Source organism: Cricetulus griseus, chromosome 8 (assembly GCF_003668045.3).
Source record: "Cricetulus griseus strain 17A/GY chromosome 8, alternate assembly CriGri-PICRH-1.0, whole genome shotgun sequence".
Taxonomy (NCBI): domain Eukaryota; kingdom Metazoa; phylum Chordata; class Mammalia; order Rodentia; family Cricetidae; genus Cricetulus; species Cricetulus griseus.
In genome coordinates, this window is record NC_048601.1 from 11,330,427 (window position 1) to 11,618,784 (window position 288,358).

Genomic DNA, 288,358 nt, shown 5'->3' on the forward strand with positions numbered 1-288,358 from the left:
ACTTTTCAAACGCTTTTAATTTCCAGGCCTCTAATAGGACTCTTGAGGAAAGTGAATGTTAATTAGGTCTCCTGTGACACATTTTAATTATATGTCTCATTCTGTAGCTGAGGTTCAGTGGTAGACTCTGGTAGGGGGTAATCAACTGTGGTGAGTAACCACATGGTCTGTATTTACGTCTGTGGTGGCAGAAGACCTTGGGAATTTTCCCAGTCTGTATGTTGGAAAGAAGGTGACTCAAATTTACTGAATTAAACCAAATTGCACCAAATTCTCTGTTTAGTTCTACCTCAATTGTATGGAAGTAAAATGAAAAAAACTTCAATTCCTATTCTGGGGTTTCAAAGTTGCTAGGGAAACAAGGCTCATACATGTTAGACAGACATGATATAATATGTCATAAGACAGCATCAAACCTAGTTATCTAAGAGATATGGGTATCCACAACATTTCTTTTTATCACAGTAAAAATTTAGTCCACGTGTGTGCATGTGGAGGTCAGTTTTTGTGGGAGTCAAGTCTCCTTCCACCGTGTGGGTCCAGGACTCAAACTCAGGTTGTCAGATTTGATATCAAGTGCCCTTACCCAGTGAACTACCTTGCCAGACTGAAATACGAGAATTCAAAGAAGGAAGGACAGACAGGAAAAGGGTTCCTCTAATGGCCCAGCTAGGGTTGTGTTAGTAGTATGACCTGGAGAAGCTGCGTATTGTGGAAACATTCAAGTGGATAATATTTTGAATGTGGGTTTGCTTTACACTGATCCCACTCTTGTTTCCAAGACAGAAAGGGGCACAAAATGAAGGTTTTTTACTAGAGACAATGAACGAATTGGGCCCTCTAATTATTGAGTTACCCTGGTCTTCACTTCTCCAGAAGCTCTTGTGGACATGGAGATTGCACTGTCTACTTGAAACATGTGGAGAGCAATGACACATGAGGTGTAGTCAATATCACAGAGATCTGTTTATGTGGGCTCTAATATTGAGGGGTTTTTCCGTTTGTTTGTTTAACAAAAACTTTAATAATGATTCCTTTCCAGTTTTTACAACCCTCAAAAATGCATAGCTATCCTACCATGTAATTGAAATAAACAATTATGTAGGCAACACTATAGAATGCTAATTTCCCATCGTTTCAAGAATGGCACACAGTATAGAATGCTCCATCTTGTCTTTGGAGGGTGTCTGTTCTGAAGGAGTCTGGGATCAGGTTTCTTTTGGTTTCTACAACGCTTCTGTGAGGAGAAATCACGGTTTACACATAGCTCCATTCTATCCAATAACCTATCTGCAAAGTCACAGATATCTTCACTGTGTGAGATAGGGGAAGGCATCTGAATGGCTATTTAGAACTGGCAATATATCATATGGGGCAATATTATTAGTTGAAAAAGCCAGTAATTGAATGTTGTAATTCATTCATTTATGACCTTACCCTTTTGCAGCATTCTTAATATCATTTTTTACAAGCTATTGTGAGAGAATTGAAAGCTAGTTAGACAGTCTTAAAAGTATAAGTCTACTTCTCCCAGCTATAAATTCTTTGTCTAGTAAACACAGTTTCATCTTGTGAGCACAAAATAGGGAACTGTGCTTCTCTTTAGCTGTTTAGTTGATCTTGAATGTATTTCCTATATAACTGAAGAAATAACCATGCTCGTAAATTCTCCGGGAGCCCCTGGAAGCCACAACAAGCACTGCCTACCAAGAATCCATCCTGTACATAGCCCTGGGATCATATTGATTGTGACATTAAATAAATGGCCTTGATTTTCTTTTTTTAAACACTCAAGGCTACAAGTAATGCAATCTCAAGGAAACAGAGGGAAAAGAGGCATGGGGGAAGGAGGGAGGCCAGGCTTACATCGCACTGCCTCAGCAAATGGACTCGTTGTCTTTGGAAGCTATATCTAGTCTCCTGTCCTCTTGGAGAGAAGGATGAAGCCATTTTCACATGCACTTCTAATTGAGCTAGACTGCTGAACTGCAGGGCTTCTTGGTTGTTAAAGGTCGTACACAAGCCAGAGAAGCCTACAGGGCAAGAGTGTTGAAATTGGCTCAGACTCGATTTGCCAATGTGCATGTCTACCTGAGCCAACTTCTGAATGAAGGGGTTTGGGCTTAGTTGCCTTTCTGCTACTGAGACAAGTGCCTGGGATGATCAGCTTATGAAGAGAAAAGTTCTATCCTTATCTCAGAGTTTTGGAGGTTTCAGTCCTTGAATAATTGGCTCTGTTGTTTGGTGCATATGTTGGTGCATCATGATGGAAACGAACCAGCCAACTTGTGACCAGAAAGTGAGAGTGGAAAGGAAAGAGACTGGACCCCACGATTCCCACGAGGTACTGCCTCTTACAGTTATTACCACCTCCTGATAGTACCAACCTGGGACACATAGCTCTGTGTCATTCCAACTAAGGCTGTGGGGACCAATGACAATCCAGCTGTATGGACTAACAACACTCCTGCTGTATGGACTATATGAACCAATGACACTCCTTCTGTACGGACCAACAACACTCCCAGTGGCTTCCGGAGCCAAGGCACTAGCTGCACCCACAGAATCCTGAACTGCTATGACAAATGTCCTTACACTGACTCCTCTAGCTAAATGTGTGCCCCTCACTGTGAGAAAGCCATGCAGAAAGCCAAGAGGATGCTCAGAAAATGCTGAAGACAGCCCTCGCTCAACTCCTCCAATGGGAGAATGAGAGCATTCCAGCTTCACAAAACGCTATTGGAGATGTCAGCTCGCCCCTTCCTGTCATGAAATGTGAAGAAATATTTAGCTGCAAGACAAAACATGTCACTGGTCCTTTGCAGGGATCCTTATCACCTGCTAAATAGCTCTATTGTGTGGCCCACAAACACATTTTGTAATTCCATAGCTGACATTTCTATTCAAACTCACAAAGCTCTACTTTACAAAAGTTCTCTGCCTTTCAAAATCTACTTCCCCTACCCTTTTTTGCAAAGCTCCAGGCAAATTCTTCTTTATTGAAAACATGTTTCCTTTTTCCTTCCTGAACACTGTAATGTCCCTGCACCCTGTCTGTCTGTCACACAGCTGTCACACAGTTGAGTTGATGGAACCCGGGGCCCAGGCTGTGCTCCAAACCCACCCATGGGGAACAGACCACCAGTGACACAGTGTGGGGAGGAGCAGTAGCCACAGAGATTGGAGAAGAAGTAAAGCTGGCAGCTGTGACAGCGTCAGGATAATGTCGCGATGAGGAGACTGGGCTCAAACCCGCCATGTTCCATTCTTTAGGATCCCAGGGAAGAGCATCACCGTTAACAGAACCCATAGACCAACATAGAGTTCCTGGGTCCTCAGAGTCTGCAAAAGAAAGGCAGGGAGATTAGCTAGGAGGTCAAAGTTCACCTGGTGTATATTCAGATACACTTTAGAGATGTTCTTGGGTATCTCACGACCTTTTGTTATCCTGCCGGCAGATAAGGAGTGAGGAGTCATTTATATCTCACCACTTCAACCACCACCCCTACCACTTCACCAACACAATCACCACCACCACCAGCAGCACCAGCACCAATATCACCACCACCATAACCATAACCATCACCTCTGTGCCAAAATTGCCTTTGTGGAAAGCTGTTGCTCACTCAGGTTCACTGTGTAATTCTTTTACTCTCCACCTCCAAACTCCCCCCTTTTGCTGATGTTTCCCCCTGATGTTAGGGTTCATTGTTGAGGGTGAGATAGCGGGGATCTAATGAATCTACTTGTATTAAGAGCAAACAGGTCTAAGCATACAAAACTATTCTGCTCACCACAGGGTCAGGTGGCATTTGTCTCCCTGAACCCAGAAGGAAGAAGCAGGAGGAGTAGGGGCCATGGCTACAGTACAAATTTGAGGTCAGCCTGAGTTATATGAGTCCCTGTCTCAAAAACAACAACAACAACCCAAAACCCCAAGACCAAACAAATAAAAACTCCAGCTCCTTAATCCAGTCTGTCTGGAATACACCCTTGGGTTTTCTTTGATGCCTTTGTTCATATTAGCCCTTCTACCCTTTAATTTCCTCCCTCCTCTGACCTTGTAAAGTCAAATCCAACTTTGAATATTTAAATAAAATGTTAACACTTTCCGGCAGTACTGCATGAAGTATGATTTTTAGTTTTGCTTCAACTTGATGAGCAAATTGAAAAGTGGCCTGAGATAGAACAGGTGCACAGGAGACAGTGAGATTCGTGGCCCTAAAAGAGCCATGAGTCTGTTGGGTCACTGTAGTTTCACAGGGGAGCCGGACTTCACAATTAAATTTTGCACATAGGGAAAATGCTTCACGATACAGGGACAGGCAAGGACTTTCTACAAAGGGTCCTGATAGCTTAGGGAACAGTAGTGAGACCTGAGAAATGGGTTTATGAAACTAAATGCTTCAGTGCAGCAAAGGACACGATCACCGAGTGAAGAGATGGTTTACAGAAGGGGACGGGGCTTCCACCTTTGCTAGATAGCTGATAGGAGAGCAATACTTAGACTATATAAAGAACCCTCAAATAACCCCATCAACAAATGGGTGAATGAAATGAAAATTAATCCAAAGATAAAGTACAAATGGCCAATAGACATAGAAAAAATGTTAGCCAGGCATGGGATGGCACCCACCTTTAATCCCAACACTCGGGAGGCAGAGGCAGGTGGATCTCTGAGTTAGAGGCCAGCCTGGTCTACAAAGCAAGTTCCAAGGCAGCCATGAAAACAGACAGAGAAAGACATGTCTGGTGCTTGGTTCTGAGGAGTGATTTGCAACTTGGTGGAGCAAGCAAAAGATCACTTACACCTGAGAATTACTGAACACCACATGCCAGAGGTAGAAGTCTAGGTCAAACGTAGAAGGAGAGCCTCACTGGGCAACCGAGTATCACCTGTACCCACGATGTTCTCGGCAGCAGCAAGTTCCTGTGGTGGATTTCTAGGCAGAACTGAGGCAGGCGTTCTCAGCTGAGGCTCTAAGGGGTGGATGAAGCAGTAGAGAAACATCTGGTGGAAATCAAGGAAAACAGTTCGCATCAGCTGTCCGTGAAGCTGCAGTCAAGCTTGCACAGAGTCTAGAGAACCTGCACCTTTATTTATAGCCCGCTGCAAGTATTAAGGATCTTGAAATTTTACTGTTCAATGGCATTGTGGAACATCCATCATGACTGTGAGTAAGAGCAGCAAGATGTGCCGAGTGGTGGTGGCACACGCCTTTAATTCCAGCACTGCGGAGGCAGAGGCAGGCGGATCTCTGTGAGTTCAAGGCCAGCCTGGTGTACAGAGCTAGTTCCAGGACAGCCAGGGCTGTTACACAGAGAAACCCTGTCTTGGAAAAAGAAAAGAGTAGTAAGATGCTGCAGCACACTGACTATATATATAGAATGAGCTGTATCCTGCAAAATGGATGCATTTTCATTGGTACCCTTAAGGCTTCTGACAAGCATATGAATTTGATCCCCTGTGACCGTGATGAGTTCAGGAAGACCAAGCCAAAGAATGCAAAACAGCCAGAGCATGAAGAAAAGTGGGTTTGGGGTCTGGTCTTGCTCATTGGAGAGAACTCGGTACCCATGAATGTAGAGGGTCCACCTTCCAAAGATACTGGCAATGCTTGTGTGCCGCTTGCTGGCGCTGCGGGTGGCCCTGGGGTTGGGAGCTCAGCTGGTGGGGAGTACTAGCTGGTGTACCTATTCCTAAACTTCTGCTGGATTAGCAGGCCCTGTCCGAGGAGTTGGAGGTCCATCCCAGCAACTCATGACTCCACAGGGAAGAGGTACTTAAGTACCTGCCTGCTGTAGTTGCTGCCACTGCCAGCATTGCTGGAGCCCCAACCCAGTACCCACAAGGGAGTGGAACTCCACCTCTACCTGCAGGCAGAGCAATCCCACCTCCAGGAATTATGACTCCTGTACCTGGTATCAGGCCACACATGGGCCACCAATTGACCTTCCCAATGCTCGAGGGACACCTAATAGGCATGCCCCCTCTGGGAATGATACCTTCCTCTACCAGGAATTAGAGGCCCACCTCCCCAGGAATGTATCCTCCGAAACCCTAAGATATGGTTGGTAAGTTTCAGCCTGTCCTTTTCCTTGCAGTGAGTCTTGTGAAACTGTGTAATCTGTAAGCTTTCTTGGCCCCTCTTACTGCATTAATTATAGCTAATAAATACATAGAGCAATTGGAAAAAAACCCAATCTGAAAAAAAAGGTTCAAAATCCTTAGGCATCAGAAAAATAGAAATCAAAAGTGCCTTTAGCACCTGGGAGATGGAGGAAGGAGGGTCAGAGCTCAAGGTTTTTCTCAGTGGTGTAGTGTTAGTGTTAATCCCAATGATGGGACCAGAAAGACCACTGACAGAAATCATTACAGCCAAATTAATTAAAGCAAGCAATTAATTAAAGTAAGCTTTTTATTTGTGTACACCGGCTGCATCCCCCTAAGGAGGGGTTCGGGAGCTTTGGATGTGAGAAAGACACAGCTTTTGTAGCGCTCAGGAGTAGGGAGTTTCCAAATGGGGGAGGGAAATAGGAGGGGTTGCAGGAGCAGAATATAACCAGTCGTTGTAAGGTAGTCATGGGTGGCCATATAGACTTTTGAAACTACGGCAGGGTTGCCAGATGATTATAGGCAACTTTTTGAAACAAAGACATGATTGCTGTTCCTGGAACAGGGAGTACATAAGCATTGTAGTTAAGGTTATAGGTAGAGCACTGCCCGATCCTTTAGAAACAGAGATTTAACCACACACAGGAAGGAGCCTCGTTTGTCTTTACTATATGATGGCCTTTAAGCCTAAAATGGAGGCAGGCTGCTTCTTCATTAGAAGAACAAATAAAACTACAACGAGAGTCCACTTTACACAATCAGAATGGCTCATAAGAACACACATAACAAACTCTGGGAGGATTCAGGGGGAGGCAACTTCTCTGCTGTTGTGGATACAAACAAGAGAAGCAGCTCTGGGATGCAGTATGGAGGTTCCTTAACAACAGAAAAACAGACACACCACGTGACCCAGCTTTGACCAAAGGAACCTAAGTCACTGCACCACAGAAACACCTGCTGATCCAAATTCTCTGAAGCATTGTTCATGAGAACCGACTTATAAAATCTACCCAGGTGTCCATGCCCGGAGTGGGTGGTGGTGAACACCTTTAATCCCAGCATTCTGGAGGCAGAGGCAGCAGGATCTTTGTGAGTTTAAGGCCAGCCTGGTCTACGGAGGGAGTTACAGACCAAACAAGATTACACAGAGAAACCCTGTCTCAAAAGAAAAGAAGAAAAAGGATGAAATGATGTAATTTGCCCGAGAATGAAGGAATTAGAGACTGCAATACTTAAGTGATAGGGATAAGCTAAGTTCAGAAAGTCAAATGCCACAGATTTTTCTCCTATATGTAGAACTCAGATTACACATATGCATACCTGAACACACGAACTTGTGAAAGTTCAAGTTACATTTTAAGTTTTAGTTACTATGCCTTAGAGATCTGTTAAACAAAAATGCCTCTGTTCTGCAAGCCCCTTGCCCGAGGACAGAGAGTTCCTGAAATGCTGGAGGCCACTGTTTATGGGAGACAACAAGCCGCATGTTTGCACTCCCCTAAACAAGTTTGTTTGCCCCACCTGCACCAGATCACAGGTGCTTGATCACATGTGGGCAGGAGCTTCACAGGCTGGAGGTATGTCAGGATGTGTGCTTGCCTCTGACTGAACCTGATAGGAGATACTTCAGCCGCTGCAAACCATGACTCAGGGACATCTTCTAGAAACACATAGAGGGACCTTGACCAGATCCTATTCACCTGGCCAGTACTTAATTAAAGCTTGCTTCAAATTTGGCTTTAAACTGTGGTAGTGGTTTTATTATTGACTGGTAGGAGGGAAAGGAGAAGACAGTGGGCATGAGTATGTCCACAGCGCGCCATACCTGAAAGGAAATGTCCTTGTGAACCCCACCGCTCTGTGCAGTGAATCCACACTAACCAATGTAGAGCTGGGAGTACAGCTCAATGGTAGAGCACTTGCCTAGCATTGGTGAAGCCATGGTTTTGGGCCCCAGCCCTGTGGAAGAGGAGGAAGAGGAGGAGGAGGGGGAGGAAAAAGAGGAGGAGGAAGGGGAGGAGGAGGAGGAAGAGGAGGAAGAGGAGGAGGAGGAAAAGAAGGAAGAGGAGGAGGAGGAGGAGGAGGAGGAGGAGGAGGAGGAGGAGGAGGAAAAAGATTTTCTACCACCAGGACCAGATTATTATCAAAGACCTTCATTCTACCAGTAAAGGGGTGACTTAACACAGGGTAAGTATGGAAAGGATACTGAAGGGGGTGGCCAGCTGGGCCATACCATGCTTGAAGAAACAAAGACACTGGAAAGGGCTCAGTGGTTAAGAGCAGCTCTTCCAGAGAACCAGGGTTTGATTCCCAGCATGGTTCACAACCTTCTGTAATCTAGTTCCAGGGGATCCAATGCCCTCTTCTGGCCTCTGTGGGCATCAGACACACATGTGATGCAGAAAGTTACATGTAGACAAAACACTCACACACATAAAAATAAATCTCAAAAGAAAAAAGATGAGCTAAACAATTTCATTGCCTGTCGTGAGATCATTGATCAGAAAATTCTGTTCCAGGGCTGGAGTGAGGCAAATCTGCTTTCGTGTGTGACAGAGAACAGACATCTACATTTCAGTAAGTCTTGCACTGTTATTAGGGGTCCACACACCTCAATGTTCCTTTTTCTTCTGAGGGACTTTTTTTTTCCTTCGGCTAAATGTAGTGATCTGAATAACGTAAATACTCTCGGTGACAATCATTTATAAAGGAGAGATTTTAATTTAGATATTCTAAATCCCAAGGTCAGGTTTCCTAGGTGAGCAAGTTGTTTAGAGAAAGAATAAAATATGATGAGGTTGTCTACAGGGCTCTTCGTATGCTCATGATCATGAAACTCTTCCCACCTTAAACAGAGTCTGGCATCTAGGGAAGGTCATTTCCGAAGGTCGTTTTAAGGCATCACCAAGTTGGGAGTTTAGGATTAGACATTCATGATCTATTCTGCTCCTGTTCCAGGGCTCCCTTGTGTTGCTCAGGGAGCTTTACAGTTTCACATTGTTTGAAATAACGAGGAAGTTCCCCGTTTCAGTTCAAACAAATTTGCAACTTCTCACCAGGAAAAGAAAAAGTTGCCTTCTCCATAAATTAGTCAGTACTTAGAAAGGTGTGGAAACCACATGCAAAAAGGATGGCAAGGCATTGAGAAAAGCACAATGAAGGCTCAACACCCGTCTGTGGTGCTAAGGGATGGTGCGGGCACCACCTTCTGTGTGAAAGTATGCAGCACACGGGCTGGTGCACACACATGTCCCCCAAACTCCTATTTCAAGTCTCAATGCCGTGTGCTTTAGTGTATAAACTGACAGTCTGTGGCGGTCGTTGGTCTTCTTGGCATTTACAGACACAGCTCTCAGACAAAACTAAGTTTTCCTCACCACTCAGGAATCGGGAACTCAGATTTCTTCAAGACATTGTTCATTGCCAGTCACTATCTGTGCGATGTGACTAGCTTTGCTAGTACCCAGCCAACTAAAACAAGAAATGGAATGCAATTAAGATTTGGATAATTTGGAGTTTATAACACGAAAAGTAAAAACCCAGACACAGATATTGGGGTTCAAGCTGATGGTCAGATAAGCAAAACCACCAAGCCAGTAGCTCTTTCCTCTACCCAGGCTGAAGTAATCCTGCCTTCAATGTGGCTGGAGACCAAAATGCTCCAGACCAAATATCTGCTCCTATCTTATATACCTCAAGTGCTGGGAATAAAGGCGTGTGATCCCCAAGTGCTGAGATCACCATTGTGTGAGCTGTTTCTCTGTTAGACTGGATCAATTTCCTGTAGATCAGTGTGGCCTTGAACTAACAGAGATCCATCTGCCTGTCTCTTGAGTCTGGGAATTAAAGGTGTGTATCACCATTGCCTGGCTTTATGGCTTGTGACTAGCTTTGCATTCTGAACCCTCAGGCAAGCTTTAATAAGTCATAAATAATATATCACCACAGGGGTTTTATGTTTATTTATTTAAAAATTATGTGTATAGGTGGGGTGGGGGCAGGTGTAATGGACATGTGGAAGCTTGTGACCTCAGAGGCTAGAAGAGGGTGCTAGACAACATTGGAGCTGGAGTAACGTGTGGCTATGTGCCAAGTGACATGGGTGCTAGGAACTGAACTAGGGTCCTCTGCCAAAGCACTATGTGTTCTTAATCCCTGAGCCTTCTCTCCAATGTCTTGCTTTTTTGTTTGTTTGTTTTGTTTTTAAGATGCATTTATTATGTGTAAAGTGTTCTGCTTGCATGTAACCCTGCAGGCCAGAAGAGGGCACCAGGTCTCATTACAGATGGTTTGTGAGCCACCATGTGGTTGCTGGGAATTGAACTCAGGACCTGTGGAAGAGCAGTCAGTGCTCTTAACCTCTGATTTTGCTTTTATATTTGTTTTTGAGACAATCTCATACACTCCAGACTGTCCTCAAACCAGCTATAAAACCAAGACTAGCCTTGAATTCACAATCCTGCCGCTTCTACCTCCCAACTGCTGGGATTGGAGGTGTATGCCAACATGCTACCAATGGATGGACATGATTTGATGAATATTCCATAGTTATTCTCAGAGAAATTTAATAAAAGTTCCATTAATTCTGTTTTGTTTAAGCAGTGAACACCTAGCACAGGCTTTTGATCAGTGATCAATAATTGGTCTTGTGAATTCAAAAGTTTATGCTGCCCAGCGTAGCACTCATAAATGAAATCAACAGTAAACTAAGAAAAATTGAAAGTGTGTGTGTGTGTGTGTGTGTGTGTGTGTGTGTGTGTGAGAGAGAGAGAGAGAGAGAGAGAGGAGAGCTTTGGGCATTGAACTTGGGTCCACCAGCAAGCCAAGTGTTTTGATCCCCAGCCCTCAAATATGTTTTAGAAAGTACTGAACTTGTTCAACACACAGAAAGGCCCTTCTTTGCCAAGCACTACTCTGGTTGCTGAGGGTAGAGCTGCCAGGGACTCTGAGCTGCTTGGGACTGTACTCTTGGTTCAGCAGAGTCACCCCATTACGGAGTCATAGATTCTGGCAAAAGAGCCAGGGCATGAGTCAGAGGCAAGGGGTTCACCGCTATAACACAGCAGGCAGCGTGGCTTTCCTGTGTGTTTCTGCCAGTTTCCTATAAACCGCCACTTCTACCGGATGACACGGAAGACAGGTGGATGGATATGATCATCGCTGGAGAGGAATTCTGGGTTTGGAGAATTTGTCACTTTCACAGGCCGTGGTGATGAGGTTGTTCCTGGTCGAGGGGAAGACATTACGTCATCCCTCCAAGGGCACTTGCTGCAAACAAAACCCTAACAACCAACCCAGCAGCAACTGCGAGAGCCTCCCGTTTTCATTATGACCAGCACCTCAAACACAGGGTGTCTCCCAGAGTCCTGTGGCAGCTGGCCTGTCCCAGTTAAAGAACTTGGTTTCAGGCTGCGTCACTCCAAAAGAGACACCACTGGTGTTAGCCCTGCCTGTGTGCTAGCCTCTGCTTCATCTTTTCCTTTTGTGCTCACTGTAGCCACATCTTCTACTTGTGTTGCCAGCATCAGACTTGTTCTCATGCGTTCCTCAGGTTTTCCCTGCATCCCAGGAACCACACTACTCCCCTAAAGTCTGCACCGAGTCTCTCAGTGAATAACCAAGTAGTTTCTTCAAAGTAGGAATATCCAGTTCAGGGATGCGTTTTGCCTCATGAAAGCCCAAGGACATAGTTTCATCTGGGCCAATGTGTATCTTGGGGTCTCCCTGAGCGAGTCTTTGTGACCCTGGGTTTCCAGACAGCTATTACATAGTCATTAAGGAGACAACAGCTGTCCGCCTTCTCACCTCTTTATTTCTAGCTTTAGCTCCAGTTCTCTTCATCCTCTATGCTTTGTAGCCCCAGGCTGGCCTGATGCTGCCTATGTAGCCCATGCTGGCCCAGAACTTGAAGCCATGTTCTCATCCCTGTCTTCTGACTGCTGGGATGGCAGGCTTACCACATCCAGCTTGTTCTTCACAGCATGGTTATGCACTGAAATTTTGCTTTGTGAGGTATTCAGAAAAAGAAGAGATACAGATTTGGGGATCCAGTCACATGAAGGCTTACAAGGAGCCGTCATTGCCTGTGCTGTCTCAAGACAGAGGCAGCGCATTACGGAGAAAGAATGAGTGATTAAGGACAGAAGTGAGGGTTCTTAGACCAAGGGGTCTAACGGGCAATCTCAGAAGGCTCATTCTCTGTCTCCAAATAAGATGATATGGTTCATTAATAAACATTCCTCATTGTTCTCTGGATCTCAGCGGTGCTCATTATTGTAAACCGGCTTGTCTGCATGCTACCCTGATAATGGGGAGCTCAGTAACCACCCTCAGCAGTTCCTCATAGTGAGGAATAGAACTAAGAACGTACCAGAAGAGAGGAAGAAAGGTTGGGATGAAGTTGGGGTCAGGAGACAGCTGCTATGTTGACACAGTTAATTTCTAAATATGTCAGGATGTCTGCACATGACACATGGTTGAAGGAGATGTATGGATATGTACATATATTTTATGGAAATAACTACTCTGAATATTAGATAAAAGATACTACAATATTTTAAAAAGCTAAAACAGTCACTTTCTCACTGGTTTCGTAATGTCACAAGGCTATTTGGCCTGTGTGGGAAAGAAAAATGTTGGATAAGTGAAGGAATTTATGAGAAAACTGTATCATCTCTGAAGGAGAATTAAAATATACAACAGAATAAAAGAAGAAATGAATGCCACTCTAATACAATGCCTTTGTCACGTTACATTAGAAAAAAAAGTCATTGACAAGTCCAAGAAAGTAATATTTGTATTCTATTACAGCACAATGGTACATGTATGGAAATGGATTTGGGTAGGTGTGTGGGGTTGAAGAAGAAACTGGAAGAAAGAAAGCTATACACAGAGAATACAAGTAGGAAAAAATCCAACATTTTGCTGTATATGACGATTGCTAAGAATTATCATGTCAGATTCTCAAGGAGAGAGACACACGCTGACAAAGCACCCAGGTTGTCTTGGGATGAAAACCATGATCTCAGCCTCAGCCTAGGGCCATCATGACAACACAGACGTTAGCCTTGAGTATCGGAGTGTGAATGGATCATACAGAAATCCTTCAGATTTCAGAATACAGAAACAAATTGTGGAGACCACACAAATGTGCTGCTGGAGTCAAAACTACAGACACGGGCTGAATAGACAGTTTGTCCAGAGTTTCCAGCAAATTCAACCAAGGCTGGTCATGACACCACGTGCTTTAACCCCAGCACTCAGGAGACAGAGACAGGTGGATCTTTGTGAGTTCAAGTCCAGCATGGTCTATACAGCGAGTTCCAGGCCATTTGAGTTATATAGTGAGACCTTATTTTAAAAGAGAGAAGCCAAATAAGGATAATTATTAGCTAAGGCAATCTCAGCTCAAGGTGGACTTAATTTCTAAATTATCTTTTATAGATACTTACTTTTTTGAGAAATAGCCTTTCATGGGGCAGGGGTTGTAGCTGAGTGGTAGAATGCTTGCCTAACACCCCAAGATGGGTGCCTAGTACTGGGCGGGGGTGGGAATCATCTTTCTTCTTGGAAAAAAATGAGTTACCTCTTGAGTTAGTTCAAGGTCACTGCCTGGCTGAAGTGGCTGAAGGTAATCACCCTGGACAGATGGCTGTGACTGTCTAGCTTGCGATGAAGCGAGCCTTAGACCACTGGTAAAAGGAAATCTCTGCAAGACATCCAAGAGGCACTGGAGAATTATGAGTGATCTTTGGCACATACCAAAAAGTATCGCTGGCAAAGCTTGGGAGGCCAAGAAATGAGGAAGACTGGATGAGGATGTCCCTGCACTGGGGGATAATTGGGCTAACATAGACTCAACTTCAGTAGCCCTTTAGTGAGCTCACTGATGAAATATTTCTTAAATATTTCAAGTCTTCATGAATCATGGCAGTCAAATTTGGATTGGTATGTTAATGTCATTATCATTTGTCACAGTTCTGAGCAAGTAAGTGACATTGCTTGCTGTGTCATCACAGTTTTCCCAAGTGATAGAAATAGATAAACACGTCCAGCCCTGTCATTGGGAGTCACACATGGGGAGACACAATACGCATGCTTTAGAAACAACCATGCAAACAGTGTCAATAATACACACACCCACTTTCCCTCTTCCTCTAGAAACCTGAAGGGAGAAGTTTGCTGCTTTAAACCCCTCTTTTTTTCTTTTCTTTTCTTTCTGATTTCTTGCCCTCCATCATCCTCAGTCTTGTGTTGAATTGAAATTTTTAGATCATTTATAAAGCTCACGATGATTTGAGACACAAACTTTAGCAGTGATTACGGGGGAAGAAAGGAGCAATCACAAGGGAGGGCTCTGGGTCTCTTACAGAAAAAAAAAACAAGAACCTGCTAACCAAGTTGTTTAAGGAGGGAATGTGCAGAAATGTTTTAGTATGAAAAGGAAAGCTCACCAAGGAATATGTGCTGCAGAGATTCAGGCCTCAAAGAGGGACCTCACTAATGCCTACACAGTGAAAACCCTACCCAAGCTTCTACGCAAGTGTGCAGCTTGAAGCAGGTCCTAAGATTTCTGCGTTGCCGTGCAGGACTGACTGACAACGTGAGAAAGGCAGAAGGATTGCACAGCAGCCTGAGCACGCTGCAAACTGCATAACCACCTTGTTCACTTTTCTCTGTGCGCACGCGAGCGTGTGTGTGTGTGTGTGTGTGTGTGTGTGTGTGTGTGTGTGTGATAAAGAAGGCTGGCACAGAGGCTTCCTGAGTCACAAGCTAATTAGTAGCAGAGACAGACTAGAATTTAAGGCCTCCTGGCTCATAATTTATGATCATATCCCCTTGGTCATTGTTAAGAATCTATTCCATCCACATGTTAAGTTGGAATTAAGTGCTGCCATTTGAGACTGAAATGAGAAAGACACAGGAGCGTGCAGTGAAGCATGAGTCAGCACGAGAGAGTGCTCTTCTCACATGTGCAAGGCGTGGGCTCCATCCCAGCACTGCCACAAAATAGACAGCTCAAAATGCAGTTGGTTTTGCCATAGTTTCCTAATGCTTCTCTCACAAGTTACCGTGGGCTTGGTGGCTTGTAAGAATGTACGTTTGGGGGCTGGGAAGGTGGCTCAGCGGTTAAAGAGCTTGTCACACAAACCCAGGGCCCACATGAAACTGGCCACATGTGCAGGCCTTTGTAATGCCAGCTCTCCCATGGAGAAATGGGAGATGAGACGGGAGGATCTCTGGAAGCGTGTAGGACAGATAGTGTGGTGTACACAGTGGCCAGCAACCGAGTGCCTGTCACAAACGTGGTGGAAGGCAGAACCAACTCTAGAAGTTGTCCTTTGTCCTCCTCATATGCACTGTGCTGGGTGTGAGCACACACACACACACACACACAGAGAGAGAGAGAGAGAGAGAGAGAGAGAGAGAGAGAGAGAGAGAGAGAGAGACTTGCTATGTATCACAGACTGGCTTCCAATCCATTGTTTCCTTACTTCAGCATCCCAGGTGTAGGGGTTACAGATGTGCAGCTCACACCATGTTCCCTCCCAGTCACACACCAGTTTCACCCATTGTGCTACAGCCCTGAAAATGGTCAATTGGCTTTCTCTCTTTACTGATTTGACCATTCCAGATGTCTTATGTAAGAGGAATCACACATAATGGGTGATTTTTTCATGATGGGTTTCTTTCATGTAGCATGATTTTCAAAGTTCAGCTAGGCTGCAATACATTTCAATACCTCATACTTTTTATGGCCAGGTAATATTACATTTCCTTGGGGATATCGTTTTTTTTATTCATTCATTAGTTGGATTGTTTTAATTTTCGCTACAACAAAAAACACAGCCATGAACATCTGTGAACGTGTTCTTACGTTTTCTTTGCCTAGGAGAGAAGCACCCTGTGTGTAATAACCTAAGAGGACCTGTCAAATCAGTCGCCAAAGCAGAGGCAACCCATTCCGTTCCCACAAGTAACACGAGGACAGTGGGAAATTTGTCACGTCCTCCCCAACAGGTGTCAATGTCTAATTTCTTTTTATTACAACCATCCTATTGAACGGGAAGTAGTACCCATTGCAGTTTTGACTGATTCATGATGTATATCTCCCATATGCTAATTTTTATAATTAAAAAGAAAATAAATCCTCCAAACAGCCCTGCAAGTTAAGCATCTCTATGGAGGCTAATGGCACATAGAACTCGTTGACATCAATGTGAATGATTGTTGAAGACAGAATAACTCTTTAAAAGATTTTGTGTGTGTGTGTGTGTGTGTGTGTGTGTGTGTGTGTGCGTGCGTGCGCGCGCACCTGTGTGCACACGTGTGCATGCATGCACATGCTTGCACTTACCCATAGAGGCAAGAAGAGGGATCGTATCCCCTTACTGGAGCTAAAGACAGTTGTGAATTTCCCACGCGGGTGCTGAGAACTGAACTGCGGTCATCTGCAAGAGTGGAAGAGCTTTTAAACACTGAGCCATCTTTTCATCCTCTTGGATAATCTACTCCTTAAGAAGTGTAGGTATCTTAAGATACATATTTGGGGCAAAACTGCACAAAGCATACAGCAAGCATTTTATTCAGATACTGAAAAGGGGAAACTGTTAGCAGATTATTAATGTAACTGTGAAATCTGACAACAGCTGCTTTGCAACTGGAAGGGTGCTGAGATTGCACGCACCAGCGAAGGGTGACTGTAACTGTTCAGCAGTGAAATTCTTGCTCCTGTTAGAAACAGTGAGAATGAGGCGTGGGTGCTCTCCCTTGATATTTTCAGATGGAGAGGTCATAAAATCTAGGACAGGACTTCAGGAGAAAACAATTACTCTAAACCTGCAGTTTTAAAAATAGGAGCCTGATCTTTTAGGAAAGAATGCCATCATTCAAATTCACTTAAGGTTTGCAGAAATTATTTATTGAGTCAATTTCAGCTCAGTGCAACCATTCCTGGTTTGAAAAGAGTAGTGGTGCCAAAAAAAAAAAAAAAAAAAAAATTACGTGACCATGAGCGCATCTGGATCTGCACTAAGAGCTGAGTGGGGGCCACAGCTGTCTGGAACAGGAGAAGCCATCATTTCTGTTTCCTACCCCATGCTCATTCTCCCAAACACTGCTCCTTGTTGAAGAGGGAATTCTTTCTTGATCTGTGCGTGTGAAAGGGGCCTGGAACATCAGCAGAGCTCCAAGACAACAAGCCAAATACCCGTCATTCATGTTGCCTGCCCACAGCCTGAGAATGAGTGAGGAAGAGCAAGAGTACCAAAAGAGCACAGAGGGGACCGGCGCGGGGGGGGGGGTTGACGGGGGGGGGAGGATGAACGGACTTAGGGGGTACACGGTGGAGGGGGCACGACCTTTGAGAATCAAGGAAGCAGCAACAGGAAAGCCAAGAACGCAGAAGCAGAAGGGAAATGGAGAGGAATGCGTCCAGCCGGCTGCTGCTCGGGAGGCAGCTATCCCAGAGTACGGGGGTTTGGCTAAGAAGTGTCCTCCATAGGATCAGGGATTTGGACACTTGGTCTCCAAGTTGGCAATGCTTTGGGGGACGTTATGGAACATTTAGCAGAAGAAGCCTTGCCGGAGGCAGTATGTCACCCGGGCAGGCTTTGAGAGATCGATGCTCCACCCATTTCCAATTTGTTTCCTCTGCTTTGAGTTTTCAGTTGCGGGTGCAATCGCTCAGCTTTTTATCTGGCTTCGGACTGCCATGCCTCCCTCACGGTTACGGAGTCCCTCTCGGGAAGCATAAGCCAAAATAAACTTTATTCCATGAATCGACTTTGGTCATGGTGTTTTACCACAGCGATGGAAAGTCACTAAAACAGGATGACATCACACAAGCACAAGGGAAGCTTGCAGAGTGCAAGCCATCCCAGTGGTGACAGCCTCCCACGCTAGCCACCAGAGCAACACAAGGTCCTGGAAGCACTGGATCCAGTGTAGAGCTGGGTGTGGCGGCACAGACCTGTGATCCCACCGCTCTGGTAGAGTGATATATTATTTATGATTTATTAATATATAATTACACACAGGAGGCTGACATAGGAGGAGCCTGCACTTTGAGAACAACCTGGGTTCAGCAGTGAGTTCCAGGCCAGTCAGGAATACATAATGAGAGCCTGTTTCAAAAAAGGAAATACAGAAAGGAAGGAGGCCTACTGTGTGTGTGTGTGTGTGTGTGTGTGTGTGTGTGTGTGTGTGTGTGTGTGTTGGGGAGGGGCGTGATTTGAGAAAAGTCCTCTTGCTTGGCAAGATAGCAACAAAGAAATACCTTACATGAATGCTATACCTCAGAGTGGTGAAGAATGGGAGCCGTCTTCATAGAGGACCTGTGACAGGGATTAAGTGACTCCAGTGGTTGGAAAACACTGAGCATCAGTCACCAGTCAGGGACTCTAGGAACACACGCCACAGTAACCAGAAAGTGTCACGAGAAACTGCTGTGGAGATGAGAAGAAGCAGCGGTGGGTGACCTGCAGCATGACCCATATGCTGATGGCCCAGACCAGCTACAGTTCACCCAGGCAGAGGACGAATAGACATGAGAACTCTGACACTGAGGTCCCTGGGTTGCTCTGCTGTGTAGCTTCCTCTCTCCAGAGCAGAGCCCAGTCGGCTGGCTGTTTCCTGTACTCTCCAAGGTATTGAGATATACTGTGGACCGTGCACAGATGAGGAGCCTCTGTGGCCAGTGGGCCCCTACACAGACTACACTGGGAAAGACAGCTAGGGCTAGCTGTGTACCCATTAAAAGAAATATATCCTTAGAGTGAGTTTAGCATTGCTAAACACAGCATGCATTTAACTGGCCCAGTTCACAGGGAACAAGACACTTAAATATAGAAATACATAGAGATGAGACATTTCACTTTTATACAAGTGGTTGATTATTGAAGGTGGCCTTGGGGAATCTCAGGAGTGGCAAGGCAAGCTAGACTAGCCAAAACTAGCCAGGGTCAGTGACAGACTGTGCCTCAAAATATAAAGTAGACAGTGATCAAGGAAGACACCCAATATCAACCTCAGGCTTCTGCAAACACACAGACACACAGACACACAGACACACACACACACACACCACCTGTCTGTGCACTCAGACATATGTACATGCATACACACACATATACAACACACACACACATACACAACACTGAAACATTTCAATATAGTAGCACAGATAAAGATTTCCAGACTAGCACTCATATCTCAGGAAATAAAGAATTGACATGGGATTATACCAAAGAGAAAACTTTCTGCAAAACAAGACCAGCAGTGAAGAGCCAGAATACAGATTGGGACAAAATCTGTCAGTTATTCATCTGTCAGAGCATCAATGTCCAGAGTATGTAAAAAATTAAAAAAATGTTAATCCCAGCACTCAGGAAGTAGAGGCAGCCAGATATCTGAATTCAGGGTAAGCCTGGTCTACAGAGTAAGTTCCAGGACAGCCAGGGCTACATAGAGAAACCCTGCCTTGAAAAACAAAACAAACAAAAAGCATTCATCAAGCCGGGCGTTGGTGGTGCACGCCTTTAATCCCAGCACTCGGGAGGCAGAGGCAAGTGGATCTCTGTGAGTTCGAGACCAGCCTGGTCTACAAGAGCTAGTACCAGGACAGCCTCCAGAGCCAACAGAGAAACCCTGTCTCGAAAAACCAAAAATAAAAACAAAAAAAAACCCAAACAAACAAAAAAAGCATTCATCAAGTTGGTCATTGAAGAAAAGTAGGTCAAACTACATTGCAGGAGGGGAAAAAATGAAAGGACAAAACAAAGCCAAACCAAAACTACATTGCATTTCTACTTCCATCAGAACGCCTATCATCAACAAAACAAAAAATACCAAAAGCTGGTGACAATGTCAGGGAAAATGAGGCCTTGTATGACCTCGGCAGAAATGTAAATTAGTGTCAGTACTAGATGAAACAGTATAGAGATTCAGAAAACTAAAAATAAATCTAGCATATGCTCTTGTTACAGCACCCCTGGGTATGTACTCACAGGAAACAAAGTCAGTATGCATAAGAGATACCTCAACGCCATGTTTACTGGGACAATATTTCCAATAGTCATTCATGGATTCAGCACAGCTGCTCTTGTGCGTAGGTGAAGAAAACGTGATTTGTATATAAAATGGAGCTTTAGCCAGCCTGAAGAAAGAACGAAAGCATATCATATGCAGCAAAATGGATGGGATTAGAGGCCACCATATCAAGCAAAGTAAGACAGGGACAGAAAGGCATGCATTTCACATTCTGTTTATAGGTGGATTCTAGAACAGACAATAATGTTGACCTGAAAGTTTTAGGGGAACTGCTTGGGCAATGTGAGGACAAGGGGGATGGTGGTGGGGGCAAGAAGAGGAAGAGAGGGTAGCTGGAGGGGCAGATATAATCACCACACAATATATGCCTGCATGGAAATGTCACGGCGAAACTCATAGCACACATAACTAATATGCATTAATAATAATCAATACTAATAATAATGAGGAAAAGAGCATTGTTCATTACTATAAATCCTGTGAACTATGAACACAAAGCTATGCTGCTTTTAGTTGTCATGCTGCAAATAACAACATATCCATATATATATAAAACTTGGACATGCCCTATGTAAAGGTTGATTTCATTCATATCATACATGGAAGAATCAATAGCAATGTCAATGAATTCAGCCAAGGATGGAAAATAAAATATTGTCAGCGTTTTTTTTTTCCCCCTTAAGTTCTTTCCTCCATCCTCACTGTTTTCTAGTCTAGTAAAATCAACTTGCAAATTAATGGGAAAACTGGCTCCTGGCTTACACAATTTCTCACAAAAGGAAAAACCACATACAAATCTCGTTGAACTGCAGCAGATACTATTCATGGGCACAAAAGATCATGGGTGGTTCACTCAGAGAATTTCAGCACACCCTCCCTGGACAAGGGCCTCTCAGAGCACAGGCTGCCAAGAGGAAGTGGTCTTAGCAACACAAAGGGACCGATGCTAAGGTAGACGTCTTCGCATAAGACGTTTAAGAGGATAGAGAGAAGGGTGTATAGGTTGAAGTGTTCCAGGAAAGTCTTTCTAGAAAAGGCAATTTTGAGAGGAGAACCAGAGAATATTTTCCAAAGTGAGAGGCAAAGGGATTAAAGAGATTAACAATCGACAGAGTGCATCTTATATTCACAGACAAACAAGGCAGTAACACATTGGGAGAAAGGCCTGTTACTGGGTGCGTTTGAATGTGGGTTCTGTGTGCCAGGGCATTGGGCTGCTGAGAGAGAAAACTGCCAACGGAGCTGGTCACAAATTGCCTTGTTTATGACACGCTGAGAAGAACTGAATTTCCTAATCTACAACTATCCCAAAGAAAGCCTTTAACATGATGAATGTGATTTGGTGTTTTACACCAAAGGTCAACAGTCTTTGGTGAAAAATAGGATCGGGTGTACTCACGGTGATCAACTTCTGTTAATCATTGCTGGTCAGAGTCTCTGTGCTCCGTTCGGTTTTTATTCTGCAGAGCTCTCTCTGCTTCTGTTGGCCTGAGCGGAGGCTGGGTTCCCAGTGGCTCCTTACAGACCACTTGAGATAAGAGTGTAACTTACTTGGATCTTGTTGGAATTTGGGTAATTACCGAAGGGATATAACCATGTGTGGTAGTTTGAATGTAACTGACCCCGGTAATCTCATAGGGAGTGGTACTATTAGAAGGTGTGGCCTTGTTGGAGTAGGTGTGGTCTTGTTGAAGGAAGCAGTCACTGTGGAGGTGGGCTTTTGAGGTCTCATATATGCTCAAGATACTGCCCAGTGTCTGAGACCACTTCCTATTCCCTTTGGATCAAGGAGTAAGGACTCTCAGCTCCTACTCCAGCACCATATCTGCCTGCACACGCCACTATGCCATTCCATAATGAAATGGACTAAACCTCTGAAAATGTAGGCCACCCCAATTACTTGTTGTCCCTTCACAGCAATAGAAACCTAACTAAGACACCCCGAGAGTTACAGCTTGTACACACACTCATACACTCATGCCATTCTTGAATCAGGCAGGCATTTGGAGTGATGTATGTATCAAAGACAGCAGCTCGTTAATTCCCACCCAAACCATTCCACACTTGCCCTGTATTTGGAATCAAAATCAGCCACTTCCCGGTCTGGGTGGGAGACTTTCACCTGTTGCCCATTAACCAGGTCACAGTTCTTGTCTTGGTGTTTTCTGAGGAGGACATGATTGTCGGGGAGGGAATATGTCTCCTTTAGCAGAAGCATTCCTCTCAGATTTGCCTTTGTGGTTCCAAGAATGCGACTGGAGTAGTTAGTCTGATCCAGTAACTGTTATCACCAGGCTCAGGTGTGATGAGTAATCTGACAGATTGAATTTTTGTGTTGCTGTGGTTGGATTTCCAATTGTTGCTTTTAGATACCTGAAGTTAAGTGTAGCCTCCCTCATAATAGAATGTGCTTCTCACCTCTCCACATAATTTAAGAATTTAATAAGAATGCTATATCTAACTAATATCGCTTAATTTCACAGGCTTCTTTTGTTTATTCTATACAATTTAACGGACTTGTTTTCTGTTCTTTCTGTTCTTTCTTCCTTCTTCTTCTTCTTCTTCTTCTTCTTCTTCTTCTTCTTCTTCTTCTTCTTCTTCTTCTTCTTCTTCTTTTGAGACAGGGTTTCTCTGTATTGTTTTGGAGGCTGTCCTGGAACTCACTCTGTAGACTCACAGAAATCCACCTGCCTCTGCCTCCCGAGTGCTGGGATTAAAGGTATGTGCTACCATCGCTCAGCTAATGAACTAGTTTTCATGGATGGCAGTTTCACTAGGTGCTCCTGAGACATCATAGTTCCTGCCTTTGAAGAAGGCACACTTTTCTCCAAGAACAGACACATGAAAGGTAATAGAAATACAATCTTACAAGCGCCACAGAGCGGGTTTTGTTTGGGTTAGGCCCCTTTGTAGCATCATCTAGTTAGCAGTAAACAACCCGGAAGCAGAGGAACAGAAGTGAGAGAAATCGTCCAGGAAACGGTCATGTTTGTTCTAGATCTTGGCAAACAGAGGCTCTGTGCCAAGGAAAAGAGGGAAGGCATTTCACAAAGGTGTGTGTGTGTGTGTGTGTGTGTGTGTGTGTGTGTGTGTGTGTGTGTGAGTGTGTATGTACATACACAGATGTCTGTATCCGCATATATCCACATATATGTTTGAAGATATGGGACAATCGACATGTTGGATCTTTGAGGCAGTCATGAATTGCTGTAAGGAATTAGTGGAAGGCAATGGCATATCATATCTGGGCACAAAGAGAGAGTTGTACTGTGCTGGCTATAAAGGGTGGCATTTGGTAGTGTGGTAGAGTCACATGATCTTATTTGCATTTTTGGTTCAGTCAGTCCGGCAGTGGTTTGCTTAGGGGAGGTGAGATGCTGGGGATGAGTTGGCACTTAAAGAGACATTTAACAACCCATGGGAAAACCTGAGAAGAGGCCTGAATACATGGGCAATAAATAGGATGAGAAGAATGGGACCTAGTGACTTGGTGGGTAGAGGTGAAGGGAATAGCCCCCGTAATTTAGGAAGAACAACGGCTCTTATTCCGGGTCTCTGAGTTTGCAGGGCCTACAGGACACACAGGTGGAATTGTTTATAATTTGTTTTTATTTAAAGTGTGTGTGTGTGTGTGTGTGTGTGTGTGTGTGTGTGCGTGCGTGCGTGCGTGCGTGCGTGTGTATGTGCACACGTGTGCACTTATCCATGTGAATGCCATGCCACAGAAGCCAGACTCTTCACAACCCCTGGAGACAGTGTTACTGTGAGGAACTTGATGTGGGTACTGGGAAAAGAATTCAGGTCCTCTCCAAGTGCAGTGTGTACTCCTAACTGCTCAGCCATCCCCCTAGTCCTCACAGGTAGAATACAATATTGGTTTACAGGTATGGAACTCAGTGAGAAGCTTATTGTTGGTTTTGTCTTTGTGGTGCCAGGGCTTGAACCCATGCTAAACAGGCACACTCCACTACTGAACTATATCCATAACCATCTTTCTACTTTCTGTCGTGAAACAGAGTCTCACTGAGCTGAGTGGGCTGGTCTTGAGCTCATGCTGTAATCTAGAGTTGAATTTGTGATTACAGACATTCTTCCTTCTCAATAGTTGGGATTAGAGACCTGTGCCACCAGGCCTGGCTGAGCAGTTGGCCTAGAATTATAGATATTAAGAAAGGGTCTCAAGATAGGCAGAGTTGCAGTAAAAGAGAATCAGGAACAGTGTGTTCACAACAGGGATAGAAACAGGGCAGGAACAGGACATACGAGCGTGTGGTGCTGCTAACGCCACTGCACACAGGTAAAGCCTACCTAGAAAATTCGGTATCATCAAACTTTTAAGGAAGGGGGAATGTAGCTGAGTTGGCAGTGTTTGCTAATGAGCTGGAAGCCCTGGGTTTCATCCCCAGCAGCACATAAACTGAGTGTTGCTGGCACATGGCTGGAAGCTTAGAATTTGGGAGGTAGAACCAGGAAGATCAGAAGTTCAAAGTCATCCTCAGTTACATAGCCAGTTCAAGGCCAAACTGAACTAATGAAACCCTATCACATACAAAGCAAAGCATTAAGAGAGGAACACCTAATGGCCCTCTAAACGATGCCACCAAGAACCCTGAGTCCCTGGAGGTAGAGACTCCACCAGTGCAAACTCTTTGCCTCATTCTCTCACCTCACTGCCTCCAGCGCTCATGCCTAGCCTTCCTGGTGCATTGTTGGTGAACACTAACTGACAGGCAATATTAATGATGCCCATAAAACCAGAGAACATAGAGTTTTCTCACAAATCACAGAAACAGACTGCCTCTACCTCCTCCATAGAATAATGATAAGTACAAGAAAAAGCTGATAAGAACTTTCAGTTATGGTGTCATGAAAGCTGGCAATTTCTATAAAGTCCAAGCACACTACACTCGTAAAACTGAAAGTTAACTGAAAACTACTTCACTGTGCTTCATATTGAGTTAGTGTTAGCCTCTCGCCAAGTCATAAAAAAATGTCATTTACTTATCATCAGAAGTTATCTGCTGCATCCCATCTACCTCGACAAAGAAAGATTCTAATAAACTTTTTAAATGTACATTTTCAAAATGAAGTTTAAAAATCTTTGACAGATGAGAATGAAAATACTGCTTTTTAAAAGAAAAAAAATCAAGCTACCAAATAATCCAATTAAAAAATGGGGTACATATCTAAATAAAATTCTCAACAGAACAATCTCAAATGGTGGAAAGACACTTAAGGAAATGGTCAACATCCTTAGTCATCAGGGAAATGCACACCCAGACCACTCTGGGATTCCACCTTACACTGATCAGAATGGCCAAGATCAAAAACACCAGTGACAGCTTATGCTGGAGAGGATGTGGAGAAAGGGGAACACTCCTCCATTGCTGATGGGAGTGCAAACTTGTACAGTCGCTGTGGAAATCAATATGGCGATTTCTCTGAAAATTATGGATCAACCTACCTCAAGACCCTGCAATACCACTGTTGGGCCTATACCCAAAGGAGGCACATTCATACCACAAGGACATTTGCTCAACTATGTTCATAGCAACATCATTCATAATAACCAGATCTTGGTAACAACCTAGTTCCCCTCAACTGAAGAATGGATAAAGAAAAATGTGGTATATTTACACAATGGAATACTACTCAGCAGTAAGAAAACATGACATCCTAAAATTCGCAGGCAAATAGACAGAACTAGAAAAAAAATCCTGAATGAGGTAACCCAAGACTAGAAAGACAAATATAGTATGTACTCATTCGTAAGTGGATACCAGACATAAAGTAAAAGATGCCCAGCCTACAATCCCACGACTCAAGAGAAGCTAGAACACTCTTCCAGAAACAGATGGAAGCAGATGCAGAAATCCACAACTAACCAACGGGCCAAGCTCCTGGGGTACAATTGAAGTGAGGAAGGAGCAAAAATATGAACAAAGCAGTCAAGACCATGCTGGGGAAACCCACAGAATCAGCTGACCCGAGCTAGTGAGAGATCACTGACTCAGGCCTGACAAATGGGGCACCTGAATAAGACTGAACTAGACCTCCTTAATATAGGTGACAATGGTGTGACTGGGACAATATATGAGGCCAATGGCAGTGGGTCCAAGATCTAACTCTAATGCACAAACTGACTTAGTGGAGCCCATTCTATATGGAGAGACACCTTGCTCAGCCTAGACACAGGGATGTGGGGGTGGAGAGGTGCCTTGTCCCTTCCTCAACTAGATGATGGGACAGACTTAGTAGACTTCCTAGGGGATGCCTCACCCTCTCCTAGGAGCAGATGGGAGGTGGGGGGAGAATTGGGGGAAGGGGGAGAGGAGGGAGGGGGAACTAGGACTGGAGTGTCAAAAATAAATTAATAAAGAAAATTTTAAAAGGAAAATAAAACATGCACCCAATTAAGAATTAATTAATGTTGACACGGGCTGGAGAGTTGGCTCAGCAGTTAAGAGCACTGGTTGCTCCTGCAGAGAGAGAACTGTGATTAAGTTCCCAGAACCCACATGGCAACTCACAACTGTCTATAACTCCAGTTCTAGGGGATCCAGTGCCTTCTTCTGGCCTCTCTGGGTACCAGGCACATTTATGGTACACACACATACTTGTAAGCAAGACAGTCATACACATAAAATGAATCAAATAAATCTTAGTAAAGAGAACTATTTAAACAAACAAATGCTATGGGGAATGTGTCTTAGCTGACTTTGGCTGCCACATTGAAAACCCAGCAATGCTGCTTCCTGGTGACGGTATAATCTCTATGAAGATTTCTGGGTAGACAGTCCTGGTTCTGTTGCTAATAATTTTAGTAATCTCAAAAAAAAGTTTCCACTGCACCTAGACTTTGATTGTTGTCTCCAACTGTGTGATAAAAATACCTTTCCCAGTATAAGTCCTAAGGGCAAAGTGACGCCATTAAAAAACTCAGGAAAGAAATGATACCCTATAATTAGAAACTGTTACTGATCTCAGCTTCAAAATAGAAAAAAATGTAAAAATAACTTTAAAGGGAAATGTCAAATTATGACTTTCTAGTACATTAACAAAATAATCAAAATATGCAAGATTAGCGTCATTTTTAAAACATAACGTATGTAGTTTAATTTTAGATGTATTGATGCTTCCAGCCCAGGCTTTCTTCTGGAACATTTATAAGGCTGAAAACTATTTTAATGTCTGTGCTAAAACTCTGGATACTTCCATTGTGGTTTTTATTTTCAAAACTGGCTACCTTGAAGTTTGACTATATTATAAAGAATATAGAATGATCCTGGGAATGAACTCTAAAAACAGAACCAGATTTTATCTATACCCCACCCCACCCCCAAGCACTTTCTTTATTCCCATCCAAAGCAGGGACTTAGGTTTATTTGGTTTAGGTCTGGGCAGGGTCAGCATCACTGCTTATGTGATAGAATACAGCAAGCTCGATGCTATGATAGAGTCTGGGCAATCTGTAAGATACTGCTGGTGGTGACTTCCTATGAGAACATTTGCTTCTGGAATCCAGCTGCCAGGCTGTGATGAAGCAAGCACAAGCTTGTAGAGAGGTCTACTCAAGGGGGAAAGACCAAGTGCTCAGACCATGGTCCTGGTGTAGTTTATGGTAGAGCTAGCCCTGTTGGCTAGCTGCCATGTGTTCCCCCAAATCCATCTGATCAAGGAGCTCTCGTGTTATGATTGTGACTTTGTAAGAAAAGAAAACAGTTTTGTCCACCTTGCCTCTTTCTTGGTTCTTCACCCCTGCCACGTGCAGATACAAGAAGACAGCCATCTGTAAACCAGGAAGTGAACCTTCTGCAGCCCCCACCATTCTGGTACCCTGGACTTGCAGCATTTACAACTATGAGCAAGAAAGGTTAAGACACTGCACCAATGCTACATCAGTGAACTATCTTGGGAGTGAATTCTTCCCCGGTCAAGCTTCCTCAACAGGTGTTGGGGTGGCTCAGAGTCGCCCTCCCTACCAAGCGGGCTCGCCTTGCAGATTCGTTAACTGAATAAAGGGCCCCGGTTGTTGTAAGTTGCTGACTCAGGAGATGGTCTATCAGAGTTGTAGATGTGTCTCAGTGTAAATGAAGAAGCAGCTTTGAATCCTGTGTTTGTCCTGACATTTCACTAGTCGCAGGGTGTCAAAACAATGTTTCTGTGTTTGTTTTAAAGCTTCAAACAGCACTCCCATGCAGAACAATAGAATCGCCTCTTAAATACTTGGATCTTGGGTGCACAATAGAAATATAGGCAATTAATACAGCAAGTTCAAGTGGAATGGTCCATTAGCAGTGCAGCACTTCCAGGCGTGCTGGCTGTATTAATTTAACTCCACTGATGGAGAACTTTGCTGTGAAACTCAATGACTCATATGGGCTGGTTTTCATTCTGTGGTTTGTAGTCAGAAACCACTGACTTGCCAGCGATAGTGAAGCACGCCTTTATTACCAGCACTAGGGAGCAGAGGCTGGCAGCTCTCTGCGAGTCTGAGGCTAGTGTGGTCTACATACTGAGTTCCAGGACAGCCAGATCTATATAGTGGGACCCTGTCTGGAAAAAACAAAACAAAACAAAACAAAACAAATGAACAGCAAAACTCCCAAAACAAAAACATTAAAAAAAAAAAACTTAGAAAAACTTTAGGACAATAGAGTAGACTTAAATTTAAAAAATTAAAAAAACAATCACCTTGCTCTGGCAGATTGAGTGATAATGACTTCCACAGGCTCGTAGATTTGAATGCCTGGTCACCAGAGAGTAATGCAATTTTAAAGGATTAGGGAGACGTGGTCTTGTTGGAGGAAGTGTGTCACAGGGGATGGGCTTTGAGGTTTCAAAAAACCCACTCCAAGCCCAGTGTCTCTTTTTCTTCCTGCTGCCTGCAGGTCCAGATGTAGAACTCTAAACTGCTTCTTCACCCCCCTGTCTGTCCCGGCACGGCCATGCTTCCTGCCATGATGATAATGGACTCAACCTCTGAAACTGTAAGCGAGCTCCAATCACATGCTTTCTTTCATAAGAGCTGCCTTGGTCATGGTGCCTCTACATAGCAATAGAACATCTACTAAAACACTTGCTTACTCTTCATTAAATGTTTACTTTTATTATTTTTAGTTATGAATGTGAAGTGTGCCTGTGCATATATAAATGAGTGCAGGTGCCTACAGAGGCTGGAGGCATCAGATCCCCTGAAGCTGGAGTCAGAGGTTCTTATTGCCTCATGTGGGTGTTGGGTGAGGGCAGCAAATGCTCTGAACCACTGAGCCATCTGCCTAGCCCCTTTGCTTACTGTTTTCATCCACATATTGTTTATTGGACTCTAAAATAAAACTCGTATGTGTGGTGAATAAGACTTTAACCATGACTGAACAATAGGAACTCCTTACAATAATTGCATAGGAAGCAGTAATTTTGAATTTCCACAATCCACTGAAGCGTGTTGCTTGAGTACATCAAGGCCCAGCGAGAACTAGGAGTATCTGCAGTGGGGGCCATGCAGGGAGCAGTTTGAACCTCCATCATTTCTGGCAGCTCCAGTTTGGGAGTGTGGGAGCCAAATGGGGTCAGAAAGCTGCCTTTCTCAGCACGGCTTGATCTTGGAACTACGACAAGAGGCAGTGAAGAAATGAAGAAAGGACAAATGACACAGGCACACTACAGAAAAGCTGGGTCCGGTGGGCTATGCGAAGTTTGATGGAGTCACACATATTACTGCCCGGAATCTCAGTACATTAAGTTCTACACCGAAGCAGGATTGAGCTAGTCTCAGTAGGAGGTCTCTGTGGACCAGCATCTTCAGGCTATAGACATCTGGGAAGAGAAAGCTGCACTGATCAGTCCTCCTTCAACATTCATACTTGGACCAGAGGGAGAAGGTTTTGCCAGTTTCTGCCCTGACCCATTTGGAGAAAGGCTTTGCCAATTTTCCATGGGTCTGGAGCACTGGTCCTTGTCATAGCTATATGCTTGTGTCAACAATACATGTTCATTTAAGGCTTCCTCCACTTCCTACGGAGAGATATGGGGCATTTGTAAAGGCTGCTGGACAGAATAGCTCTCTCCTTACCATTGCATAGCATGTAGGGAAAGTGCTTTAGCCATCTTGCAACCATCAAACTGGCAGACGACAGCAGTGGGAAGGAAACTGTACCCTGTATGGCATGGAAGTCTCCTCCCTTTTGAGGCAGACACTCATGCAGCCCGGCCTGGCCTCAAAGGATGTCACCAAGGATGACTGTGAATTTCTGATCCTTCAGCCTCCACCATGTCTAGTTTATGGGGTACATGGATCCAGCCTAGTGCTTCCTACATCACAGGCAAGCAAGTACCAGCCGAGCACACCCCCAGTTCCACAGTCCCCCTTATTTCTAAAGTGGCTCCCTCCAGACTTCTTTTTGCATGAGACAGGTACACAACTCACCTGATTAAGCGAGCTGTAATAGGGAGTTTTGATGTAAAGGTGTCCTAAAGTACACACACACACACATACAGTGTCTGTCTGTATACCACATGTGGGCAGGAAGCCTGTAGAGATCAGACAAGGATCTGACCCCAGAACTGGAGATACAGCCTGTTGTGAGCAGCCAGACATGTGAATGCTGGGAACTGAAGTAGGGTCCCCTGGAAGAGCAGGAAATGCTCTTAGCTGCTGAGCCATCTCCCCAGCTCTAACACCCGCATTGTTTAAGAACGACTTCTGAGGATCTAAACTCAGGAGCTCACGCTTGTGCAGCACACATTTTACTGTAGGCCACACCATCTCTTCAGCCTGATTTATGTTCATTCCCTTCGGTTACAATAGCAGACAAGATATTTTGCTCATATAGTTAAGGCCAGATAATTCTTAAAGACTCTTCTAGATGATCAATATTAGGGAAGAAACATTATCTGACCAGCAAGTTTCCAATCTCAAACATTCAAACACCAGAGACTAAGGAGGCACAGGAGTTGGTGAAGGGAGAATCAGAATTAAATGTAGCTAAGGATACATAGACCCTGGAGCATGGGAATAGCTCTGGTAGAAGCTTCTAGGCTGTGTGGGGATAAACAGAAACAAGTGTTTGGCTCTATGGTGAGTGGATTATCACTTCTGTCTTAACGTTCCCTCAGAACCAACCACAACAGACGAAAGTGACAGAGAGCCCCAGTGGCCTCCTTCATCTTTCCCATCATTCACTAACGTGGCTTTGGAAATGGATAATTCACAGCATCACACCTGCGCAAACTTGTCTGTTGTTTCTCTTCCTCCCTAAGATTCTGTTTTCTCAGTGCAAAATGAAGACAGTAGTGTCTACTGCACAGAGTTCGTGCAATTCCGTAAGAGAAACCTGCACTTAGCTTATGTATTTATACCTATTAATTCCTCACAGTTCTTGGGACACGATAGCCTCTAATCCAGGCCACTGTTATTCGAGAAATGATAGTCAAAACCTCTGTGGCTCTGGTAACACAGTAGCCAACAAATGTAACTCATGTTCTAGGAGACCAATAGGAAAAAAAGCTGTGTTCATTAAAAACCAGTAAACAACTGTAGCACAGAAAGCACCGATTCTTGGTGTTTGGAAACTTCCATAAAATAGAGAAATACACAAAATCAGAAGGTATTTACTAGGAAAAACATGCTGACTCCTAAAGTATAATAAACTTGCTTATGTTCTATTGGGAATTTCTCCTTCAACAGTCATTTTTCTCAATCAGAATGGACCTGGGGCTGTGACCTGTTTGACATTGTTGAAGAGAAGACATGTAGCTGGTGAGACAGCTCAGTGGTGGAATGCTTATCTGATAGACATAAGGACAGGCCTGATGCCTGGCACCAGAAACTAGCAAATAGCAACATAATGGAACCAAAATACAGAGGTTTTAGATGTAAACTTTATTAAAATTATACTCAGAAAAATCCTTTGGGTAGATGGAGGCAAAAGGAAGAAAAACCAAATTGTTTGGTAGTTGATCAGAGAATAAATAAAAATACTTTCTAGCTGGGCGTTGGTGGCGCACGCCTTTAATCCCAGCACTTGGGAGGCAGAGGCAGGTGGATCTCTGTGAGTTTGAGGCCAGCCTGGTCTCCAGAGCGAGTGCAAGGACTCCATAGCTATACAGAAAAACCCTATCTCGAAAAAAGAAAAAAAAATACTTTCTAAATTATAGAAACAAATAGCAAAATAAAAATGGGGAAAGAAACTAGGAAGACACAGCTAGAGTAGAAGACAAAGAGGATGACACTGATGAGGAAAGGCATGTGAGCTGTGTCCCATGCTTGTAAAGGAAAAGAGATAAACATGACTTGAACAGGTTTATGGCCTAGCAGCTGGGGTGGGGAGTGGGAGGTGGGTGGGGGGATGGGGGAGGAGGGTGGGAGGGGTGGGGGGGGGGGAGGGGTGGGGGGAGAGGGGTTGGCAAAGGAGCTCACTAGCAGCAACCATTCACACTGAAAAGGACTTGGGATTATTTTCTATTCAAACTGTTTTCCTTTCCAAGAGACCATGTGTGTGCGTGTGTATGTGTGTGTGTGTGTGTGTGTGTGTACATTTTTGTCAGAAAAAGAATTCATAGGATACATTAATTCAAGGTCATGTCTAAATGTTTAGTTATGATAAATGTTGGTTTTCATTTTTACCACAGGCCTGTGTACTTTTGTAGCAGAGCAACTGTTTGGGACAGAGCAGATCAGAAAGGATGTAGCTGTTTAGAGCTTTCAAAACATCTGGAAAATTACTCTGGCGAGTAGAACCAAGTCCATTAACAAAACAGATGTTTTCCACTGTGGCGGGAAAACAGAACTTTTCTTTTTTCTTTTTTTTTTTTTTTTTAAGATATGTGTTTCATATGGTCCAAATCCACGTTAGAAAACATTATACCTCTTAAAGAGTCTGGAGACTGTGATAATCTTGGGGATTCTGCCAATAACAATTGGCCATGGCCACTTAGGTGTTTGAAGGTCAATGTTTTCTAATACACTTTTTTTACCTAGCATGAGAAAAACATGTTTAAAAGCCTAGGGTGTCTTTGCAAGCTCTCAGCTGAAAAGTTGGAGTTGGATTGAAATCGACTGTTGATTTGGTAAGAGTCTTTGGAGTTCTGAGTGAGAGGACAGTGATTCAGGGCAGAGCAGAATAGCCCAAGAAGCCACTGGGGCTCATTTGGCATAGAAAAAAAAAAAAAAATAGAAGGAACTTTATTCCCATTGACCATTTGGAAAGAGTCTCAGAGGTCCTAGGAGACCAGTGTTGTTGAAAACCCAGGAGAATTGTGTCTGAGCAACACAGCAAATGAATTCATTCAAAGCTCATTGAGGGGAAGTTTCCCTTTTATAAATAAATGTCCCACAAATTTAACTATTAGGCTGCACAAATCACATATTCTAGGTTGTTTCTTCTGCTCTGTTTGCAAAGTACGAAAAATTTGTTAGGGAGGCCATCTCCTTGTAATGTCCAGGCTGGCCCCAAACTCCTGGTGTCATAGATCCTTGCACCAACAGACAAAAAACATTTGCATTAATCCTTTGTCAAAATTTTAAAAGGAGAATATTCCACAGTCAGCTATGTTACATACACCTACTATTCCAGCACTCAGAAGGCAGGTACATCAGGAGTTCAAGGTCAGTCTCAGGCTATTAGCAACTTTGAGATAATTAAGGGCCACAGGGAGATCACATCTCAAAAAACAAAAAGTTTGGAGGGCTGGAGAGATGGCTCAGAGGTTAAGAGCACTGACTGTTCTTTCAGAGGTTCTGAGTTCAATTCCTAGCAACCACCTGGTGACTCACAACTGTCTACAATGAGACTTGGTGCCTCTTCTGGCGTGCAGGAGGACACTGTATACCTAATAAATAATTAAACAATTCTTTAGAGAAAGTTCACATTCAGCACAACAGTTTTCCTGGAAATTAGAATTGTTTCCAACAGAGCATTTTTATAACTTGGAAATTAGTGGGCTTTCTTTCTTACATTCTTTTAATTAAAAAAAAACAGAAATACAGAATAACTTTTCTATTGATATAAAAGTAATTTGTTCAAGAGTGAAACTGAGGGACACTTAACTTGATTAAATGGATTGAATTGACTTTGGATCACAAGGGATGTCAATATTTTTTTTCTTGTTTTGTTAAACATATTCTTTTCACATTTATTTCATTTGTTGATTAAAGATTTCAAGGTCTCTTAGTAACTAAAAGAAAAAGGTTTCATTCACATGCAAAGTGATATATGGGTTGAGTAATTAAAATTCACACTGGGGATGTCAAATTTTGAAACATTGTCCAATTAAATAGAAAGGAGTCCTTAGATTGTGCCTCATCATTGCAGAGTACATAAAGTTTATAGTTTCAAAAGCACATACTGAAGAGATGGAGTCTGGTGATATATTATTTATGATTTATTAAAGCTTGCCTGAGGATTCAGAAAGCAAAGTCAGCCACAAGCCATAGAAGCCAGACACACACCTTTAATCCCAGCAGCCAGAAGCTAGAGGGTGGTGGTACACACCTTTAATCCTGTGACTCAAGACTGAGAGGTAGACAGATATCTCTGAGTTCAAGGCCACCTAGGGATACACAAGATTGAGTCAGTCTAAAAGAGTAACAGATCACATGCCTTTACCCCAGCACTGGAGGGGTATAAAAGATAGAAGTAGGATCTTCAGTATTGAGTAGGAGACAATCACTCTCCAGCCACCCTGAAGTTAGAAGGCTCAGTATCAAGGAAAACAGGAAGACACTGAAGTCTCAGGATTCTCCAGCCACGCTGAGGAGAGGCAGCAGTTGGAGACTTGGTAAAGAGCTTGTGTGTGGGTCAGCCCTTTCAATCTGAGCTAGAGGTGAGAGCTGTGGCCAGCTGCTTTGCTTCCCTGATCTCCTGGTTGAACACCAACATCAGTCCCTGGGTCACTTATTAATCCCTTTACAATGAAGGGTACCAATCATTGTCTGAGTGAGAGATACAGATTTTAGACTTCCATCTTGAGTCAAGTGTTATCTGCTGGCAGAACGTTATCTGGTCTCTTCTTCATGAATGCCACCCTGAAGTAGAACACAGCATTAGAGAGGTTCTTTGTGCTCCGTTTACCTCGGCCTGGTACGTGTGCCTGCCTGAATACCTGCTAGTATGAACGCTGAGATGCAGACCCAGAAATGACTGGGAGCAGGAATGAGGATAGAGATGATTGTTGACAGTTGGCAGATCCGTCTTCTTTTCCGCCATTTCTTAGGATAATAACCTAATCTATGATACCATCGCCATTCCAAAGTTTATTCTTCTTCTTGTCTGAAGCTAGCTCATCAGGAATTTTAGAAAGAATGTCTTTGAACCTGAAGCGTTTTAATTATCACTCCCCTGCAGGGAATTGTGAGCTAGAAAGATACCGTAGTTTAGAGAAGAAAATAACGATCTCTCTAGGAAGATTATTTGCATTTGTCTGAGAGATGATTCTATTCATCTTTTCACTGAGCACTGCCCAGAATAGAAATGAATATGTAGCAAAAACTGGCTAAGTCCACAGCTTTCTAATTCCTTCTGAGACCATCTCCCAAGTATAACTTTATTTTGCTTGAAGTACTGTGAATTTCCAAAATTGGGTCTGTAACAATTTTGATGAAATATGAAAATGCACCCCAAAGTAAAAAAAAAAATGAGTTCCTTATGTTCATTTAAATTTTATTTATTATCGTGTATATGGTGTGTGTGTGTGGTGTGGTGTGGTACAGCACCTGAAGAGGTCCGAGGAAAACTTTGAAGAATTGCTTCTTTCCTACCACGGTGGGTTCTAGAGGATTGAACACCTGTCATCAGGCTTCCTTTTACTCACTGAGCCGTCTCACTGCCCTGGTGTCTATATCCATTGTAGCTGATCTTATTGTTTTTGTGATTGTACTGAGGGATAAGCTGAAAACTGACATTGTGTGGATCAGGGAAGGAGCAGGTGGAGGTAGAGATGGGCAAAGGAATGAGGAAAGGGCATGTGTGTGACTGAAGGCTGGACGCTGGCCCCCTGCTGCACAGCGGCACAGGCTAAGGAGGAGGTCCTGCTGTTCTGCCCAATGCTGCCATGCTTCCAGGACAGAGGCTCACCTGGAAACATTGAGCACGGGAAAGACTTCTGGTCAGCACAGGAGCTGATGCATTTCAGGGGACGTGGAGTAGAAAAATGACAGGAAAGAATAGCAGTTACTATCTTAACTGAGGTCTAACCTCAGTGAGTCATTATGGCTTTTTCTAGTGATTTGCATTTAATCTTTCTCCTCTTTAGAAGGAGGAGCAGAATAGAAAGAGGACAGGTAACAGAGAAGGATTTGACCAAAAGTATCTTCACTCTTCTCCCCAAATCTTGGAAAGCACAAGGATGCCATTAGGCCAAATCCCAAGAAAACAAACACCTCTTGTTCCTGCTAGGAATTAAGAATACCACAGAGAGCTGGGACTATAGCTCAGTGGAAGAGCACTTGCCTAGCATGTAAGAAGCCCTGGGTTCAAGCCCCAGTTCTATTCAAACAAACAAGCAATAAATGCCCTGGGCTGGAATGGGGACCTCCGAAAGCTTGTGGATTATAAGAGAATTAGAGCAGGTAGCTCCTCTGGTTCCTATTTAAATGTCTTTGTAAACATTTATGGGATTTTGATCTGTTTTGTTTTTCAAGTGTAATCTTCTCCCTGGCTCCACCAAGTATTTCAGAGTTGTGGAATAGTAGGCTTGATGCTGGAGGAGGTTGCGTCTTCCTCCAGCCCCCTTGGTTTCCCTCAGCACGTCTAGAGTGTGATGTAAATAGAATCTATTCATTCCTCCTGCTTCACACTTGCTCAATGAAAACACAAAACAGCTTCTGTCACTCCTGGTGGCTTAGTTACCAATCTGTCCCTTTTCCAGCTTCAGTGTTTGGCACAGCTGTCTCCATTGGTTCTGGTCACCTCTTCCTCACCTTCTACAGAGTGGCCTTTCCGTTGACCTGCCTTCACTTTAGTTACCTCACAAAGCAGTCTTCCCCTCTTCCCCTCTACCCCAGTGGGGTCCTGAGTTTTGGCATTGGGTGATCATGTTTCTAGACCCTCATCTCCACACCTGGGAAAACTGGGATAGCAAGGGCTGGAGACAAAGCTTGGACTGGTAGAAAACTTGGCTAGTAAGTATGAAGCCCATGGTTCAATCTCCTGTGCTACTCACACCAGCCATGGTAGAGCTTGCTTGTAATCCCAGCACTTGAGTAGTGCGGGCAGGGGCATCAGAAGTTCAAAGTCATCCTCAGTGACACAATGTGTTCATTTGGGACTGTTTAAAAAAACAAAAATTCAAAACAAAACCCCAAAATTCGGGTATTCGTTATCCCTGTTCATGGGGTCATGGTGAGAAGGGAGCACACACACAAACATACCCACATGCATAGACACACACAGATACTTACATGCAAAGACACACATACACACACATGCATGGACACACACAGACACACACAGGCAAAGATGCACAAACATACTCACATGCAAACACACACACACATACACACGGACACACACAGACACACAAGGCAAAGATGCACAAACATACACACATGCATAGACACACACACAGATACTCACATGCAAACACACACACACATACACACAGACACACACAGACACACAGAGGCAAAGATGCACAAACATACACACATGCATAGACACACACAAACATACACACATACATAGACACACATATACATACACAGGCAAAGATGCACAAACATACATACATGCACAGACACACACACAAACATACCCACATGCATAGACACACACAAACACACACATGCATGGACACACACAGATACACACATGGTTACTGGGACTGCAACACAGAGCAGCACAGCGTGGTGTGTTCTTGGGTGTGTGTTCCCATGAGCTCACACCTGCCACTTTTATCATCATAGTAGGTGCCCTCAGTTTCCAGCAAAGCCTCCTTTCTCTTCCTCTGCCTCCAGACTTATTAAGTGTTCCTTAGTTTAGCCTTATTTTAATATATCCTGAAGGTGAATGCATCTGCTCCAACCTGCCTACGCTGTCAACAATGAGTTGTTTCCACTCGTTACAAAGATGCTTCTACCCATGAATGCCCAACATGGGATTGATTCTCTCCCTGATGCCACCTCCTTAGGAAACCTGGTTTGCAGGCCTGGACAACAGCTCTAACCCATTCCTGACTCAGGTCAGCGTCCTGTCCTCTTCCCTCATGGGCTCAGACTCATCCCTCTGGTGGCCAAGCCACTGGTTCTTCCCAGGTGGCTTCTCCATTAGCTCTCTGAGGTGAGCCTTCTCCATTAGCTCTCTGAAGTCAGCCTTCCTTACTTCCTCTTTATTAAAGCAATCTCCAAAGTCATCTCTATTCCTGTCTTCTGTTCGACTGGGCTGAAAGACAGCCACACATCTGTTCCCACCCCCCCTCTTTTTCCTCAGTAGTTCTAGAGTGTGATGTATATGGATTGATTGCTTTCTAGAACCCAATGCAATCGTTAATTCAGCCATTTATCATTCACTTTTTTACCTCACAGCATGTGTGGAAATCCTCGTTGTGCCGGGCACAGATCATTTATTTCCTTCTTACCATTCCTTCAGTGTGCCTCAGCCCCTTTCCTCTCAATGTTGGTGCTTCTGTGTTCTGTGTTCTCTCCCATTCCTGACCCATTCTCTTGACTAACTGCTTCATGGTCTTCATAATTCAGCTCAAATTCTTCCTCATTCAGCTCTGCCCAGCTATGGGGACGTAACTATAAACAACAACAACAAATCCCTGTTCACATGGAATTTGCATGAGGCAGACAAACACTAAATTACTGACCAATATGTTCAGACTGTGATAGGTAAGTGCTGCGAAAATAAAGACAGTGTAACTCACAGTGGGAGAGGGGAGAGGTATGGTGTGTGTGTGTGTGTGTGTGTGTGTGTGTGTGTGTGTGTGTGTATGTAGGTGGGGTAGGAATGCCAAGTAAACAGTGTGGTTAAGCAGATGAAGTAGCAACTGAACTGAGGCCTGCATGAAGGAAGGTCCCAACTGTGTGAGTTTCTGAAGGAAGGGCGTTTTCAGGCAAGGGACCAGCCAAGCCTATGGTACTGTGGTGAACAGCACCGGGATCCTTGAGGGGCAGTACGGAGGTTGGGAAGCATTTGCGCCGTGTAGTGAGATTCTTGTGAGGCCACACTCGATTTCACAGAGTGGAACTGGAGCCTCATTTTTCAGTGCTTAGGTAGTACATTGTGCTGGTACAACATTGTGTATGGCTGCTGGTGGTTATTTATTTATGTCTAACTGCTAAACTCAAGCCTCCAGAGTGGGTGAGAATCATCTTGTTCTCTTTTTCATGTCCCCAGGGTCTGTCCTTGCACTTGGCAGGTACCTGGACCTTTGCTGAGTGGGTGAGTCAGAAGCCTTTGAGATGTACAAGAAAATACTCGAGTCACCCGATAGATTCCTGGGCTCACACTGCTTTGTGCTCTGGGGAAGGGCTTTGGTTGACTTTCTTGAATTAGCGCTTGGTACTGGTGTTTTACCAGCTATGGGAAACAAAAACAAAATCATCTTTCTCTCTGGGGCTTTGAACCAGGCATAGCCCCTGTGTTGACTTTCTGGCATAAACCTCTGCAACTCCCCACGTCTCTGGTGTATAGTGGGGTTAAGTGTGACCTGTGGGCAGCAGCGTTGAAGGACTTGCACGTTGGAGCTGTGGGAAGTCCCATGCTGAGATTTTAATAAGTGAGGATAAATGCATCCTTTAGAGCAATGCATGGGGAGATTGACCAGGCCAGCAGAGAAGACAAACACTGGCAACTGACCAAGACTGTGTGCAAACATCAGCCTCATTCGGTACTTTCATAAACACCTTGTCATTGTCATAGTCTATTAGTTTTGCATAACACCAAATCAACTTTAGACTTGACCTTGTTTTCATGAGGCAGAAATGTCACCTGTGCATATATTAAAACAACACAGCTTCATAAAATGTCCTCCCTAAAAAAGACAGCAGGAGGTGGGACTTACCTCTTTTTGGAGATAACAGTCTTAAAAACCGGGAGCTGGGGTGAGAAGCATTACAGACAGAAAGCCTCGCAAGACATTCAAGTAGCTGTTATCACCAGTGTGAGGAGAGATGGCACAGCCGATGTGTTATCACTGTGGGGTTCCTGATGGAAACCATTTCATACATGCCTACTAAGAGTTGCATTATATCAGAGTGAAAGTCGTGACTTGTGAGGAGAAGAAATGTGGTCGATGAAAGATGACGTCATGACAAGATAGATGGAGGGGTGCATGACTAGTGGAGGGGGATGGCAGAAAGACTCTGCTACAAACACATTGCAAGGATGCAAAATGGCAGCCACCTAGAGACTGTTAACCCTAGAGGGTGAACTTGGGAACTGCCGTAAAGCTACCCAGGTGGGTTTTGCATGCAAGTGTGTAAGTCCACCACATGTGTGCCGTGCCCAGCGAAACTAGAAGAGGGCATTGCATACCCTGGAACTGGAGTTGCGAATGGTTGGGAGCTGCCTCGCGGGTGCTGGCGGTGGAACCTGGGTCCTCTCTAAGAGCAGCAGGTGCTCTTGGCCACTGAGCCACCTCTCCAGCTCCTATATATGTATTTGTAAAAGCTGTTGTTTTTAAATTCCATTCAGTGGCAAAGCCCAATGTGACTTGCACTTGTTTGCCAACACATTTGATCTGAACTGATCTCAGATGGCTTCTGGACTCCTCATTTGTGTGACTATGCTCTGCTGTAGAAACAGAGTGTTAATTACAGACCCTGCTGGGGTGTGAAGAAGACCCGGTGTCACCTTTTACAAAATCACAAGCATCTGTTGTTTTGGATGAGAGTTTCGCGTATGTCAAGAACACTCATAATTATGGTTAATACAATAAGACTCCCTGTGCTTCATAAGATAAGGAATTGTGGGGATCACTTTGAATGCATTGTGAAAATGCTTTCTCTGTAGATGGGAGATGTTTAGTGCATTTGAAAGTCAAAAACATTCTCAGTATCAAGATTCTCTCTCTCTCTCTCTCTCTCTCTCTCTCTCTCTCTCTCTCTCTTTCTCTCTCTCCCTTTCCCTCTATTCACCCCCACCCTTTACCCCTTCCTCCCCTTTCCTCCCTCTTCCTGCCCTTTTCCCTTCCCCTTCCCTCCCCTTTACTCTTCTTTCTCTCCCTCCCCTCTCTCCCTCTTCCTCTCTCCCCCTCTTCTCCATCTCTCACCCCTTCTCTGTCTCCCTCTCCATCACAGTTTTCCTCTACTCCCCCCCTCCCCCAGTGTTTGAGCCCTTTTAATTTAGTTGTAAATGGTGACTGGGGGACAGATTCAGTTTTTTGCCCCCACCAAAATTTGGATATTGGCATCATGAGCAGAGATCTTTAAAGTTGTTCAGGGATTTCTCAGTGAGGTACCAATTTAGAGATATAGATTTGCATTTTACCACGTCCCAGTTTATAAAAGGGATTGGTTTTGTTTTCTTCCCCCTCAGGATTCTAAAGTCAAGGAAGAAGAAAGTTCGAATGCTAACTACAGGAAACATTCTGTTAGCAATATCAATGAGTGGAGCCAAGGGCAAGTGGTAAATAGCCCAGAGATCTTTCTAGTACAGCAAGCCTAAAGCTACAAAATAAAACAGACAGACAAATCCACCCTGCTTTACACATTAGGGATGGACATTTAAAAAAAAAATCTGGCTAAAAAAATTTTAAAATATGATAGGAGTCAAAAATTTAGAAACACAACTCACAGAGGTTAATAAAATATAATGTTAGTTTTTCTCTGCTACAAAACACTGTAGATTCAGACTTGAAAATTCTAACCCTGAAGAAACAAATTAACTGAAGGCCTGGGGATACAAGTTCAATTGCTAGAGTGCTTACTGAGTGTAAATGCAAGTCTGGGTTCAGTTCTCAGAATTGTACAAACTGACAGTCACATCCGAGCCCAATCCTAGCATTTTCAAGGTTGGCGAAGGAAGTGCAGGTGTTCAAGGTCATCTTGCCTGGCTCCATGATGAGTCTGGCAGAGATAACACAGTCTAAAACCAACCAAAATTCAGGCCAGAGAGGGGCCTAAGAAGCGAAGGGTATGTTCTGTTCTTGCAGAGGACCAGAGTTTGATTCTCTTTTGTTCTTTTCAGACAGCATTTCTCTACCTAACTCTGGCTGTCCTAGAACTCACTCTGTAGACCAGGCTGGCTTTGAACTCCGAGAGCTGCCTTGCTCTGCCTCCTCAATGGGAATAAATGTGTGCGCCGCCATGCCCAGCTGGCGTTTGAGCCTTAACATTCACGCATGTTGGGCAGCTCACAACTGCTCATAAGTCAAGCTCCAGGCCTCTGCCTTTGACCCCCTTGGATACCTGCATCCATGTGCACCCCCTCACATGCCCACATAATGGGAAAAATTGATCGTGCTAGTGAAAGTAACTATTTTCATTGTTATCCTTTCCTCCATAAAAATACTGTCAACAATGTTCACTAATACTTTTCAAACTGTTATTCTTTTTTAACATAATGTAATTTACACCACACAGTTTATTGTAGCTGATTTTATTCACCTAACAAATACGTATCTTGCTTCCTATCCCGGACAGCAATTAATACCACCACATAATTCTTTGCAGTTGTGAAATAGAATTTTATTTTATGTTATACTAGGATTTAAAATGTAAGCACTTTGATGCTTTTCCTTTTGTGAAATAGAATTTTTTTTAATGCTATCCTGGACTTTAAAATGTAAGCATTTTGATGCTTTTCTTTTTCACAGTTATTATTGCTATTATTTCTAGTTCTATTGTCCTATTCTGTTTTTTTTTTTTTATTATTTGCTATTTGTAAGTTTGTTTTTGTCAGCTTGACACAGGCTATAGTCATCCGGGAAGAAGGAACCTCATTTCAGAAAATACCTCCTTCATTCAGACTGGCTTTAAGGCAACTCTTCGGGGTGTTTTCTTGATTAATGATTGAGAGGGGAGAACCCAGACCATTGTTGGTGGTGCCAGCCTCAGGTAGGTGGTCCTGGGCAACACAAGGAAGGCAGCTGATCTTAGCTTGGAGAAGAGGCAGTAGGCAGTGCTCCTCATGACTCTGCTTCATTGCCGGCCTCTAGGTTCCTGCCCTGACTGAGTTCCTACCCTGACTTCCCTTAGTGATGACCTGAGACCTGGGATATATAAGCAAGCGGACCCTTTATTCCCATGTTTCTTTTGGTCCTGGTGTTTATCACAGCAATAAAGGGCAAACTAGACTGTGAGGCAAGTGACGTTTGCAAATGGCAGTTTTGCTGTTTGGTGGAAGACAAAGAACTGTTATCTCAAAAGAAAACAAATGACACCTCTTTCGTATTTTATGGAACATTCGTGTGTTTCTAGTATGCGGATCAATAACTCCCAGGTTCAGAAGTTAAATTTCCCTCAATGATTTAGAAACATGGCGATTTCCAAGAAGCAGTAAGGCTTGTCATTGGAAAATAAACTCACATTTGAGTTAGAGACAGGTTCCCTGTGGTTATGTTGGGAACTGGAGCATTAAAGAGCTATTCCAAGGTCATGGGTAACAGCCAGAGAGACCTTTGGAGGACTAGAGCCCTAGTAAATAAGGTCTACTGGATTGCTCTTACCATCAATTAGAGCTACAATCACCTAATCCTTCTGCCTCCCGGCTCCCAGCCTTTCCCTACCTCTTGCTGTCTCCCTGCATAATACAGTTTTACAAGGCTTTCCTGGAGAAACTAGGCTGGTAATTGGGACAGACACAACCACAGCTCCATATAGACTATCCGGCTGGTAATTGGGACAGACAGACACACCTGCAGTTACATATAGACTATCCGGCTGGTAATTGGGACAGACAGACACACCTGCAGTTACATATAGACTATCAGGCTGGTAATTGGGACAGACAGACACACCTGCAGTTACATATAGACTATCAGGCTGGTAATTGGGACAGACAGACACACCTGCAGTTACATATAGACTATCAGGCTGGTAATTGGGACAGACAGACACACCTGCAGGTCCATACTATCACAATTTACTTCATTGGACTTCCAATCCCAACCATCCTTAACTCGCAGAAGTAACCAGTCCCAAGCTTTGTGATACCTTTCTGTTGCCAACTTATTAATAGAAATCAATGCTCATAATCTTTACCTCTGCTCATTTCTGCCCCGTGAAATTAGTGTCCATTGTCTGTGCCATCTCCCCCTGATTCATATTGTGTGTAACATGTGTAGCTCAACAGGGCAGCTGCTTCCTCATGTTCAGTGTAATGGAAGATCACATTGTCTGAAAGTGTTAACATGTATTTCTTCTCCTTGTGGTTCTAAATTTCTTTTGGCAGTTCCTTAGTATGTTAAGGATCTCACTGATTGACCGAGAATTGGCTACATAGACTAGGCTGCCCTCAGATTTACAGATTCACCTGCCTTCACCTTCTGAGTTCTGGGATTAAAAGTAAATATACTGCAGCATACCAGGCTAGTTCTAAATATTTTTAAATTTTCCTTATGATTTCTTCTGTGATCGTGAGTTATTTGGAAGTCTGTTTAAATCTCTCTTATTTAGGTTAACCTTTAGGAATGTGCTATCATTTAAATTTACTTCTACACACAAATCTGTAAAGAAAAAAAAAAAGGAATCAGTTGGTTACTGATTCCCAATTCTATTTCCCTGGAAGTGTAGAAGATGAGTCTGAACCAGAGGCCAGTGAATTCTCGCTGCCTGTGGGCCAACGCCAGTCTGCCATTTGTTTTTCTGTAGTCGGCAAGTTAAACATAGGTGACCCATTCTGAATGTGTGGGAATCCCAGGAGATGAGGTGTATGGGAATTGTAGAAAGTTCTAATTCATGGGTACAAATAAAGTTTTAGCACAACACAGCTCTGGTCATTCTTAAGTATTGCGTGTGGCTGCTTTTGATCTACGTAAGGGCAGCAAACAGAAACCACTGACCTGTAGTGATATATTATTTATGATTTATTAACGCTTGACTGAGGATTCAGAAAGGCAAAGTCAGCCTCAAGCTATAGAGATCAGGCAGTGATACACACCTTTAATCCCAGTAGCCAGAAGCTAGGAGGAGGTGGTACACACCTTTAATCCTGAGACTCAGGATTAAGAGGTAGATAGATCTCTGTGAGTCCAAGGCCACCCAGATCTACAAAAGAGTGAATCAGTCTAAAAGATTATAGCTCACACCTTTAACCCAACATTAGGGAGGTATATAAGACAGAAGCAAGGTCTCAGAGAGGCATTCATTCTCCAGCCATGCTGAGGAGAGGTTAAAGTCTGAGGCTGGCTGAGAACTCGTGGAGACAGGATCAGCCCATTCAGCCTGAGGTAGAGGTAAGAAGCCAGTGGTCAGCTGCTTTGCTTTTCTGACCTTCAGCCTGAGGCTTGAACCCCATTATCAGTCTCTGGATCATTTATTTATTTGTGTTACATTGACCTACACAGTAGAGGTATTCACTACACAGCTTCTGATAGAAGTCAATCAGTCCCTGGTTCAGGGGTACAGTCTTTGAAACATGTTAAGAGACCATGGAGGTCTGACCATTTCCTGAGAGTCTGATGAGAATTTGTATCTCTGGTTACAAATGCCACATATGCTCACATAGGCATGTATGCACACATATACATAAACATGGCATATATACACACATATATAATAATGCATATGTACAGAGGGAGAGAGAGAGAGAGAGAGAGAGAGAGAGAGAGAGAGAGAGAGAGAGAGAGAGAGCACAGTATCTCCCAATAGCTGCATGGATGTTGAAACTCATTCCCACCCTGATTGATGCTGGGCTGCATGTTTCTTGTTGACTTCATGTTTACACCAGGAGATCTTTCTCCATGTTTGTCTATTGACTGTGCCCCAGTAAAAGCTTCTATTGCTGTCACAAAACCATGACCAGAAACAAGTTGGAAAGGAAAGGGTTTATTTGGCTTACACTTCCACATCATAGGCCACCACTGAAGGAATTCAGGGCAGGAACTCAAAAGGCAGGAACCCGGAACCCGGAGGCAGGAGCTGATGGAGAGGTGCTGCTTACTGGCTTGCTCCTTATGGCTTACTCAGCCTGCTTTCTTATAGAACCCGGGACCACCAGCCCACAGGTGGCCCCACCCACAATGAGCTGCCCCCTGCCCCCGCCCCAGTCACTAAGGAAATGCTCTATAGCCAGATCTTATGGAGGCATTTTCTCAGTTAAGGCTCCCTCCTTTCGGATAACTCTACCTCGTGCCCAGTTGACAAGATCAGCAAGCACAGCTTGTCACATCAATGCAGCCTGGCCACCTTCACTTCATTACTAGGTAAGGGATGTGTCAGTGTGTTTCTGTGTTCTTTAACGGGCGGTGGCGTGATTATGTATTTACAAATGAAACTTTGTCTCATAGCTGGAAGGTTTAGGCCGTTTGTACTGAGATTATTCACATGTTTGAGCTGCTTCCCCTCGGTCTTCAATGCTTAGTTTTGTATTTATATGCAGCTTCCCTTTTGAATAGCAGAAAGGACTGATGGTTGGTTTTGATGAGTTTTGTTTGTCTCTTTTTGTGCCTTGTTCTGATTTGGGATATGAATTCCTGGGCTTAAGGCATTCTCATCACCAAGGAGTACCTGTTAATGTGTTTATCTGTTTCTTGTTCCCTTTCTCTCTTAAGGTATGAAGAACATAGATGTTCCAAACCGTCCTCTAAAGTTAGGATAAGTGAGTCAAATCTCATCTTCATCACAAATCATACATACCATGATATGTGTGTGTGTCTGTGTGTGTGTGTTGCCAGTGGAGGCTTTCAGAAGATTACTGAGGATTTAAGTGAATAAATTTACTTAAAGCACTTTTACATTGCAGTGATCTTATGGGAAGGTTTCGTTGCGATCTTAGTCTCAATCTTTTGCTTAAGGACATTTAAAAGAATATCAAGCCTTCATGAAACAATATAACAAGAACAGTTTAACTCTGACCCTGCTTCTCTGGGCTAGTATTGTATTTATGTCCATTTTTAACCCAATGTATTTCATCCTGTTAGTTTTTATTCTCTACAGACAAGATCTCTATAGATCAACCCAGTGTTTGTTGACATATCTTCTCAACTCCTGGGCAGCATTCTCTTGCTCTGACCATGGGCTTACTTTTCCTTTCTTGGCAAGTAGGCTTTGGACCCTCAGTTAGGAAAGTAGACTCTAAAGAGATAGCTTTTGCTCATTCCAAAATGCCTGAATCCTGTCTTTGTCCCAAAAATACAATTCTCGGGACCTAACATTATAGGTTGGCAGTGATTTTTATTTTGCACTTTGAAGATACCTCGCCATCCTGGGACTCCTTTTGGCTCCTTTTGGCTGTTAATTATTTAGTTACTTGTTTCTCTTTTGTAGATAATCTTAATTTCTTCTGTTGACCCACTTAAATGATCCCCCCCACTCTGGTGTTGTACACATTGGTTTGCTTTCATGTGTCTTATAAATGTGCACATACAAATATGTACATATGGTTGTATATTTTATCCTTTTTTTAAGGTGTTCCATTTGCTGTATAGCAGAACTCCCTGCCTTGGAGGCCTGTCTTAAATCTGTCTTCCAACATCAGCAGCTATTACTTCTCAGCCGCTTGCCTCCACTGCATTCTTTTTGCTGCCAGTCAGAGAGTCTGAATAGCTATGCACATGTGATCCCCGTCTCTTATCGTCTCATCTCTTCACACCCCCATGCTTTGGTTGGACCTTCTCTTCACACCCAACTCACATTGTTCTCAGGGAGCTCCCAACTTCAGCAGCTCTATTTTCCTCTCACTGATTGATGTTCCGAAGGCTTCTGACTCATGCATCCTCAGCCATCTCAGTTGGTCTTTTACTTCGGGCTTCATTTTTTTTTTTTCAATTACCTGTAACAGATCATAGCTAAATTGAAGCATAAATCTAATCTTTGTTTATTTTGCTGCCACTCATTTTGATTAATTTTCTTATATGTCTTGTGATCTTTGCATATGAATTCTATTTAACAGACATTAATTTGTGGGAAATTCAAAGATCATAAAGTGAGGTTTTTCCCCAGAAAGGATTGTATGTAGCACTTGTTGAATTTCTCTGTGTGATAGATAAATTATTGCTATTAAAAACCAAACCACCAAAAAACAAACTGTTTCATCCATATGTAAGACATATGTGTGTATTTATTTTTGATGAGAAGAGTTTCTTTTTTCTTTTCTTTTTTTGTTTTTTTGAGACAGGGTTTCTCCGTGTAGCATTGGAGCCTATCCTGGCACTCGCTCTGGAGACCAGGCTGGCCTGGAACTCACAGAGATGCGCCTGCCTCTGCCTCCTGAGTGCTGAGATTAAAGGTGAGCACCACCACTGCCCAGCTACCAGAAGAGTTTCTGATAGGGAAAGTACAGGTTACACAGAAAAATATTAGTGACATTTCATTTCCCATCATCCTCCAATGTTTTCACATATGTAGGCATTACATTGAAGTAGTATTAAGCTAAAGAGCTTCAAAGCATCATTTGAAGAGTAAACATAACAGTCTGTGAATACATGTGAATACAAAGAATCATAACAAACAAGAAATATAAACAACAATTATAAAGAGCCCAGTAAGCCCAAACACCTCTATGTGTGAGCAGGTCTAATGACATAAGCATTTGGCATGCTCTTTCAATCAACAAGTAACAAAGGCAGTAGTAGCCAAATGGAGATTACTCTCAAATTTTACTTAGGAGAATGAGATCAGATTGTAACAATAATATTCTAAACTCCAGTACCCCTTTTCTACATTTGTCCAGAGAGATGCCTTCTATTATGTGTGTTCACAACTCAAAATTCAGCTAAGTATACAGCTCAAGTGCAAAACATTTGCCAAGCATGCTTAAAGCCAAGTTCAAAACAACCATACTGCAAACGCACAAACATACAAACACATGCTCGCACACATGCATATTTGTGCACACAGGTGGAAAGACTATAGGTCTACACACAGTCATCCTTAAATGACCTTCCTGTATCAGGTTATAGGGTCTGGAGGCTCGTTTGAAAAAGTTTGAAGACTACTTCTGATTAAAATCCCCAGATAAAATTCTACCATTAAAAATTTATACACTAAGGAAAAGGCCAATTTCTGCCATTTCTTTTTGTAGCAAAAACAAAGTGAAAGAAAGAAAAAAAGAAGAAAGGAAGAAAGAAAGAAAGGAAGAAAGAAAGGGAAAGACCTGTGTTCTTAGCATTTGTGGGGTAGTTTTAATATTTTGGTAGAAGTATATTTTATGTATTAACTGAATCCAGTGTTTAGCATATATATCACTTCATATATATAGTGTCTTTGTGATGAGAATATTTAAAATGCTTTCTTCCATTTTGAACATCAACACAATTTTCTGTATTAGCTTTAATACCCAGATGTAGGCTCAATCTATGCTTGGAGTTTTGTACTTCAATCCACGTTTGGGATGGTCATGTATTCTATATATTTATGTCTATTCTGTCCTACATGATTTTTTTTTCCATATGCCAACATTGACATGTGAGGTTTTTTTTTTTTTCTTCTGATTTTAAGATAGAGGACCTTGTGTAGCATGGGCTAACCTTGAAGTTGCTACCTAACAAAAGATAGCTTTGAACTCCTAGTCTTCCTGGCTGTGTCTTCTAAGTGCTATGATTACAGGCATGTGCCAAACATGCCTAGCAGTAAGTGAGGTCTTCAAATGGTAAAGACATATATGGCAACATAGGAGCTGAATTCAGGCTGTTACGATGGCTCAGTGGGTAACAGAACCTACTGCAGTCTTCATATCCTGAGTTTAGTCCCTGGAGCTTACATAGTGAATTCAGAGAATAGACTCCTGCAGGTTTCCTTCTAATTTCTACAAGTGTCTATGACACACACACACACACACACACACACACACACACACACACACACACACAGAGAGAGAGAGAGAGAGAGAGAGAGAGAGAGAGAGAGAGAGAGAGGAGACTAAATAGAAATGTGATAAAAATTTAAACCAGAAAATATGACATTGAATCTTAGCAAAAATATAAGCCAAATTGCTTAAATGAAACAAAGAAGGCATATTCATCAAATTTATAGATATTTTAAGTTTATGGTGCTAGATAAAATTTAAAGGGAAGATGAAGATTTAACGATACAGAGGTACAGGATGCATTAAGGTGGAAAATGCAGTTTAATTTCAGTTCATGTAACATAGAGGTGCTTTATTTGACTCCAGGCAGTCTGCTTGCCAAAAGACAACCTAATACAGGTTTGGGATGTCTTGCTGGAAGGGTTGCTTGGATCAAAGGGCTCACTGATCATTTTAGTGACTTACTTACTTCCCTACCTAGTGTGTGTATGTGTGTGTGTGTGTGTGTGTGTGTGTGTGTGTGTGTGCAGACGAGCACAATTTGAGAGAATAAACACCACAAGCTCATTTAAGAGAAGGTAAAGAGTGGTTTTGACAGATTGCTCTGCCATTTGCGGACCAGTGAAAGAACAAAACTTCGGAGGACAAGTCTCAACGCCTGTGTTGGTTATTTATTAATCTGCATCTACTATTTCAAGGCTTGCAGTATCTGTAAGGAGTAAGATTAATCTCGTGTAAGTCTTCCGGGTAGGTCGGGACTGGTCTACAGGAGACCAGTAGGTTTGAGTTCAGAAAGCTCTTTGTGTAAGCCGTGGGGTAGGCAGGCCTGGGTTTGAATTCTGATGTCACTATTAGCTCTGGCAAAAAGAAAGAAAATTCTGAATACCATTTCCCCAATTTTCTAAAATGGCGACTTATTTTAAGGGTTAGGGATGATGTAAGGAAGTTTCGTAGTTCCTGAGGTAGATCATCAAAGTAAACAATCCTAGTTATCGAGCAAACCCCGCTATTTCCAGCATCAGACGTGCCCAGGTAGATGCTAGTCTGTTGGAAATGTTGGACAAAAGACTCGATGAAGGCAGGAGACTGAACTTAGTCATAAGACCTATCACTACCCCTTTCATCCCCCCATCTTGGCCTGGTAAGTCGGGTTGAATGTGCTTTTGCTTGCCTCACAAAGCAGGTAGGCCCAGCTATTTAAGCCAAGTTTCATTTAATAGTCTTTCTTGGCTTCTGGAAGTCAATTGACTTGAAGTTAGAAGGGCCGGTGTATCTGGGGGCGTAGCTGTGACAAGGAAGGATTGTAAAGGGTAAGAAAATGCTTGGTTCAGGAGAGAAGACTGGCAGATTCTCATTGTGTGGCTCCGTGATTGAGCCGGCGAGCACTGAAGTGGTGAGCAGTTTTCCTGGACTAAAGAGTCTCACATACTCGAAAATACACCAGGCTCTTGGCAGGAGCTCCCATGAAAAGTGGGATCCAAGGCGCCTTGTGAGACGGGTCTGGGCTTGCTGGCCATATCCAGGGACTGGTGTTTGGAGCCTCTGTAAACCAACGAAGCTCTTGGGTACCACTTAAACACCGCTTGGGTTGAGGAGTTGGAAAAGAAGAGACCAAGGGACACAGGTCAGAGGCCAGGAGAATACCTCCCGCTGGTAGGTGGGTAGGGCAGTAACTCCTAGATTGATAGTGGTCATCAGGTGTGTCTCACGACCTAGTCCCAGTCACCTGTGCGCTCTCTCCTGCTGGGGGCATCGCCCCTGTCCCGGGCGGTGCTCTGCAGGCTCAGGTCAGTTCACCCGGGGAATTGTAGACACTAGCCTGAGGCTGGGGATCCCGGGTCCCCCTGCTGAGTGTGGTGCCCACCTTACCGGGGATCTCGGAGGGACCCAGTCCATAACCCTAGGGGCCACTAGAGACTCAACTGTCCTCAAGACCAGCAACCGGAGCCCTCTCCTGGCCGCACGGGGCATCGCGCGTTCCCGGCTCGCTGCTGGGCATGCGCGGGGCGCGCTGGCTCTGGCCGAGAGCGAGCGGCTCGCACACATTGCCCGGGCGGCGGGCGAGGCGGGCTCGCGGGGCACGGAGCTCGGGGCAAGCCCCGGCGGCGTCTCTGAAGCGGGGCGCGGCGAGCGCTCCACCTCGGGGGTCTTTCTCCCTCGGCCACCGGCCACCTCGTTTCTGGGTAGGTCGCGGCACTCCGTGAGGAGCGCGGCGGCTCGGAGGGCGGATCCAAGGTAAGAGCCCCTCGGACACCGGTGCGGGTCCCAGGGTGGGATTCCCGCGGCATGGGCTCCCTCTCGATTTCCCGTAAGCGCCTGTGTGAGCGGGGAGCCGAGCGGTGCCAGGCTCAGCGGCCACCGTGGTTCACTTGGAACCTTTGCAACTGGTGGCGGCGGCCAGGTGTGCGAGGGCGCTGCCGCCCCAGCGCGTCCCCGAGCCCGCTCCGCGCGACCGGGGGCCACGAGACCCGAGCCCGCCGCGACCAGCTCGGCTGGGGTGGGCGCCGAGGGTTCCCGCAGACCCCACGCTCACCTGGGCTGCGCGGGGCGCACCTGAGTTCGGCACACCTGGATTCTGACTGTGCCTTAATGTCTTGCACTTGGGGCTTTCAGAGCGCCTCTCACCCCAGCCCAAGTGGGGACTCTCCCTAGGAGACAGACCCGTTAGGGATGGGGACCCGCCCTGTGAGAGATGGACACCCTCCAGGTGAGGTAGCTCGCTGTGTTTGAGTAGTTGTGAATTCTGGCTCACTTTCCAACACCATTTTACTTGGGGGAAAATGGCCTCTCCTATTGCTGTCATTAGGGCTTTGGAGGGGTTCCACACCCACTGAGATGTTGGAGGCTCCCCGTGTCTCACCCCTTCTTGGCTTTTCAATGATTACAATACTCATGCAAAGTCTTTGCACGGTTCTCTGAGCCCTGCTGCTCGAATCCTCCTCCCCCTATAGCCCCCAAGTGCTGCTGGCATCTCGCCTGGGCAGGACTCCCTGGTGTTTGGGCTTAAAACCCGTAGACATTTGGAGCGGCGAGGCTTTAGAAGAGGAGGCTTCTCTGAGCCAATGTTTCAGCGAATGCATGGCTGCTTTTCTTTTCAAGGTTTCACTTCTTGTCTCAGACAGCAGGAGAAAGAGACAAAATAGCGAATAAAATTAAGTTCAGATGCAACTTGGTTCAGACACGTGTGAGTACTTTGAATTTTTATTTGGTTTTGCCACTTTGGGTAGGTGGTGAAATTAGGATTCCTAGAAGGCATTTTTATGTAAAAAAAAAAAAAAAAACCAAAAACCAAAAAAAACCCCATCCCCCCCAAAGTAACTGTTGTGGGCTGTTTCTAATTTCTCTCTGTTGAAAGGATGTCGTTCTGCAGCTCCTTGGGTTTTGGACCGCCTGTGCTCATTGTGTAAAACTGTAGATCTTGGGACAGACAGTCCATTGAAATTAAAGCCAATGACATCTCGTCTCACCTAGTACAGATTTTCTGTTTTTAAAATTGGGGATCCAAAGTTTCTGGGCACGATGCTGTAGTTTTTAGTTTGGTGGTGTGACAGACAATCTGTGGCTGATGGGCTCACACCGTCTGAACATTAATCCTGTCAGTAGACTTGTCACATAGTCGTTTTGTGACAGAGTGTCACAAGCTAGCAAGTGCGTGTGCATAGAAGCCTTTCCTGCACAATAGTAGATTAAGACTTTGTCAAACGCCACAACTCACACACTTCCCTCATAGCAGGAAAAAAGAAGGGATAGAAAATACCGTTTAATTCCCCCTGTTTGGAGCTAAGTGTTGCTCACTGTACTGGGATGTCTACTTTATAACTTTCTTTCACTTTCTAGTGTCATAGAGTATCATTATAATTGGCAAGTTAGCCTTTTATCCACAGTGGGAAATGCTTTAAGTGAACTCCTATTGAGGGTAATTTAAAAAAAAAATCCTTTACAGGAAACTGGTGTTTAATTTTGTACACTTTGCTTATTTGTGTTCAAAGGTAAAGAGATCATTTTGCCTGTTTATCTGGTTTTATCCTGATTTAGTCTGTGCGCATTCTTTTCAGCCTCAGTACTTTGTAACTCTGTGACACATGTTGCTACCCTCTGCTTCCATCTGCTTTCATTTGAAACCTTAATCCTGCTTAAAACACCTACATTCGCATCTCTTTATGTGTCTACTTCCTTTTATTCCTCTGAATCTCCTCCTCATTCACCTGTTTTTATTTTAAAACATAGGTTCATTTGAGCCTCGTTTGACTGAGGAACTGTAAATGCCAGATTCAAAGCTCTTTTGTTCCTTGAAGTTTTGTTAGGTGAGTTTGAACATTAACTTTATTTGTGTAAATTTTAGGTTGGTTTTTCCAAGTCATATTAGACACATTTGGTAGTTCCGTCTCAGTGCAAAACAAGCTAAGTATAGCTTATAAACTTTCAGACATCTGCAGGGGTATCGGAGAGGAAGAGATGGTCTTTAGCCAAAGTGCTCTGGCTGTACAGTACATCCCTGCTGGGGATTGCTGCACCAAATTGTTTGCAGCTGTGAGGAACTGAAACTGTTCCTCTTAAGAAGCATTGTAGTGGAGTCCGTGCAAACAAGGTGAACTGAGTCTTTACAAGGATTCGGGGGTGTTCTTCGGGTCCAGTCTTTCTCAGATACATCCCTAAGTGGGATTTTCAAACAGACCCTTGGGGCTGGGGAGACGGCTAGGTGGGCCAAGTGCTTGCCAGTCCAGGGTGAGTTCAGGTCCTGAGCATCCACATAAAAAGCTGGGCATGCATCTTCAGTCCCAGTGCTGCAGGGAGAGGGAGGCGGGGGGGGGGGGGGAGGGGTACTTGCTTAGGCCTCTCGCTCAGTCATTACACACGAAAGTGCATACACACACACACACACACACACACACACACACACACACACACACACACGCACACAAATAAAAGTAAAAATGATAAATGAATACTGACAGTAGTCTGTAAGCTAGTTGGCAGAAAAATGTAGCAATGGTACAGGGATTATAACTTCTATTAACATCTCAGGTTGTACTGGCTGTAATTAAGGGGTCGTTAATAGTGTTGTGTTATTAGTGATAACTCATTCTTTGTTTATATGTTGTTTTCCCTTTGTTTTTGGAGATTGAACCCAAGGTCTTATGCCCAGAGCTCTGCCACTGAGCCACACTCCAGCCCCTTCCCTAGTTTGTGGTTGTGAGCCTAGCCTTTAATGGCTGAGCTGTCCCTCCAGCCCAGCCCTCCCTGGTTTTTATCTAACCTGCTTTCTCTCTCAGGATCACACTAGCCAGAACGCTGGGTACGTTTAATTGTCACAGTCTCTTAGGTCAGGCTAACTCTGGTCTTCTTTCAGATTATCTTTGTTTTTTGACAACTTTGAACATTTTGAGGAGTCCTTTCCATCCCACAAGTTTATAGCATGCTTTCCCCCCTTTGAATTTGTCTTTTGTTTGTCCCAGGGTTAGGTTGTAATTATGCACACCTTTGATCCCAGCACTAGGAAACCCAGGCTCAAAGATGGCAGGTTCGAGGCCAACTTGGCTACATAGTGAGTCCCCTGTCTTAGTCAGAGTTACTATTGCTGTGATGAAACACCATGACCAAAAGCAAGTTGAAGAGGAAAGGATTTATTTGGCTTCTGCTACCGCACTACTGTTCATCACTTAAGGAAGTCAGGACAGGAACTCAAACAGGCCAGGGACCTGGAGGCAGGAGCTGATGAAGAGGCTGTGGAGGAGTGAGTGCTGCTTACTGGTTTGCTCCCCATGGCTTGCTCAGTCTGTCTTCTTATAGAAGCCAGAACCACCAGCCCAGAGGTGTCTCCACCCACAATGGGCTGGGCCATTCCACATCAATCACTAATTAAGAAAATGTCCCACAGGCTTGCCTGTAGCCAGATCTTATGGAGGCATTTTTTCTCAATTAAGGCTCCTTTCTCTCTGATGTCAAGTTGAATATAAACTAGCCAGGACAGATACTGTCACAAAACAAGGAGAAACACAACCATTGTGGGCTTTGGATTGGAGGATGACCAGGGCAGAGTGCTTTCTCCATCACAGGTCACCCAGCACACACTATCTGCAGGGTTATCGGCCTCATCTTGATCACTGGCTGAGATAGTATTTGTCAGTGTTTTCTGCTGCTAAGTTCCTGGTGTCTACTTTTCCATCCCCTCCTCATGGGAAGGAGTCCCCTAGCCTGTATTTTAGTAGTGGAGACTTATGACCCCTCCCCATCCCTGAGGGTGGAATAGCTATCTACAGCTATGTCTTATTTATAATTTGAAAATAAAAGTAGCCATGACAGACCCTGACACAAAACAAGGAAACACAGACACTGTGGACTTTGGATTGGAAGATGACCAGGGCGAAGTGGCTTCTCTGTCACAGGTCACATGGGAGATTTTTCTCTTTTCCTTCACTTAGTCTCTTGGTTATTTACCTACAAATCTGAACTCCTGAATGTGGTGATATATTCTTTATTTATGATTTAATAAAGTTTGCCTGGGGATCAGAATGCAAAGCCAGCCACACTAGTTAGCCATAGAAGCTGGGCAGTGGTGGCACACACCTTTAATCCCAGGACTCAGGAGACAGGCAGATGGATCTCTCTGAGTTCAAGGCCACCCAGGGCTACACCAGAGTGAATCATTTTTAAAAGAGCAACAGAGCTCACATCTTTAATCCCAGCACTAGAGAGATAAATAAGGAAGAAGCAAAGGGTCTCAAGTGACATTCAGTTTCCAGTCACAGGGAAGACAGGATCTCTATTTCAGCCTTGGTAGAGGTAAGAGCTACTGGCTGGCTGCTTTGCTTCTCTGAGCTTCAGCTTGAACCACAGTATCTGTCTCTGGGTTTTTAATTATTCGTGTTACAACTGAATACTTACTGTATTTTTTGGGCTATAACCCAACTCTTTTGAAGCTCAAATCCTTACAGCTTGGTTCTTGTGTTCCTTTGATAAGTTTCTATCAGTGTGGTTTGTTTCCTTTTTAAAAAGCATGTTTCTATAGAATATTCTTGCTTCTTCTTGTATTATTTGTATCAGGAATCAACTGTTTTATTAAGGAACTGATTTCCTAATGTTTGGAACTTTTATTGGAAAGCCAGGTCTGACCCTGAGTGATAACATGTGTCTGTAATCCCAACACTCTGGGAGGAGTTCAGGGTCCACTTGAGCTATACTTTTTAAAAAAATAATTTATCTTTATTTTATATGCATTGGTGTTTTGCCTTCATGCATGTCTGTGTGAGGATGTCAGACCTCCTGGAACTGGAGTTACAGGCAGTTGTGCCATGTGGGTGCCGGGAATTGAACTGGGATCTTCTGGAAGTACAGCCAGTGCTCTTACCCACTAAGCCATCTCTCTACCCCCTTGAGCTATGCTTTGAAAGAAGCCAAGGTCTGGGTACTAGGTGGACTTGGTAATGGAATGTCATTAATTCCAGGCTCTCGTGTGAAAAATACATTTGTGTATAGAGATTTAGATATATATGTCTGTGTATATATGTTTACATATTTATATTTCTGCATACCTGTGTGTATCTATATTAAAGCAAATATGAATTCATATTGGTATCATACTGATTGTGATACATATTATTCTGGTTTCTCCCCTGTTTATCTGGAAACTCCCTGCAGCAGTGAAGAGAAACCTGGCTCTATATCTCTGTTTGCTTAATTGTTCATTTCCATTATCCAAGTTTAGCAGTGTTGGAATTGATAACTCTTGATAGTATGAACAACCACTTTGACAGCTGGAGTCCAGCTCCCATTTGCAGGGCCTTTCGCTTTTAAGCTTAATCTCAACCCATTTTCACAGTTAGCTAGCTAGCCTCTCTGCCTTCCAGTGCCTTTCCTGAGATACTTTTACACACTTGTAGTTAGATTCTTACGTTACAGTTTGCCTTCCATCCAAGGATCCCTTGACCTTAGAGTTTAATTTCTTATGTGTATTAAGATTAATCCTTGGTCTTATAAAGTTCTGTGGGCTTGCCATGCCTATCTTGACAGTATCTTATGGAATAATTTTGACATATTCAAGTTCCCAGGGCTGTTACCTTTCACCTCCTCTGTCTCCTCCCCGTGAAAATCCGTGACCTTTTATTGTCCCTATAGTTTTGCTTTTTCTAGATGTCATGTGATTTTCCTGTGCTGGGATCTTTCACTTAGCAATATGTATTTAAGGGTTGTCCTTGTCCTCTGTAGTGGAAAAGCTATTTTAAAAAAAATTTTTTTTTTTTAATTTTTTTTTTTTTTTTTTGTGTGTGTGTGTTTCTGATGCCTGCAGAAGCCAGGAGAGGGTGTTAGCTCCCCCCTGGAAGTGGAGTTATATGTAATGAAACTGCAATGTGGGTGCTGGGAATCAAACCCACATCCTCTGGGGTTTGCTCATAACCACCAACCCATCTCTCGGGCCTCAGCTCATTTATTTGTATTGCTTAACAACATCGTTGCACAGAGATGACACATTGTAGCTTAATTCTTCTGTTGAAGGACATCTTGGCTGTTCCCAGTTTCTTGTAACTTGGAGTAGAGCTGCTGTGAGCATTCTTGTGGGGTTTTAGAGTGGCTGTAAGTGTTGCAACAGTGAGGTGCGTGCCCGTGAGTGTGATGGTATATCCTAGGCTACGGTTGCAGTTGTCTCTGCAAAACATTTCAGACTGTTTTCCAAAGGGGCTGGCTGCTGCTCTACCATCCATAGCCCCAACATCTCACTCCTGTCATTTCTTCTCAATGACAGCATTTCATTTTTATTAATTCCAATAGCTGAATAGTAAGATCTTATTGTTATTTTAACTTGCTGCCCAAATAACATTTATGCGTTAACATGTGTTCACATAATATTTTCTGTTTATGTGTTTTTTTTTTTTTTAATGCTAGGATGTCTGTTTCGCCTACTTTTTTTAAAAAAATGCTTTATTTCTTATTATTTAAATCAGGTGTCTGTTTGTGTATCTGAGTGTGAGTATGTGCCTGAGTACAGGCACCCAAGGAAGCCAGAGCCATCAATCCCTTGGAGCTGGAGTTACTTGTGGTTGTGTGGGGCTCCATGTGGGCGCTGGGAATTGAATGCAGACTCTCTGCAAAAGCATCACTCATTCATAATTGCTGAGCCCACCTTTTGCCTACTTTTTTTTTTTTTTTTTTTGATTCTTCAGCTGAGACAGTGAGAAAGATGGTTTATTGTACAGGTTACACTGGTCCCCAGGGCCGAGGGCTAGCAAGATTGTTTGGGTTGTAAGGAAGGCAGGCAAGTCTTGGAGGTGGTGTTTCTGGGAGCAGATGGTGAGGTTCCAGATCCATTGAGACTTATGATGCCACAGTAGCACAGTCCAACAGCTTGTACCAGCATCCTGGCCTGGCCTGTGGCATCCCTTACTTCTTTCTGTTCCTTGGCCTCGCTGGGTGGACCAGCCTGTTTACTTGGACCCCGTCTCATCTTTCTTTTCTTTTGCTTCAGCCTGTGCATTCGCTTCTTTCTTCACTTTGCTCTCATGGCACAGGAGTCCCAAGAAAGATGGTGTTAAAGCCGAGCCTTTTGCCTATTTCTTAATGAGTTTTTTAAAAACATTGTTTAGGTTTTTTTTTTTTTTTTTTTTTTTTGAGACATGGTTTCTCTGTGGCTTTGGAGGCTGTCCTGGAACTAGCTCTTGTAGACCAGGCTGGTCTCAAACTCACAGAGATGCGCCTGCCTCTGCCTCCCGAGTGCTGGGACTAAAGACGTGCACCACCACTGCCCGGCTTGTTTAGGGTTTTAAGAGGTTTAAAAGGTTTAAAATGAAAGAACCTTTTTTTCTCAGTGCTGGGGAGTGAACCCAGAGCTGTACACATGCCCTGCATTTGCTGATTTATTCTCTAGCCCCTAAGAGTTTTGTAAAACTCTAGTTTGTATATAAATACCTTTTCAAATGTGTTTTGCAAATACTTTCTTCTAGATTGACTAATGCTCTTATTCTTTTGCCAGAGGAGTTGTTTGATTTTTGCCTTTATGTTGTTGTTTAAGCCAAGGTCTCACTATGTCATTTAGGCTAGTCAGAGCTCACTATATAGTACGGGCTGGATTAAGGCTCATGGCGGTCCTCATGCTGCAGCTGCCCGAATGCTGGCATTGCAGGTATGAGCTACTGTAACTGGCTAGATGTTTAAAAAACCTTAATGTGTGTGTTCATGCATGGGGGATGAAGATGACTCATTAGATAGTGTTCTTGAGATCCATGAGAGTTATCTTCAGTTTTCTGATCTACATCCCACTGGCAGAGAGGTTTGTGGAATTGGATTGTGTTTACAAAGTATAGGTTCTCTTAAAGATGAAACTGGGGGACTGGGGAAAGTGAAAGAGAGAGTGGTAGAACTAGTTAGTTTCTTCCTGTCGTTTTTTTGAATTCTGAATTTCTTGATGCTGAGGATTTGAGTCTCAGCTTTGTCCCCAGGGTATGTAATTAGGCACACCACAGCATGTGGGGCATAGCAGGGTGGGAACGACAGTCGTGCCTACTCAATGCGATTGTTGTGGAGGATGGTAAGTTGGAAAAGAGTGTGTGTGTGTGTGTGTGTGTGTGTGTGTGTGTGTGTGTGTGTGTGTGTAACATATGAGTATTCTTTCCAGTGTATAGTAAGAAAGGAGAGGCCAAGGACATCAGAAGGGGCCCATTAGGTGACTGTTGAAGACCAAGAAGAGTGAGTGTCGTGGGTAGTATTCCTGTGCATTCCAGGCAGACAGGTAGATAAGTCCGTTGAGTGTTGAGTAGGTCAAAGTGATGGGTGTGGTGGGAACTGTGAGCTGACAGAGGAACAGCCAGCCAGTTATGTATTTTTGCCGGCAGCACTATGAGACTATTCCTTACACTGTATTAGGGAAGATTGGGACTGTGAAAGCCGTTGAACAATGGTCCGTGTCTCCTCTTTTTAATCACAGGGCTTTCTGTAGAGATGTGCTTTTCAGTCCTGTCTTCCTCAGTGACTACATAGTATTTATGGACATGAAATTGGTGGTTTCGTGTCAAACCATTCTTATAATTCATACCCAGTCAACTTAGGAACATAATTGGTGACAAAGGAGCTTTCGGTCCTGTTCCAGTCAGTCCAAAGTTTTGATCGATAAATACTTTCTCACAAATCTGACCATCGTATCTAAGGATGTACCAAGATTATTTGTTAAATTAACTTTGTATTTGATAAGAGGTCAGATACTGATTGTCGAAGATTATGTTTTTAATGTAAGAGAAGAAAAAAATAGCTTTAGGAAAAGAATAATGGTTAATAGAAAGAAGTTCATACTTACACAGGAAAGAAAAGCATTCTTAAGTCTCTTACAGAAGGCCATTTGAATATAGTTTTATTTAGAAAATGTAATACGGCTTATGATAACTTTATTCTCAAAACCCAGTCATATTACTTGCTGTTTATGGGTTAATAGAACAAAGTGTTTCCGGTGTCTGAAATAGACTTCCAGTCAATAAACACTATATTTTTTCCAGATTGCTCTGGTATTTATATTTTATAACACTATAATTATTTGTAGTATTTTCATTAGAGATTAAGACGTTGAACACAGTTTAGATGAAAATAAGGCTGTGAGGAAAAATAAGTGTGAATAAGTCTCTTGAAAATTTTTTATGTTTGTTTTTGAAACAGGGTTTCTCTGTGTAGCCCTGGCTGTTCTGTAACTTGATATGTAGATCAGGCTAGCCTTGAACTCAGAGATCTGTCCCCCTCTGCCTCTTGAGCTACTTTTAAAATACTTTATTCTAGTTTTTTTTTTTTTATAATAGTTCTGTCATTTCTTTGGTGATGTGAGTTTAGATAAATGTACAGTATGGTGGTTTTATGTGCCTCAGGTTAAAGTTTTTAATTACATTCGTGTGTGTGTGTGTGTGTGTGTGTGTGTGTGTGTGTGTGTGCTTGAGGGTGCACAAGAATGTGTGTTTGGAGATCACAGGCCAACTTTCTGGAGTTGGTTGTCTCCATGTGAGTTCTGAGGATTAAACTCAAGTCCTCAGGCTTAGCAGAAACTCGCCTTTAACCACTGAACCATCTCACCAAACTTGATTTTTTTGTTTAATTTTTTGAGACAGAGTTTTCTTGTATAGACCTGGAACACCTCTGTTGTCCAGGCTGATGTTAAATTCATTTATATCTGTCTACTCCTGCCTCCCCTAGTGTCGGGATTAAAGGCGTGGGCCACCACCACCCAGCTTGATCTTAAGATACATACAACATACTTCCCTGTGCTGTGAGCAAAGGTCTGTCACATTTAAAGATCTGTTCTGCCTTCTCTGGAGGCTGGGGGAGGGGCCTAGAGGTCTTTTAATTTAGTAAGTAGCTTCTGCCGACCAAGCAAACTCTACACTTGACTGTTCCCTCATATATGGAAGACATGTTTGTTACTGTTATTGACATGAAATGTTCTCTTCTCCCAGTAACAGTGTGCTCAACCTTGTGTGCCTGTTCACACGTGAGTAGTCTCTATTATGACAAACCTCTCTCTCTCTCTCTCTTTCTCTGTCTCTCTTCTCCACATACACTTCCAAAAACACATCTTTAAAACTATTCCTTTGCAGTGAGTTTTCTTTGTGACATTATTGTATTTATCTGTGTCATTGAAAACGATCTTACAGTAGAATCCATTTCATTCTCTCTCTTACACACACACACACACATACAGACTCACAAAACTTACACATTTTTTTCCCCACTGAGATCCTTGTAGTCAAGAAGGAACGTTGTGTTGGTCATTCTTCCACTTAGCTCTTCTTTGGAGCTTTGCTAGATCTTGAATAATTGAAAAGCAATGGGATTCTTTCTGTGATAAAAATTTGGCCATTGGGCCAATTCTTGCCACGTCGTTCACACGGTATGCACTCACATAAAGCTGTGGGGCCAGTGCGTTTGACTGAAGAAGATGGGTTGGATTGCTTTCACTTGTTAAGCGAAATGACTCTTGGTAGATTTTTATGTGTGTTAACTCATGGATTTGCCTAATTTATTGTCACTTCTACTTGTAACGGAATAGTGTGTGAAGCCAAGCTTGAACAACAGTTTTTAAAGGATGACAGACAAGGGGCTGGTGAGATGGCTGAGCAGTTAAAGAGGTGCTCCTTGACAAGGTTGATGGAAGACCTGAGTTCAACCCTGGGACCCCTCGTGGTCGAAGGAGAGAACTGACTTCTCCCAAGTTGTCCTTTGACCTCCACCTGGGCATTGTGTCACATACTTGTGCACAGATACACAAACACACACATTAAATAAATAAATAAATGAATGAATAAAATACAACATGAAAGTTCACTGGAGTATAGGAATCATCGGGTCCAGTTTTTGCTACATGAGTGTCTTTACTGCCTTTCAAAAATTACTGGGTGGGCTGGAACATCGTATTTCTTTTTCTCTTTAATTTTTCACATTTTTTTTTAACCAGATGAATTTTAAAGTTTCAGCACAGTTTGCTCCAACATCCTTGAACTTAGCCACATTTCACATTTCGTCTCTATCTTAAGCCTTGCTGTGTCGGTGGTCTGACAAAGAAAATGGTTCTATAAAAATCCTGAGGCCGATAGATGACTGTGTGTGCTCCCACTCAACACCTGCTTTCAGGGTTCAGCCTTTAGCCCCTATCTCTGATAGCCTTCTTCAACTCTCAGGTAACTGTAGTCAAAACTATGATTTTCCTAACGTTGATATCTTTTCCTGTTACTGTTCACCTCGTTCTCATGCCTGTTGAGACACTGGTCACGCACGGAGTGGGCCATCTGAATAAAGGGGACATTCATGGTGGTTGTGACAGACAAGGTCATGTTTAGGTGGCTAAGAAGGCTTGAAACAAGGGGGTGATTAAAGCCCTTGTCACCTTAAATCTTACTTGGGTGGTAAGGAGGTTAGTTTGAAAACAGTAAAATCTCATTATGACAAGTTAAATCCCATCTAGCATAAATGTGTGCGTGGTGCTCTAGTCAGAATGGATTTTATATGTTCAAGACAGCACTCTGGCTGTCCTGGAACTTGCTATATCAGGCTGGCCTTCTAGTCACAGAGATCCACTCGCCTCTGCCATTACAGTGCTGAGACTTAAAAGAATTGGACCATCATCTCTAGATATATCTCCAGAGTGTATCTCAATACCATTCCATTTTTATGCTAATTAGAAAGATCCACTGTGTGTGTGTGTGTGTGTACACGTGTGTGTGCACACACTCCTTTTATACGAGTTCTTTATCACTGTAAGGAATTATAGGATTTAAATTAAGATATATCTCAAGATGGATGCCCACAATATTGGAAAGTGTTTTTAAACAATAGTGGTGAGTTATCTTACCTCCAGAACTTGCCTCTTACCCCTGTATCTCTTATCTGTGGTTAGTTCTATTTTCTCTCTAGGCCAGACATTTAATGGAACAGTTGAAACATGATTTTGTCAGCTCTCGATGGACCAAAATATAGAAGACCTAGATATGGAGTGAATTAATCCAATACATATCAAATTTATGGTTTTCAGGGTCATTGATATGATCAAGCTATTGCTATTTTGAAATATAAAAGTTTAAATAAGATTCCCAATCAGTGGTTCAAGTGGTAATGATTGGGAAAAAACCAAGGGTTGAATCTGATAGACAGGGACATAAAAACCCAAAGCAAGTTTTAGCCTATTGCACTGTCCTTGCGCTGTGGTAGGCACTTTGACTATATGTTGTAAGAAACAGTATATTATTTTATATAAGACTATATTAAGTAACTATTCGGTAAAGACAAATAAAAGGGCTTTAAGTTCCAAGCATGGACATAGTTGTCTTTGGAAAACCTAGCTGTTTCTGAATACTAACCTTGACTTTATGAGGCCAGTGTAGACACCATGGTATTTGGGGCATTAGGAGTCAAGGGTGCTTGTCTACCCCTAGAAGGTGGTCTTGCTTCATGTGAATTCCTAAGAATATGCATGTGAATGGGCTTGTGTGGCTGGGGTTCGGGTTAGCTTACCCAAGCCTGCAGCTTCTCTTCCCCTCCCAGTGCACGGGAGAGTCTAGGTTCTACAGAGGGTTGAGAGCACAGCTTAACTTTGAAGAACAGCAGGATGAGTTCAGCTGGGGAAAAAATTTCAAAGGCTTTTAACTGTGATCTTTTCAGCATCATTTTTTAAATACTCTCACTGACTTTTTTAATACCAATTTTTCTTTAATCTTGAGACTTTCATACATGCATGCAAAGAAACAGGGTCTTGCCTACCCATTTCTCCCTTCCGACTTCTCTTGTGACGCTCCCAATGTGCCCCCACTCCTGACACAGACTCCTTAAACATGGCTAGCATTTACTTTGGCACCAGTAGTCCCATTGAAATGTTCTGAGAATCCAACAATAAGTGTCATTTGCTTTGAAGAATATTGTTTAGACTTTTAGTGAATGCTCAGAACTGGGATGGCATTGGACATGATGGAATGACTTTAGCCTACTCCCAGCTTTATGCCCCCCCCCCCCATTTAGTAACCCACTAAGTCTAGCTAGTGCTGCCTATATGAATGGGGGTGGGATCAACCCCTGTAGTATGGGAAACCTACAGGTAGCCAGGCACTAAAGAATGACTCTCCTCCCAGCAGCTTCCAGCTGTCAGTATCTTTGGTAAGAGGTGAAGCCCGGAGAGCAGCTCCCCATTGATCCTGGAGATTTTGTTGGTTGGATCTTGTGCGAGTTTTGTGCAGTTGCTTTGAGTTTCTGACTTTGATATCCACTCCTGTCATGAAGACAGCATTTCATTGCTGAGGTAGCCCTGGCTGGCCTGGAACTCACAGAGGTCCGAGAGACATACCTTCCTCTGCTATGGAATGCTGGTAATGATGGTGTGCTCTACCACACATTGCCTGCTGTGGTTTTGGTTTAATTGTCTTTAACTGCTGTCCGCTATAGTGTAACTCTGTGGTACAGATTAGTTGTTATTATTTATTTATCTATTCTGTCTGTGCATGCATGCACACCATTGCCCCTGTGTAGAGGTCAGAGGACATCTTGTAGGAATCTGCTCTTTGTCTCCTACCGTCATGTGGGCTCTAGGATGGAAGTGAGGTCCTCAGGTTTGGCAGCAAGTGCCTTTGCTCAGTGAGCCATCTCACTGCCCAAACAATGTTAAAACAAAACAAAACAAAACAAAACAAAAACCCAGACTTGTAGAAGAAAACTAGGAATGTGCGTGTATGTGCCTGCATGCATGTGTGCGTTTGTGTGTGTGTATGTGTGTGTGTGTGTGTGTTTTCAAAGAAAGCTTTACTTAGTACCCTGAAGGGCGCAGTGCTGGATAGTAGTGAGAGCACCCCAGCACTGGCATGCACATTGAATTGCATAAACTGCACATGGAGTCCTCCTTTTCATGCGGGGCATTTTGTTGCAGTGGTCTTGATCTTGGCTGGTCTATGTCAGGCATCTCCAGAAATCTTTTCTGGGATGTGCTTACACGAGATAGGTTAGACGAGATGTTGGCTCAATCATTGGTAAACCCATTGGTTTAATGTAGCTAATACAATTTCTTGACCTTACAGTTCACAAATACAGCTTTATTTAATAGAAGATAGTTTCTTTTTGGTTCATGAGATACATCTGTCAATAGGAAAATGTTAAATAATTGCATATTAAATACACCAGATAATTAGTCTGTGTAACTGAGAAGGCAGGCGTGGTTCTCATCCAGTGTTAGTGTGCAATGGCAGAACCTTATGCTTTTTGGAGGTGAAGGTCTCATGTAGTGGCTATAAATTTGTGACAAAGCTGAGGATGACTTTGGACTCTTCATCCTCCTATTCCTCCACCTTTTAAGTGCTCGGATTATGACCACACATCATCGTGGCTGCTAGACTCTTAAAATGAAGGAAGCATGGAAACCTTGAAAGAAACTGTGGGCATGGTGGTGTTCACATATAATCCCAGTATTTGAGAAGCTGAGACAGAAGGATAGCTGTGAGTTTGATGTAAGCCTGGTGTATATAATTAGCCTTTGAGTAAAATTAAAAAAAGTTTAAAGTAGCATTATTACCTGGGTAAATGGTCAAAATTATGGAAAGCAAATAATAACCTTTTCCTGGCTTCTCCCCCTTTCCCTTTAATTGATATCCAAATTGTTAAATATTCAAATACTGGCATTTGATTTTCTAGGTATGTTGATACCTAAAGTAGAGTCTAAAGCCCCCCCACCCCCCATGGTGTGCTTCACTATAACCTAACAAGGAGTATTTGTTATCTAGGGTCTTTGGGGAAATGTCTGCATACCGTTACTCTTGTCAGAGCAGCCTCCTAAGGTCTTCATCTGCTAAGGTCAGCTAGTATCCTTGCAGGCCAGTGTGGCTCCTCCGTTTTCACATCCGCTATTCTAAAGTCTCTTGGACACTTAGGGACAAAGAAACCTTTATTCTCAAGGTGAAGTCAAGCCAAAGATTTCAGGCTGGTTGGAAAAGTGTAAAACTTTTGGGGATGGGAAAACGTAGATGATATTGAGATTTGGATGGGAGGAACTTTAACATGGCCACATGAATTGGAAGACTGTAAAATCCCTTTTGCAAGAAAGAAGAAAGAGTGGCTGCCCCCTCCTTCCTTGGAGTCGAGCCTTGCGGACAAACCTCTTAAGTTACACGCCTTTAAGTTACTCACCGATAAGACGGCGTGCACAATGCCTTTGATTCGTGTGTTTAGTTAGCTGTTATGAATGAAAGGTTCATAGCCACCCATTTCAAAAACATTTCTGTTTGCATTGCAAGAGCTCAATTGTTTGGTAGCAGGATCGGCACTTCTTTTTATCTCTTCTCTGTAAGTATGGGTTGGATTATGTTTGCCAAGCAACTTAAAAAAAAAAATTCTGTGCATGGAGAAGAGTCAAAGTGAGCATTTACTGGCTTGTTGACTGGTATGTTGGCTGTGGAAGGATGGAAGTGCCTGAGTTTTTTCAGGCATTTTTGTCTCTGTGACAGAAAGCTCAGCTAACCTTTTTCTTATCTTGCCTACTGGGCATTGAACCACGGTATCACAGGGAGGCGGAAGTCATACAAAGTTGCTAGACAGATGGTTGGACTCCCCATGGCAACCCCGTGACCTAATTTCCCAAGCTTTGTGCACCTAACTGGAGAGTTCCAACCCTCACAGTTGGCTTGTTTGCTACTTGAGGCTGGAAGGGAGAGAAGGGAGAGGTGTTAGAGAGAGCATCTCTGGAGGGGCCAAACTGCACCATATAGGCATCTCTGTGGGGACGGACAGTGGAACTCTTTCGTCCTCATCCTGCTTATTTGTATCTTTCATTGTCACCGTAGGATCTTTTAAAAAATTTAACTGATGAATTGATGGCAAATTAAAATGATTATTTTTGAAGACCAGGTTTTTACTTTTATTTATTTTTTAATTAAAACAGATTTTTCATACAGTATATTCTAATGATGGGTCCCTCTCTGTGACTCCTGCCAGATCAAACCTACCGACCTCCTCCCCAAATCCTTTCTTGGTTTCTTTCATTAGGAAACACATCTTAAAAAAAGGGGGGGGGGGAGGAGAAAGAAAGGGAAAAAAGAAACAATAAAATAAGATAAAATGAAAACAAGCCTGAATGGACAAATAAATGGACAAAAGGTTGTGTGTGAATGTTCTGAGGGAAACGGTTCTTTTGCTTCACACTGTAGTAAATTTGTTTGACAATTGCTCAATGATCCAAATACGGCGAAGTGTTTTCCTCCTTCAGAAAGTATTAATAAATGCACGTAATGGATTTCCTGTGAGATGTTATAGCCTTTGTGATAAAGTGGCATGGAAGACAGGCACTGATAAGAAATACAATTTTTGTTTGGACACTGACTTCTAGTGGCCTTCCTGTGTCTGTGGGCTGGCTACCGCACAGAAGCACATCGTTCTTCACGCTCATTTGGCTCATGTCACGTGTTCTGTCAGAGCAATGCTACACTGAGTTGGTTTGCTGGTATGATAACATGGGCACAGGCTATGACAGCACTGAGGTCATTTGATGATAGGATAACATACCGTTGGCTCTCTTGGGGCTTCTGGTCTCTGGCTCCCGTCTACCCTTCTGCTATCCATCTACCCTTAGATGTTATTTCAGAAGCTGTGCTCCTTGGGCAGGATGGGTGTCTAAAGGCTGGGAATGCTGGTGCTCTAACAGTGGGTGGTGGGGAAGGAGGCACTGTTTTTTTTCTTTATTTAATGAGTTCATGCATTATATGAGTGTGCCCAAGTTGAGAAGTTTCTGGGATTATTGACTCAGGCCTTATCCCATTTCGTGTAGCTTTCTGTGTTTTGTGACCTTTAAGAATACTTCAGACCCACATTGTACAATCACAACACTGGCTCAGTTTCTTATCTGTAGCCCACGCCTTTGTCCTGAGAGCTGCCCCTTCGTTTCTCACAGGATCCAAATGTAGGACCGACTTCTAGGGGTCACATTACCATAAAGAGAGTTTTTGGTCGTTTTCCCAGCTCTGCTCTCTGCTCCTTTTCCTCTGCCCCTCTATAGGAAGTTGCTGTCCCTCAGACGACAATGTTAGGTGTCTGCCTTTTCTTAGACCTGGGGTTTTTCCTTTGCCCATCATTAGTTCCTTCCGTGAGTAAGCCATCCCCAGACCCTACTGATTCTTCTTCTCATGCAGCCCAGAAACCATGTGCCATTTCCCCATTTTCCTGCCGGTCAGTTCACGTTTCCGCCTTGCTCATTGGTCTGTCTTACACGGCCCGTTTTCCTTTCACTCTTCACCCATGTATCCCATAATAACTTCAATTTCCTGAACACACTTAGCCTCGTTCTCCAATGACTTTGCACAAGCTGTTCCCTCTGCATTGATTTCTTCTCTGCTAATCTCATCATCTTGTGTGTATAAAAACGCTGTGTCTCAGATGTGTCTCAGATTTATCTTGAAGATGGCTTTCCCAGAAGACATTGCTCTTCTCTTCATGGTACTACACTGCTATAGTATTCTTGCTTAAATTGTTACTGAGTTACAACTCATGGTTTGTTTACTTACTTGTTTTTTTCCCCTCCTCTCTAACCTGTCTTGAACACTTGTGAGTGGAGAATGTATCTGAAAAACCTTTTGTCTCCTTTGTGCCATGGCACAATGCTGGGTGCACAGCCTCCACTCGGGCTGTGTCTGGGTATGTGTTCAGTGAATGGATGCTTCACCTGGCTTCTTGTGCTGGTAGTTCTGATGCTCTGTCTTCCTGTGAACACAGCATGGTAGGAAAACAAGAATTCCCTTGGTTTCTTTCCGTGAGTGTCTGGAAGGGAACTGGCAAGGATGCTGGCTGCAGCCTGTCCAGCTGTTGCATTTCTTGAGCCTTATTTCTCTGCATTTTGAACCTCATGCTTGAGTGTCACTTAGTCTTCTCCTCAGTGGCTTAATGCCTGGAGGTGAAAAGGAGAGTCACCACCAGGTCAGGTGACACTTGCGCTTTGTGTTTCCATGGCTTCTTGGATGACTTCCAGACCCATTTTCTCTAATTCGTTTCTGAAGCCTGAGAAAAACGTGTACAGCAAATGTACCCGTTTCATTGCTTTCTCTTCATTGTGCATGGTACTGCATTTCATACGCCTGTCTCCATGCGTGTATGTAATGTTCTTGGATTACGTTCTCCCTCCAACCCTCTACCTTCCTGTCCCCCACATTGCCTCTAGACTATTTTGCTTCTACTGTCATGTGATATATACAACCATGGCTTTATATATAACCCTGGATTCACAAAGGAGAGAAAACATGACATTTGCCGTCCAGAGACTGACTTAATTTGTTTACTATGATAATTTCCAGTTGTACCCATTTTCCTGCAGATGATGTAATTTCATTTCTCTTTTAAAGTACGTTTATTATTCTCTCTCTCTTTCTCTCTCTCTCTCTCTCTCTCTCTCTCTCTCTCTCTCTCTCTCTCTGTGTGTGTGTGTGTGTGTGTGTTTGAGCAGGTATGTGGCACTCACATAGAAGTCAGAAGACAACATTTGGGAACCAGTTTTCTTCCGTCATGTGAATCTTGGCGATCCACTCAGGATATCAGGCTTGTTGACAGACACCTTCACCTGGTGATCCATCTCACTGGCCCAGTTTCCTTGTTAGTTCTGAAGTTCCTTTTGCGTTCATTATTAGATGATATAGAGGATTTTATTTTTCATGTTTTGAAAGTGACTCTCAGTTTGGTCAGCAATAAGCCCTTATAGTGAGTTAATTTCAAAAAATTAAGTTCTATCGAGAATTTGTGTCTTTAGAAAGCCATGTTTTTGTTCCCATCTCTGTTGTCTGACATCCTATTATTGCCAAATATTGTTTTCCCCTTAAAGTTTGACTTTTGTCATTGTCCCTTCTTCTCAGTTTTCTCCTCCCAGAATTTTTGACTCTATGATCATTTTTTAAACTATTTTTTCCCAATGTTCTCAATGTCTGTCTCGGTCCTTCAGTTTATTAATTACAACTATCAAGCGCCGCAGCCATGTTCGGAAGTGTCAGTCCTTAATTGACCACAGGTGTCACCAGTGGGCTTCACTTTTTGGAGTTTTCTCTGTCGATAGTTGGCTTCCAGGAGTTATCAACATCTATAAATTCAGATGAGCATTGAGGCTGTCGTTGTAGACTCCTCTTTCCTCTCTTTGATGCCTCCTTCCTCCCGGCGTCTTTTCTTGAGATTCTATTGCATTTATTTCCGTCATGTACTGTAAATTGAATGCCTTCTTTTAAATTAGTGTTTTGAGATGAGGAATGGCTAAGTAGTCTCGGCTGTCCCAGAACTCACCAAGCTGCCCTCACAGTCACTGCCTTGATGGTCCCATGTCCCACATCCTGGGATTACAGACCCATGTCACCATGTCCAGTGAATTTAAATGTCTTCTCCGATGCTGAGCATCAAACCTTTTTGTCTGTTATTTTTCTTTAATTTTTGAACAAGAGACAAGGCTAGGGTATTGCTTTTGGTCCATCCATGTTTGTTAAATGACAAGCGAGTACATTTTCATCTTGCATATTACATCCCAAGATCTGTGCCACTTAACTTCTCCAGCTCACAGTCTGAAAAGGAATACAGTAATACCTGCCATGGTTCTGACTGAGCCTGAAGAGAAACACCATGAACAAGTTTAACCATGATGACAGTGAGCACGCACCCATCACCCAGCGTATACCCTCTGGCAAGCATGCCTGGTTTTTCAAGTTCTCTTTAAGTGTGAGCTATGATCATCCTCTTGGACATGTCATAGGTTTTGTAAGTAAATCGTTGTTGCTTTGTGACTTACTCCCCTCAGAAACCATACTCGATAAGAAGTTAAGAAAGATGAGCCTTTCAACCCCTGCCTTCCTTTTCTGTGCATCCCTGTAAGAGACAGTGTGACAGACAGTGTTCAAGTTCCTATAGAAACCATTTAGGAGTAAGGCAGTGAGATCTTATGATGACCACCTGAGCCAGCCCAGAGAAAAAGAGTCTCAGAAGCAGGCTTTAACCACTTGTTTTTATCACTCTCCATTGTAATTTCAATATTTTAAGTATGAATTGTCTTATCTACCCTTCCCTCAACCTTCATTGAATGTTTTTGCACTGTTTTATTTGGAATGTGAACTAGACTCACTGTCTTCCATTAGGGCATTCATAGGTGGCTACTAATCTAGGTTTTTATGATGAATAAAGCCCAATTAAAATGTGAAAATTGCACATAACGATAGCATTGAAACCATCTTGGATATTATTCAGCTGCTAAGAATAAAATATGCCTAAATAGAAAAAAACAATAAGACATGGCTTTGGTCAGAATTCTCAGGCAATTTTTGTGCTTATTCAGTGTATTTTGCTTTGTAATCAGCTTCTCTGGTGTAAGCATTAGGACCAAGCTTTGGGGATGTGGTTGCTATTTAGAGATCTCATTGTCTGGGAGCAATTCAGTGGGACTTGAGGCTCTCAGGACATGTGGACTTGTTCCAAAGTGGTTATTATCAGCCACAAATACATCTGATAGTTAATGTCTAAAACCCAGTTTTGCTTTTTCAGATATGATATTTAGTGTATTCTAAAGGAAAATTCATTTTAGTTGTTGACAGTATTAGTGTCATTCCATATTTGTGTAAACTTTCCAAAGGTGGTTAATAACTTTTATGCTAGTTTGCTTATTTACATAAGATTCAGGATAATCCTAAATATGTCTCGGAAATTGCTAATTACTTATTTGTTCTTTTAATCCATATATATTTATATGTGTATGTGTGTATACCAAATGTAGCATTTATTTTAAAGATTTATTATTTTTAAAGTTTTACTTATGAGCTGGGAGGTCATGGCACACTCCTTGAATCCCAGCACTTGGGAGGCAGAGGCTGGTGGATCTCTGTGAGTTCAAGGCCAGCCTGGTCTACAGAGCAAGTTCCAGGACAGGCTCCAAATCTATACAGAGACACCTTGTCTAGAAACAAAACAAAACCCCCCAAAGTTTACTAATGTGCATTTGTGTCTCTCTGTATGTGTGTGTGTGTGTGTGTGTCTATATATATATATATATATATATATATATATATATATATATATATATATATATATGTATGTATTTGTGTGCCTACAGAGGCCAGAAGAGGGAGCTGGTGTTGTGAACCATGTGCCATGGGTGCTAGGAACTAAAGTCAGGTCCTTATTGCCCATCTTCCAGTTGTGTGTTTGGATTGATGAGAGTCTGTTGATAACATTTGCAGAGTAGAATTGTTATTTTGTGTTAATGATGCCAGAAGCACCTATAACATTTGCCTGACTGTACCTGTTTGTGTGCTGCTGTTAAGTTCCCCATCAATCTGTGCTGCCTAAGATATTCAGTAGGAAAAAAGCTCCTGTTGTTCTTGGTAATTTCATGCAATGTTGTCTGATAGAATATAGAATGGAATTTTGTGTGCCACAACGAGAGAGGTTAGGTTTGACTTGGAAATATGTGGAAAGGATAGGGGGTATTTCTTTAAATATTTTTTTGTTTAAATTGATTCTAAATATAAAAGTCTTTAAGCATTTCATAAGAGAACTATTTGCTACTATAACTATGAACAGCTCCTAGGTTATGCCTTGCATGCCTACAGGATTTTGAGTTTGTAGTATGCTGATGAAATGGTAGTCTGGTCAATTAGTCTAGAAGTGGTTTGTGTCCTTTGATGGTTTGTTTTATGCTTTTCTTTTCCCACTGGATGAAAAGGTGTCTATATCAAAAGGTGTGTAAACACAGGAAATTTTCAATGTTCCAGGCCCCTCCCTGTGTCTTTTCTCATTATGGTGTCAAGTCTTCCTGATGCTAAGGTGATTAAGGTGATTTTTGGTGTCCATGGCATTTAGTGTTGGCCTGCCACCTGTGCAGGAGCGGAGGGACCCTTTGTTCCTGTGTCCAGGTGTATGGTTAGGTGCTCACTAAACATTGAAAAACAAATTTTTTTCTCAATCACCTCAGCAGTTGGCAATTCTGTAACAGCGTATGGGGAACCTACCTTTTAGGTCCTCCTGTGCTAATGTTGGGCGGAGTCTCAAGCTGTGTAACTTGTCAGGCAGCTGGGTGTCTCTAAGGTTCTTCACTCAGCTTTTGCCTTCACTCAGCTCATATGGCTGTGTAGCAATCACTCTTAGAACTTTTGAATGGAAATCTTCAAGACCCTCCAGCTTCAATAGTATAGAAAATTGGTTTTTATTTCAATCAGTTCTCAGTAGTGATGGGAGAGTAACCTGATTCTAATTTGCCATTTCTTTACATTGCTCAAAATTGAGTGCAAACTTCATTTCTAGGTGACAACCACCTGGAAAAAAAAAGTTCATGAAGCTCTTTAAAAAAGATTTTCTGGGAACACAGCACACGGACTCAGTGAAACAGGGCTCACGGGCTCACAGGGGCTCACAGTGACTGAAGCAGCTACCACGGAGCCTCTATGGGTCTGCACGAGGTCCTGTGATGTGTGTTAGGGTTCTTGGGACTCCTAGCAGTGGGAGTGGGGGTGTCTCTGACTCTTTTGCCTGCTCTTGGGACCTTTTCCCTCCTACTGGGTTGCCTCGCCCAGCCTTGAAATAGGGGTTTGTGTCTTATTGCATCTTGTTATGCCGTGTTCAGTGGATATCTCTGAGAGATCTGCCCTTTTCTGAAGGGAAACAGAGGAGGAGTGGATCTGGGGGAGAGGGGAGGTGAGGAGGAGAGAGCGGGGAGGAGTGGAGGGAGGGGGAATTTCAGTTGGAATGTGCTTTATAAAAGAAGATTATATAAAAATAAATTAACAAAAAAAAGTAAAACAAAGTTTTTCTGTTTTCTGGGGAGAGTCAGTTCTATAATCTTTTTCCCACTTGAAACATTTCTGGGGAACCTAAAGCTGACAGCTGAGGGCTTTGATAGACAATATTAGAAGGAGAGCTCTGGTCTCCCATCATTTTTAGTCTCTCATTAGAGTAAATGCCACAGGTCAGACAGACATGTAGTGTTGATGCTGAGCACTGGTAACCTCATTTTGATGTATTGGAAAGGTAGGACCTTTAACCCAGAACCCAGAAACAGTTTTAGGCCCAGAGGTGGATCCTGTGAACTTTTGTGCCCTCTGTGCAGTAGCTATGTCCTAGAGAAGGGCTTCGTTTCCTACTATTCTTTTTATTGATGTCTTTGTTCTGTGGATGACCCAGCAGAGTTTAGAACATAAAGTGTGCCCATAAGCTTTATACAGAAACAAATGAAAAAGTTTCTTTTGTCACAAAATGCCACCGGCCAACAGACCTTAGTAACCCTCATTTGTCTGTTCCTATGGACTTAATGTGTAAAACAGTTCAGATTGAATGCTGTGGTTCTATTTATATTATATTATTCTCGTTTGGTAGACTTGTTAGTGGACACATCATATATACCTGCATATGCATATACACATATATGTATATGTATAATCGTAATCATAACCATATTTGCACATATCCCTCATCTATATATACATACGCACATACATATACATGTATAATTATGCATGTACACATACATATACACACAGACATACATGTGTACATGTGTTTTTAACATATACATCTGTAGAGATATCCTTATAGATATAATCCATATTTATTTTTTTTTTAGGGCCAGTAACACTGGTTGGCTTTATACTTGCTATGCAACCCAGGCTAGTCTTGAACTCATGGCATTCTTCCTGCCTCAGCCTCTTGGGTACTAGGACAATAGTTGTAAGCAGGTGTACTATTTTAAGCCAGCTCCTATTTTCTCTTTAACCATATATGCAGTGTCATTTTTTGAGTGGCTATTGAGGATCTCATGCGTTTCAGTTCTCTGTTATTAGATGCCAGATTCATGTAGAGTGTTAACTTCAGTCACTGTTATTTTCCATCAACATTGTCATCATCATCATCATTACTTTATCACAGTTATCATTGTGGTTGTCTGTATATATTTAAACACCACACATTGGCATTTAACGTATGGGTAGCATTTGTGGAAGGCATAAAACGAGGGGCCTCATGTTTCAAGTTAGATCAATGAGGATTGTTACTGAGTTTCCTTTTGACAATGATAGTAGTTTTGGGTTTTTTAGCGCATCAGTTGGAGACACATTTGAATGACCCTACAGAGTCATTTGCACACCCCCGCTGGTATTTTGAGATAGGGTCTCCAGTAGTCCAGGCTGGCCTGGACTCATTGTGTGCTGGAGGTCGTCCTTCAACTCTCCCAGCTTCTGCCTCTAATTATTTAGATGACAAGCCTGACTTTTATTTGTTTGTTTATTTATTATTTATAAATAATATTGAAATAAACTACTGAAGAGCACAAGAGCATTTCTTTCTCTTTGGAGACTTTTTTTTTTCTATATGCAGATCAACAACTAAGAACAAATTTCTTTTGCCTTATAGGAAACTTTTCTGATTCTTTGAGATCTTGCAGAGTTTCCCAGAGTCCTTTAGAATACTAATTATAGCCTACTTTTCTGAAGATGTTACCACAGTGCAGGGGAGCCTTCTCTTACGCCCCTCAGCCCACTCCCAATAATGTTGGTGTCTCACACTCTGAGTGTGTGTGAGTGCTGGCACAGGTATGCTGTGACACACTTCTGTGCAGGTCAGAGGTGAAGTCCCCGCTTCCTCTCTTGCTCACCGCTCAGTGTGTCAGGCTCGCTGGCCTGTGAGCTTCCAGTAGTTCCATCTCATTCTCTCATCTCCCTGTGGGGCTGATATATCTGAGTCTTATGTGGGGTCTGAACTCAGGTTGTCAGGAAACAACAGCCCTTCCCCCACCGGCCCTTTTCAGCACTACTCTCTTCTCTGATTTTTCCTTTCTCCTTTCTGTCCCCTCAGCAAGAGCCTGCTTTTCTGACCCTGTTAAGCATCTAACCTCTGGAACACCTGCTTGGGCAGCATGTCAGAGTTGGAGTGGACACAGGTCCCAGTGCAAACATGAAATCGTGCCTTGCTGAACATGGTTTTTAATGCAGCCACAGCTGGAATTCTGATCTCTTGTGACACATTACAAGGTGTCAGTTACTATTTGGGAGAGGGCTGTTGCAGTTCATGGAAATATTCTTTTGAGGTTCCCAGCTAGAGAAAGTTTGGCTAATAAGCACCTCGACTTGCAGATTGGGAAGACTTTAAAATGCTCAATGAGCTGTATCCTCCCATTGCGTTGGTGTCTTACTTGTTCTGTTACTGTGATAAGATACTCCAACAAAAGCAATTTGAGGCATCAAGGGTTTATTTGGCTTATGGTTACTGTCCATCATCATGAAAAAGTCAAGGCAGCAGGAACTGTAGCGATGAATTCACATGTTAGCTTTCATCTGGCTCTGCCGTTTTTTTTGCTTGGTGCAGAGTCCAAGACAGGAAATGGTGTCACTCACATTGAGGATGGGTCTTATTGCCCCAGTTAACCAAGGTGAGGAAATCTCTCACAGACATGCCCACAGGCCAACCTACTTTTCTAGACAGTTCCTCACCAAGATTCCCTCCCAGGTGGTTCTGCACTGTGTGTGCCAAGACCAGAGCTAAAATAACTGTCATTCTTGTGAACTTTAGGTTCCAGGTGAACCCAGAAATCGAAGGGTTCCTCAGGTGAGTTCTAACCCACAGGTATCATAAGTATAGTTTAGCCTGGTTTGTAGAAAGAGATGTTACACACACAGACACACACACACACACACACACACACACACACACACACAGACACACCCACAGACACACACAGACACACAGATACACACACACAGACTCACACACACACACACAGAGACACACCCCCACACCCCCCCACACACACCCACAACCTCCCCACAGACACATATACACAGACACACACCCACACCCCCCCACAGACACACACAGACACACACACATACACCCACAACCCCCCACAGACACCCCCACAGACACACAGACACACAGATAAACACACACACAGACACACACACAGACACCCCCCCACAGACACACACACACACAGACAGACACACACCCACACCCCCCACAACCTCCCCCACAGACAGACATACACACACAGATACACACCCACACACACCCACACACAGACACACAGATACACACACAGACACAGACACACACAGACACACAGATACACACACAGACACAGACACACACAGACACACAGATACACACACAGACACAGACACACACACACACCCCACACTTTCATTTTTATGTGTGTGTGTTTTATGTGTATGCCTGCATATGTGTCTGTCCATGCATGTGCAGGTACTTGTGGAGACCACCAGGAAGGTGCACAATAGCCAAGAGCTGGAGTTCCAGGGGCTCTGAGACAGCCGGGTGGGGGTGGGGGCGGGTCCTACATTTCTAGTTGCAAGCAGTGCAGCCCACTTTCCTCTGGGAGCAAGAGTCCCCTAAGAAGCCTGAACAGCCTGAAGCAGGGTGGCATGCTGCCTTCTTGTTTGTCACCTCTGCTCTTCTCTGCTTCTCTCACCCAATGATCTATATTAGGCAACTAAGGCAAAAGTCAATGTCTGCCTTCTGATCAGGCCAGTCTCTATGTTTAGCTTGGAAATGACCCAGATGTACCCGCCTATTGTATTGTATTCTTTGGCCTTAGGAAATCAACTCGGAAGACTTAGTGTTTGAACCCAGGTAGCTCCTGTTTTGTATCCAAATATGATCATGACCTATCATCTTCTTAGGGAAACCAAATCCAAAATCAAAATAAACCTCTCTATTTTAAAACACAGCTAAGCCGATAACAGAAATGTCTAGCAATACTTTTTAAAGTGCTTTTTCCCCCTCCCTTGTGACATTGGTCATCCCACCCAGGTCCTGGCTCACACAGGCAAGTCTCCTGACACTGAGCTAAACCTGCAGCCTGACCATCACTTTACAATGAAATTGCAGTGAGATTCCAGAGAGCACAGGAACTCTTTTCCATACACAAAATTTAATTTGTAAATGATGGTTTTCTTCTGAATAGGTAAATATTAAAGGCAGTAGGCGGTTATTCTGATATATTTTTTTATTCCCTAAAATCAGATTGTATTGACTCAGGGTAAAATTATGTAAATGTAGATGACTGTTGCCTTCTAGGCCTGGTATAACTTCAGTTGGCAGGTAGTAATACCACTTGCTAGTTGAACTTTCATAGCAGATGTTCCTTTAAAAACCAACCAGTTAAAATACATTTATTGGGGGTATTTTTAGTGTGCAGTAGCTCTGTGTTGGTTCTTACAAACCTGAGAGAAACCCAGGGGATGTACAGTATGGAGTCACGAAGTGTTTAGAATGAGCCAGGCCTGATATGCAGTTTATATAAAAAGGGCTATAGAGAGCTTAGGCAAGACCTTGGTCTCTCGGCATCTTCGTTTCTCTAACATCTGAAAAAGCTGAACAGTTTTACACAGATTCCTCATTTGGCCATGTGTGGTGGCTTATGCCTGTATTTAGGAGGCTGAGTCAGGAGAATTGCTAAGAGTTTGAGGCCACCTTTGGCCACAGTGAGTTGTAGGTTTTGTGTCAGTTAGGGTTTTCATAGTGAGATCTAGTCTCAAACACCAAACCCAAAAATAAATAAATAAATAAAATAAAATAAAAGACAAAGAAGAAAAAAACCCCAAACAAATGCAGTAATTGGATCCCATTTGTATTTTCTTGCCATAGCATATGCATGTCTTAAGTACTTAACCCACCATCTTTGATATTTGGTGGTGAACTGCAGACTCTCCAGACTTTCTTCACTGTTGTACACTTCCTAAGAACAAGGACTTTGTTTGATATAACCATGATACCACTCTTCTGCTCAAAAACTCTGATGTATAGATTGAATGCAGACATTAACTATGCTAGCCATTTTGGAATTTCCTCAGTCATATGAATATTGCCTTTGTTTGTTTGTGTAGCATCTCTCCAAGGCTAAGGCATTGACTTTGTTTATGATCTCTTGAGGACAGGCTTCCTTTAGTCTCTGTCAGGGCCTTCCAGGTTGGTACCTACTGGCCATTTAAATGGGACCATTTAAATAGAAATTGACTGAAAGTTAGTGAGATTGAAGATTGTGCAAATGGCTGCTCGGTAGGATTGCACAAATATAGTCTGTTCCCATTATCACAGATCTAGAACATTGCCCCTTCTTTCTGTTTTCCATGAAGTCGGTGTTTTGAAGAGGTCCAGCCCAGTTGTCTTGTTTCATCATGAATTTAACTTAGATCATGAATTCAATTTAGATTGTGGCAGATTTTTTTTTTCCAATGATAGATGTGCTAATACAGTTAGCCCAGCCACGTCTGTTCCAAAGAGTGTGACTGACTCCTGCTCCAACCAAGAAGGGAGGACCTGCCACAAGGACTTGTGACAGCTGACATTGACAGCGAAGTCATTCACTGCGATTTAAGACAGGTCCTTTCTTACCCAGAGCTGCTCTATGAGGATGCTTAAGCTGTGGGAAGGTAGATAAAGACATGAAGCTCAAATCCATTCTATACAGTGGCGTGCTGTTTGCTTGTAATGGGCACACACCCTGCTGTATCCTTTAGATGATGGAGATCCAATTCCTTAATAATACCTAACACAGTCCAAATGCTGTATAAGTGGCTGAAAGACTGCCTTGTTTAAGGAATAATAACAAGAAAAATTAGTCGGTTGGTTGTTTGGAACAATGTTCTTTTCAAAGTTGCTTGAATCTGTGTGGGCGGAAGTGATTGGTAAAGAGGGCTAGCAGTGTTTGAGAAGTGCAGTGACATGGTGGACTCAAGAGTGAGGGCCAGGGAGGGATGGTGAAGAAGACTTGGCTGCTAGTGGTGGAGAGGAAGGAGACGAGGGAGACCAGGTTCTTACACTTGGGGAGGAACCGTGGCTTCGGCTGCATAGGGGAGGCCCATTCAAGCACTTTTTGAACAGAGAATTCGATAGAAGATGCTTCCGCTGCTGTTCAGGTGGCTTCCAGAAAACTAGTTTTAAATGTCAAGGAGGAAGGCTTGATTTCCTAAAAACATGGAAACAATGTATCGGCTCAAAGTCTCCTCTGTGTCCTCTGACTGTCTCCTGTGAAGGGGCTCGCTTGCACACGCTCCTGAGAGCTGAAATCTGGCTGCAGATCCCCCACTCCCCAGGCAGCTCTAGCCACCCAGATCAAGCTGAGCTGACTTTGACATCCACTTGGTTTCAGGGTGTGCTTGCTTGCCTCAGGCAGGTGTGGTGTTTTATAGTCAGTGGAACTGCAGCCCCAAGGACTTATGGTGTCAGAGCCGGGCAGCATCCCCTTAGTGCCTGTAGGGTTTAGCTGGCTTGAAACCCTCCCTGATTCTAACACTTGAGAATGGAGAAAGATAATACTGCTGCAGTTTGTTCAGTTTGTTTGATCTCCCTCCCTCCCTCCCTCCCTCCCTCCCTCCCTCCTCCCTCCCTCCCCCTCCCCCCTGTTTGCCTCCCCTTTCTCCTTCCCTTCTTTATTGGTTATTAAACAAGCTCTTATAGCACTGGTTGGTCTCAAACTTACGGTATAGTTAAGGATCCTTGCATTCCCGATCCTTCCATCTTCCCCTTGCAGGTATTATAATTATAGACACATATGGTGCTTATACCATGCCTGGACACCTTGTTTCATTTAAACTATATGTAACTTCATGTATGTGTTTGCCTGTGTGTATGTTATGTGCAACATATGCATGCAACGCCTGTGGAGGCCAGAAGGCGGCGTAGGATCCCCTGGAACCAAAGTTAGAAATAGTTGTGAATTGTCATGTGGGTGCTGGGAGCTGAGGCGTGGTCCTCTGGAATAGCAGACAGTGCTGTTAAGGGCCTAGTCATCTTTTCAGCCCCGTCTCTATATGGTGTGTGTGTGTGTGTGTGTGTGTGTGTGTGTGTTAGTTACTGTGTGTGTGAGTTGTGTGACTGTGTGTGTGTGTGTGTGTGTGTGTGTGTGTGTATGTGTGTATGTGTGTGTGCGTGTATACACACATATATCATGGTGTGTACATAGAGGTCAGATCCTCCTCTCCCACCTAACCCTAACCCAGGTCACCAGACTTGGGCAGCAAGCACTTTTACCTCCTAAGCCATTTCACCAGGCCATTTCCATCTAAATCTTGTAGTTGCTTTACTTGGGATACATTGAGTCAGATGTTGAGTGAAAGAAGTAATTACCAGTTGTGGAAAGTTATTTGATTGTCTTTATTAGTGGTGGCATATGTGATCACTGTTTTCCTGGTGTGTAAAGACGAGTGTTGGCTTCTAACTCCTCACTGCCTACTGAACCAATCTAGAATACCCTACTACTAAACAGAACGGGAGTGTTATGTGGCTTGTCCTCCTTGAGCCGTTTCAGGTTTAAGGTGGTGTGGGGTGGGAAGGTTCAGAATATCTATTCTTGCCCTTCACTCTGTTGCAAGAGTCCTGTCAACTCCAGTTTGCACTTCATCTGCCTACTGTTTGTGTTTGGGAATTTATAGAACATGAATCACTGAAATGCCTTATCCCCAAAAGGGACAAGTGCCTTAATTGAGGTCAGGCCCACACCTACGGTGACAGAATCTTCCCCCAATCCTCCTTTGGCACACATCGAGAATTCACACAGCCAAAGAATGGTGTGAAACTGTGTCTCCAACCGTGGCCATTGGAATAAGGCAGATGCCCAGTTGGATGTCCAATGCACACTCCCTTGGCAAGTTATGTTGTTCTGTTTGGTCCCAGGCCAGATGGCAACTTAGTGGGTGGACCATCAGCCCTGGCCTTCCTTCAGTCTCCTCGGGTCTAGGATAAAATGCCCAGCTGTCTCTTCCCTGGTTGTAGGAGTGAGCTTGTGGAAACAGTAATTGCCCTTGCTGTTACTTAGTATTTACATAGCTTTGTTTACATTTGTAACTGTAGTACCCTGATATGGGTTTATTTGGATTATAAAAGCTTTGAGTTGCTTGGTAAAATTAATTGGAGCCCACTTACCAGCCATTCGGCAAGATGAAAGAGCTTCCTGAGCGAGCATTGGAGGAGGTAGGCAGATCTGAGTTAGACTGAACCACTGTTTTGCTTTGTATAGTGTATGCAGGCACTAGGATTGTTAGACACACCTTTATGGAGCCTGCATGAATTAAACAGTTGCAGGACCTGTTATCTTCCAGCTATTTCCTGACAGCCGTGAGCAGGAGCACACAAGGTAAATATATCCCCCAAATCTCATAATTCTTGGACTTTTGTGATTGGATTATGCTGTTATTACATAGATTGTCTTTGATTTATCTGGATTGCACTAACGGTATCTATAGCTGGTTTAATTTGATTTCTAGTCTCATTGTAATCACACACACATGAAAAACCATCAAGGAGAAATTTCCCCGAAAGAGAACCAAGACCATTCCCCAGGGTTCCTTTGGGTGGCCCTTGCATCTCAACAGTAGCTTGTGTTTCTGTGATTATAAAATGAGTAACATTTTTCAACTCCATTTTTAAATTTATTTTTTGCCATTTTTTGTGTAAAATTATAAAGTAATATGGGGAAAAAAGCCCAACAGTTTTCTTGGTCATACTTTCAGACACATGACTGTTTTTGAAACAAAGCCAAATGTGTAAGCATATTGGAGATGACACAGTTTCCTGTGGTGGCCTGGGCTGGGGTCCTGGGCTGCATTTGTGTCTTTTAGATGTATCCTGATTTTCCTCAGGCTCCAGTTCCCGCTTGAGTAGCAATTCTCTAAGGCTCACTGCTATCTATGAATGATATCCTCCAAATGCCCCTTCTTCAAGCCTGCAGACAAAATGACAGAGCTCCATTGCTGGTGTCCTTAGAATGATACTGGCTCCTGCTCTCCCTTCCCTAGGTACTGGCTCCTGCTGTACCTTCCCCTAGGCTCTTTTCAGGAAATAGGGAAATCCAGATTCCACAGTATTTTAAGTCACTTGGTGCCAAACAAAATGAAACAAAAACAGGAGAGGGGCAAACATCATGATTTTGATGAATGGTTATAACTAACTTTCCTTCTGCTATTGTTATTGCTAAGACTGTGATCAATGGGGTCGTCGAATTCTCATACCTGTGCCCTTTAGCTCCCGACCATGAGTGGGAGGACCACACTCAACAGCTGCAATGCTGGGCTTTCTTTCCTCTTCTTAGAGAATCTGAAACCTCAAAACCGCTCTTGACACCAGACCCCCCTCCTTAGCTTTTCATTCACCACCATATTTACCTCCCACTCAAAGGCCCAGGTCATGCGGCTCTCTCTGCCTGTGAGGGGATTTTAAGAGCCCAAGTAGGAGCTTCTATTCTTAAAAAACATTTTATGTGTATGGGTGTTTTGTCTGTTTATCTATGTATGTGCCACATACATGCTGTGTCCTAAGAGGCCAGAAGAGCATGTAAAACCTCCTGGGCCTGGAGTTATAGACAGTTGTGAGCTGCCACGTGGGTGCTGGAACTCAAACCTGGGTCTTCTGCAAAAGCAGCCAGTGCTCTTAACTACTGAGCCGTCTCTGTCCCTGGAAGCTTCTGTCCTGTCGCTGATTGGTTATTGGCCGTGCCTTGATCTGGTAACTGGGTTTCTGTCTTGTTTATTTGATGGAATCTTGAACTGCACGGTAGACCCGGGCAGTCTCTTCTTTCTCTCTGTTGACTCTTGGTGTTGGCTTTGGAAAGCTGCCAGACTCCCTCAGAGCCTTTGGATTTCCTAAGCCTGCTACCCCCTGCCTCGTTCCCCACCTGGCAGTTCAGATGGAAGCCCCGCTTGAGTCTTGCTTTCTCCAACAGCCATCAAGTTAGTGTCTCCATATTGCCTTCACTATCTTCTAAGTGGGATTTCATAAGCTAATCTTGAAGAGGGAGAGGGAAAAAGCTTATGGACAAAGCATAAAAGAGGTTGCTATGGGTGAGGTTAATCTTCATTGCCAATTGATGGGATTCAAAGTTACCTTGGAAACACCTCCGGCTGTTGTCTGTGGAGGTGTTTTCAGAAAGTTTAACTGAGTAGGGACGACATCTCAGAACGTACGTCTGGAGTCCTAGATGGAATAACGAGGAGATGATCAAGCTTGAGCACTTCTGTTCCTCTCACCTTCCTTCCTGACTGGGTGCAAGGTAGCCAGCCACCACCTGCTCCTGCTGTCTTGACTCCCGCAGGGATGGACTGCGGTACTTTGAACTGTAAGCCAAAAGAAGATCCTTCCTTCTTAAGTTGCTTCTTGTGAGGTGTTTATTCCAAGTGCTAGGTGACTAATGCAGCATGTTTCTTCATTCATGACAAGTGCCACCTCAAGGGTGGACGATGGCTCTGTGGCTAATTCTGAGGTTGCGTCTGCATTTAGCCAACCCTGGCAAATATTTGCTGCATGAGAATGAGTGGGCAGCCTGCACTGATGGGTCTGACCCGAGGGACTTTGCTGTGAGCTCTTAAGGAATGGTTGTCAGCATGTTCGTTGCTGTAGCTCTACATATGTTTGTTTGGCTGGCTGGATGAATAAATATCAGGGATGCTGAGATTGGCGTGTGGAGTCTTGAATGCTAAGCTCAGGCTCGTTCCTTGCTGCACCAGGATTGACCGTGACCTCTGGATCTTTTCTCCTCTTCCTGTCTGACATAATCAGAGCCCTGTTCTTGGAGCGAGCACACATTTAAGGTGAAGGATTCAGAAAGAAAATCATTTTGATATTTTTTAAAAAAGGTCTTTTTTTTTTTTTATGTAAGGCACTGCTGTTTTTCGAGTGAAGTCCAGGATGTAAATTGGTGGATATGAATCTGAAACATGTCTTTAAAACTTGCTTAAGTGTATCACTGGCACGTTGACACACAGCCATGCTGGAAGTTTGCCTCCACTCAATACTTGGATAGAAGTTGTGGTTGTAAGTCCCCTGTTCTCTAAGCACAAGTGATGAAACATAGCCACGGGTTCCATTTTTTTGCTGTTAAGGGGTTAATTGCTGCTGAGGCTTCCTGAACGTAGAACTGAGCAAGGTTTTCTAGGTGGCAGATTCACCTGTGTGTAATTGAACTGCCACATTGTAGCCTGGTCCATTTGATCTTTCTTTCTTTATTATTGGTTAATCAATATAAGGTCGGGTCTTAGGCTGGCCTCACACTGGCTATATAATCAAGGCTGGCCTTGAACTTCTGATCTGGCTACCTCCCCCACTCCCCAAATGCTAGGATTACACTTATATGGCCATGTCCAGCCAAGTGGGTCTGTTTTAGACCTTAAGACTTTTACTTTCCATATATCGACATTCCAGGGAAGTGACAGGTAACTTCAGCACAACCCTTGGTCAAGTCAAGGGGAGAGTTTGTCTTGATGGACATATGTGAAGTAATCTCATTTTTAGGTTTATCTTCATCAACTATTTGGACTTCTTATGGAGTCACATTCACCAAGACAATAATGAGAAGTTTCATATGAAAATAGAAATTGTTTTGTGAGTGTGTGTGTGTGTGTGTGTGTGTGTGTGTGTGTGTGTGTGTGTGTTATGTTTGCTCTGAGGGCAGAGTGTAAAGCCAGGCCTGCTAATCAAGAACAGCGCTTCTGCCAGCTGTGAGCCAAAACCAGAGTTGGAATCAGGACAGGGCCATGGCAAGCACACTAGACACTAGCTAGAGAGGCAGGTGGACACTCTACAGGGTGGGAGGCCATTGTCAGTCATGACCCTTTGCCGTCCTTCCATCTTTATCCAAGTGCCCAGCAGGTTGGAGGCAGGTGTCCCCAGTGGGAAGAATCAGAAAGAGATTATTTTCTGAAATCTTGGACCCAAGGGGCAAAAGACAGGAGGCATGAAGTTTCTGAAATGCAGATGCCCAGTGGTAGGAGATCCCATTTCCCAGAGAAACACCATAGTCTGCTAGACTTTATGTAAGCGCTGCTGACCCCGCTCAGTGTTGGAAAGCAAGAAATCCAGGAGGCTGAGACAATTCTCCATCTCCAGATGTAAAGATGGCTACCTAATTTTGTCTAAATCCTGATGTATGCTGTCTTGGCAGGGTTTGTTTTTCTCCTTGCTGATATCATTTTTGTCATCCTCAAACATTGACTGAGTCCCTGCTGTGAACACAGTTCAGCTCCAGGAAGATGAAGTGAAAGACGAGGGTCCTTCTTTTAGGGAGGTTGTTTTCTGTTTAGAACTGAACTTAGGCACTGGGAAAGTTATGTGATTTATTCATTTTCTATAAATGTGTAACTGTATACTGTTGGGGGTAAGTGCCAGGTGCTGGGCTCAGCGTTTCAGAGCTAAGTCTGGAGGTGTGCTTTCTGCTCCTCATGGCCATCAGGAGTAGTTGATTGTTTTTTGTTTTTGTTTTTGTGTTTTCATTGCTTTGACCAAAATACACAAGGAGAAACAACTCAAATACAGAAAGGTTTATGTTTTTCATGATTCAAAGGTTGTAGTCCATCACGGGAGTGGGGATTGGAGCGGCAGCAGGGGATGGAGGTATCTGGTCCCATTGCATATATAAGCAGGAAGCAGAGAGCAGACAGGAAGTGAAGCTGGGATAAGACCTCAAGACCCCTGGACCTACTTCCTCCTATGAGGGTTCACCTCCTACAGGTTCCACACTCTCCCAAACAGTGCCACCAGCTAGGGACTAAGTGTTTGGACATGTGAGGCCACTGGGGACATTTCACAGCCAAAATAACAATAAGTAGGTGAGAATTTTGATGGCTTATGGTGTGTGACCTGTCAATGAAACACCACAGGCTGAAATGACAGTAATAACATACTGCGTTAATACCACTGCTGGATCCTAAAAAAATGTGTAAGGACAATTTCATGCAGATTTACTCTTGTGTGTGTGTGTGTGTGTGTGTGTGTGTGTGTGTGTTTGCCGTGTGAGTGTGCATCCATATGTACGTGTGTGGAGGCCAGAAGTCAATGTAGGGTTTCTTCTACAGCTCTCCACGTTATCCTTTGAGTTGGAAGCTCTCATTGAACCATTACCACTTGGCTAGACTGGCTGGCTATGAACTCCTGGGCTCCTCCTGTCTCTGCCTTTTAATCCTGGAATTACAGTTGGCTACCATCATGCTAGACTCTTTATGGGGCTTGGGGAGCTTGAGATTAGGGCTCAGGTTCTTAGGTTGTCACAGCAAACTTGACTCTGGAGCTATGTCTCTGGCTCAAATAATGCTCCTTTAAGCCTTTATTTTTTATGTTGCTTTTTGGTGGCAGCTTTGGATGTAGTCCCAATCAGACCTGCAATCCGTATGTTCCACAAACAATGGGAGTACTTGCACTTCATCTCTTCCAGAGAAGAACACTGGTGTGTGTGGAGCCAGAGAATAGTCATACGGACTTTCCATTCTCTTTCTGGTGCAGGTTAGAATTCCTTCAACAGTGGTTTTCATCTTGCTCTTGACATAACGTTAACTAGTATGCACAGCATTGGTTTCTGTGTCTGAGAAGAAAGTATATAGTTTTGGTTAGCAGGTGTCAGTGTTAGCATTCCATCGTGAAAACTGCAAAGTCAGATTTTTTCCTTTTTCCCTTCCAGGCATTGGGTATTTATACCTTCTCAAGGAGGAAATTTGAAAGAGAAAAAATGGAGTCTGTTGTGTGTCACGTCTTTACCTGCCATAAAACATGTTGCAGAATAGAAGCATGTCCCTAGTGTTTTAAACTAACTGGGGGTAGTTAATTCTCTTTTTATCAAATGGAGATAATATCAAGAACTTGCCAATTTGCCTATACTTTGCCTAGGATGTTCAATTATAATAAAAAATATCAAGGAGCTATGTACTTTTTCTCCCCAGGGATTTCCGTGAAAAGATGTTCAGACACTTAGTTGTATAGAATTTTTTTACTTCTTACTTAAAGCAAAACAAAGCCAGATGCATGGAAATGCAGACTTAGAAAATGGGCATGATGGAAAATGATTCTTCCTTTTCTACTCTAAGCTTCTCCAATTTCTCCACTGGGGAGGTTAGTTTGATAATAGAAAAAATTCTTACAATTGGTGAACATTAGACTCGTGACTGTGGCTTATATAATACCCAAATTTCTATTTGTGTGGCATTTTGCAGTTTTCAAAACATTTTGTATTATTGTTCCACAGTGGGCTTGTTACAGTGACCCGCATGAGATTGATAAGGACTCTTAGGCTGAGAGGCAAGGAAGTCCAGTGTCTTCCTTAAACACGATCGCTCGTCCTGTGCAATGTGAAAATCAGGGCCCCAAAAGGTCTGGATCACTAGATGACACCACATTGATCCCTTTTTTTACTGTAAATCTTTTGCCTCCTGGGGAAGAGAAGATCTGCCCTGGTTATTATTTTCATTATTTGCACTGTTCCTCCCCCCTCCCCCCAAGGGTTTCTCTGTGTAGCTTTGGAGCCTATCCTGGAACTCACTCTCTAGAAAGGCTGGCCTCAAACTCACAGAGATCTGTCTGCCTCTGCCTCTGGAGTGCTAGGATTAAAGCCATGTGCCACCACCACCACCTGGCTGCACATTTGTTTTCTTTTCATTAATTTAGTTCTCTGACAATTTCATACATGTGCTGTATTGTTGGCAGACTTTTCTGTCCCGCCAGCCAGTTTCCAAATAATCACACAGAGACTTACTATTAATTAAAAATGCTCAGCCAATAGCTTAGGCTTGTTTTTATCTAGCTCTTATAATGCAAATTAACCCATTTCTATTCATCTATGTGCTGCCCCACACTTGTTTACCTCATCTATGTACTTTCCATCCTGCTCGCTCTCCTCTTAGACTTTGCCTTTCTTCTCAGCATTCTCGCTGCCCTGAAAAATCCTGCCCTGCCATTGGCTAATAGACTTTTCATGAACCAACGAGAGTAGCATGTATTTACAGTGTGCAAAGATTGCTCCCCGTCACTCAACATTCTGATCACAGTCTTCCCTCATCCCCCTTTCCTTCCCCTCAACCCTGTTGTCCTTTCCCACTCATGTGTAGTATTATTCTTTATTATTTTGTTTTATGACCATTTAGTTTGACCAGGGACATCTGTGTGACTGTTGGATTGAGGGCTATCCATTGGAGCCTGGTAGGGTCACAGTGGGTACACCAGGGAAAGCAGTGACTCCCTGAGTCAACCAATAGAAACTAGCTCAGTAGTGAGGTGGGGCTCTCCAAGGCCTTCCTCAGTCTTTGCCTCACAGTTGATAGGCCATTCTTATGCGGAATGCAGGCTTCTGCAGTTGCAGAGTGGGACTGTGGTTACAATGGCTTGCCCAGAACGTGGCATTTTGCTACCCTTCTCTATAGCTTTGGGCCCTTTCATACTTTCTACATATATACACACATATATATTTTCTGAGCCTTAGCAGGGGATGTCTACATGTCTTTGTCTTAGCTATTTTTTCTATTGCTATGATAACACATCATAACTAAGGCAAGTTGTAATAGAAAGCATTAAATTTGGGACTTACGGTTCCAGGAGGTTAGAGTTCATGACCATCATGGCTGGGAACATGGCACTGAACAAGCACATGGAGCAGGGATTGAGAATCCTTATTTTGAGACCCAACCATGAGGCAGAGAGAGAGACACTGGGAAAGGTGCTGGTCTTTTGAATCTTCCAAGCCTGTGCTCAGTGACACACCTCCTCCAGCAAGGCCACACCTCTTAATCCTTCCCAAATAGTTCTACCAACGGTGGGGACCACACATTCAAATATATGAGCCTGTGGGGACCATTTTCATTCTAACCACAATCTTGTTTAGAGCTGAGAGTTCACCTTCTGGTCATTCTCAGTGCCCTCTGCAGCCACCTGCATTTCCCACCCTTCGGTGCAAGAGGGGCCTCCCCCCATTAAGGCTGAAGACAGTATGCATTAGTCTGGTGCCAGCTGCCAGGCCTGAGTTCCTGGAGAGCCACTCTCTTAACCGGCACATTGTTGTTCATGCTGAGGGGGGTTGGTTCTCAGCACCGTTCCCCACAAAGATCATTTTACCTACAAGATTTCTAAATTGGTATTTTTCAGGTTAACCTCATAAAATCGTGTATTTTGATGCTTAAAACTGAGCAAGGAGCGAGCTTGTTCATACACGAAGAGTGAGCACTTCCATAAAACCACAGCCCCTGTTCATTAACCTCCTCAATTCAGCGTCAGTAATTGCACTTCAGAGACCCAAATAAAATCATTTCATTTACCAAGGCTTTGCATCCCAGCGAAGAGGCTTTGGAGTTAACAGACCCACGTGTGTTCAGCAGTTGAACACCTCTAGGAAGAAAAGCTGCCATGCCGTAGGAAGCTACTGGACTTGGCATCATTTGTGGAGGTGACCTCTGTTAGTCTGTGTGGGGAGTTACATTCTTTTTTTTCTGAGAGCACTTACTGAATCGACTCTGGAAGTTGCTGGTAATGGTAAGGGAAACAGCCCTTGTTAGCCCAGCTGTTTGAGGAAACAGGGGACGTTGTCTGGGAGTAGTCACCGAGTCCACTGTTAGAATGACTGCTGTCATGCAGCAGCTCCTGACTGTAGCCTCAAGGATTTGGCCTCAAGGTTGATCTCAAGTGAGTTTCAGAAGCCAGATTATCATGGACAGTGGAGCCTCAGGAATGGAAGCAGCTAGTGCCGTCACATCCACAGGGAAGAGCAGAGAGAATAAAGTGCGTGCCTGCTTAATGCTCAGCTCAAATTTGTTTACTGGTCCACAGCCTGGGACTCAAACCCAGGGAATGGTACCACCCCCAGAAGGCTTGTACTCAGCTCATTTCAGTTAAGAAAGGGTCTCTCTCAGATCTGCCAACCAACCTAACTAAGCAACCACTCACTGAGACTCTGTTAGGCAACTCTAGATTGGTTCAAGTTGACGGAACTAACTACCACACAAGGGGAGATACTTGTCTTGCCTCAGAATAGAGCACTCTAGAAAGTTGGGTGCTAATTTAATTATGCAAACATTGCCAATATTGAATTATTATTATTATTGTCTTGAGTCAGGATCGCTCTCTGTGTCCCACACTAGCCCAGAACTCTGTGAGGCAGTTTTTCTAGGCTTCTTAGACAGCATGCTACGTTAAAAAAAAAAAAAAAATCCCTGTACAGGGTACAGTATAATTCTACGAAGTCTCATTATGACTTTTGCAGAGAGAGAGAGAGAGAGAGAGGGAGAGAGAGAGAGAGGGAGGGGAGGAAGGAGGGAGGGAGGGAGGGAGGGAGGGAGGAGAGAAAAGAGAGAGAGAGAGAGAGAGAGAGAGAGAGAGAGAGAGAGAGAGAACCACCAACAAAACACTGTTAGCTGTGTCACCAAATGATATACCTGGTTAAGAAACTAGTATAGACTGGTTTGCCTCCGAAAGACCTTTGCTGGCCCTATTGTACATTTGTATGATGTATATGTTTCCCAATAAAAATATCAGTGAGATGTGCAGTTCCATTGGTCATCGCCACAGTAGCTTTGCCAGCTTGTATAACATGAGCACAGTTGTTGTCACGACTATAATGCAGTTTGACAGTGTCCGCCAGTTTCATTTGGGCAATGAATGTGTTTGTCATGGCCATTTATCATTTATGTTTTAAAATTGTATTCCTCCCTCCCTCTCTTTCTCCCTCCCCTCCCTCACTGCTGTCCCCTTCCTCCTATGCCTTCCTTCTCTCTCCTCCCCCCTTCCCTCCCTCCCTTCCTTCCTTTGCTTTTTGTCAAATTTCATTTATTTTATTTTTTATTCTCATGTATTCAAGGCTGACCTTAAACTCCCTATGTAACCCAGACTGACCTCAAACACAGGGCAATTCAGGCCTCAGCTTCCTGAGTGCTGGGATTAGCACCGCACCCGGCAGCTGGAATGAGTACAGCAGCAACTGATGTTTCTCTTAGAGGCTGGATGACCTGAGTTGTCTTCTATATGGTCCATGGGAAATTTAAAACTGGAATAATGACACTGTTACCTTCTTGGGCTCGTGAAAGGGAATGAAAGTCGATAACGAACCATCCATTTTGCTAGCAGTGATTGCTAAACAGCCTTGTTTTTTTGGGGGTGTTAAAGGGTCTTCTATGGAGGGGTACCTAGTCACAGAGTTCAGAGCTCAGAGGGACCCACCCAGTGTCTAACACAGAGCATGTGTGCTAGCTGATTCTCCGTCCTTTTTATAAGTCGGTCTTGGCTATTTTCAGTGAAGTTGGGATTTCCAGGCTCCAAGTCCCACCCTGGAGTGAGATGGTCAATATTGATGTCTTTTATGGCTGTGTGACGGGGAGTGTCTGCACAGATGCAGGGGCCAGCTTCTGTTCTCAGAAGAGGACTGGCATACGTTGAATGATTAACTCAGCCTGTGGGTGAGCCGTTAGATGTTTTTAAAGTGTGCATCTAAAGTCATTTCTTTGAGGCAGGTAGCATTTTCCTGTTTATACTATTTAAAATATCGAATGGCTCAGCTGTTAATTTAGTTCACAAAAGATCTTCAGGTGTGTGTGTGTGTGTGTGTGTGTGTGTCAGGGCCTCTCACTGAACTGAACTGGAGCCGGCCATTTTTCTGCTGGACTGGCTGGCCAGAGAGGGCTGGGGAATCCTGTCTCTGCCCACCCAGTGCTGCAGATCTGGGTCTGTGCCATGCCAGTGTTAGGGATTCAGAAAAGTGCATGTGGGTTCTGGGGCCTGTGCGGTAGGTACTTTACCCACTAAGACATTCCTCCAGCTTCACAAATAACACTATCCATTGTTACCCAGTTTGTGTGGTCTTCCTATACCCTGGGTTCCATTTTTTTTTCTTATTTTTCTAATTATCTGTCAAGTTTGAGCTACCACTGAATAGATATATGAAATTACATGATACCAGTCTCCATTTTTTAGTTTTCCTCATCTCCAAAATAGAATAGTAGTAGTATTTATCACCAGGCATTTCTAAGAAATGGAATTGTTCAATATGCACAGTACTTTAAGATGAGCTTGGCATCTAAGAACCTAGACTTAAGATGAGGAGGAGGGATTTGTCAAATGCTACTGTGAGCAGTACCTGGGCTCAGCAAGTCCTTAGCACTAGCGTTTGTTATTACACTAGGCAGATTCATGAACTATCCAGTTGATGGTGTCTATCTCTGGTTAATTCTTTTAGGGTTGGTGGGATAAGGAAGAGGTAGAAGGTGTCAAGGTTATGTCATTGGGAGAAACAGGAAGAAACAGGGTCTTTTTGTTTGTTGTACAAGAGATGTTTATTTGCTTGATCAGCTCCATGTAGACGACACCTTCCTTTTCCTTGGTCACTAAGTCTTAATGTCCTCGGTCCCCATGACTGATGTCAGTCTAGAGCAGCTAATAGTTTTCCATGGCCTTTGCCTTGAAAGTTGATAGATGCTAAGCAAACACCTCTCTCCTGCTTTCCACCCAGAGGAAAGGGTTGAGCAGTTTACAGGATTAGCAGGGCAAAGGCAGGATGAAAGTGTGTAGGGCCTGGGGTAGGGAAGTCGTTTTCTTCTGTAGACTGCCACCCCAACTTGCTGGTGGTCAACCTTCAAACAACAGTCAGTGATGGGGGATTCTTTTGTATGCTGTAAATGTTTGTTTCCCTTATTGGTTGAAGACTAAAGCTGTTTTGGCCAATGGACAGGCAGGATGTAGCCAGGTAGGAAGTATAGGTGGGGCAACCAGACTAGGAGAATTCTGGGAAGAGGAATGCAGAGAGTGAGTTACGGGAGACAGGCCATGTAGCTGCCAAGAAAGCAAGTGGTCCAGGCATTCTCTGGTAAGCCAAGACCATGTGGGGATACATAGATTAATAGAAATGGGTTAAAAATTAAGAGAGAGCTAGCCAATAAGAAACTTGAGCCATCGGCCAAACGTTTTTAATTAATATAAGCCTCTGTGTGTTTATTTGGGACTAAATGGCCTTGGGACCAGGCAGGACAGAAACTTCTGCCTACAAGTCAGAATTTCCTGTGTATCTGAATTGGGCGTGTCAGAGAACCCCGCTGAGTCAGCCACTGCAATGTTTCATTTCATTGTTAACGTGGCCAGATTTAAGAGAATCACCCAGGAGATACATCTGTAGGTGTGTCCTCAAGGGGCGTGCCCTCAAGGGTGTTCAGTAGATTTATCCTCAGTGTGTGTGTGGAAGCATGCTATGATTTGGAGTCCTAGACAATAGAGAGGGAAAAAATGAGAAAGTGAGGTGAGCACCGGCCTTCCTCCTGCTTTTTAGTCATCCTCCTGCCACCATTCCTTCCCTACCATGACAGACAGCGTTCTCGAACCTTGAGCCAAAACAAACCCTTCTTTCTTAAGTCACACTTCCGTCAGCAGTGAGAAAAGTAACCAACTCGGCAAACTGGAGGACAGCTGTACCAGCCCAGCTCTTCTCCTTGCTTCCTAGTCACAGACCCTGATGCGGAGGAGACTGGGAGTCAGGGCTGCATGTGAGCCTCAGCTCTAACCCTTGTGCTGTTATAATAGGCACAGAAAACAGATTCAAAGATAGTTACTAAAAAGGTCAAGGTAAACATCGACACGATGAAGCCCCCACCCTTCTGAAAGCAGATCCTGTGTCCCTGAGTAAAGGCTGGGCTTTGCACTGCCCCATGCTGGTCACACTGATGCAGGGTGGCTTTCTCACCTATTCCTCCCTGGGAGACGTCCTCTGTGGATGAGAGTCCAGCTCTACTGCTGGGTGTGAGCTGGAGAGCCCTCTCCACCGGTAATTTTCCTGGCTGTAGGTACATAGAGGCCTCTGAATACACTTTCAATGTTTCCTTCGGCCTATGTTATGGACATGCCCCAGTTGGATGTAGACAGCATGATATGGTTCCGTACTTCTCTTATTTTCCTGTCAATAGAATGACTCCCCTTGTTTTGTGTAGGTGGGAACTGAGTGTTAATAAATGAGTTTCCCATAGTAAGTCAGTGGTTAGCAGAGGTGAGATAGAACCTGGGAATGACGGCTCCCTCCTGGGGCAGTTTTGTAACCCGGAACCTTCTTTCTGTTTAGCTAATTTAGTGTGTGTGCTTGCATGTAATCTACAGGTTTTTTTTTTTCAAGGTTTATTTTTATTTTTAATTACATCTCTCTGGGTAGGTACATGCGTATGAGTGCAGGTACCTACCTGCAGAGGCCAGAAGAGAGTGGCTGATCCCATGGAGTTCCAGGCTGTTCTAAGACACCTGATATGGGTGTTGTGAACCAAATGCGTGTCTTCTAGAAGAGCAGCAGGTGTTCTTGCCCTCCAAGCCATTTCTCTAGCCCCTTGAGCTACAGTTTTTAAGCCTGGCATAGGTTTTAGACACTATTGGACCTTTTCGAAATGAGATGGTACATCTCACTTGGATTATTTCTGGTCTTTGGTCACAGGGTTTCTTCCTTTGAACATGACTCCCGTCATCTACTTAGCTTCCACCTGAGAATACGTTCTGCTGACTAGTGCTCTCTGTTCTCTGTGTGTCAGAGAAGGAGCAGTGTAAGCTCCCACAAGGACACTAACATGGTGTCTTAAAAGCTCATTAAAACACTTGAAGTGACCTCAAGGGACCTTTCGAGGCTTTTGTGACAAGCTTTGTTTACTGGTATACTGCTGCATTAGTTAGGAGTCCCCAGAGAGAAGGAACTAATAGAGCTGCGGAACTACAGACAGATGAGAGGAGATTTGTCTCCCAATACTGGAGGCGGTGACAGCCCACCACCGGCTGTCATCTTGTTAGAGGACCAAGGAAATGAGTAGCTGAGACAGATAGTTCAAGTCCAAAGCCTCAGCACTAGGGAAGGCTAAGGCCAACTCCTGAGAGCCTAGTAGGGAAGACCCCAGTCTCAGTCTACAGGACAGAGAACATGGAGCACTGACATCCAAAGGTAAGAAAAGATGGGCATCCTGGATCTGGAAGTGAGAGTACTAATTCACTCTTCTCTTCCTCAGAATTCCATTTATACCTCCAGTTGCTGGGATGGTGACTGTCTGCAGTCAGGGTAGATGGGCCCTTCTCAACAGGCCACCAGAAACAAGCTCACTGGCACTCCCAGCAACAATGCTCCTCCAGCTGACTAGGTATCCCTTAATGCAGTAAAGTCTAAAACTAACAGTGTCCTGGTCAGGAGAAGGAGGTGGAGAATGTCAATTCCGCTGTTATGCAAATCCTGTTCAAGGACTTTGGGCAGGTTTTTAAAACCTCCTCAGCTCTTCACTATAGCATGAGAGTGCTGTGTATATACTGTATATATGGAATTGTTTATATAGTGCTGAATACTCCAAGGTGACAGATGACTGACTGTGAAGATGCCATGGTCCAACATATGTCATGTGCTCAATGTATCTAGTGTGTAAAATGTTGTGGAGAAGACTTAGCAGTTCAAATGGGCTTTGGGAGCCCATTCCTAATGGAGAGATACTCTCTCAGCTTAGATACTCGGGGGAGGGCCTGGAACCTGCCCCAAATGATGTGACAGACTTTGATGATCCCTCATGGAAGGCCTCACCCTCCCTGGGGAGTGGATAGGGGGTGGGATATGGGGGGTTGGTGGGGAGCATGAGAGGATGGGAGGGAACCAGGATTGGTGTGTAAAATAAGATTGTTTTTAATTTAAATAAAATTAAAAAAAAAGAATTAGCAGTTCAGCTGTAATTGCCTGAATAGGACCTGTACATAATGCATGTGTGTTATACATGATAACATAAAGCCTGGCAATGTTACGTGGAATGGGAGAGGCTGGTGAGCCTGCACCCCAGCTGCGGAGTGAGTGACAGTTGATGACTTCTGGGAAAGGGAGTCAGTTTTCCCTGAGGATGTGGGCCCAGTAAATGTGTCGTGCTTCAGTGCATGACTCCACACCCATGGTATGGACAGCACATATCCGACCTGGTGGACTACTGAAAACCAATGCAGGAAGCTGGGAATGTGGGAGTAGATAGGCCTAAGAGGAGTTGGGGGGGAATTGAATGAAAATAATCAAAATACATATATTGTATGCATGTGTGACTTAATTGAACTAAAATTTACGGGGAAGAGAAGCACAAGTTAGTACATATTGAAGGCTCTAGAATTAGAAAATTTGACTTCAGAGACAGTCTGTTCTGGTAGGGATGAGCTGAAGAAAATGTGGCCTCTGTAGACTTCAGGATAGAACTGGAACCCAAGGGAAAGTCCCCTGAGATTCTAGTCCCAGATTGTTAGATTTCCACATGCAATATTTAGTTACACACCTCCTCATGAGTTTATAGTATGACTCTGTTTTTCTCATGCTGTAATAAAGTGCCTGGGGTTGGATACTTTATGGAGAAAGAGGCTTATCTAGTTCATAGTTTTAGAGACCGAAAGTCCAAGGTGAGGCAGCACCTTAATTAGCCCCTAGTGAGGGACTTGTGACAGGCCATGTGACATCGATGGGAAGATTTATAACAGTGATCACATGACAGGACAGGGGACCAGAGAGATTCAGCAGACAGATTGCTCATTTTGTGAGAAGAACTAGCTCCCTGTGAGACCTGCACTGATCTCTTCTGAGTTTCCTCTACCACATTGATTCAGTTACTTTCCACGAAACTCTTAAAGGAGCACCTGCCTGTCTGTGAGCATTTGGGAGACACAATCAGATCATATCCAACCCAGCGAAGATTTGACCCGGAAGTCCTGGGAGTGGGGTGTACTCATATGTGGATCCCCCAGGCATTTAACTACCTCCTGCCACTGGTCGTTCTGCAGGAACTACTCTCACAAGAAACACATCTGTGTCTTGCTCTCTCCTTTTGGCTCTTATATCTGACAATGAGACAGATCTGCCAACAAATGTTTGCTACAACATATAGAAATACTCCTACAAGTCATGGTACTCTAAGAAAGCTGTTCTTTGTTAACATTTTATTTCCGAAGTGGGGAGCTTTCTAATAATAGGCTGATCACTAAGTACAGTGAATTATTTGAGTATGTTTTAATCTAGGTACTTTATATTTTCTGAAGTTGTAACTTTGGAAGAAACCGTTCTACTGGAAGAAACTATCCTAGTTTGCTTTAAAATATGAGAGATATGTCATGGATATAATGGTCCATATTTAAGCATGACTACCCACCAAACAGTAAGGGTTCTGCTGTGGGTTCCTGAGTGCTGACTCACCACATTGAGTGCTGACTCACCACACTGAGTGCTGACTCACCACACTGAGTGCTGACTCACCACACTGAGTGCTGACTCACCACACTGAGTGCTGACTCACTACACTGAATGTTGACTCACCACACTGAGTGCTGACTCACACTACACTGAGTGCTGACTCACACTACACTGAGTGCTGACTCACACTACACTGAGTGCTGACTCACTACACTGAATGCTGACTCACTACAGTGACTCACCACATTGAGTGCTGACTCACACTACACTGAGTGCTGACTCACACTACACTGAGTGCTGACTCACACTACATTGAGTGCTGACTCACCACACTGAGTGCTGACTCACTACACTGAATGCTGACTCACTACACTGAGTGTTGACTCACCACACTGAGTGCTGACTCACTACACTGAGTGCTGACTCACACCATACTGAGTGCTGACTCACCACACTGAGTGCTGACTCACCACACTGAATGAAGAAGAGTTTTTCTCACTTGCAGGTGAAAGATCTAGACCTTGCTTGAGATAGTGAAAAGCTCATAAGGGGTAAAACCAAAATTGAACTTCAACATCTCTGTTCTTTTCACCTTCTTATGCCCAGCTCTATCTCATTATCTAAGAGGATTTACACTAACTTAAATGCTAAATGCATTATGCAGTCTTGAAGAATGTAAATCATTACCATTTAGTTCATCCTATGCCCTTCAGTAGTGTATTCTGTGCCAGTAAAAGGTGACTAAAAACTTTGGAAGTTAATGGCACGCACCCACAGGGACAGGATGGGTGGCTTGGTGGTTAGGAGCACTTGCTAAATTTGCAGATGATCCAAGTTTGGTTTCCATCACCCACACTGTGTAGTTCACAGCCATCTATAACTCCAACTTGAGGGGATCTCGCACTCTCTTCTGGCTTCCTCAGGCACCTGCACTCACACATGCACGGCCTCCTCCATAGATACACAGGCACACATGTGAAGTAATAATACAAACACATCCTTAAGAAAATCGACCACATAGGAAGAAATAATGAAAATAAGTCCTTAAAAAAATCAACCACCAACAAAACCAAACCCCTAGAGGCCTGGCAATTTCCTGATAGTTTCAAATGGTTATTATTTTGCAGTGAAATTGCTGTTTTTGATGTACTGGTACTCCTAATAAAGACATCAGCAGTTACTGCAAACAAAATTCGACATGTCAAGTGAGCTATTTTGAGAAATACCTTCTAGCTGAAGTGTTGGTTACTGTTATTATTTGGTAGAAACAAGTATTTTATTTAACCTTCTCAGAACATGTGGTTAAGTTTTAAATTATTTTTTAATGTTTTTATTTTAGTATGTGAAGTACAAGTTTTTGATTTATATTTGCTTGTTTTTTTAAAACTGTATCATAGAATAATTCATACATACAATGTATATATGGTAGAATAATATAATGAATCCAGTGTAATCATAGCTTCAAGGAGTTGCTAATTCTTGGCACTTTTTGCTTTGTTCCTGTCCTGCTTCAAGTTGTTTGTGTTTGAGTCAAGGTCTTACCATGTAGCCCAGGTTGGCCCTGACCTCATGGTTCTCTGTGACTCTCCAAATGCTGGAATTACAGCTATGTGCTACTATGCTTGGCTATTATTTAATTTAAGTCCTTCCTTATGAAGTCAAGCCAATTTCAACAATATATTTTTATAAATACTTTATTTCCTCTGATATTAATGCTTCTAGAAGATTTGACTATAATTTCATTATCACAGCCTAAATATTACCAGGTATTCAGTTAGTGAACAACATATTATTAGTTTCACAGAGGCCTTCTTGTCATAGACTTTGAGTCACCTTCCAGAGACAGCCCTCTGACTGATAGGAATTATAAACATCTCTCTGCTTTCCTTCCTGCCCATTATTCTCACAGTCCACTCACTGAAGGAGCGTCATTGCACTGTGGAGTTCCCTAACAGTAGGTGATTCTACTCACCTCTTAAGTAGTTTAACATGTCCCTCTGTTCTGTGTAGAGTGTTTGTGTATGTGAGAATGTGTAAAGTGTGTGTGTAGATGGTAGTTTCTGTTTCTCCTCATCCTATAGCCTGTCAGTCCCAAATACACACAGCTCTCTCTTAATTATTAACCTATTTCTCTTAATCTGCCTATCTTCATGTGGTCTTGGCTACTGGTGATGCCTGAGTCTCTTTCTTTCTTGGCAGCTCCATGGCATTTCTCTCTTGACTCACTATCTGCATTCTTCTTCCCGGAATTCTCCTATGTCTGGTCTCCCTGCCTATACTTCCTGCCTGGCTATATCCTGTCTGTCCATTGGTCAAAACAGCTTTATTCCTCTACCAATAAGAGAAACATATATTCACAGCACACAGAAGGATATCCCTGGTGTGTGTGTGTGTGTGTGTGTGTGTGTGTGTGTGTGTTGGGGAGTGGGGAGAAAGGTAGTAGAAAGGTCTAGAATTGAAACCAAATTTGGATTTTCCCCTTCCTCTTTGTTTCTTTTCATTTCTTTTTTCTCTTCATCTTGCACCCCCCCCCCAACCGTGTCTTACATTGTGCTGTAAGTATGCTACACTGTACCTCCTTTCCCAGGGAGAGACATCTCGTGTGGTTGTTTTCTGTCAGATGCTGTTTGCTCTTCCACCTAAATACTCAGGCATTGGGAGTTGCCAATTTTGATATAGCAATTGTCAAAGTTATCTCATTTTTTATCCAGAAGACTTTCATATAAAACCTTATTCATATTTATCATTTGTTTCACTAATGTGCAGCTTATATAAGGGACAATTGGATACATGCTCATACTCTCTTACAGTACCAAGAAGTATTAACATTTACACCTGTGTTTGCCAGTGTTTCTTACTGAGCTGTGTAAGCCTTGGTTATAAAATTCTTTATAATATATTGCTGATTCTAGTCACTGGGCCGAGTTCCTATTAACTATAGTGATGTCTTATTTTTTTCAGGTTTGTCTAGTAATATGATTTTTAGACTCACAAAGAGGTAGATTTTTCTGGGTATTAAGCCACACAAATTAAAGTAGGATTTTTGAAATATGAGAATTTCAAGATGTAGATATTTTTGGATGTGTAGACATCAAGTGTCTTTCTTGGACACTCTCTACCTTGATTTTTTGACCCAGAGTTCCTGAACCTGGAGCTCTCTGTGCCAGGGAGACTGGCTGGTCAGCAAACCCCAAGGCTCTTTCTCTCCATCTCCATCACTGAGGCCACTGGCATGTGCCACCGTGCCAGCTTTTACATGGGTGCGGGGGGTCGAACTCAGTTCTTCATGCTTCTATGGCAACCTTTTGCCAACTGATCTGTTTCCCTAGCTCCTTAAAATATATTTTATAATATAAATTACAACAATATAGGTTTTTTTTTACTTCCTTTTTATATATTCTTGGTGTCTTTCTCATCACGCAGCTCCATCCATTCATTTCCCCATCCCTTAGTATCTGCCCTCTGCCCTTGCAACACCCCCCCACCCCCGCCCCAATAAAGTAAAATAAAATTTAAGAGGGGATAAAAGAGAGAAGGAAAAGTCAGTCTTGTCATGGAAGCTGTAGTGTGACACAGTGAACCCATTTTGTCCATGTCTTTTCTTGCAAATGTTCTTTGCAAAGAGTCATTGGTCTGGTTTGAGGCCTCTGGTTTCTGCTACACTGTCCATGCTGGACCCTCACTGGAACTCCTCTTGGATATCCTGTTGTTACTCTGTGTTTTGGAGACCCTGCAGCCCTGGGTCTGTAGGACCAGTCCCTTCATGTGCTCCAGAAGATCACTGATGGTGTGGATGTTGGGGTAGGCTAACTCATAGCCCTGGTTCTGGGCCTGGGCAGTTGCAGGGTTGGTCAACCTGCCAGCTCTCCCTTGTCCTCACCACCAGGATGACCGTGCCTGCTGGCTAGTTCATCCCTAGCAGCAATGTGCCAGGGGCGGTGCCAGTTCTCCTGCTTTCATGTCCTCAGGGTCAATTCTCCCCCATCTGCACCGCCAGGGCCAGCTCTACTGTGTTGAGTAGGCATGGTGTAGCATAGGGAACATAGGCCATTTTAATAACATGAAGTTTCAAAAACATGATCTGTAATTGAAATAGTTTTGTTGCTATGTTGTCTGAAGGTCTTGGGTTGAACGCACCTGTGTAGTTGTACATGGGAAATATGTCAATAGGTCTGTTGATAGAATGCTAGGAAACACTTAAATACACAAAATAAACTATCTGTTGCATTTGGGGTTAGACATGCATTCAAACCCCATTTCAAATCTGAGTTTCTGTGGAACGTCTCAGATTCTGTAAGGGTCAAATCAGAGAGTGTTCTGGGGTGATGAGCTAACCCCGGGGCCTCACCCTCCCTGCTTTCTTTCCTCATGACCCTTTCCACACACAAGGTTTTGAATTTAGATTAAAAAGAGAACTAGAAGTATAAAAGAATCAAGCATTTATTTATCTTGCATAAGCAATTGCTGTTTGCATACTGTCTTTCAAAGTGAGTATTTTACCACTGTCATTTATTTTTGTGTGCAGGCCACCTATATGTGATAGAGCACTCCCTGGACTGAAGGAGAAGCACAAGAATTGGGAATTATTTTTGTCTTTGAGGTGAGTCTGCTCGTGGAATAATTGGTATATTTTCTGGAGCTGTAGCTCAGTTGGTGGAGTGCTTGCTTAGCATCCACAAAGCTCTGGATTCCATCCTCATCACTGCAGAAACTGTGTGGCAGGGCATGCCTGTAAGCACACCTAGGGCGGTGGGAGCCAGAGGATCAGAAAGTCAAGGTTATCTTCGGCTACATAGAAAGTTGGGCAGACACATGAGACCCTGCCTCAAAGCATAGAAGCCACTTGCTATTTCTTTGTGTTTGCTTTAAAATCACCGATGGTTTCATTCATGTATATAGTGACTTTTAATTATTTTCATACCTGTTACCCTCCTTTGTCCCCTTTGGCCTCTCCCTCTGAAGCCCCTTCTTCACACCAGTCCCCTCCTACTTTCATGCGTGCTGTGTCACCCACTGAGATCAGTTGTCACTGTCCCTGTGAGCATGAGTGGGTGGTTATTTATTGGAGTCTGGGGAACTTACCGGTGGCTACACCACTGAGGAAAGTGACACCTCTTCTTGCCGGCAGCCATTAACTATTAACAGTCCTCCAGGAGTGGAGAGGTCCGTCCCCCACCCACATCTGTGAGGAAATGTTGCTGTGGGTTGGCTCAAACTTTTTTTTTTTTTTACTTCTTTGAAAATTTCATGCATGGTCCTCACTCTCCCCAACACATCTCCTTTCATTCTCTATTTGGGTGTGGGGCAGTCAGGAGGCGTAGACAGCTTATCAGTGGCCACAGCCCCAAGGAAAAGTGAGTCTGCCTCCACCAGGAGGCATGAACTACCAACAGCTCTTCATTTGGGGTAGGGCCTTGTGTGCTCCTGCCCCTCCATGCTGGACTGTAGACTGGCCTGTTCCTGTATGGGTCTCATGCCGGTAACCACAGTCACTGTGAGTTCATGGGTACAGTGGCCCTGCCATGTCCAGGAGGCTTCTCTTCGTGGGATACCTCCCTATCGTTGGAGTCTTCCTTTTCTGTGCCACTGCTTTGTTATTTTCATGTGCTAAGGAGCACACTTAAGATATCCCCGGGATGCTATTAGGAGAATGCTGCAGGCTGAGAGCCCACAGCTCCTCAGTAGTGACTGCCTGGCTGCCTCCCATGCCCCTTGCCATTGTCATCTTGGGGTGTTGATACCTTTAACTCGATGTGTTTGTTTTTAACATGGGAGAGATATGGTCATTTTCCCCACATACCTTCATAGTAAATAGTGTGAGAATAAACTGATATTATGCACCTGAGAAACTGAGAGGTGGAGATGTTAACATTGTGAATTACCACAGTGGCTCCAATGAGAGCCAGAAATCATATGCAGAGAATATTTTTTCAGTGTTGTTTTAGTCTGATACCCCAGGCTAGTAGTGAGATGGGGCACGTAATATCTGCTGCTGAGTGAATGTGTAGAGCGAAAGAAGAGGGCAGATGCGAACCAGCGTGAGGAGAGCAAGAGGGCGAGTGTGAAGCAGTGTGAGGAGAGAGAAGGAGAGGGCGAGTGTGAAACAGTGTGAGGAGAGGGAGAGGGCGAGTGTGAAACAGTGTGAGGAGAGAGAAGGGAGAGGGCGAGTGTGAAGCGGCGTGAGGAGAGAGAAGGGAGAGGTCGAGTGTGAAGCGGTGTGAGGAGAGAGAAGGGAGAGGGCGAGTGTGAAGCGGCGTGAGGAGAGAGAAGGGAGAGGGCGAGTGTGAAGCGGTGTGAGGAGAGAGAAGGGAGAGGGCGAGTGTGAAGCGGCGTGAGGAGAGAGAAGGGAGAGGGCGAGTGTGAAGCAGCCTGAGGAGAGAGAAGGGAGAGGTCGAGTGTGAAGCGGCCTGAGGAGAGAGAAGGGAGAGGGCGAGTGTGAAGCGGCGTGAGGAGAGAGAAGGGAGAGGGCGAGTGTGAAGCGGCGTGAGGAGAGAGAAGGGAGAGGGCGAGTGTGAAGCGGCGTGAGGAGAGAGAAGGGAGAGGGCGAGTGTGAAGCGGCGTGAGGAGAGAGAAGGGAGAGGGCGAGTGTGAAGCGGCGTGAGGAGAGAGAAGGGAGAGGGCGAGTGTGAAGCGGCGTGAGGAGAGAGAAGGGAGAGGTCGAGTGTGAAGCGGCCTGAGGAGAGAGAAGGGAGAGGGCGAGTGTGAAGCGGCGTGAGGAGAGAGAAGGGAGAGGGCGAGTGTGAAGCGGCGTGAGGAGAGAGAAGGGAGAGGGCGAGTGTGAAGCGGCGTGAGGAGAGAGAAGGGAGAGGGCGAGTGTGAAGCGGCGTGAGGAGAGAGAAGGGAGAGGGCGAGTGTGAAGCGGCCTGAGGAGAGAGAAGGGAGAGGGCGAGTGTGAAGCGGCGTGAGGAGAGAGAAGGGAGAGGTCGAGTGTGAAGCGGCCTGAGGAGAGAGAAGGGAGAGGGCGAGTGTGAAGCGGCGTGAGGAGAGAGAAGGGAGAGGGCGAGTGTGAAGCGGCGTGAGGAGAGAGAAGGGAGAGGGCGAGTGTGAAGCGGCGTGAGGAGAGAGAAGGGAGAGGGCGAGTGTGAAGCGGCGTGAGGAGAGAGAAGGGAGAGGGCGAGTGTGAAGCGGCGTGAGGAGAGAGAAGGGAGAGGGCGAGTGTGAAGCGGCGTGAGGAGAGAGAAGGGAGAGGGCGAGTGTGAAGCGGCGTGAGGAGAGAGAAGGGAGAGGGCGAGTGTGAAGCGGCGTGAGGAGAGAGAAGGGAGAGGGCGAGTGTGAAGCGGCGTGAGGAGAGAGAAGGGAGAGGGCGAGTGTGAAGCGGCGTGAGGAGAGAGAAGGGAGAGGGCGAGTGTGAAGCGGCGTGAGGAGAGAGAAGGGAGAGGGCGAGTGTGAAGCGGCGTGAGGAGAGAGAAGGGAGAGGGCGAGTGTGAAGCGGTGTGAGGAGAGAGAAGGGAGAGGGCGAGTGTGAAGCGGCGTGAGGAGAGAGAAGGGAGAGGGCGAGTGTGAAGCGGCGTGAGGAGAGAGAAGGGAGAGGGCGAGTGTGAAGCGGCGTGAGGAGAGAGAAGGGAGAGGGCGAGTGTGAAGCGGCGTGAGGAGAGAGAAGGGAGAGGGCGAGTGTGAAGCGGCGTGAGGAGAGAGAAGGGAGAGGGCGAGTGTGAAGCGGCGTGAGGAGAGAAAATGAACTGATTGCATGGTCTTGAACTCATGCTTGGCACTTTTAGAATTCTGTTACTAGGAAATACTTAGGGAATTATCAACCTGTAGGTTCTGAAAAATGATTTGTTAAAACTCCACTCATGGTATTTTCCGTGGTTTACATTCTCCTGCTGTGAGAAAACATTTCTTTCTCTGGTTTGAGCCATTCATCTGGATGTCTCTAAGTACGTACTACGAGGCTTAGTAGGATCAAGTAGGCGTTCCTTATCACCATCAATATTTTTGTTTGGTTTCTTTTTACTTCCTTTACTTCTGTTGGTGTTCTTCAGCCCACTAAACACATGTGGTCTTCTGTCTGTGTGGGCTCAGGTTTTCACACATACCCACGCTTCCTCATTCCCTTAGAAGGTATGCCTAGGATTTTTAAATGTGCCAGATTGTGTTCAGTGAGCAGGGTTACTGGAGTTCTTTCTAGTAGCTAGCTTCCTAGCTGCTGGCCTGATGACAGTAAGGTTTTTCTGGGGCTTGTCATTTCTTTGTAGGTAGTTGGTTTGGTCCTCTTTTGTCTAATGGACTGTGTGACTACTTACGGGTCATAGTCTAGAACAAAATGTTATATTGTTTTCACACAATTTACCTGGTTCCTCCCTGAGGAACTGAAGAGCACTTTTCAGGCTTTAGCAATGATTAACACCATGCCCTTAAGACCAGAGCAGGCTCAGTGCTTTTAATTCTTTGTCCATTGACCCTCTAGATTATTGTTCCGTTGAATCATCTGGTAACTTTTTTGTTCTCTTTATGTAGTTGCAAACTAGGTTCTTTTGTGTCTTTAATAAGTGATGATTTTTGTCTCTTTGTGTTCTCTCAACCCTGAAAGAAAGAAATGGTTACTTCAAAGAAACAGTTGTGAAGGTTATCCGCCAATTGCTTTCTATTCAGATGAGTATGAGATGGGGGAGGGACGGCTTGGTTTCATAGTCTCCTTCAACTACTGGTGTGCACTGTATCTGGTAGCTGGCAGACAGTATCATGTGTGACATGATATGGAGAGAGAAGTGTCAGATAAGGATTGCCACTGCTGTCCTTTTCTTGGTAGTCATTCTTGCCACTGTTCTATGGGGAAGCCTGAAGGAAGTTCTATTCAGATGGGCTTGCTCCAAAGGAATGAAGTGTGATTAAAAACTTGACGGCGTGTGGGTCAGCTTGAGAGACTTCGCGGTGTACTATCTGATTTGTTAAGTCCAGGCCTGGCCACTCAGCAGCTTCCCTGACTGACATTACTGCTGCTTCAGAGAAATGGGTTAATCGGTCACTTATGAGCCATGCTTGTGGATCATGTTGGCTTTGTATGAGGCACACAGTTTGACCTTAGGTTTGAAATGGAATTACCAATTTAAAAGCAAAAACAGTCAACTCTCCAGCTAGTATTTCTTTTTTACAAGCACGATGAACATTTCTACTCAAAGTCAGGGTTTTAAAGAGTAGACATAGGACTCAGGCTGTAGCTAAGCAGTGTAGTGCTTGCTTAGTATGTAAGTCCCCAGATGTCATTCCTAGCACGAGCTCTCCAAAAATGCACAAGCAAAAACAACAATAAAAATTCCAGACATATGGCGATTAATCACGCAGCTTGCTTTGTCTGTGCACAAATACATATACACACTCTATCTCTGTCTTTCATTTCAGACCTCGAGAGTACAGGCTGTAGGGCTAGATAACACTTCACTGCTGGGTTTTGGGGATGGTTAAAGACAAGATGAAACCATTTTATCGAGAGTACTAAGAAAAAAATCACCCTGTTGTGTTCAGAAAATATTTGAATACGTTGAGTTTTAGCATGAAGTTCCCATGAGTCTAAAAAAGCTGAGTGTCAGCAAAAACAGTTTTAATGGTAGAAAACTGACTTTAGGTTCTATATTTGGAGTTTAATTCTAAAAATTCTTTAATGTTTTAATGTTTTGTTTTCAGGATTACAAGTGTTCTGTTTATAGGATTTAGTAAAGCTAGCCAAAAGAAAAAAAAAAATCCATGTCACAATTGCCTAGAATGTTTCACCGGTTTTCTCCAAAAGATTAATTTCCTTGTCATATGAACACAAGCCTTTAAGATCCTGTGATGTTTATTGCTGACAGAACTTCTTGCCTGAAACTCGTTTCTGAAATCAGTAAATGGAATACGCTGTCATGTGGAGGCATATCATTCATGGATTAATTTTAGAAGTGACAGCATTGTGTGCAAGTGAAGACTTTCTTATTTAAATATAGATAAAGAATGATGGTCCTGTGGAAGGGGAGGGCGTGAAGTAGATGTAGCTGGATCATCACCTGGGGACGTGACCATTATGGAGAATTTGTTACAGCAACAGTGGGAAACAAAGTATTGGTGAGTAGCAGAGGCCGGTTCACACTGGTGTTAATTAGCAGCATGTCTGATTATCAGGTCTGTAATTTTCCTTAGGAGCCAAGGTGGCAAATGGAGAGACCATGCCAGAGGTAGAGTTCATAGTTTGACACACAAAAGCTGGACTATTTGTCCCAGAGCTTTGGTTTTGAAGCTACCTCCAGGTTCCAGTGATCTGGAGTCAGCAGATCATGTTAAAGTTTTATGTCTCAAATTTTCTTGAGAGTGTGGTGTGATACTTAGTACTCTATATTGGCAACATAGAATCAAATGTTAAGAGGCAAAGCTGTGCTTAATTCATTCTCATAGTAGCTGACAGCAGACATCTTAGAGTTATGAAGATCTGAATTTAAAGCCCGCCTCTGGCAGCTGTGTGCCCTCGGGCAAGGACTAAGATTTCCAAGCAATTACTCCGTTAGTTATAAAAAAATCAAGACTAGCATACGTATACATTTGTTGAATGGATATCTGATCAAGTATATGGACATGTGTAATCTTGGATATTAATTAATGATGGTTTTCAATAGCCTAAGTTGAAAACTCCTATAACAATTCAGTTACAAACACATCATTTTAATGGATAGATCAGGGCTTACTTTAGAAACAAAATTTACCTGGATGTTGTATTTTGTGAAGTTTTCATAAAAGCAGGGCCTGGCGTTTAGCTTTTAGAAATTTAAATCCCTTTAGATTATAGTGCTAAGGTTCATTACAGATGCTCAGTATATGTTGAAAGGATATATATATATATGGTGTGGTAGGGCTTCCATACCAGGAAAGAGTTCTCTGGTCTCTAAAGGTGTCCTTGGGATTTTAACAGAAAGAATAAAATGTGAGCTAGGCCTGTGAGGACAACAAGAGGATGGGGAAGGAAGATGTGGAGGAGAGAGGAGGGAGGGAGGGAGGGAGGGAGAGGTATAGAGAGAGGGAGAAAGAGAGGGCTTTATCATACAGAATAGGGAGCTATTTTAGGTTCTAGGTCTCTAGAAATGTACTAAGTTACACACACACACACACACACACTCACACACTCACACACACACTCTCTCACACACACACACTCACACACACACTCTCAGACACACACACACACTCTCATACACACACACACACACTCTCACACACTCACACACACACTCTCACACACACACACTCACACACACACACACACACACTCACACACACACTCTCACAGACACACACACTCACACACATACTCTCACAGACACACACACACTCACACACACACTCTCACAGACACACACACACACTCTCACAGACACACACACACACACAGACTCCCTTTCTACACACATACACACATGCCTATGAACATACACTCCTCTTCTACACACATACAAACCACATCATACAAACACATCCAGGAACATAATGCCCTTCTACACACACATGCATACACAGCACACACATATATACATGTACCACACACACACACACAACCATACATTCTCCTTCTCCAGACACACACATACATCTCTCTCTCACACATACACACACTCCTGTGAACATACACTCCCTTCCTACAGACACATACATACACCACACACACACACACACACACACACCATTAAACAAATGCAAATGAAAGCAGGATATACCAAAACTATCTAAATCTGTAGGCTATAATTAAAGCTGTGTTAGAAAGAACAAAACTGGTGTATCAGAAATGCCCTGTGCCTTTGATTCTGTTGCTTCCAGAAATATTGGCTAAGGGCTGAAGAAAGAATCCTTGGACTTGAAGAGGAAATGGAAACCTTCCAAATCGGGAAGCAAGGAGAGGAATGAAAAAAAAAGAAACATTGAGCAAATATCTAAAACTTTGAGACAACCAGAGAGGCTCACCTCTGTGTAATGGAAATATAAGAGAAAGAAAGAGTGAGAAGAAACATTTGAAGTAGAAATAGCTGAGCGTTTTCCAAAGTTAATGTCCGCCAGCAAAGCATGGGTAGATACCCTAGCTTCCGCAGGTAGCAGGCATGCTTCAAGCTATCCATATCCCCCAAATAAAGAGAAGACCTTGAAAGGAGCCAGAGTGGATAGGAGACAATGTCACTTTTAGAAGGATGGGGTGAGAACTTAACACTTCATGTCAGGAAGCCAAACCCAGACAGATGATGTAGAATTTGATACCCAGCAAAATTATACTTCAGAAATGATAAGGAAATCAGAACTCTCTTTAATAAAAGAGGGGGGGACTGCAATGGTGGCGGCGGCCTCTAACCCCAGCACTTGGGAGGCAGAAGCAGGTGGATCTCTGTGCTACTGAGGCCAGCCTGGTCTCCAGAGCAGATTCTAGGACTGTTACACAGAGAAACCCTGCCTCGAAAACCAAAGAACTCTCTCATGGGGTCAGCAGGTTGTCATCTGACCTCCACACATATATGCCTTACTTGTGTGTCTACACATGTGCACACATACAAAACAAATACATTTGAAACTAATCTTTAACAAAGCCTGTCACAAGCAAAATACACAAAGCACACATAGGAATTTGTCCTGAGTAGAGCGCGTCCCACCTTGGAGGAAACGCTGAGAGGAAACAAGATTTGTGTTATTCCATTCTGAGCTCCCGTGTTTCATTTCTTAACTCAACTGCGTGTTTTCAGCACCTTTTAATTTACTTGAAATTCACTTCCAAAGCCTGGTATCGCAATGTGCCATACGCTGAGCATTTCTGCACACACCATCTCTGCAGGAGCAGAACTGATTGCCTCACTGGAGTCTCTGATATTAAACATTGTGTTTGCAATCAGGATAAACTCAGTGGGCTAAAATGCAAATAGCAGAACCAGTGTTCTTGGGCTTTGTGCTTTTGTAAGAAGTTGTGTGTTCTCCTTGGAAAGATTCTGCCTGTTGCTAGGAGCAATGCTGACCCTTCAGAACCCTTAGTTGAGGGGATCAGTGTAACACCCAGCAGGGTGTTCCCAAGGATGGTTGTGTTTGTATGACATCATCCTCTAAGAGTCTTTCCAGGAAGGAGCCAATCATCTTTCAGTACACCAGGACTGGATTGTTAGAGGGTCACCACTTTGGCTTCTTCACCTTCACCACCTGGGTTGTCAGTTTGGCTCAGGGCACTGTGTGACACACACACACACACACACACACACACACACACACACACACACACACACACACTTGACCCCCTGGTTTCAAAATGGTGCCTGTAAGCTGGCTTCTGTGTCTGTTTCTGAGCTTGTTACCATGGTAATGCATTATCTGCCCAGTTTATGGCTGGCATGATTCCCCTGGCTTAAGTCACCCGTGTTTTCTTATTACCAGTTGATCACCCTTTGGGCAACAGTTAAATTTCTATCACTAAGGAGCAGGAAGCAGAGGGCATTAGTAGTGATTTAGAGGAAGTAGCTGTATCAGTGCTTTTAATTCCTTGATTATTTCCTTTCAGTGGAAACCAGCAGGATCTTCACCACTTCCCAGGGTTCCTAACCTCTCAGATCGGGTAGAGAATGGTTGTTTGCCACTGCTAATACCCATTTGCTCTCCTTTGTAGAAGCATTATGGGAGAAGCAAATAAAAGCTGACAATGACAGGAAACTAGATTGCCCATTCTTTATTTTAATGAGTCAACGCTGAAGTTTTTGCTTTACTGTGTTTATATAAGCTGCAATAGTGAGTCAGGTGTTTTAAAGTTCCTGTCTACAACATTAAAACCAATGCTAAAATATGACTTAAGAATGAGAGCTGTGAGAAGAAAGACAAGGTCTCTGAGAGGATGAAATGAACTGTTGGTTTTTGGAGATGTGTTCATTCCATATGCCCAAAGTAAGAGATATCTGCCCAGGTCATTGCCCATGACACAAGCTCAGCTGTGGAGACTCCTGGATCTATCTTCAGTCAGATCCTAAATGATCAGCAGCCACAAGCGACATTGGGGAACTTAGCAGTTCAGGTGTGGCTGTTGAAGGGTGGTGACTCAGTGAACTGAGCAAGTTAAAAAGATTTGCTGTGTGTGATGGTGACTTAAGGGAACTAACTGGTGAACTTTGAACCCTGACAAATGTCCCTTGATGAATGACAGCCATTGTTGCCTCCCCATAAGTCTGTCACATGTATGTTAGTTATTATGTTAGTTCATTGTTGACGTGACACATCTCCTGCTCATAGCTCAGAGCACACGGAGTGGCTTTCCTGTTTCCTGTGCTGCATCATAGACACTCTTCACCTTTCACACCCATTCAGCATCATTTGTGGAATACAGCAGTCATTTCATTATCTAGGATGACCGTGTGACTTCATCAGTACCCAAACAGCATCAGCACAAAGGGCTACATACATCTCAGGACTCAGAAATCTAGGCTTTGGCAAAAGCTGGCCCTTCCCTTCCCTTTTTTTAAAAAACAAAACAAAACACTTTGTGTTTTTTTAGACAGGGTCTCATATAAACCAGGCTGGCCTCAAGTTCACTGTATAGCTGAAGGTGGCCTTGAACTCTTGATCCTCTTGCCTGAACCTCCCATGCATTGGGATTACAGATGTGTGCCACACACAGCTGTCTTCTTGATAATTTTGTTAACCATCTGGCTGGTGTCATCTCTGTGGGACCTTTACTCAGGATGTTCCCTGGAACTTAGGCGCCTGCCTCAGGTGTGTTGAGTCTGTGTTGCATCATTCAGGGATCTGTTTGCTAGGCGCTCTGCTCTGACAACTGTGGGGAAGACTTTACTGTCCCCCCAGAAGACGAGGGAAACTCCAGGTCCCTCCCTCTTGAGCCTGTCACTGGCAGTTCCTGGCCCTGACATTGTCCCTCTCGTTGATGGGCTTTTCTGCTTTGGTTCTTTGTCCGTCCTATGAAAGACATTCCCAAGCCTTCTCCCCTCCCATTTTTTTTTTTTTTTAATTTCTACTGGGAATTAATCAGATACTAACTCCCTACTGCATCTTCCTAACCTTACAAGAGAACTTGGTTTGCTTCCTGAGGCCAGCTTGATTGTCCACTTCGGTTCCATGACCAATTCTCAATAACCATTGTGCTAAAGCCACCTCTGCTGTCTCCTCTTCTTCTTCCTCCTGTTCCTTCTCTTCCTCTCCTAGCCTCATCCTTTGATGACAGGGTCTCACTGGGTGGCCCCATGAATGACCTCAAATTTCTGGGGATTTGTTTGCCTCAGCCTCCAAAGTGCTAGGACTGCAGTCATTTGTCACAGTGCTGTGTCAGTTTCTTCACCTTTCTTTACTTGAAGGTTTTATCTTTATGTTTTACGTGTGTGTGTGTGTGTGTGTGTGTGTGTGTGTGTGTGTGTGTGTGTCCAACATGTGTCCACCCACCCTTGGAGGCAAAAGAGGGAGCTGGAGTCTGTGAGTGGCTGTGAGTCACTGGATATGGATGCTGAGCTGAAGATGGATCTCCTGGAAGAGAAGAAAGCCCTCTTAACCACTGGGCCATCTCTCTAGCTTTATATCTAAATACCATTTCATTGGACTGTTGCTTCAGTTACTCTTTATGCTGCTCAGTGTGCACCTGCTGTTTGTATGCATCTGTGTGTCTCTTCATCTGTGTTTTTGGTTAGCCTAAAGGGCAGGTCCCACGTCTTGTTACTAAAGCAGTCATCCCACTAATGGGAAAATCCCAACCCATGACTGACATGCTATGTAATAAATATACAATAAATCCACCTTCACTAAGGGAGTAGTGTGTTTCCTCACCCATCTCCTGTCCTTGGAAAGTGATGAATCTGGGCTGCATAGTGCACACATTGATATGTGACTGTTATCACATAATAGCCCTATTTCATAATCTTTTCTAATACTAAATGTATGAGTGGTAAGAATGATTGAAATGTAGTATGTAGCTCAGTGGTAAAGAACCAGCCAGCAATGTGATGTCTCAATATACACACACACACACACACACACACACACACACACACACACACACACACACACACACACACAAGCACACACGCATGCATACACACACAAATAATGAAAAAGAAAGTGCTGTGTGTACTCCAAGATGTGTGCCCACGCATGCACATCTTTCTTGAGCCCTCTGAGATTTTAAGCAGTGCTGAGAGTTCCTGAAATTCCCCACACATGAACAGAAGTTGGCTTTAGTAGCCAGCTAAGGAGAGCTGCCGCCTTATCGTCATTTATGACACAAATCCTTTGATGGTACTTGCCTACTGGAGTGGAGGACAATGTTGGCCTCAAAGTAAACAAAGTAAATTTTGAAAGGCCATTTCCTAAGAGAATGCCGAGTTATGAGTGGTCATCTGTGGAAGGTGAGCTTTCTTTCATTGTCATGAGTCAAAGTGACTGAAAGTGAACTGGAGAGGGATCATTTTTGTGCATTTATGCTATTTTTAAGCCTTTGGAGAAAAGAACTTAGAAGATTGATAGGCTTTTAAAAATAAAGCAATTTGCGTCCTTTGAGATACTTCACTGCCTACAAATACAGCACCTTGCAAAGTGGAGTGTTGCCAAGAGAGCCGTGTGGGTGTTGCGTATGTACTTATGGAACCAAAAACCCCCAAAAACAAAAAAACAAAAAACCTTTCCATTTAAGAAGCACTTACACCATAGCAGCGGGCAACCACATTCTAAAATAGAATTATCGCTGATTGTTGGGATCAATGCCAATATCACTACTTAAAGACACAGCAACTTTGACAAAACTTACTCATTTTGAAGAAAGCAAGCTTCTTCTTTCCTACCTAATCTTTAAATCTCTAAATCTTACATTTGACTAATTAAAGGTAATATCAATGAAGGGATACATTTTGGTGGCATTTAAAAATTACTATAATGTGAGATTAACTATTGACATAAAATTCTCAAAGTTCATAAGCCTCAGGATTGACTGACTAATTCATGATCAAGATTTTGATTTTAAGTTATAAAACATTTCTGTGGACTAGAATACTCAAAGGTAATAAGAAATAAAAGAAGCACGACTGTCTTTTTTTATCTATCTATCTATCTATCTATCTATCTATCCATCCATCTTCTATCATTTACCTGTCATCTCTATCTATCTATCTATCTATCTATCTATCTATCTATCTATCTATCTATCTAATTATCTATCTATCTATCTATCTATCTATCTATCTATCTATCCTTCCATCCATATCATTTATCCATCCATCCGTCTGTCCGTCTGTCTATGGATCTATTTACCCTATCTTTAAAAGCAATGTGGAAGAAGGATTGAGAAGGACACCTGACATTGGCCCATAGACTCCTCACACATGCAACACATGAGCGTGCAAGTGCACACACACACACACACACACACACACACACACACACACACACACACTCTCTCTCTCTCTCAACATACAAAAGAGAAGGCTCCCCAGAAGGTTCTTGGGTCTGCAAGCTAACCAAGATTAGCAGTTGAGTGGAAGAGTCATCATTTTATCTTCCTCAAATAAACTTGAAAGCAACATTTATTATTTTGCCGATGTCAGGCGAGTCTCCACCATGTTAGCTTCCAGTCAAAGGGCATAACTACATTCTGTTGCCTGAGCAAATCGGGTGGGGTAGCACCCAGAGAAGCCCTGTTGCTTTCCAACCCTCCTGTGTCTTGTCCTCTTTCAGGTGACAGCCCCTTTGTGCTGCTAACTTTGCTTCTCTGATTTAAGGCCTCTCTGGCCCATTTATTAGTGCCACACAAGCTTCCAGGACCATTTGATGTGCAAATCTAATGACTGGTTTTATTTTCAAAGGATGGCTTGAGTTGTATTATCCCAGCAACTATTGACACAGCTTTTTCTAGACTGTTACTCTGAAATCAGTAGACATTTTGCTGTCCATTACAACACTGCCTGGCTTAAGTTTCCAAGACCATGTACATGGTATTAGCTGGTTCAGAAGCATATATTTACAGAATGATATTCTGTAGTACAGCAATTAGTCTGTGGTTTGAAATTAAGTTTGGGCATTTTGCCCAATTCTTTTCTTTTTCTTTTTTTTTCTAGGTAAGGTAACTTCACCAGCACTCACAGACTGTTTTTGTACCCACCAACTGGCCTCCTTCTCTTTCTTCCTCCTCCATCTCCCTTCCAGTGCTATAAGACTGTCGACAAAAGAGGTTAAAGCTCACTGTGCAGCCAATGTAACACCTTGCTGACTGGATGAGAGTTGAGGTTAGCTACCCTGGGTGAGATGCCTTCCCTTTATTTGGTTAGGACCTTAGAGTACTTAGATTTTAATGAGCTAAAGTAGGAACATCCATCACTGTTTAAAAGCCTTTCTCATTTGGTTGGAAGGGTGCGTTTCAAATGACCGTGTTAAGCATGTGATTTAACATGGAGTGTTCTGTGGTTCTTTAGATGTGCATTCCCTCAGCCAGCTGCAAGGACCCGGCCATTGTCTTTGTCCGGTGAACTGAAGAACATAAAGGAAGAGTTACCGGGCAGGGAAAACTGTGACACTGTGTCCCTGAAGCTTTCATTTTCCTCATCTCAGAAGTTCTTTGTATGTGGTCTGTTTCAGCAGAGTCTGTTTAAATGGAAATTTCTGGCTGAAATGGGAGGGTCTGTGAAAAGGGCTATTTGACCATCTCTGAGGTCAATCTATACATGTCCTCCCTGTGTGTTTCCCTCCTTCAGCCTTGGGTTTTGTGAGTATTTGATTATTTCGTTTTTTCCCTTAAAAAATTGCAGTTTGTTGAAAAGAATAAAAAAACCATTGCATTTTACCACAGAATCTAATGTGGTAGATTTTCTCTTTTTAAATTTGAATTGGAAAAATGTCCTAGAGGGTTAGATCTCAATAAGGCTTACCAACTAGTCTCACATTGCAGGAGAAGAATGGCAGCTGGTAGAGGGCACCCCCGCCATCTCCCCAAAGTTGCGGATTGCTGACATAAATGTCGCCCTGCCCGGTGCTGAGGCCTCTGCCTTCTGACCTGTTGTTGTCATGGTACCCAGATGGGGACAAGCTTTGCTTTCCTTCTTCATTTTTACTACTTGAAAGAGTTGCTAGGTTTCTAGTTAAAATTGCCCAATGAGATCCTCCTGTCTTGTTTGAGTTATACTGTGATTCCAAGGTCGAAGGTGGCTTTAAAAAAATCCTCAAATAACGTGTACACTGTTTTTCCCTATGTACACTCTTAACCCTGGCCAGTTTAAGGTGAAATTACAGTTGTGCTCACTTGCATGCTGTCATGTGACTTTGCAGTTCAACTTCCTCAGTGTTTTGTCTCATGCTTTCTGCAGACAAAGATTTAGCTATGATTTCATTCTTCTAAATAATGTGTGGATTGCTGAATTACAGTTTTCCTCCAGGAGGGTGTATGGCATATATATATAAATATATATATCCCTAAACCTTTAATCTAGGTTCTAGGACAAAGCACTAGCTCCAAAGCCATTGTGACTTGTCTGTTTTTTTCATATGCACATATTGGTTCTTCTTATTTATATACCACACGGGTTTGTCCTTTCTCGTGTCTGTAGTATGTTCCTCATACAAGATGCTTCTCTCCGATTGTAAATTGTATTGGATATCCTTTTATCTTCAGAGAAGTGGCATTTGATGGGTCATTCAGCTACCTAAGGTGAGGTTAGTTCATATATCATTGGAAGTTGTCAAATACACGAGGAGACTTTCTCCAAGAAACTTTTTACATTCATTCTCTCATTTTACTAGAGCCTTATTCTCTTACTCCCATCCAAAGGGGTTTCAATGTGGGAAGAGAATTAGAAGTTCCTTTTGTTTAACTATTCTTTATTCTCTGTGTGCCCATACATGTGTCCATGTGTGTGGGCGATTGTGTGTCATGGCCTGCTCATGAGTGGAGCTCAGAGGGCATGCTTCAGGAGTTAGTTTTCTCTTTCTGCCGTGTCAGTTCTGGGGATTTAAATTAAGGCAGTCGGGCTTGGCAGCAAACACTTTTACCACTGGGACACCTGACAGGCCCCACAGGTTGGCTTAGAGAAGGCAAAGTGGGTAGTGAAGGTGAGGGGAAGAAATGGTGAGAGACAGGTGATTAACTAGGACCGAACGAACCCCCAGGGGTGGAAAGGGAGACTGTGCTCACACTTCTGAAGACCAGTGTGGTGGTATTGTCCATCCATTCTGCTTGGCCTTCTAACCTCTGTTGTAATTGGCCTCCGGCCATTTTGGATGTGATGGTCTCAGTTGTCAGGCCCTACGGTAGCCTGTCTTGTGTGGCTCTATTATATGGTTGCAGAGGAGGAGGTAGGCATGGTTACCAGTAAAGGTGCATGTATTCAGCTCCCAGTACTGTCTAGGAGGAAGAGAAACCCTCAGTAACCAGCCTGTGCCCTTCCAAGTAAGTACTATTGCATGCAATGACTTCTGTCAAACAGTCTTGTCTACCCATGAGACTTGTTCCGTTGCCTCCATTAGTCTTCTGAATATGCAGAGGCGCGGTTACCCATGGTCTCTACCTCTGTGTTTTTTATTAGTGTTCAGGACAATGACAGCCATATACAGCTCTCATCCCCCCTTCACTAAGTCACCACTCACCACTTCCTGTCAACTCAGAGGCAGAAAAGTGTATCAGCCTTCTATCACTGTAACAGCAGTGGATTGATCATAAGTTATTATTAGAAATCCGCCCGTTTACAGTTGGAAACATTTCTTTAAATATTTGTATTTTTTATGTGTATGTTTCTGTGTCTTTGTGTATGTGTGCTTGTGTGTAGGGTCCTGTGAAGACTACAAGGTGCTAGATCCACTGGAGTGGGAGTTACAGGCAGCTGTGAGTGGCCTGATGTGGGCTCTGGGAACTGGACTCAGGTCCCTTTGCAAGAGCAACTCTCTGAGAGCAGCAAACACTCTTGACCACTGAGCCACTTAACTTGCAATTCAGTTTCTTTTGGGCATTTGACAAACCGAAGGGCCCATGAGAGAGACATTTTGAGAATGGCAGGTGGGAATTGGGGTAACATCTCAGATCTCCTTCAGAATCTTAAGGATGCTGATGCTTTGAGATGTTGGGTTGGGACTTTTAGTTCTTGATTTTTAGTTCTGTGGACCATTCTGGGCACATCGTTCATTTCGGAGGCCTTCTGTTATGAAGCTTTAACAGTGTCCTCCCCAAAGGGACAGTGGTGGTGCTTTCTGTGTCTCTCCACATTGCCCTCTAGTGAGCCTTTCTCCCTGCATTTGAGTTATTGTCCCTGCAGCCCTCTGTTGTGGCTGTGCTCCCCAGGACAGACTTTGAAATGGATATGAATGTGTGGAAAGTTTATCCGGAAGGGCCCTTGGGATCAGTGCTGTGGAAAAGAAGGAAGAACATGGTACAGGGCAGAGGGGGCAATTGCACTGCTGTGTAGTGACCCTCAAATCCCACCCCGTTGGGCCTACAGAGCTGGGACGGTTCTTTGCCATGCCTCATTCAGGAGAAGGGACCATGTCTTCATATCCCACATTGACAACCTGTCTCAATGTCTGACAAGCCATCCCCAGGAAGGAGAAGAACACAAGATATTGGGTGAGGCTGCTGCAAGCCAAGGCTGCAAGCTATATGTGGCTGCAGGCTGCAGGCTGTGGCTATACGTAGGCAGCATGCAGCTTCTGGGGAATAAGTCCTTTCCTAAATAGGAACCCTAGAGGCTTCTCAGTTTCCACTTCATTTCTTTCTTTTTTGCAAGAATGGTTCAAAACAAAATAAAAAAAAAAGGCCTTGGGCTGAACCATAATTTGTAGGAACTAGGCAACAGAGAGCAGAGTGGACAGGAACTGGGAGATGGTGGGAGGAAAAGCGTGGAGTGCATCAGGTCGACCAGATAGCTCAACTGTGGCTTTGATGGCTGTTTTCAAAGCTCTGTCTGCAGAAATACAATTTTATATCACTCAAACCCAATAAAACTAGGTGCTTTATGTGCAAAATGTTCTGTTCTTTATGCAAACAAATCCTGTTCTGTAAATAAACCCCACCTTTACAGTTTTTTTTATACATGCCTGCTTACTATTCTTTATATCTTTCTTCTTCCATACCTTTAGCAGTCCATTCCTTTGTGAATCTTCACATTAAAAAGTCAGGTGGATATTAGTTTGTTGGGCATTTCTGTCAGTGCTCAAGTACAGTATATCTTTTTCTCTCATTTAAAAATATTGATTTATTTATTTTTTATAAATTTTAAGCCTATCTTCAGGGACTTCTGCTTTTTCACTCTGTTTTGGTTTGGTTTTCTGCCTATGCATGCATGGTCATTTGTAGAGTGTTACTTTGAAATGGTTTTACATTTGCTTTTTGGGGGTACAGCCCAGGGATTCATTTGTTATTGGCTGCATTTCTTAGCATGGGGAATCCTAACTTACTTACTAGCTTTGTCATATCATACAAATAAGGTTTCCACTTTAAAATACTTGTACCACAGGTTGGATGTAACATTTCTCTGCCTTCCCCATATTCATAGAGGCAAGCACCTAAGAAACATTACAAAGACAGTTGAGGACTTTGTTCTGTCTTCTCACCATATTTTAACTGTGAACACAGCACATCAAAATAGCTCATGTTCTATGCACTGGCTTAACCCCAGCTTACATCTCATATGCCATCTATATCTACTTATTTATTTACTATTTTTATTTTTTGTGCACTTTGTGTATGTGTAGGAGTATCATCTCTCTCTCTCTCTCTCTCTTTCTCTCTCTCTCTCTCTCTCTGTGTGTGTGTGTGTGTGTGTGTGTGTGTGTGTGTGTATGTGTGTGTGTGTGTGTGTGAGCCACAGGTCAACCTTGGGTGTTGTCCCTCAGTTGCTATTCACCATGTTTTCTGATGTGGACTCTCACAGGTCTGGACCCAGCTGATTTGGCTAGGGTAGCTTTTGGGACCCCTAAGGATGCACCTGTCTCATTGTCTCATGCTGGGTTACAGGTGTATACTGTCACAATTCACTTTAAAAGCAAACAAAAAGGTTTATTTATTTATTTTTATGTGTATGAGTGTTTTGCCTGCATGGGCATGACATGCATGCCCAGTGCCCTCAGAAGCCAGAGGAGGGCAGTGGATCACATGGAACTGAGTCACAAATGGTTGTGAGATACAGTGTGGGTCTGGGAACCAAACTTGGGTTCTCTGCAAGAGCATCCGGTGCTCTTAACTTCTGAGCCTTCTAGCTAGCTCCTATCCTGTCTGACTTTTAAAATGTAGATTCTGGGGGTTAAACTAAAGTCCCCATGTTTGCCTATTGAAGACTTTATTGGCTTAGTCATCTCCCCAGCCTGTGGGGCACCAGGGCTTTTATATGCAGCAGAGCAGGCTGTGTCCTGTTTGGAGGAAGAATAAGGCCAGGAATTGTGTATCATCTTGCTCCCCTGAGGAAGTGTTTCAGGAGATGTGTTATCAGTTTGGATGTAGGCTTGCGTGTTCCTTTGTGTCTCTACTGTGGCTCCCCACAGCCACAGCTGCTGATGTTTGCTCTGTGTGTACCACTTTGGCCACTGGATCTAGTTTTGACATGTTACTAGGTGATTTTATTTACCATAGGTCAAGCCACCAAGTTACTTTTAAGGAAAGGCTTTATTCTTAGTTATGTGTGTGTGTTTGTGCTTGTGACTGCAGTACCTGAGGAGCCCAGAAGAGGGTGCCACACGCCTTGGAGCTGGAGTTACAGGTGGCTGTGAGTCACCGGATTTTGACGCTGGGAACTCGATCCAGGTCCTCTACAAGAGCAGCAAGTGCTCTTAACCATTTAGCCAAATCTCCAGTTGCCCTGTACACATTTTTGTTATACTTGCATTTATTTTTTCATGTTTCTGGTGCAAAGCCCTTTCCTTTAGCTCATCTTACCACCACACTGCTGCACCTGCCTTTAGGTTACTCATTAACACTCAGTTCCTTAGACTCTGACTTCAATGTGTAAGTGTCCATAGTAACCGTGCCTAGCATTAATTCAGCACAGGGTGAGTTCTTGACCAGTGCTTCCCATTGTTATTTGCTGTTTTGTTAGCCTCCCCACCTTGGCCAAAGGCTTTATGTTCTTCACCGTAGCTGTTTCCTTATTAAGAGGAGGAGGAGGAAGTCTTAGTTAAGGCCTGGGAGAGTCCAAAGGAGAAACTGTTGAGTATAGCGGAATACCGAAACTGGAGCAGAGTCCCACCCTCTGTGTGCATGAACCAAAGGTCACTTGACACATCCTTGAACAGAGCAGTGTTCTTCCTCTGCTGCCTTGAAGACAGCTTGGAGGAGTTTTGCCTGGACAGTGCAGGGGGGTAAGTTGGAGTTTGTGAATATTTTCTTGGCTAAGGAGAGGTTTCAAAGGCATAATTATTACAGATGTTTGTAGGCCTAGAATGGTAGTAGTATTTTTAGGCTAAGTATACCCTCTGACAGTTTTCTTTCTTTCTTTCTTTCTTTTTTTTTTAAATCCCTTTTGACATCCATTTGGCTTCTAAACCTGGTAAAATCTTGGGGGTACCTTAGTGTCCACATTATCCTACAGGCTTTTGTGGATTTAAAGGCCTTTATTCCTGTGAGTTAGGAGCTTAGGAAGGTAATCTCCCTATTGACCTCATGGCTAAGAAGGGATCAGATGACTATTAATAGTTGGGAATCTACAGACATAAAATGAATCTTATATGTGAAATGCCTTGATTATCCTGTAAATATTGACTGCTTTGAATTGTTTGTACAGTGTTAGTTGTACTATGAAAATTTGCTTATTGCTCAAATTTAACCTTCATAGGTTATTGTTGGCTCTGAGCCCACAGACTGAACACAGCCAAATTTCTATACAAACATTTTACTTGGGACTGAAACTGTAGTTGGATATGTGTATTTAAAATTTTTCTTTTTTAAAGCCATGTATATTAATGGATCTTGTAAATGTGTAAATAGTCCATTAGTGGAACGACTATTTTTAAAATATCAAAGTTTATAATTTTAGTGTTTTAGTATTACATTTGAGTTCAGCAGCAAGCAGGACTGTCAGTTTGTAGAGGTCTCTGCATGCCTTCTCTTTTTGAGGTTCTTATTGGATTGTCACACTTAATCTGATTGGAAAGGGAACCTTTCTTCTTGCTCTATTGCCAGAAGTTAAATACAAAAGTAGCATTGATACTACGTAAAAACTGTATTTAGAGGATGATCAAGGTGTTTTGCATATAAGGTCCATTCATTGTATGTCTATAGGTTCCCAACTAACAGTCATCTGATCACTTCTTAGCCATGAGGTGAGGAGGGAGATCACCCTCTGAGCTCCTAACAATGTAACTGAATGTTCACCACAGGGGGCAAAGGTCAGTATCTATGTTACTCTTGTGGAGTGGGACTCTGCATTCTTCAATTTAAATTGTGGTGTGTGTGTGTGTGTGTGTGTGTGTGTGTGTGTGTGTGTGTGTGTGTACATACATAGTGAGCCCTTGGGTGTGCAGGCATGAGTGTACACGTACAGTTACAAATAGAGGCCAAAGGTTCCTGTCCATGTCTCATTGGAGTGCACGGGTTCTGCTAGGCTGGCTGGCCAGTCTGCTCTAGAGAGCTTGGCCTCACACTGCTGCCTCTGGCTTTTTCCAGAGATCATACATGTGGAGCTCAGGTCTTCGTGCCTGGCCAGCATGTTACTCATCCAGTCATGCCCCCACCCCCTAAGTGATGCTCTTTTGAATAGCATTTTTGAATGTGTTGATTCTCCTGGAAAATGTCGATCGTTTGTATGCCATAAAGAGGGTTGACAATCCAGTCCTTGCTCACATGACCTTTGGGCAACACATATAGCCTTTAGGAGAATAAGGAGGTGAGGTTCCTGGAGATGTTTATGGTCTGACTTGTTTTTATCTTGGTTATAAACTTTTTTTCAAATTCCAAGGCGTATGTCAGTGTCATGTGGACTTTAAACTCGGCGTATTCTCTGAGAAAGGAATGTAAAACATTTTGTTCTTTGACCCAGCCGTTCACCTCAGTGTAGGAGGATACGTGTGCATTGGTTGTACTTGAGATTTTTTAAAAGAAGTTTCTGGCTTTCAGCAGCTCAATATGGAATTTGTTTTTTTTTTTTTTTTCTTAATTTAACTTTAGTAAGCTGTATATTAGAGGAAATGGCCAGACGTGTAGATACCTGTTTAGTCTCATTTCTAGTTAAGTAATTCCAAATAAAGTGTACAGAGAAGTCTCTGTCAAGGTCATCCCCACCCCAGTTCCTTTGTCCCTTATTCACTGAGGTGAGTATGAAGTTAATAAAAGGCTTGGGCCTGCCTTGGAGTGCAGTGACAAAGGACTTTATATCATTGTTAGCTAAGTTGAATTAAAAGATTGTGTAAGGGTTATAATAAAGTAGGTTATCATTTAGGCTTTTGTGGTGTGTGTGTGTGTGTGTGTGTGTGTGTGTGTGTGTGTGTGTGTTTGTGTGTCCATGGATGTTAGTGCAGGGCATCATTTCCTCTTGGGTGCCATCCGTCTTGGGTTTTTGAGACAAGATCTCTTGCTGGCTTGGGACACACAGATTTGGTGAGGCTGGCTAGCCAGTGAGTTCCAGGGATCCGAGTGGCTCAGTTTTCTTGGTGCTGGCACCACAGGTACACGCTCAGCTGGGAGCTGAACCCAGGCCACGCTTCCATGACAAGCACTTGTCTTACTGAGCTTGTATTGTAAACTCCTGTGGTCATTTGCTCTAAAGACAATTTCAAATTTAAATGACTAAACAGTTTAGAATCTCATTTTTTCATTCTTGTTTTTTGTTTTTTTGAGACAGGGTTATTCTGTGTAAGAGTTATGGCTCTGCTGGAACTCTCTTTGTAGACAACACTGGCCTCAAATTCACTGAGACCTGCCTTTGACTTCCATGTGCTAGGATTAAAGGTGTGCAGCAGCACTTCTTGGCTTAAAATCTTTTTTAAAGGTTTGGTTTTACTGTGTTTAATCATGGGTATGTATATGTGTCTGTGTAGGGGTTTGTCATGTGACTGCAGTGCCTGCAGAGGCCAGAAGAAATGACATTAAACAGATTATCCATGTATCTGGCCATTTCTTCTAATACACAAAGGGTGTTCAGTTCCCTGGAGCTAGACTTACATGGAGTTGTGATTGTTGGTTGTGGGTGTTGGCAACCAAGTTTCGGTCCCCTGCAGGGGCAGTATGAGATGTCTTGATTGTTGAGCTGTCCGGATCTTCCTCCCTGCAATGCTGCCCTTCCCCCCTTTTAGAGTTTAGTTTTACGTATAAGATGTGTGTATGTGTGTGTGACCTTTGGGCTGTGTGCAGATAGAATCTTATATTCAGAAAATGTTAACCAGATTTAGAAATTTGATTACACCTAACTTAGTTTTAATTGCAATATTCTAAACCATCAGAGTGATTTGTACGCTAACGTCATTCTGTAATTAGTGATCTTAGATTGAACAGAGTGGCATTTGCTTTCTATCACACGTCAACATTAGTCTATGAAGGCTTTGATTTAAGAACATGGATGTACATTTTCTTAATTATTAAAACGGCGTCATAGAGTACTGGGAAGATGGTTATTTGGTAAAGTGCTTGCCTAGTGAGCATGAAGATTTGGTTTTGGATTCTCAGAACCCACATATAAGACTGGCCATCGAAACACAAGCCCATAATCCTGGCAGTACAAGATGGGAGGCAGACACAGGAGGATTTTGGAAGCTAGCCTGGCCTACCTAGTGACATTATAGTGAAGGGACCAGCTCCCCATTTCGGCAGCCATGACAGTAACATGTGCTCTATGACCTTGTCTTAGTCACTGGAGGTTAGGTGCCTGCCTTGTGACAAGGAACCAATCAGAAGTTAGCTGGTGGCGCTATGCTTTACGACCCTGGGTGTACTTTACGGACAAGCACACAGCAATGACACAGAGCATAGCAACCACCCTGGGAGGGCCTATGGGCCATAACAACTAGTTGACCAATCAACACAGGGCAAGCCCTCCAAGGCTGGAGGCACACCAATCGTGAGCCTGTGCGTACCCCTAGACAATCTCCTTACGCTGCCCTACAAGATCTCTTGGGAGGCCCTAGGAGTTGTCTTTTGCGAGCCATCCGCCATGGCGGGTGGGTGAAAGACTCGAGCTAACATGGGGTTAGTTCATTAAATTACAATAAAGCCTCGTGCAGTTTGCATCAAGCTCTTGAATCCGCCTGGTGATTGGGGTGACTGAGGTTGTGGCCTGGGACCGAATACCTGAGTTTTCTGGGGGTCTAACAATAGGCCCCATCAGGAACCTGTCTCCAATGAAAGGTGGAGGCATGAGGACCTCTGGCACCTGTTCCTTGGCGTCCATGTGTGTGCTGTGTATATACAGACATACATGAACACAGGCGACACAAACACATAATCATAATGATACTAACTTTTCTAAGACTGTATAGAAATCTACACTTTGGAAGTCCCTACTTACTACTATTTTCCATGTTCATTACTTTCTGCCATTGGTTTCTTAAAAAAAAAAAAAGCTTTCCACAATATTCAGATAATTCTGCTGTAGTTCATAATTTTATATAACCTGCCAGGCCAAACCGCATAGTGTGCATTGGGTAGAGCTCAGTCCTCTGTGTTGAAGAGGTAGCGGGGACCTGGGGTGGAAAACTCACCCACTCTCTGGCTTGGCATTCCCAAGATTGAGAATGAACCTCGTCAATAACTTGGAGCCTGGATCCCTGGAATCCAGCCCTGCTCCCTTCTCCTCATTCTCAATTCGCCCCCAGCTCAGCCCGAAAGCCACTTGCGGCCTTCCTGTTCCCGCCATGGACTACTTGGCTGTTGTTTGTGGCCACCAGTTTTTATTTGCTTGGCCTTTATCATATCTCCCATCTCCTGCCTCATTTTTCTTCCTTAAAGTCTCTCCTTCATAAGCGGAGTTCAGCTCTTTCTCAAGGTCTGCTGACAGCCACTGTTGGATTTCTCTTGGTTCTATCTCCCTCAATTGAGTGTAACGTTTTGTGCTTTTTCGTTTTCTTACTGTGCCCTATGCTGTGTTTATTTTCTTGTGTTCTCTGATATTTTGCTCCTCCCATGTTAACTGACTTTAAACAGCTAAGTTGTCTCACTCTTTGTTTCTGTGATGGGCAGTAGGTGGTTTGGTCTGATTTCTCCCATGTTGCCTTGCATAGAAACTAAGTGGAGCCCTACATGGAATGACGGGCTCGAGAGTCGCTGAGTGAGTGGCACACACTTTGCCCCTCTGCCAGAGTGGATATTTTGAGGACTCATCTGAAGAAATGCAGCGTGGCTTTCTAAGCTGAAACTGAGACTTGCTTCAGATCTTGCTGTGTGGAGCCTCAGGTGTCTTTCTAGGATAAAGGCCAGGCAGAGAGGAATTGAGAAGTCACCTGGGCTGCGTAAGCTCTGACTCAGAATATTTCCATGAACTCATAGTGGAAATTAATGTAGTTAGGCTAGCATTCTGGTTTGGGGAAAAGAGGTGTGTCCCCACATAACTGGCATCGTAGGTGTAGTACCTGCCTTGTTGCTGTGACAAAATGCCTGAGAGACACAAGTTAAGGAAGGAAGCGAAGCTTCGTTTTGACTCCTCGTTTGAGGGCACAATCCATCTCGACTAGGAAAGCATGCTGGGAGGAGAACGGACCCGGTTGTGGCAGCCGGGGTAATTGACTCACCCAAGGTCCAGGGCTCATCAAGAGCAGGTGTTGCCTCAGCTGAGATCTCAGTGGCCCCTGAGAGTGCCGTGTGGGTTATACATTAATAATAACTTCTACATTATTGGATCCTGTGCCCTCAGTGACATCGCTGACCTCATCAGGCAGGGCAAGAACTGACACAGACCCTGACACCCAACCTGGAGTTTTCCAGGGGTGTGGTGTAAAAAGGTCACGGAAAATGACAGAGTTGGGAAGTGGCAGCGAATGAAACAGTAAACAAGAAGTGATTGTGTTAGAATATAGACGTGGGAAAGGGTAGGTGGGCAAATACTACCTTCAGTGTGATAGGTGAGAGGCTGCTGGAGAAGGCCCCCTGTTCAGCGAGCAGCCTGCCAGGATTGGAACAGCTGCTGTCACTGTGGGGCTGTGGAAGGGGGCTGGAGGCCACCAGCATAAACTGTGCTGGATATCTGGGTTAGTATTAGACTAAGAAAATCAGAGGGGCCAACATGGGGTGTGGATGACATGGACAGAGCTGGCTAAGGGCTTTATGTGTACAGTCATGTGTCACATACACAATTACTGTCCCAGAAGATTATGATAGAGCTGAAAGTTCCCGCCACCTAGTCTCAGAATTGTGTGGTGCTCTGATACTGGGGTGACCGTGGTGTGAGCAAGCCTGCTGCACTGCCAGTCATAATAAAAGGACAATACAGGCAGGTGTAGTGTCATTCTCTCCCATAATCTAGCATTGATGGGGTTGATGCAAGGGGATTGCTGAGGATTTGAATCCAGTCTGGGCTAACTAGCAAGACTCCATCGCAATAAATAAATAACAAATAAAATAAATCAAACCTTAAATAAACGGTACAGTGTTTACAGTCGTGTACAGAGTTGCTTACAATCATACGACTTAACTGCTTTCTGTGTCTCTGTGTTATTCCTTTCACATGGTGTCCCTGCGGAGAGCACACCATCCCTTTATAGATGTATACGAAGGGTTAGCGGTAAGGCGGCCTCAGGTGGGTCCTCATAGGGACAGACAGCCCCAAGCCTGTTGCTGTCATATAACCAAGAGTGATATTGATACTTTGGCCCTCCCTACAACCAGTGTTTTTAGTAAAAGATAAAGCAAGAGCATAGGCAAAGCTTATAGGATATGGATATAAAGGAACATTCTTTATAAAGCTATATAGTGTATTTTACGGTAACTCTTATTAAAAGATTTGGTTAAAAAAACTAAAAGGTTTATGAAATAAAAAGTTGTAATGGCTAAGGTTAATTTATTATTGAAGAAAGAATTTTTTTAATGGTTGACGGACAAGCCTCTGTAGCTCCAGTTTGGGTACCTGATGCCCTCTTCTGGCCTCCATGGACACTGCACACAAGTGGTTCACATGCTTACATGCAGGCAAACACTCATCTACACAATAAATAAACGATTAAATGAGTGAGTGAATGAATGAATTAATGGACGGATGCAGTACAGCCTAGTGTGGTGTAGGAAGTCCAAAGCAGGGCACAGCAATGGCCCCATTCAGACCCAACCCCCCAAGTGACTGCCCCAGAACAAACCATCCATTGCTCCACGCTGCTCACGGTATGACTCCTACACGATGAACCCTTTAAAATTCATGTGTACTACATTTTTAGTGTAACTTTTCTGTGTTTAGATGCATTTTGGTGTACAAACATGTGCCAGTTCAGTGTGAGTGCACTCAGGAGCTTTATGCTGGGACTTAGGAGTCAGGGAGGTAGGAAGGTGGAGAGGAAGAGGGTGACTGTTCTAGACAGGGCAGCTCAGCTCTCAAGGAGACAAGGTGTGGCCGAGGAGGTGCCACAGAGAGCATTGTTGTGCCCCTCGTATCCGAGGGCAGGAGTTCCCCTTGTTCTTTGCATTGTATGTCCAGTGTAGACAGCACAGTCCTGGCTGCCACGGAGTAAACTTTCATCAAGGTTTATTGAAAGAACAAGACTGAATGGGCATTTTCTGGGGATTCCTGGTGTCACCCCAGGTACAGGGAGCGTTCAGAGAATTCTGCTCCCCTTTTCTGAAGCCAGGCTGGCTCCTGTACCTGAGATGATGGCAGTTGCAGAAGGCTGCTCGCTGGAGGCATTTGGAACTGCTCCTAAGCCTCTGTTGTTTAAGCGTCTGAGTGGAGTTTGACCCAGGGACAGGAGGCTTAAGAAAAAGCAGAAAAACAAATGTAGGGTGATCTGGCTCTGCTCTGAGGTGAACACTATTCAGAGACAAATCTGAGACAGGCTGAGTGTGGCCGCCGTGTTATTTAACCAGCTGAGGCGGGGTTGATACTAGAAGCCATCGTCCAGGGCACCCTGGGAGTTGCCTGACAACCAGACAGCAAGAGTGAGTTAGAGCCGAGACAGGTTAAGTGCAGTGGTAAGGAACACTGCTTGTCTGTTCCCAAGCAAGTGGGAGATGACTTACCCAGATTTCACCCTGATTCCACCTGCAGGTTTAGGCTCATGAGGATTTTGTCAAGAAGGCCAAGAGGGTTGTATGGTCTCCAGATCTGTGGCGTAAGATTGTGGCAGCCACAGGAGGGACTGTTTTAAAAGATATTGGCCATAAAAAGTCCTTAAATGTGACTAAATGAGGTTTAAGAGGAAAAAGGGGGTGTAGTTTAGAAGAAAGGGCAAAGCTATTTGAGACAAAAGGAAAGAAAACATATTCACAGTTACTCTTTTATTCAATAGCTTTAGTTATTTTTGACACAGGGTTGAGCTACATACTTCAAGTTGGACTGGAACTCACTGTGTGTCCTGGGCTGGCCTTGAACTGGAACAATCCTCTTGCTTCTGCTTTCTGAGTTCTGGGATTGCAGGGGTGTATCAGCACATATGGTATCACTGTTACTCTTGTGTGTATGATAGGTACTTGTGTGTGTGTGCGCGTGCATGTGGACTGCAGAAGGCATTTACGCTTTGTATTATTTTGGTTTCTTTTTTTTTTTTCTTTTGAGGCAGTGTCTCACTGGACTCAGAATTCATTCATTTGGTCAGGCTGTCTGGCCAGTGAACTTGGAAAGTAACCTGTCTCTGTTTGCCCAGCACAGGAGATCTGGGTGCACGAAGCCACATCCAGCTTTTACATGGGTGTCGGGATCTGAACTCAGGTCCTCATGCTTATACGGCAAGTACTTCACTGACTCGAGCCATCTCCACAGTGCCTGCCACCAGATTATTGGGGGTGTTAATAGTCAATTTGTCATATGGGAATGGCACAGGTGTGCTTTAGTTTGTTTTTGTTTTAAAAAAAAAATACATAGAGTAGAATAGTTGGAGTGCTTCCACGAAAATTGAAGAATTGGATAAAGTGATCTCAAAAATTTGTGAACTCTGAGCCTCTAAAACAACCACCAATCCCAAATGCCCCTATGGTTGCTTTCTTAAACACTCATAGTCAATAGATTGATAGTTGTCATTGGACTTAACATTTCTAAAGACGTTCCCTGGTTCTCCACAAGGTCCCTCATGATCTGCCATCAGGCTTTTCTCCATTCTTCCTGCTGTCTGTAACAATCCCTGTCATGGTCATACTAAATAAAGCATCTCCCACTTGCCTGGAACTTGTGTCTCGAGTTTGGGACATGCCTGGGATGCTCTGGGCCTGCCCATATCCATGCCAGTGGGCACATCCCCACATGGCTTCCAACACTGGCTCTCCTCTTGCTTACCCTAGGATATTCATCCATCGCTGATGACAATTTCACAGAATGCCTCTGGTGTCACAGTGACAGCACTTACTAACACATTTGCCCTTATCTGTTTGCACGCATGCTTTGCTAACCCGAGTGTTCCCGCAGGCAGCGAATCTTGTTTGCTCTGTATGCCCTCATGCAGGGCACGTCTTGCGGGCCATACATTCCCCCCAAACAAGGCCGTTAGGGGTACCATGTGGAATGTTAGTAAATAATCATTCCATGCGTAAGCTGCTGTTCCTTTCACATTTTCAGTGGGATTTAGCTGCTGGCTGTAGTTGAGAACATTAAACAGGCATTTATTTTTCTTTTTCAGTAGCTTACTACTGTGTCTGTTGGAAGCATATTTCTTCTGTTTCTGGGGACACTGGCTCCATAGGCATTGGACCCCCTAGAGTCCTCCTATTTTGGCGAAATTATCTGATAATTCTTACTTACAAGTTTATGGCATAATATATTATTGCTCTCAGGAGCATTTGCGGTTTAATAGCAGTTCCTGGGGATGAAAATGTTTAACTTGAAAGAATGAATTCATTTCCACGAGTAGATTTGCATCCACTGTGCAGCTAGGGTAATTGATATGTTTTAAGGAAACAGGGTGGCACTCCATTGGCCCTAAAATCACACCAGGCATGCTGGCTGACAAGTATACATTTGCATATTTAGTGTCTCCCACTGGGAATGCAGTTTCCATAGACTGCTACTCCTAAGAAGGCTCTGCCACCTTGGATAAATTTGCTCCTATCACACTACTTGCTCCCTATTAATCTGAAGGTCACAGGGTCGTGGTGTATTTTCTAGCACTTATTCTGCCTCAGCTCCCTGGAAGTTCTTTCTCCTGTTTGGAACTAGAAATACATGATAATACAATGTTTAAGCCAGCAGCTCCTGCAAACTTGTTACTGATACGAATGACTTCTCGGCTTGATGTGTAAAAAGACAGTTTTCTTGCTGAGAGTGAAATTCTAGAGGATCAGATGTTTGAACTCTTTCCAGGGTAGATTACTCAAGAGGACACAAACAGCACGATCCTGTATAATTGCTTGTTATTTTGAAGACGGAAATGTTATGTGATTTTTTTTCTTCCCCAAGGGCTGTGTTGAGGACAGGATCGTGTTAGTGTTTTTAATGTTTGTGGGATATTGCCAATATATGGAACTGACAAACAAGTTTGGCTGGACGATGAAGCATTCCTGAAGGACTCCATTCCTACTGACAGAAAAGTCACACGGAAATTTTTAGATGAATGTATGAAGAAAAACAAATAGATCTAGGCTTGTTTTATGTAAATATGAAACCCAGCTACATCTTTGTGCATGTTTATTTTGTGTGTGTGTGTGGGGGGGCATACTCTTAACATCTTAGCTGCCCTAAAAGACAGGGCTCTTAGACTAGGACAGAACATGGAGACTAAGGGCTTGAATGTTTGCATTGATCTGTCTGTGTTGGTCTTTGCCTGTGTCCAACCTGTGTGGTGGACCAGGTAGTTCCTCGACAGGTGCCTTAGTTTCCTGTAAATAGAGACAGTGGTGTACTCCTTGTAGAGGATTTGTGACTATCAACCGTATTGACACATGGCAAAGGTTCTATAGCAATGTTTGCCGCATTTGTGGATTTAATAGATATTTGTTGGTTTTGTAAACTGTTGATAAATGGTAGAATTTCACAGTACAGAGAAAGCAGTTGCTTAGAAAATAATGGCAAATGTTTTGGGGTCTGAGGAGATAGCTTATTTGGCAAAGTGCTTACAGAGGACCTTGGTTTGGCACCAAGAATCCACGTTAAAACAAGCTGGGAGCAGTGTGTGCTTGCAGTCCCTGCTGGGAAGGTGACGATAGGTGGATCCCTTGCTGGCTGGTCAGCTCGGCCTACTTGACGAGCTTCAGACCTGGTGGGAACCTGGTTTCCCTTCACACAGACACACACAGGACACACAGACACACACATACTCTAACGTAAACATACACCTTCCCCCACAAAAGAGTAAACCTTTTGGAGCCAAAAGGTCTATTTAATATCCATGGCAAAAATGGTATGGGTTTGTGTTTATCCATGAGAAATGACTTGTAAAGAGGGAAGCAGTGGTGTGCTTTCTATAGTATCCCTTGGTTCTTAGGGTTTGACGGAACATCTCCCTTGGGACCGGATAATACCTGCTTATGGAGTGCTCTCTGCTCTGAAAGCTGGCTTTGTGTCAGGCTTCCATATTGTCTAATCCCAACTAGATGGGAAGGGCACTGGTGTGCCGATTCCCTTCCAAGAAAAACACTGGGCGTTTCAGGAAGTGGGCGGGTGAGTCAGAGCGGGCACTTTTCCTCTTAGTCAGTCTTGAACTTGCTGGAAACAGGCTGACTTTCACCCAGAGTTCTGCTTTTCAGATCGGATGTTCAATCAGTGGACACAGCACCGCGCTGACAGCGGGGCTTTGTCAGTGTCTGCACTCAGCCCACACAGCGAGTCTTAGTGGCCACTGAGTGAGTGAGTGAGTGAGTGAGTTCTTAAAAAAAACAAAAAACAAAAAACATTTCAGTTCAATTCTACACCCTTAAACTCGTTTCTTCTCCATGACAGGTTTGCTTCAAGCAGGAGTGACACTGGTGTGTATTTTAGAAAGAAATTGGTAGTCACAGTTTTATTTTGGTCGCAAAATATCCCATGGGTCTTAACACACACGTCGTTTTCTCTGCAACATTCTGGTAGCATGGGATTCGTTTTCACAAGACTGTATAAGTCTGACACACTCTAGAGTTGCATAGAAGCGAAGAATGCCTCAGAGTGGTTCTTCATAGTAGCATTTAAAAATTCTAAGTTCATTCTGTATGGTTACTGAATGAAAAAAAAAAAAAAAAACGAGGACACGACCTCTCCAAGGTAAGGTTACGAAGGTTTTATTGTAGTTATGAGGGAGAACAGTTACCAAATGACTAGATGTCCACACTGTTGAGTTGGGTAGGAAAATCTTTACAAGAGAGATGGAGAGATGCTCATCAGTTAACTTGCTGCTCTTCCAGAGGATATGAGATTTGATTCTCAGCACCCACACAGGGCAGCTCACAACTGCCTGCAACTCTTGCTCTAGAAGATTCAGTGCCCTCTGGAACTCACTGTATAGATCTCAAGCTCAGAGAGATCTATCTGCCTCTGCCCCCTGAGTACCAGGATTAAAGTTGTGTACTACCAATGCCTGGCTCTGGTCTCCCAGCTCTGTCCCAGGAAACAGCAATAGCACTCCATTGGTCTTCTAAGAGTGAATTGCTGTAATTGGAGCCCTTGTAAGGTCTGTAAGACCAGTCAGATGGGCTTGGGGCTTTTTAGGTAGTAGTGTGTGTGTCTTTTGCCAATTTATATTAGTAGATTGTACGTATGTATGTATGTATGTATGTATGTATGTATGTATGTATGTATGTATTCAATCACTTGGGCTTGCATTAGCTGGAGCCATTGATCTTTCTCTCTGGCCCTGAGTCACTGTAGGTTTTATCCTGTTTCCTCCCAGTCAGGGAACATGCTGGCTCCTGGAAGCCCTGGGCTTCCCTAAGATTTCAACAGTTGCTGCTGAGATTAAGCAGCGTTCTTGTAAACAATGTTTCTCATATCTTATAAAATCCAAATGCTGGTTTCCTAGAAAAAATTCCGCTTTATCATCCTGGAATGGAGTGGCTCAGCCCTTGGCTCAGCAGGGAGTTCTCAGCTAATAACTTTGAGCGTGGTGCTGTGTAATTCTCAGGTCTGCTCAGCAGTGGAGGTTTTTACAAAAGCAAAGACAGAATCCCCAGTGACCACATGCTTTGTGTTATAGGCTGACTTTGTGGAGACCCAGGAAAGAACACGCCTGTCTCCTTATGTTACTCCCATTCTGGAGATAAGATAGCCTTCTACACAGTGTTTTTCTCCTGCTCTACTGGCAGGTGGTCTTTGCAGGTAAACTGGTGTAACAAGCAGATCACTGGGCTAAAAGTGTGGCTTTTGCTGAGTCTAATAAAGTGCATTTGGAGGCTGCACAACACCCTTGCAGAGACTCTCGTATCACATTTGATCAGCAACAACTGGAAGCCCAAGGGTGTCTGTGGCACTTCTAACAGCAAGGATGGAGTCATACTGAAAAAGCAAGGGTAGTATTGGCTTCCGCATTCCACATTCTTTCTAACCTCAGCGCAAACCCACATTACACTGATGTCTGAGATGTCCCTGTGGAGGATAACAGGGGCCCTTCCTCATGTGATAGGTTCTGCTGGGGTGGTGCTGTCATCACACGGTGGGAAGAACTGGAGAGGGAGAGGATATAATTGCAGGAATATGTTAGTTACTCCTGAGCCACTGTGACCATAGTATCCCACTGAAACTACTTAAGGAATGGAAAGTTTACTTTGGCTTAGAGTTTCAAAGCATTTCTGTCCACACAGGGAAGGCATGCAGGAACAGCTCAGTGTGGGAGTCTGCGGCAGAGACTGTTTGTGTCAAGGAGGGCCAGGAAGCAGAAAGAAAGGCTAGAACCAGGACTAATATAACTTTCAAATGCCTATCTCTCATTACCTACTTCTGCCAGCTAGGCTCCTCCTCCTAACAGTTCCACAGCATGTTAGTATACACACCACACACACACACACACACACACACACACACACACACACACACACGCACACCACAAACACACACACACACACACACACACACACACACACACACACACCACACATAACACACACCACACACACCACACACATACACACACACCACACACACATACATACACATACACCACACACATACATAAACATACACACACACACACACATACCACACAAGCACACACATACACACACATACACACACACACACACCACACACACAAACACACACACACACACACACACACACCACACACACATACACCACACAAACACACACACACACACACACCACACACACACACACACAGCACCATCAACTCAGGAGCAGGTGTTAAGAACATGCACCTGCAAAGGACATTTCAGTGTCAAGCCATAATAATGAGTTTATTTTACTAAGGAAGGAGGCTGGCTGACAACAAGAGCAATCCAGATAGAGAGAGGCAGGAGGAGGGACACGCCTTCTGCAATATGGACTAGAGTTGATGATGCTGAGGGAGTTCTTGACTGGTCTGCTTAGCCTAGATTTTAAATGTATTCTTTCTATAAGTCAACTAAACGTTTTCTAATACACATACTTACTCTTCTTTAAAAAAGACTTACTACTTTAAAAGTATTTATTGTCTTTATTTTAATTATGTGTGTATATGTATGTTTATGTGTGTATATGTGTGTGCCTGTGTTGGTACTGGTGCATACAGCATAGAAAAAGGCATCAGATCCCTAGAGCTGGAGTCACAGATGGTTGTGAGCTGCCATGAGGGTGCTAGGAATTGAACCCAGGTCCTCTGCAAGAGCAGCCAGTGATCTGAAATGCTGAGCCATCTCTCTAGCCCTGACTTCTTATGCCATTTTAATTCAAATGTTACTAATTTCTTCCCAGGGTTTTTGTCTTTGGGTCTACAGCCTTTCTCTCAATAGCTTAGAGATGGGGCTTTGGAAACAGAAAGAAAGAAGGACTTGTCAGTCCTGTGTCCCTGGCCCTGGAGATACTTTCCACGTTTCCTTCTTCTGCTGATCTAGCATAGCATGCTTGCTTGCCCAACAAGTCCACTTTCACCATGTGGACAGGACCCACACAGTATGATCCAGGAGCATGCCTGTCTTTGTGCTTCTCTCTCTTGCTCATCCAAACACTTTTTATTTTGTATCTTTTAAAGAGCTACAGGGTGTTGTGGTTTTGCTCTGTTAATTCCAGGTTCTCAAGCTCAGGAGTTGGATTCCTGGCAAATATTTCTTGAGGGCTTATGAATTGACACTGGCTGCTGAGCAGACACGTTGCCATGAAAAATAGTCCCATTTCTGCCCAAAGGGAACAGGAGTTTGATTGTCTCCGGTTTCCTGATTCATCAGACCCAGGCGCTTAAAGTTGCTGTATTCACGTTAGTATTTCACATTTTACACTAGCCTTTTTGTCAGGGCTTCCATCTCTGTTTGCCTTCATTTTGTTGTTTATCTTCAGACAAACACCCGAAGTCAGATAAATAGCAGAGCTCTTGGTCTTAATTTTGCATACATTTCCTTGTCAGCAGAGTTTCATTTCTGTGTACCAGCTGAGAAACATCAAGAACATCAAACAGAAATACGTTCTTTATGCCAATGATTTGCTACTTACCCTGAATTTGAAATGGGGAAATTCTGTAATTTTCAGAATTACTTTCTCAGCTTTTTAAAGTTCATAGCCAGGTGAGGCAGTATGCATTTATATACTCTTACCAAGGCTAAACTTTTATAGTTCTTTTGCTTCTAAAAAAGTGAGACTATTTGTAATATTCTGTGTTGGTTTATATAGTTTATGCTGCTCTCTAACAATATCTTAAGTTCTATGAAGATAGGAGCTGTATGAGTGAATTTGCCATTGCTATAAAAAGAACCTAAGATAATCAACTTATAAGCAAGAAAGGTTGCTCTTTTGGGCTCAGAGATTCAGACCATGGTAATTTGTTTCTTTTGGACCCATGGTGCTTGCTCTAGTTAGGATTTTCACTACCGTGACAAAAGCAACTTAGGGGCAGAAGGATTTACTTTGGTTCACAGTTTGAAGGTGAGGATCAGCAGGAGTGTGAGGCAGCCGGTCACATGGCATCTGCCATCAGGAAGCAGAGAAGAGACAGACGCTGGGGCTAAGCTCACTTTCTCCTTTTATTCAGCTAGGGACCACAGCCCATGAGACAGTGCTACCTGGATTCAGTTAAGCCTTTCTAGAAATGTCCGCACAAATACAGTAAGAGGCATTGTGATTCTAAATTAGGATCAACCACCAAGCTGATGTAGTTCACCATGCTGGGAGCATGTGGCAGGAAATGACTGTCTCCATGTTGATTGGAAGCAGAAGGAAAGACAGGGAGAGAACAGGTCTCACAGTGTTAAAAAGAAAAAATCATGGGTGTGATCCTAGTAGCCCAATTTCTCTCATGTCCCTCCTCAGGTTCCTACCATCTCCTAATAGCACCAAAGGCCAGTGGCGGTGCCCCCACAAGGCTCTGTAGAGAAAGAACACTTACCTAAACCATGCAGGAACCAGGTCTGTTTTCTCTCCTGCAGAATAAACATAGAGCTGTCCCGACCTTCATGGTAGGCATTAGTCATATTAGCAATTTATATTTAAATTTAATCTAATTTGGTAAAATCTAGTTCTTCATGAACTGTGTTGAGTGGTGCTCATGTAATTCATGCATCAATTAACAGCCTGTCACTCAGGAGGCTGAGGATGGGGAATCACCTAGAGTTCAAACCCAGCCTAGTGAGTTCCTGGAGAGTCTGAGCTACAGAGTGAGACCGTCTTATAAACAGCCACAAAAACTACAACCACCACACCAACCACCACCAACCACCACCACCACACCACCACCACCACCACCACCACCACAAAACAGACAGGAGAGGTGGCTCAGTGGTTAAGAGCACTTGTTGTTCTTGTATAGGACCTGAGTTCAGTTCCCAGCAACAACATCGGGTAGCTCACAACTTGTCTGTAACTCCAGCTCCAGGGTATCCAATTCCTTTTTGGATCTATTGAGGGCACCCATGTGATGCAAGTACATACATGTGGACAGACACACATGCAAAATAATAATAAATAAATCTTTAAAACAAACAACACAACACACACACACACACACAAAATCCATCTTCTAAGACAGTTGTATTGGGCTCTGTTTGCTAGAGTTCAGATGGGCACTTCTGATGAACGAGTGAGTTACGACTCTGATTGGTTGGTGCCCATCAGTGCTCTGTGAATCTTGTTTGAGTGTTGGTTTACAAAGGCCATTTTGACTAACTTTTTTTTTCTATTGGCATTGTCCTAGCCAATGTCACAGAACTGGATTTATCCTTAACAAAAAGAAAATACCATTTTTTTTTTTTTTGTATTACTTAAAAGCATGACTTGGGTAAGGTGTTGAGTCTTAGCCCTCTGATGGAATAGCTATGGCATCATGGCCAAGTTATTTTTAACTTTTTAAAATAACTTTTATAAGCCCCAGATTCTTCAATAAAATGTGAGTAAGAAGTTTTTATGATCTCTTTAAGTTGGTAAGTATTAGGTAAAATAACAAAATTTAAGCACTTGGCAGAGTGGCTGGCATACTTAAATTTTTTAAAAAAAATGAGCATTAATGAGTTGACTTTAATGAAGTGGTGAGATGGGTCTGTGCTTACCTCAAGTCATGTATGTGAAAATTTCTATTGACCTGTAACTGAAAAGTGTGTGGAGCGGTCTATCTTCCTGCAATAAAAGGACATGCTTACTACTGTTTATTAATGAATAGAAAAATGTTCAGTAGTTAAGACTTTATTCTCTTTTTTCTTTACTTTTTTTTTTTTTTGTGTGTGTGTGGGGGGGGAGTCTTCCCCTGTAGCAGGAGTTTAAGGTGGTAGTTATGAGTCACCTTTTAGAGGTGCTGGGCATCAGATTCTGGTCTTCTGTAAAAATAGCAAGCACTCTTAACCACTGAATCAGCTTTCTATCCCCTCCTTTTCTTTAGTTTCATATATAAAGATAAGCATATGTACTTACATACATACACACAGAATGGATTGTATTATACGGGCTGTCTGTTACCGTAGTGTGGTATCCCTCCCTTTCCCTCAGAACCTCCTCTTCTCAGTGAGTCCCCCAGTGGCTATACCATTAGAGAAAATGACATCCTTCCTTTGGCAAACATGAACAGCCATTAATTCCTCTGGAAGGGTGGGGGTCTCATGGGCACCTCCGGTATCCATGACAGGAAGGTGGAGGACTCAACTGTGTACAGGTACTGTAGCTGCTGTGGGTTCGTGGTTGCGATGGTTATGCCACATCTGGACAGCAGCATTTCATGACATTTGTCTCCATCCTTCAGCTCTTAAGTTCTTTCCACTCTGTCTTTGCTATGTCTTGGAGCAGGCTAGGTGGGGGTGTGATGTATCCCGTTTTCGGGCGAGTGCTCATCAGTGACTCATATCATCACTTTGACCAAATATGAGTACCAGAGTCAACCATCACCTGCTGAAAGGGGCCTCTCTGTCCCAGGCGAAGAGCCACATTAGCCTGTGGCCATGCTCATAAATATTTAGAAGGCACTTTTGAACATGCTCAATAAATGTTGGCTTAATGGCCTTAGTTAATTTTTTCTTCAATTGTTATGGCTGTATAAATGAGTGAGTGTCGAAGGTTTTCATATGGCAATGTGAATTTAAGGCGAGCTCACAGATATCTCTGTGCTTGTTTTGGGTTAACTCACAAAGAGTGTGTTCCGAGTTTTTATTAACTCTCATGGGCTTTTCCTAATACAAGCAAGCAAACCACCAACAAACCTGATAATCAGAATGCATGAATTAGCAATTTTTTACCCAAGGGTGAATTTCAGGTTTCATTTATGCTTCTAGAATAATAACAGGCGCCAAAGCTTCTCCAAGAGCTGCCATCCCTGTTTAGCTGGGGCACTGCCTTACTTGTGCACTTTAGATTTTTCCCGAGATCTGAAAGCCATGTCTATTGACATAATAACAGAGGGTAGTTCAACATATACTAACATATCAGCTGACTCTGACAAATAAAGTGTCCTTCCTTTTCTCTGTTCCTTCCTCTGGTTGCTATGGCACCTTTATTTTTAGTATAAACTCGGACTCATATTTCATAGTCCACCTGAACTTCTCAGGTTCACAGTAGAGGTGACTTTTCTCGTGAACTTTCCATGAACTAACAGTTAATGTTTAGACTACCACAACATGCTACAGAAAAATGGGTGACTAGGGCCATAAAAATGCAGGAACCCAGGAGCAAGAGGGACCTGACAAACCCCTGGATTGTCATAATGGGTCTGGACAACCTGGACTACCTTTTGATGATAAAGTGACCCAGAAAGTTGAATAAAGATACTAGGAAATTAAAAACAAAAGAGAAAATGTAATAATAATAGGTACTTATTCCGAGAGCCTTTAGTCTGCTCAGTGGAAATGTTTAGAAAAAACACCAATGAGGAAGTAAAGAAATCATATGAAGGAGCATTTTAGGAGGAAAATAAAGGTAGGTTATTAATGATGCCTAGAAAAGCCAAGATAACATTAAAATAAAGGACACAGCATCCTGTGGGGAAGTGTAACTTCAGAATATGAATGAAATTCCCATAGGCAAGCAGACATTGGACTTCCTTTGTCTAACAACAACAACAACAACAAAAGTCTAACACATTTTTCTATGTTTCTAATTGTATTCCACAAATTCCTTTTTAATTGAGTCTAATGCAATTTTGATCTGACTGGCATTTGCTGCCTGTGGTCCTCATTCTCCTGTACCCTCCAGCCTCACCCTGGCTTGCTGCAGCTGAAGGCAGGCAGTCCTCAGGCACTGCAGTGGAGGTGGTCCAGGCCATGCTTCTCTTCTCCATCCTCCCAGGCTGACCCAGCTCAAGACTCATGGCCTGGGAAAGGAGGCTCTTCCGACCCAGTGTCTGGCCCTTCCCAGCTTCAGGGTGCTGCCCTAGGCTGTCTGCCTGTTCTGGAACTGCCAACAGCCCTGGGATGTCTCTCTCACCATGCATTGTAAAATCTTTGTCTTGTCTTCCTTTAGGTCCAAGGTCTTGGGAAGCTGTTTTGCTTCTAGATCCAATTCTTGCTTAGTTCTTGAATTTTGTCCTCTGCACTCCCTGCATTATCTATAATCTTAAAGTGTGTGTGTGTGTGTGTGTGTGTGTGTGTGTGTGTGTGTGTGTGTACGTGCATAAATGTGTACCCAGAGAAGCCCCAAAAGGGTATCAGCTCTCTTGGAGCTGGAGTTTCACACTGCTGTGAGATGCCTGCTATGGGTGCAGAATTTGCTCATCTCAAAGAATGGCTAGTGTGCTTAAAAAAAAAAAAAAGATTTTTTTTATTATTATTTTTAAATGTGTATGTGGGGGTTATTTTTTTATGTATGTGTGGTTGCAGTTGCCCACAGAGGCCAGAGGTCAGAGGTTTTGGACAACCACCCATTCCCCCAATCTGGAGTAACAGATGGTGGTGAAACACCTGATGTTTGTGCTGGGAACCAAGCTCGGGCCCTGGGAAAGAGCAGGAAACTCAGTTACTGACTCATCTCTGTGGCCTGCAGAAAGTATTCCTAACTGCTAAGCCTTTGCTCCAGGCCCTAAACTCCTTTCTCCTACCCCTCCCGCAACATTCCTTCATAAGATAAGAACATTTTTAGAGGAGCCTGTTTGCAGTTTTAGCCTTCAGTGACATGAAGGAACTACTGTCTTGGATTTGATTTGACTTCTTAGCAGGAAGACACCCCTCACCCCCAACCTAGCCAAAGTTAAATAAAGTGATTTTTTTTTCTTTTTTCCCTTTATTTAGTCTTTACCATACCAGTCTTTCTTTCTTCTTTTCTCCTCCTCTTTCTCCCTCCTCCCTCCCTCCTTCCCTCCCTCCCACCCTCCTTCTCTCCCTCTCTTTGTTTTAATACCAGTTTTATAACCACTGAACTTTGGAGCCCTCACTTGGTTTCTGTTTTAAAAAATGTAGCAAACGTTATTTTGTGTACTTGTGTGCATTATTTGTGTGCATGATGTGTGCCTGGGACTTGTGAGGCAAGCATGCATGCCTGCTAAGATGTCTATCTCACTGGCCCCTCATGGATTTCTATTAGCATTGAGACTCCTTGTTTACTGAAGATAAAGGAAAAACAACATTTTGAAAAAAGAGTCTTTGTGGATACAGTATTGCAGCACAGAATAATCTGGAAGAGGAGTGGTCAACATGATTTTAGAGTTGCACATTTTCTGGCACTCATGGATGGATGTCCATGGACTTAGAACACTAGACATGCTGAACTCAGCACACCGTGATATTTACAGCTCTGCTCACAGAGCAAGTGCTGCCCGGCATTGCCATAAAGCCCGGCATCACCATGATGCCAGCAGCTGCACCCCCAAAGCCACGTGCTGGTGAGAAGGGGCAGAAGTAGCAGTTGCTGCCTATTCTTTCATCAGAATGTTCAGTGTTTGAGAAGGATAGCAGGCAGGAAAACATGACGCTGACCATGAAGGGCATCAAATCTATGCCATGCTTTTACCACAGAGCTACACTCCCTTTTATATGATATATGAGAAGTAATTTTGGGTGATGTACACATGTGCACTAGGATACTACATAAAGCTTTGTTACCGTTTTTTAAAAGATGAAGTTTTGTTGCTTTGGCAAGTCTGTGGTCTAGTAATTGAGTTTTAAATTGAAATAACCTTAGGGGAATATACTTAGGATTTAGAAAAATGGAAAGACTTCAGAATACCAGCAGCTTAAAGGTGACAGGAGCCTCCGTAGGTTGTGATCATTTGTAAGAATATGTTGTGCAAGCCAGGCTATAGGACTTAGTCTGTGATCCCAGCAGTTGGGGGATTTCTGTAGTAGGGTCAGCGTGAGTTCAGGATTAGCCTGGGCTATATACTGTGTCCCAGGCTAGCATGGGCTATAGAGGTAGAAAAATGTTGCTTGCTTTGTGAAACATACTCCTTTAATCCCAGCACTCGGGAGGCAAAGGCAGGCGGATCTCTGTGAGTTCGAGGCCAGCCTGGTCTCCAGAGCGAGTGCCAGGATAGGCTCCAAAGCTACACAGAGAAACCCTGTCTCGAAAAACAAAAAAACAAAAACAAAAAAAGATTCATAACAATAGCAAAATTACAGTTATGAAGTAGCAACAAAATAATGTTGCTGGAGGTCCCCTCTCCCCGTTCCCACAGGCTCTTCAGCCCCAAATAAGTACACAAAGCCTTATATGAATTATAAAATTGTTAGCCAATGACGAGGGCTTCTTACTGGCTAGCTCTGTCTAAATTATTAACCCATTTCTAGAAATCTGAGTATTTCCATTTAGTCTTGGCTTACTGGAGAATACCCAGACCCATTACTCCTTTGGTGGCTACATGATGTCTCTCCGTGGCCTCTCTCTGCCTACCTTTCCCAGAATTCTCATCTCCTAGCCCCACCTATTTTCCTGCCTCTATTGGCCAAATGGTGTTTTATTTATCAACCAATAAGAGAAACATATATACAGAAGGGCATCACCCATCAAAATAATTTTCTGATTAAGGGGTTACCACAACATAACCTGTATTAAAGGGTCGCAGTGTTAGGAAGGTTGAGAACGACTGCTAAGGTCACGTAGAGGAGACAATCATGCAGAAAGAGGTAGGTGAATAGTGCTTCTAACAGCTTATGCCTTTAGATTCCGTTTAGCACATCAGGATGGGATATGAACTCAGCTCGTCAGCCTCACTGAAAAAGCATCTTCGAGCGTGCTTTCCTTCCCTTCCCGCCCTCCCTGTGTCCATCAGACCCTGATTGTTCTTTGTTTGCCTTTGTTGAGGGACAATGTTGAACTGTACAGATGTTGCCTGTGTCACTGCCAAGGAGAAGGTGGCACCTAACAATGAAAATGTGCCCTAGGAGATCCCTGGTGACATTTGGTGTGCGCAGCTCAATGGCATGAAGGTCAATGGCGCAGTCTCTGTGGTAGACCTCACAGCGAGCCAGTGAGTGCTATCCCTCCAGGCTGGTCACAGAGAGCAGAGACTGAAAAGAAAGCCTTGGGGATGCGTTGGGGTGAGTGGGGGTGATTTCCTCCCCCTACTTCTCAGTCCTAAGTGCTAGTCCTTCGTTTTCTCCTGGGAGAAGATGCCCGCTGTGAATCTCCTGCCCTCCTTGGAAATCTGAACAGAAGAACTGTTCACGACTGGGAGAGTTGAGCTTCTTGGATGAGGCTTCCTTCTTAAAATTCTGCTCGTCTCATGGTGGTGTTCGCCCAGGTCTTTTGTGCAGGATTGGGTCTTGCCCATGCCCCGGTTCTCTTCGTTGCCTTTGAAAATTGGTATTCCCTGCCTAGTGCAGAACTAAAGTGTAGCTCCGTCCCTTCCTGAGTCACTTGAAATAGGTCTTTCACAGGAGAAAAATAATTGGGGTTCCAGCCAATGAATTGGAGCCCCCTTTTTATTCATTTTTGTTGTTTCATTTTAATTTCTAAAGGCACGAAATAAAGAAATGGGAGAGAATAGAACAATCTCCCATTGAGGTATTTTAAATAACTGGTGCTGACACTCCCTCATTGAGTAGTATAATCTTCCTGCAGAGCAAGAGGGTGACTTTCTGTTGTTTTGATCCATAGAGTGAGTCCTTCCCTAGAGCCATGCAGTGAAATAGAGGGAAGACACTTAACAGTGGGAACCCAGAAAACACCCCAGTCAGTGACTGATGTGGCCATGAAAAGCCATGTCAGGCTAGTGTAGGTAGTGTTGATGTGATAAGGTGAGCCTAACATTCCATATCTCTGTGTTTCTCCTGTGTGGACAATAGGAGTATGTTCCTCATAAGAGAGTCAAGGTCATTGGTACGGGTTGATATGTTCACAACGACCTCTCTATGTATGTCGCCATTTGGATAGGCACCTTGCAGGTGTAGGTCAGATGAAGTCAAACTAGGTCAGCATGAACTCTGGTCTAGAGACTGTTCTTCCTAAAGGAAGGGGAATATTTGGACCTAGACAATTCGGAGTTGGCCGTGTGAAGATGAAGGACAGAATGCATCTCCCAGCCGGAGAGTTCCTTTGGTAGGGAAAGCCCTCGGATCTGTCAGAGGAAGTTCAGCCTACAGAATCTTCCGTTTCAGATTTCGAGGCAAATGAAGGGGCTTATGTTGTCTTAAGGCAGTCTGTAATAAGCTGTATCTGGCAGACCCAGGAGTCAAATAGAGCCTCCAAAAGCAAAGGGGAGATACCTGCCTACAGGAGCTGAAGGAAATGTAAGAACTAAACATAACAGTATAGCAGAGATAATCCTGGAACCAAGGGAGATGGCTGGTCAATAACAGAATGAGGTTTGACTTCAGTGAATAATTGACATTGGTTCACCATTTTCCAAATAGCATACTAAGGTAAATAAGGCCATGGTGCATAACAGAACTCTGTGGAGTAATGTCTTTTATAACTCTCTGGTAAAGCCAAAAGTATTTGTAACATTGAAGGTTTATTTTATAATAACAATTTATCTATACCTAGAGTAGACTTTAAGTTGGTTTTGTTTTGTTTTTGTTTCATGCTGAAGACCAAACCTAGAGTCTTGTGTGGGCTATGTAAGCACTCAGCCACTGAGTTACACTTCCAGCCCTTTACATTTTTTTTTTTTTTTTAATATTTGTTTTAAGAACAACCCAGGTTGTTCTTGAACTTACTCTGTAGCCCAGGCAAACCGCAAACTCTCTGTTTCCCTGTGTGGCCAGTCCAGGCTTCATCTTTTAAGTAAAACTATTGGGAGACAATGTCATAAGGTTTTGGCTAAAATTGGCTGGGTATAGTTAGCACATGCCTTTAATCTCAGTAGTCTGGAGGCAAAGATAGGTGGATCTCTGTGGTCTATATAGTGAGTTCCAAGCTAGCAGATATACTTTCTACTATGAATTTAACTTGTTGGTTTAGTCTGACAATAATCCCATTTATTTATTCTTTGAGTGGGTTTTCATTGGCTGAAAATTGTAATCTTTGGTGTACTGTGTCTTGCATTGTTATCTTTGCAATCATCAAAGGATGTTACTTTCTTCGAAAACAAGGAAAGTTGAAATAACAATGACTTGAGAAGAATATTTCATGGGGAAATTGAAAGTGGCTATTTAAATCCTATCCTTGCAACTATTGTAATGGGTTTCCACCATTCCTCAGTAGATGGAAATTGCAAGCCCATAAAGTGATAAAGATTGTGAAAATAAAAACAAATGTTTTCTTGGTAAGCATTGACTTCTCTCTTAACTTCTGTCTAGGTGCTAAGTAGGCATTAAATTGAGCTTGTCTTTAAAGCCCAAATGGGAGGGAGAGGGGGGGGGGATAAGGACAACACACTGCTTCCTTTGGGAGGAGTGTTCTGTGATGGCTATGTTTAGACATCTGAAACCTCCATGTGGAATGCCACCTGACCACAGTGATAAGTGAAACTACAGTGGCCCAGTGGGACGACTTTCTATATTTGAAATTCAGTTTAGCGAATTGACATTTTCTATTCCCCTTTCTAATGTTCTCTGAGGCTGACAGATCGCTCTTTTAAAACAGAACACAAGCCATGCATTTATTAGGCTCCTAGGAAGAAGCAAACACAGGAGAGGGGATGCCCAGGCCACCACTTTTCATTAAAACCAGCTGCTGTGGTTTTGAAATGCAAACCAGATCAAAATCAGCACAAGGCCTAGGGCTTTAATTTATATTCTGAATGAAGCAGGCTGCCTTGAAAGACCGTTTCTTCTTCCTTCCTTTCTCTCTCCCTCTCTTTTAAAGAAAACTTTTGAATAAACTGGTGTCTGCCTCATTTGATGTTTACACCAGCCCCATGAACTAGGAAGAGAAGAATCGCCTCTGTTTATGACAGAGCTGAGACAGGCTTAATGGACTTGCCTCAGCCCAACAGTAGGGAAGACTGTGTTAGGGTTCCAGTCTTCAGTGGCAAATGCCTGGACCCTAACCCCCTTCGCTCTAGGTCTGAAGGGTATTCCCAATCTGGAATGCAGCAGCCAAGTGTTCTAGGTGTATACTGAAAACTTCGGAGAGCAAACTGGGACATGCTGAGCACTTTTGTAAATGGCTGAATCACTGCTCGCTTGGGTGGGGATATCCCTACCGTGGAAATCAGAAGGATCCTCCCCAGATAGCTTACTACTGTACCAAGGAGGGTATCCAAGTCAAAAACTAAAAAGGGGAGGACGAGCAATAGAAACAGAGACAGCCACATGATAGAGGTATGATTTAATAAGAGCCACACTCACCTAGTGTAGATGTGAACGTTGTGTCTGTGCAAGTACATGCGTGTTCAACTACATTTGTGTGTACACGGGGGCATTTACATTTGTGCATGGCCTCAAATGTCACTCCTCAAGTACTGTCTGCCTTGTTCTGAGACAGAGTCAAGCTGAAGGGATCTAGCTGTTTTACCTCCCTAGCGCTGGAATTGTAGACATGGGCTCCTTGTCCTGCTGTTTCACCCGGATTTGCTCAGGTTCCCATGCTTGCTGGACAAGAACTATATGGCATAAGTGACCCCTGTGACCCCTGCAGGGGACCAGTGGCCCCCGTGGGGGGGGGGCGGTGGCATCCCCTCTGCTGTTTAGTTCTTAGATGAACTCTTTGCCTGGATCTTGGTACCAAATTAATACACAAGCCAAAGAGTAAGAGAAAAAATATAGTTTTTATTAGTTTTAAGGTACCCAAGGGTCTCACAAGAGAGTGGTGTCAACATAAATGACCCAAGTGTGATGCTTTCCTACTTTGTAGACAGAAGACCATGGGCAAGAACATCTGGGCCAATATTGGGGCCCTCGGCAGCAAATTCTGGTGTTGCTGAGAGATACATATGAAGAGGGTAGCAGCAGCTAGGGGCAGGTAACTGTTCCTCCCTGTTGTTCATTTAGATTCGCTGTTAAAGCCAATTGTCAGCCTCTGGGGGTCAAGGCTGTTTCCCATCTTCATATGTTAAGGACACTTCTCCCAGAAGGGAGGCCACTGTGGTGTGCTGCGTGTAGGAAAATGCAGATCTCAGGCCCTCCGTGTAGCTCGCTGTCTCAGAGGAGTGCAGCTTGTGAATCAGGGTGACCATTTCATGTGCTTTGAGATGACACACAGCTAACTGTCTCAGCTCCGTCATCTAGACACTTGTCTTCAAGCAGTAGACAACCTGGAAAATACTATCAGGGAACTGGAATTCACTCTAGTGTTTTGGGGATCTATAAATTCTAACCTTTCTTTAAGAGCAAAGTCAAGTACTGGCTCTTCCTAAAAATTTGGCTTTTCCTCCCACCAAACTCTACTGGGTTTCAAGTGGAACCCATTGAACTGGAACTTAATTGCTTAGGTCATTTGGTAGAAATGTTTCTAAGACCACATGCTCTTTAGCAAGAGGGACTTAGGCTTTTGTCTCACTCCTTGATTTGAACAACTATCTACTGGACACCTTTGAACAACAGCAGTCTCAAATGAAAATCCTTGCCCTTTGAGAACCAAGAGTGTGGGTGAAGTCAGGAATTAACTAACAAATGAGAAGCTACAGCTGTTGTCCGAACTTGGAAGGTTTGTTTGTAGTGTGCGGAGTATCTGATGGTGTGGTTCTGTTTGTTCAGGAGAGTCAATAAGAGCTCCCCAAGGACATTGTGATTGAGCAGAGATGAAAGAATGAGGAAGAATTAGCTGGATGGAAATTACCAGGCCTTGAATACGATTTCTTTAATGTCGTTTTGATCTGAACTGTTCCATTTAAGTGCACTCCCATGCTAACCCAGGAATTCCCTTCACGATAGCAACTGCATTTTATAATCTATATTTATTTGGTGAGGGTCTGCCTTCATCTCCAGACTTGTGGCCACATGGCTGAGGCTACATCTAATTTGTTCACTACAGGAGTCACACTGTCTGTCTTAGTACCTGTCATAATTCAGTACTCAGTAGCTACCTGCATCTCCCACCTGGGCCCTTGTCTTTACAGTACAACTTCGGGACATGTGTGCCCTTCCTGAAGAGTGACTGGAAATATCAACATTAATGAAAGGACACCGTAGGAAAAACAGGCGGGATTCAGGGCGGGGTGAGTGACAGAGAAGCCAGGGAGGATGTGGATGCAGAAGTGAGTAGATTCTAGTTAGCTCAGCCACATTTTCATCTTTTCTGATAATGCGAGCATTTTACTTGTTACTCATGTGTCTTGTTTGAAGACAGCTTTTTAAAAATTATATTATTAGTATTTATTAATTATTGTGTGCATGGAATAGCATTGCATAGAAGCCAGAGGTCAACTTTCTGTAGTCAACTTTCTCCTTTCGCCATGGGTCCCAGGGATAGACTCTGGTCCTTAGATATGTGTGCGACAGTATTTTTACCTTCTGAGCCTTCTCTCCCACTCATTTGAGGGAAATTTGTTCCATTTATAAAATGCACATAAAGTGGTTTCTAATACTAGGCATTGATTTTGATTTTTCTCATGAGAAGTGAAGGGATACGTAAGAAATGTCTTAGATGAATCAGTGTGTGAGAATAACAAATGAGGCATTGTTCAGTGTGCAGTGAAGGGAGGGAAAGGAAAAAGGAGAGAGGGGTAGACGTGTGCTGCAAGGCAGACAGGTGACTGGCAAAGCTAGCCAATGGTTGTGTTGAATCAAATCTGATACCATTCGGGTCCTAGCGGTTGAACCCAGGACCTTACAGGTGCTAAGCAAGAGCTTTCCGTGGTTATCTTTAAAGGCTCCGATTTTCCTCTGTGTACTTTCCTGTGTTTTATACATTTTTCATTACATATTGAAGTAATAACATCTCACGGAGCTGGCAGATGGCACGGGGCAGGCAATAGATATGCTACTCCCTTAGATGACTAAGGATTCCACTGTAGGTTTTTCTTTAACTCACTGAGTTAGCTGAGAGTTTGATATTAGTATTAAAAACCAGGTGGGTCATTATGTGTCCATGTACTCCCCTGAGCCTGAGTGCTTAAAGGTGGAGACCTTGTCACTTGCCTTCCTGGTATCACTCTGGCAGTAAAACTGAGATGCCCTGACTCCTTTATTGCTGTTGACCTATGTTCCTTTCTATTCTCAGCACAGAGGCGTGAGAGCCGGCATGAATGGTCATACGTCAAACCCTCCCAGTGGTTATGGAGTCTACCCTTCTCAGATGAAGTAAGTTGAAGGGTTCCTGTATAATTCGGGCAAGGGTTTGAAGTGGTGTTTGTTTATTTTAGTGAGATGTTCATACTTGGAAACACTGACTAGCCTAGAACTTTCTGTGTGATCTTATAAGCATTGACCTCCCAAGGGGTAGCGTTTCAGTCATGTGCCATCATGCCTAGCTAGTTTTAAACATTTTAAATGAAAATACCATTTATGTTTCTTTATGCAATCCATTCCTAATTCATTCAGAAGTAGCCTCCTTTTTATTACTAATCTATGACATTATTAAAAGCTGTTATATTTTTAAAAAGGCTAAGTAAATACCAGACCCAGGGAAACTCTCATGTACTTTAAAGATACTTGAGACTGGAATTTTACGTCTTACTGCCTTTTGTCATCAAATGTGAATCATATACTTCAGCTTTGGGTGTCTCTGGAACATTCTGCTGTTACTTGTAAAACAGCTAAGGAATGTTCATTACCATTTAGTCTACACTATATAGATAGCTTCCATTGCATACAACAACATGAAGCAATAACCAGCAGAGTTAGCCCCAAGCCTCCTGGTGTCACCCAAAGCTACAGACCTGAATTGAGTGACTGTTCTCTTCTGTGGAATGCACAATATGGCTTTCTCATATCTGCCATTGTGGCAGATATGCCACTCAACATTCTTTAGGACAGGTCATAGTTACTGCATGTAGGGAAACACATTTAATTATTAAACAGGAAGCAATAGATTACCATCTATGTTGCATCTCTGCTATTCCTCTGTCCTCTGCAGTTGGATAGCAAAGGTTTCTATTCTTATATGGTGGTTTCCAGCCTTGGTGGGTTCTCTTTGCTGTAGTTCAGAATTGGCATTGGCATTACTTGATTTATATTTCTGTTTATTCATGACTTGCCTGAGCAGGAACTTGCTCCTATTGGCTAACTCAGCTAGTATAAACTCAGTATGTTTTCAAGGAAACAGTTGGTGCTTATGGTACATCAACATTTTAAACTCTCGGTTTCTGAATTTTTGTAACCCACTATGGACTTTAACCCAGGACAATGAACATTTTTTTATTTATTATTATTACAGTGGCTACGGATCTTCACCACCCTTTTCCCAGATGGACAGAGAACATAGTTCAAAGCCCAGTGCAAAGGCCCTTTATGGTATGTATGTCTATGTGATAGGCTGCTTCCGTGTCTAAAGGCTTACAGGTCTGTTTTCAATGTCATTGTCAGGCTTACAACCTGCTGTTGTATTTGGAATGACAGAGCTAACTAGATAATGGCTACTTGAGAATCTTTACAAAACTCGGGGTGGGTGCAATGTAGTGAATAACTTAAGAAGTCTACTGCTTGGTGCTGAGACCTCAGGTGAGGTTTTTTCGGTGTGTTACTTGTAATATGTGTGCCAGCCCCTGTGGCCAATCCAGCTGGTCATCATGGGCCCATAGATGTTGCACCTTTCTCTTATAGCTATTGGATGTTTGGGGTGGTAAGTCAATATGACAACTTATCTTGATAGAATTTCTTCCTGGATTACAAACTAATTAGGCCTTCTCTCTAATCCTTCTGGGACTTCCGTTTACCTCTCTAGTTTGTCTTACATATGTGTAATTTCAGTTTTGAGGCAGAGTCTCCTGTATCCCAGGAGGCTTTGAGCTCACCATATGGCCAAGAATAACCTTGAACTGTTGATCCTCCTACGCGCCCCCCCCCCCCAAATCCTACCTGTTGCAGTCATATCTTACCATGTCCAGTTTATGCAGTGCTCGGACTAAAGCTGGGGCCTTGTGCAAGCCAGGCAAGCACTCCATTGACTGAGCTACATCCCCAGCCCTCTCTACTACTTTTGTAATAGCTGAAATACTCTACAAGTTATTAAGAAGAAATTGAGGACTCTTGAGGCATATCACGGGAACGGGGGGAAGTTACTGTCTATAGAGGATTTGTATGGCCTTTTATTATTGTATAGCAAATGAGAGAGAAATGTGATTCACAGCAAAGACAGTGGCAAGAATTCCCATGGTCAAGTGCACTTCTTTCACATAGTAGCCAAATGGCCTTGAGCAAAGGGCCTCACAGGCTTGTACCTCATTTTTCTCATCTTTACCGGGATCTTATCTGGTGATAAGAACTAAATGATATGTAGTAAACTGTTTCCAGAGTAGTGTAGGAGCAGAAAGCACTGTAAATATTCCCTTATTTATGCCTATTATCATGGTTACTATGTGTTACAGAAACAAATAGCACCTTATGAGTTTGGGAATTATTATACGTTATCTGAATTTAAGGCGTTGGTAATAAGATTTGCCAGTCCTAAAGTTTTGTGGTTTGTTTTGACCTACATTCTTAGTGAGTTAATTTTACAACTCAAATTATATATCCACAAAATGGACTTAATACCATATATAAATGTGTTTCTCAAGGGCTATGATAATGTCAGTAATGCTGTTTTCAATTTGTGTCATATTGAGACATTCTTTTGTTCTTTGTTCTTTGACAGTTTCACACATGCGTATAATGTATTCTGATTTCTCCCCCACACTTCTTTTATCACCCTCACGCCCCTATTAACACCCCCATATTCCCTTCATGTCCCTTTACAAGGCTCATGTCTTTGGTTGTTTTGCGGCCCATTTACTTTACCCAGGGCCCTCTGTGTGACCATTGAATTGGAGCAATCTACTGGAGCCTGGTGTGGTCACCACCCGTAGGCAATAACTGCACATCTTCCCAAGTTTATCAGCAGCTACCAGTTCAGCAGTGAGGACTGAGGCCCCCGAGGCCCTCCTCCATACATGCTGATTGTCAGCAGGCCCATTCCTGTGCCAGCAAAGTGTAGACATTAGCAGTTGCTGCGAGTTTGTGATTTCAATGAAGATGACATTTCCCAGCACGTCCCCCTGCTGTTCAGACCTCGTGTTCATCCCTTTCCCTCTTCCCTGATGTCCCCTGAGCCTTAGAGGATGAGGTCTGACTGTCTAAGGCTGAGCCCCTGTTCTCATCCTCGTACCCATCCTTGTTCCTACCACCTGACCAGCTGTGAGTCTCTTCGTTGGAAAGAGCAGTTTCTCTGATTAGTTGAGAATATCAATGAGAGGTTCTTATAACAGCTGAGTCACTTGTGGTTGTCTATAGAGGATGCATTCAGCACATACTTATTTGGTGAATAGTATCTACTCAAAACAGGACCCCTAAGGCCTGACACCTGGCTCTGAGGGTCTTGTAGTGTGGAGGTTGGCTTGAAGAAACTGAATAAATGAAATGGATTTTGTAAAGATAAAACAATTCCTTCAACCTTTCATTTCTAGGCTGATATATAGTAAGTCCATTGGTATGCTATATCATTGCCATTATCATCTCTATTTCTATGCCTCTTGAGTCATTTCAGAGATAAATGACAGATTATCATTGCCAGTTGAAATATGGTGAGATAGACTAGGAGGAACTATTTCCTAGCGTATGTTACCACATATCCAAGTAGATCCTAGAGGATATGAGCAATTGGATGACTTACACACACACACACACAGAGAGAGAGAGAGAGAGAGAGAGAGAGAGAGAGAGAGAGAGAGAGAGAGAAGAAGAGAGAGAGAGAGAGAGAGAGAGAGAGAGAGAGAGTGCGCGAGAGAGCGCACAATGAGTTTGAAGCAACTTTCAAGTCTTTAAGCAGAGAGGAGCCTAGAAGCATGTGGATTCATTTCTGAATTCAATTAGACCTTATGAAGAATTACCACCATGGCTCCCCACACTGCCCCCTAAGTAGAAAGGGAAGGAACCCTATCAAATTATTTTTATGAAGCCAGTGTCATTCTAATAATAAAATCAGAGAAGAAATAACAAAAATAAAAACTATAAATCAATTTCCCTGATGAACATAGATACAAAAGTTCTCAATAAGATACTTGCAAAGTAGAATTCAGCAATTCAGCAAAAGGATCATAAGTCATGGCCATGCAGACTTTATTTCAGGAATGCAAAAAGGTTTCGACATATGTGCATCAATAAATATAAAACAGCACGTGAATAGAATCAGAGTGAGAAATCATAAAATTGTGACGATAAATGCAGAATAAACCACTAGCAAAATCCACCCTCATCCTTCATAGCAAGGTAAGGTAAGAGAAAGGAGTAAAAGGATACCCAAGCAGAAGGAAGAGAGCAAAGTGTCCACACGCGTGAGAGAAGAAGGCAAGTTGTGCACACGCGTGAGAGGGGAAGGTGAGGTGTGCACACGTGTGAGAGGGGAAGGTGAGGTGTGCACACGCGTGAGAGGGGAAGGTGAGGTGTGCACACGCGTGAGAGAAGAAGGCAAGGTGTGCACACGCGTGAGAGGGGAAGGTGAGGTGTGCACACGCGTGAGAGAAGAAGGCAAGGTGTGCACACGCGTGAGAGAGGAAGGTGAGGTGTGCACACGTGGTTAAGACAGACTCTCTAACAAATGTTCCTGGGAAAACTGTATATCCATATACAGAAAAGTGTTGTAATAAAATACTATTTAAATATATTAAATATGTGCCATAAATATATTCATATATAAATAGTATAAGATATAAATAAATATATCAATAAAATGTTAATTATAGGTAAACATAATATCCACAGGGATATATTTCAGGTCTTCCTGGATGCAAGAAAGTAGTTGTAGTGGGACAGCAGTTTTGCTTGATGGGGTGTGGTCAGCAGGGGTCTCACAGGGAACCTGAGCCTTGAAGTATGCTCTGAACAGTCAGCTGTGGTTTCCAGGCACTGGGGGGGGGGTGAGAGTGTGAATATTGGAAGAAGCCGTGTGAATCGAATGTGCACAGTCAGCCCATGAAAGTGGCCTCCATTTGTGGTGTTCACTGTAGGATTCCCTGTGCTTATTGATTAACACAGTGACTCATGTATAATTTATGCTCAATAACTACTTGTAGAATGAATATCAAGAATTAATGAACTGCTGGGAGCTTAGTGGTAACTGGAGAGCATAAAGCAATGCATTCAGAAATAACACACTCCATGTTAAGAAGAATGATGAGTAACTTGGGACAGAGAGATGGCTTAGCGGATACAAGCTGCCACTGTCAGAGTAAGGATCTGAGTTTGGTCCTATGGATCCACATAGTGACTGGAGAAAACGTCCTGCAAGTTGTCCTCTGACAGTCACCTTTGCCACTCTTCCCCTTTTAGGCACACAAAATTTTTTTAAGTAATAAAAATGATGACATTATTTTGAAATAACAAGCTGCCTTTGGCATCTTTCAATTCGGAAAGGAAGGTGAAATTTGTCTTGGGTTATGCTGTGACCGAGCCAGGTGAATCAAGAGTTTGAGTAACATGAGTAGATACCCTGGCACTGGAGAGATGGCTCAATGGTTAAGAGCACTTGCTGCTCTTGCAGAGGACCTGGGTTCAATTCCCAGCACCCACATAGTGGTCCACAGCCATTCATAACAACTATCCCAGTTCCAAGAGGTCCAATACTTTGTTGTAGCCTCTGCAGGCTGGAGGCGCACATGGGGAGATGCATCGCACTTGTCTACTTATACCAGATGTCTGCTTACACCGATAAAGGACCCTTGACAGACCAACCTGGAGCACACTGCACAGCTGCAGGTGGCTCAACAGGTTGGAGAGCATCCTTCCAGGTGCCTCATTGTCTAAACCTCTTCCAGGCAGCTCAGCTGGTGTCTGCTTCTTCCAGGCAGCTGGTCTGGTCTCAGAGACTGCTTGGCTTGTCCGAGAGCCTCTTTTGCAGCTCAGCCTTGCTCCCCTGAGCGGGAATTTCAGCTTTTCTTGCTTATTTTGACAGGGAGATGCTTAGTGAATCTGGTTAGTTTCAGGGACTTCCTGAAGCTATTTAGAATTGTTATTGGTTGAAATTTTGCTGCTGTTAAGAATATGGCAATATGAAGTGCAGCCCCTAGTTTTATTTAGATCAAAACACTCTCTGCAGCTGTTGCTTGTTATGTTTTCTGTTTAATGGTCCAGGCATTAACTTTCTGAGCAAAGCCTTTTTAGAGAAAGGAAAAGTAAACAGTCTTAGCTGTGTGTCTGAATATTAGCTCTTTTAAATGTAGAACAAAGAAGGTAAAAATAAGCTTTGCCAATGCCCACTTACCTGAGTAGATGCAGTTGTGCAAACTAAACAGTTAAATGAACCTGCAGCGTAATATTTCTGGCCTCATGATTGCTATCAGTTTGTGTGAGAGTATATCAGCTCAGTGCTCAAATGATCGGCAAAGAGCTTTCTCATTGGTTATTAAATCGAATCTGTCTGAATGTGTTCGGTTCTATGGGATTAAAGCTAATGTCAATAAATAAATAAATAAATAAATAAATGGTGGGACACAAATAGTGTTACTTAAAGAAAATAAAGTTGTTCTTAGGTTTTAATGGGACCAGTGTCAGCACAAGACACCCCAAGATCACGTTCTCAGCACAGGGAGATTTATTTGCCCCAGAGAGACAAAGGGCAGGGAATAAGAGACAAAGACCAGAGGTAGACGACAAGGGAGAAGGGGGAAAGAACAAGGGAGAGGGGGATGTTTGTCTGTCTCTCTGTGTGTGTGGGCATGTCAGTGGACTGCCTCTGTATAAAGAGAGATGTGGCCCGTGGGTGAATGGCAGTTTATAAAGGGAAAGGGGGAAACCCAATGTTAGGAGGAGTTGGTTTGTTTTAATTGGGCATATTAATTGGGGCATCGAAGAAGGGGCTTTTCATTGCTGGATTTGAATACTTTCATAGCAGGACCTTGGTAGTCGGCCTCAGGAGGAGGAAGTGGCCAAATAAGGGAATAGACCTTGGTGGCTAGCTTTAGGAGTGTAATCTAATAGTTTTTATCAAGGCAGAGGGCTTGTCAGAGCCATGTTTGCCATGCTCTGGCTGGTAAGAGTCCATTCAGGTATAATTTATTTTGAGATAGAGAAAGTGGGGTGTGGGGGAGTGGGGAGAGAAAGCAGAAAGGGAAAGAGAGGCAGGTGGGTGATAGGGAGACACTGGCTTTTGTATGAGCAGTTGAAAAGCTCCAAACCCAGATTTATTCATTGATTATTTACTGTGCCTTCTGACATGAACAGCCATGCTGTCTCTCATGGAGTACACAACTGATGAGTTAGCATTGTTATGGGTTCTGGGGCAAAAGTTTGCATCCCAGACTCTATGTCACAATGACTCTGAGAGCTTTATAAATCCCAGTGGCCTGATGAACCCTAGACCAGTACATGGGGTTCTCTAGGGTGGAGCTCATAAGGGGTTTTTAAAGCCCTCAGTCATTGGCAGCCATGGATGAGAACCGTTGTTGAGAAAGTGGTGATTCTCTGTGGTTTCCTCTTGATGGCTTCATTGGAAGCCTTCTTTCATGTTTCTCATGCTGTTCTGAGGCTTGTAAGTTCTCAGCTTAGGATCCAGAGTGCTGTAGTAGCCTTCAGAGTGCTATTAACCACTGAACATGTAAGTATACAGGCTTCTCATCAAGAAAGGCACTACCATTGGCTTTCAAAATTGCCTATTAAAGTGTTAATACTGAACATGATCTCTTGACTTTATGTCACCAGGATTCTTTTCTAAGTCATTTTTATGACATTAATACATTTTCAGGGTCCTTCTAAGGTACTTTTCTATGACATATGCCTTATCCATTGTGAAACATGGTGGAGAAAGCAAGCTAGGAATAGTAGAATGGCAGCTCCCCTCCGGCAGTCCATCAGAAGGGGCAGTTGCTATCACCAGGAATCATTTTCTTCTCCCATACATTATGTTTTCCTGGGGTTGAAATACTGTGTTAGGGTTAGGATGAATTTCTACTTCTTCATTATTAAAAAAACAAAACAAAAAACCTATGTAGTATTTTGGCCTTTACCTGTGTTTGCCAATCATTTTATCTGGAAGACCCAGTCAAGCATTTGGATATGCTTGAGCCACCATATCATCTTGTCATCAGGTACCATGGCAACCACTGCCATTTCCTCTGCTATCCACAGGTCAAATTGGAGGAAGATAACTGGTCTCATGTTCTGAGGCTGCACCAGAGAGTAGAGTGAGAACCTGTGACTTTGAAGTAGTGGTTCCTTCTAGAGTGTTCTTGTTAGACATCTTCATGAGTTGTGCATTGTGGTTCATGTGCTACAGAGGGCTCCGCAAGAACAGCTGCCCCTGTGTTAGTATCCCACATTAATCCGCAGTGACTAGAAAACCACGGGTCTCTTTGTTTCATATGTGAGATACAGTCACGGGGAAGAGGTGTGCTTTGTAATACTGTAAAAAAATTGTAGGTGAAACCAGACCTTTCTTGTGACCACGTTATTTTGGTAGGAACAGACGGAGCGTACTTCTTCAGATCATCATCCAAACAAAAAAAGAAAGGTAGCCGCAGCTGAATTTTGTGGTGTGTGTGCTTTTCTTGAGTCACTTTAATGCTGCAAAAGCAAAACCAGAATAGACCGGGACAACATGAGTGACAATAAGAGGGACATGGAGGTTTTCCTGGGTAAATGTAGATGGAAAGATTACTGCTTTCATATATTTGCAAATCAATCCTTCATCAAGTTTTTAAAAACATTGGATTTTAATGTTTTGTGTCTGCCTATGTACTTTGAAGTTTTCTACTTGGTCTCCCATCAATTTTTACAGACCTTTTCATTATAGAGACATCTGAGAGTGGAAAGAAACATGTTTAGAGTTAGAAAATGCTGGCTGGTAGGAAAGCTAACACATATCTAGTGTTTGTATTTATATAGATATTTTATGTATGACAATATATATGACATATCTACATACATACACACACACACATACACACACACACACACAGGCAAACACTTAGTATGCCAAAGCTTTAAGGCTTTAAGGAATTTTACCTTTAACTTGTTTAATTAACCCTTTATTTTGCAGTAAGCTCTCCAAGACCCAGGCCATTAAGAATCTTGCCTAAATCTAGTTTCTTATTTAGGAACAACTCAGAGCTACGTTTAGAATCACAGAGCCCCCTGATCACCCACTATGTTCCTTTCCATCCAAGCAATCTGCCTTAGAAGAAATAAAACAATCCTGAATCTCCAAATAAATTACTCGATTGGAAATTTCCAAACGTTGATACTCTTGGCTTTACTTACTTTTGGTTTTGCAGCATCCTCAAAAGGAAAGGCTTCCTCTGCCGCTGAGTAGTTTGATGTAGCAGCTGCCTACCCAGCTGCCTCATCTTCCTTATCAGCATGTCTCTGCAACTCTGAATATCTCAATTGTGTGTCCTACTGATGTGTGGCAGTCGTTAGTTTGTGACAATCCTGGGGATTGAATCAGTTTGGGAGTTGTGAATGGAGGTGGTCTTTGCGGTGTCTATTACGTGTCACCTCCCTCATGTAATCCAGTACCTACGGCAGGATTTGCAGTTGTACTTTGACCTTAGTGCATCAACAAAGGAAATTTGCAACCTGTTTTTTTAAAAATCTTTTTCATAAAGAGTAGTAGGTACCTTATTTTTTAAAAGCCTATACATTAAGTTTTTTTTATTTTTTCTCATAGAATACTGATAATGTGGGGGCCGGAGTGACATCTTTGCTGTTAAGAGTATATCTTTCTCTTGTGGAGGGCCAGAGTTCAGTTCCCAGCAACCACACTGGACAGCTCACAGCTGCCTGGAACTCCAGCTCCAGATGATCAGTGACTTTCTCTGGCCCTCCTTGGGCTCCTGCATTTATGAGCATATATCCTCACAAACATAACTGCATATACATGATCTTTAAAAAATCTTTAAAACCTAGGGCATTTATAATCTTAACATTTGGCACTCTGAAGATTGCAGTTGGGTCCAAGGATTCTTGCATGTTGTTAGTCTTTCTCGTGACCTTGGGATTGCCTGTGAATAGGGAGTCTCTTTCAGACACAGGGAACAATGGGGACTTGTCAGCCTGTGTATTCACATGTGAGACAGACTAGCCTCAGAGGTGCCATGTGACTCCAACATATGAACTCAAGCCTATTAGTAGCTAAATAATGGCTTTTCAAAACTTCTCTTTCAGAGCAAAGGAAGCACTATGCCCGAGACAGCGTCAGCAGTGTGTCAGATGTGTCTCAGTACCGCGTGGAGGTGAGAAACTGCGATCTTGCCAATGCATAGGGTGACTCTCAAGGGGCAGAAACACGGGGAGCAAAATAAGAATTGTGTTTCAGTTCATTCAAATAGGATGTATTTTAAGTTGTATGGATCTTTCCTTTAGACTTTTTTTTTTCTTTTTTGTAAAACTGAGATGTTAACGTGTAAAAACTACTGGGAAATTTTATGTTCTAGTTTCATGATAAATACATTAAAATCACAACAGCCATTACCAGCCCAGTTAAAACAAGAGAAAGGCTTCCATTTTACATTGAAATTAAGCTTTGGTACACTGAGTTGCTCAGTTTTATATTTAGTTTTATCTAATGTCATGATTAGCTCTTATTAAACACTAGTTGCTTTTCAATTTCGGAGATATTTGCTCTTAGCTGGAATCAAAACGACCCCAGTCTACAGCTGAAAATATGTAAGCTGGGGCATCATTTTTAAGTTGCAGTTTTCTGCTTATCTCATGAGAGTGGTTAATTAAATGGAAACCACTTCGTTTCAGTAAAGTGGCTGCAGGAGAGGGCAAACTTGGCAGCTTCGGTAAAACAGAAGAACCAGAGCTGATGCTCAGGGGTAGGGGTTGAGTATGCCGCCGCCACTGGGAATGTTTCGATTATGCAACATTTAAATAGCTATCTGAGCAAAGTTAAGGAGTATTTGTTTTTATACCATGCTATTGTAGCGCCATGTGACTCAGCGTGAAGCAGGTTTAGAGATCTTACAAGTCAAGATATCACATTCCGTGTTCCACTCTGTCCTCTCTGTGGAGTAACTGAAGTTGTGGTGTACTGTGTTCATCCTGGGACTCGCTGCTAATTGAGTTCCATTGGGTGAATTCTTCTTCCTTCCGGAAAGGATCCACAGAGAAGGGTTTGTCTGTGTGTTAAAGTTTCTCTTTTCTTCTCTTTTTTTGCTGACCGAAAGCACCTGACCACCTTTGTGCTGGACCGGAAAGATGCGATGATAACTGTCGATGACGGAATCAGAAAGCTGAAGTTGCTTGATGCCAAGGGCAAAGTATGGACTCAAGATATGATTCTCCAAGTAGACGACCGAGCTGTGAGCCTGATTGACTTAGAATCCAAGGCAAGTGTGCGAAACCTATGTTGTTTTATTCTTCGGGAGTGGAGCATGCTTGGAAATTTGACAATACCAAACATTTGCCTTTTTTTTTTTTTTTTTGATAGAATGAATTGGAGAATTTCCCCTTAAGCACAATCCAGCATTGCCAAGCTGTGGCGCATTCATGCAGCTATGATTCCATTCTTGCCTTGGTGTGCAAAGAACCAACCCAGAGCAAGCCGGATCTTCATCTCTTCCAGTGTGATGAGGTTAAGGTAAAAGAGTGAATCAACTTCCCTGTTCTCTCTCTGTCTTTCTCTGTCTCTCTTTCTCTCTGTATCTGTCTCTCTGTCTCTCTGTGTCTGTCTCTCTGTCTCTCTGTGTCTGTCTCTCTGTGTCTCTGTCTCTGTCTCTCTCTCTTTCTGTGTGTGTGTATGTGTGTGTGTAGGTACCCAGAGAGTCCAGAAGAGGGTGTCAGATCCCTAGGAACTGGAATCATGAGCCTTAGTGAGCTGCCTGATGTGGATGCTAGGTGCCAAATTCCCATCCTCTGCAGGGCATCGCTCAGGTCCCAGGTCATCCCCCTATCCTCTTATGCAATGTTGTGCAGCTTTCAAATGACAAGTCATACAGCTATTAGGTGCTAGGGTTTAAGAGTCTGAGAATGTGATAAAGAAAACAAGTACCTCAGTGTCTTCCTTAAGTTTCCACTTGGTTAAACAAAAGAGGAAATATGGTTACTATTTTTAAAAACTCAAGGTGTGGCATAATGGCTCCTACTTGTAATTCTACCACTCAGGAGGGTGAGGCAGGATGATTATGGCAAAGTAGAGGCCAGCCTGGCCTTCAGAGTGAGACCCTGTCTCAAACTGTCAAACATAGATGTGTTGTTTATCTCTGCAAAGTATAGGTGATGTGTTAAATTATCAGGAGCTTTGCACATATAATTAAAATTTGATTGTTAAAAATCATGCTGCATAAGCCAGGCGGTGGTGGTGCACACCATTAATCCCAGCACTCAGGAGGCAGCGAAAGGCAGATCTCTGTGAGTTCGAGCCTGGTCTACAAGAGCAAGTTCCAGGACAGCCTCCAAAGCCACAGAGAAACCCTGCCTGGAAAAACTAAAGCAAAACAACAAAATAAAACAACAACAACAAAACACGCTGCATAAATAGACAGTAAATGATTATAGTTCAATTCTGTTTTGTTCTCTGCTAACCTCAGAGCTTGTATTCCTTCTGTGAGATACTTAGGATGTCCCATGGCATTGATGTTAAATTTGCCATTTAATTATGCAACTTGAAAAATTGCTCAGGATTTGTAATCCCTTTGTGCAATGGGAAATAATTGAACATAGTTACCAATAATAATAGGTTAGAGCCCCCCAAATTTATATTTAGTATATGCTATAATTTATAGATGATTATAAATTGTGGTGCTTTATTAAACCTCAGAATTTATCTTTAACATTGGATGTCTTTATTTTGTGAGTTGGTTTCTCTAAAAGAGAAATTACCTTTGGTTGATTGGCACCTGTCTTAGTTTCTCTCCTGTTACTCTGATAAAACACTGACCAAAATCAACGTCTGAGAAGAAAGGGTCTATTTGGGTTTATGGTTTCAGAGGGACAGGAGTCCGTCATGGTGGGTGTTGTTGGTAGTTTTTTTTCTTTTTTTTTTTAACTCTTTGTGCTCTATGACTCTATAGGGGACATACCACCCAGCTGTCAAATAATCATACATGGAGTCTTATTCTTACTTGTGAATGGCTGGCCTCAGCTTGACTGAGTTTTAGCCAACTTTCCTTAAATTATCCCATCTACCTTTTGCCTTTGGGCGTTTTCCTTCTGTATATCTTACTCTTACTCTGTGGCTGGCTGTGTGGCTGGCCCCCGGAGTCCTCCTCTCCTTCTTCTCTTGTAGGAGTTGGTTGTCTCCTATCATGTGAGTTCCAGGGATGGAATTCAGGCTGTCAGGCTTGGCAACAAGTACCACTGAACCATCTTGCTGGCCTAATTCAGAGGAGATGGGTATCTGTCTGTCTGTCTGTCTGTCTGTCTGTCTGTCTGTCTATCTATCTATCTATCTATCTATCTATCTATATTTGTTTATGTCCATGCTTTTATGTCATGTTTGAGAGCTGTTAGTTACTTCAGGATCATGGGCTTTCCTCTTCTATTGGACTGTGATAGTGGTGGCTCAAAGTGGATTTTCTGGACAATGCTCTGTGTTCTTAGAAAAACTCACAGCCACGTAAACAATGAAACCCAGTCACTCACTGATGTCACACTCCCTCCCCAACGCATGCTTTCCTTGCTGATTCAAAAATCTAAGTACCCTGGTATGTGATGTAACTAGTTCGTGTGTGCAACATCTTGTGCTAGCACTTTTTGAATTTAAAGTTTTATGGTGGGTTGCCACATGGTACATTGGGCTCCTTTGGGATGGTAACATTTTTTTATAGAAGTTCAAAGTTAGACACCTCCAGTTTTAATCCTCCATATAGTATAGCCTTTGGCCTTACATTGGACATCTTGTTGGAACTAAAATGTTCTAAGGAACTGTCCCTGGATGCTCCATTGCAGTGTCATCTTACTGTTAACATGGTTCAGGCCAGGCATTTCCCCTAATTTTCCTCAGAGCATTAACTTTAAACAAGGACTGGGGAAATGGCTCAGTAGATGAAATGCTTGGTGCACAAGTCTGAGAACCAAGACTTGCACCTCAGAACCTGTGTGAAGCCAGCTGTGGCAGTGTGCACCTGTGCTTGCTCCTCACACAACTCCAGGGAGATGGGAGACACAGGCAGAGTTTCTCCAACCGAGTCCAGCTGGCCCAGCTTCTGCAGTGGTGATCAACAAAGGGCTCAGCCTCAGTCATGGTACAAGATGAGGAACATTGCCTCTGACTTAATCGGATGTCCCTCCTGCGTGCACACACACATCCTCCTACCCCCAAATAGACTAGATGATCTTAAAGATTCCCATCAGTTCTAAATTTTTATACTCATCAGTGCTTACTATTGAGGAATATGTGACTCATATATCTGAGAAAAATATACATAATTACACAGAGCAAGCATGCACAAAAATAGAAGATGAATGCACGAGCAACAACCTCATATACTGTAATTACTGGCTACAAATAAATTTCATAATCAAGTAAAATTAGTAACACCTTAGCTACAAACCTAGCATGGTTTCCCAAGAAAATCTAATCATTGGTCTTGTGGGAAGAATGATGGTGGCAGACAGTTAATTTTACCTAAAATGGAAAAATACAGTGGCTATGAAAATGGATACAATCTAGAGTTGAGATTCAGCCTGTGAATGGAGAACTGTCAGGGCTTTCCATCACCACCCGAGCTGAAAAACTACCAAGAGGAGAGGTCTGCTTTCCTTGTGGTTTCTGGGATTTCAGTCCCTGGTTATTTGGGACATTGCCTTTGGGCCTTTGGGAAAAGTCTATGGCAGGAGGAAGTGTGTGGTAGAATTGCTGTTCACTTCATGGAAAACAGGAAGTGAAAAGAGGGAGACAGGAAGTATCCTGCAATCCCAATGTCCTCTTTATGGGTACCACCCAATGCCTTCTCTTGCTTTTACCTCCTCCCAATTGAGGGCTTGGGTCTTCAACAAGTGGATCTGAGGGACACTGCAGACCCAAAACATATGAGTAGGTTTACCGTTAGCTCAGGGTCTGTGTTGAACTTAGTGATTATTTCCGGGAGTTAACAGCTGCTCCTGGGGAGGGAGAAGAGGGGGAGGACCCACCAGCCACACACATCTTTACCCAATTCCTTCCTTCCTAACCGAGCAGAGACAATCACCCATGTCCTTTCTGCATTTGTCTCTTCATACTGGGCTCTTGGGCAGGAATTTTTAAGTGGAAACTGGACTTAGATTAACCTTAAAAATCAGTATTTGATTGTGTTATTATAAAATTCACCACTTAAAACCAGAGTCATATTTTTTTAAAGATTTTGTTTATCATGTATACAACATTCTGCTTCCATGTCTATCTGCACACCAGAAGAGGGCACCAGATCTCATAACAGATGGTTGTGAGCCACCGTGTGGTTGCTAGGAATTGAACTCAGGACCTCTGGAAGAGTAGCTGGTGCTCTTAACCTCTGAGCCATCTCTCCAGCCCCAGAGTCATATTTTTAAGGCTGATTTTTTTTTTTTTAAAAAAAGGTACACCAAGATACTGAACTGATGCAAACAGAAACTATAAATCTTTTTATTTTTCTGTTTCAATCTTTATATCAAAACTCAGATAAGCCTTCCGTATAACGGATCTCTCTTTGCAGGCAAACCTAATTAGTGAGGATATTGAGAGTGCAATCAATGACAGTAAAGGCGGGAAACAGAAGAAGCGGCCGGAGGCCCTGAGGTAAGAGCATTAAAAGGAACTGGTGAATGGGAATTAGAGGGTATGTCTGCTCTTTTTCTCCTGAAGGGTTTCAGAAATGAAGAGGTGAATTAGCCTGCTTCCCAGATTATAGCCTTTTGTCTCAATTCATCTGCTCTCTCTGGCTTGTCAGCCCATATGTGTCCCTTCTTGCTCTCCATGTGTCAGCTCTGTCTCCCACACAGCTTCTCATACAGGTGCAAAAGTCCCGCACAGTTATAGAAGATGTGTGGTGTTTTAAGAGATGACCCAAGGACACCCCATGTATAAATCATGTGCCCACAGGCTTTTCAAATCTCGTAGGACCTAGAGAGAAATTCACTGTGATTTCCCATAGAACTTTAATTTTTCTGTGTCTTAAGGAATTTATAAGCAGACACGATGGAGTTGGTTGGGAATCTTTATTTCCTTGACAGTTACTCCTGAGGGTAAAGGGCAAATGCCACCAGTTGAGAGAACTACTGTTACGGAAACAGAGATTGTAAAGCCCAATTTGTTTTTCATTTTTTTAGGATGATTGCCAAAGCAGAGCCTGGCATCCCTCCTCCTCCCAGAGCTCCCGCCCCTGCACCACCAGGGACTGTCACACAGGTGGATGTTAGAAGCAGAGTGGCAGCTTGGTCTGCCTGGGCAGCTGACCAGGGTGACTGTAAGTATCCAGAGCTAACTCTACTGAGGATCCACGCTGGGCTGTGGTGTCATTCACTCTTTCAAGTTCTCACGTTGGTTTAAGGGATTAAATCTTAGATATTAGAAAGTTAAGTCTTGATTGCAGTTAAGGTTATTATCCCCGAGAATTCATGCCAGCCATATAATAGGTACTCTATTTGGATTACAGTTATTTCTTTAATACCAAGAGAGGAAAATTTTACTTGACTCACAATGACAAACATGACAATAGAATGTACACTAAAGAGAAGCCAATTGGGGTTTTTCTTTTCTAAATATTTTGCTTCAGACTCTTTCTATTCATTGGATAGCTCTTATGTGTTCATAGAAAGGGTGTTAGTATAGACTGTGCCAGGGACAAAGGACCTACCCAAAAGTAAAATTTGAAATATATATATTTGTTGTATATATGTATGTGTGTGAGTGCAAGCATGCCACCGTGTGTGTAGAGCTCAGATGACACACGTGGACCTCATTTTTTACCTTCCAGTGTGTGGGTCCTGGAGACTGAACTCAGGTTGTGAGTCTTGATAGCAAACATGTTTACTGCTGAGCCGTCTCACTGGCCCAAATGTAACTTTTTAATGTCATCATATTTTACTGCAGTCTGGGAACTTTAATGACTCAATATATAGTTGGTCCATTTTCCTAATTTCCAGGAGTGATCTAGCAAATTTAAATGTAAGATTTACCTCATGCCCAGAGGGACTTCAGCTTTTTTTTTTTTAACGTATGTGTGTATGGTCTGTGTGCATTTGTGCATGCATGTTTGCATGTGTGTGGGCATGTGTGCATGTAGAGGTCAGAGGTCAACACTGGGTGTCTTCTCCTGTTCTCCACCTGATAGAGTGAGGTGGGTCTCTCACTTACACCCAGTGCTCAGCATTTCAGACAGTCTGGATCACCAGCCTGCTTCAGAGATCCTCTGCTTCTGTTTCTCATGTGCTGATATTGCTGTCCAACAACAGCCCCAGACTTACGTCAGTGTTAGGGCTCTTAACTGTGCTCACACCCATGTGGCAAATGCTCAACCCACTGAGCTACCTCCCCATTTCCCTGGCGGTACTTCGTAAATTATTTATCTTTTATCCAACCAAATATTATTCAATTGAATGGTTGATAGCCAGCAATATAAGTCATTTGTCATGATGAGTTACATTAGACTGTGAATATTTTTACTATTTTTTTTTGTTTGATGGGTTCTTTGTACATTTGTATAAGAAGTTTTAGTCATTTTACCCCTAATCTGCTCACTCACCTCCCCCCCTCTCTCACTGAAACCTTCCTCCCCCACAGTTCCTCCCTACTTCCATGTCTGTTTTTTGCATGTGGCCACTGAGTTTAATTAGAGTTTCTTGGATGAGCATAGGTGGGGGCTTCTTTGCTGGAGCAAAATGTATCAGTGGCTATACCAGTGGAGAAAGTGTGACAGCCCCTTTCCCAAATGCACTAACAGCAATGGTCACTCACGGGATAGACCTCCTGAGAGCCCCCATCCATGGTGATGGACTGTCTTGTGCAGATAATCACAGCCGCTGTGAGTTCACGAGTATGTCAGCTATGTCTTGTCCAGAAGGCATCTCTTTGCCACCCATCTCTCCATCCTCTGGCTCGTGTGTTCTTTCTGCCCCTTTGATAATGTTTCCTGAGACTTGTAGGAACCAATACATATCGTGGACCATAGGGGCACAGCCCCCTGCCCCCCATCCACTCCAGGGTAATGAAGAGAATGCCTCAGAGTGGCAGAAAAGAGTCTTATCTCAGGGTCACTAGACTTTTCTATCTGAGGGGAAAATAAACAAGCACACACTTTCCTCTGCTCGTCTAAGGAAAAAGGAACAAGCGCTCACATTCCTCTGGTAACCTTCTCTTTTACTTCATTCTTTGGCAGTCTTGACAATCTCTCTTTTTATATGAACATTTCTCTCCTGCCCAGCACATACGTTTATATTCAGTTACAGCCACAAGTCTCCACAGCCATAGCTACGCATCTCACTCACTGCTCTCTCTCTCACACTCGCTCACACACACACACTTCTGCATCGTTCATTCATTCTTTACTCATTCATTCTCTCACATTTCTCTCGTGCTTCTTCTTCAGCTCCCACACCCCTCTCTCTCTCCCATAGCAGCCTTCTCTACGTCTCTGCCTTCTGCCTCTGTTGTCTTTCACTGCTGTTCCTTCACTCTCTGCCTCTCCACCCCTCTGTCCCCCCTCACCCCTGCTCTCATTCTCTGTCTTTTTGCTCCCCTGCTCTGTCTCCTGCCTCTTCTATGCTGTCTCTTTCTCTCACAGCCGAACTCTGGACAATTATACTTTGTTTTTCAGGGCCCAACCCAAACTCAAAACACAAGTGAAGTCACATCGTTTCTCTCAGGCTAGGAATGTCACAGTGACCCTTGCACGCAGCTCTAAGTTGGTGAGGGTTCCCAGACAGAAAATGACATTGGAAATCAAGACAATTAGTTAGCTGGACCTTGAGCCTGAGACTGGGACTACGTGCAGACTGAAGTTGTTTCAAGCTCTGGCTTTGAATCAGCAAAACATCACCTGGGAGAATGACCTTGTGTGTTTGTCTCCAGGGGCAACCAGATATCGTCTCCAGGGGCAACCAGACTGCTTTGAATTTACTCGGATGTCTAAAGTTAGCTTTTTTGTGTGTGATTGAGAATACTATGTCAGTCTGAGTAATGTAAAACATCCAAGTATTATTTCTGTTCACCAATATTATACAACTTAAGCAGAAAATCATCTCTGGCCATCCACAGTTAAATGTATAAAACACGGCACCACAGCTGTTCTTATTAGGCAGGCCTACCAGTGGTACCGGAGAAAGTTCCAGGAACAGCCAGTCATTCAGTCATCAAAACCACAGCTTTGCCAAGTGGGGGTCCTGAATAACACCTGGTGAGTTGGCTTTGCCAAGCAGGACTCTCCAACAACGTCTAGTGGGCCTACTTGTTAAATACTAGTTGTCACTGCTGTACAGTGCCGAGGCCCTCTGCAGATAACAGCTGTTCCATTTAGAGCCAAGCATTTCCACCATCACTTATTCTTAGTGCTTTGGCCAGTTTTGCCTTTCTGCATGAGCCACCACATGTCACAGCTTCTCTGATGAAGGCTTGGTACACCCCTATTCTGTGAGTATGAAACATGGATATTTAGGATGCTGTTAGATAATACAGCCATTTAGCAAAACAATAGTCTTATGCTCCATACCAGGGCCTAGGACTTCCCCAGCCATGGGCGGTTGGCCAGCTTTCCAGAACCAAGTGTGAGTTCCCATCTCTGGAGCAGGCCTCATCTCCAAGCAGAAAGTGGTTGGTGACCCCTGCAATGCCTATGCCACTATTGGACTAAATGACACATTGTGTCTGGATGGTCATTGCAGCTCATAGATTCACAGCCGGGCAAGACTGTTGCACACTTCTTTCCCCCGTCAGCCTGCCTGGCACCTTCTGGAACTCTACATGCTACAGGTGGAGAAGGAGCTTCTGGCTTGGTGTCTCCATGTAGTATGACTCAAGTGTGTCGTGTCTTTAATAACAGACTTTTAATCCTGTGGGTCAAAAGCCGAGACCTGAAATAAGAACTGGATCTCTACCCATATGACCATTGTCTTTCCAGGCTTTGGCCTCACCTGTAAAGTGGGCATAATGACTCACAGGCTTCTGCGACTCCAAAAGCAAGTGATCCTGTAATCCTACCCAGCATAGGAACATAAGCATCACTGCCAAAGCATGTTATCAACTTCTGCTCTAGGAGTTACATAGTTGTCTACCAGTTCTCTTTGTGTTCAAACTGGTTTTTGAAAGATGGGTCTTAAGGTGGGTTTTGCTGGAAGGGGTCTGGATAGTTGTGTTGTTGTTGTTGTTGTGTATGTGTGTATGTGTGTGTGAGGGAGAGAGAGAGAGAGAGAGAGAGAGAGAGAGAGAGAGAGAGAGAGAGAGAGAGAGAGAGAGAGAGAGAGAGAGAAGGGGGGGTGAGGGAGGAAGAGGGAGGTGTCAAAATTGTCTGACATGAAGAGAAGACATCTTAAGTTAAAGACATCTGAAGTAGAGTTGTGGGCGCATATATGAAACCTAATATAATATTATAGTAAAAGAATTTATGCCCAGATATTTTTGAGCTCTCATTGGATTTGTGTAAAATTTTCCTGGCATTGTCACCTGTTAGAATTACAGAGATAAAGTTCAAATTCTAGCTTACCGATTGTTCAGACAGAACTTAAGACATGGTGTACAAAGTTCTGTGTGAGTGCCAAGAGTCTCACTGGGAATCCCCTGAAGGGGTTTTCTGCTCCCTCAGAGGGTTTGTGTTCAGCCCGACTGCTGCCCCTGAGAAAGCAGAGGTGGAGTGACCCTGTTTTCCAAAAGTGAGTTTACCAGAATGGCGGCAGGGTACCCGAGACCCCCAAATATTTTGAAACTAAGTGCCTTCTGCTCACTTTGCCCCCAGATGATGATGTGGGGTCTCTCAGAGATCCCTTCTCTTCCTCATTGGAGACATAGTCTTCCTGTGTGGCCCTGAGTGCTGGGGGCAGGGGTGTCGCTGTGTAGCTTAGGCTAGTCTTGAACTGATTACATCCCTGCCTCAGCTCCCAGAGTACTGGGATTGCCGGGAAGAGCCCCTACACTTGACCCTCTTTAGAGTTCCTAATGATTATGTTTCAAATTCGGTTCCTGCCTTCCGTGTTAACACTGTATCAAGCAAGCAGCAGCCCTGTATAAAATAACAGCTATCTGGCAAGCTCTGCTACACATAAATTAAGGAGCTTGAATAATCCTATCTAATAATGCAGTTTCATATGGCCTGGGGATTCCTTTTTCTTTGTGCTCACACTCCGTGTCTGGGCCTTGCTAGCGTAAAGGAGGCATTGAAATGCCGAGTTTTCCGTATGTCTTGCCAGTTCTCTGCCCTAAACCTCGTTGAATCATGATGATGTATCACGAGCTGTGTCCCCACTCCTGTGATCTATTGCTCCCGTCCCAGCCGTATACCTTTGAAATACTTGCTCCAGCTGTCAACGTTGCCATAGCGCTGACTCACCTCACGATGGGGTCCGCGATGGAGATCTCGTGGTTGAGCATGCACGTCTAAGCCGCCTTAGCATTCTGAATGCTTTTGAGAAGTGTGTTCTTGGTGTTGCAGATTCCTGAAGGCATTTATTTCAAGGCATATGATTTAAGGTCAATGAACCAAATGCTGTGGGTTTTATGCTTGCTTACAAGAATTGAGAAGTCGTTGGACTCTCAGAACTGAAGAGCTCCTTTGTAGTCACAGGCTTGGAATGTGGAGGGACTAGCAGCCCAGGCTGTGAGGATGACTCAGTTGGGATAACGCTTGCCACACTAGCATGAGGAACTGAATTTCATTTCCAGCCCTCCGGGGGGAAAAGCTAGTTATAATGGCATTTGTCTGTAATCCCAGCCTGGGGACAGGGAAGACAAGAAAGAGATCCCTAAGGCTTGCTAGACAGCCAAGCTTCCTCCAGGAAATGACCAGTTCAGTGAGAAATTGTCTCAAAAGACAGGTGGGGCAAGATGAAGATTGACCTTTGGCGTTACACACATGCAGACACATTCACACACGCACACACACACACTCGTGCGTGCGCACACGAGAAACTAGCAGCCTGTTTCACTGGAACTTAGTTCATCGCTATTTCACAAGGGATGCTTTAGGGCTGGTTTGTGTCTTCTGTAGAAGGTGGAGTGCTGAGTCAGAGCTGGCTTTATTGAGAGCTGAGATGGAGGAGAGAGAGAAGAGATTGGGTATAACCAGTGGATGAACCTCACATAGGTTGGCAGGCCAGTCGTCTAGGTTTTCCCGTGCCTCCTGGTGACTGTAGCAAGGGCAGAGCACACAAGGCCACTAGTGTCATCTTTGACCAGTTTGCTCCAGAGAGCCCCCACCCGCAGCAACTGAAATTCTTTTCTCATTGTTTTCACATTTCCATTTCTGGATCGGTCATGTTTTAACAAACACAGGAGGTCTTACAGCTCTCCTTTCTGTTTAGTTGAGAAGCCCCGGCAGTATCAGGAGCAAGAGGAGACTCCTGAGATGGTGGCAGCCCGGATCGACAGGGATGTGGTGAGTACAGGCACTTCTGTTTGGTGAAGGGGGGGGAACAGAGAGACCAAAGGGAGTTAACAAAACCACTTTGCAGAAACGTATTTTCTCTCCTTAAGTTTTTCTTCAGCCACTTGTCCTGCTCTCCTAGTGTTTAGCTAGGCTTGATCATCTGTAGAATATTAGCAACTTTGCCAGTTTACACAAGAAATGAACCTGAATCAGCAAAGTTTGGGGGAAGGTGTGGTTTTCCTTTTTTCATAGTTTATGATTCATCATTGAGGTGTCCTTTTAATATTTGTTCTTTTGGTTTATTAAGATATTTAAGGCTGGAGAGATACCTGCAGTGTGAGCATGAAGACTGGAGTTCAGATCTCTAGCATTCACATAAACATCTGATGGGTGTGGTAGGCTACGGCTAACTAGAAAGAATAGCCATTTAGGTGCAAGTTCTGGGTATCTTTGAGCAACTCTGCCTCATAGTGGAAGGTGAAAGAGGAATCGGGGATGATCCAGGACATCAGCACTGGGTCTCCACATGTCCACCCATGTGCAGGCACACCCATGTGCATGTATGCGAGCCCACATGTACCCGTTTACAGATGAGCCCACTCATACGCAAATAACACACACCACATACACACATGAAAATGGAAAATGAAAAACATATTTTAAAATACATTAAAAGGAAAAACTAGGGGATAATTTTAAAGTGTAAACATGTTTTATAGAGAGTAATGTTATATTTACTTTTATTTCTTCATAGCCATTAGCTTGCAATGTGACTATGTCAATTATAGATATGTTATTTGTTTACCTTTTAAACTGTATATGTTCCCAGATTCTTTTGAAAAATCACTGAAAGGAATCTGACATTCAGAATTTAATTTTGAAAGATTTTCACTCTTAACCATGTGTATAAGTTGGCATGTGTGTGCAGGTGCCTGCAGAGGTCAGGTGTGTCCTTTAACATGAAAAATCTTTCATTTCAGGTTAGAGAAAGCTGACTGAAGTATGAAAGATGATGGAAACAGTCTTGTGTGCATTTGTTTGTTTGTTCTGCTCTGGGGAGCAGTCGTCTTAGGACCTCATGTTGTACGTGGGCTGTGTGTTCAGCACTCTCTAATGGATATGAAGTAGCTTCATCCGAGCACTTATGGGACATTTATTTACAAAACAAAAATGCCCTGTGTTCTCCTAACAAAAAGTTTCTCTGAATCCCTCCCCATGGTTTGTGTGGGGAATACTTCGAGAAAATCAGAGTAATTTAAATTAATTAATAATCTGATTGCATGCTGTGAATGTTTCCCTGATAGCATTGAAAAATGCAGCAAAATTATACTTAAGAAAGCCATAGAGATGAGATTCAGGTGTGTGTGTTTTCTTAGATGTAATGATTGACTTGATGGGGAGGGGTCATTTTCTTTCCTCATTTATTTTCTCTCCTTAACTAACTAGCGTCATGCAGCAAGAACAAAATTAGTTCGTTCTTTGTTTCATAACTTGTTCTATTATTTCTAATTCCAGCAAATCTTAAACCATATTTTGGATGACATTGAGTTTTTTATCACAAAACTCCAAAAAGCAGCTGAAGCATTTTCGGAGCTTTCTAAAAGGAAGAAAAGCAAGAAAAGTAAAAAGAAAGGACCTGGAGGTGAGCGGGCCTTCATCACTCTCGGGGTGCAGACCCTGGGGTGAGCGGGGCTTCCTAAGGCTATCAGACCCTTGAGGGAGTGTGTAGCCTTCAGTGTTGTCCTGGATGTAGATACTTGGATGATGTTCCTCTGCATGCATTCTGAAATGAAGCTTCCTCTTCTGATTTCTTTCTTTTTTTCAACACAGGGTTTCTCTGGGTGGCCCTGGCTGCCCCAGAACTCGCTCTGTAGACCAGGCTGGCCTCAAATTCTCAGAGATCCACCTGCCTCCGCCTCCCAAGTGCTGGGATTAAAGGTGTGCGTCACCACCACCCAGCCTTCTTGTGATTTCTTAATAGAGTAGCTGCAATGCATTTTATGCAGTGTACAGAAATATTCTGCAGCAGCTTCCCCAATTTCATCTGTATCCATTGTTTTAGTCACATTATCAGCATCCAGTTGAAACTCATCATTTGTGACCCAGCTTGGAAGCAGTTTTCAAACCTTAAGTGTTTTGTCCTATGAGGAGAATCAGTCAATCAATCAATCTCAGACAGTGTCTCATAGTGCTAGCCTCACCATTGCTATCCAATTAAGGATGACCTTGAACTCCTGATCCTCCTGGCCCCACTTCTCAAGTAGAGTTACTGGTGTGCCGTAGCCAATAGAATGCCTTCTTAGAATTCTAAGTTGGAGTCCTCACACTCCTGGAGCACACACAGCCCTTATGATTAAAACACCACTTCCTACCTTGACATTCGAGGTCACCTGCCATCTAAGCTGGCTCTGCCCCTCTGTTCTCACGTTTCTCTGCATTCGTGTAACTTGTTTTGTGTACATGCAATTTCTCTCTTATTCCATATATTGTTTTAATCCTATAATGTGATTTCCACAAACTATCCTGGGGGCAGCAGTGAGAGTGGGGGTCGGTGGGCAGAACTTTTCAAATCCCATTTTAAAAGTTACTTGAAAGAACTTTACAGGATTCTGTTCCCCATCCCCCAACCAGTACGTTCTCCTGCCCTCTCACTCAATTGCTAATACACCTGTTAAACCCTTCTGATTCATTTCCTCTGTTATTTTTCAGGGCCATTAAGAGCTGGGCTTGTCACTTACTCAATTTTATGGTCCTTATAATGATGACAGGAGTTCCTGAAACATAGGAAGACTTCTAGTCATATTTATAGATTTGAGTCACTAGGAGTGCCCAAGGGTAGACGGAGACACTCAACTGAAGACCTTCTGAATTTATTGGAGTAAGAGATATTGCAGAGTGAAGGTCCGCAGCCAGCATAGTCTTCCAGCTGTGGACACAAATGTGGACTTTTTTCTTCCGTTTAATAAACTTTATTGTGAATCAGTTCTCATCGACACTCTGCTGTTTTTTATTTCCTCAGAGGGTGTGTTAACGCTGAGGGCAAAACCCCCACCTCCTGATGAATTTGTCGACTGTTTCCAGAAGTTTAAACATGGATTCAACCTTCTGGTAGGTGGGCTTTATTTATACATCATTAGAAGAAACAGATGGAAAAGATCAAAGACTAGCCAGAATGTTCCTGCAAATTGAATTAAGAGATACAGCTGTCCCTGTAGATTTGTGTGAGTGTACCTTGAATGACCTTTAACTATAACATCTGATTGCAAGGCATGCGTGTGGAAGAGACTCCGTTAACTGAGAAGCCCTGCCTGTGTTTCTTAGCCAAGTGCTCTTCCCCTGGTTCTCTCCCTGCTGCTGGGGCCCGCTGAGCATGCGTGCTAGGAAGAACTATCCTCCCCAGGCTGCCTTGGACTTGGGTGTCTGTCCATCCCCGGGATGACTGCACTGTGGTAATGCATTTGTTTCTTTCTGTCACAGGCCAAGCTCAAGTCTCACATTCAGAACCCAAGTGCTTCGGATCTGGTTCACTTCTTGTTTACTCCACTAAATATGGTGAGCATTTATTAGTTCAACAAAGCAACCCATCTTAGAATGTCTGTCTTCCACCCAGGGGTCTGAATTACTTAGGTGTGTTTCTCTGATTACCTTACATGGGTCCTGTTTTCCTTGCCAAGTGTGTGAACTCTGAGAATGTGAAGTTTGAGAGTGTAAAAGGGCACACACCCCAGTTATGGCCGGGGATGGGGCAGCACATGCACGCATTATAGATAGCAATGTATTGAAACCTAGCATTGTTACAAACATCTTGCTTTCTAGGACAGCTGGGAAAGTTAGATGGACTCGTGCTTAGGAATTCACACACACAAGTACTAGGTTTGACAAGGCCAGGAAGGAACATGTAGAGTGGCTGAAAATAGCTCATTCTAACCAAAGAATAAGTGACTTAAAAGTATTTGTTTTAATTGTGTGTATTTGAGGGTGTGTGTGTGTGTGTGTGTGTGTGTGTGTGTGTGTGTGTGTGTGTGTTTTGTCTTGAGAAGAAAGAACAGAGAATCAAATCCCTAGAGCTGGAGTCAACGAGCAACCACGAGCCCCTCACTCAGGTCCTCTGGAGGCACCATCCTTGCTGTTAATTACTCAGCCATTTCTCCAGTGTGGCTGTTTTATTTTAATGGAATAACAAAGCAGCATGAAAATTGTCCCTATCATGTGATTGCTCTATCATGTATGTTATTTTCTCCCTAAAGAATAAAGATATAGCTATGCAAAATAGACATTTTACCCAATTTGATTTAGAACATATGAAAATTTGTATCATTGAGTTCTTTAATGTTAATCAAAACCAGAGAAAATTTAATATTTCTCATACATTTTATTCAAGTTTAAAAAAGAGAAAAGTCAAGAAAACAAAGGCATGAAAGGCAAACTGCCTTCCCAGAGCTGATCAGGAAAGCCCTGATGGAGAATTTGAGTCCCGCTTTGCTTTGCAAACAGACAAGACTAAGTAGCATTATCAGCAGGGCTGTAGGAGTGACTGCTAACAGATCAAGGGGTGGAAGTCTATTGTTATTGTCCAAATGACCTTAATAGTTGCTGGATGTGTCCATATATTGACCTGTATTGAATTTCTGACAACCTGGTTATTGTTGAATTAGTCTTGTTGAACAACCCTTTAAAAAATTAGAACAAGTTGATTTGGTTAGGCAGTTTGGAATTCCTAACTCCAGAGGCTAAGGACATGGAATCAGGAGTTCAAGGGCAGCCTAGGCTACACAGTGAGTTGAGAGTCAGCCTGGGCTAAACAGCAAGACCTTACGTCAAAAAACAAAAGCAACAGAAACAATAAAACAATGAGGTGCATCTCATCCAAATGGGAAGAAGTCAACTGGCGCTCACTAACAAAAATATACTCTTTAAACCTTTGATGCTATCTTAGTATCATCACCTGCTTAAAAAGCAGCTTTTATTTTCAGAGGTCTCAAATAGGTATCTATTAACCACCTCAAGTCATGTTGCCAACTCACAGTTAGCCATTGTGATGAAAACATCTACTCACTTTATATTTACCTTTCTCCAAAAAGACAGCTTACCAATGTTCTCGCCATTCGTGCAGGGCTGTAGACATCTTACATGGTGGGGACCTAGGGAAAGGACATTCATGTAGGGCTTCCTGTAAGCCAGACAACATTGAGTGTTTTGCTTGCAAGTCTCTTCCTCACCATGTTCATTGTGCCACAAAGACATAGCCATAATGCATGGGTGTGTGTATGCATGTCTGCTGAATCTGTGAAATTATGGCCTGTTGCACTTAACTCTTTCCCAATCTGTTTCCTTTCCCCTCTGCAAACCCAGAGGGCATAGCAGTCCTACTCTTTCTCTCCTTTAGTCACCTCTGTGTGTTTTCTGCAAATGCTTATAGGGTTGGAAGTTTAAAGCCGCAGTGCCAGAGTTGGGTGTGGTGGTGCCTGTGCCTTCAGTCCCAGCACTTTCAAGGCCTGGGGTGGATTAGTGAGTTCTAGGCTAGCCTGAGTTACATGGTAAGACCTTGTTTTGAAAACCTAAAACAACAAACCAAAAAGAATTGAACCCGCCATCTTGGCTCAACACCTGGTACACCCAGCACTTGGGAGCCTGAGGCAAGAGGATTGCGGTGAGTTTGAAGACAGAGTGGACTCCATACAAAGTGCAAGATCAGTGTAGACTGCAAAGTGAGACCTTGTCTAAAAAATCCAAAGACACAAAACAGAGACTTGTAGTGCTGGCTAATCAGGGTGGGTTGTGTTCACAGTAGAACTGGCCCAAGGCTTTCACTCATAATATTTTAATATTTGCATTGATTCCCCCAGTGTTGTGTCCTATGCAATCTGAAGTCAGTTACATCAAGAGAAATTGAAAACTAAGCTTTATATTACAATGTAGTATGTCACTACTTGCACAAATTGAGGACAGTGGGTACCTGGTGAGGCCTGTATCAGAATCATGCTGGCATTAAGGATTCCCAAAAGATGTGGTGCCTGCCTTGGATTCTGGGTGATAGAGGAACTAGAAAATCCTGTGTTTACCGAGGCACAAAACAGCATGGCCTACCCAGAGCCCTTGTCCTGAAAAACATTGCCTCAATCTAGAGCCATTCAAAAGGATTTGAAAAAAAAAAATAAGAAAAGGAAACAAAACCATAAACAACCCTTTCTTGTGCAGCACATCTCTGAGAAGGCCAGATTCTAACAAAGTCTCTATCCAGCCTGTCTGCTACAAGATAAGGACCCTCCCTCAGCCAGGACAGCCTCCAGGGAGGCAGATGTGGAGTTGTTTTCAGACACACACTTGTCATTGTTTTTCTTATCAAAGTGTGCACCTGCTTCCCGCTGACCATTAAACTGTCCATATCAAATCAGAGAAACTTACTGGAATTGAGTTCTGGGGAGTGGTGGGGGTACCTCCCCTCCCCTCCTCTCCCTTCCCTTCCTTTCTCCTGCCTTCTCCTCAACTCTACCCACCCCCCCGCTTCCCTTACCTCCCCCCCCTCTCTCTCTCTCTGGATCCTTTTCAGCTTCATACAGCTCAACAGGTATAGCATAAACTGCTGCCTGGAGGCTTCTTTCTTTCCCTCTCCACAGTATTCCCTCTGGATTCATAGTTTCCATAACAGATTTGCCATTTGCAACTGCTATCTCTAAAATCAGAAGGTTATAGAAGTTCTAGGTGGTTATGTCAGCAGATAAGGGCTGTCTGCACTGCCATTAGTGTTTTGCAGGGGAAGCAGTAGATGCATATAGCCAGTACTTGGGTGCCCTAAATGACCTTAAACTATACAAGTTTCTACAGTAATACAACCTTGTTCTGGATAAGTCAGTTTGAGAAGCTGTTTTTCACTCTCTCACTTTTAATTTTAAAATAGCAAAACAGTGCTTAGTTTTTGGAATTGATTTTGTGCATGAATTTTAGAGTGTACAAATAATTGTTTTCTTGCTAATAAGATTTGTTCTCCATCTAGGTGGTGCAGGCAACAGGCGGTCCTGAACTGGCCAGTTCGGTACTCAGCCCACTGTTGACGAAAGACACAGTTGATTTTTTAAACTATTCGGTCACTGCGGATGAGCGGCAGCTGTGGATGTCACTAGGCGACACTTGGCTGAAAGTCAGGTGAGTGCATGAAAGCTCAGTCCTTAGCACAGCATAAGGAGCAGTGATGTTATAGCACTCTCTGTTGCACTAAACCAGGGAGACATTTATGTAAGATTCTGTGTGAAGAACTACATGTCGTGGGATTAAGATGTTGTTGGGAAGCTTGTTGTTGCCAGGCCATGGTGGCTCATGCCATTAATCCCAGCACTGTAGCCAGGGCTACACACAGAGAAACCTTGTGTCAAAAAACCACAGAAACAAAAAAAGAAAGAAGGAAGGAAAGAAGAAAGGAAAGAAAAGTTGTTGTCATGTAGGGCCAGAGAGATGGCTTATCAGGTAAAGATGCTTGCTGCCAAGGCTGACAGCCTGAGTCCCATCCCTGAGGGTGGTAGAAGGAAAGAAATGACTCAGCATAGCTGTGCTGTGACCTCCAGATGCATGCCATGGCATATGTACACTCTCTTCAACACACACACACACACACACACACACACACACACACACACACACACGTTGACTAAATAAATATAATTTTAAAGTTTTTGTAAAAATTAAAATCATGTTGCCAAGTATGTAGAAGTACACTGTGACCCATCAGCCTGGTGGGTGATGGAAAAGGTTTGAGAGAAAGGGCATCTGTTTCCAGGAAGAGCTGGCATTTCAAGCCAGCAGCTAACAATCCAAATGGGAATAGGTATATACACACACAGTGTGTGCTCTGTGTTCTCCCATGCGTTTTATAGAGATGTGGTTGTTATTTCTGTTCCATAGGTACACACCCACCCACCCACCCACCCCCCCCCCCCCCCACACACACAGTGTATGCTCTGGGGTTTATAATTCTCTTGCTAGTTGGCCCTTCAGTAGGATGTGTAGGGTTTCTGTAACTATAGAGCAGTTGACAGAAAAGCACAAAAAAAGACAAGAGGCAGTGAGAGTTCAGAGATGAGGGCGGAGGGACTTCAGGGAGCTTCATGTCGTGCATCCAAAGTCAGCTGGGTGGGTTGGGACGGCAGTTTTGGAGGAAGGTAGGAATCTCTCTCTCTCTCTCTCTCTCTCTCTCTCTCTCTCTCTCTCTCTCTGACTTTGAGACAGGTATTTGCTAAATTGCTGAGTTATCTGCCTGGACTAGTCTTGAACTTGTTAGCCTCCTGCCTCACCCTCTGAAAGTGCTAGGATTACAGGAATACACTGCCAGACCCCATGCAACTGTTTTCAGAGATCAGTCTGCTTGCTGGGGCCACCATCGTCAGGGACAAAAGTAGCCAGAGGCAGAAGAGCAGGGATGAGGGGTGGGGGTGGGGGGATGGTGGGGTTACTGGTGCAGCACTGGCTCCTCAGAAATCAGCTCTCTCTGGGGTTAGATGTGGGGCTAATTTTAGAATCATCATCACTGTCGATAAAGAGATTGGGAAGGGCAGACTGTTAGCAACAACTGACCTGTGCAAAGCAGGGCTCTTCATACAGCATTTCCAGCCTCATGGGATACCCCAAAACTTTTTCTTTTCCTGTGCAGAGCAAATAACTCAGTGTACAGACCACTATTCTCTAGAAGTTTGTCCTTGCCCCCCAGGAGGGCCAGTCTAAAAGATGTGGACCAACTCATCACTTTTTTCTTTTATTGAAACACACAAGACAGTCTCATTTCCTTGCTGGACTATGGCTGCTGTGTATGTGGGAATATAATCTATACTCTTGTTTTCCCAAACTGAAATTCCTTAAAGTGCTATGCACTGCTATTCATGCTGTAAATACTGCTTGTCTTTGTGTACTTATTTATAATATCCATGCATCAGTAAATCATGTTCTATAGTTTTCGTGTTATTTATATCTTCATTAAAAGACTTAGTAGCATTTATTTTATATCTCTGTGTGAGTACCTGCATGTATGTATATGCACTGCAGGCTTGCTTGGTACACATAGAGGCCGGAAGAAGGTGTTGGTTCTCTTAGAACTGAAGTTACATGTAGGTGCTGGGAACTAAACCTAGGTCCTCTGGGAGAACAACCAGTGCTCTTAACTGCTGAGCCATCTCCCCAGTTCTTATTTTATCTCTTACACTGTTTTGAAGCAGCTTAAATATATTTGTAAAATGTTAGGTTTATGCCGGTTGGGATGTTATGACCAGCCTAGGCCAGGTTTAGTTTTTTTGTATAAGGCTTATTAAATGTCACATCTCACAGAATAAAAAAATAGCTTAAAATCTTCAGTGACTTGTTTTCAGCCCTACCACAAAAATCAGAAAATGTAATGATGGTTTAAATAGCTGCATCACTAGGAAGGCTATCATTAGCATTTAACATAGGAAACAAAGGGTTACTTCAGGTCCTCATTAAGGGATTAGGCAATAAGTGTGGACTTAAAACTCATAAAAAGGGAAAGGACCAAGAAGTCACCAAATAATTTGAATAAAATGCTCATTTCATCATAGTAGAACTGTCATATAAGAACACATCACCTGCGGAGAGTAAGGCAAAGTGCACGGTGGAAAAAGCAAAGCTATAATCTCCATGGCAGCATCTTCTGTGATTTGAGGTGAACAGAGCTGTGTGAGCAGGTTTCTCAATGACATTAGCTGATGAGTGGGTGTTGATGCTGCCCACAGAGCAGTTGACTTTCCTGATTAAAATGAAGTTGGTACTCTAATTTGTAAAGTTGGTCTTCTGCTTCATTTTAGGAAATTTTGCAGTTAAAAAAAAAAAAAATCATGAGCCTGCATAGCAGTCTTAGGTGTTTGTTTGCAAAGGTACCTTGACCGTTTTGAAGGGAGAGATGCACAGAGTCCCATGCTTTAAATATGACTGTATTTCTCTTCTCATGCACAGATGTTAAGAAACTTGCACCCATGCTGAGCATCGGGCTTCAGGAAAAGCTAAGACAAAGTAGAGAAACAGATCATACAGCAGAATCAGAATCGCTCTTTCATTTCATTTGTTTGCACTGCTGGCATAAATAGGTTTTCTTTCCACTCCTGAGGAATAGAGTTGTTTTGGTGCTTGGCTAGCCGCATAGAAAAGAACTGTGACTGAGAACACATTGTTTAACCTGTAAACTCGATGTCATCCCACAGAGCAGAGTGGCCGAAAGAACAGTTCATCCCACCATACGTCCCGAGGTTCCGCAATGGCTGGGAGCCCCCGATGCTAAACTTCATGGGTGTTCCTACAGAACAAGACATGTACCAGCTGGCCGAGTCCGTGGCTAATGTAGCAGAGCACCAGCGCAAACAGGACAGCAAGAGACTGCCCTCAGAGGTCGGCATGCCTGGCGTGTGGTTTCTGTGGATGGTGGAATGGTCCCTGGGAGTCATCACCTAGGGACAGTGACTAAACGCTACCCTCCCTTCCTGCTGCTGCTCTGAGTTCTCTGCAATCTTTCTTGTGTTTATGAAGGTCGCTAGGTGCTTCTCCTTCCCTGTTGCACCTGAGTCACACTCTGCTAGTTCTCTGGTCTTCGGTCTCCTTGTCCCTTTTCTCTGTCAGGAGCTTGCCCTCAAGCATCATTTATTCCGTTTATGTTTTCCTTTTCCACCTATAGACCCTTAAGGCAGTTAGTTCCCTGAACCTAGATCCTGTTGATTCTAATCAACTCTTTCACAAATCCCATAATCCCTCCCTCCTCCCTTCCTCCTCAGCTCTCTTCCTCCTCCTCTTGCTGTCACACCCCTCCCCTGTCCTGGCCTCTTCTCTCCTTCTGTCCTGCCCTCCTCTCTCCCCACTCTGTCACTGTCCTCCAGCGCTCTCTTCCTGTTCTAATCTTCACAGGCCTGTGGAGGAGGGAGGTTTCCGTGGACCTTAGTCTTCTGACAAATGACCATGACGATGTTGTATCTGCAGAAGACCATACCATGGATTTTTATCTTTCAATATTGACTAAACTTTAGACTATAACCCTGTTTGAGGAGCAAATGAGAGGAACAAAATTAGGCATAGTTGATATTCTTGAAAAATGATTTTTCTTCCCTATTGGAAGGGAAAATTGAACACATTTAAAGCTGACCCACGTACAAATGGGATGCTCAGAACCCTGATAGCCAGGCGGGTAAGGAATAACGTGAAAACCCAGCAGTGAGCGGCAGCTAGATGCCCCTGAAGTCCCAGACCTTCTTGTAAATTCCTTTGACAAGTGGGTCTGCAGTTTGGCAAACACGGTGTGAGGAAAGGCGTCAGCAAATCACAGTATCTCTGACCGCTTTTAATAAGCAACATGCATATAAATTGCATCTCTTTTAATTGTTCCCTTGGACAGAATTGTTCTTTGGACAGGGATGTTTTATAGGAAATGTGTTGTGCTCTGTGGGCTGGAGAGACGGCTCAGCAGGTACAGAGCCTGTGTGCAGGCAGGAGGACCCTTCAACAGCCCCAGTCACCCAGCCGTCATGATCAAGTCAGGCAGGGTGCTGTGTACCTGGAATCCTAGAGGTGGGTAGATACAGGAGGATCCCTGGGGCTCGCTGACTGGCTAGTCTTACTCCATCAGTGAGTTTCTGGTTCAGTAGGTGACTGACCTGGTCTCAAAAATATAAGATGGGAGCAATATAAGAAGCCATTGATGTCAACCTTAGGGTCACATATGTGTACACACATCACACACATGCTGAACATACACAAACAGGAATTTTTCTCTAAAAGGCAGTCTGTCACAATCCAGAAAAAAATTAAGACTAAAGGTAACATACTTCTTTGAAGTCCTCTTTCTGTGAATGTGACTGTTTTCCCTCTGGCTGAATGAGAAGGTTGACTAGACTTCATACCTGGCCCTTCATCTAAATACCTGAGACAGTGACATCATACTCTGGTCACTGATTGAGTAGCATATGGCCCTGCCTGAGTTTGATAGTTTAGACCTTGTGACTGTGAACTTCTCTTCCATTTAGAAAGCAGCTCTTGTGTGTGTGTGTGTGTGTGTGTGTGTGTGTGTGTGTGTGTGTGTGTGTGTGTTGGAGGGGAGGTACAAGCAAACAGGAAATGGTAATTCATTTGGTGTTGCCATAGTTACAGCTATTTTCAAGTCACAGAACTGTCCAGCTTACAGTGTTCTTATCTTACACAAGAAAATATGCCACTTAGTCATATGTGCCTTGGGAAGTCACACCTTTGGGAGTCCTTTCACAGTTCCTGTGTTTAAAGGGGAACAGTATGTGTGTTCTAGGCTGTGAGTGTGTAAGTCTGTCTGCTCTCAACACAGGATTTTAAAAGAATTGTTGCGGGTCCTCTCTTGGCATGCGCTGTCATTTTCCTGCTGTATTTTCCATTTTATGATTTTATGATTAAGTGACCGTGCAGAGCCTTAAGAAGATGAAATGAGAGATGCCTGCCTGCTAGATGGAGACTTTGTGGGAAAGGAGTGCAGGGGATGGTGACTTAAAGCTCTTGAGAAGTACCAGCTTGCCTCCTAGGCTCTGCTGTATTTTATCACTACTGTAATAAATGCACTTACAGCAAGCCTTGAGCAATTGAGCATCAGGTGATTCTGTTTAGAATTGAAAGACATAGGTGACATCCAGTGAGGAGAGTGGGTGACACTATCAACTTGCCTCTTCCTCTGAACCCTCAGCACCCTCAGCCCGGCCATGTATAGGCACATAGTCACTTGTCCCCTGATCTCCTCCTTCTTGGCATGCCCACTCACTCTCAGGACCTGTGACTTCACACTGGCCAGGAACTGTTCTGTCTAAGAAATAGGCAAAGGGTGGGAATGACTGTAGCAACTTCTGGCCCCAGTTGTGTGGGCCTTGAGGTTTGGGTTTTTTTTTTTTTGTTTTTTTATTTATTTATTTTTTTCAAATGAGCTAATTGAATTCTACATCTCTGCTGGCTCTTGGGGAAATGATTAGTAGAGTTGACTGATCCCATGCATTTACATGGCTGGAAAACATCTATTTGTATTTTTTTTTTAGAGCATCTGCTCCCTACTGTATATATCTTCCAGGTGGATATGTAGTTGTGGTTTTGACATCCGCACTGGTCCACGGGAGACGTTGCCTGTGGATGAACTCAGCCTTCTTCTTCCCAGCCTTTTCATTGGAATTGGGGGCTTGCCTATCCCGCTTACATGCTCCCCAGACCTTCCCAAGTTCAGAACGTTTGCCCCAGTGAACCCCAAAATAACTCAGCTTCGGGGAATTCTGCCTCAGCATCTGGGACAGTCTTCCGCATTTCTCTTTACCTATGGAAACCCTGTAAAATCTGGAGGTGACAAGGGTTAAAGGTCATCTTCCAGTTTTATTGTTTACAGTGTTAAAGTCCAAGATCATAATCATCTATTGCTAAAATTCCTCAGGAAAGAACTTCCTGCCTTTCTATCTAATATTTTCAGAATTCAGGTTTAACCTGTACACTGATGATAAAAATGAATCACCCTGTGTCATACCCTAATAGCACAGTGAGCAAAGCCACAACAATGGGAACGAGGTACAGTTTAGGGCAGGGTTCAGGTTGACTGAGGGAGCTCATGCCAGCAGTGCTTGGTGACACTCCAATGTAATTGTCTTCCAGCATTCCAGTGTGTCCAGCTATTCTCCATCTGATGGCTATGCATTCAGTAACAGCATGTACAACAGAGGACCGCATCTGGACCAAGCAGAGGCCATGGCTTTCAAGTCAATGCCCAATCGCCATGCAGATAGGTAACACTCAGCAGATGCCATCTGGAGCTCTGTGGGTAGCCGTGGGTGACTCAGGCTAATAGGGTGTGAGGGTGGAGGATGGGTGGGTATGATCAGGGTGGGGCTTTGTCACTTAATGGTTTGGTAAGGTTTCCATAGTTCCTTACAGAACTGGCTTTGATGCGCAGTAGAGTCAAGACCTCTAATCTGTCACTCTCAGTGGGAGTCCCACTGGGTGACTTTTGCTCTCTTAGAAAACACTCCGACTATGATCTGTGTAGTATGAGGAAAGAATCATCTTTAAACTTAGCTGGTTGTTCCACTAGTTTCTACCAGATAGTCTCTAAGAGCTTTCTGGGGGGCTAAAAGGGGAAAGGGCAAGGGGGACATCACTCACGTACAAGCGTGAGGGCCCAAGTTCTGATACCCAGAACTTACATACCCTAGACATATTAGCACATGTATGTAAGCCTAGAGCTCCTTCAGTGAGGCAGGAGGATCCCCTGACTAGCCTTGTATGCATCGTGGGGCAAGAGACCCTGTTTCAAACAAGGTAGAGGGCGACAACTGACCTCTGCATGCATGCCACGCCCACTGCTCATCCACACTCACTCCTCTACAGTGAGATTCTTCAGAGTTCCGAGCTCAGTAGCCTATAAAGGAAACAATTCCTATCGTTTTCTGCATCTGCCAAAGACTAAAAACAAAATACAAAACCTAAAATCCCCTCCTGTAGATAGAATATTAGACTCATTAGAATAAACCAGGTATGGTGGCACATGCCTGTAATTCCAGCACTTGTCTTGGCTGAGGTATGAGGGTGGTGAGGTCAAGGCCGGGTTTGGCTACACAGTGTGCTCTGGGCTAGCCTGGTCTATGGTGTGGGACTGTTTCTAGCCTATTCTCTCCATCTGTCTGTCTGTCTGTCTCTCTGTCTCTGTCTCTATCTCTGTCTCTCTCAATTTGTATTAGAAATAACTGTTTAAATAGAGGCCATGCCTTTCTATTCTTACTGTTTCCTTGTATTTTTATTTCTTAGAGTTTTAATTTAGCCAAACAGGGAGAATTGGAAATCTAGAAGAAATAAAAGAAAAAATTCCATGAAGTTCTTTTTTTCACAAAAAAAAATGTTTTCCAGCAGTTAAGGTTACATGAACACCAGCCTAAACCAGAAAAGTAAGAAACTGTGGGGTGTTGGTATCAGAGGCAGAGAGGGCTACACATTCGTTTCATCTGGGGAGCATCCCAGCATTTCTTTCTCCGTAAGGAGTTGCTTTTCCAATATATTGTTTACATGTAGAGTCTGAGAGCTAGGGATGTTGCTTACGCCGTTCATTTTTGCTTGCACAGCATGTGTGAGTCCTGGGTTCCATCCTCAGCACCACAGGAAACCATGACGGTGGCATATGCCTGTTACATCCTTCACTTGGGGGTGAAGACAAGAGGTCAGAAGTTCAAGGCCATGCCAGCTAGTGCCAGGCTAGACTGGCATGCATAATACCCTGTCTCAGAGGTGGGGGAGCTTTGTTAAGGATGACGGAAGGTAATCCAAGGAAATTGTACAGGTGTTCCTCTAAGGGTACCAGCAACCTATTAAATTGAGTTCAAAGGAAAGTCAGCAATGAATAATGTATTTTGAAAATGCCAACATATAAGTGTGAGTTTTAATTATTTAAAAAGTGATTAGTGAGTGGGGAGATGGGTCAATGGATAAAGAAAGCACTTGCCCTGTAATTGTGGGAAGGGTGTTTGGATTCTTAGAACTCATCCAGAAGCTGGGTGGACATGGAGGCCACTTATACTGACTAGCATCTGGGAGACAGAAATGGAATTCCCCAGAGCAAGCTACCTAGCTCCACAAGCCAGACTCGATGAGCTCTGGGTTCAGGGAGAGACCCTCCTTCAATGTGTGAAATGAAAAATGATAGAGGAGGATGCTGGATATCAATATCTATAAGCTTGTACACACACGTGTGTGTAGCCTTTTATATACACATGCTCACTAGGTAAGTACAAATTGGATGGACTGGATGACTAAATGGTTGTGTCCAGCATTTCAGTCTTTACGTGTCTGCAAGGTCACCTGAAACTGTGAGGTACAGTGTTACCCATTACCCATGGCTTAGCCTCTACCATCGACTGTGGCAGTGTCTTTAAAAGCTTACCTTGTTCTGTGTGATCTTTATAGGCTCTCGGGGGACTTCCATTTAGTCTCTCAACCATATCTTTCCAAATTGACTTAGAAAGTTAAAGTAATGATGTTACTGTAATGAGATAAAATATAAATTTGGAAATCTATGACAGATAAGAATTTTATGAACTGGAAGGACTAACATTATGATTGAACTTCAGATTTGCCTTTGAGAATGTCTGATGTCAAGGCTGGTTTGGGATACATGATGAGTAGCAAGACCTTGTCTTAAAAAGCAAACCAAAACAGCAAAACTACAGATCAGAGGTAGAGGCAGCAGCAATCTCAGGGCTTGTCTGTGTAGCCAGCCATACCAGCTAACAGTAAACCATAGTGTCTCAAAGGTAAAAATCAGCTACCTCACTGCATGACGGTTTGACAGAATAATGGATGCATTTCACACAGCACCTACTGCAGTTCTGACATGCAAAAACAACTGCATTTGATCATAATCATAAAAGTAAATTCAAGACCCTTGTGTGTATCACATCAGATGAGGATTTTCTGGTGGCTTTTGCAATAATGACACATTTTCATTACAACGTAGAAAATCAGTGATCCCAGCCACTGGCAACCATCCAGTTTACAATGATCTCAGCTGAGAGATGCCATCTGTCAGGACACCCAAGACAGCTCAGTTGCTGTCTGTCTGTAAATTCTTCACCTGGTCCAGTGTAACCCCTCTGAGGCTGCTGTCTCCACCAATGCACTGCCATAGCTGGCTACAGTTTTTTAACATACGGATGCAGATACATGCAGACACTCAGTTGCAGGACATTTTCCAGTCTTTCTTAGAATACAGTTCACTCCTCCTTATCTGTGGTGATTCTTTTGCAAATTATAGAAGGGAAAAATGGGAAGAAAGAGAAAGAACTGAAATTGCTATTTTCCTAACATTTGGGGTGGGTGGATCTCTTTATTCCCATATTTCCCACATATATTATAATATGCCTAATCTTAATATTAATATAAATATATAATCTTACATGTTATGTATTATATAACTAAGTTATTATATAAAGCATTATATAATATATAAGCTTTATTGTATATAATATAAATATGTTATATAATATAGATATACATTAGTAATCATAATATAATATAAATATTTAAGCTATAAATATATAATATATAAGTGGCAAAACTACCACAGTGGAGGTAGTGATATAGAATTCAAGAATAACAGGCCTTAAATATGATTATTCATAACGTATTGATACCAAGCCAGGTGTTGGTTAATGCCTGTAATCTGGGCACTTAGGATTCTGGGACAATGCATTTGAGGCCAATTTGGGCTGTATAATGAATTCTATACTGCCCTGTACTACAATATGAGAGCTTATCTGAGAAAGCAAAACAAAAATGTATAATGTGTAATAATCAATGGCATAATTTTACTTTTTATTTTAATGTAGTGAAAATGGCTTGTAGTCGGTACAGCTTACAACAGTTTCTTTGTACTGGTCCCCCATATCTGATGGGACGAGAGTCTGAGAGACAGTAGGTCTGTGATGAAGGGTCACCCTATCTCTGCATACCTGGCCTCTGAGGGCCCAGGTATGACTCAGCATGCCCAAAAACCGGGATGGATGACCATCTTTGGTCTGTGTCTGTTGACTTTTTTTGTAGAGATTTGTGAGGAAGTATAAATAGGTGATTGGAGGAGGTTGGGAATAAAATCGTTCTGACTCAGCATTATCATTTTATTGTCGAAACATTATTCCAGATATGAAGGAAATAATAAATACTATTTAATGCATCATTCATCTAAAAAAATTTAAGTGCATTGTTAAATCTGTTAATGCTGAATTATTTGATTTTCAAAGAAAATAAACTTAAAAAAATAGGCCCCATATATCAGTTATTATAATTTAAAAAGCTTATGGCAAAATAAGTGTGTTTCCTTCTTTGCTTGAGAAGGCTGCTGGCTATATACTTGAGGGATCCCTTCCCTTGTACTTTTGGTAACTAAGCAAAGGTCTCCTTAAAATGGTCCGTAGACAGAATTTTTAATGTGTTTAGTTGGTTTTGAAGTGTTGCTTGAGTAGCTGAAGTTGTGCTGTGGGCATTGTCTTTCTTCTGTAAATTCCACTCATCCATTGTCACTCTCTCACGTGTGCACTGTTTTCAGTCTTTCTGAAATGGGATTTCACATCGTCTATGCTGGCCTCAAACTTGATGTGTCATCCAAGATGACATTGAATTCCTGGTCCTCTTGCCTCAGCCTCTCACATGCTGGCCTTCTAGGCATATATCACCATGTCTGACCTTAATATGTGTGTTTAATAGATAGCGTCTGAGGTTAGAGTCTAGATTTGACTCAGTACCAACCAGTACCTTGGAATCATTTTTTTTTTTTTCTGTGCAATAGTTTGTTCAAAAAAAAAAAGCAAAAAACATCTCTCCATCTCTATATGTGTGCCACATGGAAGCCAGAAAGAGATGTTGGGTCCCTTGTAGTTGGAGTTACAGGTGATTGTTAGCCCCCAATGGTACTTCGAATGGAACTCAAGCCCTTTGCAAGAGCAGTGTCCTCCCTTCCTGAGCCATCTTCCCAGCCCCAGTTTGTTCTTTTTTAGTAGGAAGAACCCCATGGTGCCTTTTAGTTTTCCTACCTTTGAAAAGCGTGGACTGGCCCTCATGTTTACTTCTGTTCTCAGGCTTTAGAAAAACTGGTGGAATGACAGAGTTCTTCCTTTCTTTTTCTAGAAGTCATGACTCAGTCAAAACACAAACTAAGAAATATGCCAAATCCAAGTATGACTTCATGGCAAGGAACAGCAGTGAGCTCTCGGTCCTGAAGGACGAAGTTTTAGAGGTAAGCGATTTCACCTCTCATTCCTCTGAGACAGCAAGCTTGCTGTATCTTCTAATGTGTCTCCGAACCCTCTGAAAGAAAAACCAAGACCAAGAACTCTCTCTTTGTACACACCGCACCCTGGGCATCTGTATCTCTTTAGAAGTATTAGCTACTTAGTTTATGTGACCCCATAATAGTGTTGAGCATTCAAGTAAGAGACACATAGAGCACTATGGAAGAGGGAAGTGATTTCTTGGCTTGCCTTGTTGTCTTTCTTTGGGGTTTATTCATTTTGGAAGCAAGGCTAATTGTAAATTCAGTGGAGAGGAATCCTGACAGTTTAGTCAAAGACAACATTTCCTCCTCTCTGAGAATTCTTGCACAGACATCATCATGTCGAGGGTAGTGTTTCTTAGGCTAAGTTTACAGTATATTTCCTTGCATAGATACAAAGCATTTTGTTAAAAATAGTTTTTATATTTTCCCTTTTGTGGAAACAATAGACCTTTCCAGAATGACCATCTTATTGCTCTTTGAGTACCTCAAATGATTCAGGTACATTTCGAGAACAAAGTATATACTTGGGGCAGATTTGTCAAAGTCACTTTTTTTTTTTTTTGGTTTAAAAAAAACTGTTATTTTTATGAACTACTTATGTATTGTGAGCAAGAACTTTATAGAAAAATAATAGAACATACACTTTCAACATGGCAGTGTTGCTATATTTAATGATGTTTTATAAACAAATTCCTAATTATATTATATAATCTTATTTAGCTTCTCCTCCCTTTTTTGTTTTTGTTTTTGTTTTTTCAAGACAGTGTTTCTCTGTGGCTTTGGAGGCTGTCCTGGAACTCACTCTTGTAGACCAGGCTGGTCTCGAACTCACAGAGATCCACCTGCCTCTGCCTCCCGAGTGCTGGGATTAAAGGCGTGTGCCACCACTGCAGTCATAGTCACTATTTTATGCAAATATCAATAATTATAAGGCTTCATGTTCTTCCTAAGAATTTCAGTCTCATGTGTTCATACTCAGGTCATTATCAGAAGTCAAAAGATTGAGAAATAAATTTGAACTTTGCCCGTGAGTGGGTTTTGTTACCAAAATTTCTCTTTTGTTCCTTGCCTAATGACAGATACTTGATGATAGGAAGCAATGGTGGAAAGTTCGGAATGCCAGTGGAGACTCTGGGTTTGTGCCAAATAACATTATGGATATTGTGAGACCCCCGGAATCCGGAGTGGGGCGTGCCGACCCCCCATACACACACACCATACAGGTAACTTGGGTTCTGAGCAAAAGGTGACATTCACAGATTTCCAAGAACAGGAATCAAGTGCCTTTGTGTGTTAATCACTTGGAGACTGAGCTGGTTACATTTTTGAGAGCAACTGAAGAACAGCGTGGAGAGAGAGAACTATGCGTGTTTTCTGATTCATTTCCTAAGGAATCTGTTACGTGTCCACCAATAAGTTATTGTTCCTCTGAATGCTTTTTTATACCAATTTATGGTATTTCTGACAGATACAATTTTTTCTCCTTGCCCATTGACGTGGCCCCAAGACCGCCGGAGGGTAGAACTCCATCTTTGGCAGCCCTTACCTTCAGAGTCTAGTAACTGTTGAGTCTCTGGCCAGCCTTGAGTTCACATTCAGCGTTCCTGAGCACAGGCATGGCTGTGTGTCCTGGTGTTACAGTGGTTTTCCTTTCCTTGTATTAAGGTTAAAAGTAACTATGATGTAGTTGAGGTAGATCAGGCTCTTCCCAATGATCACTGAAGACTTCCTGAAGCCTGCACACACCATGGTTTCGGGATTTTAGTTGCCTGCCCACTTTACCCATTTTGGCAACTGTTTTCTCATGAGCTGCCTCTCTGGAGCAAGTCCTCCAGCAAGGATGGACTCTGTCACATATAACCTCAGAACCCTAGTGCCTTCTTTCCCGTGCCTTAGGGAAGCAGTCTTTTCATTTTCAATCTTGAGAAAGACACCGTTCCTGCCATTTTTATTGCGATTTCATTGGTATCACTGGCTCATGTAGTAACTTTATGAAATAGACTGTGAAGCAGTTTATTGTTGGTCAGATCTAGGCTTGAAGAAGACAAAGAATCCAGGCCTTACATGGAGTTCATTATTCTGCCGCCACACTGAGTTATCTGAGCACTTGGAAGTCCTTGTGACACTCGAGTCTCCAGTAGATCCTTGCCCCTTCCAGAGGGATTTGGCCTTATTAGAAGCCACACGAGCCAAACAAACACTTGATATTGAGAATAATTATCCTTCTGTGTGGAGACACATACCCATCTTCCCAGAACTGGGGGGCGGGGAGAGGCTGGCTCGTCAGGGATGTGATGTCATCTTGGGATAATACAGTAAAACTCTGCCTCAAAAAAGAAAAAGAAGACAAAACATTGGTGTTCTATATCTCATGGTGTGGTGTAAAGTGATGGAAATAGAAGCCTGTTTCCTGTACGTGGTATTTCATTTTGTTTTCCCAGCCTGACATGACCTATGTACTTACTTATGCCAATCATTTGTTGTTAGCTTTTGATGCCAAAGAAGGAATTTGAATTATTCAAGGTATGGTCTGCTGTTTTTCCCATGGGCTTTTGCAGTGAATTTTCTAACTTCATTTTCCATACTGCTTCCTTTCTGTAAGTTCTTCCATTTCTAAGTGTGAGATGTGGTCACTGGCATAGTGACGTAAGGCCTCTCCCCAGAGGATGAGTGCCTTTCGTCTGCTTTCTCTCCTGCAAAACAGTGATATCCTTGATGCTTGTAATGTGTGTCTGCAACCCTAAGGGGGAATATCTGCCCTTTGAGAAGTATTGACAAAGTGTAGCACTAGCTATTCACAAAGGATATTCTTCAGCCACATGGGCAAACAGACCCAAGAGTTTCTAGGTTTACATATTAAAAACAATTACTCAAGTTGAATCTTGCTTGTGTGCATGATTCCTAGGAACCAATAAACTGAAAAATAAGGTAACTTTAATTAAACTTGCAAATAATGTGTGTTCTGTGTATCTGTCTCCACTTGGGACTCCTATTTCAAAAGGACCCTAAAAAGGAGTCTGATTCCCACCTCTACCAGCTTGCTTTTTGGTCTTGCCTTTTCCTTCAGCTGTGACTCCTGGCCTGAACTATGTGTTGACTTTCCTGTTTCAGGCTTGCCTCTGGCTAAAATGATTAGTATACCCCACAGGCAAAAACAGTCCTTGGAGAGAACACAACGCCCACTCTCCCTGGTTCTGTTCTTTCACAGAACCTCATCTTATATTTTTGCCAGCTTTGGCACAATCAAGAGTTTGTTGTTGTTGTTGTTTGTTTGTTTCTTAAGTTTTCACAAGTTCTAGGAGTCTATGCTGAAACTCTGTGTAAACAGAGATTTGTAGTTGCTGAGGAGGATTGCATGTTTTGGCTGTTTGCACGGTCTCACTGTAGAAATGTGTATGCAAGAGTGGGTGCGTGATCTCCCTCTCTTCTCCCTCCTCTCCCTGCAGCCTCCCTCTCCTCTTTCCCCCTCCTCCACCTCTCTTTTAGAGTTTAGGGTGAGGGCCTACCTTTGAAAGGTATTGCAAACTCTCTACCCCTTGAACACCTGGAAACTCTGGGCTGGATGCAATAAAGATCTCGCAATAAACAGCCTACCTACCTGACTCGACAGTAGTGTGTCCTGAAAAGAATGGAGATGCACAGGAAAGAAAAACCCTCAGAATCATATCCCAGCCAACTGTCTGTCCCTGTGACAGCAGCACAGACACCTTTATCTGAGACATCTGAGAAAAATGAGCAGCTCACTTCAGAATGACAAGGTCCCTACCATGTTAGTACAGTCCAGGGATACTCACGTCCTCGCCATGGAGAACTTGAATACCTTTCATTTCTTGTCTTACTATTTGCCATTCATGAAGATTCATTCATTCATTCATTCATTCATTCATTCATTCATGTATTTGTTCAGTGCCAGCATCTTGATATTGGTAAGAAGAGTAATAGGAAGGCTGGCACTCGGTGGCTTCTTTGCAGAAGCCAGCAGCACACGTGTTTCCAGGGCACCTGTTGTTTTGCTGTGTCCTTGGTGCAGCTGTGTGAAGAACAGTGACTTCCATCCCATCCGTACAGGTCTCTTCTCCCTTCCACCCAATCATGTCAAAGTTTTGAAGCAAAGCAAGATTTGGTGACTCAAAACCGTCATCACTACCCCTGGGAGGCTGAAGCAGAAGGATTTCTGGAATCTGAGGCCAGACTATACTACAAAACAAGTTCTGGGCCAGCCTGGACTACAGTGCTGTGCCACAGCATGATACCTGCTGATTAATCAATAAAGCCAGCTGCATAGTGACAATGAAGCAGACAGAGCCAGTGGGCAGTGCCGTTCTGAGCCCAGAATTCTTTAAGCTGTGCACACGTATGCCTCATTCAAGTCCCACAGCAACCCAATGATGTAGGTACATGTCACATAGCAAACTTGGGCACAGAAGAAATGAGAGTCTCAGAGTTACACAGCAACACGAAGCCAGGACTGGGACCCAGCCGTGAGGGTCCAGAGCTGGTACCCTGCTAATACGCTGTTACTCCAGAGAGGGTTCGGGAAATGTCACCATCTCTTTTCATTTAAGCAGGGTTCTGTTGTGTGAATATTCATAGGGACACGATCTCTGAGCACCTCTCCCATACGTTGTACCTTGATTACAGTGGATCTGACCGGTCATCAGTCTTAGAATGTTTTACCCCACCCCAATGAGTCCATTTCTTGCATTTTATTATGTCCTTTCTTTTTTTTTTTAATATACTTTGGGAAAACTGTGCATACGATATGATGGATTGGCCAAGTGGGCTCTCTGTGTGTGTCAGAAAGAAGGAATGGCAGGCAAACTGCTTCTGTGCAGCCTCCCTGACTCACCGGGAGTTTTTAAAGTGAACACTGCCATGCTTCTCCTTTCCATCCCCTTCCATTTCTGGTCCTGAAGGATCCTGGGGGAACAGTTCCTAGAGAAGGCTCAAGCACTTGTCTGTTGTGGCACATCCTCTGTCTGGGACTCTGTTCTAACAGTAGGACTCTGTTCTAACACCTGAACCAGCCAGGACTAGGTGTTGAGTTGTCACCTGAAGTCCCTGGGAGTCGAGGTTATTTAATAATCCTCACATTTGGAGTGATTTTCACAGCTCTCTTACGCAGGTTCCTCCCCATGGCTTTGGCAGCAGCTTAAATATTAAAGGAAGAGATGTGATAGAGAATTTACCAAAGTGTGTATGTGTGTGTGAGACAGAGGGGGGAGTGTATGTTTATGATGGTGTGTGTATGTGTATGTGTGAGATGTGTGTGCGTTTGTGATGGGGGGTGTGTGTGTGTGATGGGTTGTGTGTATATTATGGTGTGTGTATGATGGTGTGTGTTTGTGTTTGATGGTGTGTGTGTGTGTGTGTGTGTGTATGTGATGGTATATTTATGTGCATGTGATGGTGTATGTGATGGTGTGTGTGTGTGAGTGTGTGTGTGTGTGTTTCAGTGAAGCCACAGGAGACAGGCGTAAATGCTTTTGATGGACACAGAAAAGTGGTCTGGCTTTCCATTGAAATGTAGCCACCCCCACCCCTACCCCACCCACCCAGGGCTTTGCAGTCTCTTATCTGGACCACAGATGGCCCCCAGGTGCTTTCTTTTCACCCAGAATCTGCTGCCACAGAAAGTTTTTTGTTTGGAGTTTTTGTTTTGTTTTGTTTTTTTACTGATTCCCAGGCCAACACTGGCCATCTCCTGGATAGACTGCTTCCCATGGATCCCCTGCTGTGTGAGGAGCAGAGCTACTTCCTCCCTGTCCTTATTTCTATTGCCACCACAGCTGGGCGAAAGAATTCTTCTGTGTATTGTTAAATGTTGGGTTTATGTGTTTATTATTCCTGTAGTTTTTCTTACTCCACCAAGGGAGGAAAATCAGATAATGACCAATGTCCAGCCATTGCTGGGCCTGGTGACTCCAGCACCACCCTCTCTGTCCTTCTTGGCTGTCATGGAATTGTGTGGAAAGCCTACTCTGGTGGCACTTGGTGAGGATTCTGGCCTTGGTTCTGTCACTAGCCAGCTGTGTGCCCTTAGAGAAAGAATCTTGTTTTTCTCAGTTCCCATGTGCTTGACTATGAGCTACAAGTCTGTCTCTGTCACCAAATTCTCTTACCTTCCATGTCCGTGTTTAAAGAGCCCAAAGCTGAAAGTGGGAATATTTTCTAGAAGTGACTATTAAACCACCAACAGTATTGATCTTAGCCCATCTTATCCATGCCTTATTTAAACCCAATCCAGATGTTGAAACAAATGCTGGACAGAAAATGGCCATCTTGCTAACATCACCTTCATATTCTTCAGCCATGCATACATACACAAACGATTTTAAAAGTGCATATACAGTAAAGTAAAATTATCACAAAAGTAATAGAATGAACATATCATTTCACATAGCTGCCCACTCCCCCCAACAAGAACAGCCATAGCCTGCTCATTTAGCAAACCTAAATCTAATGTGCTGTTATCAAGTATGACTCTCATACTCACATTCAGTTTTCCTGTTCACACTCCGAATCTGCTACTTCCTGTCATAGGACACCTCCCCGCCCATGTTCTGTGCCCACCACCCCAATCCTAGTAACCACAATCTCTCTATGTCTGTATGTTTGACTCTGAGTGCATTCTTTATAAGCTGTGAATAGAACGAACCTGTATCGGAATCTCTTCACACAATGCTCTAATGCTCGAAGAGGTTGTTACTGAGATGTTCTGACTCAAAGCTGTTCACTCTGTGTGTTGAGCTGGGAGATGGGTAAAGAAGTGTGGGAATTAATTATGTATTTACAAACTCCTTTGGTGACTGACTTGTGGGTAGGTAATTTTGCTGTCAAAAAAAGTTTGTTCATGTTTTCTGTTATTTGGTATAAATTATAATTAATATTCTTTCAATTCCATCTCCTGTGTTAATTTAATGTGATTTGCTCCATCCCCTAATAGCAATTACTTGGCGAGCTGTCAGAGGTACTCATATCCGTTCCCTCCTGGCAATTCTTCTTCCTGTAATTTTTTTGGATTCTGTTTCTGGACTTAACACCCTCCAAATATTCCAGCTGTTCTGTTTTCATTGCAGAATTTCAGAGAGGCCAAATTTAAAGGGGAAAAAGTACAATTTGGGGTAGGACAAAATTTGAAGATCGGTTCTCTGCCAGTGCTTGGTTGGCTTTTACTTGCATAATCTCCTCTCCAAAGCAGGGCTTTTAGAGAATCAGGTACTTGCCTCTAATCACTTCAATGCTCGAGAATTTTTACTCAGTTCTGGTTCCTGAAGAAAAGTGACTCACCCCAACTTAATTGTCAGTAGGAAAGTACATTTCTTAGGAGACAGAGCCATTCCCTCTTCCTTCAGAGAAACACACAAGGGTGCTTTGTTTAAGGTGGAGCTTGGCACTCGTGAGAGATGACGGGTGGGACTCGGAAGTGACAGTTTCATACGGAAGTGGCTCCATTCCAGGCGACGCAGCTGCCGAGGAGTGGGAGGCTTGTGAGATGTGGCACTTCAGTGGCATTCCCTGGGAAAGGAAAGAAAGGCTCCAAAGGAGCTATGCCCAGGAAGGCCCTCCAGGGTTCAGGTGTGCTGGGAGTCACTGGGTGTGTGCCTCCAACCAGGAAGAGCCAAGCACAGGAACGTGAAGGAAGAACAGGCTTTGGGCAGCAGGTAGAGAGGACAGAGGTGATGGGAAGGACTCAGAGACGAGGTTCCCGGGATCCGTTCTGACTCAGTGACTTTCAGAAAGGAGTCCCACTGATTTGAGGGTCTGGTCCTCTTTCCCTTTTCGTACCAGAAGTTGAAGGCATGAGGCAAACACAAAAGACTGAGTGGAGGGGGAAATATGCAAGTAAATAGAACTCTGGCATAAATCATGAATCTGTGTGGCTTTGGAAACTTGGATTTGGTTTCAGTTTTTGACCTATTGTTGAGTGAGGTCTGTTGTTGCTGTTGCCTTGAGCAGCAGAAGCAGGTAAATGAACTGAGACCCCAACACTTGGTGAGCCTGTCTCTGGGCTTGACTGTGACACTCGTAGTGTTTTGAGCTTGTCACAGAATTATCCCACAGAGAGAAAAACACTAGCTGTTCTTGTTTTTATGGAAGCAGGGGAAAAAAATGAATCATACTGTGGCACTCGGAGCTTGTAGCTTTTTTTTTTTGGCATAAGCTTTAAAAACAATCATTTAAATTCTGACACTTTTGAGACATTGACATGATTTCATTAAACCACTGAGGGGCACATTTGTCTAGGGAACAAAACATATATTAAGTGGCTTTGGTGTGTGCTAAGTAGTATTTGGTGATGTGTGCTATGTTTTGGTTGCTGTAGATATTTTTTGGCCCAAATATAAGAGAAATATCTTATGGGTTTCTTAATAATACAGCAAAGATTTCTGACATTATTACTGAATATATTAGAAGTGTCCCTAGGGCTGGGTGCTGGAAGGTCCAGAAATCTGTTCCTCTCCAGTTTAACTTTGTGTCAATTACCCATCTCGGGCTCTTCCTGCCTGCCCCTGACCTCATTGCTTTCCTCCTCTCACTATCTAGCCCTCCTTCGGTTTTGTGCCCTTCCCAGAATGTTACCCCTCCCATCCTTAACCATGGACTGGTGAGTGAGTCACAGCCCTCCAGAAACAGCAGCAAGGGCCAAGGGTCCCTTCCCACTCCCCACAAAGCTTTCCACGGGTATTAAGTTCTCTTCCTGTGAAGGCACCTTGGCGGTCAGTATGTTGTTTTGTGAGCGACAATTTAATTTGAAAGCAATGTGTGGTGTGTGTTTTTATGCTTTTGATCTCTGTGGAAACCTGGGAGGACTCGCTTAAAAATCAGGGCTGCCTTATATTTGGGCCAATTTAGAAGTGAAAAGCAAATACTGCCTTAACGCAAGACCCGGATTTCCAGAAGGTTTTCTTCTGGATTTTCTCTGCTAACCTTAATTTTAACTGGGATTGTGCTGGTGCAGTATTTAAGCTTCGCCTCCCTCATAACGCTGCATCTTTACTCTGCAAAGATGTGCCTCTCGAGGACTCCGAGTCTTTTTCACGTAGTTGTCTGTGAGATTGTTTTACCTACACTTACAGTTTCAGGTATTATGTTTAATAAGAAATACACCCGATTATTGTCTTATGATACCACAATTGTATAGCTTACCACATCTTCCTTTTAAAATATAGATCCCCACCCAGATGCCTTCCCCCTTCCCTCTCCTACTTCCTTTTCCCCCTCTCATCTCTTTTTGTAGGCCTGAGGGTGAAGCCAGAGCTTTGCATGTGGGCAAATGCACTACCATGCATCTGTGGCCGCAGCCCAAAGGACCGACAGTGCCTTTCTCATCAAAGCCATTCACCCTATGTATTCCCATTTTTAACAAAGAAAATTTCTAACGTGTCTAAATTAGCAAAAACACAGTGGTGGAAAGGGCTATGCCGTGAAAAGTTAATTGTCTAAACCTACTTATTTGAAAAACATAGCCCCTTTACTCACTAAATCAATGCATTGCTCCTTCAAAACCTCCTTGTAAATAGCAAGGAGTAAGTGATGCTTCATGTTACTGACTTTCAACTCCATCGGAATTATTATTCATTTAAATTATAAAATAATCAGAGTATTTTAACCTATCATGGTCTTCTGTAAGTTTAAGCTCAAACTTAGTTCTTTTGTCCTCTGTTATTATATTATTTGCTCTTGGTGTGAGCTTGTCACTCTTTAAACTCACACGCTGACTTTGAGCAAATATGTAGAGTACTTAAAAGATGGTTTCAATGACTGTGATATACTGGATTAAAATTGCACACACACATGTGTACACTCATTAAGGAATGGCACAGGTAACTTTACAAATAAATAGCCAGTGATGTCAATTTTTACCTCATTACACACACACACACACACACACACACACACACACACACACACACACCACTCGTATATATTTCAGGTTAATTCTTGTCTGTTTGTAGAAGCAAAGGATGGAGTATGGTCCGAGCTCAGCTGATACTCCTTCTGCCCCGTCACCGCCTCCCACACCAGCGCCTGTTCCGGTCCCCCTTCCACCTTCTGCACCAGCACCTGTTCCTGTGCCCAAGGTTCCAGCAAACGTCACCCGTCAAAACAGCAGCTCCAGCGACAGTGGGGGCAGCATTGTGCGGGACAGCCAGAAGTACAAACAGCTCCCAGTGGACCGTAAGTTTCCTAGGGACCAAACCCCGTTCCACCGAGTGTGCTCATATTAAATGTTGTTAGATATAAATAGTAACCACTTATACTTCATGGATAGTTCCTCCTGACTTCCTGATCTCTGAGTATCTCTGAGAGGCAGGCAGTTTTCTCATCTCCCTAAGGTGTGTATTTGTGCACATTCTCATGTGTTGTGGCTGTTGAATACAGACTTGCCTGAGCCAGATGTATGGGATTGGCTCATGGAAGCCACCTCCTGCCTGCATATTCCAAGGCTTTAATGAGCTTCTATGTGTTGTAGTGTCTGGAAAGTGGAGGAAACACAAGCAACATTTCCTCGGACAAGTGTGAAGATTTGAGATAATACATGCAAAGCGTTCAGTGGGGGTGGTGGTGAAGATGGGGTTGCTCAGTCTTCCTCTCCATGAGGACTTTCTTTCTTCCTTATTTATTTATTTATTTATTTATTTATTTATTTATTTATTTATTTTGGTTGTTACAAGCTACTGACATGTAAACAGAAGTCAGGGGTGTTTGCTGATACCCTGCATTGTGTGGGCAGTTGGAAATGTCAGCAGTGCAGAGCTTGAAAACCCTGATTACTTTTGATTAGCGTAAGCGGTCATTAAATGTCTGCTACTGTCATTGTCATCTCCTCCTCTTTCCACCTTCCTCTTCAACCTCTCCCTAGTGTCTGCCATTCTCAGATCCATTCACAATCGCATTAACCTTACATAACCGCCCACCAGCGTCAACCCTGAATTGTCTTCCAACACAGATTTCATGCGACTTGAACTTCATAGTTTTGTGAATTAAAATAATTTTTATAAGAATGGATTCTAAGAGAACCACAGTAAAACAGGATTAAAGACATTATGATAACTTTGGGTTATCTGTTTTGTGACTGGGGCAGAGCTGTGTAGATACTTAGAAAGCTAAGGTAATTCCGAGAGTTCTCGCTGTACCTTGTATATTATATGTATCTGTTTCATGTCTAATTATGTTTGTACAGCATAGCAAGTCAATTTGCTTGACGATAACTCATTATAAAAACTTGGAAAGCCAAAACCAGGAAGACATTTCCTGTATCTGAAGCTTGATAAAAGTCTGTAAAGGGTTAGTGAACATGTTGTATGGAAAACATAGCTACCATTTGGTCTCATGGCCCCTCCCAAGGTTCTGCACTTTTCTCCCTTTATAAATGACTTTTACTATAAAGGATCAATCTGTTTCCATTCCCTTCAGTACTCTCCACGTTGTCAGAAAAGGGGTGATCTGCAGCTTAGTCTTACCACAGAGCTGTACCTCTGGTGTCCAGGTACCTGTATCTAACTATTAATCTCATAGCTGACATCTTAGGCCTGAGGCTCAGGTTCAAATACATTCCTAAGTTTTCAATGCCATTTTCTCCCAGTGAGTCATAGCTACATGGGCCCTTTCATCGTCATTCTCAGCCTATGAAAAAAGAATAAAGGAGACACAAACGTATTACTCTTTAACTGTTATGGAAATAATGGATAGATGTAATACCCATGAGTCTATTATATGCACGATTTTCTCTCCTGGAGCATGGATGATTCATACCACCTTTTTAGTCATGTCTGACCTCATTAGAATATTACAGAGGGGCCAGCAAGATGACGCAATAGGAAAAGGTGCTTACCACTAAGCCTGACTGAATTCAATCCCTGGGACCTACATGGCAAAAAGAGAGAACCAATTCCCTTGTGTTGTCCTCTGATCTCATACCTACACACACACACACACACACACACACACACACACACACACACACACACACACACACAAGAAAAATAATAATAATAAAATAAATGGAAAATGTTTTTAAAAGAAAGTGAAAATTTAGAAAATCGGCTAATTCTGTATCAAGAATAACTGCTTATGAGTGCAAAAATATGTATAACTCTAATTAAATGTACTACAAATTTTTAAAAATGTGTGTGAGCTTTAAAAAGGGATCTTTTCCAAAGATACCAGAGAAATAGTTTTCAGATGGGAAAATTCTATGTGTATATTTCATTTCCCTGGGGAACATTCCCTCTGAGAAACAACTATTCTTTTCTCCTCTCTTCCCACAAATTAACACACATCTCTGTCTGACACGTCAGCACCGTGATCTCTGACATGGTGGCAGTCTGTTCCAGGCCTGGGGTCAAAGTTCAGAGGCATCCAGTCCTCTTGGAGCAACACGTGGCCTGGAATGGCTTGTTCTTTGTCCCACTTGAAGAAACCCAAGAACCTAGTGGGGAAGAGGCATAGTTGAAATTCTTTTATGAGAGCGAACTCTCCCGATAATGGAGACTTATCATTTCCAAGTCTGCTTTTCATACGTGAAAAGGTCACGGGATCTGTAAGACAGAAAAGCTCTCACCAAATTAGCGCATGGGTTTGATTCCTTAACATAATTCACTCTCATAATTGCTTGTGTAAAATTCCTTTTTAAATTATCTCAAGAGTGTAGGTTGCCATTAAATACATTTATTTCTCTGTATAAAATGAATATTTTTTGGAGCAGTTTTTTTTTTCCCCCCTGAACAAATGTCAGGGCTGTCTCATGGTCATTTAGAAGATGGCATAACTAAATGTGTGTGTTTGAGGTCCATGTTTCTCTTGAGATAAGCTCCTTGCACCCACATTCTCTGTTCATTCCCCAAACTCTGATAAAAATAAAATGCATAGGCTTAGAAAGTGGGGACTTATGCAAATGTTATGGCTGCAGTAAACAAGGACAAGATGTCAAATGTCTGTTTTAAATTTCAGCAAAGGGCAGGGAGATGTGTTTGGGTAGAGTGTTTGCCATGCAAAGTGAGAATCTGGGTTTGGATCTGTACACCCGTGTGAATAGCCAGGCATGGCCATCAGCTTTAGTCAGGGCAGTGACAGGCGCGTCCTCAGCTCGCTGGCCATCCAGCGATGACAGCAAGCTCCAAATGCAGTGACAGACCCTGTCTGAAAATACAACTTGGAGCGTGATTGAAGAAGACATCTGACCCTTGCCCTGCATAGGAACATAAACAGGTACACTCTCAAACACCACAACACACACACACACACACACACACACACACACACACACACACACACACACACACACCACACACTCTACAGCTAATGGAATGAAGCAACTTTTGCTCCAGTGGCACTTGCCCTCTGCTTGGGCCAGGCATTGTGTAACCTGTTCAGGTTGGTTTAGCAGAGATCGGGGAAGCATCTCCTCTTGCTGCTTTTGAAGATGCCCACTTGTTAGTTGCTCTGCCTTTCTTCCTCGGTCCTCGACATCCGAGCCCTTTGACTTGAGCTCAGTCTTTTGTAATCAGAACTGTCACTGTGGGAAGGGGTGTGATGTTCGTCTGCCTTGTTGTTAGGAGAGAACATTGAAAGTGGAAACCAAAAGCCAGGAGCATTCTAGAAAGAAGTCTTTCTGCAGTGCCCCAGAAGGGCCACCGTGGTCTTGAGGCCTCTTCAGTGGGTAAGAAGGTGTAGCAGTATTTCAGTGTAGTGGTATTTCTCTTCTTCACTTTGAGGCAGACCTGCTGTCTGCGTGACAGTCTACTTAGTGATTTAAAACAGTTAGCTACTCAAGTGCAGATGGTGTTTACTTATACATCAACAGTATCCCTTCCCTTCTTCCTTCCTGAATTTTTCTTTGTCTCTCTCTTTAATTTCTTCACCTTCCCCTACATGGGGAAAGGGCCCTATCTCCAAGAGGCTGTGGCACGGGTGGCTGCTGGGGGACATGAAATCATTGTTTTTAGAGTTGTAACCACCGCTAAGTTACCATGGGCTCCAGGGGCTAGCTTCACCCTCAAGCCCATGTGAGTGGTCCTAGGGAAACCCAGTAGGTCGAAAAGCAAAAGCAAAATAAGAAGACCTGGAGGTAGGGTGGCTGCAGGAGTGGGGGATGGTGACAATGAGGATAGGAGAGGGTGAAGGGATGAATGTGAACAGAATATATTGTATACGTATAGGAAGTTGTGAAAGAATAAAACTAACTAAAAATAACATTTTGCATACTTGAGGCCCTAGTACAAATTAGACTCTATTAGCACTAATTGTTTCACAGTTCACTTCCCAGAGACACCAAACACTTTCTCTGAATGACATTAAAAGCTCCCTCAGTAGCAGGTCATGGCCACATGACAAGTTAATTAGTCAACTGGATTTTAATATCAGTTCTTGAAAACCATAGCAATATACCTAAATGCACACATGTATTTTTTGATATATAGAGATTCTATTTCACTTCTTTGCCATCTCTCTCATAACACTATGCTCATTCATAAGCACATGACAAGGAGTGAAGGATTGTGGGAAAGATCATTAAGGGAGTTTGAGGGATGTGCGTGGAGAACAGCCCTGGGCTGGAAGTCAGACCATCTGGTTCTAGCTAATTTCTACCTCTAACTGACAGAGCCACTTAGACAGATCATTTCTCTTTGTTCTCCATTTCTTGACCTGATTATAACATTATGGCTGTCACGGTCTCAGAGAAAAGGTCAGAAGACAACCCCTCCTCCCTTTCATTCAGATCTGTTGGATACAGGAGCAAACAAAGCAGAGTAGAACCATTTTTTGTCAGCAGGCTTACATTCTCATGAAAGGGCAGGTGAATAAATGTCAACAGTTTGGAGACTAACATAGCTATGTAGATTGGAAGTGCTCCGGGGAAGAAATTACAATTTTAAATAGGGTTGGAGAAACTGAAGGAGCCTCATGGTGGTGGGGGGGGGATAGGGGTGCTATTTCCAGGAAAAGAGGCTGGAACGGCCAGTAACTTTCGAGATACTGAGGAAACACACCCCCTCAGCAACCCTCTCCCTTGGACACCCCATTATTGACCACCGGGAGTATGTCTAGACAAGCCCCCTGATGGGATCTCACTGGTTTGAAGCATTGTTGAATGGTCATCGGGGCATGCACGGCCTAGTGGGAGTCCCGATCATTCGTCAGACATGAGGCGTTCAGCTGCTGTCTCTCGTGCGGCTGAGCAGGCGCAGGCACAGCAAAGAGAAGGGTCAGAGAGTCACTTTAATAACCCGTCAGGTGATTTGTATCAGGTTGAGGTACAAGTGAGGGGGGCATGGCAGGAAGCATCAGGGTGGCAAATCCCTCAGGGGTTGGGGGACGGTTAGGGAGGACGTTCTAGAGGGAGCATCACGTTCGAGGTCTCTGACAGGTGTGCTCCCTTTTGGTGCTCAGGAAGGAAGTCTCAGATGGAAGAGGTGCAGGACGAGCTCTTCCAGAGGCTCACCATCGGCCGCAGCGCCGCGCAGAGGAAGTTCCACGTGCCACGTCAGAGCGTGCCGGTGATCAATATCACTTACGACTCCACAGCAGAGGAAGTAAAGACCTGGCTGCAGACGAAAGGATTTAACCCCGTGTGAGTGTCCCGGGTGGCTCACAGGCCCGCCTACTCAGCTGGGTCACTTCCATGCCACCCATGACTCTTAAAAGTTGTAAGAGCCCAGGTGGCATTCTTTGTCCCGTATTCAGGAAACGGTGGCTAGCTGTTTAAAAGCAATGAAGAAAAAGGTGGGATCGGGGAAAACAGAAGTGACTAACGCTCGTCTGTCTTCCGGGCAGTCGTTTGTATTTTTCACCAGTCTCTTGAACAGTTGTCACCAGCTGTGAGGACTGTGGGCACTTTGTTCTTTCTCATCAGTTTTGCAGGGTCAAACAGTGTTATGCAAGACCATACCATGCGGATGTGTAGCGTAAGACTTCTTGCTGCGGGCTAGAGTGTCTCAAGGCTGTAAATCAGAGAAATCCTTACTGCTTTATGTCCCTCTGATCTAAAAGGCTGTAGATGTTTCCTGTATGTTTGCCACCATGAAATGTTTGAACAATACACGTCTGAGGAATCTGAATTTAGAAACTCACTCACTTGGCATAATTGACAGCGAAGTGCAGTTGTCAGTCAGTTGCCATGTTACGAGAAAGCTATCTGCTGCTGCCGGAGACAGGAAACCTGAGGGAGTCGATGACTAGAAACCCCACCACATCCTTTTAGATGCTTGGTCACTAACCGTTCTGCGTGAAAGGAACCTCTGGGTCGTGGTCACGGATGCCTCTTGGCATTCCTTTGTCTCAGCACTGTAGTGCTGTCTTAGTGCATGGAACAGACAATAATGGGCTGTGCCTGTCAGCCCACTCTTGGGAAGTAGGGATGGAGGATCTGCAGTTCAAGGTCAACCTGAGGTACATAGAGAGTTCTAAACCAGCCTGGACTACATGAGCCCCTGTCTCGGAAGTGAAATAAAGTGAACGCTCAAAAAACATATAGATAGATAGATAGATAGATAGATAGATAGATAGATAGATAGATAGATAGGAGATAGAGTAGGTAGGTAGGTAGATGATGGATAGATTGATTGATTGCTCAATAGATAGAAGATAGATAGATAGATAGATAGATAGATAGATAGATAGAGCTGGAGAGGTGGTTTAGCTGTTGAAGCAAGGCTCACCATTTTCCCTTGCTAGCATTTACAGCACTCTGGTAATTCCCTCCTGCTCTTTATTTCAGGACTGTCAATAGCCTTGGGGTGTTGAATGGCGCACAACTCTTTTCTCTCAATAAAGATGAGCTGAGGTCTGTCTGCCCTGAAGGTGCCAGAGTCTTTAGCCAAATCACCGTTCAGAAAGCTGCTTTGGAGGTAAGGCTTGTGGAACAGAGCTGGTGTTTGTGCTCAGGAGCGTGAGGGCTAGCCTCTGGTAGCTCTAGAACCAATATTCCTGTCTGTATCAGTTAATTTCCCTTCACTGAAGAGATGAATTACATTTGGCTCAGTTTTTCCTTCTCTGCCAGTAGATACCATCAGTGACTATTTTCAAAAACGATTGTCTTCAGGCCAGCTAGAGATTTATTTCTGAGCATTTTAACAAAAGCATAATATTCTCATTTTTATTGCATGGGCTCCTATAAAAACTTCAATTTGTTAATAGAAAGTAAATTCATACCTGACTTGCGTAACTCAGAGGCTAGGACTATTTTTCTTGTTTTTATTTATTTTGGAAATGCCAGATTAGTAAATAAACAAAGCCCTAGTTGTGGGGTGCTTGAGAGATGGCCCAGCTGTTAAGAGCATGCCCTGCTTTTATGGAGAACCTGAGTTCTGTTCCCAATACCCACAAAAGGTCACACATAACCAGCCATCTGTAATCCCAGCTTCAGGAGTTGACACTATATCCTGGCCTCCAAGAGCACCTATGTTCATGTGCCCATATACATATAAACATAAGTAAAAATAAAAACACATAAAACCCCACATGTGGCTGGGTTGATAGTGGCGCATCTATGAGCCAGCCCTCGGGAGGTAGAGGCAAAGAGGTTAGTTCAAGGCCAGCCTTGGCTATCTAGTGAGTTTAAGGACTCTCAGATACCTGAGATCCCTTCTCAAACAAACCGAAGTCCTGGGTGCATTTCCCAAGCCTACTCACTCACCTACAGAATCAAGAAGACTAAGAAAGACCGTTAAAAATGCATAGCTGTGGGATGGCAAGACAGCTTAGCAGTTAAGAGTGTGTGATCATGAGAACCAGGGTTCCCATCCCAGTACCTGTCTAATGAGCCAGATGTCCCACTAATACTTCTGACCCCAGTTCTGAGGGATCGGCCACTTCTTCTGGACTCTGAATGTACATGGGCAAACCTGTGTATGAACACACCACATGCATATGTAGCACATTAACACACAAACACACATAAATAAAATAAATCTTGGAGAAGAGAAAATATTCAGCCCCTAGGAGAATTACTTAGTCAAAGCTGTCTGCGTAGCAGCTGGAGAGTAAAGGAATGTCTGTTCAGCTGGAGGTATTTAAGCTACTCTCTTCAAAGTTGGCTCTATAAGAGTTAATAGTTTTGTGGAAATTATAGTTGGCCTCAAATAAAAGGCTATAGGACTCAACATGAAGCTGGTAGCTAATTATCCCTAGCAGGTATATTATGCAAATTGAACAGTTAAATAACTCAGGATAAAATAGCTTCATGTGTATAATCCCGTAACTATTCTCCATCAAGCAAAATTCCATTACCCTGAGAACTTTCCTACAACATTGATCTGGAAGGTTTTATATTCAAGTTTGGTGATTGCTTTTCATACATAGAGTATGAATAAGAATCATGTCTCCCTAAAGCAGTTTTATTACCATTATACTTTCCAATCTTGTTAAGATTGTAAATTACTTGTAAATTACTTCTCAAGGGTATGTTAGAAAATTCCACATCCCTAAAGTTTCCGGATCCCTTTCTTCCGGGACATTCTGTTACTATCTTTGCCCTCCTTGCCTACTTCCTGCTCCCAATTCCTCTGAGGCAAAACTGATGCCAGGTTTCCAAATGCTTCTTGGCTACCTTCCCGCCTCACCACTTTCTTGGATCCAGTCCTTCACATAGTTTCTCACCCCCACTTGTCGCCAGAGCCTTCAGTCATCAGAAGGAATAAGGAGACATCCCCGGGGATTCTAGGGAGAGCTGGGAGGTGAGCAAAGCAAGCACGATCAGAGGGGCAGAGTTGTCTGAAGGAAACGATGTGTTCAGAAGACACCCTTTAAAATCTCGAAGTGGAAATGAGTGCTTTGCTTGGCAGACAGTTCTTGGGAGGTATGGAAAGGTGGTTCAATCGATAAAGTCCTTGTTGTGGTCATGAAGACCCTAGTTCAGATCCTGAGTGCCCAGGGAAAAGGCATACTTGGCTGCATAAGCAGTGGGAAAGCAGAGACAGGAGGATTCCTGGGGCTGGCCAGCCAACTGACCAGTGAGCCTCACGTGTAGTCTGAGATTTCTGTCTCCACGAACTCAGTAGTGGCGGCATATCCCTTTCATCCCAGTACTCAAGAGGCAGAGGCAGGAGGGCCCCGGTGAGATTCAGGGCAGCCTGGGCCATAAAGTAAAATTCTACCTCAAAGGAAAGAGAAAGAAATTAATACTGTGAAGGGTGACTGAGAAGACAGTAACATTGACCTCTGACCTCGACATACATGTGTACACTTAGACATGTGTACCTGAACACACATGTGCACACATACGTAAACATGTATATGCATGCAAAGTGCTCTTTGGTAACTGATTCCTTGTCCACATAACCTCATTCTACAGGCAAGTCTAGAACATTCTACATGCATTTTTGATGTGTTTTCATGTTAGATTGAAAGGCACGGTGAGTGATGGTGAGTGACTTGTCTTAAGAGAGTTATTCATGTGTTACACTGCTGAAGTCTAGAGACCGCACTGGCAGGGGAGGGAAAGCTCCTGCTTTCTTGAAGAAATAGTTGGGGGCCCCACAATGGACTTTGCCTCTGAGCCCTTTGATTCGATGGGAACAACCACTACAACTTCACACAAGCCAGTAACTGTGTTGTCCGATCCATGTTTATTTTATAGGACAGCAACGGGAGCTCTGAGTTACAGGAAATCATGAGGAGACGTCAGGAGAAGATCAGTGCGGCAGCCAGCGACTCGGGAGTGGAGTCTTTTGACGAGGGGAGCGGTCACTGACGCGGGGAACTCCATTACTCTCGACATTGTTGGACATGCTTTGTTTGCAGAAGCCTTGAAGGGAATGTCAAATCCATTGTCCTGATATATGTATATTATCGCCATAAAAACAAAAACAAAAACAAAAAAAAAAAAAAACAGTGTATACCTGAGCAAGCAGGGGACTTGCTGCTTCTACACCCATCGTTTTGATTAAAAGCCGAGACGTGGGCAGATGAGGTTGGTTGGTCAGCAAGTAGAGGTACTTGCCACCAAGCCCGATGACCTGAGTTCCAGTCCCTGGACCTACTTGGCAGAAGGAGAGAGCTAGGTTTTCCAAGTTGTCCTCTGACACATACATCAATAAGCAAATAACAAGGGTAATTAAAAGAATTTTAATGGCAATGTAAATTAAAAAGAAAAGTATTAAGCTGTTTTGACCTTGGGAAACATTTTTTTCCACTTTCCTAAGGTGTACTTCCCTTTTTTGCTCCATTAATTATCTCAGCCTCATTCGTGATCTGTGTAGGGTTATTGTGACTGTGGAGAATGTATTCACGGCCATTGATGACTAAGTCTACCTACTCAGCTCTCTGTGACTGAGGTGCCTGTCATCCAGGGAAGAAGCTCAGTGAGACTACCCTCTGCTTACTTAAGATCTCTCCTCTGACATACCTAATGGCAGCATCCTTAGGTTTATTTAAAGTTCTTAATGCCAACAGTTTTAAAGAAATCACATGAGCTGTACAATGTAGCCAGACCTTGAATGTGCAAATAGGAGACTATAGTACGTTCTCAAGACGTTTTGCTCCTCGAAGCCCTATCAGTTGTAAAGTCTTGCATAGATTGTACTTTGATTTAGTTTATATTCTGCTTATTATATATACTGTGTAATTAAATATGGGAAAGCACAGTGGGAAGTAAGTCACGAACACTCACAATCAATGAAACAAAGTAGCCCACGTTGGTGTTTATTACAGTATTTTGCTTAATAAAAGCCTCAGTTATAAATATTGATATAAGTAGTAAAAGGATATTGGGTCATTTTATGTGTTTTATCTGTGTAACAAGGGACACTTAATTTACATGTACTTTAACCCCATGAAAGAATCTAGATAGAGAGAAGAAAAATAGCTAACATTCAACAAATATTATTTTTGGAAACACGATTTTTGTCATTAAATGTAATATTATTTCACATATATAAAGAAGATGTTATGTAAGAATGTTGTATATTTTAACAAATCCATTTAGAGAGATTATCTAGATGCATTAATTTTTCATAGTGCCTTTTTCACTTGAGTCAGCTGGAAAGAGTCTGCAATAAGCAGTATTGCTGTATATTAATAAATAGCTTCTATCTCATCAACATGAAGGCGTTTGCTTTGTAGACTGGGCGTTTGGATTAGCAGAATGAGAGCAGAGGTCACTTGCACAGAAAGAAGGCTTCAGTGTGTCTGTGTGGCCTAGGATGCGCTCGCATGTTCCTCCGCTTTACACTTCCCTGGTCTCATCATTCCTGCCTTCTAGCATCAAGTCAAGTTGCCAACAGAATGAAAGCTCCTGCACACTGTATTTGTTTTTGATCTCTGCTGCAAGCAAATTTGTAACTTCTTAGGGGCCGCGTTTGCAAAGGTGACGAAGGGACTGGCAGCCTTCATCTTCCGTCTGTCTCCACATCAGCCTGAGCAGAGGGGAGAGGACAAAGATGTAGTTTAGCTCTCCTACATTCTGTAAAACCCGCCTTCACTGGGAACACAACAACAACAACAAAAAGCAAAAAAACTCTGAAATTCAAAATCAAAATATTAAGCTAACCTGCTTGGAAAGTAGCAGATCCAAAAAAGAAGTGCTGTGATTGATACGTGTATGTTCAGATACAAAGGGAATGTGTCAGAGAAGCAGCGGTGACAGGGGTCAGTGCGCTCGGGGACACTGGAGAGTGGTGAAATTTAGAAGGCTGAGGGAGGGTCCTGTCGGAGCTTGCGCTCAGATGGCTGAGGAGTTTGGTCACTGGAAAATCTGAAGAGCGAGCCCACAGAGCTGCGAAAGGGCCTCTGATGATCAGCTCTCAGAAACAGGTAGATTCATGAGTCAATAGACCTCAAGAGAGCTCAGCTGGTGCTCCGTTCTTCAGGAGGCTGCTGCCGGGAGGTCTGAGAAAGGGAACCAGAGATGTGTGCCCACTGCTGCTGTTGTCACCACCGCTGGCAGGTGTGGAGACCCAAGGATGGGGATGGGGATGGGAAATAAACCAAGGCAATTTTATCACCAACCCCACCCCACCCCGCCCCGTCCCCCAAACTCTGATCCTCTCTCCCTGGTAGTCTCTGTCGGACTACCACATGGTAAAGCCCCAAATCACAAAGGGCCATGCAGCTCCAGCTTCTGCATGCATACAGACTCTTGGCTTCCTTTTCTGTATGTATTTAAATCACATAAAAGTAATAAAAAGCTTACGAGTTTTTCCTAACACAGTATAATTATCCTTCCCTGTTATCTGAACATGTGTAGGAGAATGAATGTTTCTTATGGATTATTGGTTAGAAGGAGGAAAGAGAGAGCCCCAAGCCTCCACAGAGGAGTAACAGGCAGATCCCACACCTTGGGAGGATTCAAAGGTAAAGCTGTGTTCGTTTGAACTCAGAGACATGGGAAGCACAGCCCGTGGGATTTGGATTTGAACCTCCAAGGAGCAGCATTGTGATGTGTAGGTACACCTGTGTTGGAGGAGAGAACTTTGAAGAGGGGCTTCTGGCCTGTTGATGCTGGATCTTGTGGGAGCAGGGAGAGCGAGGACTTTGCTTCTGAAAATGTAGAAGTAGAAACTGGAGCAGCCTACTGTTGCTAGCATCAACTGTCGGGCAGCATGGAAGATCTGTTGACTGTTCTCACCTACCTGATTTTGGTATGGCTCATGCTGTAGTCTTGTTATGCACCGATATGCTTGGAATTGTGGGAATATAGTCATTATATTTGGGAAAGTCTGGACAATTTTTTTTCCTGTCCCTCCTGTTTCTCCTCCTTGGATGTTTGCAGCTTCATGTGTGCTGGGCCGTCTACAGTTTTTCCAGTGTTTTCCCTGCGTGTTTCATTCCGTGTAGTCTCTGTTGCTCTCTCTTCTGTGGCTTCTATCCTGCTTTTATTCACTCCCATTGTAATTTCTCATGTGTGAGTTATAGTCTTTATCTCTAAGCATCCAACTTAAAATTTTATCTTCTCCGTCTCTTCTGAACTTGCTTGATACGTCTTCTACTGTTCCAACCTCATGAAAGAGTTAAAATGTGTCTTTAAAGAAGATTTTGGAGCCAGGCAGTGGTGGTGCATGCCTTTAATTCCAGCACTAGGGAGGCAGAGGAAGGCTGATCTCTTTGAGTTTACAATGCTACACAGAGAAACGATGTGTCAAAAAAAAAAAAAAAAGATTTTGGGTAGATGGTAGATTAGAAAGCAACAGTGATTTGCATCCCACCCAGAGAACAATTACACTGGCAGAGTTTGTTCATAATTTGTTCAGAACTTTGGAGTCTATTGTCTTGCAATGTCAAAAGATGGCTTGTATGGGAATATAAAGTAAGGAATATCGATGAAATCTAGAGGTCCTCTGGAAAAGATCAACAAAATGGACAGACTCCTGAGAATTTTCTAAGATGAATTTAAATGAAGAATCTATGCAGATTTCTGTTATGGCAATCTTATCTATGTATTGGTCCAGTATCTAGTGGAATCAGGCTTTGGTTCAAGAGGCAGAGTTCACATTCAGCTGGTCAGAATGGATGGACTGGAGAAAGAGAAGTCTGGGGAAAGAGAAGGCGGGGCCAGGAGGGTACTGAGGCCTTTTCAAGCCAAGGAAGTGAATGGTGAGTGTGCCTGTGTTGTTGAGATTATCTCAGGTTCTTATCTTTATATTCGTCCCCCAGTTTTATTATAGAATATATGGTAAAAGAAATCACAATAGATTACCGAAGATAAATAATAAGGAGCTTGGATCAATAATTAAAGCTGTTTCCCCAAAGAAATTACCTAGAAATGATAGTTCTATTGGCATATTTTATTGAACATTTGAGAAATAGACACAAATCCGAAAACTCTTCAAAAACTCAAGGAAGGAACATTGCTCTGTTCATTCTATGAGGCCACCAAATTTTCCTCACACCAGAGCCAGACAGACAAACTATAGGCAAAAAAACCAAAGTCCCTTATGAAGGATGTTATGTAACTGTTCATTTGTTTGTTGTTTAAGAGTTTATTCATGAGTGTGCATCCCCTTTGCATTTTTGTTTTGAGACAGGTTCTCAGGCAAGCCGCCCAGGCTAGCCATCAACTCTCTGTGTTGTTTGGATAAACCTTGACTTGGTGATCCTCCAGTCTCAGCCTCAGCCTCCCAGTTAGTTATCCCACCAGGCCAGCTTGGGTAACGATTTCATTATGTAAAGCAAGCAGATCATAATAGATCCTTAGCTGTGCTCACCGTCGGTGATATCTGGAGAAGGGGCGTGTTCCAAGGTCCCCAGACTCAGTCACAGTACATCTCCTCTTTCCCCTTTGTCTTGATTCCCACACCCCTTCTCTTCATTCTCAGAGTCTATTTGCACATTACGGCCTCCTGGGAGTTGAGAGCAGGAGACAAGCCAGAGTTCAAGGCTCTGTGTCATGGAATATTTTCATCAGGGTATGGGGCATGCTTAGTCAAAGGAAGAACAACAACTCATACCGAAATGTTGAGGTTTATCTCGGCACCTTTGTGAATGATTTGGAAAATGAAGAAGCTAGAAAAATCCTGAGAAGTAAACAACTACCAAGAACTATACAATCACAGAATTACTAAGAACTGCACATTGCCGAATTGGAAGATGGTGTGACCACACTAAATGCCCTGAGAGAATGTGGGCCTTGAGCCTGGACTTCTGGATGTATTGGCATGGTTTAGAAGTCTTACATGCTACCTGTCCAATGGGCAGCAGAGTCGGCAACTTCTATTGAGACTCTTTAAGAGCCAAGATGCCTCGGCCGGGCATTGGTGGCACGTGCCTTTAATCCCGGCACTCGGGAGGCAGAGGCAGGCAGATCTCTATGAGTTCAAGGCCAGCCTGGTCTCCAGCGTGCCAGGATAGGCTCCAAAGCTACACAGAGAAACCCTGTCTCGAAAAACAAAACAAACAAACAAAAAAAGAGCCAAGATGCCTCCTGAAACCCTGCTCTAGGCTGAAGTTCCCTGCTCTAGGCACTGGGACCAATTGTGCTGCTCTCTGGCCTGGCTGAGTAGCAAAGGCCAGAAACCATCTTTTCTCTTATACCTGGCTGTACGCTAGAAGGCAGTCATCCCAGTGTCTATTCTTGTCATCTCAAGAAATGCACTAGAGGGTCTATAATCAATAAAGTAGAAACCCCAAAACATACTCTTCTGTATGTGTGTCCTTCTCTCTCTCTCTCTCTCTCTCTCTCTCTCTCTCTCTCTCTCTCTGTCTGTCTCTCTCCACACACACACACAGTGAAAATGTCCAGTTTTCCAGTTTCATTGTTCCATGCTCTGAGCTCATATCATAAAATAAATCCTTCCTCCTGCCTTCTATTCTCATGAAATAGGGAATGAACTGAACCCATGTTTGCTGAATATTTTAATATATACTCCCGCTTTATAAATGAGCAAATGAAAACTACAGTAAGCTAAATAGCTTATTTAAAATAATGTCCCCAACATCTGAATTTGAACTTAGCCTATTGGACACCTGTTTAATGTACAGTCCTTTTGTCTGGGGTCAAAGATCAGTGTATAAAAGGGTCTTAGCAGAAAACGTCATTTTTTGGGGGGAAGAATCTTGCTATGTAGCCTTGGGACTCATTATGTTGCCCTGACTCACCTTGAACTCATGGCAGTCCTCCTGCCTCAGCCTCTCTAGTGCTGGAATTAGAGGCACTCACCACCATAATGGCTGAAAATGTACTATTAAATGAAGTCCTGTGGGGAAATCCATCTCCCTGTTGGAAGCCTCATTGGAAAACCAGTGGCTACTCAGTTTCTCTACTCACAGGGCCCTAACAGCTGAATTTTCAAGTAGAGTATGCTTGTTTGTTTGGTGGAATATTAGCTACTTTTTTCTTTTTGTCACTGATGTAACAATATTGTTTTAACAAAATACCTGACAAAAGCAACTCTTGGTGGTTTGAATGAGAATGTCAGCTGATGGCACATTTGGTGAGGTATGGGGAGGTGTGGCCTTGCTGGAGGAGGTGTCACTCTGGGGTCTGGGCTTTGGGAGTTTATGGCCTCACCCCACCTACTACCCTCCCGTGTGCGTGTGCGTGTGCGTGTGCGTGTGTGTGTGTGTGTGTGTGTGTGCGCGCATGTGCGCGCACACATGTGGTGTATATGTGTGTGTTTAATGTATGTGGTTGAATATATGATCCTTGGGCTTCCTTCTACAGCTGCCTGCTGCCTTGCCTCCTCTGCCATTATGGACTTCCCAAAATAAACTCTTTGTCTTTAGTTGCCTTGGTCATGGTGTTTTATCAAAGCAACAGAAACCTAACTAATACACGACTTAAGGAAGGACCCATTTTGTTTTGGCTCTCAGTTTGAAAAGATAGAATCCTTCCTGGTGGGGAAGGCACAGCAGCAGGAGCTTCAGGCAGCAAGTCACATTGTGTCCCCAGTGAGAAAACAGCAAGAGAGGAATATTGCTGTTCATTTCATTTCCCCCTCCCCCACCCCTTTTTATCTTTTTATTCACCCCAGGATTCTGGCTCATGAAAGGACCACCACCCCTGACATTCATGGTGGCTCTTCTTGCCATAAACACCTTCTAAGACACACCTCTAGGTGATTCTGAGTCTGATCAGCTGATAGTGACAGTTAATGATAACATTGAGCAATAGTGACAGTTCTGAGTCTTAGCCATCCTTTTATATCTGCAGGGAATGCCAGCTGGCCGGTAACCCTGATTTTGTTTAGAGAGAAAAACTGCCATTAGGTGAAAGACCCCTGTCCCTTAGCCCTTTCTTTCTCAAGTTTGTCTCCTCTTCCTCCTGTCGGCGGCTTCCCCGATCCCCACCCCCGGTGGCCTTTCCCCGCCCGGCCCGAGAACAAGCACCGGGTGGGGCCGGCCCGAGAATGAGCACCAGGTGGGCCAGCCCGAGAACAAACACCGAGTGAGCCGGCCTGGAGCCCTGCCCCTGAGCCCCCGCCCCGCCCGAAGAGAAACACTCCGTCCCAAGGTCTCCGCCCCCAAGGTCAGCCATCAGGAAAGGGGGGGAATTGAGTCTGCTGTACCAGACACCAGACCTTGAGAATATGCTGATCTGGAATGGCTCTGTGTCTCATTTGAACCATCCAATGGAAATGATTCTGTATTTCGCCTCATTTGAAAGACTCTGTGTTTCACCTCATTTGAATAACTCTGTACTTTGCCTCATTTGAATAACCCTGTATAGCGCCTCATATACATTGACCAATGGGAATAGCTCTGTATAATGCCTCATTAGAATTATCCAATCGAATCCCTGCTCCTAGCTTGCGCCTTTTTCCCTATATAAGGACCCCTTTCCCTTGGCTCGGGGCGCTTAGCCACACTGAAGCTAAGTCGCCCCGGGTACCCGCGTCTCCAATAAAGCCTCTTGTTTTTTGCATCCAGTTCGTGGCCTCGCTGATTCCTGGGTGTGTGGGTCTCCCTCTACGAAAATGCCTCTTCGGGGGTCTTTCATTTGGGGGCTCGTCCGGGATAGAGACCCCCGCCCAGGGACCACCGACCCACGTTTGGGAGGTAAGCGTTGTGCGGATCCGCTGTCTTGTCTTGTCTTGTCTTGTCTCGTCTCGTCTTGTCTGTCTGTCTGAATCCGTTTTGTGAATTGCGCTTGCGTTTGTAGTATACAGCTGTGTACATTTGTATTTGGCGGATCCGAGAGGAGCTGACGAGCTCGGACTCCCGACCGCGGCTCCAGGAGACGTCCTGGTAGCGTTTGAAGCCCTCAGGGTGAGGGATTTGTATTTTGAACTTGGGAAGCCCTCAGGGTGAGGGATTTGTATTTTGAACTTGGGAAGCCCTCAGGGTGAGAGATTTGTACTTTGAACTTAGATCTATGACTGGACATTTTCCCAGTCTCTTTGGAGAAGGCCCTCGGCTTGAGGGATTTGCAATCTTTACTGGGGACGAGGAAGGAGGGCCCCCTTCCTCGACCCCCTCTCAATTCCTTCTGTCGACTCTCTGTCGAAACCGCGCTGCGAAAGTCTGTTCTGTGTTATTCGGTCTTTGTCTTGTAGCTGTCATTTGTGTCCTCCTAAGCCTAGAAACTATGGGGCAAACTGTCACCACTCCTTTGTCCCTAACACTCTCGCACTGGAGGGATGTACAGGAATATGCTCATAACCAATCTGTTAATGTGCGTAAACGCAAATGGATTACTCTTTGTTCTTCAGAATGGCCGACCTTTGACGTAGGCTGGCCGCGAGATGGTACCTTTAACCCCCAGACTATATTCCAGGTAAAAGAGAAGATTATGGATCCTGGACCACACGGGCATCCCGATCAAGTGGCTTATATCGTCACTTGGGAGGCTTTGGTTCAGGACCCCCCTCCCTGGGTACATCCTTTCTTACATCCCAAGGGCCCCTCTCTCCTTCCCCCCTCTAACCGCTCCGACCGACCCATTCCTTCGGCCCCTACACCTCCCACTCCTTTGATTCCTCCCAACCCCCCTTCCCATTCCAACCTTTACCCTACCGTGGTGAAAGACACTAAGGCTAAAGAAAAGAAGACACCTAAGGTACTCCCCCCGGGAGAAGACCAGTTGGTTGATCTATTAACGGAGGAGCCCCCGCCATATCCGCCACTGCCACCCCCACCAGAGGCAGAAGCGGACTCCGCCGCTGCCTTGGCGGAAGCGGCCCCTGACCTTCACCAATGGCTCACCGACTAAGAGGTCGCAGGGAGCAGCCCGTTCCAGATTCAACCACTTTGCCCCTCCGAACTGGACTGAACGGCCAACCTCAGTATTGGCCATTCTCAGCATCGGACCTCTATAACTGGAAAAATAATAATCCTTCTTTTTCTGCAGACCCCGTGAGGCTGACATCTCTCATAGAGTCGGTCCTCACGACTCACCAACCCACCTGGGATGATTGTCAGCAGCTTTTGCAGGTCCTCTTAACCTCGGAGGAGAAACAGCGCGTGCTACTAGAAGCACGAAAGAATGTCCCAGGAGTAAACGGGCAGCCCACCCAGCTACCCAATGAAATTGATGCGGCTTGCCCTCTTGAAAGACCTGAATGGGATTTTACCACCGAAGCAGGTAGGACCCACCTGCGTCTCTATCGCCAGTTGCTGGTAGCGGGACTCCGGGGGGCAGGACGCAGACCCACTAATTTGGCCCAGGTGAAGCAGATAATACAGGGTGCGGAGGAATCACCTGCCGCTTTTCTAGAGAGATTGAAAGAAGCGTACAGGATGTATACTCCCTATAATCCGGAAGATCCAGGTCAGGCCACCAACGTTTCTATGTCCTTTATTTGGCAATCAGCCCCGGACATAAGAAACAAGCTTCAAAGGCTAGAAAATCTACAGGGATATACACTCCAAGATTTGTTGAAGGAAGCAGAACGTATTTTTAATAAGAGGGAAACACAGACAGAAAGAGAAGAACGTTGGAGGAAGGAAACCCAGGAGAGAGAGGAAAGACTAAGACAGGAAGCTGAGGAAAAAGAGGTTGCGAGAGACCGTAAGCGGAATAAAGAAATGAGCAGGTTATTGGCCACAGTAGTGACAGGCCAGAGACAGAATAGACAGAGGGATGACAGAAGGGGGCCCCACCTGGACAGGGACCAATGTGCTTACTGTAAAGAAAAAGGACATTGGGCAAGAGAATGCCCTAAGAACCCCCGGGCCAAGCTTCCACCGCCAAGGGTTTCTGACCTCCTGAACCTAGAAGATTAGAGGAGTCGGGGCCAGGAGCCCCCCCCTGAGCCCAGGATAACACTGCAAGTCGGGGGGCATCCGGTCACCTTCCTAGTCGATACAGGGGCACAACATTCCGTTCTGAATCGGTCACCCGGACCCCTGAGTCACCGGACTGCATGGGTACAGGGAGCTACAGGCGGAAAGCAGTACCATTGGACTACAAATCGGCAGCTCCAGCTCGCGACCGGTAAGGTTATGCATTCTTTCCTCCATGTGCCAGATTGCCCCTACCCCTTACTAGGACGGGACCTATTGACCAAATTAAAAGCTCAAATACACTTTGAGAGGTCAGAAGTCAAAGTCACAGGGCCAGAGGGAATTCCCCTTACCATCTTGACAATGTCCATAGAAGATGAATATAGACTCCATGAAAAGAGGACTAATTCGAACAATCAGGAAACCCTTGATCACTGGCTTGCGGAATTTCCCCAAGCCTGGGCTGAAACAGGAGGAATGGGCCTTGCCATTAACCAGGCCCCAATTATAGTAACCTTAAAAGCTGCCATCCTTCCTGCATCCGTCAGACAGTATCCAATGCCTAAAGAAGCCCGCGAAGGAATTCGGCCACATATTAAAAGGTTACTTGAACAAGGGATTCTGGTGCCCTGTAAATCTCCTTGGAATACACCCTTGCTACCCGTTAGGAAGCCGGGAACTAATGACTACCGGCCAGTGCAGGACCTGAGAGAAGTCAATAAAAGGATAGAGGACATACACCCTACTGTCCCCAACCCTTACAATTTGCTGAGTGGATTGCCACCTAACTATACCTGGTACACAGTCTTAGATCTTAAAGACGCTTTCTTCTGCCTCCGCCTGCATCCCACCAGCCAGCCTATATTTGCCTTTGAATGGCAGGACGCGGCCCTTGGAATCTCTGGGCAGCTGACTTGGACTAGGCTACCTCAAGGGTTTAAGAACAGCCCTACCCTTTTTGATGAAGCTTTACATCAGGACCTGGCAGAATTCCGGGTTAGGTACCCCGCTCTAATCCTCTTACAATATGTAGATGACATTCTCCTGGCAGCCAAAACCAAAGGGGAATGCAAGGAAGGCACTCAAGCCCTCCTCCAGACTCTTGGGAGCCTAGGGTACCGGGCATCCGCCAAGAAGGCCCAGATATGTCAGAAACAGGTGACCTATTTAGGATACAAGATAAAGGATGGACGTCGATGGCTAACGGAAGCCCGTATGCGAGCCATCTTAGACATTCCCACCCCACAAAATCCCCGCCAACTGAGAGAATTCTTGGGAACGGCAGGCTTCTGCCGCCTATGGATCCCTGGGTTTGCCGAAATGGCGGCTCCCCTCTACCCCCTCACTCGGCCAGGGGTTGCTTTTAAATGGGAAGAGCCCCAAAAGAAAGCCTTCACCGACATCAAAAAGGCTCTCCTTGAATCACCAGCCCTGGGTCTACCGGACTTAGCTAAGCCATTTGAACTTTTTATAGATGAGAAAGAGGGCTATGCTAAGGGAGTCCTCACCCAAAAACTGGGGCCTTGGAGAAGGCCCACTGCATACCTCTCCAAGAAATTGGATCCTGTGGCATCGGGATGGCCACCCTGCCTTCGAATGATTGCCGCTATAGCCCTGCTGGTAAAAGATTCTCACAAGCTAACCTTGGGGCAGCCTTTGACCATACATGCCCCTCATGCAGTAGAGGCAGTCATCAGACAGCCTCCAGACAGATGGCTTACTAATGCCCGAATGACTCATTACCAGACTATGCTGTTAGACAAAGACTGGGTCCACTTCGGGCCTTTGGTGACTCTGAACCCAGCCACCCTGCTCCCCCTCCCTGGGGAGCCCGAGGCTCATGATTGCTTACAGGTATTGGCCGAGGCCCATGGAGCGAGATCCGACCTGACTGACCAGCCTCTACCTAGCCCGGACCACATCTGGTTCACGGATGGAAGCAGCTTTTTGCATCAAGGAGAACGAAGGGCGGGCGCGGCAGTCACCACAGAGAATCAGGTCGTCTGGGCCCAGGCACTCCCCCCTGGAACTTCCACACAGAGGGCAGAACTCATAGCACTCACGCAGGCTCTAAAATTGGCAGAAGGTAAGAGGCTCACCGTGTATACAGACAGTCGTTATGCCTTCGCCACTGCCCATATACATGGAGAAATTTACAGACGGAGGGGGCTGCTTACCTCCGAAGGGAAAGACATTAAAAATAAGGAGGAAATCCTCGCTCTCTTAAGGGCTCTTCATCTGCCCGCTGCCTTAAGTATCATACATTGCCCTGGACACCAAAAAGGGGATTCTTTCGAAGCAAGGGGCAATCGAAGGGCAGACTTGGCTGCCCGAGAGGCGGCCCTGACCACAGACACCACTAACCTCCTGGCTCTAGAGCCCACCAACGACCATCCCTTCCCCTCATGGGACTATGAACAAAGAGACATCCAAACCCTAGAGAAATTGGGAGCCGCAAAGGAACCAAACGGGGATTGGACTTATGAAGGAAAGACTGTCATCCCCTACCGGGTAACCAAGTACCTAGTGACATTTTTACATAAGATGACACATCTGAGCTCCAAGAAGATGCGGGAGCTCCTCGAACGAGAAGAGGAATTCAATTTCCTTTTGGGGAAGAACGATATTCTAAAACAGGTAACTGAGCAATGTGATGCGTGCGCCCGAGTCAACGCATCCAGACTGAAGCTTCCTCCCGGGAACCGGGTCAGAGGCTACCGGCCCGGAACACATTGGGAGATAGATTTCACTGAGATTAAACCAGGAAAATATGGATACAAGTATCTATTAATTTTTGTAGACACCTTTTCAGGATGGGTTGAAGCCTTCCCTACTAAACATGAAACAGCCAAGATCGTTACTAAGAAATTGCTTGAAGAAATCTTTCCCCGTTATGGGATGCCTCAGGTATTGGGAACAGACAATGGGCCCGCCTTCGTCTCCCAGGTAAGTCAGTCAGTGGCCACCTTGTTGGGGATTGATTGGAAATTACATTGTGCTTATAGACCCCAAAGTTCAGGACAGGTAGAAAGGATGAATAGAACAATCAAGGAGACTTTAACAAAATTGTCGCTTGCAACTGGCACTAGAGACTGGGTCCTCCTACTCCCCCTAGCACTCTACCGCGCTCGTAATACCCCTGGACCACATGGGCTCACACCCTTTGAGATCCTGTATGGAGTACCTACTCCTATCATTAACTTTCTTGATCAAGATGTCTCAGATTTTGCTAACTCCCCTTCTCTCCAAGCTCATTTACAGGCCCTCCAACTAGTACAACGGGAGGTCTGGAAACCCCTTGCTCAAGCTTATAAAGACCAGAGGGACCATCCCACCATCCCCCATTCCTACCAGATCGGGGACACTGTTTGGGTCCGGCGTCACCAGGCCAAGAACCTTGAACCCCGCTGGAAGGGACCCTACATCGTTTTGCTTACCACTCCCACCGCACTCAAGGTAGACGGCATTGCAGCTTGGATACATGCTTCACATGTAAAGCCAGCCCGACCCACCGATTCAGCCACTGCATCAGAATGGACCGCACACCGCACTCAAAATCCTTTAAAGATAAGACTCTCTCGTACACCCTCCTGTTGATTGGTTGTCTGTTTACCCCCCATGTAGCAACTAACCCCCACAGGGTTTATAATATCACCTGGAAAATAGCCAATCTAGGGACCGGGGAAATAGCCAACCTCAGCACTTATATAGGGACTCTACATGATGGGTTCCCTCCTCTCTATGTCGACCTATGTGACTTAGTAGGGTCTGATTGGGATCCCTCTGACCAGGAACCATTCCCAGGGTACGGATGCCACCACCCTGGGGGAAGGATAGGAACAAGAAGCAAGGATTTTTATGTTTGCCCCGGCCATAAACCAACTCATGGCTGCGGGGGGCCGCAGGAAGGGTACTGTGCAAGATGGGGATGTGAAACCACAGGGGAGGCTTACTGGAAACCCTCTTCCTCTTGGGATTTCATCACTCTCAAACGGAGGGAGATCCCAGGGTACGCAGGGAAAGGACCATGGAGATGTGGGCAAAGAGCCTGCGGACCTTGTTATGATAGTGCCGGAGGGGGAGGTTTTCAAGGCGCCACCCCCGGAGGAAAATGCAACCCTCTCATCCTAAGGTTCACAGATGCTGGAAAAAGAACTACTTGGGATAGTCCTAAGGTCTGGGGACTCAGGCTGCACCGAGCAGGGAAAGATCCGGTGACTTTATTCTCCCTGTACAGACAAATTACTCCCCTAAGCCAACAATCAGTCGGGCCAAACATAGTAATAGCGGACCAGAGATCCCCAACCCATTTTCAAGTCCCTAAACCCCCTACCGTTCCTAAAGCTATCACTCCTACACCAGGTGCTGTCACCTTCTCCCCCACCCCAGATGCCCTAAACATCGAGATAACCAGAGACCCTCCAGGTACCAGAGATAGATTATTACAATTAATCCAAGGAGTTTACCAAGCCTTAAATTTTTCAGACCCCAACAAGACTCAGGAATGCTGGTTATGCCTAGTTTCCCGGCCCCCATATTATGAAGGCGTGGCAATACTGGGCAACTACTCCAACCAGACCTCAGCACCTACCAGTTGCGGAGCTGCTATGCAGCACAAGCTCACAATATCTGAGGTCTCAGGAAAGGGGCTATGCATAGGCAGGATTCCTTCCTCACATCAAGAATTATGTAACCAAGTAGAGCCATTATCTCAGGACAGCCGATACCTTGTTGCCCCTTATGGAACTTATTGGGCTTGCAGTACTGGGTTGACTCCCTGTGTCTCTACCACTGTTCTCAACACCACCATTGACTTTTGTATATTGATAGAACTTTGGCCCAAAGTCACATACCACCAACCTGAATATGTTTACAGCGTACTAGAGAAATCAACCCGATATAAGAGGGAGCCAATATCCTTTACCGTGGCCCTATTATTAGGAGGAATAACAGTGGGGGGCATAGCAGCCGGCATAGGGACCGGAACCGTTGCCCTACAGGGAATTAATCATTTTAAGCTTCTACAACAAGCCATGCACACGGATATCCAGGTCCTAGAAGAGTCAGTCAGTGCACTCGAGAAATCCTTAACATCACTCTCTGAAGTGGTCCTGCAAAACAGACGAGGATTAGATTTATTATTTTTACAGGAAGGGGGGCTATGTGCTGCCCTCAAGGAAGAATGCTGCTTTTATGCAGATCATACAGGAATAGTTAGGGACAGCATGGCCAAACTTAGGGAGAGGCTAAAACAGAGGCAACAGCTATTTGAGTCTCAACAAGGATGGTTCGAAGGATGGTTCGCTAAGTCCCCCTGGTTGACTACCCTTATATCCACGCTCATGGGACCTCTGGTTATTCTATTTTTGATCCTCATATTTGGTCCCTGCATTCTGAACAAACTGACTCAATTCATCAGAGAACGACTATCTGTTGTACAGGCCTTAGTCTTAACTCAACAATATCATCAGCTAAAGCAAATAGATCCAGAGTATCCAGAGACCTCTGAATGAAAGATTCCATTCAGTTACAAGAGAAATGGGGGAATGAAAGACCCCTGTCCCTTAGCCCTTTCTTTCTCAAGTTTGTCTCCTCTTCCTCCTGTCGGCGGCTTCCCCGATCCCCACCCCCGGTGGCCTTTCCCCGCCCGGCCCGAGAACAAGCACCGGGTGGGGCCGGCCCGAGAACAAGCACCGGGTGGGGCCGGCCCGAGAATGAGCACCAGGTGGGCCAGCCCGAGAACGAGCACCGGGTGGGCCGGCACGAGGGCGAGCACCAGGTGGGTCAGCACGAGAACAAACACCGAGTGAGCCGGCCTGGAGCCCTGCCCCTGAGCCCCCGCCCCGCCCGAAGAGAAACACTCCGTCCCAAGGTCTCCGCCCCCAAGGTCAGCCATCAGGAAAGGGGGGGAATTGAGTCTGCTGTACCAGACACCAGACCTTGAGAATATGCTGATCTGGAATGGCTCTGTGTCTCATTTGAACCATCCAATGGAAATGATTCTGTATTTCGCCTCATTTGAAAGACTCTGTGTTTCACCTCATTTGAATAACTCTGTACTTTGCCTCATTTGAATAACCCTGTATAGCGCCTCATATACATTGACCAATGGGAATAGCTCTGTATAATGCCTCATTAGAATTATCCAATCGAATCCCTGCTCCTAGCTTGCGCCTTTTTCCCTATATAAGGACCCCTTTCCCTTGGCTCGGGGCGCTTAGCCACACAGAAGCTAAGTCGCCCCGGGTACCCGCGTCTCCAATAAAGCCTCTTGTTTTTTGCATCCAGTTCGTGGCCTCGCTGATTCCTGGGTGTGTGGGTCTCCCTCTACGAAAGTGCCTCTTCGGGGGTCTTTCATAGGATTTGATCCACACTCCTTCTTTAAAGTATGCACCATATAATAGGCCGGGAGTCAGGGTCAGAGTTAGCTCATCTGCTCTGTCTTCCCCGTGACAGGACAGACAGACAAGCATTTGCTGTGAGAGATGCTATGAAGCTGTTTATCCAGTAAACACAGTGTGAGGGCCCTGTGTAGCTCCTGGGAGGCAGGTGCCGGAAGGGCTTATTAAACTTGCATGAACCGGGTGAGTGGAGCTATCCGACCTCAGGCTCAGGCAATGCTGGGGCTGTCTCCTGGCTCATGAAACTCAGCCTGTGCAAAGTGAGAAGCCGAGGCTCATTAATAACCCAGTGCCCTGTAGTCAATACATGAGGAATAGAGTTTACATCAGGAAAACAGTGTGAGGACGTTTACTGCCTCGTCTCCAAAACCAATCCACCATAGGGTAGGATCCAGATGTTTGGATAACTCATTAATCTTTCAGGCATAAAAGAATGAAACATGGTAGAAGGACTGTTGTTTTATGCTTAGATGATGGAACAGTGGATTTACAGAACACAAACTGAGACAGCTCCTCTTTCCAATTGCCTGGTTGCTTCCAAGTTCTTGGGGCATTTGTCCAACTGACTTTCCCATACACGTAGGGGTATTGTGCAGACAAGACCTGTGCCTTGTGGGGTTGCCCACACCAAATCCAGCAGGGGTTAGCAGGGGCAGGGAAGGTTGTTACCACTGCTCTGGGAAACAGACCTAATAGATGGGTGTGCGCTCAGTAAATGTATCTGTGAGGAGCTGAATACAGCAGGCAGTCTGAGGGACAGCATCACTCTATAGATGTCATGGTAGAAGTAGGATGACCTCATGGTCTCAGTGTGCTGAGGGCAGAACCACAGATTTGGAGAATCATGCAGAGCAAACTTAGTTCCGTCAGACTTTTGCCTGCTACTCTCTACAATCAATTCTATGTTTTACCATAGTTCCTGAATGGAGGTATACTATAGCGCCTGCGTGTGTGTGTGTGTGTGTGTGTGTGTGTGTGTGTGTGTGTGTGTGTGTGTGTGTGTGTATTAGGCTCTGAGATAGCAGGTGACTTCCAAAGGGCTCTGTGACTCTACAAACTGAGCTTTTCAGTTATACAGTTCCGCACCCCAAACCACTAGGCACCATGCCAAGGGCTTTCTATTTAATCCTCTACACCAGGCTGTGGAGGAAGCATTTAGTATTCCTGTTACCAAACAAGGGAAGTGGCTCCTAGAAGGATTAAGTGACATTCACAAATGGTGCCTGCTAACCCCAAGCCTCTGCTCTTAACCTGACCCAGGCATGTTTGCAGAGTAGGGTTGTACAAGTTGGCTCCCTCTTCTTAGAGGCAGTGAGCTTTGTTAGCTGGCCAGTTTTGATTTAATTACTTATGTTTTGAGACAAGGCCTCATGGAGTTCATACTGGCCTTGAACTCTCTGTGTCAAAGGGATGAACTTCAACTTGTGATCCTCCTGTTTCTACTTTCCTGAGTGCTAGGATTACAGGCATATGTCACCGCATCTGGATTATATGGTGCTGGGGAATCGAACCCAGGATTTCACACATGCTAGGCTAGTAAGATTTAAAAAGAATTTTGGTGTTGGCACAGTGAATCTACACAAGTTGTTTGCACAACTACAGTGTAAATCAGGTCCCAGCATTGCTTTGTGGAAAACCTTTACCATATGTGATGCTTGGACTGAACACACTGGATGCATGTTGGGTAGCACATGCTAGCAGAGAATTAAAGTTCAAAGCCAAGCCTGGGCCATGCTTTGGCCCCACATGTCTATAATTTATATCCCAAGGCTAATGGCTGTGAGGGATACTACCCTGGAGAAACAGAGCTCACCTAGTTCAAGTATTGGATACTTTTTGTTTGTTTTTAACCCCTCTAATAAAGAAGTTCTAGCTGGCTCTCAGAGACTGGGAGGTTAGCTTAAACGGAAATCATGTGATTATTATATCTTAGGTTAATTCAGGAATTGTTTTTAGACTCATGTGATGTTTTTAAGCTCTGTGTGGTGGACTAAACATGTCACATCCCAAGTTGATACAGTGAAGCCACCCGCAATGTTATAGTGTTAGGAGCCGGGGCTTTGGGAAGTAGCTATATCATGAGAGCCCTTATTAACAGGGTTCTTGCCACCATAAAATGACCCCAGACAGCCCTCACATGCCGTGTGAAAATAAAGCAAGAAGCCAGTAAATGGCGCCCACTGGACCCGGCGCTCTCACTCCAAAGGTCAGCCAGCAGTCTGTGGGAAATGGAATCCTGCAGGTCATTAGCCACTTGGTGCAGGTTCCCTTGTTGCAGCATCCTGAGTTGACGATGACGTGACGATGACGTGACGAGGGAAGCTCTAGCACCATGCCATCTCATATATTACACAGCAGAGTCACTGGAACTGTGCCACCCACAGGAACTGCTCTCTGTTACTATGCTGCGCTGCACTGCTGGCCCCTCACATGGTGCTCCGGGATTTCTGGTTAAAGGCAATCGGATAAAACGTGACTGGAGACACCAAAAAGCCCTTCTATGGCCACCGTTTTCTTTATTTGTTGCTTAAGATGGTGTGCTTTTTAATTTTTTTCTCATTTAGAGTATTTTTTTGGGGGGGGATTTCATGCATCGTATTTTAATCACGTCAACTCATCCCCAAACTCCTCACAGATCCGCATCCAATTCATAGCCACCAACTTTGCATCCTCTTTGCAAAATCTGCTTTTAATTTTGTGTTTATGTCTGGGTATGTGCACATGACTGCGCTGTCCACAGAGACCAGAAGAGGGCTTCAGATTCCCTGGAGCTGGAGTCCTTGTGAGTCACATGATAGGGGTGCTAAAACCAAGCTGGGGTCCTCAGGAGGCGCATCAGATGCTCCCCCTGCAGAGCCATACCTTCACTCCTTGCTTCCTACTTGTCCCAGAGGCAACAGGTATGACTTCTACTCTAAATAGCACTTAGTGAGGGTCCCAGATCCTCACCCAGTCCCTTGCCTTGGCCGTCATGACAGGCGGCAGAAAAGACCCAGCAAGATGTAGGCCTCTGACTCAGCAACATGTGCTGGGCCCCCAACCTTGCCCAACCTTGTTCTACTCACTGGGAAGCAGATACCCTCCATGTGGCAAGGAACCAATCAGAAGTTAGCTGGTGCGCTCTGGATGCAGAGTGTAGCAACCGCCCTGGAAGGGCCTCCAACCATAGCAATCTTTCTGCAGCTGCAGCTGACCAATCAACTCAGGACAGGTTGCCCCAACCTGGAGGTGCACCAATCCTACAACTGTTGCTATGCAACTAGCAGACCCCCCCCAGACACCCCCCTTGCTCTACCCCAATATATTCCCTGCTCTACTGCTGTTCCAGGTCCTGCTTCACCCACTGTGTCAGATGGACGGGGTTACCCAAGTTAAGTTGTAAAATTAAAGACTCTCTGCTTTTGCATGTGATCGGGTCTCTTGGTGATTTGGGGCTTCAGAGTTTGGGCCACAACATTAGGACTTTCTGAGTGTGCTTAGAACCAAAGAAAGATATTTCGTCCTCTGGCTTTGAGCTCCCATCCCAGGCTGAAACAACTTTACCAGGGAAGGTGAAACACAGCAGACTGGGTGGCTCCACACTCCCCGACATATTAAGAGCTCATGGCTTTGCCTTTGTTGGAGCTTCCATTGATATGAAACCACTCTGAAGTACAGTAACCCAGCAGTCCAAACCAAAGCCAACAACAGTCTTATGTACATTCTACTGGGTCTCCTGGGAGTTTTGGTTTTGTGAGAAGATTTGGAAAGCGGAAACAACACCACAAAAATCAAGAGAGATTTAACCTGGAGAAGAGTGACTTCTAAAGAGAAATGTGTATTTCTATAATAAAGTTTATCTGTTATTAAGATAAACTGCTTATTGGTGGTCTTTCCCTCCATCCTTGGTTTGCATCGTGGGTTAACTTTGCATGACTATTTCACCTGTCTTTTGAGAATTTTGCCATTGACACATCATTTTCCTGAAAAATATCCTATTAGTTGATATCATGCAAATGAAGGGCAGGTTGAGTGCTGGGCATGACAACACGAGAATCTCAATGACCACACAGCTGGAAGTAACTCATTGATGTCACCTAGGCAAGCAAGTGTCCTTTGTCCATGCTGTGACTCAGGGATCCAGGCTTCTTCCCGTTGGTCAGAAGGCAGTCACGTGGCCTCAAGTAAGCTGCAGAGGGGCCACTTTGTGCCTATAGTTACAGTAAATGTATCAGATGCAGAGTGGCTCACGATGCAGACCCATCTGGGGCGAACTGAAGAGAAGCAGTGGCTTTGGGTTAACAAGAAAAGGTTCATGTGCGGTGAATAGTATCAGGATGTTTGCTGAATACACAGGTGACATCTATCATGTATGTGGCTGACCATAACTCTGAACTCTTTAAGACTTGAAGGTATGAGTGTAGTTTTGTTTTTAAATTTTCCTGACTTTCCCAGGAATTAAGCAAACCCACCTCTTCCCTGGGACCCACACTAGATCCTGTGTTTTTCTATCCTGGCATTAGAAACCCATGAGGCCCTTATTTTCTCCTGTTTTTCCGTGGTGGAATGTAAACCCCTTCAAGAAGGGACCTTGTAGCATGCGTCTCCGGAACCACAGCCCTTTCCGTAGTACCTGGCACGACATGGTACATAAATGCTGTCCCGGTTTGAATGAGGGTAGTCTCCCACAGTCCCATGTATTTGAACATCTGTAGGGGGTATTGTTTGGGGAGGTTATGGAACCTTTAGGAGGCGGAGCCTTCCTGGAAGATAGACGTCACTGGGGGTGGGCTTTGAGGTTTATAGCCTCTCTCACTTCCTGTTCTCTCTGCTTCCTGTGTGGGGGTGAGACGTGACCTCTCTGCTTCTTGACTGCCAGGAAAGCCATGTCTTCCCTGCTATGATGGACTCTGTCGCTCTGGGAAAGTAAGCTAAAATGTATCCTTTTCTCATCCGCTGACTTCTAGACAGCCTGGGCTACGTGAGACCCTGTCTCAAAATACACTAGGAACTGCAAGGCAACACGCGGGGAGGACTTGGAGGACCAAGGTCCTGGAGAAGCACACGGGAATGGGTGCAGAGCATGGATAACGTCAATGTCACAACCTCACACATTGATTCAGGCCTCCTTTGTAAGTACCCATCGTACCACACACTGGACTAGAGTGAAGGACACGTCACTGAGTCAGACAAACAGGTCCTTGCTCCCAGGAATCACACAGTCTAGCAGGAGGGCACTGGTATTTTATCACAGCAACAGAGAATGAAACTACAACAAATGCCTAATTTTTCCCGATTGAAAGGTTGTTCCATGTTATCACCTGGAGATGATACTAGTAATTCTGTCTGATTAGAGTTTATAGGTGACAAGTGTGAATGGGACACAGCAGTGGGGAAAATGGCTTTTGAGGCTGTACAGAGCTGGGTCAGATTCTTAGGTTTGTCTCTTCCTAATCCACTATGTACTGTAATTTAGCTGGCACTGCCTCTTGATCCAGCTGCTTCTCACTTCCAGCATGGGGAAGGTGGACATCCTAACCTCTAGAGTTTTATTTGCAAGATAATAAACTTCCAATGTAAAGGGCTTAGCGTGTGAGAAAGAAACTGTCCTTGTCTTGAGGGTGAGGTATATGTGTTGCATCCATCCTGTCCGAGCTCATCCTGTTGCCTTATTCAAAGCGACTGTGTGAAGCCGCTGCTACCTGCACCTGCCTCCTATCCAGGTGAGGATGAGGCCTGGGCAGGAGGAAACACTGAAAGAAAATTGACAAGTTCTGACTTAGTCCTCCCGACAATGAATTCCAAGTTGCAAACCATTTTTTTAAGACCCGATAATTATTTCATTGTGCTTATAATGGTGTTTTATGTAAGTTGTCACAAAATCTTTTATTGGTTGTTTTTTTCCCCCCTCATGGTCATGGGTCACTGAGTGTAATGCTTAGCTCTGAGAATAAGGGAGACATTGATAGGCTGTCGTGTGATAAGACCCCCACTGATTAAAACATAGATCCTTCTCTTCTTCGTGGCCAGTAGTCACAAATGTTATGGCTGGAATTTTTCTCCCAGGCATCCAAACGAGGCTGCTGTAAACCAGGGGTGGGTGTCTGCAATTCCCTGTGTTATGTTTTGATGTTCCATAACCCATTTGGCCAAGGTACATATCATATTTGGTCCTGGGCATGGTTCCTGACTTCGTGCCCCGTGCCAAGCACCAGGCTGGAGATCTGTGAGCTGGGAAAGGGGCCAACTGTTTGAAGCACATGGCATCAGACATTCCCCGGGGTGCACAGGAAGGCCTCCTTGCTAGAGAGCAGAAGGAATTCTGCCCTCGGAGATCGGACTCAGTAATTTTAACTCCTTGGCGAAAGGCCAGTCCTCCAGCCAACAGATATCATGTGACCTGTAGAAAATTTAGACACAAAGCCTCTGGCTCTTGCTTTTCATGTGGACACTATAGCCTACTCTGAAAGATAGGTTGCCTCTGTGTGTGGGGGGGGGTGAGGCAGCTTTAAGAATGGAGCGGTATTCTAGAATCCTACCTTGAAAGCATCTTAGTAGATTTCACAAGACATGTAAATGCTTAAGAGAAATATTGTTTTCCTTCGCAACGAGAAAATGAAGATTTCAGATTAGAGAGATGTCAAAAAATAGGCTCCAGCTCTTGTTTTCTTTCAGGTTAAATATAACCATACAATGTCAGTGACGAATGGATAGACTAGTGTTAATATTACGTTTGTAAGTCAGACCCTAGTGGTCATTTGTGAACTTTGTGACTTGTCTTTCTCAGCCCCAGAGTTCCATCGCACCGGCACTGAGGAACAAATGCTTTGCAATTCTACACTCCCTACCTCTTCCTGTGTGTTGCCCAGGCTGCTGTGAACTGTGTTTGCCGGTCTGTGTGCTTATTCAATACACAGCCCCACTCGAATGATTTCTTAAAACGTAACTAGCAATGCGGAAGAGCCCCTGGAGACCTCACTTCTGACTGCTAGAGGTGAGATTGGGTAGATACCGAGCTGTGTGGAGTGGCCTCAGGGTTCACCAGAGAACCATGCCGAGAATCTTTGGGTTTGCCCCTTTAGAGAACCGGTATAGCTAAAGAACGGTGGGTGCACTTATCAGCACCCTACAGTGTGTTAACTGAAATTCAACAAATTCATAGCTGGAAGGAAAAGCTGACTCTTTTGCTAGCTGGACATCTTTCCCACCTTGAAGTGCAGAACCTGAGGGCACCAGGGAACAGAATGATGAGAGCAGAGCCTGCAAGAACAATCTGGATCCCTGCCTCTGTGTGACCCTCCCTGTAGGCTCAACTCTGGGTCTGCGATGCAAGCTCTGGTCTCCTTCCTCATCTGTCTTTGGAGGAAGCTGACTGGGGTCACTAGATCCCTGCTGTGAATGGGTGTTCAAGGAGAACATGAAAACTGTATGAAGTGCTTGCTTTCATGGGATGTCATGGTCCAGGCTATGGAATCTGTGTGGCCATGACTGGTCCACATCTCCTCATCAGCTCTTCTGTGGTTACACAGATTTGCCTCTGACCCGCTTATATGTGAGGTTCTAAGGATGTCATACAGGTGCTTGACAACTTTTTCAAACCTTGCTCATTTTGGAGTCTGGAATGATGTGTTATTAAAATGCCCAGGAGGCGGGGGTGGGGATAGCAGAGTGAGAAAGTGAGGGGGCAGCAGGAAGGCATTGGGAGGGAGAGCCAAGTAGGTTTAAAAAAAAAACAAACAAAAAAAAACAACCTGGCTTTCTCCATGAAGCCCCACCTGTCAGTCTGCAGGGTACGGATGTACCCTGCCATTCCCCCTGCCAGGCAAGGAGGCTTGCTCTTTCAGGACTTTGCCAAGGTCTGTTGTGTCCAGGACTCTACAGTCAAAAGAGTCAGTGGGGTGTGAGCTGTTCATTTGGTACCCTTTACTGTCATGAAGGTCACTGACAAAACACTAAACTGACCTTATGTAGTTTCAGGAAGATGGTTATAGAGGTATCTCAGTTGTTAAGAGCATGTACAGCTGGCGTAGGTGGCGCACACCTTTAGTCCCAGCACTCAGGAGGCAGAGGCAGGCGGATGTCTGTGAGTTCGAGGCCAGCCTGGTCTCCAGAGCAAGTGCCAGGATAGGCTTCAAAGCTACACAGAGAAACCCTGTCTGAAAGAAACAAAAACAAACTAAAATCATGTACTATTTTGGAGAACCTGAGTTTGGTTCCCAACACCCATGTCAGACACTAGGACTCCAGAGCCAGGGAATCCGACACCCTCTTCTGGACTCCATGGGTACTGCACTCACTCATTCCAATACCTAGCCACATAGAGAGTCATAAATAATTAAAAATGAAATAAATCCTGGGGGGGGGGCAGAGATAATTGGAAGTCGTGAGTAACTTGGAGTAGAGGGCAAATACCAGACACACAAGTGGGCTCCCAACAGCCACATGGCTACAGGGAAGCAGCCGTCTGTATCTCTTTCAGTTCAAAGGTTGACCTCACAGTGTCTAGAAGAATGGTTTTCAACCTTCCTAACGCTACAACCCTTTAATATAGTTCCTCTTGTTGTGGTGGCCTCTAACCATAAAATTATTTCATTGCTACTTTATAACTATAACTTGCTACTGTTATAAATTGCAATGCACATCTGACATACAGGAATCTGATAGGCAGCCCCAGCGAAAGGGCTGTTTGACCCCCAAAGAGGTCGAGAACCACAGGTAGAGACCCACTTTTGTAAAACATCACCTCTTCTGTTCTTAAGAAGTGGCACAAAGTAGCAGTCTCGTAATGCCATCAGTGTTCATTTTGACAACATTCATGGTCACAACACACAATCATGTACTTTAATCATACAAAATCCAAAGAATAATATGCCACTAGCTACACAAGTAAAATGAACCTGACAACAGAAATGAAAAGAAACCAAGAGAACCTTCTGTCGGAATCCATACAGATGCTTGCTCAACAATATTCTTAAGGGGTGGTGTCCGGTAACTGTCCTAGCATGCTGAGTTCGTTGACATAACTTCTGAATTCCCAGCTCTTCTGGGTGGGGAAAGAAAGTGCATTTTTACAGCCTATAGCTCTTAGAGAAACTGCTCTTGTGTATACACGGGTCAACAGAAAAACAAATGCAAAGGCTAGGCACCAAGACTGCTCAGATAGCAGCGGAGTTCGGAGTCAGACTCAAAACTGCCGAATCAGCTCTGGCTGTTCGAAAAGGACCATGACATTAGTTCAAAAGGGCCAGGGAAGAAACCCACTGGGAACTACAACAAGTCAGACAAATAATTTTTCCTACTCTACTTCAAAACAGAGGTTTTCATATTTGAAATAGGAAACGATAAGCTGGCTGAGTGTGCGGTTAGAACCACTCTCTTTGCCCTCTGCCTACCCATTCCTGATCCTGTAGCTTCAAGGTTACAGCGTGGGTCATACTTGCTCGTTTTCTTTAAAGTAGACTTATCACTTCTTCCTGTGTGGCCATGCCTCTTCAATAGTGAGGTATAACTCTGTCATCATGTTTCCAGGGCTGTGGCATGGATCAATGGTGTGGGCAGAAAACAATTCAACGTTCTGATAAAATCACAATTATACAAAAATTATTGCACTTAAAAAAAATCAGCCCAGCCCAAGCAGCAAGGGGCCAACTAAAGTGTCAGGACATGTTTGCTTCTTGCCCTTTGCGGAGCACTTTGACCTTTCTGGAATCCTAATGAATTGGGTCCATCAAATGTCCAGAAGTGAAGACTCCAAAAAATACCATGAGCTCCTTAAGGCTAAGTCTTAGTTCTAGGAGGTAAATCACCTCCTTGGCCACATACTACACAGCAGGGACTCGATTTAGCTAAAGGGCCCCTACAAAAACTCTGGAAGCAAGGGAGCATGGGTAGGTATCATGTCCTCACCTGTGAATGAGAGAAAGATGGTTAGCACCTTGATGTTTTAATAACCGCCTCCCAATGCCACCTCTGGTTCTCATTACACTCAACCCTCAACTTGTGGGGGCCTGAATTTATCTGTGTATGTTTTTGTGACTTGTCCTTTTCAGGGCTCTGAATACTTTCTCTCCACTTACATCTGTCTCTTATGGTTCCTCAGACTTCATCCTTCCAGTTGGCCCATGATACTCTGAACTTTTCTTGGTGGATGTAGAGATATCATGATGGTGCTCTCTCTCTCTCTCACCACATATGCTTCCAATCATTCTGCATTTCTCTAGTGATACTACTGCACCACTCACTCTATCAATGGCTCCTGTGCCATTCTATAGTCAGAAATACTGCTCTGTTATTGGGATAAATAAGGAAGCTTAGTGTCACTTCAGCCAAGATCTCTCAAATTTCCACATCAGACCTTGAGGTGAAAATGTCACTAATGTTTCATTGACCCTCCCAAATAGCTGCTCACACAGTAAGGGAAGCCAAGGAATTTTCAGGACCCATAATCCCAAGGCTCTGTGGTCAATATTGTTTTTCTTTTGGGGTGTATCCACTCCAATTCAAACTCTTTTGGGGGTCCTCACTCCAGCTTATAACTCTTGTAATCAGCACATTTGTACAGTTGTCTGGGTAGAGATGGAATGCAGTGTCTCTAAGTGGCAGAGAGAAATCCAATACCAGAATAATGAAAGGTTCTGAGTAGTGGGAAAAATAACCATGGACTTCAGAGGTTTCCTTTGTTGCTGTGACCCCAAGGAGGCACTGAAGTTTCAAGCCAACTATGTGACACAGAATATGCGATTGGTATTTGTGACTTCCTGTGGCCACTCCTGTGTGCTTCAGAGACATGAAGGCTGACATGAAGTCAGAGTCTACACAAGTCCTTTTATGCTAAGAGCTTCTCTAGAGTTAACACAAGTCCCTTTATGCTAAGAGTGTCTCTAGAGACGACACAAGTCCCTTTATGCTAAGAGTTTCTCTACTTACCGCTCCGGATTCAGAACTAGGACTTGCTGACGTTCTCGTAGATGACATCACTGATGCAGAACTGTTGCTTCTTCCTCAGCCACATCAGCTGCACACACTGATGGATAAAAATGTACTGCTCCTAGGACAGACAACAGAGGCAGGCCTCAGCGTGGGGCGGGTGTGAAGAGGAGGCACCCGTACCGGGTGATAAGCAGCCTCTGGTGCAAAAGGAAACGACTTTCATGTCCTTACAGAGACAATTTTATAGTTGGAAAACCCAAGAGACTGAACTTTAAAGGTATTTTATTAGTGGTAGATCCTAGAACATCACTTCCGTGTGTGTGTGTGTGTGTGTGTGTGTGTGTGTGTGTGCACACGCGCGCGCATGCCTCTGTACATGTCCTATGTGTGCATGCATGTAAACGTGTGTGGAGGTCAGAAGTCAACATCAAATATCTTCCTCTGTCATTCTCCACCTTATTTTTGTGATGCTTGGTGATTTGGCAAGACCAGCCAGCCAGCAAGCTCCAAGGATCCTCCTGTCTCTGCCTCCTGGCACTAGGAATATAGGCTACTGCCCTAATGCCCTGCTTTTAATGTGGGTGCTGGGGACCCAAACTCAGGTCCTTAGGTGTGTACAGGAAGTCCTGTATCCACTGGGCCATCGCCTCTGATGCCCCAGGCAGCAGAACGTCTTTCATGTCTTTCTCTATCTTTATTGAGGTATGTCAAGTAATATTTGGATAAGATACAAAATGTGGTGATCAGATAGACATAGTGAGATGGTTATCAATCATGTCACTGAACAGGTGTCACCTCACACGGTTGCCATTTTCCTTCTGGTGATGATAACATCTCCGGAACTGCTCTCCCAGCAAATTTCAGGCACCCAGCCCCAGCTTTCTAAGGTGCAGTCGCTGTGTGGTGTAGATTATCACTGCACAATGATGAAGGCCATGATGGGCAACCATGATGGTTTATGGAAGCCAAAGAATTCCTACCTCATTGTACATTGGCATGAACTCTAGAAGTCTAAGGTGAACAGTGAAAACGGAAAGGGAAAGCTGGGTTAATTCCTTTCTGATTATATTAGAAAAGGAGATCCTAAAATTATAAATAGAAAAAGTACAAATACACATTTCAAGGCCCTCTAGGGTGAAAATGGTAAAAGGGAGAAGCATATTGGAAGGGAGATGCTTTCAAAGTTACTCCACAGTACCAAAGAGTTAGATTCGTCGGAAGGTCTTCCAAAGCAGGAGCATGTACAAATAAATAACCACTAAACAAAACATCACTGGGAGGGAGAAACTGTCTTCTCATCCTAATTTGTACCAGTTTGTGTTTTTCAAGTGATTTTTTTGAAGCAAATAGGGGGAATATTAAGACATATGTAAATAGTGGCCAAGTAGTTGGGTGGGGGTGGCTCATGCCAGGCATCTCAGCAGTAGAGAGGGAGGCTGAGGCAAGAGGAACAAGAGCTGGGTGTCAGCCAGGGCTGCACAATGAGATTGTATCTCAAAAAAGTAAAGTCCAAGGAAAAAAAATGTAAATTAAAATGGTGGTTTTCATCTATGAACAGCACAGCCAGAGAAGGGGAAAAGAAAACTCAGTGATAGTTTTGAGCTTATTATGGTAGTTATCACTTCTTTTTGTTGGAGAGGTAAAATTAATAATAGTGTGGACACAGATAATAGTATAAAGTGACAAAAGCCACAGTTAATGTTCAACAGATTATGTACTTTATAAACAGACACAGACAATGGGAAAATGCAGACAAATGTAATGTTTTACAAATAAGAAAGCAACCTAAAGAAACATTCATCTTTGAAATGGAATTTAAGAGCTTTGGGTAGTTTGTGATATATGTGAATGTATGTATATTAATATGCTTTGTGAAAATCCAGTGTGAAAGAAATACACACATATGTATGTAACACGTGAGCACAAATGAGTAGCTATACATGACTGAAAGCTACAATAAAATCCCCCCAGACGTTAAGGTTAGTTATCTCTGTGCCATGAAATGGGTTAATTTCCTGGGTTTTCTCCTTCCTTACTCCAGCTGTTTCATTATAGGTAGTACAATTAAACATTACCCGTAAATAAAGTGCAGCCAAGGTGGCCATGGTGTTTTAAACAGCCTCATGTAAATGACCTAACATGAAAGATGAAAGCAAATGCTTCAAGTCCTGACAGGTTGGAGCCTCACCTCCATGTTCTGAATTAGCTTTGGAGAAAACACCTTCCCTTGTGTCATGATAACCCTCACTCCACTGAGCCACCCATTCCCTAGTGTCATGATAACCCTCACTACACTGAGCCACTCATTCCCTTGTGTCATGATAACCCTCACCAAACTGAGCCACCACAGAGGCCCTCACACACCACCCCATTATTTCTGGTGTTATGTGAACACCGGGAATAGACAGGGCTCCGGTCTGGACTCTCACTCCACGGCTGCCCACTGGCCAAACTTTGTATCGAAAACAAAAGCTAACATAACACATTTTCCTCCATGGTACAGGCACAGATGAGTTGCTATGCTACTGTAAATAATCCTTCACCCATGCTCTTAAACACACTCTAATTAAACTCATTGGATCACACACACACACACACACACACACACACACACACACACACACACGTACAAAGATGCGAATGTAGCCAGGAAGGGAGGGACCCAGTGGGAGTGGGGCAAGAGAGTAATGGATGTAGATGAATGTGATCAAAGTACATTAGATACGTGCCTACAAACGCCATGATGAAACTCATCATTATGTATCATTCATCTAATTATTATGTATAATTAGTATATACTAATTTAAAAAACACCCAAAATTCAAAACCAAGCAAAATTATTGAGAACAATGACAAAACCATAACCCATAGGAAAAAGTAAGTAAAAGACTATTTATGGACAAATCCGTAAGACCCAGAGAAAGCCAGGCTGCCCATAGTGAGGACAATCTGCTCAAAGCAAGACCCTAAGTGAGCTCCAGAGAGGCGATAGGAAGGAAAACAAGTGAAATGTTTGCTAAGAATAGAACAGCGCACAGGGGGAGGATGGAGGGAGTCCCAGCCATCTGTAGGTCGCATATCATGGACTCAAAGCTCTGCTATGGATCCTGTCATCTTATCTCAATATTCTTTATGACAATGCATGAGAATTGTCAGCCACACTCGAGAAATGAGAAACGAGAGCCTGGAGCGGTGAAATGACTTGTGAGGTCCTAAAGCTGAGGCTCTGGCGGTCTCCCAGGCTCTGTTCCATCTCTCCACAAGGTTGGAGAAGCCCTTCGATGGGCTAATCAAGTGAAAACGGTCAGGACCCAGTGGACTGATCTCCAGAGAGACCCCAAGGACATGGCTACTTGAATTAGTCACTTTTGCTATTCCTGGAAGAGCATGGTGTGGTGAATCAAGGAGGTAGGAGGTGCAGAGAAGGTTAGAAAATTAACAACCAAAGACGAGAAGGAATGTGCTATTCATTTCCTGGGTTGAGTCTGTACAGAGAGACCGTCTCCCAGCTGGAGATGGATTTTGGCCTCTTGATTGGCATGCTTTATTGACAAGTGCAGGAAAAATCATTTTGTTCTTTGTTCTTTACTTATTAACCAAGTAAATTATCAGGCAGCAGGGTTTGGATGTGAGTGGGCCGAAGGACAATGCGAGATAAATCGACTCGCGTTGAAAAATACAGGCGGGACCAGGAAGAACAGAGAGACAGGTAAAAAATGGTAAGAACAAGATGTTCTCGATGTAACGGATAAAACAGGCACAGAGAAACAAGTGGAAGGTGTCCATGGTGGACTGCTGAGGGAACTCGGGGGCAAAGCTGCAGGAGTTGGAAAGGAGGGAAACCCAGAGCCCTGGGCCCCTTTCATTACTTTGAATCTCCCAGCGAGTTCCTGGAAAGGAACAGCAGACTTCCAAACAACTGTTTTCACGTAGATGTCGACCAGAAACGCAGTTGTAAAGAAGGAAGCCAGACACCTAGAACTGGGGCCAAAAATAAGAGAGAAGACAAAGTATTTCCCTAGCCGTGTAGGAAGCCCCACACGGGAGGCTGGTTTGGCTTCTCCGATTATCAGATCTGAAGACAAACAGTGGAGTGGGAGTGGGCAGGAGGGTCCGTGTCTACAAAGGTAGCTTTGGAAGGTGAATTAAGCTTCTGTCGTTGTGAAAAATCAAAAGGGAACAGTCTGGAGTCAACACCTGTAATGCTAAAAGAGGTTTAAATCAAGGAAGTACGTTGGATAATTCATCAAGCAAGATGTTTAAAATAAGATGCCCTTTGAAGTCTGGGGATTTACACATATCATACAGGAATATGTTTTGTAAGATGTATATTGCATATAATATAATGGAGATGATTTTATTGCATATTAGGGTGTTTATGGAAGTTAAAAACCAAAAGTTCGGGCTCAGATCCAGCCCCCATTTCCTCCCTTCCCGCCTCTCCCCACTGAGTATAAAAAAATCAGTGCTGCCTGCGTGTGCATGGGTGTGGACATTACTGGATTGTGGGTAGCTTCCCAGGCCCTGCATCTCTGCAGAAAACTGACTGCCTCTCCCCCAAGTCACCCACCCATTGTCAACAGTCCCCCATTGCCCACCTCCTCCTCTGTGCTGGGATTTTGTACAGGTTTGGAGTCTGTTGTTGCTATTGCTGCACGTTCATAGCTTCGACCGCTCTGCTGTATGCAGAAAACAATGCCTCCTTATCGTTATCTACTGCCTCTGGCTCTTGTCATCTTTCTGCCCCCTCTTTCAAGACAATCCCTGAGCCTCTGGAGGATGGGATGCGAGACATAGACTTCCCCTTTAGGGCTGATCACTAAGCAGTCTCCTGTAACCTGATTAGCTATGAGTTGCCATCTATTGCAACAAGAAGCTTCTCTGAAAGGGACAAGATCCTGTCCAGGCTCTGCTTCCTAGCTGTCATTAAGATGTCCAACTGACTCCAACCTACTGTGGCCTGGGTGCAACTCGGCAACAAATGCATTCGAATGGCTCTGCCAAGCCTAGCTCAGATGGAGCTGGAAAGATAGGGGAGAAGAAAAGCAAACAAGGATAAGAAAGTCAATGTTGGAGGAAACTCTGCCTTTACCCTCCAGGCTATTTGAGTTATCCTGCCACCTAGTGGGGCTTGGTAGAAGCTGCAGGAGGAAGAACAAGACATGAAAAAGAAACATCCAGTAAGAGAGACGTCAGGGTTGATTGACCTTGTTCTATTCCACAAGCTTTTTCCTCCCACAGGCTCCTCCAGGAAGCGCTATTGTGTTCTTGAGGCCACGGAGTAACCTTATAGACCACTGATTTGGATTATAAAGAAGCCACTGTACTTGGGTTTTTGCACATACACAGATGCACTCTGTTGTGGTGGGCAGCCCAATGCTGCCTGGAGCTGGCCTTGGCTGAGTAGGCTTCAAGAGAAGGAAGGACTTGGGAGAAGAGGAGGCAGAGGGAACACTGGTCAATAACACTGGGGAATTCTGGGGTGCACCACCCATTCATTGCATTAAAGGAATGGCAAACCTTAAAACCAAACTTTAAAACCTTAAAACCTTATAACCAAGAGTTACCATCTAAAGGGTATAGAGTCAAAGAGTCACATGGAGGAAAAAAATGGTGAACTTATTGACCAGCCTGTCATATCAAGCATAAATCAATCATATCTGTCCTACAGTTTCCCTTTGGTGACACTTATCCAGATTGACTGTGACCTTCAGTGAACTCCATACTGCTCAAAACGGTTTTTACTCTGTTGTAGAGACATCTCCAGGCTCCATATCCCTAAAAGGCAGATGAAGCCAAAACAAGAACAGTCACCATATACACAATGTCGTTCTAAGAGGCTAACACCTATTTATTTTGAACTGGGGTAGTTTGAAATATACACAGCAAGAAAATGGGAAAGATGGATGTAAAATCATTGTGACAACTCTATTAAAACATAAAGTAGATAATGGGTGCTTATCAGTCAAGAGCAAATTTAAGCATACACATTGCTTCAGTTCCTACCTCTGTCTGTACCATTGACATCCGGTATGATCTCATTTCTGACACCAGTCCTAAGATGTCCACAAATTCATGATCTCGAATGTGCTGCAAGAGCCTGTCCAGGGCAATGAAGGTTCCTGTTCGTCCCACACCCGCACTGCAAAAGAAGGTTCAGATGGAGCGTGAGCCACAGCAGGCTTCTGTACTGTTGGAAACCAACTGGAAATGCCTAGAGCTAATAGACAGTGCCTTCCACTTAACTGGGCCTTGAGAATGCAGTGCTTGTCGGTGTTGTTTGGGTGTCATATTTTTGAGCATCACTGTTCTTAAAGAGGTTAAGGTTTTCCACCACTTCTGCCCTGGGTCCTCTGTTTTTTGGGGAAAGTAAAGACACTGACCTGAACACTCACTCCGATGAGATAGTCCTTCTTCCATTAAGGTAGTGATGCATATTAACAGCCTTCCATCTCAGGGGTAGCCTCACACGTCATCCTAGAGCCCCGCTCACATGTTTAGTTGACAAGCCTAACTCCAGCTCTAGGGCCACAGACATGGTCAGCGCCCATCTGAGACTGCTTTACAGCACACTCCATGGATCACCCAGAAATCTGCATGAGTCTCCCAGCCATTCTTTCCATAACTGCTTTAAAGCCAAAGCTAAGACTCGAAGCCCTTCTCACCCAGTGCCTGGATCCCAGTGCTCAGAGTGTGGCTAGAAGTGGACTGATGCTGCCAGCTCCCCACATAGGCTCCAAATCTGTGCAGCAAAGCTGGCACTTTTCTTCTTCCAATCGCCCAGAGAGCCAAGGCTTCCAAGCCCTAAATTACACTCACATTTTGGGCAAAAAGACAGTCGAAGCCAATTTACATGTGATTTTTGCTAGGGGAAAAATCCAAAAACTAAAAGCCTTGAGCAATTTAATTTTTTTTTATTAGATAATTCTTCTCTTCTGGGGCTTCTCAGACAAAATGATCCTCCACTAAATATCCTGTCAAGTCACACCCAGAACAGCACCTCCTGGCATCTGTGAAAGGAGTGTATATGTTTGACCCCACAGCTGCAAGCAGCTTTATTCTCAGAGAACTGTTTTGAGAAGAAACTCATTTTCAGCAACCTGCTTTGAAACCGTGAAAGTCTATGGTGGGAAGATGAGAAGGACTTCGTTTTCCTTCAACAGCAACTTAGCAGCTCAGCAGCATTGCTGACCCTGAATGTTCACACACAATGCACACACACACACAATGCACACTACAAAACACACACACACAATACACATAGATACATGCACACACGTGCAGATACATAATGCATATATACATACAAGAACACACACAACACAATACAATGTACACACATACAATGTACACACACAACACACATGCAATGTACACACATGCAATGTACACACATACATGCACATACACAGTGCACACACATAATGCACACAAATATGTATACAACAGGAGAACAAACACACACACACACACACACACACACACACACACACACACCATGGCATCAACATCATGGCTCATAAAGACAAGGTCCTGGAACCCAGGTTAAAGATGTATTTTCTCATGATGGGATAGTTGCTAATGCCCCCCTTAACATCATCACCCTCCAGAAGCCTTGAGTCTGCACAACAATTTTATAACACCATCATGGGGTGAATTTTGTGTTCACTGGTGGGAAGGCAAGGTTTACTCTAGAGGAAATGCTTCCCACAGGGAATTAGTATGAACTGTGCTTTAAAATAATGTTAGGAGCCATTTGTCCCATTTTACAGATACAATTCTGAAGTGTAACCACATTTATCCATATACCAAATACTTCTATGTTTTCTTTCTCCTGCTTTCTCTTAAGTCTTTTTAGACTGTTTTGAGCCATGAGAAGCTTTGTAAATTTGAACTAGTAATATTTATTGCACTATATCCACTGTGGATTTCAATGGTGATGTCACATGGTACTCGTCCTTTGGAGACCCATATGTCTAGATTTGAATCTTAATTTCTTTGCTCTAGTTGAATGAACTTTTGTAAATCTTGGCATCTATCTGTTCTCATGTTCTTTTGCTTTCAAAATGGGGACAATAGCATGTATTTTAACCTGAACATAGTCGTACATGCCTATGATCCCAGCACTTAGGAAGTTGAGGCAAGAGAATGAGTGCAAGTTTAAGGCTAGCCTGGGCTACAAAGTAAGATTCTATCTCATAAAAGAGCAAGTTAAAAAAATATTTCCCACAGGCTATAGTTACAAACTAATATGATAAGTAAGCAGTAAAACAATTAAGTTCAGATTTAAAAAATCATAATTTATGACTAAATCTGATCAAGGTGTTATAGAACCATTGTTTGTGTGATGATTAATATTGTTGTCAACAGGATCCAGATTCACCTAGGACAATAGTTCTCAACCTTGATAATACTGAGACCCTTTAAAACCATAAAATTGTTTCATTGCTGCTTCCTAACTGTAATTTTGCTACTATTATGAATTCTAATGTAAGTATATGATATGCAGGATATATGATATCCAATCCTGTGGAAGGGTTGTTCAACCCCCAAAGGGGTCACAACTCACAGGTTAAGAACCACTGGCCTAGAGACAAAGTCCTGGCATTCCTAGACAGGTTGACTCGGGTGGGAAGACCAGACCTGAAGACAAGCACCACACTGCATGGACAGCGGCCCCTGCTTGAATAAGACCAAGAACGCTGGTCACGCCAGTATTCATCGTTGTCTGCCTCCTGCCTGTGGCTTCCTTAAGCCCTTACCACCACGATGTCCCACTGAGACAGGTTGAACCCTTGAACTAAGGCAACCTTCTCGAGCAGCTATTGTCAAATATTTTTGTCACAGTGTCGAGAAGGGAATCAGCAGGAAATGCCAGATTACCTGCAGTGGATGATCATGGGCCCTTTGCTCTTGGTGGCTTGCTGTCGGACCATGTATACAAACTGCAGGATGCTTTCGGCAGCATTTGCAGGAGGCACACCGTGATCGGGCCAGGCCGTGTAGTTAAAGTGCATCACATCCTGGGCCTCGTCAGCCTGTAGGGGAGAAATGCCAACGACCACGTATTAGTCACTTCATCTACGCTTAGCGTGGCCCGAGCGACCATTGCAGATCGAGGTGGGACTACTTTCTACTCCTCTTCACCACCTTTCCCTTTCCATCTCTGAGCACCTGCGTGTACAAATCAGGTCCTGAAGGGAAATTGTAATTGTACAAAGCCTCAAAATATGGAGACAGAGGTTAACCCGTATCTACTAGCTCTTAGCTCTAGTAGCTAAGAACAAGAGCGTATGTCGACTCAGGTTGACATCCTGCCTCTGCCATTTAGAAGCTACCTCAGGCCGGGCCAGTGAATTTTGGAAACTCCTGTTGCTACTTGGAGCTCTCTTCCAGCCCAGTTCCATGCTAGTGGAACCACTTGTCCCTCATCTAGATACCAATGAGCTTTCCTGGGAAATTCCCAAGAGGTCACATTCATGTGTCAAAGCATCCTACAGATTGTTACTGTCACCAGCGTGCAAAGATCCACCTTTCCCTTGGAATGGGCCAGCACTACAGTGCCATTCATGACCCAGCATTCTTAGGGAACTTGATTGAAGTGCATGGTACCTTTCTTTCCTTTTAGTTAGCTGCACAGCCATCAGTAGGGAGCCTTCAAGGTCAACTTCCTTTGGTTTCCAGTAAGTTGTAAGAATGATTTGTTCCTTTGTTAACTGTGAGGCTGGCTCCCAAATCAGGCCCTTCTCGAGTATCTGGTTCACCCCTCAAACTTGCAAAGACTCTACAATCCACTCTGGATAGAATATTCTAGCAAAACTTTAGAGGGTTTGGGGCTCAAGTTTATATTCAGGTAGCATAGAGAAATGGATTGCAAAGAGCAAAACCCAACAGTCTTAAGCAGAATTTGCATCTATATAAGTAGATTGTATATAAATAGCAGGTGCAAACACATGGTAAGATTTACAGAGATAACAATGCCATCACGTCAACTAGACCCACCGTCTATTTGGCACCTAAGATCATCTGCCACTTACAGGCAGCATGAAGCACTCAAAGGCTCTTGCTCCAGGCACACAGGCTGTGAAGACGCTATGCTTGCTGGCTTCCCTTATGGTTTCCTTCAAGGAATATGTCAACAAAGTAACCCTTCCATGATAAACTGCGCAGAACTGGGCAGAATAGCAAATATGCAGCACGATGGGTGTGTCAAATTAGATAGCCTGGCTTGTCTGGAAAGGCTCATAAGCCATGCTGGCTCTGCTCACATGCTAATCACAGTATTGCTTTTCCATGTTCATATTCCAATACAGCCACTCTGAATATGTCATCTGCTAAAAAGTATAAATGGATGTAAAAGGAGGGAAGCCACTAGACTGCCAGTGGTCTCCTCACAGCTCCCAAGCAGGACCACGGAACTGGCAGAGGCTTTTTTGGTTGATAGCAAGACTCGGAGTCTAAGGGAATAAGTAACTTGTTGATACTAATTCACACCAGCGTCCGGGTGCTAGGAAGTAACAATCTGGCGTTACAGTCAGTTTCCTTGTTTAATGAGAAAACCTGTAGTGAGAGACCTAACTACGCACCTGTGGCGCTGACCACGCCTATTTGGGAGTGGTCACAGGTGCTCACCGGAGGGTAGGTTTTAGGCTGACTAGGGAAGGCGTGGCTTCCTCTCTGGCTGCTGACCTGGGGACAGACCTAGGAGGATCCTTGGAGCCCAGAGCCTATGTCAGCCGCCTGCCTCGTATGTAAGTGTTATCTCTGAATAAACCTTTTTAACCTGTGCTGGGTCTAGCGAATCTTGATTCCCACGCGCGACAAAAAACCCTTTTGTTTTGTCTGACTCCGCTATTCTAAACTGTCTCCCTCTGAAATTCTCATTTATATATTTGTGTCTTGTTGAGAAGATACTCGGGAACTTTACACATCTCAGTGTGGAGCGAAGAAAGAATGGAGGGTGGATGTAAACAAAAAGTTCAGGGGAAAAATTGTTTGGTTAGATCAGATCCGTGTTGTCTGACCAATTCAGGTTCTGCCAGCTTACTGCCTAAAGAGGGCACCCTGCCACCAGATGCTCGTGTCCTCTGAACCGCCTTATAAACAAACGCTGCTGTGTGGGGCTTTATTTCTGGTGCTAAAATGTTTCACGTGCTTGTCATGGAAAGATGGGGCCATCATTTAGGGCCAAGGACAAGAAGCATGTTATTGATCACACTGTGATCTGTGTAAGTCTTCCCCATAAAGGGAGCAGGCTCGAGAACAGACCCGACATTGTACTCCCTATTCCCCGCCCCCCCCTCCAGATGCAAACGTAGGGGGAAAGATTTGTTCTCTACCCTTGAGCAATTTGCACTGGCCTTCTCACTGAAACAGCCCAGAAAGCAAGCTCAGCTTAAATGGCCTTAAGGTCGTGAAATATCACCGCTGGTAGAAAGCCGATTGACTTGGATAGTGCTTTATTAGTTTTGAAATAGCGCGTTCTCAGATTTGTTCATTCCAGGGAGAAAGAACACTTGCTGGTGGAACTAACAGTATTCCTGGGGGAGAGGGGAGGAAAAGGTGAAGAAAGAAAACTGTAGAGGCATTGTGGTTAGCTGGAGGGGGGGCGGGGACACTTGGAGGCAGGCAGGAAGGAGTTGAAAGTCTGGGGATGGGGAGGTCTCATAAAGGAGTGACAGTAATTGAATAGCCTGCTTGGGGAACAAGGAAGAACTGGACATTTCAAAAGGAGAGACGGGATGAAGCAGCCTGTCTCTCACACACTAGGGGTGTACCTGAATTTTTTTTTTCCTCACCCCTAGAGAAAGCTACTGTTTACAGCTAGTAGATAAGAACCGGTTTGTTACTTCTAAGCACCAGTGGGCGGTTAACTGAGTGCTTCTGTTGTTGTTGCCATGGGTAACCTTTGTTTATATGTATATTTTCTGGAAAAGGCAGGGTAGGTATTTTAGTAATTTTAGATATTACAGCTATTCAGTTTCCATGGCAGTCATAGATAATACACAAATAAATGTGGACTGTGATCCAACAGAACACCATGAGCACTGAAGTTTGAATTTCACATGATTGATATATAGTATTTCACCGGAAATAGTCTTTAAGTTTTTTTCCTTGGAGGTCTGGGTCTTATTGTACAGTCAAAGCTAGCCTCATATCTAAGTCCTTCTGCCTCAGCCTCCTGAGTGCTGGCTGGTTGGTGTGTGCCACTATGTCTGTGAGTGGCCAATGCCATGTGAAATACTACCTAACTTTCCCCAATCCTTTCAACTCATTTTTGTGAAGGGAGAACTCAGGGATTTGCGTGTACCATCCAAGCATTAGACTGCTCGGCTGTGTCTGCAGTCCGCCTAACATTTGAAAACAGAGAAGCTGCTCTTAGCTGTTGCGGGATATTTGATCACACTGTGTGAAGATGTCTTACTGTTTTACCTCATCTGCCTAAGGCACCTTCTGTTTGGTTTAATAAGTTGGTGAACAGCCAATGGCTAGGCAGGAGAGGATCGCTGGGATTTCCAGGCAGAAATGGGAATTCTGGGAAGAATCTGAGAGGCAGGGGATTTGCCAGTGAGATACAGAAGTCGGTCATATGTTACCGAGGAGAAGTAAAGAGCCATGTGGCAGGACACAGATTAATATAAATGGGTTAAATTTTAAGATCTAATTGGGAACAAGCCTAAGCTAAGACCAAGCTTTCATAATCAATAAGTAGTCCCCGTGTCATTATTTGGGAGCTGGCAGTCCTAAGAAAGACATGTTACACTTAGCTCAGGGGGTTTACGAAATGGGCAGGGGGTGAGCTTGGCTGGTCCACATGAATCATCACACCCTCTCCCTTCGGTGCCATTAGGAAGGGCCGTTTCTGTGCAGGAAAGAACAAGGCAAGCGGACTCTCCAGTTAAATTTTGTTCTCAACACACAGCTCTTTCCAAGCAGACCATACTAGTGATATGCTCCACCCCACCCCCACCCCCCAGCAAATGGGATAACTTTGGCTGATGTGAGCACTGGAACCAAGCACAGACACCCATCAGCCCTCAAAGACTTGTCAATGAGACAAAAGCAGGACCAGCAAACAGATCTTTCTGGAACTCTACCCAACTTTAAGAGAGACATGGAATCATGATTAATGAGGGATAGACATGGAAACTCAGAACAAAGTCCTGATGTTTAATTTGAAATGTATCCGTGTCTCACGTATCTTGCAGTTACTCTTATCTGAGTAATGCAAGTGACGAGAATGAATGCCTTCCTCCCAGTTGTGGTTGGCAGTGCCGTGCAGGTTTGAGACAGACCAATGCAGACTTTTCTTTCACCTCCCCTGGCCTTTGAAGACAACATTTCATCCAAAGCACACTGGATGAAGATGGGGAGAAACTGTGCTGCGTCGGAACTTTTGTCTCTTGCAGGTAGCAGCATGGCAGAGCCTGAAGTGCTCTCAACCTTACATTGGGATGGTTTGCTCTCCAGGCCCTGTGTGGGGTACTGGAGATCACCCTCCCTGAAGCTGCCGAAAACTTACATAATTGATCCGGAAGTGTCTGCTGGCCCAGTCGTCCTGCTCATCCTCCGAGATCATCTCTACGGTGATATCTCCATAAGTGATGGGTTCTTCTGTGAATGGCCAGTAGTGGTCACATTTTACCTGAGGCAAAAATAATACGATTAAAAACAAAACAAAACAAAACAAAACAAAAAACAAGCAAGCAAGCAAACAAAGAAGCCAGGGAAGAATAGGGTATGAGCTGATCAAAGGGCAGCAGTGACCCTCATTTCAGAAGAAACATGCAGCCAGGGGGTGAGGGTGAAAACCAGGCTAGTACAGTTGCTTCTCGGACTGGACACAGCATCCAGGGCCTGAATGGGGTGTGAGTGGGGCAGCCATGGCCAACAGGCACACAAGCACACAGCTACACACCCTCCTTTTCTCGTTGCACTGGGTGAGCATGACAATGATAGGAGACTTCTGCTGTAGGACCATCTTCCAGAAGTCGTTTCTGGTTTCCGGCAGTGGTCCCTGCGTGGCGATGTACTCCTGTGGTGAGTTGTATCCCTGAAAGAAGAGAAACAGTGTTAACACTTCACCAGCAAATGCCGTTGGTCGTTCCAGGCCTGTGAGGACAGCTGACCTATTGCTGATGACAAAGCTGGCAAAGGATCACAGGCCTACATAGCATTCCCCACCCCCATCATGAAAGAGGTGATCAAAGGAGCTGTGTGGGTTGGGTGATCTTAAATTCTGGATGATTTAAAGCTCTGTATTGTAGGAGCCTACCAAGTCATGTCCACACCTTTTTTAAAAATGACAACCACACTCTATCGCTGCTCTAAATGCACAGGTGTAGACTTGGAATCTGGGCTCTGAGGTCTAAACACAAGGGAGAGGCTCTTAGTGTCACCACCTCCTGTTTTCTCTGCTAGTCTCTCACAAGGGCCTGTGAGCCCGTCCCCCTATCAGATAGTGGTTCTCAACCTCTGGTCACGACCCCTTGGGGTCAAAAGACCCTTTCACAGGGGTCACACATCAGATATTCTGCATATCAGATGCTTTCATTATGATTCATAACCGTAGCAAAATTACAGTTGTGAAGTAGCAATGAAGTAATTTTACGGTTGGGGTCACTGCAACATGAGGAACTGCAGAAAGGCTCTCGGTGTGGTTGGAGGGGTGTTGTCAGGAAGGTTGTAAACCATTGCATCCTGTATTCTGAACAGGAACAAGAGAAACTGCTCACTGCTCCCTAGGCTCAGTAGCTGGGTAGGGACAGCTGCCCCTTTGTCATCTCACACACAGGCACAGCCGCTATGCTCTCCCACTGCCTGGACTGTACAGTCTTGAGCACTTGGATACCTGGTTTCTTTTTCTACTTACAGGAATATAGTTGGCATTAATGTAGTCTGCTCCTTCCTCTTCATTCATGGAGACTAGTCTCACTCGGCTGAAGTCATCTATGAAGAACACATTCAAAAATCAGAATGGAAGGAAAAAATATCCCAACAGTCTATCAAATATCCAGTTAAATTAAACAGCCAGGAAGGAGGTAATCTACTGTGGTGCCATACTAGAGACATTCTGTAGGCTCGATTTGTCCTTTAGGTAACACACGATGAGCCTCCAGCCACTCGGCTCCTCCATTGCTGTGAGAAACATCTGTAGGCACTCCAGGCAGGGACTGAAATGTCCTTGTGGCCATAAGGAAAGCTACAGTATGTAGCTTAAATGTGTGGTCCCCATCTCATGAGGGAATTCAAAGAGCCACTACCTTACTCAGAGAACAGAAGACGCAGATGCCTTTTGAAATTATTAGTATTATTCTACTATTAGTTAATTTTTTGTTGCTGGACATATAATTTAATCTTTAAGGGGTGTGTGTGTGTGTGTGTGTGTGTGTGTGTGTGTGTGTGTGTGTGTGCTCACTCCATGTGTATATTAAGAAATGATTACTAGAATTAAGCAAACAAGCATATCTCCTATCTCACACTGTTATTCTTTTGTGGTAAAAGTATGTAAAGCCCACTCTGTTACAAAATCTTCAGTACCGTACAATGTTAGCAACTATAGTCCATTTAGTATGTTTATGCCCCTAGGCTTGCTTATCTCTACAAAACTAAAGTGTCCTCTCAACCGATACCTCCCTACCCTAACTCCTGTTTGCTCTCTTTTGCATTATCATAGTATTGTTGTAGGACTCTTTGATTACAGCTTTTCATCTTGGCTATTTCATCTTTTCCTTTAGTTTATTCTGTATTGCTAACTTCTTTTTTTAAACTTCTCTTTATTGATACATATTCACCCTATGTGGGTTGAGATTCATAAAAAAAATCCCTTCTTGACAGTAAACAACTGTCAGTTGGACTTAGGTCTACTCAACAGGACCTGGTCCTGGAAACTGAGGTGACTACCCAGTTTCCTCAGGCTACAAATCTTAGAGAACCTCTGACTATCACTTTACTAGACCAGAACAATTCCTAAGTGCTTTCTAAACACCAATACCACACGTTAGTGTATCTCTTACCCTTCATCAAAGAGCCTTCCCTTTTCAGCAGACAGAGGCCACTACAGAAATCCACAACTGATTAAATCGCAGAGACCAACTGATTATAGGTTCCCAGCGCCTATGGATAAATCTATAATACAATTCCTGCATCTTAACTTCAGGGAACATTGTGGAAGAGGTGACAAAGATTGTAAGAACCAGAGGAATAGGAGGTCTGCTTGTGTCTCCTAGAAATGGCAGGGAGCTATACTCATGATATCATAAGAATATGGATGCCTGGGCTGGAGAGATGTCTCAGAGGTTAAGAACACTGGCTGTTATTCCAGAGGTCCTGAGTTCAATTCCCAGCAACCACATGGGGGCTCACAACCAGATATCTGGTACCCTCTTCCGGGGTGCAGGCTGAACACTGTATACATAATAAATAAATAAAACTTTTTAAAAAAGAATATGGATGCCTAAATAAGACATGAAACAGAGCAACCCAAATAAACACACCATCATAGAAGGTGGGGATCTCATAGTCCCTACCACCAGACAAAGAACTACAGGCAGCTGACAACTGCTGAGAAAGAGACTTAGTCTTCCCTAGGGATGAGCTCCCTAATGGTTTATACAATTCCAAGTGGTCAGCCCTGAAGTCATATGCATATGAGCAACACTAAATAACCTGAATAGCCTGTGTTTATGTATGTAGCAATAATAATCAAAGGAAAAGAGGCCATGAATTGAGAGGGAGAAAAGGGGCGTGGGAGAAGTTGGAAGGAGGAAAGGGAAAGAGAGAAATGGCGTAATTATCTTTTAATTAAAAAGTTTTTAAAGAAAATTACTTGCAACTATATCACATATTGTGGTCATATTATTCCCTATTACTCCCCACTTTCCCTCTCTGCCGACTTTCTTTGTTGATTTTTTTTTGTTTTAATTTTCTGTTCTTGCTTTTTGGTGTGTGTGTGTGTTTGAGAGAGAGACAGAGAGACAGAGAGAGACAGAGAGAGAGACAGAGAGAGTAAATATATGAAGTTGGGTGGGTTGGGAGGTGAGAATGTCGGAGGAGTTGGGGGAGAACAAAGAATATGAGCAAAATAAATTGTAAGGAAAAATATTTAAATAAAAATATTTCTAAATCACCAAAATGTATTGGCTTTAAAATGGCCATATTTTGTGGACTCCTAACTTAATTGGGATTTTGTGAATGTGTCAATTAGGTAAAAGGGTAACTTTTCAATCAGAAAATCAGATGTGGAATGCTATTGTTATAACTATATCTGCTTTTATCAAGAAACCACATGAAGAATAGTGATATCTTTCTAGAACATTTAGTTTCCCTCTTTCTATGTTTGCCTTCTTTCCTAGCCTGCCCTGAGGGTAGTAGAGATGGAAAATCAGCCTATATTACAGGCACTACAACACTATAACTATAACATACAGGTCCTGTGCAGTCTTCCTGTTACCTCTCTCTTGAATGTTACTTTTTACTACAGAATGCTAACCACCACTTCTCTCGCCGGGCGTGAGAGGAAGGCGTTCCCATGCTGCACTGTGCCTTAGGCCTTCCACTCTCAGTGAATCCACAGAAAACACTTCACAGCAGCACAGATTATCTGATTCCAATTTAATTTAGCCCCTTTGGTCCCCAAAGGGACAACTTGTTAGTCCCTTCTTCTCAGATGTAATTTATGTGAAAGCGGTGTAATAAATCAGTCTCCACCGAATAAGATCGGTGCACTAGCTAGGCCCAGGAAATTGTAGCCATAGTCCTGCAATTCAGACTACACCTGAGTCTGGCTGAGAACTAGTGAAACTGATTAAGCTGCAGTAGCAATGCTTTGACCTTTAAAAGACAGGGCTGGGATCAGAACTATTGGCCAGCTTACATGGCAGGATGTTTGTGTAACGGTTTTTACATCGGTTCAGTGGCAGATCTGCGGCGAAGTGTGGAATGTCCAGTCCGATCAATTTCAGCTCCTGCAAACAAGAAAGAATAGGTTTGAGTTTCTGTAGGCGGTGTGCGTGGGATGGCGCACTCTTCACTTGGACTCTGTACATGTATAAAACTACAACATGCCTCTGGCTAGCTGATAACACAGCAGCTCATTTTAAGGGAAGAATGTACTTATCCACTCCGTTGTCCTCAGCTGGCTCTCGTCAATGAATCTGGGTGGAACTCAAGTGAAATGGAAGCTCACTACATGTTTGCTTAGTCTGGTTTCTTCTCCTGTCCTTCTCGCTCTATCCCCGTGTCTTGTAGAAAACAAGTCCCAGGTCACCTAGCTGTCCACATTACGGTCTAGTGGGATGGCAGTTTCTAGGATGCTTCAGTAAAGAAGCAGCAAATCTAGCAATACCCTGTAATGTTTTTCAAGATGCGTTTTTATTTTATAGGTGAGTATCTGGGTAAATGAATGCCCCGTGACTGAGTGCTGTGGAGACCCTCTGTATTGGGTTACTTGATGCTCTGTGACTCGTTCTATCAGCTGACCAGTTCCCATAGGTTTTACTTAACATCTAAAGAGTTAAGTATTTTTTGCTTGTGTATGTGCCAGGTGTGTGTGCGTGTGTATTTGTGTGTTGGCGTGTCTGTGGTGTGCCCGCGGGTGGGGAGGACCGAGGTTGACATTGGTATCTTCCTCAATTGTTCTCTGCTTCACTTACTGAGACAGGGTCCCTTATTGAGTCAGTCCACTAGGCTAGCTAGCCAGCGTGCCCAGAAGATCCCTTGCTTGTCTCTGCCTCCTGAGTGCTGTTGTAACATGAATAATAAATGATCCAGTGACTGATATTGGGGTTCAAACTTCAAGCTGATTATCAGAAAAGCAAAGCAGCTGGCCACTAACTCCCACCTCTGCCTCAGGCTGAATGGGCTGGTCCTGTCTCCAAGCCTCAGACTGTAACCTTTCCTCGGCGTGGCTGGAGAATGAATGCCCCTATCTTCAGTGTGGCTGGACAACCAAAAGCCTCACACTGACTCTTGCTCCTGTCTTATATACCATTCTAGTTCTGGGATTAAAGGCGAGTGATCTGTTATTCTTTTAGACCTGTTCAACCTCATGTATCCCTGGGTGTCGTGGAACTCACAGAGATCCATCTCTCTCTTAATCCTGAGTCCTAGGATTAAAGATGTATACCACCACCTCCTAGCTTTGGCTGCTGGGATTAAAGGCGTGTGTCTGACTACTATGGCTTGTAGTTGACTTTGCTTTCCGAATTCTCAGACAAGCTTTAGTAAATCATAAACAACATATCACCACATGCTGTGATCACAGTTTGGCCAACACTCTTGCAAGGCCTTTATCCAGTCATCGCAGATCTGAACTCCGGAGTGCTCGCATTCTACCGAGGTAACCCGTTCCAAGGGTGCAGCAAGGCACATAAGCTTTACGCTGCAAGTCGCTGCTCACTTGTTACTTTAGGGAATCAAAAGCTAGAGGCTTCCTCTGGAGGAGGACTTTTGGAATCTCTGAGAGATTTTAAGGGGAGAGACATCTGATGATATTCCAGGCGATGAGCAGACAGATCGACACATCCTCATCTTGACTCAGGCGCTCCTCCCCAAGCGCACGCTTCAGGAATCGAGCCCTAGGCCTCTGGCCTCTTTCAACTGGGCTCTGTCAACTGACATTGGCATGCACGGTTGCCATCACACGGAAGGAATAGCCCTCGATGCCCGATTTCTCTTTCTTGCTGACGCTTCACCAGTTTTTGGCTTCTCAGGATTACACATTCTTAAGCTTTTTGGATAACCTGGCACTCCTTCTTAAAGATAAACTGGCAAGCTGGTGCCTCAGCACAAATTTAAAATTTCCCTCTATTTCAGACAAAACCTTTCTACAGTGCCCTGAAAGCAGAAAATTGCTATTGCAATTCTCATTTAAAGGGTTTCTAGTGGTTTGCTATATGACTCTTGAGTCCAAGTTTTGGAAAACTTAAATCACTGTTATTTTTCAGGTTAATTAGAGTAATCATGAGCTTATTTAAATGTTGCTTTCTCTTCCATTGATTAAAATATTTACAAGTAGACTTTCTTTAGAAAAAACAACGTAAATGATAATTTGTCAAAAGAGATCTTCCCTTAGTTCTGTGTGCCACTTATAAACTGCTGGTTTTTCTAAAGTGGCTCAGCTCTCCTCAACATCAGTCTAATTATCTCCAAATACATCTTACAATTTCTGCAGTACTTGCTGGCTGTAGTACCATCAAATAGAATAATCAAACTCAACAAATGCAAATGTTGCCCTATGGATACTAATTGTGAAACACTCTGATGGTGTGGTTGTGTTTGTTTTTGCTCTGCTTGCCTTGAGTCTCTAACGACTCCTTTCTTGGCTATTGTGTGGATAGAGTCACAACTCTCCTTAGCTACCCTGTCACACCCCAATTTAGACATAACACCAAAAAGCCACTGCAAAGATACAAAAGGAAGCTTAGAAACAGGCTGGGGCTGAAGGCTGGCAGCGCACGTGGAAGCTGACTCACCGAGAGACCCATAAGCCAGTGTTACCTTCCCAGCTGTAAATGCCCTCAGCTGGTAAGAGCTGCTTAATTGGCTGAGCAGCATAAATGTAAAAGATCAAGTTGCACATATCAGAGCAGGAGCTGCATGGACACTCAAGCTGCTTTTCAGGCTTTGTAATTTAGCTTGTCGCCGAGTGGAAAATCAAACGAGTTTCCAGTTCGGTAGCTGTGCAGTTATTTTCTCTCCAACCACATGGAAACACCAGAGGCTTAAATCTTCATTAAGATAAGTGTAGGGGTGATGGGCTAAAGCCACATAAATCATTTTTGAATTTCTGTCTGCCTGTTTTGCTTCTAATATAGTCAATCATAGTCTTTATTTATTGTAGACATCTCTAGAGTGCTGAATGTTGTTCACCAAGATGCTGTGTCTGCCTTAGAACCTATGGATGTGACCCTTTTGTAAAAGCTCACAGAGATAAACCACTGTGGATTACTAGATGAGAAGCCTGTGAAGACAGGGTCAAAGTCTGGCTTTATGCAGCTGCCAGTCAAAGAACACTTGGGATTATCAGACCCTGAGCAAGGTAAAGAAGTGCCCTCCCAGAGCCTCCAGAGGGAGAGTGGCTCTAATGACTCCTCATTTCGGCTCCTGACTCTGACACTGGGAGAGTAAATATCTGTTGTGTTAAGCCAAGAACGCTGTGATGACTTTCTAGGAGCCAAATGCTATTGCCCAGTCCAGTGGTGGTCTGTACTAGGCCAGAGAGTGTTGAAGCATCCAACTCCAGAGAAAGCACAAGTGTATGTGCTGTGTTTGTGTGTATGTGTGCATGTTGTATATGTGTATGTTTCTCTTACTGTAAAGGTACTGATCTTGTCACTAGACTCCCAGCCCCACTGTCTATCCTAGTTATCTCTGAAGGGCCTCATCTTCAAACCCTGACAATGAGGCTAGGCCCTCAGCATGGACGGAAAGAACATAGACGGTCGTCATCTAAAACAAGCACCGCTGTGGTCTGCTCTTAGGGCTGGCAGCATCGTTGCCAGCTGGCAATGCTTTGTGTTTACTTTGGAGTAGACCGGGCATCAGAGGCAAGTCATCCACGTATCCACAGGGAGGACAGAGGGTGAGGGAAGAGCAGAGATCTTCTCTGCAGCAAGTCAATGGCACAATAGAATCTCAGTGTTTGCTTATCTTCAGGGGACCATCCAGGGAGATGAAAAGGCTTAGAGTAAGCTGTCTAGTGTGGTACTATATGAGTCTCCCGGGCCTACCAGGACAAGATGCCACAAATATGTTGACTCAACACTAAACAAATGTATTGTTTCATAGCCCTGGAGCCCACAAACATGAAACTGAGGGATCAGCAAGGCCACATCCCCTCTGTGATGGCTGTGGTGGGAATTTCATTGGCTTCCCTTGGCTTCTAATGGGGCATTCGCCTACAACTGCATATAGTATGGCCACTTAAGTTTTGACAGTTGTAACCATCTCCATCTATCATGGTCCTATCTGAAAATCCGATGCCATCCTGTGGTAGGGAGATGTTAGAACCTCAACAGATGTGGGAAGCACAATTCAATCCACCATACACACCTCGAGGAAAGAGTATAGCCCTGATGGGGATAGAATGGGTGGGTAATAGAAGAGTAGAGACAAAAGAAATTGACCTTAGGGAAGTCTACAGGAACCCGAAGGCCACGATGCAGTTCATGTCAGGGACAGCGCAGAGAAAGGCCACAGTGCTAAGTATAGGCCCTTGGAAATGGATCAGCTATCTGGGAGAGAAGAAATGAGAAGAGAGAAAAGCCAAGTCTGGGAGCAAAGAGCCTGTGCCTAAAAACTGATGGGGTGATTTGAGGTAACCCATTCCAGTGACGACTCCAGGGAACGGGCCTGAGTCGCACATAAAATCAGCCAAGACTGAGCCACTCTCAGAAAGAAAAGGTCACCTCTCGTTTGACACGTATAGCATGTTACATGGTTATAGGTTCATCTTTGCAGCAATGTTTCTGAACAAAGAGTGTGAGGGCCTTTACCTGTGTTCCGTTCAATCACAAATTCGAGAAATCAATGGGAAATCAAGGGGTACGTGGAGTGCCTTGTGAATGGCCCTCGCCTCAAGCTCTGAAGTGGGCTCTTTGGAAGCCCTGTCATTGGAAACCTCAGAAATGAAGGTGTCACCTTTCAAGTTCCCAGCCTCCTTAAGGAAACATGTATACTTCTGTCAGAAGAATAATCAGTCTTTCCCACACTTCCCAAATCAGATACTGTGTGACAGGGAATTTATTCAGAGAATGGGAAGTAGAAACTGTTATAGATCCATGTATGATTTATAGCTGTATTGGTAATATATGTAAATCCAGGCATTATCTTCAATTTGCATAATGATTACAAATGATGCAATTTCTCAATGCATGTTTGATCTTTCAGTGTCAGTATGGAAATGAACTCAAGTGTCTAAGCATTCGGATAAGCAGAACAAATACCTGTTTCAGCTACTAGGTTTAGCTAGACCCAGCAGATTGAGTCATCCCAATACCTTCCTGAGGTACTGTTATAGCCAGAAGCATCTTCCCTGCTATGTAATTATGAATACAGAATACTAGAAAATTCAAAGACTGTTATCTGAAGGTGAGGCATATACACAGCAAACATTTATCGGAGCTCAGTGCTTCCCTGAAAATGGTGAAGAAATCATACTCAATCTGACAACACTGTGGGATGTGAAGAGTTCAGAATTGACTGGAGGCTGCCAGGGAGAAGGGAAATACAACCAGGGGGTCCCTGGCTGAGCAAACGCTAGTCCAAGACATACAGCCCAAGTGTGTGATGTAAAGATTCCAGGATTTCTCACTGAATCATGCACTTGGAGTAAGCATGATGCCAAGTACGTTATACACACAACTAATACTGTTCTAAGAATAGAGAAGTATGAAAAGTGTTTATTAACAGTAAAAGCCCTAAACATGTCTTCAAAACCCGGCACAATGGCTGTGTTTATGTGTCAGCTTGGCTAGGCTATAGTGCCCAGTTGCTTGGCCACATAGCAAACTAGAGCTTGCTATGAAATTGGCAAAATGTGATGAACTCATTGGGCTCTGAATAAAGTAGATTACTGTTTGTACATTGGGTGGGACGTAGCCAATCAACTAATTGAATTAAGAGGGAAGGAAACTCCCTGAGAAAGGATGGAATTCTGCTCCCTACTGCTTTCAGACCCATGACTGCAACCTCAGCATTTCTGTGGCTCACCAAAGGGACATCCTGTCCTGAAGACTTGACTTGCTAGTTGTCCTAAGCCAGTTCCTTAAGACAAACCACTCTCTCTACACTCCTGCTGGTTCTGTGTGCACATCCATTGGGGTTTCTGGAGAACTGTAATACACAGGCACGGGAAAGCACGCTGCATGGTGCTCCTACTAGCCAAGGCCAATTCCTGATTGCACGCCTTGAAGAAAATTTAATTCTCCTGCCCTCCTCCCATTATATGCTGTTAGTAGTCTCCACCCACAGCATTAACTGAAGCCACTCCCACGCAGCACCACAACATTCCTTCTTGGGAACTGGCTGGCTCTGGCTCAGTGGGGAATCACTAATCTAATTCAACCTGCAAGTCTTATGGGTGAAGAAACTGAGGTTTTGAAAAGTATGACACCCCCAAATATTGACTTATTAGGGGCCAAATAAATAGAAATTCTCAAATAAAAATACAAATGTTATGAACTAAATTAAAAATGTTCATCATACATTGAAAACATAAAGACCAAGCACACAATAGATTCAACATTTAGCATGTAAAGTGTATAATTCCTTTTAACATATCTATGTGGTATTTGTAGCTAGTACATGAATTGCTTATTGTCTGGCAGTCCACCATCTTTATTCAGAAATATGGCTATCCCTCACCTAAGGTGATTTAGTCTTGCTATCTTGTTTGGCAGACTTTATGTGACTATTTCTTCTGACTTAGTAGTTGGATAGAATGGCACCATGACCCAGCTGTCTAGACAGAATTCCCTGTTAATTTTCAAAGCACAGATGAGCAAAAGAATGTTATGTGGAGGGGTAAGGAAGGGTGGGGTAGGAGAATAGAGCTTGGGGGAGGGGAGGGGGTGTTGGATACTGTGGTGGTTTGAATGTATTTGGCCCCCATAAATTCATAGCGAGTGGCACTATTAGGAAGTGTCACTTTGTTAGAATAGGTGTGACCTTGTTGGAGGAAGTGTGTCACTGTGGGCATGGGCTTTGAGGTCTCATATATGCTCAAACTACTCCCAGTGTCTCAGACCACTTCCTGTTACCTGTGTGTCAAGAAGGAAGAACTCTGTTTTCCTTCTCCAGTACCATGTCTGTCTGTATGCCTTCATGGCCCACCATAATGATAATGAACTAAATCTCTGAACTGTAAGCCACCCCAGTTAATGTTTTCTTTATAAAAGTTGCTGTGGTCATGATATCTCTTCACAGTCATAGAAACCCTATCTAAGAAAGACACTGAGTTTTCTACAGAGAAAAAGGAGTTGGCTTTTGGTGAAAGAAAGCAAAGTCAAGACCAGAGGAGAACAAAAATGAGGAAGGAAGGGGCCCCTTTGGGGGTCTTGCTCGAGCTTCCATCCATCCCAAGGTTTATCTACTTAACTCTTCCTTTTATTACACAAGATACACAATAAAGCCCCCTTTAATTAGATGTAAGCTGGTTAGAATTAGATTTCAGTTACAATAAAAGCATCCTTTTTTTTTTTAAATCAAACCAGGAAATAGCATTGAACTTTTAAATAACTATAAAATTCTAAAACATAGTGATATTTACACTCTGGTTTGATGGCATAAACTATGAGTCCTCAGCAGGAGTCATGTCCCCTCGCTGTGCCACCAATAACACCTATGGTGGTTTGAGAAGAATGTCCCCTAGAGGTATGTAGGTTTGGGCAATTGGTCCCCAACTGGTGGCACTGTTTGGGAGGGTTATGGGACTGTGAGCTTTGCTGGAAGATGTGCATCCCCAGGACAGGCTTTGAGATTTTACAGCCTGCTCCCACTTCCTGTCTCTCCCTGCCTACTTGCTGCAGAGCTTACCTCAGGCTCCTATTGCCGTGCCTTCCCCGTCACAATAGAGTCTCTCATCCTAGAACTCTAGGTGAAAAGAATTCATTCTTTCCTAATCCCCTTTTTGTCAGGGTATTTTTTTTTAAATCATAGCAACAGAAAAGTAACTTATCCAATACCCAATCTCAAAGGAATTAAGAAACATTTTACTCAGTTGGAGGCACAGTTATGCCATCATTTTCATCTCCACCATTATAGTCATCCAGCTATTCAGTTTTTACAGAATTTTTGGCTTATTATTAATATTTTAAGAATATCCTCCTTCCAGTGTCTTACTTTCTGAAATGCTTACTGTAGACCCTGAAATATAATTGGATCTCTGTGATTTGTGATGCCACATGGGGGTAATAGTGATAATTTCGTATGTACTTGCAGGGAATAGATAACTGGCCAGGCTGTATGTGAGATTTATCAAGACAGGTGGTAGTTAGGGGGCTTTGCATTTGTAATGACTAAGATTCTTCACAGGTCATCAAGATGGCTCAGTGGGTTATGGTTCTTCCCACTAAGCCTGATGACCTTGACGAGTGGGATCCCCGTACCCCATATGGTGAAGGGTGACCTGACTCTTGGAAGTTGTCCTGTGATCTACATACACATTGTGGCATACATACAACTTACATATATTCACACACACACACACACACACACACACACACACACACACAGAGAGAGAGAGAGAGAGAGAGAGAGAGAGAGAGAGAGAGAGAGTAAAAGAAACTTTTTAAAAGATTTTTTTCACCCTCAGGCTTCCTGAAAGAACATCCATACCCAGACTATTGCTGACCTCTGTTGGCTAAAGCTGTCCTTGGCTGATGAAGATAAAGAAGAAATGGAAAAAGATAAATGAGATAAGACCAGTTACTTTAATGAGAGAGAAAACTTATGTTTTAAAAGAAAACTATAAGATTTAGAAAGACCACAATCATTCCATTATCTGGAGTCACGAGTCAGTGCAGGGGCTGGGGCACCTGAAGCCTGTGAGGAGCCATGGGACCCCTGGATTCTGCCCACTTGCCCACCGTTTAAGCAGGCACACGGTCTCACTCTCAGTGTGGATTTCAAAGAAGGGGAGTGTGGACAGTGCTCTTCTATGTCTACACAAATCATGACAACTCTCTCTCCTCAGGTTTTCAAAAGAAAGAAAACCAAGCAGCCACAAGTGTTCAGCAGCATTGCTTGGAACCCCAGCTTAATGAGCACCCTGCCCTTTGGCTGGCACACATCAAGGAGACACGGGTGGGTACCCGCCATCTGCCTTGTCTTTGGTCACCTGAAGACACACCAAAGTCCCTGGAAGGTAAGTGCAATGCCGGCTGTCCATTTGTTTTTATTACTCCTTCCTCTTGACTTTTCATGCCTTGAATGCCATGTTTCAAAAACGGCATCTCCTGGTCCTGTCTGCACACCTTTGAACCTTCTCCTATTCTCTCCCTCCCTGCATTTGAGCTGTCTGAGCTCTGGTCTTCTAGCCAATCATGGAGGCCCCTTGATCTGGCCCAGAAGTTAAGCCCTCCCCCAAGGAGGTCAGTAGCTTTCCTTGCTTAGCCATATATCACATGCTCTACTCAGTGACCAGGGAAGTGACCCCACTGTGGACCCGGCCATCTCCACACCACATCCATCACAGAAGGGAGAAAACACCCATCACTCACCTCAAACTGAAGAGAGAATTTGTAGTCAGAGTCCTTAGCCATATCCTTGATGTAAGAGTCAAAGTCATCCAGCTGAACTGGGCTTTGTCAAACACAAAGAAAGGAATGTTTAAGAGTCAACCCGGTGGGCAGCATATTGCTTAACACCGCACTGTGTACTTTTCTTGGCAAAAACAGAAGTTTTTCTTTTCTGGGATGAACACTCACTGTCCCTACATTCTCTAATTAAGGCTGTCATTTGGCAATACAATTTTAGAAAAAAAAACCATATATACACTAAGTTTCCTAGAGATGTCTAGATCTACACTTCACCTTTAATTTAGCAAAACTGTATTATGTACACACTTTCACGCACATGTGTGTTTGTGTGTTGGGTGTATGTACGTAGAAATACACATGCATGTATTCGTGTGTTTATTTCTAGAGGATCCAGGCATGTGAGAAAGAAGAAGGTTTGCATTCCGGTGTCCTGTCTGAGATGCGGTTTGCTGTTCCTGATATAGAATGTGACTCTGGCTAATCATCTAACTTCTCATACTTTCCCCATAGGCGTGAAAAATGCTACTGGCACACCCACCTCCCTGGGTCCACATACAGCATCCAAAGAGACTTGTTAAACAGCTTTCTAAGAACAGGGACTCCCGCAGCTAGCTACAGCACCCCAGAGCAGGGCACCGGTCAGCAGGATGGAACATTTGTCTAGGAAACTCTGAGTGTCTGGCCTGAGAGAACTGTATGTAATCTGGTAAATCGATGTAATTGTAGAAATGACTCAGAAGTGCAAGCAAGTGACACACCCAAGCCACGTTTCCCCACCCAGGGTAGTTTCTTTTCTTTTCTTTTTTTATGAATAGGATTTAACTTTCTTGTTCTGTGCATCTTGGTCACCTCTCTCCTCTTCTAGAAGCAGCCTACACCACCTGTTCTTTTTCCTGCGGGAAGCTGTACTTTCTCCAATAGCCCCAGCCTTTCGATTTGGGTGGGGTCCACACACTTAGCCTGTACCTTAGTCTTGTGTCGCATTGCTCAGCTTCTGCCATCTGTCTGCCGTCCCGCACCCCATTAGCAACTACACAGCGTGCGTTAGGTGTTCAGTTAAAGCTGCTGGGTGGCTACTCTGCTCTTCATTCTCACTTCTCTTCCCCTCTGGTGTTGGCTTTACTTTCTTTCACTGCGAGGCAACTAACATTTTCGTAGAGTGTAAAGAAGTAAACATTATCGGGTATTACATCAAAACTCTAATGCCTTCAATCAGAAGTGATAGAAACAATGGTTCTGGCCCACCAAAACCAAGGCAGTTCATAAAACAAGTTGACTTGTTGGTGGATCCATGAGAGCCACAGATGCCTGGGCTGTAGCTTAGTGGTATATGCGAAGCTTCTACTTCAATCCCAGCACAGCAGGACCAAACAGACATAAGAGAGTCACCATTAAGGGAAGAAGTGAGGACTCTGTCATGGGGTCACTGGGGAGTAGAACTCTGACAAGAGCCCCAGCAGAGCAAGTCCTGGTTCAAAGTTTTTCCCACGTTAACGTTCTTCTCTTTCTCAAATACCAGCTAAAGATGGGCTCCCATGCCCGACCCCATCAAAGCTGCTCTCTCTGGCGGCGGTTGTAGTGGGGCATGGACCTCACGGTTGGATTTAGCATTTCCAAACTGTACCTTGTTATTAGGAAACCAGGAACATGTGTAGTGAAGACAGATCAGATTTGTGGGTGAGAAGAAGCAAACCCAAGAAGGAGAAGGGAGACAGACAGGAAAAGGCTGGGATAGAACTCGTATGGCTGGCGGGGGAGGGGGGGCACTGGGAGGGAGAAGTGAGCAGCAGGAAGATTTAAAAGATGGGGCGGAAGTGGGGGAGGGGGCATGGGGACAAGGGGACAGAAGTCAGGAACCACAGAGTCCAGTTCCTTTACCTTCTTGCTTCCTCCTGGGACTTGGAAGGAGACATCTCAGGGTGTCCCCTCCCCTTTGTTCTGGGACTCTGTTCCTGGCTATTCTAGCCAATCCCTCTATAGCTCACTTCAAAACCTACCAATAGTTTTTGGCAATGAAAACTTCCCATTGCCCTTATAATGTTCCTCCCAAACGGTTGTCTCTTCTTGACTAGTCGTCCCTCCAGCATGCCCTGTGGTGCATGCCAGGGGCGTGTTTACTGATTTTAGCAGACTCTGGAAAGATTATCTTACTGTGCCCTGAGGTTATAATCCACTCAAAGCTAAATAAAAATACTTACCTTAATGTTTCTTTTGAAACACCTAGCAAAACACTATATGATTTTCATCCCCATCAGCAACAATGTCACTGGAACCCCATTGCCTTTTTGAACTAATACATCAGTGTTCTGGTCCTTTATAAGAATAAAGATTGAATTATAAAAAATGTTTCCCTGTTTATATGCACTATAGAATTTTAATCAAGAAAAGGCCTGGAACTGATAACTCATAAACTTGTGAAATCAAAGGTGGGTAATTTTCACTCACTGTAATCATATTCTTCTGACTTAAACAGTTCAGGAGGCAAGAGCACAGGCTAGCTAATTATCTTTCCTATTTATCATGACAGATTCCAGAGCATTAATTTTAGCACCAACTAGAGTAAAAACCTTTCTCTGGAATAAACCTAGAATTTCAAAACAAAATGACCAGAGGCTTTTGTATGCTTTCATGTACATATTAAATGGTTATATATTTGACATGGCCTCTTGCAGGCTGTCTGTAAATCCTAACTCCATTCCTTCTGTGGTTTCCTGTGGTGAGAACGGACATTTTTCCTGGAGTGGACTCTGTGACAAGCATCTCCAGTGATCTCTCCATCCCTGTGTGTAAACAGCAACACACTGTGCTTTTCTACACATATACCCACCTCTTCCTAGGCATCCCTTCTATTTGGAAGCTTGTGATCTTTTGGTCCTGTTAGCTTAACTTAATCTCCGATCAGATTAGCCTGAGGGTAGGTATGCCTGTGGGAAGTTGTCTTGAATGTTAAGTGATGAGGAAGACCTAGAGCACTGTGGGTACCACAATGGTTCTCTGATCAGGTGATTCCGGACTGTATAAGAAAGCACCTAAGCACGAGCCACAGCAAGCCAGCAGCAAGCAGTGTTCCTCCATGGTTTCTGTTTCAAGTTCTCTTCTGTTTTGTTTTTGAGATGGGACCTTCCCTGCTGTCCTGGAACTCACAGAGATCTGCCTGCCTCTGCCTCCTGAGTGCTGGGATTAAAGGCGTGTGGCACTAAATCTGGGTCCTGCTTGAGTTCTTGCCCTGGCTTCCCTTAGTGATAGACTGTAACCTGTAAGATGAAATAAACCCTTTTCTCTCCTAAGTTACTTGGGCCAGAGAGCTTTATCACAGCAATAGGAGGGAAATAGGTTTTAATTTGGAAAGTGAAGATCATTATGATGAAACTAAGTGCAACAGTACTACAACTTACTTAGTCAGTTTCCTCTTCTTTAAGCCATTTTTGCTCCTGAAAAGTGAAAAAAAATACATTTATTGGGATAAAAAATTGACTAATATGATTCAACTTTAAAGAGCTTTAAACTTTTTTTTATTGAGCTACTATTTAATTTTTAGTCACTATACCTCAGATTTGTTAAACTAGTCTTCTTTAGGTAAAATGAAGACTGTTTCTGATTCATTTTAAGAAACTACTGGGTGGCAAGAACACACCCGCACTTCATATTTCCCGTTTGCTGACAACTTTCTAGAGATGCAGTTGCTGGCTCACTGGAATGTTTTATTAGTAATGGAAACATCCATTTCATGGCTTCCAGTGTCTGGAGACAAGAAAGGAGAATCGGGGGACAAAGAACAAATGCCAAGGAAATTGGAGGTTGTATTCTTAATTAGGGACTAAAATAGCCTCGCCCATTATTTCTGAGGTGAACTATGTGGGTGTGTGACGTACACAAGTCTGTGTTATCATGCTTTAATCATATATGAAACACCTGCCTTGTGTTTCTTCTTAATTCATTAATAACCCATAAACTCAAACACAGGAAGTGTTAATGTATGGTTTGGTTAATTACATTTACTTAGGATTATTTAGAGTGATTGTTTTCATGCAGTGGGTAAAACAACCAACCGGAGTTGACTCACACTAGGACAGAAGTTACTTGAAGTCCTTTGTCATTGTATTTTATCATCCATACAAATGGCATGCATTAGCCTAATTGAGCTTAGAATGAAATGATAGTAAATATTCCTGTAATCGGTACCACAGGTCCTTAAGTATTTTAATGAAGGCATGCACATTTTCAAAAATAAATGTCAGTGATCAGTTATAGGTACAAGCACCTTCATGTGCCAGATTATTTATTCGTACACTAAAACTGTGATTTTGTGGCTATCTCAGCCCCAGAAAGCCTTTAAAAAAACAAAGCAGTGCTTGCCCCACGGTTCCATAGCACCTGGCAAATGGCCATTTCTCCTGTGGTGTGGTAGACCTGTGTTATCCCCACAGCTAGACACTGCAGCCTTCAGGGCTGAGTAGAGACAGTGGATGCCATAGTGGCCTGAAGGGAGAACTTGTAGGTTCAAGATACCTTTATTCAGATAAATATCAGCCAAACGCAAGCCAGAGCGTGCCAGTGGCAGCCAAGCAGCGAGGCCAGGGAGAAGGAGAAGAAGGGGCTCCCATGCACTCTGCAGCCCCTTAAGAGCCCATGCCTCGTCATCCGGACCTCACACTGACCACACCTTGACAGGTGTGGTCAGGCACACCTGCAGCCAGACTCTAATAAGCGTGGCTTACTGTCCCTACAGTGGCCTGTCAAGGAATGCTTATCATGGTGACCTGAAGCAAAATACCTCAAATCTGTATTATCCCCACAGTTTCACTTAGTAAGTCAATTATGCAAATTACACATCTTGTAGCCTTTTCTATTATATGCAGCTTTATATACAGCATGGACTATCTGGGGATCAGAGGAGGACTGGTACAAAGGGAGGAAGGATGGTGCGTGGGATACAGGAGGTGAGTGTGCTCAAAGCACATGACGTGCTTGAGGAAAATGTTTCTGTGAGGCCAGGAGCTGGCTCAACCAGTTAAAGGTCTTGCTGACAAGCCTGAGAACCTGAGTCTAGCCCCTGGAACTCAAGGCGGAGGGAGAGAACTGACTTCTGAAAGCTGACCTTTAACCTCCACGCGCCCAGTGTGGTGTGAACTTACAGTCCTAACACACACACACACACACACACACACACACACAGAGAGAGAGATGCCCACACAGACCGCACACATACACCACAATGCACAAGGAGTGTGTGTGTACCAGTAAAAGGAAAGACTAGGCACTATTCTCAAACTGTCCAAAGAATAACTATGACTTGATCCTTGAGGCTTGTGGACAGAGAGCAGGCCAGGGTTATAGGGAAGCATCCATTGTGGCACATGGAGTTTCTGGGTTTAAATAGCTTTTATATATTCCTGCTTCTAAGTGAAGACACCCCCTGCTTCATTCCTGTTTCTCACCTGCTCCCGTGGCCTCATCTTCTTTGTCTTTTGTTCTTTAGACTTTAGAAAATATACAGGTCTTCCCTATCATTTAAAAAGCATGGATGTCGGACATAGCCGTATCACTTAGGACGCTGGAACCTACAGAAAGCTCCACGGGCCCTCCCTTCGTTCAACTCTTATGGTAGTCAGTTAATTTCAGAATGCAACACAGCCAATTACGTCAGCATTTTGAGAAAGCAGAATGCCAGGGCAGGTGGCTGACAGCTCTGCTAGTATTGGGAGACTGAGAGTGAACAAAAATCCCTTTCCTATCCAACAGATTGCAAGAGGAATCTGAAACAAAGGGGTGTGTGCACGGAGAGATACTGAATACATTCATGCTGAAATCATGAGCTGCTGGCGCTTGGCAGCTCAGGAGAAACCAGACCCATGGAGGACAGATGCACACCTTTTCATTCTAATCCCATTTGTTCCTGAGTGAACTTTCAGTGTGCTGTAAAATTCCACTGCGTATTTTGGGTGGTGCACTGTGGCCATGAGGGTGCGTCTGTGTGATTTTGGCTGCTTTCAACATTCTATTTAGATTCTGTTGAATCTGGAGTGTCCCTGTATCTGAAGGCCATGGAATATGGCGAAATTGACTGATGACAGAAATGGATAAATTGAAAGCACCTTTCTATACTTTTGGGTATTAGAGAGAGAGAGAGAGAGACAGAGAGAGAGACAGAGAGAGAGACAGAGAGACACAGAGACAGAGACAGAGGCAGAGACAGAGAGACACACAGAGAGAGACAGAGAGACAGAGAGACACACAGAGAGACAGAGACACAGACAGAATTAGAGGATCATGCACATTTCATTTCCCCTCTTTTTGTTTATGTAAGACAAAAGTTCAAATCCCCTGTGGCTTAGAGAAATTAAGGTAGATTCCTCCTAAGTTCTTAAGAGCCTGTGAAATCCAACCACACTGCAGTCCATTCCTCAAAAGAATAGAAGGTAATGACAGAGCCATGGAATATTGATTAAAACAAAGTATAAAACCATAGAGGTCCCCAGGTTCCTAAGTGCAGCTGTTTCACACGCTAAGCAAAAGCCACCATAAAATCTGAATAAAGGGCCTTTAGGTTTGTGTCCTGCTTCAAATATAGCATGACCAATCACTGTGTATACATTTGAATAATGTAACTAAATGTCACCCTGTGCTTAAAGTGCTAACTGTTTACAAGTTAGAGCAGAAGCAGGAATGTCTGAGCATGTCATGCAGGTGGCTGTGGTAGAGAAGAGAAACAGTGGTGAATTTAGTTCAGAATGGAGAATCTTCTAAGAAGAGTTGGGCTCCAACACCATTGAAGTCAGCAATCCTCACAGAAGCAACCTGACAGGGTACTCTCGCCAGACACCTACCACCTCGTGGTAGAATTCTCACCAGACGATGAGAAACTATCTGATAGGATCTCTCGATTTCCTCTCAAACTTCTAGAGGCCTCTGAGGGTGGTAGCAAATCAATAGAAACCCATCCCTTCAAAAAAAACCCTTCACTTCCCGAGGAAGCTGGATAATGCTTTGGGAGTGTGTGGGAGTGTCGCTCTGCTGTTGTTAGCAGGGTACTTGGCATATGAAGGCAGATGCATCTGAGGCGGCTCAGCAAATGTGGGCCTAGGGAGGGACCCACAGATCAAGCAGTGGGAATGGGAGCTTTTTTTTTTTTTTTTTTTTTTTTTCTCGTTTGGGATGTGTGAAAGTTTTAGACAACAGAGACTGGTCTCTTACCTTGGACGGTCTCTTCTCACCTCTGGGCAACTATTTACAGCCCAGGGATGTTCTTCTAAAAACAGTAGGGCATTTCGCCCCTCTTAAGCAGGGTTTCACACTGTTCATCAGCGGGTCATTAAGAAAGGTGCACAAGTCTGTGCACTGTAGAAAATGGGAAGCTCTGAGGGACGAAGCTGGGAATGGGCTATAACAGCCTTCGTTTTGCTTTAACTGAAACCTGTGGTGGATACCCTAGTCACCACCTGCATCCTAAGCACGGTGGAATTCCCGAGGACGATGAGCGGGTGCTCAGCTGAAATGTAAAGCAGGTCTTGAAGGTCATGGTGGAATTAACATGTCCCACTCTTACCCTGGAGACTACCTGATACTAAATACAGGACACACTGAGTTGATGATGGTGAAGTCTGAGTCTAAAAAGTAGCAACAGCCAAGAGAATGGTAACGGATGCTCTTAGAGTGGGATGTGGTATTGACCTCATTTCAAAGAACATCCCCGGAGTATTTTCCTTAAAGAATGTACAAATTCTGCAGTAACGACGCACAATGAGAAAGTCATTTTCAATGTTTCTTCCTTCTCAGCTTGACATCATAAATTACATCACCTGTGTTCCATTTGCCCTCGGAGGACTATAAGAGTATTTGGCCCATAGCTTCAATGCAAGAATAGTTGTTCAGATTCTCCCATCCCTTTCTCTCCCTCCCCCACCCTTCTCTATCTCTGTCTCTCTGTCTGTCTCTCTGTCTGTGCATTTTCTCTCACTTCATCTCCCTCTCTCTCTCTCTCTCTCTCTCTCTCTCTCTCACAAACACAGCCACTACTCCACTCTGTGAAGTATTTTTACTGATTTCTTCCAAGTCTGCTTCACATTGCCCACATTTCAGATAGCTGTGTATTGTTATTTACCGTCTAACAGCCATGTGTTAGCTTAAGGACAATGACTGTGTGTGTGCGCTTGGGATCTTTGTCAGTCTCCTGGAAGACTGACTATTTCTCTGGTGTCTTGAGGGAGAAAACAATTTTGGCTTCTTTGACCTAAGAAGTGAAGTTTATTATCATGATTACTACCACTATCATTATAGCATAGCACAAGCCAAGAAGGCTATGCTTCAAGGCTTGATTGTTGGTGTGATTTAGATACTAATAAAACAGTGGCTCAAAGGAAGGTGCTTCCTTTCTGTGGAGAGGAGAGAGGACATTGGGCTCTGAGCCTGTGTTTATTATATGATGGCTCATGATGTCAAGACAGTTGCCCACTTTAGGGACCTATTTTCCTTTCTTTTGTTGAAGATTTTAGTTATAAATTATGTGTATAGATGTGTATGCTTGAGGACATGCACAGGAATGCAGGTGCCCAAGGAGGGGACTGGATCTCCTGGAGCGGGGGTTATAGGTGGTTGTGCGCTGCCCTCTGTGGTTTCTGGGAGCTGAACTTGGGCCATCTGCAAGTGCAGCCATAGCTGCTTAGCTGGAAGCCCAGAGTTCTGTTTTCCTGTCTCTAAAAGGACCATAGCAGGTTACAGACTGTCAGGGGATTAGAGAAGACAATTGCACAGAAGGGCTTATACGCAGTTAGATATTCAGTAGAGTTGAGCTTGTTATGAAAGCAAAGAGATCTCCAGATCCAGTCTCCTCCCCCTACCTCCCTGTGTTTACCTTCTTGGAAATAAAGCATTTTCTCATATGTGGGGATGGGAAGAAAAATGGGACGCAAATATGGGAGGCCACAGGCCAACTCCAAGAAGATGAATGACAAGGAACACAGGACAGGAAAGCCTTTGAGAGAACCACAGGAGATTTCACTTTAGCCATCTGGGTACCATTCACTGTCTCAATGCCTTTCCATTTGCTCATTGTCCTAAGTGCTGAGAATCACGGAAAATAGCCAGTGAGAAAACAAAACAAAACAAAACAAAAAACCTTAATCCTATTTTGTTTACTTTCTGCAAGTTAACTTTTAAAGACTTTGTGTTGGGTAAATAGTAAAAATGAAATCACTTACCAAGGGTTAATATAAAATGCCAAAAGATAGTCAGTCCAAAGACATGAAGGCAGCAGGGTTAAGAAAGCAAACACACTCCTACGCCTGTGAGCATTAATAAACAACAGATGCAAAGATGAAAACGTGGTAAGGGTTAGTAATTCGGCTGTAAACAGACATCAATAAATTACCTGCCAGGGTCAACCCATACCACAGTTAAATATCATTCCCCTCTGTAGACTTCCGATGGATGCTTAAAAGCTGCACTATGGACCAAATCAGCTTCTATTCACACAAGTCCTCATCGCAATCAGAGACAACTCCTCTCCACTCATTGTTGCTCAACTCACTTCAGCTGCTCTTAGGAGATTTCATTATCCATTCAGTTCACAGAGGGTCATTAGCTGGCTGCTACATTATTCTCAGCCATCACCCCTTCCAATCTAACCTAATTTAAGAAGCCAGGTGGCAGAACATTAGCTTGTCTGAGTGGCTATAGATGGTCAGGTCACTTAAGTGGGTTCGGGGAGGACCAGGCTTCTGTACCACATCCTTATCAAGATGAACCACTTGACGTGACTTTCTATAGTATTTTCAATTGGAACCCTTATCCAATTTCTAAAGCTATTCTTTAAAGCACCAACTCAATATGCTACTTGGGTATCATTCATTCAGCATCAACACCTCATCCGTGGCCAGGGTTTTTCATTGGTTCTCATGAGAATGGAAGTAAAACATTAAGTAATTGCATTTTAATTCCAATTGAGATAAGGTGTCTGATTGGAATCTGATTGCAGGTATTCAAACAACACCCAAGACAGACTATCCATTCCTGTGGGCTGCAAAATATCCTGAAATGCATCTATAGTTAGTGTGAAAACCAGAAGAAACTGTCATCTTGTCACTTTGGTTAGAACAAATCCCCACTGAGATGGCTAATCACACTCCCTCAGAATACCCTCCTGCTGGTCAAACCAAGTTTGCTACGAGTTGCAGGAGAATTTATTTGATTTTATAAAACTTGATTTTATAGAATTCTTTTAGTTTCCCCAGACTGGTCTATAAATCTTACAAATTGCAATTGACCATGAAGTTCATTAATGCAAAGCTTTCTTGGGTCATGGGTACAATTGGGACAGTTTCTAGATGGGCCTCATGTCGGTGTTTTGGGGACCATGTTTTAAAGGGAAGAAATGGGAGCTGGTGAGTCTCTTAATCTTGAGGATAGTCCTAACATATCTGAACAAACCTTCTCATGTTTCTGAAATTGTCAGCATCAAGGACATTAGAAATTCTCTTTCTTCATAACTGGATTGATCATATTTTAATAGAAAAACTCCATTCTTGTTAAAATTTTAAAATGACCCAAAGTATAGTTATATCAAACAGAATCTCATTTCAACCCTGTTTTCAACCAGAGTGGTTGTCATTCACACTCAGAGAGGAAGGTTTCACCTTTTAAATAATCCTGTAGGGTGAAATTTCTGGTCTCTCAGATCTGTTTCTTTAACATTAGTCATTTTGGGGAAAGTGGGTTCATTTAAACCCTTCGATGGTAGCAGGAAACTACATGCCCTAGTTGCATGGGAAATGTTTACATAATTGGTTATTCTCTTGTATATTCCGAACTGATGCTAAGCTGGACAATATTGCTATTTATTACACACCATGTGCAGTGTGATGGCAACCAAATTCATCTCTTGACATTGTTCTAATTCCCTAAGCATCTCTTCCCTCTAGGACCTTCCTACCCAGTTGTAAATGTCAAGGGACTCCTAAGATTTTGAAGTTTGTCTGTGTCTTTGATACAAGAAGTTACAGCTTTGGGCTGCAGATCTTAGCGTTTGAATGGAAGCATTGGCTTCTGTCGCCAGGCACTTGGCCATGTTGCTTTATTCAAGTTTCCCCTTGGGCCCCCTAGTGCTGTTTGTTCATTGCAGCTATTATGATGGAGCCCTTGCTCAGAACAGCTTGGGCCCTTCGCATGACTGTGTGGTCCCTTTACCCACTACTTAAGAATTGTATTCATTTTACAGAAACCATTTTGGCCCATGATGATCTAGTCATTGATTGCCCCCTGAAATAAAGGAAGGACAACCAGAAAATAAAATCATCTATGTCTTAAAGACAATAAAATCAAATTTGGAGCATGTACTGGCTGCTAAGCCAGCTGGAGACAGGTCCCAGAATAATACTCACCAACTGTAAGGAAGTTTCCCTTCCCTCTCCAGGGACGCAAAATTGACAAAGGTACCGGCTCCACACTCCCTGTTTGAAAGAGACAATCAAGGTCACTACTTGATGGAGCTCTTTACCTGACATGAAGGTTGAGAGAGCCTTTATGCTGCTTATCGTGACAGCATTAACAAAAAAGGGTAATGCATGTTTTGTAGGATTCAGTCCCACATGCCGTACCAAAAACCAAAGAAAGATAAAACACGAAGAAACAGCCCCTTGTAATGCAGCAGACTCGAAACGGGGTCTGCTCACAATCAATCCTTGCCAGAAGGTGTTCGTGACCCGAAAATCATCTGCTCTTCCACTGCTGACCTCTGCATTGCTCTGTGCATGGCTGCTTATCGCATGCTTCCTTGGAATTGGATATTACACCATGCTACTGCCATGCTGTGTACTCAATGCAGGCTACAGTCCCCCACCCCTTCCCAGGACGTGAAGTCTCTCTCTCTTTTCTTCCTTTCTTTGTGTGGATAGAATCTCACTACATATTCCTACTTGGCCTGGAACTCATTATGTAGACAAGACTGACCTTAAATTCACAGAGATCAACCTGTCTCTGCCTCCTAATGACTGAGATTAAAGGTGTGTGCTACTATCGATGATTTATTTTTAATATGCCATGTACGTCATTGCTTAAATCATGATGAGAAAACAAACTTAAGAAGATCCTGATTTGTAATTCAGCCGTTGTTAGTGTACAACTATATATTTGAACTAAATTTCTCAAATGTAGTTGTTACCAAATGAGCAGTAATGTCTTCAGAGAAGTGATAGATTATTCTGGCAATGTGAAGAAAGTAGTAGAGAATGTGTCTAAAGAAAAGGACTTGATGCTTATTCTAGTGGTAGAGTGCTTGCCTAGAATGCACAAGGCCCTGGCTTCCATCTCCATATCACTCACTCACACACACACACACACACACACACACACACACACACACACACACACACAGAGAGAGAGAGAGAGAGAGAGAGAGAGAGAGAGAGAGAGAGAGAGAGAGAGAGAAACAGACAAGTGCACTTTTCTTACCTAGCCATCTGCAGATGCTTCTTTCTGAGAATGATGAGTGTCACTAAGAGCAGTCCAATTAAAAGGGTGCTGAGGATGGCCAGCACGGAGATCACCACCACGTTAGGGTTCATCTCGGTAACTAAAGAGAGAAGCCACAGGTTGCTAAAGTTTACAGGACATGGAGGCTGACAAAACCATTCATAGACTTTCATCTATCCTTAGGAATGTGGAGTTTATAATGAAGATGATAATGGGCACAGCCATGTTTGGCTAAGACAACCATCGCCTTGTCTTCTTGTAGTAGAGCTCTGGGGGCAGATGGTCCTTACGTTTTTGGAGAACTGAGTCTGTTTCCTAGGCCTCCAGCATGCAGGTTGCTCTTAGCAAGAAAAGCTGCCAGTGTGAAAAGTATCAATGCCACGGCTTGCAACTATTTGAAAATTTAAAACCATCACCATGCATTACCATTGTTTAATATTCCAGGAGCTTCGAAGGTGGCAGGTTCTTGTTTTATGCCCACAACCTGAAAGTCAGGAAGCACAGCTGAACAGTTTTCTCTCCGATAATAATGTATGGGAGCAGGGCATTAGCGAGCTGCCATCTGTGGCAGCATTTTACACGTTACCAAAAGCAGGCCATCTGATGACCTGTAGCCATATGCTCAGAGGTTTCCCATCTGTGCAGATGCAGAGATTAAACCTATTAATAAGTCAGAGAGTCCTTAAGAATCAGGTTGTTCTCATGGGCTTTATCTGATGAATGGTCGTCAGCTCATCATGTCTGAACAGGATGCCAGAGGCGAGGAAACAGGTTCCATGTCTTTATACATATCTTTATGGCAAGCCAGGGGAGACCCGTGTCCTCCTTTGCAGGTCAGGAAACAACAGATGTGATGGGCATGGTTGCATAGCTATATCCCAGGACTTGGGAGGCTGAGGTAGGAGGGTTAGCAGTTTGGGGGCCGTTTGGACTCTAAATTTGAGGCTAGCCTGAGCTACACGATAACTGTCTCAAAACCCCATGGAACCAATCCTCAGCGCCTTGAGTGCTTGCTACTTGCTACCTCTGCTCGGGTTTGTGGCTGAGTGCTGAGAAGAAAGAAGAGCCAGCTAGTCAACATTATTTGGGAAGCCACTTCCTCTGTTTTCCCCAAGCTTACTTGTTTTCTCTTGTAAGTAAACTGGAAAAAAAATAATCCACCTATTGCTCTAGGTTCCCAGGCAAAGGACAAGAATTGATAGACATTGAAGTATATTTTAAAAGTGTCACAGAAGCCAGGCATTGTGCCACATGACTGTGATTCCAGCTTTTGAAGGAAGTAATGAGAGAGGAGGATTCCTATGAGTTCCAGTCCAGCCAGGACTATGTAGTGAGAACATATACCAACTTTGCTCTTTAAAAACAAAAACAATGCAACACACACACACACACACACACACACACACACACACACAAAACAAAAACAAAAAAAAAAAACCAAAAAAAAAAAAACAAACAAAAAAACTCAAACAAAAATCCAGGAGAAAAAGTGCTGTGAGATGTAAGATGAAACAGAATTAAAACACTGCCCATGTCTGCTTTCATATCTTCTTCCAACAAATTAAAAGTTAATAGCAAAGACTTAAGAACAAAAGAAAGCAACAGCCCATGCTATTCATCCCTGCACTCAGCAGCTAAATGACAGACACAAAAACAATCCATTACAGGGACAGTGTGCTCTTATGCATGGCTATCTTCATAGGGTCTTCACAGATAGTCCATAGCTCCTAACAAGAGCAATGCACACACTACAATGCAGGAAAAGAAGGAGGAGTCCGGCATTATTCCAGACCCCGCATTAATCACTAATTTTCCTATTAGCATGGTAGAAGTAGCAGCAATCTTGCTTTGATTTTAAGCAGGAATTTTAACTACTCTTTGACCAGCACCAGCCAAGGACCAATACAGATGAGAGTGAGCTGGGCAGGAGTGTGTGTACCACTCTTGTGGATTCCAAGGATGGTGGCCTTGATGATTCTGCTAGCCTTTTTACAGCATATACTAGGGATTTCTGTATTTTTACTTCTAATTTTCAAAATAACCTAAAGTGGAGCTGGAAAGATGGCACAGCAGTTAAAAGCACTGCTTTTTCAGAGAACATGGGTTTGGTTCCCAGCACCTACATATTGGTTTACAACCATCTCTATCTCCAGTTCCAGGGAATCTGGCGCCCTCTTCTGACACCTGGGGTAACCAGGTGCGTACATAGTGCACAGACATCCATGCAGGCAAAACAATCATGCTCAGTAACATAAAATAGAAAGAACTCAAATAACCAAATTCTAAAATTCATATACTGCTATTCTACATTTACAGGTTAAAAAGATTTCAAGACAGTATACATCTTTTTTCTAAGTCATATGATCTTTGGGATTGGAGTCAAGGGCTCCCTGCACTCATAGGTAGGGATGTTTCAGTAGAGGGCTGGTTCCATCAAAAGGAAAACTGTATTTTTAAGAGGAAACAGCATAGAAAATGTAGAAACCTCCGAAGACGGGATTGCCTTCATCTGTACAATTACCCATTGTGGAGACAGCTATGAATGTAGGGACACTGGGACTGTCGTGGCTGAAGCTGGTGACGCTGCAGTTGTAGGCCGTGGCTGGAAGGAGGCTGGAGATGGTGACAACATGGGAGGAAACAGCTATCGGTTCCTGCAGGTGAAGAAAATGAAATCCATTTTGTACCATCCTCATTTATTTTGTTTCTAAAACTGTTTTTCATACCAGGGAGGTTGTGTGTAGAATAAAAGCAATTAAAAGATGGAAAAGGTTAATAGTGAGAAATCTTTCCTTCTTTCTCTATTCCCTTCCATGCCACGCCACTCTGGGGAAGCGGCCAGCGTTGCTGGGCATTTTTCTCCTTGTTATGTATTTGATTAAGATCTGAATATAGAGGCCATGTTAACAGTCACGAATAATGATGACAGTTAACACACGACTCTGCTTAATTTTCCTTGAATCATCAGTATCTTTTGGCATTCTTGCTATAAGTGTGTATTAAGCTGGTTTATGCTTTTTAAATTAAAGGATTTAAAAACTATGTGTATGCATGTTTGTCTTCCTGTATTTATGTTAACCACATGCATTCAGCCCTGAAGAGGGTACCATACCACTCTTGGTGACAGTTGTGAGCAATAATGTAGGTTCTGGGACCCAAATCTCAGTTCTATGCAAAGTATGCAAGAACAGCAGGTTTTTTTTTGTTTGTTTGTTTTTTGTTTTTTTTTGTTTTTTTTTTTTTTGTTTTTCGAGGCAGGGTTCCTCTGTGTAGCTTTGGAGCCTATCCTGGCACTTGCTCTGGAGACCAGGCTGGCCTCCAACTCACAGCAATCCGCCTGCCTCTGCCTCCCAAGTGCTGGGATTAAAGGCGTGTGCCACCAACGCCCGGCCAAGCAGCAGGTATTTTTAACCCCAAAGCCATTCCTGTTTTATCATTTTTTAAGGAGTTCACACAAGTTCAATGAAAGTTCATACTTGACCTGATCAACCTATTGATGAAGGTTCAAGTGGCTTGTTGATTTGTGTGTGTGTGCTATTGAGAGCAATGCTAAGTAAACAGCATCTTGCAAACATAGGAACGGATGTGTAGTTGAAAGACCCGCTCGAAATGCCCCTGAGCCCCCTGCCCCGAAGCTGCCGGGGCCTCCCAAGCCTTCAGCCCGGCAGGGCTCGCGCCCCCAGCCCGCCCCGCCTGGCACTGCGCCTCGGGGCTGGGGCCGAGCAACGAGCACCAGGTAGGCTGGGCCGAGCAACGAGCACCGGGTGGGCCGGCCCGAGAACGAGCACCGGGTGGGCCGGCCCGAGAATGAGCACCAGGTGGGCCAGCCCGAGAACGAGCACCGGGTGGGCCAGCACGAGGGCGAGCACCAGGTGGGTCGGCACGAGAACAAACACCGAGTGAGCCGGCCTGGAGCCCTGCCCCTGAGCCCCCGCCCCGCCCGAAGAGAAACACTCCGTCCCAAGGTCTCCGCCCCCAAGGTCAGCCATCAGGAAGGGGGGGGGGAATTGAGTCTGCTATACCAGACACCAGACCTTGAGAATATGCTGATCTGGAATGGCTCTGTGTCTCATTTGAACCATCCAATGGAAATGATTCTGTATTTCGCCTCATTTGAAAGACTCTGTGTTTCACCTCATTTGAATAACTCTGTACTTTGCCTCATTTGAATAACCCTGTATAGCGCCTCATATACATTGACCAATGGGAATAGCTCTGTATAATGCCTCATTAGAATTATCCAATAGAATCCCTGCTCCTAGCTTGCGCCTTTTTCCTATATAAGGACCCCTTTTCCCTTGGCTCGAGGCGCTTGGCCTCAGAAAAGCTAAGTCGCCCCGGGTACCCGCGTCTCCAATAAAGCCTCTTGTTTTTTACATCCAGTTCGTGGCCTCGCTGATTCCTGGGTGTGTGGGTCTCCCTCTACGAAAGTGCCTCTTCGGGGTCTTTCATAGTCACAGTGCATTTATATATGTGTAATGGTTAATAGTGATCATCATCCTGACAGAACCAGGAACCGTGTATGAGGCCAGGGATTGTTTACATTAGGTCACCCTCTGGGAGTGCCCAGGAGAGGTTATTGTGATCAGGCTAATTGCAGTGAGAAGCCTCAACCCAGGGAGGGTAACACCATCCTCTGAGCCTGGATCCCGGACTGGACTGCATTTAGAGGAAGAAGCTATCTGAACAAAGACACCATGGTTCTTTGCTTCTGAATTGCAGATGCAACGTGACCATCTGGCTCCAGCTTCTGCTGCCAGGACTTCCCCACCGTGAACCACTGCACCCCGAAACTTCGGGCTAGAAGAGACTCCATCTCCTGCAAGTTGCTTTTGTTGGGGTATTAGTTTTTCCTGTAGCTTTTTATCACAGCTACAGGAAAAACTAAAGCATTATTTATGGATGTTCGCATGTGCGCGCGCATGCGCGCGCGCACACACACACACACACACACACACACACTGTATGTGAAAGTATATACATATATGTAATCATACATTTCCAGCACGATACTCAGTCACAAACCAAGCCTTTCTAATGCTGAAAATTATTGAAAATCCATTTGTCACAGACCAGTTTACCTGCTCACCACTGCTGCTTGGTGAGGCCTGTTGCCCCGATTTCTTTCTGATGTGGCATAGTTGTCCATAGGCTTTTCCTATGAACATTGTGTCTGGTAGTTTTATTCTGCAGTTCTTATCATGAAGGTTTTCAAGTTTTCCTATGTTGAAGGCCTCTCTGTTCTTGATTTCCTATGTGTTTGCTTAGGGGTGTTGCTCTTTATCTTCTTTTACTGATAGTCATTCTCTCTATATTAAGAACCCAAACTGTTTGCATTCTTTGTTTTATATCACACCCACCCCACGCATGGTGATAGATGGTGCTTGGAAGCAAAATTATCTCATTTTAACAAGAAGAAATTGCTCATTTGGTGGATCCATGGCCACACACACACACACTACACAATATATACAATGAACTAGCATGACACTCTTTTTCAAAAGAAGGTCCCGAAACACTCCGGCTAACAAGATGGCAGCCAATGGCACTGATTTCCCACCCCAGTCACCACCTTGTCCAGAAAGGAATTACAGCAAGCAGAGAGAGACTTTTGCTGACAGGACTAAATGGCAGCAGGTAGCTGACCAACCATCGTGTTTCTAGTGGAAGACATCACTATAGTTAGGGAGGAGAACAATCCATCCATGGCAGAACAGTTATTTTCCAAAAGCATTCTCACAACCGAGACAGGATTCAGCCTCTCAGTGCAGATCAAAAGAGAGAAATTTGTAGATGCGTCTATCAAAGGGGCAGGGAAATCAAAGTGTATTATCTCAGCAATCAGTCTGAAAAGGTTTGCTCTCCCAGCCTTCCCGTCCTTCCCTCTCAGGCACAAGGCCTCCACTTATTGAAAGAGCATCAATTATTCATGCTGGAAGACTCACTCTCCCCCCTGCAGTGTATAAACTCCTTTTCCTCCCTCCTCTGGCTGTAAAGTATCTTTCTCTCTCTTTTCTTTTGTGACTTAGTTACTCTCAGAGCTGAGCGTCCACATATCCTGCCCTTCACCATGACCTGGAGAACAATGAGCTAGTCTATCATTTCTTCTGTGTATGACCCCAAACCTTTAACAATAATCATGCCTCAATTTTTGTTCTTTTGAATTATTTTGGTAATATGACTCTATGCTGGGGAAGTTATATTTCACTTATTTCTGCACTTGCACAATACCTGAAATGATGCCTTTTTTTGTAGTGTCTTTTTTAAGTTTAAGATAAACTTAAAAATTAATAAAAAGATTTACAAATAATTAAAAGAAAAAATCAAAGGCAAGTGTTGATTCTGCTATTTGCATTCTCTAGAATACCTTTCAAAAACTGGGCAACTGGTTCCTGTTAAAGTAAATATACTGTAGGTGTCAAGGTCCTCATGCGTACATCCCACAGATACTGTTAACTTCTACCTATAAAGCCCAAATGAGCAAGCAGACAGTTTTTACTTCTTGTAGTTCCATGAAATAGAAAGTTTTTAGTTTGCTTTATTAGCCTTAATCAAAAGTAACTGAGGCCGGGCAGTGGTGGCGCATGCCTTTAATCCCACACTAGGGAGGCAGAGACAGGCGGATCTCTGTGAGTTTGAGGCCAGTCTGGTCTACAGAGCGAGTTCTAGGACAGTCAGGACTGTTGTACAGAGAAATCCTGAAAAAGAAAAAGTAACTCAGAAGGAAAGTCTAGGCAATCAGTACCTGGAGTTTGGCGTCATGGCTGGAGCCGAGCTGTTGACAGAGGACTTCGAAAAAATCAGCAACACCCTCCTCCACCCACAGCAGGGTCACCGACGTCTGTGTTTTGTTCACTGCAAAGAGTGACTTCGGAGGGGCTGGTTCTGAGGGAAGAGCAAATGTTTTTAAGAAATGAAATTTTGTAGATATAAAATCTTCATTTAGTAGTAAATGGGTGGGTGTCCAGAGGACTCACAGGTCAGTGGATAAAAACCTGGGTTTTATTTTGCCTTTGAGTAATAAGCCTGTCCACAAGCCTGTCAGCCACAACCACAGGCAGAATGCTTTCTCTCTGGACCCACTGTGTTTCCAACTTCTCCCTTTGGACACTTCTCTTTTCTAGTTCAGCTTTATAACCAAAGTCTATTAATAGTTTCTGTGTCATCCACCCTGGAGTTAGCATTGTCCTGACAACACATAACTTCTTGGGTGGGACACAGAAGAAAAAAAGGATGAAGAAGAAAGAAAAAATGGGGAGGGGTCTCTCTCCTAATGAGATGAAGTTTGGGCCTTAGCCTCAACCTGTCTTCCTTTCTTCAGATTCTCATCTTGGGACAGATGATTGGATTCTTCCATCTTTAGTAAAAATTAAGAGAGAGAAAACTAAAAAGATAACATGATTTTTGTTTTTGGAAACAGATGATGGAAGGGAAACAGATGCCTAATAACATATCAGAGAGAAAAGTTTTATCGTAGACTTTTTATCTTGATCAATAAATTAGTCCGTTAGTCAAGAGTCCCACATCATGCTATCTGGGCCACTTTCTGTTCCTTTCTAGTAATTGAGTCACAGGCGTAGTTGGCTTGGTCCTCTCCGTTCTGTAAAGTTGTCTACACACTTGTGAATTTCTTCTTCTCTACTCAGGCTACTGTATTATGGATGCTGTTATGGATTCTGCATTGTGGATGCTGTGCTGGGTGGCAACTGCTGTGTTGTGATGTTCAGTTATGATGCCGTGTTGTGATGCTGTGTTGTGATGCCGTGTTATGATGCCATGTTGTGATGCCGTGTTGTGATGCCATGTTGTGATGCCGTGTTGTGATGCCGTGTTGTGATGCTGTGGTCTTTCTTTCTCAATCCTCTCGTATGTAAACAGCTGAGTTGCACCCCTAGTCTGAAGCTGGGCCCTTGTTATCTGCTGACAGCCATCCTTGACATCGCTGGCCTGGACATACTGAACCTCCCCGCTCTGGGCTGAGCCAGCAGCGTGCTCACCCATCCACAGCTGCCTTTCAGATAGCCAGGTCTCTGCAGCAGATCTTCCTCTGCTGTTAGCTGGATTTCTTTACACTTCCTGCCCCACTCTCCTGAATCTGGATTTTCACAGAGCTTCAGTGTCCTGTGAAACTGTTGATCCCTTTCAGCTCTTTCTAGTCAGGTTTGGACTTCCTTTGTAGAATACC

At 43.8% G+C, this 288,358-nt stretch overlaps 2 protein-coding genes, 1 long non-coding RNA gene and 2 pseudogenes across 10 annotated transcripts in view; 4 read left to right on the top strand and 1 right to left on the bottom strand.

Annotated features, from left to right (window-relative positions):
* Positions 1-2,263: 2,263 nt before the first annotated feature.
* Positions 2,264-4,995, top strand: LOC100751555 (annotated as a pseudogene).
* Positions 4,996-5,337: 342 nt separating this feature from the next.
* Positions 5,338-52,252, top strand: LOC100751844 (annotated as a pseudogene).
* Positions 52,053-214,584, top strand: Eps8 (epidermal growth factor receptor pathway substrate 8). 8 transcript variants are annotated; one of them, XM_035448876.1, is made up of 24 exons: positions 52,111-52,248; positions 53,113-53,197; positions 54,241-54,317; positions 103,917-103,991; positions 152,377-152,456; positions 153,532-153,608; positions 162,447-162,514; positions 163,454-163,615; positions 163,717-163,866; positions 167,900-167,982; positions 168,513-168,649; positions 174,690-174,763; positions 176,270-176,396; positions 177,774-177,862; positions 178,232-178,306; positions 181,749-181,897; positions 184,951-185,134; positions 188,378-188,508; positions 193,391-193,499; positions 194,618-194,761; positions 203,498-203,720; positions 208,935-209,115; positions 210,262-210,391; positions 213,121-214,584. In XM_035448876.1, exons 5-24 carry the CDS (start codon positions 152,398-152,400, stop codon positions 213,232-213,234), a joined length of 2,466 nt encoding a protein of 821 aa, XP_035304767.1. In that variant the 5' UTR covers positions 52,111-52,248; positions 53,113-53,197; positions 54,241-54,317; positions 103,917-103,991; positions 152,377-152,397; the 3' UTR covers positions 213,235-214,584. The 8 variants fall into 8 exon arrangements, with proteins under 8 accessions (XP_027285729.1, XP_035304767.1, XP_027285726.1 ...); XM_027429925.2 differs by lacking the exon at positions 53,113-53,197 and adding an exon at positions 117,409-117,521; XM_027429923.2 differs by lacking the exon at positions 53,113-53,197.
* A 6,948-nt stretch (positions 214,585-221,532) lies between these two features.
* Positions 221,533-222,392, top strand: LOC118239244. Its single transcript, XR_004770985.1, has 2 exons — positions 221,533-221,790; positions 222,265-222,392. It is a non-coding gene; the product is annotated as an uncharacterized LOC118239244 (long non-coding RNA).
* Positions 222,393-240,461: 18,069 nt separating this feature from the next.
* The window catches only part of Ptpro (protein tyrosine phosphatase receptor type O), a 198,918-nt gene continuing 151,021 nt past the window's right edge, over positions 240,462-288,358 (bottom strand). Inside the window, exons 13-26 of the mRNA XM_035448717.1 lie at positions 286,919-287,058; positions 282,695-282,827; positions 280,153-280,273; positions 279,084-279,152; positions 276,906-276,989; positions 271,104-271,139; positions 267,670-267,751; positions 258,324-258,414; positions 255,321-255,397; positions 254,367-254,501; positions 253,971-254,093; positions 249,332-249,486; positions 246,455-246,590; positions 240,462-240,566 (exon numbers count right to left, since the gene is read on the bottom strand). Coding sequence (XP_035304608.1) covers positions 240,462-240,566; positions 246,455-246,590; positions 249,332-249,486; positions 253,971-254,093; positions 254,367-254,501; positions 255,321-255,397; positions 258,324-258,414; positions 267,670-267,751; positions 271,104-271,139; positions 276,906-276,989; positions 279,084-279,152; positions 280,153-280,273; positions 282,695-282,827; positions 286,919-287,058 — 1,487 coding nt within the window. The remainder of the gene's footprint in view (positions 240,567-246,454; positions 246,591-249,331; positions 249,487-253,970; positions 254,094-254,366; positions 254,502-255,320; positions 255,398-258,323; positions 258,415-267,669; positions 267,752-271,103; positions 271,140-276,905; positions 276,990-279,083; positions 279,153-280,152; positions 280,274-282,694; positions 282,828-286,918; positions 287,059-288,358) is intronic.

Bases quoted from the DNA above. Each gene is read 5' to 3' on its own strand.
- Eps8 (XM_027429928.2), top strand. From the start codon at position 152,398: ATGAATGGTCATACGTCAAACCCTCCCAGTGGTTATGGAGTCTACCCT. The intron at 168,650-174,689 runs GTAAGTATCCAG...CTTTCTGTTTAG, and splicing joins GGCAGCTGACCAGGGTGACT to TTGAGAAGCCCCGGCAGTAT. The intron at 188,509-193,390 runs GTAACACTCAGC...TTCTTTTTCTAG, and splicing joins CCCAATCGCCATGCAGATAG to AAGTCATGACTCAGTCAAAA.